This window comes from Coturnix japonica, chromosome 16 (genome assembly GCF_054131305.1).
Source record: "Coturnix japonica strain WE chromosome 16, WE-NBRP24, whole genome shotgun sequence".
Lineage (NCBI taxonomy): Eukaryota > Metazoa > Chordata > Aves > Galliformes > Phasianidae > Coturnix > Coturnix japonica.
In genome coordinates this window covers 6,436,737-6,720,208 of record NC_140678.1, presented here as the reverse complement: position 1 = coordinate 6,720,208, position 283,472 = coordinate 6,436,737, and positions in this window count along the sequence as shown.

Sequence of the window (283,472 nt, the reverse complement as noted above, 5' to 3'; positions counted from 1 at the left end):
CAGCGACCTCTAGCGTCCGCGGCGGAGCAGGGTAGACCGTGCCGATGTGAGCCGGCCGCCGCTCAGCGACCCCTGGCCGCCGCCGCATGAGCTTCGGTCCGCTCAGAGCCGGGTAGACCGTGCCGACCAACACGAGCCGGACGTGCAGCAACCGCTGGCTAGCGCGGAGGCTCGTGTGCGCCGGCACGGTCCAGCCTCTCCCGACGGGTTCCGCTCGGCTCGGACGCTCCTCGGCAGAGTCGGGCGATCTGAGCCGTGGCGACACGGTCCAGCCTCTCCAGGCGGACTCAGCTCGGCTCGGACGTTCCGCGGAAGTGGCCAAGTGCCGCTCTTGTGGCTGCTCCACTGCGCCGGCACTGTGTACCCAGCTCCGATCGTCTCCGAGGGGGAGGGGGGGAGAAGGGGGGATGGTGGGGGTGGCAGTAAGGGGGGGGGGGGGCACGGCGTCGGCGGCTAGGCGTCGCAGCCCAGGCGGCTCGACTAGGTCGGCACGGTCTACCCGGCTCCGAGCGGGCCGTTGTGCTCGGCGGCGGCGGCTAGGGGTCGCTGCCCGTGCGGCTTGCGTGTAACTGCCAGGTCTACCCGCTTTCGGCTAGGCTTTGCCGCCCTGTGAGATGGCGGGGCGCTAAAGCTCCGGAGCTTGCTGGGGGGTCGCTGTAGTTTCTTACCTACCACTACGTCGACGTAGAGCGCCGCTTACCCTCGGCGCCGCTGCCGGTAGTCGGCGCCGTTCTTTTCCGAAGCAGTTTTTTCTTACGCCTTCCGTTTTCGTCTGCAGGAGCGAGTGCGTGCTCGTCGCCAGAGGCGGCAACGAGCGGGCGCAGGCGAGCGCGGTTGAGTGCCGGGCTGTGGAGTTTTTCAGTTGCGGCTTCCCGCCGCTCTTTCGCCATCCCTCGCTACGCGGCCTGCCCGCAGTCCGGATTTCCGGCTCGAACAAACCCCGCTCAAGTGCGCCGGCACGGTCCAACCGCTCCCGGCGGGCACCGCTCGGCTCATACGTTCCTCGGAATCAGCCAAATGTCGCTCCCGTGGCGTCTCCGCAGGCAAAAACGCATAGCCGGCGCCGCAAAGCTCGCGAGCTGCACCGAGCCGGGGAAACCGTGCCGTGGAGCAGCTGTGGGGCACATGTGGGTCAGATATATGGGGTAGGAGCTGCTGTGCGGCTGATGTGGGACAGATCTATGGGCAGGAGCTGATGTAGGGAAGATTTGGGTCTGATCTATGGGTTAGGAACTGCTGTGGTTCAGATCTATGGGGCAGGAGCAGCTGTGGGGCACATGTGGCTCAGATCTATGGGTTAGGTGCTGCTTTGGGGAAAATTTGGGTCAGATCTATGGGGCAGGAGCTGCTGTGGGTCAGATTTGGGTCAGATCTATGGGGCAGGAGCTGCTGTGGGGCTGCTGTGGGTCAGATCTATATGGTAGGAGCTGCTGTGGGGTATATGTGGGTCAGACCTATGGGGCAGGAGCTGCAGAGGGGATGATGTAGGTCAGATCTAGGGGGCAGGAGCTGCTGTGGGGCAGATGAGGGACATATCTATGGTGCAAAATCTCCTGTTGGACTGATGTGGGTCAGATCTATGAGTTTGGAGCTGCTGTGGGGCACATGTGAGTCAGATCTATGGGCCAGGAGCTGCTGCGGGGCTGATTTGGGACAGATCTATGGGTCAGCATCTGCTGTGGGTCTGATGTGGGTCAGATCTATGGGGCAGGAGCTGCTGTGGGGCAGATGTGGGTCAGATCTATGGGGCAGGGGCTGCTGTGGGGCTGATGGGGGTCATATCTATAAGGCAGGAGCTGCTGTGGGGCTGACGTGGGTCAGATCTATGAGGCAGGAGCTGCTGTGGGGCAGATTTGGGTCAGATCTATGGGGCAGGAGCTGCTGTGGGGCTGATGTGGGTCAGATCTATGGGGCAGAGCTGCTCTGGGGCACATGTGGGTCAGATCTATGGAGCAGGAGCTGCTGTTGGGCAGATTTGAATCAGATCTCTAGGGCAGGAGCTGCGGTGGGTCAGATCTATGGAGCAGGAGCTGCTGTGGTGCACATGTGAGTTAGATCTATGGGGCAGGAGATGGTGTGGGGCAGATGTGGGTCAGATCTATGGGGCAGGATCCCCTGGGGGCTGATGTGGGTCAGATCTGTGGGGTAAAATCTGCTGTGGGGCAGATGTGGTTCAGATCTATGGGGCAGAAGCTTCTGTGGGGTTGATGTAAGTCCGATCTATGGGTCAGGAGCTGCTGTGGGGCAGATGTGGGTCAGTTCTATGGGGCAAGAGCTGCTGTGGTGCAGATGTGGGTCAGATCTATGGGACAGGAGCTGCTGTGGGGCTGATACGGTTAAGATCTATGGAGCGGGAGATGCTATGGGGCTGATGAGGGTCAGATCTATGGGGCAGGAGCTGATGTGGGGCTGATGTTGGTCAGATCTATAGGGCAGGAGCTGCAGTGGGTCTGATGTGGGTCAGATCTATGGGGCAGGATCTCCTGTGGGGCAGATGTGGGTCAAATCAATGGGGCAGAGCTGCTCTGGGGCACATGTGGGTCAGATCTATGGAGCAGGAGCTGCTGTGGGGCAGATTTGAATCAGATCTATAGGGCAGGAGCTGCTGTGGGGCACATGTGAGTTAGATCTATGGGGCAGGAGATGGTGTGGGGCAGATGTGGGTCAGATGTATGGGTCAGGAGCTGCTGTGGGGCTGATGAGGGTCAGATCTATGGGGCATGGGCTGCTGTGGGTCAGATCTACGGGACTGGAGCTGCAGTGGAGCACATGTGGGTCAGATCTATGGGGTAGAAGCTGCTGTGGGGCTGATGGGGGTCATATCTATAAGGCAGGAGCTGCTGTGGGGCTGACGTGGGTCAGATCTATGAGGCAGGAGCTGCTGTGGGGCAGATTTGGGTCAGATCTATGGGGCAGGAGCTGCTGTGGGGCTGATTTAAGTCAGATCTATGGGGCAGGAGCTGCTGTGGGGAACATGTGGGTCAGATCTATGGGGCAGGAGATGCTGTGGGTCAGATCTATGGGGCAGGAGCTGCTGTGGGGAACATGTGGGTCAGATCTATGGGGAAGAGCTGCTGTTGGTCTGATCAATGGGGCAGGAGCAGCAGTGGGGCAGATTTGGGTAAGATCTAGAAGGCAGGAGCGGCTGTGGGGCTGATGTGGGTCAGATCTATGAGGTAGTAGCTGCTGTGGGCACATGTGGGTCAGATCTATTGGGCGAAGGCTGCTGTGGGGCGCAAGTGAGGCAGATCTACGGGGCAGGAGCTGCTGTGTGGCAAATGTGGGTCAGATCTATGGGGCAGGAGCTGCTGTGGGTCAGATCTATGGGGCAGGAAAAGATGTGGGCCTGATGTTGGTCAGATTTATGGAGCAGGAGCTGCTGTGTTGCAGATGTGGGTCAGATCTATGGTGCAGGAGCTGCTGTGGGGCAGTTGTTGGGCATATCTATGGGGCAGGAGCTGCTGTGAGGCTGATGGGTGTAAGATCTATGGGGAGGAGCTGCTGTGGTGCAGATGTGGGTCAGAGCTATGGGGCAGGAGCTGCTGTGGGTCTGATGTGGGTCAGATCTATGGGGCAGGAGCTGCTGTGGGGCTGATGTGGGTCAGATCTATGGGGCAGGAGATGCTGTGGGTCAGATCTATGGGGCAGGAGCTGCTGTGGGGAACATGTGGGTCAGGTCTATGGGGCAGGAGCTGCTGTGGGGCAGATGTGGGTCAGATCTATGGGGCAGGAGCTGCTGTGGGGAACATGTTGGTCAGATCTATGGGGAAGAGCTGCTGTTGTTCTGATCAATGGGGCAGGAGCAGCAGTGGGGCAGATTTGGGTAAGATCTATAAGGCAGGAGCGGCTGTGTGGCTGATGTGAGTCAGATCTATGGTGCAGGAGCTGCTGTGGGGCTGATGGGTGTTAGATCTATGGGGAGGAGCTGCTGTGGTGCAGATGTGGGTCAGAGCTATGGGGCAGGAGCTGCTGTGGGGCAGAAGTGGGTAAGATCTATGGGGTAGGAGATGGTGTGTGGCAGATGTGGGTCAGATCTATGGTGTAGGAGCTGCTGTGGGGCTGATGTGGGTCAGATCTATGGGGCAGGAGCTGCTGTGGATAAGATCTATTTGGCAGGATCTGCTGTGGGGCAGATTTGGGTCAGATCTATGGGGCAGGAGCAGCAGTGGGGCAGATGTGGTCAGATCTATGGGTCAGGAGCTGCAGTGGAGATGATGTACGTCAGATCTATGGGGCAGGAGCTGCTGTGGGGCTGCTGTGGGTCAGATCAATGGGGCTGAAGCTGCTGTGGGTCATATCTATTGGGCAGCAGCTGCTTTACATAAGATGTGTGTCAGATCTATGGGGCAGGAGCTGCTGTGGGGCTGCTGTGGGTCAGATCTATGGGGCAGGAGCTGCTGTGGGTCATATCTATTGGGCAGCAGCTGCTTTACATATGATGTGTGTCAGATCTATGGGGCAGGGGCTGCTGTGGGGCAGATGTGGGTCAGATCTATGGGGCAGGGGCTGCTGTGGGGCAGATGTGGGTCAGATCTATAGGTCGGGAGCTGCTGTGGCTGCTGTGGGTCAGTTCTATGGGGCAGGAGATGCTGTGGGGCTGATGTGGGTCAAATCAATGGGGCAGAGCTGCTCTGGGGCACATGTGGGTCAGATCTATGGAGCAGGAGCTGCTGTGGGGCAGATTGGAATCAGATCTATAGGGCAGGAGCTGCTGTGGGTCAGATCTATGGAGCAGGAGCTGCTGTCGGGCACATGTGAGTTAGATCTATGGGGCAGGAGATGGTGTGGGGCAGATTTGGGTCAGATGTATGGGGCAGGAGCTGATGTGGGGCAGATTTGAATCAGATCTATAGGGCAGGAGCTGCTGTGGGTCAGATCTATGGAGCAGGAGCTGCTGTGGGGCACATGTGAGTTAGATCTATGGGGCAGGAGATGGTGTGGGGCAGATGTGGGTCAGATCTATGGGGCAGGATCTCCTGGGGGCTGATGTGGGTCAGATCTGTGGGGTAAAATCTGCTGTGGGGCAGATGTGGTTCAGATCTATGGGGCAGGAGCTTCTGTGGGTCAGATCTATGGAGAAGGAGCTGCTGTGGGGCACATGTGAGTTAGATCTATGGGGCAGGAGATGGTGTGGGGCAGATGTGGGTCAGATCTATGGGGCAGGATCTCCTGGGGGCTGATGTGGGTCAGATCTGTGGGGTAAAATCTGCTGTGGGGCAGATGTGGTTCCGATCTATGGGGCAGGAGCTTCTGTGGGGTTGATGTGGGTCAGATCTATGGGTCAGGAGCTGCTGTGGGGCAGATGTGGGTCAGTTCTATGGGGCAGGAGCTGCTGTAGGGCAGATGTGGGTCAGATCTATGGGGGGCGGGGCTGCTGTGGGGCAGATGTGGGTCAGATCTATAAGGCAGGAGCTGCTGTGGGACAGTTGTGGGTCAGATCTATAGGTCAGGAGCTGCTGTGGCTGCTGTGGGTAAGTTCTATGGGGCAGGAGATGCTGTGGGGCTGATGTGGGTCAAATCAATGGGGCAGAGCTGCTCTGGGGCACATGTGGGTCAGATCTATGGAGCAGGAGCTGCTGTGGGGCAGATTTGAATCAGATCTATAGGGCAGGAGCTGCTGTGGGGCACATGTGAGTTAGATCTATGGGGCAGGAGATGGTGTGGGGCAGATGTGGGTCAGATGTATGGGTCAGGAGCTGCTGTGGGGCTGATGAGGGTCAGATCTATGGGGCATGGGCTGCTGTGGGTCAGATCTACGGGACTGGAGCTGCAGTGGAGCACATGTGGGTCAGATCTATGGGGTAGAAGCTGCTGTGGGGCTGATGGGGGTCATATCTATAAGGCAGGAGCTGCTGTGGGGCTGACGTGGGTCAGATCTATGAGGCAGGAGCTGCTGTGGGGCAGATTTGGGTCAGATCTATGGGGCAGGAGCTGCTGTGGGGCTGATTTAAGTCAGATCTATGGGGCAGGAGCTGCTGTGGGGAACATGTGGGTCAGATCTATGGGGCAGGAGATGCTGTGGGTCAGATCTATGGGGCAGGAGCTGCTGTGGGGAACATGTGGGTCAGATCTATGGGGAAGAGCTGCTGTTGGTCTGATCAATGGGGCAGGAGCAGCAGTGGGGCAGATTTGGGTAAGATCTAGAAGGCAGGAGCGGCTGTGGGGCTGATGTGGGTCAGATCTATGAGGTAGTAGCTGCTGTGGGCACATGTGGGTCAGATCTATTGGGCGAAGGCTGCTGTGGGGCGCAAGTGAGGCAGATCTACGGGGCAGGAGCTGCTGTGTGGCAAATGTGGGTCAGATCTATGGGGCAGGAGCTGCTGTGGGTCAGATCTATGGGGCAGGAAAAGATGTGGGCCTGATGTTGGTCAGATTTATGGAGCAGGAGCTGCTGTGTTGCAGATGTGGGTCAGATCTATGGTGCAGGAGCTGCTGTGGGGCAGTTGTTGGGCATATCTATGGGGCAGGAGCTGCTGTGAGGCTGATGGGTGTAAGATCTATGGGGAGGAGCTGCTGTGGTGCAGATGTGGGTCAGAGCTATGGGGCAGGAGCTGCTGTGGGTCTGATGTGGGTCAGATCTATGGGGCAGGAGCTGCTGTGGGGCTGATGTGGGTCAGATCTATGGGGCAGGAGATGCTGTGGGTCAGATCTATGGGGCAGGAGCTGCTGTGGGGAACATGTGGGTCAGGTCTATGGGGCAGGAGCTGCTGTGGGGCAGATGTGGGTCAGATCTATGGGGCAGGAGCTGCTGTGGGGAACATGTTGGTCAGATCTATGGGGAAGAGCTGCTGTTGTTCTGATCAATGGGGCAGGAGCAGCAGTGGGGCAGATTTGGGTAAGATCTATAAGGCAGGAGCGGCTGTGGGGCAGATGTGGGTCAGATCTATGGGGCAGGGGCTGCTGTGGGGCAGATGTGGGTCAGATCTATAAGGCAGGAGCTGCTGTGGGACAGTTGTGGGTCAGATCTATAGGTCAGGAGCTGCTGTGGCTGCTGTGGGTCAGTTCTATGGGGCAGGAGATGCTGTGGGGCTGATGTGGGTCAAATCAATGGGGCAGAGCTGCTCTGGGGCACATGTGGGTCAGATCTATGGAGCAGGAGCTGCTGTGGGGCAGATTTGAATCAGATCTATAGGGCAGGAGCTGCTGTGGGTCAGATCTATGGAGCAGGAGCTGCTGTGGGGCACATGTGAGTTAGATCTATGGGGCAGGAGATGGTGTGGGGCAGATTTGGGTCAGTTGTATGGGTCAGGAGCTGCTGTGTGGCTGATGAGGGTCAGATCTATGGGGCATGGGCTGCTGTGGGTCAGATCTACGGGACTGGAGCTGCAGTGGAGCACATGTGGGTCAGATCTATGGGGTAGAAGCTGCTGTGGGGCTGATGGGGGTCATATCTATAAGGCAGGAGCTGCTGTGGGGCTGACGTGGGTCAGATCTATGGTGCAGGAGCTGCTGTGGGGCAGATTTGGGTCAGATCTATGGGGCAGGAGCTGCTGTGGGTCTGATGTGGGTCAGATCTATGGGGCAGGAGCTGCTGTGGGGCTGATGTGGGTCAGATCTATGGGGCAGGAGCTGCTGTGGGGAACATGTGGGTCAGGTCTATGGGGCAGGAGCGGCTGTGCGGCTGATGTGGGTCAGATCTATGTTGCAGGAGCTGCTGTGGTGCAGATGTAGGGCATATCTATGGGGCAGGAGCTGCTGTGAGGCTGATGGGTGTTATATCTATGGGGAGGAGCTGCTGTGGTGCAGATGTGGGTCAGAGCTATGGGGCAGGAGCTGCTGTGGGGCAGAAGTGGGTAAGATCTATGGGGTAGGAGATGGTGTGTGGCAGATGTGGGTCAGATCTATGGTGTAGGAGCTGCTGTGGGGCTGATGTGGGTCAGATCTATGGGGCAGGAGCTGCTGTGGTGCTTATTTGAATCAGATCTATAGGGCAGGAGCTGCTGTGGGTCAGATCTATGGGCAGGAGCTGCTGTGGGGCACATGTGAGTTAGATCTATGGGGCAGGAGATGGTGTGGGGCAGATGTGGGTCAGATCTATGGGGCAGGATCTCCTGGGGGCTGATGTGGGTCAGATCTGTGGGGTAAAATCTGCTGTGGGGCAGATGTGGTTCAGATCTATGAAGCAGGAGCTTCTGTGGGGTTGATGTGGGTAAGATCTATGGGTCAGGAGCTGCTGTGGGGCAGATGTGGGTCAGTTCTATGGGGCAAGAGCAGCTGTGGTGCAGATGTGGGTCAGATCTATGGGGCAGGAGCTGCTGTGGGGCTGATACGGTTAAGATCTATGGAGCAGGAGATGCTATGGGGCTGATGAGGGTCAGATCTATGGGGCAGGAGCTGCTGTGGTTAAGATCTATTTGGCAGGATCTGCTGTGGGGCAGATTTGGGTAAGATCTATGGGGCAGGAACAGCAGTGGAGATGATGTATGTCAGATCTATGGGGCAAGAGCTGCTGTGGGGCTGATGTGGGTCAAATCAATGGGGCAGAGCTGCTCTGGGGCACATGTGGGTCAGATCTATGGAGCAGGAGCTGCTGTGGGGCAGATTGGAATCAGATCTATAGGACAGGAGCTGCTGTGGGTCAGATCTATGGAGCAGGAGCTGCTGTCGGGCACATGTGAGTTAGATCTATGGGGCAGGAGATGGTGTGGGGCAGATTTGGGTCAGATGTATGGGGCAGGAGCTGATGTGGGGCAGATTTGAATCAGATCTATAGGGCAGGAGCTGCTGTGGGTCAGATCTATGGAGCAGGAGCTGCTGTGGGGCACATGTGAGTTAGATCTATGGGGCAGGAGATGGTGTGGGGCAGATGTGGGTCAGATCTATGGGGCAGGATCTCCTGGGGGCTGATGTGGGTCAGATCTGTGGGGTAAAATCTGCTGTGGGGCAGATGTGGTTCAGATCTATGGGGCAGGAGCTTCTGTGGGTCAGATCTATGGAGAAGGAGCTGCTGTGGGGCACATGTGAGTTAGATCTATGGGGCAGGAGATGGTGTGGGGCACATGTGGGTCAGATCTATGGGGCAGGATCTCCTGGGGGCTGATGTGGGTCAGATCTGTGGGGTAAAATCTGCTGTGGGGCAGATGTGGTTCCGATCTATGGGGCAGGAGCTTCTGTGGGGTTGATGTGGGTCAGATCTATGGGTCAGGAGCTGCTGTGGGGCAGATGTGGGTCAGTTCTATGGGGCAGGAGCTGCTGTGGGGCAGATGTGGGTCAGATCTATGGGGCAGGGGCTGCTGTGGGGCAGATGTGGGTCAGATCTATAAGGCAGGAGCTGCTGTGGGACAGTTGTGGGTCAGATCTATAGGTCAGGAGCTGCTGTGGCTGCTGTGGGTCAGTTCTATGGGGCAGGAGATGCTGTGGGGCTGATGTGGGTCAAATCAATGGGGCAGAGCTGCTCTGGGGCACATGTGGGTCAGATCTATGGAGCAGGAGCTGCTGTGGGGCAGATTTGAATCAGATCTATAGGGCAGGAGCTGCTGTGGGTCAGATCTATGGAGCAGGAGCTGCTGTGGGGCACATGTGAGTTAGATCTATGGGGCAGGAGATGGTGTGGGGCAGATTTGGGTCAGTTGTATGGGTCAGGAGCTGCTGTGTGGCTGATGAGGGTCAGATCTATGGGGCATGGGCTGCTGTGGGTCAGATCTACGGGACTGGAGCTGCAGTGGAGCACATGTGGGTCAGATCTATGGGGTAGAAGCTGCTGTGGGGCTGATGGGGGTCATATCTATAAGGCAGGAGCTGCTGTGGGGCTGACGTGGGTCAGATCTATGGTGCAGGAGCTGCTGTGGGGCAGATTTGGGTCAGATCTATGGGGCAGGAGCTGCTGTGGGTCTGATGTGGGTCAGATCTATGGGGCAGGAGCTGCTGTGGGGCTGATGTGGGTCAGATCTATGGGGCAGGAGCTGCTGTGGGGAACATGTGGGTCAGGTCTATGGGGCAGGAGCGGCTGTGCGGCTGATGTGGGTCAGATCTATGTTGCAGGAGCTGCTGTGGTGCAGATGTAGGGCATATCTATGGGGCAGGAGCTGCTGTGAGGCTGATGGGTGTTATATCTATGGGGAGGAGCTGCTGTGGTGCAGATGTGGGTCTGAGCTATGGGGCAGGAGCTGCTGTGGGGCAGAAGTGGGTAAGATCTATGGGGTAGGAGATGGTGTGTGGCAGATGTGGGTCAGATCTATGGTGTAGGAGCTGCTGTGGGGCTGATGTGGGTCAGATCTATGGGGCAGGAGCTGCTGTGGTGCTTATTTGAATCAGATCTATAGGGCAGGAGCTGCTGTGGGTCAGATCTATGGGCAGGAGCTGCTGTGGGGCACATGTGAGTTAGATCTATGGGGCAGGAGATGGTGTGGGGCAGATGTGGGTCAGATCTATGGGGCAGGATCTCCTGGGGGCTGATGTGGGTCAGATCTGTGGGGTAAAATCTGCTGTGGGGCAGATGTGGTTCAGATCTATGAAGCAGGAGCTTCTGTGGGGTTGATGTGGGTAAGATCTATGGGTCAGGAGCTGCTGTGGGGCAGATGTGGGTCAGTTCTATGGGGCAAGAGCAGCTGTGGTGCAGATGTGGGTCAGATCTATGGGGCAGGAGCTGCTGTGGGGCTGATACGGTTAAGATCTATGGAGCAGGAGATGCTATGGGGCTGATGAGGGTCAGATCTATGGGGCAGGAGCTGCTGTGGTTAAGATCTATTTGGCAGGATCTGCTGTGGGGCAGATTTGGGTAAGATCTATGGGGCAGGAGCAGCAGTGGAGATGATGTATGTCAGATCTATGGGGCAAGAGCTGCTGTGGGGCTGCTGTGGGTCAGATCAATGGGGCTGAAGCTGCTGTGGGTCATATCTATTGGGCAGCAGCTGCTTTACATATGATGTGTGTCAGATCTATGGGGCAGGAGCTGCTGTGGGGCTGCTGTGGGTCAGATCTATGGGGCAGGAGCTGTTGTGGGGCTGATGGGGGTCAGATCTATGGGGCAGGAGCTACTGTGGGGCTGATGGGGGTCTGATCTATGGGGCAGGAGCTGCTGTGCGACATATGTGGGTCAGATCTATGGGGCAGGATCTGCTGTGGGGCTGATGTGGGAAAGATCTATGGGGCAGGAGATGCTGTGGGCCATATGTCGGTCCGATCTATTGGGCAGGAGCTGCTGTGGGGCGCATGTGAATCAGGTCTATGGGGCAGGAGCTGCTGTGGGTCAGATTGTCACGGTTTAATAATGTTGTAATTTTGCTATCAGTATTCCACATCATAACATCATATAAAGCATGAATAATTTTACTGAATCTGCAACTTACAGAAGAAGACTACATCTCCCAGAGAGCAACACGATGGGTCACGGGACCTGGACTCTATATTAACTCTGTCGCAGAACAGACTGACGTCTTTCGAGTTCTGGCGTTCAGGGCAGTGTGTGGGAGCCTTCAGCCGTTCGCCCAGATTCACAGTAGGCCTCGGTTACGGGACTCATTCTCTCTCCTATTTTGCTTGATTCATTAGCTCAATTTTCAATTATATTGTATTCTATTGTGTTATCCTGTATTTCGATATAGTATTTAGTAAATAAGTGTGCCTCCTTACATCGTTGCCGCTGTTTTCTTTTCTTAATTAACTTTTTCTTTTCGGCTGAGGGCCCTTCAGGGGCCCACGGCCCTTGTCACGGACGCAGGTGGATTTTTCGTTCAAACCGTGACAGATTTGGTAGCAGAGGATGGTTCCACTGTTGCAGCCACCCCCATAAGGCATTTGCCACCATCCATGAATCAGTATAAAGATGAAGCATTGGCCACCTCTCCCGTTCAGCCACATCTAAAGCCAGCTGAACAGCCTTTACCTCTGCAAATTGACTTGATTCTCCTTTACCTTCAGTGGCCTCTGCAACTTGTCGTGTGGGGCTCCATACAGCAGCTTTCCATCTGCGATGCTTCCCTACAATACGACATGATCCGTCTGTGAATAGGGCAAATTACTTTTCGTTTTCTGGTAGCTCATTGTATGGTGGTGCCTCTTTAGCACGTGATACCTCTTCTGTAGGTGGTGTTTCAATTTTTTTACTCTCAGGCCAGTCCATGATCACTTCTAGAATTCCAGGACGGCTGAGTTTTCCCATTCCAGCTCGTTGAGTAATTAATGAAATCCACTTACTGCAAGTGGCATCAGTAGCATGATGGGTGGAGGGAACCTGTCCTTTAAACATCCAATTTATTACTGGCAAGCGAGGTGCTAGAAGAAGCTGAACCTCTGTCCCAACTACTTCAGAAGCAGCCCGAACCCCCTCATACACGGCTAAGATCTCCTTCTTAGTCGGAGTGTAGCGCTCCTCAGACCCTTTATATGCTTGACTCCAAAATCCTAGGGGTCGGCCTCGGATCCTCACATCCTGCCCCGTCCGTACTGGCCCCAAGGCCACGGCACGGGCTATTTCTTGTTTTCTCTGCTCAAAAGCCTGCTGCTGCTCAGGACCCCATGAGAAATTCTTCTTCTTCTGTGTTACCTGATAGAGGGGGCTCACTATGTGGCTGTAGTTTGGGACATGCATTCTCCAAAAGCCCACTACTCCCAGAAAAGATTGGGTCTCTGTCTTGTCGGTGGGCGGAGACATAGCAGTGATTTTGTCAATCACATCTGCTGGGATGTGACGACGTCCATCTTGCCATTTTATACCTAAGAACTGGATTTCCTGGGCAGGCCCCTTTACCTTGCTGCGCTTAATGGCAAAACCAGCTTTCAAAAGAATTTGGATTATCTGTTTCCCTTTCTTGAAAACCTCTGCTGCTGTATGGCCCCACACTACAATATCATCAATATACTGCAAGTGCTCAGGAGCATCACCCTGTTCCAAAACAGCTTGGATCAATCCATGGCAAATTGTTGGGCTGTGCTTCCACCCCTGAGGTAAACGGTTCCAGGTGTACTGAATACCTCTCCAGGTAAAAGCAAACTGTGGCCTACATTTTGCAGCCAATGGGATGGAAAAGAAGGCATTAGCAATGTCAATGGTGGCATACCACCTAGCTTCTTTTGACTCCAGTTCATACTGGAGTTCTAGCATGTCTGGTACAGCAGCACTTAATGGAGGTGTGACTTCATTCAGGCCATGGTAATCCACCGTCAGCCTCCATTCCCCACTGGTTTTACACACTGGCCATATGGGGCTGTTAAAAGGCGAGTGAGTTTTGCTAATCACTCCCTGATTCTCTAATTGGCGAATTAGCTTGTGAATGGGGAGCAATGAGTCCCTATTGGTGCGGTACTGCCGTCTGTGAACCATTCTGGTGACAATTGGTACCTCTTGGTCTTTTACCTGGTGCAACCTCCCAGCACCCGCTGGGAGACCCGGCGCTCGCTGCGTTGCTTCCATCCTCCGTTCGGGGGGTTCCATGCGCCGGCGCCGGCGCGTGGAAAGGGAGGGGGTGTGCGGCTGGTCGCGCGCGGGCGCGTGCCGGGCCCCCTTTCGCCCGGTTTTTCACCATCCATCCATCCATCCACCTTCCCGCTTCGTGGCGGCGCGGGGTAGACCTGGGCGACCATCCACCCGCTCGATCAGCGGGTGCAGTTTCCCGTCCGTGCCGCGGGTAGACGTGTCGGCCGTAGCGGGGTTGACCTGTCGGCCGGTGCAGTTTCCCGTCCGTGCCGTGGGTAGACGTGTCGGCCGTAGCGGGGTTGACCTGTCGGCCGGTGCCGTTTCCCGTCCGTGCCGCGGGTAGACGTGTCGGCCGTAGCCGCGTGTCACGCAGCTGTGTCAAGCGGTAAGGGTACGACGAACGGCCAGCCGCCCCCGACCCGACCCGACCCGACCCGACCCGACCGCTTCCTCCGTTGACCCTCCCTCGCGCCCGCCCGCATCCTCCCCTCCCCTCTCCTCCCCTCCCCTCCTCTCCCCTCCCTTCCCCTCCCCTCCCCTCCCCTCCCCTCCCCTCCCTTCCCCTCCCCTCCCCTCCCCTCCCCTCCCCTCCCCTCCCCTCCCCTCCCCTCCCCTCCATTGTGGTGTTATTTAAATTTATTAAAATAGGTAGGGTAGACCTGGGGTCCCGCATTCGAGCTCGGGCATCCTCGCGCACGACCGTCTCCGCCGTTCGTCCTCCCTCGGGCACGCTTGCTTCCTCCATTATTGTGGTGGTTTTTTTTTTGTTTTCTGTTTTTTTTTAAATATTTTTGTTTCTTTTAAAATTTTTTTCCTTTTTTTCTCCTTTTTTCCCCATTTTTTCTTTTTTTTCCGTTTTTTCTCCTTTTTAAATATTTTTTTCTTTCTTTTTTTCTTTATTATTTTTTAAAATTTTCTTTTCCCCATATTTCCTTATTATTTATTTAGTTATTCATGCAATTATTAATATCGCTCTTCCGCTTACCCATCTTTTTATTACTTTTATTTTATTTTATTTTATTATTTTATTTTACCGCGACATTTTACGATCTATCTGTACTTTTTCACACCTTCTTCCCTTCTACTTTTCTTTGACTTCTGGCTTCCCTTCCCTTCCCTTCCCTTCCCTTCCCTTCCCTTCCCTTCCCTTCCCTTCCCTTCCCTTCCCTTCCCTTCCCTTCCCTTCCCTTCCCTTCCCTTCCCTTCCCTTCCCTTCCCTTCCCTTCCCTTCCCTTCCCTTCCCTTCCCTTCCCTTCCCTTCCCTTCCCTTCCCTTCCTTTCCCTTCCCTTCCCTTCCCTTCCCTTCTCTTTCTCCTCGTCACCCGCGCGTGAGTAGGCCCAGCACGGCCTCTGTCACGAAGAAGGGGGTCGCTTGCGTGGCCGGGGAGGGATGGGGGGGTCCGCGACGGGGTTGCGGGTATGCGGGTAGACCTGGCTGCCGGCCGGCGCCTGATCTTCCTGGCCCCGCGTCTGTCTTCCACCTTCCCCCCCCCAGTCCACACCGCACAAGCGGGAACCCGACCCGTACCCGACGGCGGCCAGCCTCCGCCTGCCCCCACCCTGGCCCTCGCCCACAACCCGCCCTCTCCCGGACGCATCTCGCCCGACCGGCCCGCGACCGTGCTTTTTTATTTCTTTGTTTGTTTTTATTTTTTTTTTTTTTTTTTGTTTTGGTCGGTCACTCGCTCGGTTATTTGTTTGGACTCGATTGGCCCGTTTGGTTTTTTTCTTTTCTTTCCTTTTTCCGCCGGGGTGCTCCTGACGGCTCGGCCCAATGGCGGCTCGACTCGGCGACCGGAGCCAGCCAAAATGCCTCGCCACCCCCCAGCCCCGCCGCCACCACCACCACCGCCACCACCGCCACCACCGCCACCACCGCCACCACCGCCACCACCTCTTCCTCCCGCCGAAAATCCCACGTACCGTTCCACCTCATCTGCCGGCTGGGAGAGAGGCTAGGCGCGAACCCCGCGAGGGACGCGGCCGCCTCCCGCCGGCACACCTCTCGCCGCTGCCGTCTTCCCGCCGCTCTTCCGCCATCCCTCGCCACGCGGCCTGCCCGCAGTCCGGATATCCGGCCCGAACGGACCTGGGTGGGCGGGGCCCGCGCACGCGCCCACGCTCTTCCTGCAGAGCCGGGGAGGCGGGGGGGGCGGGGCGGCTTTTTCAAAATCTAAAAAAGGGGAAAGTAAAGAAGAACCCACGAGAAAAACAAACAAACAAACAAACAAACAAACAAACGGAAAATAATTAAACCGAGAGGGCACGTGGGGGCACGGACAAAGAATCGAACGGACCAAAGTACGAACGAACGGACGAACAAACAAACACGCAGACAAAAGGGCAAAACCGCGGTGGCGGTGGCGGGACGGCCAGCTTCAAGCAAGGCCGAACCGAGAAGCCCGGGTGCGCCCCGACCCGGCGAACAGCGGCCGGCTCATATGTGCACCCTCGTCGTTCCGCGGCTGCGGCCGAGTGGCGTCTCCGTGGTGCCTCCGGTGCTCCGGCACGATCAACACGGCTCGACCCCTGGCCATCGCGGCTCGAGTGCGCCGGCACGGTCCAGCCTCTCCCGGCGGGCTCCGCTCGGCTCGGAAGTTCCACGGAAGTGGCCAAGTGTCGCTCTCGTGGCGGCTCCTCTGCGCTGGCACTGTCTACCCGGCTCCGAGCGTCTCCGGAGGGTGGGGGGAGGGGGAGGGGGGCACGGCGTCGGCGGCTAGGCGTCGCTTCCCATGCGTCTCGATTAGGTCGGCACGGTCTACCCGGCTCCGAGCGGGCCGTGGTGCTCGGCGGCGGCTGCTAGAGGTCGCTGCCTATGCGGCTCGACTAGGTCGGCACGGTCTACCCGGCTCCGAGCGGGCCGTGGTGCTCGGCGGCGGCTGCTAGAGGTCGCTGCCCATGCGGCTCGACTAGGTCGGCACGGTCTACCCGGCTCCGAGCGGGCCGTGTTGCTCGGTGGCGGCGGCTAGGGGTCGCTGCCCGTGCGTCTTGCGTGTAGCTGCCAGGTCTACCCGCTTTCGGCTAGGCTTTGCCGCTTTGTGAGATGGGGGGCGCTAAAGCTCCGGAGCTTGCTGGGGGGTCGCTGTAGTTTCTTACCTACCGTTACGTCGACGTAGAGCGCCGCTTACCCTCGGCGCCGCTGCCGGTAGTCGGCGCCGTTCTTTTCCGAAGCAGTTTTTTCTTACGCCTTCCATTTTCGTCTGCAGGAGCGAGCGCGTGCTCGTCTCCAGAGGCGGCAATGAGCGGGCGCAGGCGAGCGCGGTTGAGCGCCGGGCTGTGGAGGTTTTCGGTTGCGGCTTCCCGCCGCACTTTCGCCATCCCTCGCCACGCGGCCTGCCCGTAGTCCGGATTTCCGGCTCGAACGGACCCCGCTCAAGTGCGCCGGCATGGTCCAACCACTCCCGGCGGGCACCGCTCGGCTCGGACGTTCCTCGGAATCAGCCAAATGTCGCTCCCGTGGCGTCTCCGCAGGCAAAAACGCATAGCCGGCACCGCAAAGCTCGCGAGCCGCACCGAGCCAGGGAAACCGTGCCGTGGAGCTGCTGTAGGGCAGATGTGGGTCAGATCTATGGGGCAGGAGCTGCTGTGGCTGCTGTGGGTTAGTTCTATGGGGCAGGAGATGCTGTGGAGCTGATGTGGGTCAAATCAATGGGGCAGAGCTGCTCTGGGGCACATGTGGGTCAGATCTATGGAGCAGGAGCTGCTCTGGGGCAGATTTGAATCTGATCTATGGGGCAGGAGCTGCTGTGGGTCATATCTATGGAGCAGGAGCTTCTGTGGGTCAGATGTGAGTCAGATCTATAGGTCAGGAGCTGCTGTGGCTGCTGTGGGTCAGTTCTATGGGGCAGGAGATGCTGTGGGGCTGATGTGGGTCAAATCAATGGGGCAGAGCTGCTCTGGGGCACATGTGGGTCAGATCTATGGAGCAGGAGCTGCTGTGGGGCAGATTTGAATCAGATCTATGGGGCAGGAGCTGCTGTGGGTCAGATCTATGGAGCAGGAGCTGCTGTGGGGCACAAGTGAGTTAGATCTATGGGGCAGGATATGGTGTGGGGCAGATTTGGGTCAGATGTATGGGGCAGGAGCTGATGTGGGGCTGATGTTGGTCAGATCTATAGGGCAGGAGCTGCAGTGGGGCTGATGTGGGTCAGATCTATAGGGCAGGAGCTGCAGTGGGGCTGATGTGGGTCAAATCAATGGGGCAGAGCTGCTCTGGGGCACATGTGGGTCAGATCTATGGAGCAGGAGCTGCTGTGGGGCAGGTGTGGTTCAGATCTATAGGGCAGGAGCTGCTGTGGGTCAGATCTATGGAGCAGGAGCTGCTGTGGGGCACATGTGAGTTAGATCTATGGGGCAGGAGATGGTGTGGGGCAGATGTGGGTCAGATCTATGGGGCAGGATCTCCTGGGGGCTGATGTGGGTCAGATCTGTGGGGTAAAATCTGCTGTGGGGCAGATGTGGTTCAGATCTATGGGGCAGGATCTTCTGTGAGGTTGATGTGGGTCAGATCTATGGGTCAGGAGCTGCTGTGGGGCAGATGTGGGTTAGTTCTATGGGGCAAGAGCTGCTGTGTTGCAGATGTGGATCAGATCTATTGGGTAGAAACTGCTGTGGGGCTGATACGGTTAAGATCTATGGAGCGGGAGATCCTATGGGGCTGATGAGGGTCAGATCTATGGGGCAGGAGCTGATGTGGGGCTGATGTTGGTCAGATCTATAGGGCAGGAGCTGCAGTGGGGCTGATGTGGGTCAGATCTATGGGGCAGGATCTCCTGTGGGGCTGATGTGGGTCAAATCAATGGGGCAGAGCTGCTCTGGGGCACATGTGGGTCAGATCTATGGAGCAGGAGCTGCTGTGGTGCTTATTTGAATCAGATCTATAGGGCAGGAGCTGCTGTGGGTCAGATCTATGGGCAGGAGCTGCTGTGGGGCACATGTGAGTTAGATCTATGGGGCAGGAGATGGTGTGGGGCAGATGTGGGTCAGATCTATGGGGCAGGATCTCCTGGGGGCTGATGTGGGTCAGATCTGTGGGGTAAAATCTGCTGTGGGGCAGATGTGGTTCAGATCTATGAAGCAGGAGCTTCTGTGGGGTTGATGTGGGTAAGATCTATGGGTCAGGAGCTGCTGTGGGGCAGATGTGGGTCAGTTCTATGGGGCAAGAGCAGCTGTGGTGCAGATGTGCGTCAGATCTATGGGGCAGGAGCTGCTGTGGGGCTGATACGGTTAAGATCTATGGAGCAGGAGATGCTATGGGGCTGATGAGGGTCAGATCTATGGGGCAGGAGCTGATGTGGGGCTGATGTTGGTCAGATCTATAAGGCAGGAGCTGCTGTGGGGCTGATGTGGGTCAGATCTATGGGGCAGGATCTCCTGTGGGACTGATGTGGGACAAATCAATGGGGCAGAGCTGCTCTGGGGCACATGTGGGTCAGATCTATGGATCAGGAGCTGCTGTGGGGCAGATTTGAATCAGATCTATAGGGCAGGAGCTGCTGTGGGTCAGATCTATGGAGCAGGAGCTGCTGTGGGGCACATGTGAGTTAGATCTATGGGGCAGGAGATGGTGTGGGGCAGATGTGGGTCAGATCTATGGGGCAGGAACTCCTGGGGGCTGATGTGGGTCAGATCTGTGGGGTAAAATCTGCTGTGCGGCAGATGTGGTTCAGATCTATGGGGCAGGATCTGCTGTGGGGCAGATGTGGGTCAGATCTATAGGGCAGGAGCTGCAGTGGGGCTGATGTGGGTCAGATCTATGGGGCAGGATCTCCTGTGGGGCTGATGTGGGTCAAATCAATGGGGCAGAGCTGCTCTGGGGCACATGTGGGTCAGATCTATGGAGCAGGAGCTGCTGTGGGGCAGATTTGAATCAGATCTATAGGGCAGGAGCTGCTGTGGGTCAGATCTATGGGCAGGAGCTGCTGTGGGGCACATGTGAGTTAGATCTATGGGGCAGGAGATGGTGTGGGGCAGATGTGGGTCAGATCTATGGGGCAGGAGCTGCTGTGTGGCTGATGAGGGTCAGATCTATGGGGCATGGGCTGCTGTGGGTCAGATCTACGGGACTGGAGGTGCTTGGAGCACATGTGGGTCAGATCTATGGGGTAGAAGCTGCTGTGGGGCTGATGGGGGTCATATCTATAAGGCAGGAGCTGCTGTGGGGCTGACGTGGGTCAGATCTATGTGGCAGGAGCTGCTGTGGGGCTGATGTGGGTCAGATCTATGGGGCAGGAGCTGATGTGGGGCTGATGTTGGTCAGATCTATGGGGCAGGAGCTGCAGTGGGGCTGATGTGGGTCAGATCTATGGGGCAGAATCTCCTGTGGGGCTGATGTGGGTCAAATCAATGGGGCAGTGCTGCTCTGGGGCACATGTGGGTCAGATCTATGGAGCAGGAGCTGCTGTGGGGCTGATGTGGGTCAGATCTATGGGGCAGGAGCTGCTGTGTGGCTGATGTGGGTCAGATCTATGGGGCAGGAGCTGCTGTAGGGAACATGTGGGTCAGGTCTATGGGGCAGGAGCTGCTGTGGGGCTGATGTGGGTCAGATCTATGGGGCAGGAGCTGCTGTGGGGAACATGTTGGTCAGATCTATGGGGAAGAGCTACTGATGGTCTGATCAATGGGGCAGGAGCAGCAGTGGGGCAGATTTGGGTAAGATCTATAAGGCAGGAGCGGCTGTGGGGCTGATGTGGGTCAGATCTATGGTGCAGGAGCTGCTGTGGGGCAGATGTAGGGCATATCTTTTGGGCAGGAGCTGCTGTGAGGCTGATGGGTGTTAGATCTATGGGGAGGAGCTGCTGTGGTGCAAATGTGGATCAGACCTATGGGGCAGGAGCTGCTGTGGGGCAGAAGTGGGTAAGATCTATGGGGTAGGAGATGGTGTGTGGTAAATGTGGGTCAGATCTATGGTGTAGGAGCTGCTGTGGGGCTGATGTGGGTCAGATCTATGGGGCAGGAGCTGCTGTGGTTAAGATCTATTTGGCAGGATCTGCTGTGGGGCAGATTTGGGTCAGATCTATGGGGCAGGAGCAGCAGTGGGGCAGATGTGGTCAGATCTATGGGTCAGGAGCTGCAGTGGAGATGATGTACGTCAGATCTATGGGGCAGGAGCTGCTGTGGGGCTGCTGTGGGTCAGATCAATGGGGCTGAAGCTGCTGTGGGTCATATCTATTGGGCAGCAGCTGCTTTACATATGATGTGTGTCAGATCTATGGGGCAGGAGCTGCTGTGGGGCTGATATGGGTCAGATCTATGGGGCAGGAGCTGTTGTGGGGCTGATGGGGGTCAGATTAATGGGGCTGAAGCTACTGTGGGGCTGATGTTGGTCTGATCTATGGGGCAGGAGCTGCTGTGCGACAGATGTGGGTCAGATCTATGGGGCAGGATCTCTTGTGGGGCTGATGTGGGTCAAATCAATGGGGCAGAGCTGCTCTGGGGCACATGTGGGTCAGATCTATGGAGCAGGAGCTGCTGTGGGGCTGATGTGGGAAAGATCTATGGGGCAGGAGATACTGTGGGCCATATGTCGGTCAGATCTATATGGCAGGAGCTGCTGTGGGGCACATGTGGGTCAGACCTATGGGGCAGGAGCTGCAGAGGGGATGATGTAGGTCAGATCTAGGGGGCAGGAGTTGCTGTGGGGCAGATGAGGGACATATCTATGGTGCAAAATCTGCTGTTGGACTGATGTGGGTCAGATCTATGAGTTTGGAGCTGCTGTGGGGCACATGTGGGTCAGATCTATGGGCCAGGAGCTGCTGCGGGGCTGATTTGGGTCAGATCTATGGGTCAGCAGCTGCTGTGGGGCAGATGTGGTCAGATCTATGGGGCAGGAGCTGCTGTGGGGCAGATGTGGGTCAGATCTATGGGGCAGGGGCTGCTGTGGGGCAGATGTGGGTCACATCTATAAGGCAGGAGCTGCTGTGGGTCAGTTGTGGGTCAGATCTATAGGTCAGGAGCTGCTGTGGCTGCTGTGGGTCAGTTCTATGGGGCAGGAGATGCTGTGGGGCTGATGTGGGTCAAATCAATGGGTCAGAGCTGCTCTGGGGCACATGTGGGTCAGATCTATGGAGCAGGAGCTGCTGTGGGGCACATTTGAATCATATCTATAGGGCAGGAGCTGCTGTGGGTCAGATCTATGGAGCAGGAGCTGCTGTGGGGCACATGTGAGTTAGATCTACAGGGCAGGAGATGGTGTGGGGCAGATTTGGGTCAGATGTATGGGGCAGGAGCTGATGTGGGGCTGATGTTGGTCAGATCTATAGGGCAGGAGCTGCAGTGGGGCTGATGTGGGTCAGATCTATAGGGCAGGAGCTGCAGTGGGGCTGATGTGTGTCAAATCAATGGGGCAGAGCTGCTCTGGGGCACATGTGGGTCAGATCTATGGAGCAGGTGCTGCTGTGGGGCAGATTTGAATCAGATCTATAGGGCAGGAGCTGCTGTGGGTCAGATCTATGGGCAGGAGCTGCTGTGGGGCACATGTGAGTTAGATCTATGGGGCAGGAGATGGTGTGGGGCAGATTTGGGTCAGATGTATGGGTCAGGAGCTGCTGTGTGGCTGATGAGGGTCAGATCTATGGGGCATGGGCTGCTGTGGGTCAGATCTACGGGACTGGAGCTGCAGTGGAGCACATGTGGGTCAGATCTATGGAGCAGGAGATGCTGTGGGGCTGATGGGGGTCATATCTATAAGGCAGGAACTGCTGTGGGGCTGACGTGGGTCAGATCTTTTGGGCAGGAGATGCTGTGGGTCAGATCTATGGGGCAGGAGCTGCTGTGGGGAACATGTGGGTCAGGTCTATGGGGCAGGAGCTGCTGTGGGGCAGATGTGGGTCAGATCTATGGGGCAGGAGCTGCTGTGGGGAACATTTGGGTCAGGTCTATGGGGCAGGAGCTGCTGTGGGGCAGATGTGGGTCAGATCTATGGGGCAGGAGCTGCTGTGGGGAACATGTTGGTCAGATCTATGGGGAAGAGCTGCTGTTGGTCTGATCAATGGGGCAGGAGCAGCAGTGGGGCAGATTTGGGTAAGATCTATAAGGAAGGAGCGGCTGTGGGGCTGATGTGGGTCAGATCTATGAGGTAGTAGCTGCTGTGGGCACATGTGGGTCAGATCTATTGGGCGAAGGCTGCTGTGGGGCGCAAGTGAGGCAGATCTACGGGGCAGGAGCTGCTGTGTGGCAAATGTGGGTCAGATATATGGCGCAGGAGCTGCTGTGGGTCAGATCTATGGGGCAGGAACAGATGTGGGCCTGATGTTGGTCAGATTTATGGAGCAGGAGCTGCTGTGTTGCAGATGTGGGTCATATCTATATGGCAGGAGCTGCTGTGCGGCAGATGTAGGGCATATCTATGGGGCACGAGCTGCTGTGAGGCTGATGGGTGTTAGATCTATGGGGAGGAGCTGCTGTGGTGCAGATGTGGGTCAGAGCTATGGGGCAGGAGCTGCTGTGGGGCACATGTGAGTTAGATCTATGGGGCAGGAGATGGTGTGGGGCAGATTTGGGTCAGATGTATGGGTCAGGAGCTGCTGTGTGGCTGATGAGGGTCAGATCTATGGGGCATGGGCTGCTGTGGGTCAGATCTACGGGACTGGAGCTGCAGTGGAGCACATGTGGGTCAGATCTATGGGGTAGAAGCTGCTGTGGGGCTGATGGGGGTCATATCTATAAGGCAGGAGCTGCTGTGGGGCTGACGTGGGTCAGATCTATGAGGCAGGAGCTGCTGTGGTGCAGATTTGGGTCAGATCTATGGGGCAGGAGCTGCTGTGGGGCTGATGTGGGTCAGATCTATGGGGCAGGAGCTGCTGTGTGTCAGATCTATGGGGCAAGAGCTGCTGTGGGGAACATGTGGGTCAGGTCTATGGGGCAGGAGCGGCTGTGGGGCTGATGTGGGTCAGATCTATGGTGCAGGAGCTGCTGTGGGGCAGATGTAGGGCATATCTATGGGGCAGGAGCTGCTGTGAGGCTGATGGGTGTTAGATCTATGGGGAGGAGCTGCTGTGGTGCAGATGTGGGTCAGATCTATGGTGTAGGAGCTGCTGTGGGGCTGATGTGGGTCAGATCTATGGGGCAGGAGCTGCTGTGGTTAAGATCTATTTGGCAGGATCTGCTGTGGGGCAGATTTGGTTCAGATCTATGGGGCAGGAGCAGCAGTGGGGCAGATGTGGTCAGATCTATGGGTCAGGAGCTGCAGTGGAGATGATGTACGTGAGATCTATGGGGCAGGAGCTGCTGTGGGGCTGCTGTGGGTCAGATCAATGGGGCTGAAGCTGCTGTGGGTCATATCTATTGGGCAGCAGCTGCTTTACATATGATGTGTGTCAGATCTATGGGGCAGGAGCTGCTGTGGGGCTGCTGTGGGTCAGATCTATGGGGCAGGAGCTGTTGTGGGGCTGATGTTGGTCTGATCTATGGGGCAGGAGCTGCTGTGCGACAGATGTGGGTCAGATCTATGGGGCAGGAGCTGCTGTGGGGCTGATGTGGGAATGATCTATGGGGCAGGAGATGCTTTGGGGCAGATGTGGGTCAGATCTATGGGGCAGGAGTTGCTGTGGGCCATATGTCGGTCCGATCTATTGGGCAGGAGCTGCTGTGGGGCGCATGTGAATCAGGTCTATGGGGCAGGAGCTGCTGTGGGTCAGATTGTCATGGTTTAATAATGTTGTAATTTTGCTATCAGTATTCCACATCATAACATCATATAAAGCATGGATAATTTTACTGAATCTGCAACTTACAGAAGAAGACTACATCTCCCAGAGAGCAACACGATGGGTCACGGGACCTGGACTCTATATTAACTCTGTCGCAGAACAGACTGACGTCTTTCGAGTTCTGGCGTTCAGGGCAGTGTGTGGGAGCCTTCAGCCATTCGCCCAGATTCACAGTAGGCCTCGGTTACGGGACTCATTCTCTCTCCTATTTTTCTTGATTCATTAGCTCAATTTTCAATTATATTGTATTCTATTGTGTTATCCTGTATTTCGATATAGTATTTAGTAAATAAGTGTGCCTCCTTACATCGTTGCCGCTGTTTTCTTTTCTTAATTAACTTTTTCTTTTCGGCTGAGGGCCCTTCAGGGTCCCACAGCCCTTGTCACGGACGCAGGTGGATTTTTCGTTCAAACCGTGACAGATTTGGTAGCAGAGGATGGTTCCACTGTTGCAGCCACCCCCATAAGGCATTTGCCACCATCCATGAATCAGTATAAAGATGAAGCATTGGCCACCTCTCCCGTTCAGCCACATCTAAAGCCAGCTGAACAGCCTTTACCTCTGCAAATTGACTTGATTCTCCTTTACCTTCAGTGGCCTCTGCAACTTGTCGTGTGGGGCTCCATACAGCAGCTTTCCATCTGCGATGCTTCCCTACAATACGACATGATCAGTCTGTGAATAGGGCAAATTACTTTTCGTTTTCTGGTAGCTCATTGTATGGTGGTGCCTCTTTAGCACGTGATACCTCTTCTGTAGGTGGTGTTTCAATTTTTTTACTCTCAGGCCAGTCCATGATCACTTCTAGAATTCCAGGACGGCTGAGTTTTCCCATTTCAGCTCGTTGAGTAATTAATGAAATCCACTTACTCCAAGTGGCATCAGTAGCATGATGGGTGGAGGGAACCTGTCCTTTAAACATCCAATTTATTACTGGCAAGCGAGGTGCTAGAAGAAGCTGAACCTCTGTCCCAACTACTTCAGAAGCAGCCCGAACCCCCTCATACACGGCTAAGATCTCCTTCTTAGTCGGAGTGTAGCGCTCCTCAGACCCTTTATATGCTTGACTCCAAAATCCTAGGGGTCGGCCTCGGATCCTCACATCCTGCCCCGTCCGTACTGGCCCCAAGGCCACGGCACGGGCTATTTCTTGTTTTCTCTGCTCAAAAGCCTGCTGCTGCTCAGGACCCCATGAGAAATTCTTCTTCTTCTGTGTTACCTGATAGAGGGGGCTCACTATGTGGCTGTAGTTTGGGACATGCATTCTCCAAAAGCCCACTACTCCCAGAAAAGATTGGGTCTCTGTCTTGTCGGTGGGCGGAGACATAGCAGTGATTTTGTCAATCACATCTGCTGGGATGTGACGACGTCCATCTTGCCATTTTATACCTAAGAACTGGATTTCCTGGGCAGGCCCCTTCACCTTGCTGCGCTTAATGGCAAAACCAGCTTTCAAAAGAATTTGGATTATCTGTTTCCCTTTCTTGAAAACCTCTGCTGCTGTATGGCCCCACACTACAATATCATCAATATACTGCAAGTGCTCAGGAGCATCACCATGTTCCAAAACAGGTTGGATCAATCCATGGCAAATTGTTGGGCTGTTCTTCCACCCCTGAGGTAAACGGTTCCAGGTGTACTGAATACCTCTCCAGGTAAAAGCAAACTGTGGCCTACATTTTGCAGCCAATGGGATGGAAAAGAAGGCATTAGCAATGTCAATGGTGGCATACCACCTAGCTTCTTTTGACTCCAGTTCATACTGGAGTTCTAGCATGTCTGGTACAGCAGCACTTAATGGAGGTGTGACTTCATTCAGGCCATGATAATCCACCGTCAGCCTCCATTCCCCACTGGTTTTACACACTGGCCATATGGGGCTGTTAAAAGGCAAGTGAGTTTTGCTAATCACTCCCTGATTCTCTAATTGGCGAATTAGCTTGTGAATGGGGAGCAATGAGTCCCTATTGGTGCGGTATTGCCGTCTGTGAACCACTCTGGTGACAATTGGTACCTCTTGGTCTTTTACCTGGTGCAACCTCCCAGCACCCGCTGGGAGACCCGGCGCTCGCTGCGTTGCTTCCGTCCTCCGTTCGGGGGGTTCCATGCGCCGGCGCCGGCGCGTGGAAAGGGAGGGGGTGTGCGGCTGGTCGCGCGCGGGCGCGTGCCGGGCCCCCTTTCGCCCGGTTTTTCACCATCCATCCATGCATCCACCTTCCCGCTTCGTGGCGGCGCGGGGTAGACCTGGGCGACCATCCACCCGCTCGATCGGCGGGTGCAGTTTCCCGTCCGTGCCGCGGGTAGACGTGTCGGCCGTAGCGGGGTTGACCTGTCGGCCGGTGCCGTTTCCCGTCCGTGCCGCGGGTATACGTGTCGGCCGTAGCCGCGTGTCACGCAGCTGTGTGAAGCGTTAAGGGTACGACGAACGGCCAGCCGCCCCCCGACCCGACCCGACCCGACCCGACCCGACCCGACCCGACCCGACCCGGCCCGACCCGACCCGACCGCTTCCGCCGTTGACCCACCCCCATCTTTTTCTTACTTTTATTTTATTTTATTTTATTTTACCACGACATTTTACGATCTATCTGTACTTTTTCACACCTTCTTCTCTTCTACTTTTCTTTGACTTCTGCCTTCCCTTCCCTTTCCTTCCCTTTCCTTCCCTTTCCTTCCCTTTCCTTCCCTTCCCTTCCCTTCCCTTCCCTTCCCTTCCCTTCCCTTCCCTTCCCTTCCCTTCCCTTCCCTTCCCTTCCCTTCCCTTCCCTTCCCTTCCCTTCCCTTCCCTTCCCTTCCCTTCCCTTCCCTTCCCTTCCCTTCCCTTCCCTTCCCTTCCCTTCCCTTCCCTTCCCTTCCCTTCCCTTCCCTTCCCTTCCCTTCATTCTTTTTCTCCTCGTTGCCCGCGCGTGAGTAGGCCCGGCCCGGCCTGGACCGGCACGGCCTCTGTCACGAAGAAGGGGGTCGCTTGCGTGGCCGGGGGTCCGCGACGGGGTTGCGGGTATGCGGGTAGACCTGGCTGCCGGTGCCTGATCTTCCCGGCCCCGCGTCCCACAACCTGCCCTCTCCCGGACGCATCTCGCCCGACCGGCCCGCGACCGTGTTTTTTTATTTGTTTGTTTGTCTTTGTTTTTGTTTTTGTTTTTTTTTTTGGTCGGTCGGTCACTCGCTCGGTTATTTGTTTGGACCCGATTGGCCCGTTTGGTTTTTTTCTTTTCTTTCCTTTTTCCGTCGGGGTGCTCCTGACGGCTCGGCCCAATGGCGGCTCGACTCGGCGACCGGAGCCCGCCAAAACGCCTCGCCACCCCCCAGTCCCACCGCCACCACCGCCACCACCTCCTCCTCCCGCCGAAAATCCCACGTACCGTTCCACCTCATCTGCCGGCTGGGAGAGAGGCTAGGCGCGAACCCCGCGAGGGACGCGGCCGCCTCCCGCCGGCACACCTCTCGCCGCTGCCGTCTTCCCGCCGCTCTTCCGCCATCCCTCGCCACGCGGCCTGCCCGCAGTCCGGATATCCGGCCCGAACGGACCTTGGTGGGTGGGGCCCGCGCACGCGCCCACGCTCTTCCTGCAGAGCCAGGGAGGCGGGGGGGGCGGGGCGGCTTTTTCAAAATCTAAAAAAGGGGAAAGTAAAGAAGAACCCTCGAGAAAAACAAACAAACAAACAAACAAACAAACGGAAAATAATAAAACCGAGAGGGCGCGTGGGGGCACGGACAAAGAATCGAACGGACCAAAGTAAGAACGAACGGACGAACAAAGAAACACGCAGACAAAAGGGCAAAACCGCGGTGGCAGTGGCGGGACGGCCAGCTTCAAGCAAGGCCGAACCGAGAAGCCCGGGTGCTGCCCCGACCCGGTGAACAGCGGCCGGCTCATACGTGCACCCTGGTCGTTCCGCGGCTGCGGCCGAGTGGCGTCTCCGTGGCGCCTCCGGTGCTCCGGCACGGTCAACACGGCTCGACCCCTTGCCATCGCGGCTCGAGTGCGCCGGCACGGTCCAGCCTCTCCCGGCGGGCTCCGCTCGGCTCGGACGTTCCGCGGAAGTGGCCAAGTGTCGCTCTCGTGGCGGCTCCTCTGCGCTGGCACTGTCTACCCGGCTCCGAGCGTCTCCGGAGGGTGCGGGGAGGGGAGGGGGGCACGGCGTCGGCGGCTAGGCGTCGCTTTCCATGCGTCTCGACTAGGTCGGCACGGTCTACCCGGCTCCGAGCGGGCCGTGGTGCTCAGCGGCGGCGGCTAGGGGTCGCTGCCCGTGCGGCTTGCGTGTAACTGCCAGGTCTACCCGCTTTCGGCTAGGCTTTGCCACCCTGTGAGATGGGGGGGCGCTAAAGCTCCGGAGCTTGCTGGGGGGTCGCTGTAGTTTCTTACCTACCGCTACGTCGACGTAGAGCGCCGCTTACCCTCGGCGCCGCTGCCGATAGTCGGCGCCGTTCTTTTCCGAAGCAGTTTTTTCTTACGCCTTCCGTTTTCGTCTGCAGGAGCGGTCACGTGCTCGTCTCCAGAGGCGGCAACGAGCGGGCGCAGGCGAGCGCGGTTGAGCGCCGGGCTGTGGAGTTTTTCGGTTGCCGCTTCCCGCCGCTCTTTCGCCATACCTCGCCACGCGGCCTGCCTGCAGTCCGGATTTCCGGCTCGAACGGACCCCGCTCAAGTGCGCCGGCACGGTCCAACCGCTCCCGGCGGGCACCGCTCGGCTCGGACGTTCCTCGGAATCAGCCAAATGTCGCTCCCGTGGCGTCTCCGCAGGCAAAAACGCATAGCCGGCGCCGCAAAGCTCACGAGCCGCACCGAGCCGGGGAAACCGTGCCGTGGAGCAGCTGTGGGGTACATGTGGGTCAGATCAATGGGGTAGGAGCTGCTGTGCGGCTGATGTGGGTCAGATCTATGGGCAGGAGCTGATGTAGGGAAGATTTGGGTCTGATCTATGGGTTAGGAACTGCTGTGGTTCAGATCTATGGGGCAGGAGCAGCTGTGGGGCACATGTGGGTCAGATCTATGGGTTAGGTGCTGCTTTGGGGAAAATGTGGGTCAGATCTATGGGGCAGGAGCTGCTGTGGGTCAGATTTGGGTCAGATCTATGGGGCAGGAGCTGCTGTGGGGCTGCTGTGGGTCAGATTTATGAGTCAGGAGCTGCTGTGTGGCTGATGTGGGTCAGATCTATGGGGCAGGAGCTGCTGTGGGGCATATGTGGGTCAGATCTATATGGCAGGAGCTGCTGTGGGGCACATGTGGGTCAGACCTATGGGGCAGGAGCTGCAGAGGGGATGATGTAGGTCAGATCTAGGGGGCAGGAGTTGCTGTGGGGCAGATGAGGGACATATCTATGGTGCAAAATCTGCTGTTGGACTGATGTGGGTCAGATCTAAGAGTTTGGAGCTGCTGTGGGGCACATGTGGGTCAGATCTATGGGCCAGGAGCTGCTGCGGGGCTGATTTGGGTCAGATCTATGGGTCAGCAGCTGCTGTGGGTCTGATGTGGGTCAGATCTATGGGGCAGGAGCTGCTGTGGGTCTGATGTGGGTCAGATCTTTGGGGCAGGAGCTGCTGTGGGGCAGATGTGGGTCAGATCTATGGGGCAGGGGCTGCTGTGTTGCAGATGTGGGTCAGATCTATGGGGCAGGAGATGCTGTGGGGCTGATGTGGGTCAAATCAATGGGGAAGATCTGCTCTGGGGCACATGTGGGTCAGATCTATGGAGCAGGAGCTGCTGTGGGGCAGATTTGAATCAGATCTATAGGGCAGGAGCTGCTGTGGGTCAGATCTACGGAGCAGGAGCTGCTGTGGGGCACATGTGAGTTAGATCTATGGGGCAGGAGATGGTGTGGGGCAGATTTGGGTCAGATGTATGGGGCAGGAGCTGATGTGGGGCTGATGTTGGTCAGATCTATAGGGCAGGAGCTGCAGTGGGGCTGATGTGGTTCAGATCTATAGGGCAGAAGCTGCAGTGGGGCCGATGTGGGTCAAATCAATGGGGCAGAGCTGCTCTGGGGCACATGTGGGTCAGATCTATGGAGCAGGAGCTGCTGTGGGGCAGATTTGAATCAGATCTATAGGGCAGGAGCTGCTGTGGGTCAGATCTATGGAGCAGGAGCTGCTGTGGGGCACATGTGAGTTAGATCTATGGGGCAGGAGATGGTGTGGTGCAGATGTGGGTCAGATCTATGGGGCAGGATCTCCTGGGGGCTGATGTGGGTCAGATTTGCGGGGTAAAATCTGCTGTGGGGCAGATGTTGTTCAGATCTATGGGGCAGGAGCTGATGTGGGGCTGATGTGGGTCAGATCCATTGGTCAGGAGCTGCTGTGGGGCAGATGTGGGTCAGTTCTATGTGGCAAGAGCTGCTGTGGTGCAGATGTGGGTCAGATCTATGGGGCAGGAGCTGCTGTGGGGCTGATACGGTTAAGATCTATGGAGCAGGAGATGCTATGGGGCTGATGGGGGTCATATCTATAAGGCAGGAGCTGCTGTGGGGCTGACGTGGGTCAGATCTATGAGGCAGGAGCTGCTGTGCGGAACATGTGGGTCAGGTCTATGGGGCAGGAGCTGCTGTGGGGCAGATGTGGGTCAGATCTATGAGGCAGGAGCTGCTGTGGGGAACAAGTGGGTCAGGTCTATGGGGCAGGAGCTGCTGTGGGGCAGATGTGGGTCTGATCTATGGAGCAGGAGCTGCTGTGGGGAACATGTTGGTCAGATCTATGGGGAAGAGCTGCTGTTGGTCTGATCAATGGGGCAGGAGCAGCAGTGGGGCAGATTTGGGTAAGATCTATAAGGCAGGAGCGGCTGTGGGGCTGATGTGGGTCAGATCTATGAGGTAGTAGCTGCTGTGGGCACATGTGGGTCAGATCTATTGGGCGAAGGCTGCTGTGGGGCGCAAGTGAGGCAGATCTACGGGGCAGGAGCTGCTGTGTGGCAAATGTGGGTCAGATCTATGGGGCAGGAGCTGCTGTGGGTCAGATCTATGGGGCAGGAACAGATGTGGGCCTGATGTTGGTCAGATTTATGGAGCAGGAGCTGCTGTGTTGCAGATGTGGGTCAGATCTATGGTGCAGGAGCTGCTGTGGGGCAGATGTAGGGCATATCTATGGGGCAGGAGCTGCTGTGAGGCTGATGGGTGTTAGATCTATGGGGAGGAGCTGCTGTGGTGCAGATGTGGGTCAGAGCTATGGGGCAGGAGCTGCTGTGGGGCAGAAGTGGGTAAGATCAATGGGGTAGGAGATGGTGTGTGGCAGATGTGGGTCAGATCTATGGTGTAGGAGCAGCAGTGGGGCAGATGTGGTCAGATCTATGGGTCAGGAGCTGCAGTGGAGATGATGTACGTCAGATCTATGGGGCAGGAGCTGCTGTGGGGCTGCTGTGGGTCAGATCAATGGGGCTGAAGCTGCTGTGGGTCATATCTATTGGGCAGCAGCTGCTTTACATATGATGTGTGTCAGATCTATGGGGCAGGAGCTGCTGTGGGGCTGATGTGGGTCAGATCAATGGGGCTGAAGCTGCTGTGGGTCATATCTATTGGGCAGCAGCTGCTTTACATATGATGTGTGTCAGATCTATGGGGCAGGAGCTGCTGTGGGGCTGATGTGGGTCAGATCTATGGGGCAGGAGCTGCTCTGGGGCTGATATGGGTCAGATCTATGGAGCAGGAGCTGCTGTGGGGCAAATGTGAGTTAGATCTATGGGGCAGGAGATGGTGTGGGGCAGATTTGGGTCAGATGTATGGGTCAGGAGCTGCTGTGTGGCTGATGAGGGTCAGATCTATGGGGCATGGGCTGCTGTGGGTCAGATCTACAGGACTGGAGCTGCAGTGGAGCACATGTGGGTCAGATCTATGGGGTAGAAGCTGCTGAGGGGCTGATGGGGGTCATATCTATAAGGCAGGAGCTGCTGTGGGGCTGACGTGGGTCAGATGTATGGGGCAGGAGCTGCTGTGCGACAGATGTGGGTCAGATCTATGGGGCAGGAGCTGCTGTGGGGCATATGTGGGTCAGATCTATGGGGCAGGAGCTGCTGTGGGGCTGATGTGGGTCAGATCCTTGGGGCTGAAGCTGCTGTGGGTCATATCTATTGGGCAGCAGCTGCTTTACATATGATGTGTGTCAGATCTATGGGGCAGGAGCTGCTGTGTTGCAGATGTGGGTCAGATCTATGGTGCAGGAGCTGCTGTGGGGCAGATGTAGGTCATATCTATGGGGCAGGAGCTGCTGTGAGGCTGATGGGTGTAAGATCTATGGGGAGGAGCTGCTGTGGTGCAGATGTGGGTCAGAGCTATGGGGCAGGAGCTGCTGTGGGGCAGAAGTGGGTAAGATCTATGGGGTAGTAGATGGTGTGTGGCACATGTGGGTCAGATATATGGTGTAGGAGCTGCTGTGGGGCTGATGCGGGTCAGATCTATGGGGCAGGAGCTGCTGTGGTTAAGATCTATTTGGCAAGATCTGCTGTGGGGATGATTTGGGTCAGCTCTATGGGGTAAAATCTGCTGTGGGGCAGATGTGGTTCAGATCTATGGGGCAGGAGCTTCTGTGGGGTTGATGTGGGTCAGATCTATGGGTCAGGAGCTGCTGTGAGGCAGATGTGGGTCAGTTCTATGGGGCAAGAGCTGCTGTGGTGTAGATGTGGGTCAGATCTATGGGGCAGGAGCTGCTGTGGGGCTGATACGGTTAAGATCTATGGAGCGGGAGCTGCTATGGGGCTGATGAGGGTCAGATCTATGGGGCAGGAGCTGATGTGGGGCTGATGTTGGTCAGATCTATAGGGCAGGAGCTGCAGTGGGGCTGATGTGGGTCAGATCTATGGGGCAGGATCTCCTGTGTGGCTGATGTGGGTCAAATCAATGGGGCAGAGATGCTCTGGGGCACATGTGGGTCAGATCTATGGAGCAGGAGCTGCTGTGGGGCAGATTTGAATCAGATCTATAGGGCAGGAGCTGCTGTGGGTCAGATCTATGGAGCAGGAGCTGCTGTGGGGCACATGTGAGTTGGATCTATGGGGCAGGAGATGGTGTGGGGCAGATGTGGGTCAGATCTATGGGTCATGGGCTGCTGTGGGTCAGATTTACGGGACTGGAGCTGCAGTGGAGCACATGTGGGTCAGATCTATGGGGTAGAAGCTGCTGTGGGGCTGATACGGTTAAGATCTATGGAGCGGGAGATGCTATGGGGCTGATGAGGGTCAGATCTATGGGGCAGGAGCTGATGTGGTGCTGATGTTGGTCAGATCTATAGGGCAGGAGCTGCAGTGGGGCTGATGTGGGTCTGATCTATGGGGCAGGATCTCCTGTGGGGCTGATGTGGGTCAAATCAATGGGGCAGAGCTGCTTTGGGGCACATGTGGGTCAGATCTATGGAGCAGGAGCTGCTGTGGGGCAGATTTGAATCAGATCTATAGGGCAGGAGCTGCTGTGGGTCAGATCTATGGGCAGGAGCTGCTGTGGGGCACATGTGAGTTAGATCTATGGGGCAGGAGATGGTGTGGGGCAGATGTGGGTCAGATGTATGGGTCAGGAGCTGCTGTGTGGCTGATGAGGGTCAGATCTATGGGGCATGGGCTGCTGTGGGTCAGATCTACGGGACTGGAGCTGAAGTGGAGCACATGTGGGTCAGATCTATGGGGTAGAAGCTGCTGTGGGGCTGATGGGGGTCATATCTATAAGGCAGGAGCTGCTGTGGGGCTGACGTGGGTCAGATCTATGAGGCAGGAGCTGCTGTGGGGCAGATTTGGGTCAGATCTATGGGGCAGGACCTGCTGTGGGGAACATGTTGGTCAGATCTATGGGGCAGGAGCTGCTGTGGGGAACATGTGGGTCAGATCTATGGGGCAGGAGATGCTGTGGGGAACATGTGGGTCAGATCTATGGGGAAGAGCTGCTGTTGGTCTGATCAATGGGGCAGGAGCAGCAGTGGGGCAGATTTGGGTAAGATCTAGAAGGCAGGAGCGGCTGTGGGGCTGATGTGGGTCAGATCTATGAGGTAGTAGCTGCTGTGGGCACATGTGGGTCAGATCTATTGGGCGAAGGCTGCTGTGGGGCGCAAGTGAGGCAGATCTACGGGGCAGGAGCTGCTGTGTGGCAAATGTGGGTCAGATCTATGGGGCAGGAGCTGCTGTGGGTCAGATCTATGGGGCAGGAAAAGATGTGGGCCTGATGTTGGTCAGATTTAAGGAGCAGGAGCTGCTGTGTTGCAGATGTGGGTCAGATCTACAATGCAGGAGCTGCTGTGGGGCAGATGTAGGGCATATCTATGGGGCAGGAGCTGCTGTGAGGTTGATGGGTGTTAGATCTATGGGGAGGAACTGCTGTGGTGCAGATGTGGGTCAGAGCTATGGGGCAGGAGCTGCTGTGGGGCAGAAGTGGGTAAGATCAATGGGGTAGGAGATGGTGTGTGGCAGATGTGGGTCTGATCTATGGTGTAGGAGCTGCTGTGGGGCTGATGTGGGTCAGATCTATGGGGCAGGAGCTGCTGTGGTTAAGATCTATTTGGCAGGATCTGCTGTGGGGCAGATTTGGGTCAGATCTATGGGGTAAAATCTGCTGTGGGGCAGATGTGGTTCAGATCTATAGGGCAGGAGCTTCTGCGGGGTTGATGTGGGTCAGATCTATGGGGCAGGAGCTGCTGTGGGGCTGCTGTGGGTCAGATCAATGGGGCTGAAGCTGCTGTGGGTCACATCTATGGGGCAGCAGCTGCTTTACATATGATGTGTGTCAGATCTATGGGGCAGGAGCTGCTGTGGGGCACATGTGAGTTAGATCTATGGGGCAGGAGCTGCTGTGGGGCAGATTTGAATCAGATCTATAGGGCAGGAGCTGCTGTGGGTCAGATCTATGGGCAGGAGCTTCTGTGGGGCACATGTGAGTTAGATCTATGGGGCAGGAGATGGTGTGGGGCAGATTTGGGTCAGATGTATGGGTCAGGAGCTGCTGTGTGGCTGATGTGGGTCAGATTTATGGGGCATGGGCTGCTGTGTGTCAGATCTACGGGACTGGAGCTGCAGTGGAGCACATGTGGGTCAGATCTATGGGGTAGAAGCTGCTGTGGGGCTGATGGGGGTCATATCTATAAGGCAGGAGCTGCTGTGGGGCTGACGTGGGTCAGATCTATGAGGCAGGAGCTTCTGTGGGGCAGATTTGGGTCAGATCTGTGGGGCAGTAGCTGCTGTGGGGCATATGTGGGTCATATCTATGGGGCAGGAGATGCTGTAGGTCAGATCTATGGGGCAGGAGCTGCTGTGGGGAACATGTGGGTCAGGTCTATGGGGCAGGAGCTGCTGTGGGGCAGATGTGGGTCAGATCTATGGGGCAGGAGCTGCTGTGGGGAACATGTTGGTCAGATCTATGGGGCAGGAGATGCTGTGGGTCAGATCTATGGGGCAGGAGCTGCTGTGGGGATCATGTGGGTCAGATCTATGGGGAAGAGCTGCTGTTGGTCTGATCAATGGGGCAGGAGCAGCAGTGGGGCAGATTTGGGTAAGATCTAGAAGGCAGGAGCGGCTGTGGGGCTGATGTGGGTCAGATCTATGAGGTAGTAGCTGCTGTGGGCACATGTGGGTCAGATCTATTGGGCGAAGGCTGCTGTGGGGCGCAAGTGAGGCAGATCTACGGGGCAGGAGCTGCTGTGTGGCAAATGTGGGTCAGATCTATGGGGCAGGAGCTGCTGTGGGTCAGATCTATGGGGCAGGAAAAGATGTGGGCCTGATGTTGGTCAGATTTATGGAGCAGGAGCTGCTGTGTTGCAGATGTGGGTCAGATCTATGGTGCAGGAGCTGCTGTGGGGCAGATGTAGGGCATATCTATGGGGCAGGAGCTGCTGTGAGGTTGATGGGTGTTAGATCTATGGGGAGGAGCTGCTGTGGTGCAGATGTGGGTCAGAGCTATGGGGCAGGAGCTGCTGTGGGGCTGATGTGGGTCAGATCTATGGGGCAGGAGCTGCTGTGGTTAAGATCTATTTGGCAGGATCTGCTGTGGGGCAGATTTGGGTCAGATCTATGGGGTAAAATCTGCTGTGGGGCAGATGTGGTTCAGATCTATGGGGCAGGAGCTTCTGCGGGGTTGATGTGGGTCAGATCTATGGGGCAGGAGCTGCTGTGGGGCTGCTGTGGGTCAGATCAATGGGGCTGAAGCTGCTGTGGGTCACATCTATGGGGCAGCAGCTGCTTTACATATGATGTGTGTCAGATCTATGGGGCAGGAGCTGCTGTGGGGCACATGTGAGTTAGATCTATGGGGCAGGAGCTGCTGTGGGGCAGATTTGAATCAGATCTATAGGGCAGGAGCTGCTGTGGGTCAGATCTATGGGCAGGAGCTGCTGTGGGGCACATGGGAGTTAGATCTATGGGGCAGGAGCTGCTGTGGGGCAGATGTGGGTCAGATCTATGGGGCAGGAGCTGCTGTGGGTCAGATCTATGGAGCAGGAGCTTCTGTGGTGCACATGTGAGTTAGATCTATGGGGCAGGAGATGGTGTGGGACAGATGTGGGTCAGATGTATGGGTCAGGAGCTGCTGTGTGTCTGATGAGGGTCAGATCTATGGGGCATGGGCTGCTGTGTGTCAGATCTACGGGACTGGAGCTGCAGTGGAGCACATGTGGGTCAGATCTATGGGGTAGAAGCTGCTGTGGGGCTGATGGGGGTCATATCTATAAGGCAGGAGCTGCTGTGGGGCTGACGTGGGTCAGATCTATGAGGCAGGAGCAGCTGTGGGGCAGATTTGGGTCAGATCTATGGGGCAGGAGCTGCTTTGGGGCTGATGTGGGTCAGATCTATGGGGCAGGAGCTGCTGTGGGGCTGATGTGGGTCAGATCTATGGGGCAGGAGATGCTGTGGGTCAGATCTATGGGGCAGGAGCTGCTGTGGGGAACATGTGGGTCAGGTCTATGGGGCAGGAGCTGCTGTGGGGCTGATGTGGGTCAGATCTATGGGGCAGGAGATGCTGTGGGTCAGATCTATGGGGCAGGAGCTGCTGTGGGGAACATGTGGGTCAGATCTATGGGGCGGGAGCTGCTGTGGGGCTGATGTGGGTCAGATCTATGGTGCAGGAGCTGCTGTGGGGCAGATGTAGGGCATATCTATGGGGCAGGAGCTGCTGTGAGGCTGATGGGTGTTAGATCTATGGTGAGGAGCTTCTGTGGTGCAGATGTGGGTCAGAGCTATGGGGCAGGAGATGCTGTGGGGCAGAAGTGGGTAAGATCTATGGGGTAGGAAATGGTGTGTGGCTGATGTGGGTCAGATCTATGGTGTAGGAGCTGCTGTGCGGCTGATGTGGGTCAGATCTATGGGGCAGGAGCTGCTGTGGTTAAGATCTATTTGGCAGGATCTGCTGTGGGGCAGATTTGGGTCAGATCTATGGGGCAGGAGCAGCAGTGGGGCAGATGTGGTCAGATCTATGGGTCAGGAGCTGCAGTGGAGATGCTGTACGTCAGATCTATGGGGCAGGAGCTGCTGTGGGGCTGCTGTGGGTCAGATCAATGGGGCTGAAGCTGCTGTGGGTCATATCTATTGGGCAGCAGCTGCTTTACATATGATGTGTGTCAGATCTATGGGGCAGGAGCTGCTGTGGGGCTGATATGGGTCAGATCTATGGGCAGGAGCTGCTGTGGGGCACATGTGAGTTAGATCTATGGGGCAGGAGATGGTGTGGGGCAGATTTGGGTCAGATGTATGGGTCAGGAGCTGCTGTGTGGCTGATGAGGGTCAGATCTATGGGGCATGGGCTGCTGTGGGTCAGATCTACGGGACTGGAGCTGCAGTGGAGCACATGTGGGTCAGATCTATGGGGTAGAAGCTGCTGTGGGGCTGATGGGGGTCATATCTATAAGGCAAGAGCTGCTGTGGGGCTGACGTGGGTCAGATGTATGGGGCAGGAGCTGCTGTGCGACAGATGTGGGTCAGATCTATGGGGCAGGAGCTGCTGTGGGGCATATGTGGGTCAGTTCTATGGGGCAGGAGCTGCTGTGGGGCTGATGTGGGTCAGATCCTTGGGGCTGAAGCTGCTGTGGGTCATATCTATGGGGCAGCAGGTGCTTTACATATGATGTGTGTCATATCTATGGGGCAGGAGCTGCTGTGGGGCTGATGTGGGTCAGTTCTATGGGGCAGGAGCTGTTGTCGGGCTGATGGGGGTCAGATCTATGGGGCAGGAGCTACTGTGGGGCTGATGTTTGTCTGATCTATGGGGCAGGAGCTGCTGTGTGACAGATGTGGGTCAGATCTATGGGGCAGGAGCTGCTGTGCGACATATGTGGGTCAGATCTATGGGGCATGAGCTGCTGTGGGGCTGATGTGGGTCAGATCCTTGGGGCTGAAGCTGCTGTGGGTCATATCTATTGGGCAGCAGCTGCTTTACATATGATGTGTGTCAGATCTATGGGGCAGGAGCTGCTGTGGGGCTGATGTGGGTCAGATCTATGGGGCAGGAGCTGTTGTGGGGCTGATGGGGGTCAGATCTATGGGGCAGGAGCTACTGTGGGGCTGATGTTGGTCTGATCTATGGGGCAGGAGCTGCTGTGCGACAGATGTGGGTCAGATCTATGGAGCAGGAGCTGCTGTGCGACATATGTGGGTCAGATCTATGGGGCAGGATCTGCTGTGGGGCTGATGTGGGAAAGATCTATGGGGCAGGAGTTGCTGTGGGCCATATGTCAGTCCGATCTATTGGGCAGGAGCTGCTGTGGGGCGCATGTGAATCAGGTCTATGGGGCAGGAGCTGCTGTGGGTCAGATTGTCATGGTTTAATAATGTTGTAATTTTGCTATCAGTATTCTACATCATAACATCATATAAAGCATGGATAATTTTACTGAATCTGCAACTTACAGAAGAAGACTACATCTCCCAGAGAGCAACACGATGGGTCACGGGACCTGGACTCTATATTAACTCTGTCGCAGAACAGACTGACGTCTTTCGAGTTCTGGCGTTCAGGGCAGTGTGTGGGAGCCTTCAGCCGTTCGCCCAGATTCACAGTAGGCCTCGGTTACGGGACTCATTCTCTCTCCTATTTTGCTTGATTCATTAGCTCAATTTTCAATTATATTGTATTCTATTGTTTTATCCTGTATTTCGATATAGTATTTAGTAAATAAGTGTGCCTCCTTACATCGTTGCCGCTGTTTTCTTTTCTTAATTAACTTTTTCTTTTCGGCTGAGGGCCCTTCAGGGGCCCACGGCCCTTGTCACGGACGCAGGTGGATTTTTCGTTCAAACCGTGACAGATTTGGTAGCAGAGGATTGTTCCACTGTTTCAGCCACCCCCATAAGGCATTTGCCACCATCCATGAATCAGTATAAAGATGAAGCATTGGCCACCTCTCCCGTTCAGCCACATCTAAAGCCAGCTGAACAGCCTTTACCTCTGCAAATTGACTTGATTCTCCTTTACCTTCAGTGGCCTCTGCAACTTGTCGTGTGGGGCTCCATACAGCAGCTTTCCATCTGCGATGCTTCCCTACAATACGACATGATCCGTCTGTGAATAGGGCAAATTACTTTTCGTTTTCTGGTAGCTCATTGTATGGTGGTGCCTCTTTAGCACGTGATACCTCTTCTGTAGGTGGTGTTTCAATTATTTTACTCTCAGGCCAGTCCATGATCACTTCTAGAATTCCAGGACGGCTGAGTTTTCCCATTCCAGCTCGTTGAGTAATTAATGAAATCCACTTACTCCAAGTGCCATCAGTAGCATGATGGGTGGAGGGAACCTGTCCTTTAAACATCCAGTTTATTACTGGCAAGCGAGGTGCTAGAAGAAGCTGAACCTCTGTCCCAACTACTTCAGAAGCAGCCCGAACCCCCTCATACACGGCTAAGATCTCCTTCTTAGTCGGAGTGTAGCGCTCCTCAGACCCTTTATATGCTTGACTCCAAAATCCTAGGGGTCGGCCTCGGATCCTCACATCCTGCCCCGTCCGTACTGGCCCCAAGGCCACGGCATGGGCTATTTCTTGTTTTATCTGCTCAAAAGCCTGCTGCTGCTCAGGACCCCATGAGAAATTATTCTTCTTCTGTGTTACCTGATAGAGGGGGCTCACTATGTGGCTGTAGTTTGGGACATGCATTCTCCAAAAGCCCACTACTCCCAGAAAAGATTGGGTCTCTGTCTTGTCGGTGGGCGGAGACATAGCAGTGATTTTGTCAATCACATCTGCTGGGATGTGACGACGTCCATCTTGCCATTTTATACCTAAGAACTGGATTTCCTGGGCAGGCCCCTTCACCTTGCTGCGCTTAATGGCAAAACCAGCTTTCAAAAGAATTTGGATTATCTGTTTCCCTTTCTTGAAAACCTCTGCTGCTGTATGGCCCCACACTACAATATCATCAATATACTGCAAGTGCTCAGGAGCATCACCCTGTTCCAAAACAGCTTGGATCAATCCATGGCAAATTGTTGGGCTGTGCTTCCACCCCTGAGGTAAACGGTTCCAGGTGTACTGAATACCTCTCCAGGTAAAAGCAAACTGTGGCCTACATTTTGCAGCCAATGGGATGGAAAAGAAGGCATTAGCAATGTCAATGGTGGCATACCACCTAGCTTCTTTTGACTCCAGTTCATACTGGAGTTCTAGCATGTCTGTCTGGTACAGCAGCACTTAATGGAGGTGTGACTTCATTCAGGCCATGGTAATCCACCGTCAGCCTCCATTCCCCACTGGTTTTACACACTGGCCATATGGGGCTGTTAAAAGGCGAGTGAGTTTTGCTAATCACTCCCTGATTCTCTAATTGGCGAATTAGCTTGTGAATGGGGAGCAATGAGTCCCTATTGGTGAGGTACTGCCGTCTGTGAACCACTCTGGTGACAATTGGTACCTCTTGGTCTTTTACCTGGTGCAACCTCCCAGCACCCGCTGGGAGACCCGGCGCTCGCTGCGTTGCTTCCGTCCTCCGTTCGGGGGGTTCCGTGCGCCGGCGCGTGGAAAGTGAGGGGGTGTGCGGCTGGTCGCGCGCGGGCGCGTGCCGGGCCCCCTTTCGCCCGGTTTTTCCCCATCCATCCATGCATCCACCTTTCCGCTTCGTGGCGGCGCGGGGTAGACCTGGGCGACCATCCACCCGCTCGATCGGCGGGTGCAGTTTCCCGTCCGTGCCGCGGGTAGACGTGTCGGCCGTAGCGGGGTTGACCTGTCGGCCGGTGCCGTTTCCCGTCCGTGCCGTGGGTAGACGTGTCGGCCGTAGCGGGGTTGACCTGTCGGCCGGTGCCGTTTCCCGTCCGTGCCGTGGGTAGACGTGTCGGCCGTAGGCGCGCGTCACGCAGCTGTGTCAAGCGGTAAGGGTACGACGAACGGCCAGCCGCCCCCCGACCCGACCCGACCCGACCGCTTCCGCCGTTGACCCACCCCCATCTTTTTATTACTTTTATTTTATTTTATTTTATTTTACCGCGACATTTTACTATCTATCTGTACTTTTTCACACCTTCTTCTCTTCTACTTTTCTTTGACTTCTGCCTTCCCTTCCCTTCCCTTCCCTTCCCCTCCCTTCCCCTCCCTTCCCTTCCCTTCCCCTCCCTTCCCTTCCCTTCCCTTCCCTTCCCTTCCCTTCCCTTCCCTTCCCTTCCCTTCCCTTCCCTTCCCTTCCCTTCCCTTCCCTTCCCTTCCCTTCCCTTCCCTTCCCTTCCCTTCCCTTCCCTTCCCTTCCCTTCCCTTCCCTTCCCTTCCCTTCCCTTCCCTTCCCTTCCCTTCCCTTCCCTTCCCTTCCCTTCCCTTCCCTTCCCTTCCCTTCCCTTCCCTTCCCTTCTTCTCTTTCTCCTCGTCGCCCGCGCGTGAGTAGGCCCGGCCCGGCCTGGACCGGCACGGCCTCTGTCACGAAGAAGGGGGTCGCTTGCGTGGCCGGGGGTCCGCAGCGGGGTTGCGGGTATGCGGGTAGACCTGGCTGCCGGCGCCTGATCTTTCCGGCCCCGTGTCCGTCTTCCACCTTCCCCCCCCCCCAGTCCACACCGCACGAGCGGGAACCCGACCCGTTCCCGACGGCGGCCCGCCTCCGCCTGCCCCCACCCCGGCCCTCGCCAACAAGCCGCCCTCTCCCGGACGCATCTCGCCCGACCGGCCCGCGACCGTGTTTTTTTATTTGTTTGTTTGTCTTTGTTTTTGTTTTTTTTTTTTTGTTTGGTCGGTCGGTCACTCGCTTGGTTATTTGTTTGGACCCGATTGGCCCGTTTGGTTTTTTTCTTTTCGTTCCTTTTTCCGTCGGGGTGCTCCTGACGGCTCGGCCCAATGGCGGCTCGACTCGGCGACCGGAGCCCACCAAAACGCCTTACCACCCCCGAGCCCCACCGCCACCACCGCCACCACCTCCTCCTCCTGCCGAAAATCCCACGTACCGTTCCACCTCATCTGCCGGCTGGGAGATAGGCTAGGCGTGAACCCCGCGGGGGACGCGGCCGCCTCCCGCCGGCCCACCTCTCGCCGCTGCCGTCTTCCCACCGCTCTTTCGCCATCCCTCGCCACGCGGCCTGCCCGCAGTCCGGATATCCGGCCCGAACGGACCTGGGTGGGCGGGGCCCGTGAACGCGCCCACGCTCTTCCTGCAGAGCCGGGGAGGCGGGGGGGGCGGGGCGGCTTTTTCAAAATCTAAAAAAGGGGAAAGTAAAGAAGAACCCATGAGAAAAACAAACAAAAAAACAAACAAACAAACGGAAAATAATAAAACCGAGAGGGCGCGTGGGGGCAAGGACAAACAATCGAACGGACCAAAGTACGAACGAACGGACGAACAAACAAACACGCAGACAAAAGGGCAAAACCGCGGTGGCAGTGGCGGAACGGCCAGCTTCAAGCAAGGCCGAACCGAGAAGCCCGGGTGCGCCCCGACCCGGCGAACAGCAGCCGGCTCATACGTGCACCCTGGTCGTTCCGCGGCTGCGGCCGAGTGGCGTCTCCGTGGCGCCTCCGGTGCTCCGGCACGGTCAACACGGCTCGACTCCTGGCCATCGCGGCTCGAGTGCGCCGGCACGGTCCAGCCTCTCCCGGCGGGCTCCGCTCGGCTCGGACGGGGGGGGGGAAGAGGGTGGGGGGGTGGAGATGGTGTAAGGGGGGGGGGGGGGGGGGGCTCGGCGTCGGCGGCTAGGCGTCGCTGCCCATGCGTCTCGACTAGGTCGGCACGGTCTACCCGGCTCCGAGCGGGCCGTGGTGCTCGGCGGCGGCTGCTAGAGTTCGCTGCCTATGTGGCTCGACTAGGTCGGCACGGTCTATCCGGCTCCGAGCGGGCCGTGGTGCTCGGCGGCGGCTGCTAGAAGTCGCTGCCTATGCGACTCGACTAGGTCGGCACGGTCTACCCAGCTCCCGGCGGGCCGTGGTGCTCGGCGGCGGCTGCTAGAGGTCGCTGCCTATGCGGCTCGACTAGGTCGGCACGGTCTACCCGGCTCCGAGCGGGCCGTGGTGCTCGGCGGCGGCTGCTAGAGGTCGTTGCCTATGCGGCTCGACTAGGTCGGCACGGTCTAGCCTGCTCCGTGCGTGCACGAGGGCTCGGCGGCGGTCGCTAGGTGTCGCTGCACGTCTGCCAGGCCGTCCGTCAGCGACCTCTAGCGTCCGCGGCAGAGCAGGGTAGACTGTGCCGACGTGAGCCGGCCGCCGCTCAGCGATCCCTGTCCTCCGCCGCATGAGCTTCAGTCCGCTCAGAGCCGGGTAGACCGTGCCGACCAACTCGAGCCGGACGTGCAGCGACCGCTGGCCAGCGTGGAGGCTCGTGTGCGCCGGCACGGTCCAGCCTCTCCCAGCGGGATCCGTTCGGTTCGGACGTTCCTCGTTGGTGTCCGGGGGGTCTCAGCCACGGCGGCTCGAGTGCGCCGGCACTGCACAGCCCCTCCCTGCGGGCTTTGCTCGGCACGGACTTTCCTCGGCGGCGTCCGGCGATCTGAGCCGCGGCGACTCTTGTGCGCCGGCACGGTCCAACCGCTCTCGGCGGGCTCGGCTCGGCTCGGACGTTCCGCGGCAGCGTCCCGCGATCTGAGCCGCGGCGGCTCGAGTGCGTCGGCACGGTCCAACCGCTCCCGGTGGGTTCTGCTCAGCTCGGACGCTCCTCGGCGGAGTCGGGCGATCTGAGCCGCGGCGGCACGGTCCAGCCTCTCCAGGCGGAGTCAGCTCGGCTCGGACGTTCCGCGGAAGTGGCCAAGTGCCACTCTTGTGGGGGGGGGGGAAGAGGGGGAGGGTGGGAGGTGTAAGAGGGGGGGGGGGGGGGCACGGCGTCGGAGCTAGGCGTCGCTGCCCATGCGGCTCGACTAGGTCGGCACGGTTTACCCGGCTCCGAGCGGGCCGTGGTGCTCGGCGGCGGCTGCTAGAGGTCGCTGCCTATGCGGCTCGACTAGGTCGCCACGGTCTACCTGGCTCCGAGCGGGCCGTGGTGCTCAGCGGTGGCTGCTAGAGGTCGCTGCCTATGTGGCTTGACTAGGTCGGCACGGTCTACCCGGCTCCGAGCGGGCCGTGGTGCTCGGCGGCGGCTGCTTGAGGTCGCTGCCTATGCGGCTCGACTAGGTCGGCACGGTCTACCCGGCTCCGAGCGGGCCGTGGTGCTCGGCGGCGTCTGCTAGAGGTCGCTGCCTATGCGGCTCGACTAGGTCGGCACGGTCTCCCCGGCTCCGAGCGGGCCGTGGTGCTCGGCGGCGGATGCTAGAGGTCGCTGCCTATGCGGCTCGACTAGGTCGGCACGGTCTACCCGGCTCCGAGCGGGCCGTGGTGCTCGGCGTCGGCTGCTAGAGGTAGCTGCCTATGCGGCTCGACTTGGTCGGCACGGTCTACCCGGCTCCGAGCGGGCCGTGGTGCTCGGCGGCGGCTGCTAGAGGTCGCTGCCTATGCGGCTCGACTAGGTAGGCACGGTCTCTTCGGCTCAGGGCGTGCCGTGGTGCTCGGCGGCGGGTGCTAGAGGTCGCTGCCTATGCGGCTCGACTAGGTCGGCACGGTCTACCCGGCTCCGTGCGTGTGCAAGGGCTCGGCGGCGGTCGCTAGGTGTCGCTGCACGTCTGCCAGCCCGTCTGTCAGCGACCTCTAGCGTCCGCGGCGGAGCAGGGTAGACCGTGCCTACGTGAGCCGGCCGCCGCTCAGCGACCCCTGGCCGCCGCCGCATGAGCTTCGGTCCGCTCGGATCCGGGTAGACCGTGCCGACCAACTCAAGCCGGACGTGCAGCGACCGCTGGCCAGCGCGGAGGCTCGTGTGCGCCGGCATGGTCCAGCCTCTCCCGGGGGGCTCCGTTCGGTTCGGATGTTCCTCGGTGGTGTCCGGGGGGTCTCAGCCGCGGCGGCTCGAGTGCGCCGGCACTGAACAGCCCCTCCCTGCGGGCTCCGCTCGGCACGGACTTTCCTCGTCGGCGTACAGCGATCTGAGCCGCGGCGGATCGAGTGCACCGGCACGGTCCAACTGCTCCCGGTGGGTTCCGCTCGGCTCGGACGCTCCTGGGCGGAGTCGGGCGATCTGAGCCGCGGTGGCTCGACTGCGCCGGCACGGACCAAGCGCTCTCGGCGGGCTCGGCTCTGCTCGGACGTTCCGCGGCGGCGTCCGGGGGGTCTCAGCCGCAGAGGCTCGGGTGCGCCGGCACGGTCCAGCCTCTCCCGGCAAGCTCCGCTCGGCTCGGACGTTCCTCGGCGGCGTCCGGCGATCTGAGCCGCGGCGGCTTGAGTGCGCTGGCACGGTCCAACCGCTCCCGGCGGGTTCCACTCGGCTCGGACGCTCCTCCGCGGAGTCGGGCGATCTGAGCCGCGGCGGCACGGTCCAGCCTCTCCAGGCGGACTCAGCTCGGCTCGGACGTTCCGCGGAATTGGTCAAGTGCCGCTCTTGTGGCGGGGGGGGAAAGGGGGGGGGGGGGGGCACGGCGTCGGCGGCTAGGCGTCGCTGCCCATGCGGCTCGACTAGGTCGGCACGGTCTACCCGGCTCCGAGCGGGCCGTGGTACTCGGCGGCGGCTGCTAGAGGTCGCTGCCTATGTGGCTCGACTAGGTCGGCACGGTCTACCCGGCTCAGGGTGGGCCGTGGTGCTCGGCGGCGGCTGCTAGAGGTCGCTGCCTATGCGGCTCGACTAGGTCGGCACGGTCTACCCGGCTCCAAGCGGGCCGTGGTGCTCGGCGGCGGCTGCTAGAGGTCGCTGCCTATGCGGCTCGACTAGGTCGGCACGGTCTACCCGGCTCCGAGCGGGCCGTGGTGCTCGGCGGCGGCTGCTAGAGGTCGCTGCCTATGCGACTCGACTAGGTCGGCACGGTCTACCCAGCTCCCGGCGGGCCGTGGTGCTCGGCGGCGGCTGCTAGAGGTCGCTGCCTATGCGACTCGACTAGGTCGGCACGGTCTACCCGGCTCCGAGCGGGCCGTGGTGCTCGGCGGCGGCTGCTAGAGGTCGTTGCCTATGCGGCTCGACTAGGTCGGCACGGTCTAGCCTGCTCCGTGCGTGCACGAGGGCTCGGCGGCGGTCGCTAGGTGTCGCTGCACGTCTGCCAGCCCGTCCGTCAGCGACCTCTAGCGTCCGCGGCAGAGCAGGGTAGACCGTGCCGACGTGAGCCGGCCGCCGCTCAGTGATCCCCGGCCTCCGCCGCATGAGCTTCAGTCCGCTCAGAGCCGGGTAGACCGTGCGGACCAACTCGAGCCGGATGTGCAGCGACCGCTGGCCAGCGCGGAGGCTCGTGTGCTCCGGCACGGTCCAGCCTCTCCCGGGGGGCTCCGTTCGGTTCGGACGTTCCTCGGTGGTGTCCGGGGGGTCTCAGCCGCGGCGGCTCGAGTGCGCCGGCACTGCACAGCCCCTCCCTGCGGGCTCCGCTCGGCACGGACTTTCCTCGGCGCGTCCGGCGATCTGAGCCGCGGCGACTCGAGTGCGCCGGAACGGTCCAACCGCTCTCGGCGGGCTCGGCTCGGCTCGGACGTTCCGCGGCGGCGTCCCGCGATCTGAGCCGCGGCGGCTTGAGTGCGCCGGCACGGTCCAACCGCTCCCGGTGGGTTCTGCTCGGCTCGGACGCTCCTCGGCGGAGTCGGGCGATCTGAGCCGCGGCGGCACGGTCCAGCCTCTCCAGGCGGAGTCAGCTCGGCTCGGACGTTTCGCGGAAGTGGCCAAGTGCCGCTCTTGGGGGGGGGGAAGAGGGGGGGGTGGGGGGGGGAGTAAGGGGGGGGGGGGGGGAAGGCGTCGGCGGCTAGGCGTCGCTGCCCATGCGGCTCGACTAGGTCAGCACGGTCTACCCGGCTCCGAGCGGGCCGTGGTGCTCGGCGGCGGCTGCTAGAGGTCGATGCCTATGCAGCTCGACTAGGTCGGAACGGTCTACCCTGCTCTGTGCGTGCGCGAGGGCTCGGCTGCGGTCGCTAGGTGTCGCTGCACGTCTGCCAGCCCGTCTGTCAGCGACCTCTAGCGTCCGCGGCGGAGCAGGGTAGACCGTGCCGACGTGAGCCGGCCGCCGCTCAGCGACCCCTGGCCGCTGCCGCATGAGCTTCGGTCCGCTCGGAGCCGGGTAGACCGTGCCGACCAACTCGAGCCGGACGTGCAGCGACCGCTGGCCAGCGCGGAGGCTCGTGTGCGCCGGCACGGTCCAGCCTCTCCCGGCGGGCTCCGTTCGGTTCGGACGTTCCTCGGTGGTGTCCGGGGGGTCTCAGCCGCGGCGGCTCGAGTGCGCCGGCACTGCACAGCCCCTCCCTGCGGGCTCCGCTCGGCACGGACTTTCCTCGTCGGCGTACAGCGATCTGAGCCGCGGCGCCTCGAGTGCGCCGGCACGGTCCAACCGCTCTCGGCGGGCTCGGCTCTGCTCGGACGTTCCGCGGCGGCGTCCGGGGGGTCTCAGCCGCGAAGGCTCGGGTGCGCCGGCACGGTCCAGCCTCTCCCGGCAAGCTCTGCTCGGCTCGGACGTTCCTCGGCGGCGTCCGGCGATCTGAGCCGTGGCGGCTCGAGTGCACCGGCACGGTCCAACAGCTCCCGGCGGGTTCCACTCAGCTCGGACGCTCCGCGGCGGAGTCGGGCGATCTGAGCCGCGGCGGCACGGTCCAGCCTATCCAGGCGGACTCAGCTCGGCTCGGACGTTCCGCGGAAGTGGCCAAGTGCCGCTCTTGTGGGGGGGGGGGAAGCGGGGGGGGGCGGGGCACGGCGTCGGCGGCTAGGCGTCGCTGCCCATGCGGCTCGACTAGGTCGGCACGGTCTACCCGGCTCTGAGCGGGCCGTGGTGCTCGGCGGCGGCTGCAAGAGGTCGCTGCCTATGCGGCTCGACTAGGTCGGCACGGTCTACCCGGCTCCGAGCGGGCCGTGGTGCTCGGCGGCAGCTGCTAGAGGTCGCTGCCTATGCGGCTCGACTTAGTCGGCATGGTCTACCCGGCTCAGGGCGGGCCGTGGTGCTCGGCGGCGGCTGCTAGAGGTCGCTGCCTATGCGGCTCGACTAGGTCGGCACGGTCTACCCGGCTCCGAGCGGGCCGTGGTGCTCGGCGGCGGCTGCTAGAGGTTGCTGCCTATGCGGCTCGGCTAGGTCGGCACGGTCTACCCGGCTCCGAGCGGGCCGTGGTGCTCGGCGGCGGCGGCTAGGGGTCGCTGCCCGTGCGGCTTGCGTGTAGCTGCCAGGTCTACCCGCTTTCGGCTAGGCTTTTCCGCCCTGTGAGATGGGGGGGCGCTAAAGCTCCGGAGCTTGCTGGGGGGTCGCTGTAGTTTCTTACCTACCGCTACGTCGACGTAGAGCGCCGCTTACCCTCGGCGCCGCTGCCAGTAGTCGGCGCCGTTCTTTTCCGAAGCCGTTTTTTCTTACGCCTTCCGTTTTCGTCTGCAGGAGCGAGCGCGTGCTCGTCTCCAGAAGCGGCAACGAGCGGGCGAAGGCGAGCGCGGTTGAGCGCCGGGCTGTGGAGTTTTTCGGTTGCGGCTTCCCGCCGCTCATTCGCCATCCCTCGCTACGCGGCCTGCCCGCAGTCCGGAATTCCGGCTCGAAAGGACCCCGCTCAAGTGCGCCGGCACGGTCCAACCGCTCCCGGCGGGCACTGCTCGGCTCGGACGTTCCTCGGAATCAGGCAAATGTCGCTCCCGTGGCGTCTCCGCAGGCAAAAACGCATAGCCGGCGCCGCAAAGCTCGCGAGCCGCACCGAGCCGGGGAAACCGTGCCGTGGAGCAGCTGTGGGGCTGATGTGGGTGAGATCTATGGGGTAGGAGCTGCTGTGCAGCTGATGTGGGTCAGATCTATGGGCAGGAGCTGATGTAGGGAAGATTTGGGTCTGATCTATGGGTTAGGAACTGCTGTGGTTCAGATCTATGGGGCAGGAGCAGCTGTGGGGCACATGTGGGTCAGATCTATGGGTTAGGTGCTGCTTTGGGGAAAATGTGGGTCAGATCTATGGGGCAGGAGCTGCTGTGGGTCAGATTTGGGTCAGATCTATGGGGCAGGAGCTGCTGTGGGTCAGATTTATGAGTCAGGAGCTGCTGTGTGGCTGATGTGGGTCAGATCTATGGGGCAGGAGCTGCTGTGGTGCATATGTGGGTCAGATCTATATGGCAGGAGCTGCTGTGGGGCACATGTGGGTCAGACCTATGGGGCAGAAGCTGCAGAGGGTATGATGTAGGTCAGATCTATGGGGCAGGAGTTGCTGTGGGGCAGATGAGGGACATATCTATGGTGCAAAATCAGCTGTTGGACTGATGTGGGTCAGATCTATGAGTTTGGAGCTGCTGTGGGGCACATGTGGGTCAGATCTATGGGCCAGGAGCTGCTGTGGGGCTGATGTGGGTCAGATCTATAAGGCAGGAGCTGCTGTGGTTAAGATCTATTTGGCAGGATCTGCTGTGGGGCAGATTTAAGTCAGATCTATGGGGCAGGAGCTGCTGTGTGGCAAATGTGGGTCAGATCTATGGGGCAGGAGCTGCTGTGGGTCAGATCTATGGGGCAGGAACAGATGTGGGCCTGATGTTGGTCAGATTTATGGAGCAGGAGCTGCTGTGGGGCAGATGTAGGGCTTATCTATGGGGCAGGAGCTGCTGTGAGGCTGATGGGTGTTAGATCTATGGGGAGGAGCTGCTGTGGTGCAGATGTTGGTCAGAGCTATGGGGCAGGAGCTGCTGTGTGGCAGATGTGGGTCAGATCTATGGTGTAGGAGCTGCTGTGGGGCTGAAGTGGGTCAGATCTATGGGGCAGTTGCTGCTGTGCGACATATGTGGGTCAGATCTATGGGGCAGGATCTGCTGTGGGGCTGATGTGGGAAACATCTATGGGGCAGGAGATGCTTTGGGGCAGATGTGGGTCATATCTATGGGGCAGGAGCTGCTGTGGGGCTGATGGGGGTCAGATCTATGGGGCAGGAGCTACTGTGGGGCACATGTGGGTCAGACCTATGGGGCAGAAGCTGAAGAGGGGATGATGTAGGTCAGATCTATGGGGCAGGAGTTGCTGTGGGGCAGATGAGGGACATATCTATGGTGCAAAATCTGCTGTTGGACTGATGAGGGTCAGATCTATGAGTTTGGAGCTGCTGTGGGGCACATGTGGGTCAGATCTATGGGCCTGGATCTGCTGCGGGGCTGATTTGGGTCAGATCTATAAGGCAGGAGCTGCTGTGGGGCTGATGTGGGTCAGATCTATGGGGCAGGAGCTGCTGTGGGTCAGATCTATGGGGCAGGAACAGATGTGGGCCTGATGTTGGTCAGATTTATGGAGCAGGAGCTGCTGTGTTGCAGATGTGGGTCAGTTCTATGGTGCAGGAGCTGCTGTGGGGCAGATATAGGGCATATCTATGGGGCAGGAGCTGCTGTGAGGCTGATGGGTGTTAGATCTATGGGGAGGAGCTGCTGTGGTGCAGATGTGGGTCAGACCTATGGGGCAGGAGCTGCTGTGGGGCAGAAGTGGGTAAGATCTATCGGGTAGGAGATGGTGTGTGGCAGATGTGGGTCAGATCTATGGTGTAGGAGCTGCTGTGGGGCTGATGTGGGTCAGATCTATGGGGCAGGAGCTGCTGTGGTTAAGATCTATTCGGCAGGATCTGCTGTGGGGCAGATTTGGGTCAGATCTATGGGGCAGGAGCTGCTGTGGGGCATATGTGGGTCAGATCTATATGGCAGGAGCTGCTGTGGGGCACATGTGGGTCAGACCTATGGGGCAGGACCTGCTCTTGGGAACATGTGGGTCAGATCTATGGGGCAGGAGCTGCTGTGGGGCTGATGTGGGTCAGATCCTTGGTGCTGAAGCTGCTGTGGGTCATATCTATTGGGCAGCAGCTGCTTTACATATGATGTGTGTCAGATCTATGGGGCAGGAGCTGCTGTGGGGCTGATGTGGGTCAGATCTATGGGGAAGGAGCTGTTGTGGGGCTGATGGGGGTCAGATCTATGGGGCAGGAGCTACTGTGGGGCTGTTGGGGGTCAGATCTATGGGGCAGGAGCTACTGTTGCGCTGATGTTGGTCTCATCTATGGGGCAGGAGCTGCTGTGCGACAGATGTGGGTCAGATCTATGGGGCAGGAGCTGCTGTGCGACATATGTGGGTCAGATCTATGGGGCAGGATCTGCTGTGGGGCTGATGTGGGTTAGATCTATGGGGCAGGAGATGCTTTGGGGAAGATGTAGGGCATATCTATGGGGTGGGAGCTGCTGTGAGGCTGATGGGTGTTAGATCTATGGGGAGGAGCTGCTGTGGTGCAGATGTGGGTCAGAGCTATGGGGCAGGAGCTGCTGTGGGGCAGAAGTGGGTAAGATCTATGGGGTAGGAGATGGTGTGTGGCAGATGTGGGTCAGATCTATGGTGTAGGTGCTGCTGTGGGGCTGATGTGGGTCAGACCTATGGGGCAGAACTGCTCTTGGGAACATGTGGGTCAGATGTATGGGGCAGGAGCTGCTGTGGGGCTGATGTGGGTCAGATCTATAGGGCAGGAGCTGCTGTGCGACAGATGTGGGTCAGATCTATGGGGCAGGTGCTGCTGTGCGACAAATGTGGGTCAGATCTATGGGGCAGGAGCTGCTGTGGGGCTGATGTGGGTCAGATCCTTGGGGCTGAAGATGCTGTGGGTCATATCTATTGGGCAGCAGCTGCTTTACATATGATGTGTGTCAGATCTATGTGGCAGGAGCTGCTGCGGGGCTGATTTGGGTAAGATCTATGGGGCAGGAGCTGCTGTGGGGCTAATGTGCGTTAGATCTAAGGGGCAGGAGCTGTTGTGGGGCTGATGGGGGTCAGATCTATGGGGCAGGAGATGCTGTGGGTCAGATCTATGGGGCAGGAGCTGTTGTGGGGTACATGTGGGTCAGGTATATGGGGCAGGAGCTGCTGTGGGGCTGATGTGGGTCAGATCTATGCGTCAGCAGCTGCTGTGGGTCTGATGTGGGTCAGATCTATGGGGCAGGAGCTGCTGTGGGGCTGATGTGGGTAATATCTATGGTGCAGGAACAGATGTGGGCCTGATGTTGGTCAGATTTATGGAGCAGGAGCTGCTGTGTTGCAGATGTGGGTAAGATCTATGGTGCAGGAGCTGCTGTGGGGCAGATGTGGGTCAGATCTATGGTGTAGGAGCTGCTGTGGGGCTGATGTGGGTCAGATCTATGGGGCAGGAGCTGCTGTGGTTAAGATCTATTTGGCAGGATCTGCTGTGGGGAATATTTGGGACAGATCTATGGGGCAGGAGCTGCTGTGTTGCAAATGTGGGTCAGATCTATGGGGCAGGAGCTGCTGTGGGTCAGATTTATGGGGCAGGAACAGATGTGGGCCTGATGTTGGTCAGATTTATGGAGCAGGAGCTGCTGTGTTGCAGATGTGGGTCAGATCTATGGTGCAGGAGCTGCTGTGGGGCAGATGTAGGGCTTATCTATGGGGCAGGAGCTGCTGTGAGGCTGATGGGTGTTAGATCTATGGGGAGGAGCTGCTGTGGGGCTGATGTGGGTCAGAGCTATGGGGCCGGAGCTGCAGTGGGGCCGATGGGGGTCAGATCTATGGGGCAGGAACTGCTGTGGGGCTGATGTGGGTAAGATCTATGGGGTAGGAGATGCTTTGTGGCAGATGTGGGTCAGATCTATGGTGTAGGAGCTGCTGTGGGGCTGACGTGGGTCAGATCTATGGGGCAGGAGCTGCTGTGGTTAAGATCTATTTGGCAGGATCTGCTGTGCGACAGATTTGGGTCAGATCTATGGGGCAGGAGCTGCAGTGGAGATGCTGTACGTCAGATCTATGGGGCAGGAGCTGCTGTGGGGCTGCTGTGGGTTAGAACTATGGGGCAGGAGCTGTTGTGGGTCATATCTATTGGGCAGCAGCTGCTTTACATATGATGTGTGTCAGATCTATGGGGCCGGAGCTGCAGTGGGGCTGATGGGGGTCAGATCTATGGGGCAGGAGCTACTGTGGGTCTGAAGTGGGTCAAATCAATGGGGCAGAGCTGCTCTTGGGAACATGTGGGTCAGATCTATGGGGCAGGAGCTGCTGTGGGGCTGATGTGGGTCAGATCTATGGGGCAGGAGCTACTGTGGGGCTGATGTTGGTCTGATCTATGGGGCAGGAGCTACTGTGCGACAGATGTGGGTCAGATCTATGAGGCAGGTGCTGCTGTGCGACATATGTGGGTCAGATCTATGGGGCAGGATCTGCAGTGGGGCTGATGTGGGAAAGATCTATGGGGCAGGAGATGCTTTGGGGCAGATGTGGGTCAGATCTATGGGGCAGGAGTTGCTGTGGGGCTGATGTGTGTCAGATCCTTGGGGCTGAAGCTGCTGTGGGTCATATCTATTGTGCTGCAGCTGCTTTACGTATGATGTGTGTCAGATCTATGGGGCAGGAGCTGCTGTGGGGCTGATGTGGGTTAGATCTATGGGGCAGGAGCTGTTGTGGGGCTGATGGGGGTCAGATCTATGGGGCAGGAGCTACTGTGGGGCACATGTGGGTCAGACCTATGGGGCAGAAGCTGCAGAGGGTATGATGTAGGTCAGATCTATGGGGCAGGAGTTGCTGTGGGGCAGATGAGGGACATATCTATGGTGCAAAATCAGCTGTTGGACTGATGTGGGTCAGATCTATGAGTTTGGAGCTGCTGTGGGGCACATGTGGGTCAGATCTATGGGCCAGGAGCTGCTGTGGGGCTGATGTGGGTCAGATCTATAAGGCAGGAGCTGCTGTGGTTAAGATCTATTTGGCAGGATCTGCTGTGGGGCAGATTTAAGTCAGATCTATGGGGCAGGAGCTGCTGTGTGGCAAATGTGGGTCAGATCTATGGGGCAGGAGCTGCTGTGGGTCAGATCTATGGGGCAGGAACAGATGTGGGCCTGATGTTGGTCAGATTTATGGAGCAGGAGCTGCTGTGGGGCAGATGTAGGGCTTATCTATGGGGCAGGAGCTGCTGTGAGGCTGATGGGTGTTAGATCTATGGGGAGGAGCTGCTGTGGTGCAGATGTTGGTCAGAGCTATGGGGCAGGAGCTGCTGTGTGGCAGATGTGGGTCAGATCTATGGTGTAGGAGCTGCTGTGGGGCTGAAGTGGGTCAGATCTATGGGGCAGTTGCTGCTGTGCGACATATGTGGGTCAGATCTATGGGGCAGGATCTGCTGTGGGGCTGATGTGGGAAACATCTATGGGGCAGGAGATGCTTTGGGGCAGATGTGGGTCATATCTATGGGGCAGGAGCTGCTGTGGGGCTGATGGGGGTCAGATCTATGGGGCAGGAGCTACTGTGGGGCACATGTGGGTCAGACCTATGGGGCAGAAGCTGAAGAGGGGATGATGTAGGTCAGATCTATGGGGCAGGAGTTGCTGTGGGGCAGATGAGGGACATATCTATGGTGCAAAATCTGCTGTTGGACTGATGAGGGTCAGATCTATGAGTTTGGAGCTGCTGTGGGGCACATGTGGGTCAGATCTATGGGCCTGGATCTGCTGCGGGGCTGATTTGGGTCAGATCTATAAGGCAGGAGCTGCTGTGGGGCTGATGTGGGTCAGATCTATGGGGCAGGAGCTGCTGTGGGTCAGATCTATGGGGCAGGAACAGATGTGGGCCTGATGTTGGTCAGATTTATGGAGCAGGAGCTGCTGTGTTGCAGATGTGGGTCAGTTCTATGGTGCAGGAGCTGCTGTGGGGCAGATATAGGGCATATCTATGGGGCAGGAGCTGCTGTGAGGCTGATGGGTGTTAGATCTATGGGGAGGAGCTGCTGTGGTGCAGATGTGGGTCAGACCTATGGGGCAGGAGCTGCTGTGGGGCAGAAGTGGGTAAGATCTATCGGGTAGGAGATGGTGTGTGGCAGATGTGGGTCAGATCTATGGTGTAGGAGCTGCTGTGGGGCTGATGTGGGTCAGATCTATGGGGCAGGAGCTGCTGTGGTTAAGATCTATTCGGCAGGATCTGCTGTGGGGCAGATTTGGGTCAGATCTATGGGGCAGGAGCTGCTGTGGGGCATATGTGGGTCAGATCTATATGGCAGGAGCTGCTGTGGGGCACATGTGGGTCAGACCTATGGGGCAGGACCTGCTCTTGGGAACATGTGGGTCAGATCTATGGGGCAGGAGCTGCTGTGGGGCTGATGTGGGTCAGATCCTTGGTGCTGAAGCTGCTGTGGGTCATATCTATTGGGCAGCAGCTGCTTTACATATGATGTGTGTCAGATCTATGGGGCAGGAGCTGCTGTGGGGCTGATGTGGGTCAGATCTATGGGGAAGGAGCTGTTGTGGGGCAGATGGGGGTCAGATCTATGGGGCAGGAGCTACTGTGGGGCTGTTGGGGGTCAGATCTATGGGGCAGGAGCTACTGTTGCGCTGATGTTGGTCTCATCTATGGGGCAGGAGCTGCTGTGCGACAGATGTGGGTCAGATCTATGGGGCAGGAGCTGCTGTGCGACATATGTGGGTCAGATCTATGGGGCAGGATCTGCTGTGGGGCTGATGTGGGTTAGATCTATGGGGCAGGAGATGCTTTGGGGAAGATGTAGGGCATATCTATGGGGTGGGAGCTGCTGTGAGGCTGATGGGTGTTAGATCTATGGGGAGGAGCTGCTGTGGTGCAGATGTGGGTCAGAGCTATGGGGCAGGAGCTGCTGTGGGGCAGAAGTGGGTAAGATCTATGGGGTAGGAGATGGTGTGTGGCAGATGTGGGTCAGATCTATGGTGTAGGTGCTGCTGTGGGGCTGATGTGGGTCAGACCTATGGGGCAGAACTGCTCTTGGGAACATGTGGGTCAGATGTATGGGGCAGGAGCTGCTGTGGGGCTGATGTGGGTCAGATCTATAGGGCAGGAGCTGCTGTGCGACAGATGTGGGTCAGATCTATGGGGCAGGTGCTGCTGTGCGACAAATGTGGGTCAGATCTATGGGGCAGGAGCTGCTGTGGGGCTGATGTGGGTCAGATCCTTGGGGCTGAAGATGCTGTGGGTCATATCTATTGGGCAGCAGCTGCTTTACATATGATGTGTGTCAGATCTATGTGGCAGGAGCTGCTGCGGGGCTGATTTGGGTAAGATCTATGGGGCAGGAGCTGCTGTGGGGCTAATGTGCGTTAGATCTAAGGGGCAGGAGCTGTTGTGGGGCTGATGGGGGTCAGATCTATGGGGCAGGAGATGCTGTGGGTCAGATCTATGGGGCAGGAGCTGTTGTGGGGTACATGTGGGTCAGGTATATGGGGCAGGAGCTGCTGTGGGGCTGATGTGGGTCAGATCTATGCGTCAGCAGCTGCTGTGGGTCTGATGTGGGTCAGATCTATGGGGCAGGAGCTGCTGTGGGGCTGATGTGGGTAATATCTATGGTGCAGGAACAGATGTGGGCCTGATGTTGGTCAGATTTATGGAGCAGGAGCTGCTGTGTTGCAGATGTGGGTAAGATCTATGGTGCAGGAGCTGCTGTGGGGCAGATGTGGGTCAGATCTATGGTGTAGGAGCTGCTGTGGGGCTGATGTGGGTCAGATCTATGGGGCAGGAGCTGCTGTGGTTAAGATCTATTTGGCAGGATCTGCTGTGGGGAATATTTGGGACAGATCTATGGGGCAGGAGCTGCTGTGTTGCAAATGTGGGTCAGATCTATGGGGCAGGAGCTGCTGTGGGTCAGATTTATGGGGCAGGAACAGATGTGGGCCTGATGTTGGTCAGATTTATGGAGCAGGAGCTGCTGTGTTGCAGATGTGGGTCAGATCTATGGTGCAGGAGCTGCTGTGGGGCAGATGTAGGGCTTATCTATGGGGCAGGAGCTGCTGTGAGGCTGATGGGTGTTAGATCTATGGGGAGGAGCTGCTGTGGGGCTGATGTGGGTCAGAGCTATGGGGCCGGAGCTGCAGTGGGGCTGATGGGGGTCAGATCTATGGGGCAGGAGCTGCTGTGGGGCTGATGTGGGTAAGATCTATGGGGTAGGAGATGCTTTGTGGCAGATGTGGGTCAGATCTATGGTGTAGGAGCTGCTGTGGGGCTGACGTGGGTCAGATCTATGGGGCAGGAGCTGCTGTGGTTAAGATCTATTTGGCAGGATCTGCTGTGCGACAGATTTGGGTCAGATCGATGGGGCAGGAGCTGCAGTGGAGATGCTGTACGTCAGATCTATGGGGCAGGAGCTGCTGTGGGGCTGCTGTGGGTTAGATCTATGGGGCAGGAGCTGTTGTGGGTCATATCTATTGGGCAGCAGCTGCTTTACATATGATGTGTGTCAGATCTATGGGGCCGGAGCTGCAGTGGGGCTGATGGGGGTCAGATCTATGGGGCAGGAGCTACTGTGGGTCTGAAGTGGGTCAAATCAATGGGGCAGAGCTGCTCTTGGGAACATGTGGGTCAGATCTATGGGGCAGGAGCTGCTGTGGGGCTGATGTGGGTCAGATCTATGGGGCAGGAGCTACTGTGGGGCTGATGTTGGTCTGATCTATGGGGCAGGAGCTACTGTGCGACAGATGTGGGTCAGATCTATGAGGCAGGTGCTGCTGTGCGACATATGTGGGTCAGATCTATGGGGCAGGATCTGCAGTGGGGCTGATGTGGGAAAGATCTATGGGGCAGGAGATGCTTTGGGGCAGATGTGGGTCAGATCTATGGGGCAGGAGTTGCTGTGGGGCTGATGTGTGTCAGATCCTTGGGGCTGAAGCTGCTGTGTATCATATCTATTGTGCTGCAGCTGCTTTACGTATGATGTTTGTCAGATCTATGGGGCAGGAGCTGCTGTGGGGCTGATGTGGGTTAGATCTATGGGGCAGGAGCTGTTGTGGGGCTGATGGGGGTCAGATCTATGGGGCAGGAGCTACTGTGGGGCACATGTGGGTCAGACCTATGGGGCAGAAGCTGCAGAGGGGGTGATGTATGTCAGATCTATGGGGCAGGAGCTGCTGTGGGGCAGATGGGGGACATATCTATGGTGCAAAATCTGCTGTTGGACTGATGTGGGTCAGATCTATGAGTTTGGAGCTGCTGTGGGGCACATGTGGGTCAGATCTATGGGCCAGGAGCTGCTGCGGGGCTGATTTGGGTCAGATCTATGGGGCAGGAGCTGCTGTGGGGCTGATGTGGGTCAGATCTATGGGGCAGGAGCTGCTGTGGGTCAGATTTATGGGGCAGGAACAGATGTGGGCCTGATGTTGGTCAGATTTATGGAGCAGGAGCTGCTGTGTTGCAGATGTGGGTCAGATCTATGGTGCAGGAGCTGCTGTGGGGCAGATATAGGGCATATCTATGGGGCAGGAGCTGCTGTGAGGCTGATGGGTGTTATATCTATGGGGAGGAGCTGCTGTGGTGCAGATGTGGGTCAGAGCTATGGGGCAGGAGCTGCTGTGGGGCAGAAGTGGGTAAGATCTATGGGGTAGGAGATGGTGTGTGGCAGATGTGGGTCAGATCTATGGTGTAGGAGCTGCTGTGGGGCTGATGTGGGTCAGATCTATGGGGCAGGTGCTGCTGTGCGACATATGTGGGTCAGATCTATGGGGCAGGATCTGCTGTGGGGCTGATGTGGGAAAGATCTATGGGGCAGGAGATGCTTTGGGGCAGATGTGTGTCAGATCTATGGGGCAGGAGTTGCTGTGGGGCTGATGTGTGTCAGATCCTTGGGGCTGAAGCTGCTGTGGGTCATATCTATTGGGCAGCAGCTGCTTTACATATGATGTGTGTCAGATCTATGGGGCAGGAGCTGCTGTGGGGCTGATGTGGGTCAGATCTATGGGGCAGGAGCTGCTGTGGGGCTGATGTGGGTCAGATCTATGGGGCAGGAGCTGTTGTGGTTAAGATCTATTTGGCAGGATCTGCTGTGGGGCAGATTTGGGTCAGATCTATGGGGCAGGAGCTGCTGTGTGGCAAATGTGGGTCAGATCTATGGGGCAGGAGCTGCTGTGGGGCAGATGTAGGGCTTATCTATGGGGCAGGAGCTGCTGTGAGGCTGATGGGTGTTAGATCTATGGGGAGGAGCTGCTGTGGTGCGGATGTGGGTCAGAGCTATGGGGCAGGAGCTGCTGTGTGGCAGATGTGGGTCAGATCTATGGTGTAGGAGCTGCTGTGGGGCTGATGTGGGTCAGATCTATGGTGCAGGAGCTGCTGTGGTTAAGATCTATTTGGCAGGATCTGCTGTGGGGCAGATTTGGGTGAGATCTATGGGGCAGGAGCTGCAGTGGAGATGATGTACGTCAGATCTATGGGGCAGGAGCTGCTGTGGGGCTGCTGTGGGTCAAATCAATGGGGCAGAGCTGCTCTTGGGAACATGTGGGTCAGATCTATGGGGCAGGAGCTGCTGTGGGGCTGATGTTGGTCTCATCTATGGGGCAGGAGCTGCTGTGCGACAGATGTGTGTCAGATCTATGGGGCAGGTGCTGCTGTGCGACATATGTGTGTCAGATCTATGGGGCAGGATCTGCTGTGGGGCTGATGTGGGAAAGATCTATGGGGCAGGAGATGCTTTGGGGCAGATGTGGGTCAGATCTATGGGGCAGGAGCTGCTGTGGGGCTGATGTGGGTCAGATCCTTGGGGCTGAAGCTGCTGTGGGTCATATCTAATGGGCAGCAGCTGCTTTACATATGATGTGTGTCAGATCTATGGGGCAGGAGCTGCTGTGGGTCAGAAGTGGGTAAGATCTATGGGGTAGGAGATGGTGTGTGGCAGATGTGGGTCAGATCTATGGTGTAGGAGCTGCTGTGGGGCTGACGTGGGTCATATCTATGGGGCAGGAGCTGCTGTGGTTAAGATCTATTTGGCAGGATCTGCTGTGCTACAGATTTGGGTCAGATCTATGGGGCAGGAGCTGCAGTGGAGATGATGTACGTCAGATCTATGGGGTAGGAGCTGCTGTGGGGCTGCTGTGGGTTAGATCTATGGGGCAGGAGCTGTTTTGGGTCATATCTATTGGGCAGCAGCTGCTTTACATATGATGTGTGTCAGATCTATGGGGCCGGAGCTGCAGTGGGGCTGATGGGGGTCAGATCAATGGGGCAAGAGCTACTGTGGGTCTGAAGTGGGTCAAATCAATGGGGCAGAGCTGCTCTTGGGAACATGTGGGTCAGATCTATGGGGCAGGATCTGCTGTGGGGCTGATGTGGGTCAGATCTATGGGGCAGGAGCTACTGTGGGGCTGATGTTGGTCTGATCTATGGGGCAGGAGCTGCTGCGGGGCTGATTTGGGTCAGATCTATGGGGCAGCAGCTGCTTTGGGGCACATGTGGGTCAGATGTATGGGCCAGGAGCTGCTGCGGGGCTGATTTGGGTCAGATCTATGGGGCAGGATTGGCTGTGTGTCAGATCTATGGGGCAGGAACAGATGTGGGCCTGATGGGGGTCAGATCTATGGGGCAGGAGCTACTGTGGGGCTGATGTTGGTCTGATCTATGGGGCAGGAGCTGCTGCGGGGCTGATTTGGGTCAGATCTATGGGGCAGGAGCTGCTGTGGGGCTGATGTGGGTTAAATCTATGGGGCAGGAGCTGTTGTGGGGCTGATGGGGGTCAGATCTATGGGGCAGGAGCTACTGTGGGTCAGATTTATGAGTCAGGAGCTGCTGTGTGGCTGATGTGGGTCAGATCTATGGGGCAGGAGCTGCTGTGGGGCATATGTGGGTCAGATCTATATGGCAGGAGCTGCTGTGGGGCACATGTGGGTCAGACCTATGGGGCAGGAGTTGCTGTGGGGCAGATGAGGGACATATCTATGGTGCAAAATCTGCTGTTCGACTGATGTGGGTCAGATCTATGAGTTTGGAGCTGCTGTGGGGCACATGTTGGTCAGATCAATGGGCCAGGAGCTGCTGTGGGTCTGATGTGGGACAGATCTATGGGGCAGGAGCTGCTGTGGGGCTGCTGTGGGTTAGATCTATGGGGCAGGAGCTGTTGTGGGTCATATGTATTGGGCAGCAGCTGCTTTACATATGATGTGTGTCAGATCTATGGGGCCGGAGCTGCAGTGGGGCCGATGGGGGTCAGATCTATGGGGCAGGAGCTACTCTGGGGCTGATGAGGGTCAAATCAATGGGGCAGAGCTGCTCTTGGGAACATGTGGGTCAGATCTATGGGGCAGGAGATGCTGTGGGTCAGATCTATGGTGCAGGAGCTGCTGTGGGGAACATGTGGGTCAGGTCTATGTGGCAGGAGCTGCTGTGGGGCAGATGTGGGTCAGATCTATGGGTCAGCAGCTGCTGTGGGTCTGCTGTGGGTCAGATCTATGGGGCAGGAGCTGATGTGGGGCATATGTGGTTCAGATCTATATGGCAGGAGCTGCTGTGGGGCACATGTGGGTCAGACCTATGGGGCAGGTGCTGCTCTTGGGAACAAGTGGGTCAGATCTATGGGGCAGGAGCTGCTGTGGGGCTGTTGGGGGTCAGATCTATGGGGCAGGAGCTACTGTGGGGCTGTTGGGGGTCAGATCTATGGGGCAGGAGCTACTGTTGCGCTGATGTTGGTCTCATCTATGGGGCAGGAGCTGCTGTGCGAGAGATGTGGGTCAGATCTATGGGGCAGGAGCTGCTGTGCGACATATTTGTGTCAGATCTATGGGGCAGGATCTGCTGTGGGGCTGATGTGGGTTAGATCTATGGGGCAGGAGATGCTGTGGGGCTGATGTGGGTCAAATCTATGGGGCAGGAGCTGCTGTGGGGCTGATGTGGGTTAGATCTATGGGGCAGGAGCTGTTGTGGGGCTGATGGGGGTCGGATCTATGGGGCAGGAGATGCTGTGGGTCAGATCTATGGGGCCGGAGCTGCTGTGGGGCTGATGTGGGTTAGATCTATGGGGCAGGAGCTGCTGTGGGGCTGATGTGGGTTAGATCTATGGGGCAGGAGCTGTTGTGGGGCTGATGGGGGTCAGGTCTATGGGGCAGGAGCTGCTGTGGGGCAGATGTGGGTCAGATCTATGGGTCAGCAGCTGCTGTGGGTCTGATGTGGGTCAGATCTATGGGGCAGGAGCTGCTGTGGGGCTGATGTGGGTCATATCTATGGGGCAGGAACAGATGTGGGCCTGATGTTGGTCAGATTTATGGAGCAGGAGCTGCTGTGTTGCAGATGTGGGTCAGATCTATGGTGCAGGAGCTGCTGTGGGGCAGATGTAGGGCATATCTATGGGGCAGGAGCTGCTGTGAGGCTGATGGGTGTTAGATCTATGGGGAGGAGCTGCTGTGGTGCAGATGTGGGTCAGAGCTATGGGGCAGGAGCTGCTGTGGGGCAGAAGTGGGTAAGATCTATGGGGTAGGAGATGGTGTGTGGCAGATGTGGGTCAGATCTATGGTGTAGGAGCTGCTGTGGGGCTGATGTGGGTCAGATCTATGGGGCAGGAGCTGCTGTGGTTAAGATCTATTTGGCAGGATCTGCTGTGGGGCAGATTTGGGTCAGATCTATGGGGCAGGAGCTGCAGTGGAGATGATGTACATCAGATCTATGGGGTAGGAGCTGCTGTGGGGCTGCTGTGGGTTAGATCTATGGGGCAGGAGCTGTTGTGGGTCATATCTATTGGGCAGCAGCTGCTTTACATATGATGTGTGTCAGATCTATGGGGCCGGAGCTGCAGTGGGGCTGATGGGGGTCAGATCTCTGGGGCAGGAGCTACTGTGGGGCTGATGTGGGTCAAATCAATGGGGCAGAGCTGCTCTTGGGAACATGTGGGTCAGATCTATGGGGCAGGAGCTGCTGTGGGGCTGATGTTGGTCTGATCTATGGGGCAGGAGCTGCTGCGGGGCTGATGGGGGTCAGATCTATGGGGCAGGAGCTGCTGTGGGGCTGATGTGGGTCAGATCTATGGGGCAGGAGCTGTTGTGGGTCTGATGTGGGTCAGATCTATGGGGCAGGAGATGCTGTGGGTCAGATCTATGGGGCAGGAGCTGCTGTGGGGCAGATGTGGGTCAGATCTATGGGGCAGGAGCTGCTGTTGGTCAGATCTACGGGGCAGGAACAGATGTGGGCCTGATGTTGGTCAGATTTATGGAGCAGGATCTGCTGTGTTGCAGATTTGGGTCAGATCTATGGTGCAGGAGCTGCTTTCGGGCAGATGTAGGGCATATCTATGGGGCAGGAGCTGCTGTGAGGCTGATGGGTGTTAGATCTATGGGGAGGAGCTGCTGTGGTGCAGATGTGGGTCAGAGCTATGGGGCAGGAGCTGCTGTGGGTCAGAAGTGGGTAAGATCTATGGGGTAGGAGATGGTGTGTGGCAGATGTGGGTCAGATCTATGGTGTAGGAGCTGCTGTGGGGCTGACGTGGGTCAGATCTATGGGGCAGGAGCTGCTGTGGTTAAGATCTATTTGGCAGGATCTGCTGTGCGACAGATTTGGGTCAGATCTATGGGGCAGGAGCTGCAGTGGAGATGATGTACGTCAGATCTATGGGGCAGGAGCTGCTGTGGGGCTGCTGTGGGTTAGATCTATGGGGCAGGAGCTGTTTTGGGTCATATCTATTGGGCAGCAGCTGCTTTACATATGATGTGTGTCAGATCTATGGGGCCGGAGCTGCAGTGGGGCTGATGGGGGTCAGATCAATGGGGCAGGAGCTACTGTGGGTCTGAAGTGGGTCAAATCAATGGGGCAGAGCTGCTCTTGGGAACATGTGGGTCAGATCTATGGGGCAGGATCTGCTGTGGGGCTGATGTGGGTCAGATCTATGGGGCAGGAGCTACTGTGGGGCTGATGTTGGTCAGATCTATGGGGCAGGAGCTGCTGTGGGGCTGATGTGGGTTAGATCTATGGGGCAGGAGCTGTTGTGGGGCTGATGGGGGTCAGATCTATGGGGCAGGAGCTACTGTGGGTCAGATTTATGAGTCAGGAGCTGCTGTGTGGCTGATGTGGGTCAGATCTATGGGGCAGGAGCTGCTGTGGGGCATATGTGGGTCAGATCTATATGGCAGGAGCTGCTGTGGGGCACATGTGGGTCAGACCTATGGGGCAGGAGTTGCTGTGGGGCAGATGAGGGACATATATATGGTGCAAAATCTGCTGTTCGACTGATGTGGGTCAGATCTATGAGTTTGTAGCTGCTGTGGGGCACATGTTGGTCAGATCAATGGGCCAGGAGCTGCTGTGGGTCTGATGTTGGACAGATCTATGGGGCAGGAGCTGCTGTGGGGCTGCTGTGGGTTAGATCTATGGGGCAGGAGCTGTTGTGGGTCATATGTATTGGGCAGCAGCTGCTTTACATATGATGTGTGTCAGATCTATGGGGCCGGAGCTGCAGTGGGGCCGATGGGGGTCAGATCTATGGGGCAGGAGCTACTCTGGGGCTGATGAGGGTCAAATCAATGTGGCAGAGCTGCTCTTGGGAACATGTGGGTCAGATCTATGGGGCAGGAGATGCTGTGGGTCAGATCTATGGTGCAGGAGCTGCTGTGGGGAACATGTGGGTCAGGTCTATGTGGCAGGAGCTGCTGTGGGGCAGATGTGGGTCAGATCTATGGGTCAGCAGCTGCTGTGGGTCTGCTGTGGGTCAGATCTATGGGGCAGGAGCTGATGTGGGGCATATGTGGTTCAGATCTATATGGCAGGAGCTGCTGTGGGGCACATGTGGGTCAGACCTATGGGGCAGGTGCTGCACTTGGGAACAAGTGGGTCAGATCTATGGGGCAGGAGCTGCTGTGGGGCTGTTGGGGGTCAGATCTATGGGGCAGGAGCTACTGTGGGGCTGTTGGGGGTCAGATCTATGGGGCAGGAGCTACTGTTGCGCTGATGTTGGTCTCATCTATGGGGCAGGAGCTGCTGTGCGACAGATGTGGGTCAGATCTATGGGGCAGGAGCTGCTGTGCGACATATTTGTGTCAGATCTATGGGGCAGGATCTGCTGTGGGGCTGATGTGGGTTAGATCTATGGGGCAGGAGATGCTTTGGGGCAGATGTGGGTCAGATCTATGGGGCAGGTGTTGCTGTGGGGCTGATGTGGGTCAAATCTATGGGGCAGGAGCTGCTGTGGGGCTGATGTGGGTTAGATCTATGGGGCAGGAGCTGTTGTGGGGCTGATGGGGGTCGGATCTATGGGGCAGGAGATGCTGTGGGTCAGATCTATGGGGCCGGAGCTGCTGTGGGGAACATGTGGGTCAGGTCTATGGGGCAGGAGCTGCTGTGGGGCAGATGTGGGTCAGATCTATGGGTCAGCAGCTGCTGTGGGTCTGATGTGGGTCAGATCTATGGGGCAGGAGCTGCTGTGGGGCTGATGTGGGTCATATCTATGGGGCAGGAACAGATGTGGGCCTGATGTTGGTCAGATTTATGGAGCAGGAGCTGCTGTGTTGCAGATGTGGGTCAGATCTATGGTGCAGGAGCTGCTGTGGGGCAGATGTAGGGCATATCTATGGGGCAGGAGCTGCTGTGAGGCTGATGGGTGTTAGATCTATGGGGAGGAGCTGCTGTGGTGCAGATGTGGGTCAGAGCTATGGGGCAGGAGCTGCTGTGGGGCAGAAGTGGGTAAGATCTATGGGGTAGGAGATGGTGTGTGGCAGATGTGGGTCAGATCTATGGTGTAGGAGCTGCTGTGGGGCTGATGTGGGTCAGATCTATGGGGCAGGAGCTGCAGTGGTTAAGATCTATTTGGCAGGATCTGCTGTGGGGCTGATTTGGGTCAGATCTATGGGGCAGGAGCTGCAGTGGAGATGATGTACATCAGATCTATGGGGTAGGAGCTGCTGTGGGGCTGCTGTGGGTTAGATCTATGGGGCAGGAGCTGTTGTGGGTCATATCTATTGGGCAGCAGCTGCTTTACATATGATGTGTGTCAGATCTATGGGGCCGGAGCTGCAGTGGGGCTGATGGGGGTCAGATCTCTGGGGCAGGAGCTACTGTGGGGCTGATGTGGGTCAAATCAATGGGGCAGAGCTGCTCTTGGGAACATGTGGGTCAGATCTATGGGGCAGGAGCTGCTGTGGGGCTGATGTGGGTTAGATCTATGGGGCAGGAGCTGTTGTGGGGATGATGGGGGTCAGATCTATGGGGCAGGAGCTACTGTGGGGCTGATGTTCGTCTGATCTATGGGGCAGGATCTGCTGTGGGGCTGATGTGGGTTAGATCTATGGGGCAGGAGCTGTTGTGGGGCTGATGGGGCTCAGATCTATGGGGCAGGAGCTACTGTGGGTCAGATTTATGAGTCAGGAGCTGCTGTGTGGCTGATGTGGGTCAGATCTATGGAGCAGGAGCTGCTGTGGGGCATATGTGGGTCAGACCTATGGGGCAGAGCTGCTCTTGGGAACATGTGGGTCAGATCTATGGGGCAGGAGCTTCTGTGGGGCTGATGTGGGTCAGATCTATAGGGCAGGAGCTGCTGTGCGACAGATGTGGGTCAGATCTATGGGGCAGGAGCTGCTGTGCGACAGATGTGGGACAGATCTATGGGGCAGGAGCTGCTGTGGGGCTGATGTGGGTCAGATCCTTGGGGCTGAAGCTGCTGTGGGTCATATCTATTGGGCAGCAGCTGCTTTACATATGATGTGTGTCAGATCTATGGGGCAGGAGCTGCTGTGGGGCTGATGTGGGTCAGATCTATGGGGCAGGAGCTGTTGTGGGGCTGATGTGGGTCAGATCTATGGGGCAGGAGCTACTGTGGGGCTGATGGGAGTCAGATCTATGGGGCAGGAGCTACTGTGGGGCTGATGTTGGTCTCATCTATGGGGCAGGAGCTGCTGTGCGACAGATGTGGGTCAGATCTATGGGGCAGGTGCTGCTGTGCGACATATGTGGGTCAGATCTATGGGGCAGGATCTCCTGTGGGGCTGATGTGGGAAAGATCTATGGGGCTGGAGATGCTTTGGGGCAGATGTGGGTCAGATCTATGGGGCAGGAGCTGCTGTGGGTCTGATGTGGGTCAGATCTATGCGGCAGGATCTGCTGTGGGGCTGATGTGGGAAAGATCTATGGGGCAGGAGCTGCTGTGGGTCATATCTATTGGGCAGCAGCTGCTTTCCATATGATGTGTGTCAGATCTATGGGGCAGGAGCTGCTGTGGGGCTGCTGTGGGTCAGATCTATGGGGCAGGAGCTGTTGTGGGTCATATCTATTGGGCAGCAGCTGCTTTACATATGATGTGTGTCAGATCTATGGGGCAGGAGCTGCTGTGGGGCTGATGTGGGTTAGATCTATTTGGCAGGAGCTGTTGTGGGGCTGATGGGGTCAGATCTATGGGGCAGGAGATGCTGTGGGTCAGATCTATGGGGCAGGAGCTGCTGTGGGGAACATGTGGGTCAGGTCTATGGGGCAGGAGCTGCTGTTGGGCAGATGTGGGTCAGATCTATGCGTCAGCAGCTGCTGTGGGTCTGATGTGGGTCAGATCTATGGGGCAGGAGCTGCTGTGGAACTGATATGGGTAATATCTATGGGGCAGGAACAGATGTGGGCCTGATGTTGGTCAGATTTATGGAGCAGGAGCTGCTGTGTGGCTGATGTGGGTCAGATCTATGGGGCAGGAGCTGCTGTGGGGCATATGTGGGTCAGACCTATGGGGCAGGAGCTGCAGAGGGGATGATGTAGGTCAGATCTAGGGGGCAGGAGTTGCTGTGGGGCACATGAGGGACATATCTATGGTGCAAAATCTGCTGTTGGACTGATGTGGGTCAGATCTATGAGTTTGGAGCTGCTGTGGGGCACATGTGGGTCAGATCTATGGGCCAGGAGCTGCTGCGGGGCTGATGTGGGTCAAATCAGTGGGGCAGAGCTGCTCTGGGGCACATGTGGGTCAGATCTATGGAGCAGGAGCTGCTGTGGGGCAGATTTGAATCAGATCTATAGGGCAGGAGCTGCTGTGAGTCAGATCTATGGAGCAGGAGCTGCTGTGGGGCACATGTGAGTTAGATCTATGGGGCAGGAGATGGTGTGGGGCAGATTTGGGTCAGATGTATGGGGCAGGAGCTGCTGTGTTGCTGATGAGGGTCAGATCTATGGGGCAGGAGCTACTGTGGGGCTGATGGGAGTCAGATCTATGGGGCAGGAGCTACTGTGGGGCTGATGTTGGTCTCATCTATGGGGCAGGAGCTGCTGTGCGACAGATGTGGGTCAGATCTATGGGGCAGGTGCTGCTGTGCGACATATGTGGGTCAGATCTATGGGGCAGGATCTCCTGTGGGGCTGATGTGGGAAAGATCTATGGGGCTGGAGATGCTTTGGGGCAGATGTGGGTCAGATCTATGGGGCAGGAGCTGCTGTGGGTCTGATGTGGGTCAGATCTATGCGGCAGGATCTGCTGTGGGGCTGATGTGGGAAAGATCTATGGGGCAGGAGCTGCTGTGGGGCTGATGTGTGTCAGATCCTTGGGGCGGAAGCTGCTGTGGGTCATATCTATTGGGCAGCAGCTGCTTTCCATATGATGTGTGTCAGATCTATGGGGCAGGAGCTGCTGTGGTGCTGCTGTGGGTCAGATCTATTGGGCAGGAGCTGTTGTGGGTCATATCTATTGGGCAGCAGCTGCTTTACATATGATGTGTGTCAGATCTATGGGGCAGGAGCTGCTGTGGGGCTGATGTGGGTTAGATCTATTTGGCAGGAGCTGTTGTGGGGCTGATGGGGTCAGATCTATGGGGCAGGAGATGCTGTGGGTCAGATCTATGGGGCAGGAGCAGCTGTGGGGAACATGTGGGTCAGGTCTATGGGGCAGGAGCTGCTGTTGGGCAGATGTGGGTCAGATCTATGCGTCAGCAGCTGCTGTGGGTCTGATGTGGGTCAGATCTATGGGGCAGGAGCTGCTGTGGAACTGATATGGGTAATATCTATGGGGCAGGAACAGATGTGGGCCTGATGTTGGTCAGATTTATGGAGCAGGAGCTGCTGTGTGGCTGATGTGGGTCAGATCTATGGGGCAGGAGCTGCTGTGGGGCATATGTGGGTCAGATCTATATGGCAGGAGCTGCTGTGGGGCACATGTGGGTCAGACCTATGGGGCAGGAGCTGCAGAGGGGATGATGTAGGTCAGATCTAGGGGGCAGGAGTTGCTGTGGGGCACATGAGGGACATATCTATGGTGCAAAATCTGCTGTTGGACTGATGTGGGTCAGATCTATGAGTTTGGAGCTGCTGTGGGGCACATGTGGGTCAGATCTATGGGCCAGGAGCTGCTGCGGGGCTGATGTGGGTCAAATCAGTGGGGCAGAGCTGCTCTGGGGCACATGTGGGTCAGATCTATGGAGCAGGAGCTGCTGTGGGGCAGATTTGAATCAGATCTATAGGTCAGGAGCTGTTGTGGGTCAGATCTATGGAGCAGGAGCTGCTGTGGGGCACATGTGAGTTAGATCTATGGGGCAGGAGATGGTGTGGGGCAGATTTGGGTCAGATGTATGGGGCAGGAGCTGATGTGAGGCTGATGTTGGTCAGATCTATAGGGCAGGAGCTGCAGTGGGGCTGATGTGGGTCAGATCTATAGGGCAGGAGCTGCAGTGGGGCTGATGTGGGTCAAATCAATGGGGCAGAGCTGCTCTGGGGCACATGTGGGTCAGATCTATGGGTCAGGAGTTGCTGTGGGGCAGATGTGGGTCAGTTCTATGGGGCAAGAGCTGCTGTGGGTCAGATGTGGGTCAGATCTATAGGTCAGGAGCTGCTGTGGCTGCTGTGGGTCAGATCTATGGGGCAGGAGCTGCTGTGGGGCACATGTGAGTTAGATCTATGGGGCAGGAGATGGTGTGGGGCAGATTTGGGTCAGATGTATGGGGCAGGATCTGATGTGGGGCTGGTGTTGGTAAGATCTATCTATAGGGCAGGAGCTGCAGTGGGGCTGATGTGGGTCAGATCTATGGGGCAGGATCTCTTGTGGGGCTGATGTGGGTCAAATCAATGGGGCAGAGCTGCTCTGGGGCACATGTGGGTCAGATCTATGGAGCAGGAGCTGCTGTGGGGCAGATTTGAATCAGATCTATAGGGCAGGAGCTGCTGTGGGTCAGATCTATGGGCAGGAGCTGCTGTGGGTCTGTTGTGGGTCAGATCTATGGGGCAGGAGATGGTGTGGGGCAGATGTGGGTCAGATCTATGGGGCAGGATCTCCTGGGGGCTGATGTGGGTCAGATCTGTGGGGTAAAATCTGCTGTGGGGCAGGTGTGGTTCAGATCTATAGGGCAGGAGCTGCTGTGGGTCAGATCTATGGAGCAGGAGCTGCTGTGGGGCACATGTGAGTTAGATCTATGGGGCAGGAGATGGTGTGGGGCAGATGTGGGTCAGATCTATGGGGCAGGAGCTGCTGTGTGGCTGTTGAGGGTCAGATCTATGGGGCATGGGCTGCTGTGGGTCAAATCTACGGGACTGGAGCTGCAGTGGAGCACATGTGGGTCAGATCTATGGGGTAGAAGCTGCTGTGGGGCTGATGGGGGTCATATCTATAAGGCAGGAGCTGCTGAGGGGCTGACGTGGGTCAGATCTATGAGGCAGGATCTACTGTGGGGCAGATTTGGGTCAGATCTATGGGGCAGGAGCTGCTGTGGGGCTGATGTGGGTCAGATCTATGGGGCAGAGCTGCTCTGGGGCACATGTGGGTCAGATCTCTGGAGCAGGAGCTGCTGTGGGGCAGATTTGAATCAGATCTATAGGGCAGGAGCTGCTGTGGGTCAGATCTATGGGCAGGAGCTGCTGTGAGGCACATGTGAGTTAGATCTATGGGGCAGGAGATGGTGTGGGGCAGATGTGGGTCAGATCTATGGGGCAGGATCTCCTGGGGGCTGATGTGGGTCAGATCTGTGGGGTAAAATCTGCTGTGGGGCAGATGTGGTTCAGATCTATGGGGCAGGAGCTTCTGTGGGGTTGATGTGGGTCAGATCTATGGGTCAGGAGCTGCTGTGGGGCAGATGTGGGTCAGTTCTCTGGGGCAAGAGCTGCTGTGGTGCAGATGTGGGTCAGATCTATGGGGCAGGAGCTGCTGTGGGGCTGATACGGTTAAGATCTATGGAGCGGGAGATGCTATGGGGCTGATGAGGGTCAGATCTATGGGGCAGGAGCTGATGTGGGGCTGATGTTGGTCAGATCTATAGGGCAGGAGCTGCAGTGGGGCTGATGTGGGTCAGATCTATGGGGCAGGATCTCCTGTGGGGCTGAAGTGGGTCATATCAATGGGGCAGAGCTGCTCTGGGGCACATGTGGGTCAGATCTATGGAGCAGGAGCTGCTGTGGGGCAGATTTGAATCAGATCTATACGGCAGGAGCTGCTGTGTGTCAGATTTGAATCAGATCTATAGGGCAGGAGCTGCTGTGGGTCAGATCTATGGAGCAGGAGCTGCTGTGGGGCACAAGTGAGTTAGATCTATGGGGCAGGAGATGGTGTGGGGCAGATTTGGGTCAGATGTATGGGTCAGGAGCTGGTGTGTGGCTGATGAGGGTCAGATCTATGGGGCATGGGCTGCTGTGGGTCAAATCTACCAGAATGGAGCTGCAGTGGAGCACATGTGGGTCAGATCTATGGGGTAGAAGCTGCTGTGGGGCTGATGGTGGTCATATCTATGGGGCAGGAGCTGCTGTGGGGCAGAGTTGGGTCAGATCTATGGGGCAGGATCTCCTGTGGGGCTGATGTGGGTCAAATCAATGGGGCAGAGCTGCTCTGGGGCACATGTGGGTCAGATCTATGGAGCAGGAGCTGCTGTGGGGCAGATTTGAATCAGATCTATAGGGCAGGAGCTGCTGTGGGTCAGATCTATGGAGCAGGAGCTGCTGTGGGGCACATGTGAGTTAGATCTATGGGGCAGGAGATGGTGTGGGGCAGCTGTGGGTCAGATCTATGGGGCAGGAGCTGCTGTGGGTCAGATCTATGGAGCAGGAGCTGGTGTGGGGCACATGTGAGTTAGATCTATGTGGCAGGAGATGGTGTGGGGAAGATGTGGGTCAGATCTATGGGGCAGGAGCCGCTGTGTGGCTGATGAGGGTCAGATCTATGGGTCATGGGCTGCTGTGGGTCAAATCTACGGGACTGGAGCTGCAGTGGAGCACATGTGGGTCAGATCTATGGGGTAGAAGCTGCTGTGGGGCTGATGGGGGTCATATCTATAAGGCAGGAGCTGCTGTGGGGCTGACGTGGGTCAGATCTATGAGGCAAGAGCTGCTGTGGGGCAGAGTTGGGTCAGATCTATGGGGCAGAGCTGCTGTGGGGCTGATGGGGGTCAGATCTGTGGGGTAAAATCTGCTGTGGGGCAGATGTGGTTCAGATCTATGGGGCAGCAGCTGCTGTGGGTCTAATGTGGGTCAGATCTATGGGTCAGCAGCTGCTGTGGGTCTGATGTGGGTCAGATCTATGGGGCAGGAGCTGCTGTGGGTCAGATCTATGGGGCAGGAACAGATGTGGGCCTGATGTTGGTCAGATTTATGGAGCAGGAGCTGCTGTGTTGCAGATGTGGGTCAGATCTATGTGGAGGAGATGCTGTGGTGCAGATGTGGGTCAGAGCTATGGGGCAGGAGCTGCTGTGTGGCAGATGTGGGTCAGATCTATGGTGTAGGAGCTGCTGTGGGGCTGATGTGGGTCAGATCTATTGGGCAGGAGCTGCTGTGGTTAAGATCTATTTGGCAGGATCTGCTGTGGGGCAGATTTGGGTCAGATCTATGGGGCAGGAGCTGCAGTGGGGCTGATGGGGGTCAGATCTATGGGGCAGGAGCTACTGTGGGGCTGATGTGGGTCAAATCAATGGGGCAGAGCTGCTTTTGGGAACATGTGGATCAGATCTATGGGGCAGGAGCTGCTGTGGGGCTGATGTGGGTCGGATCTATAAGGCAGGAGCTGCTGTGCGACAGATGTGGGTCAGATCTATGGGGCAGGAGCTGCTGTAGGTCATATCTACTGGGCAGCAGCTGCTTTACATATGATGTGTGTCAGATCTATGGGGCAGGAGCAGCTGTGGGGCTGATGTGGGTTAGATCTATGGGGAGGAGCTGTTGTGGGGCTGATGTGGGTCAGACTCTTAGGGCAGGAGCTGCTGTGGGGCACATGTGAGTTAGATCTATGGGGCAGGAAATGGTGTGGGGCAGATGTGGGTCAGATCTATGGAGCAGGATCTCCTGGGGGCTGATGTGGGTCAGATCTGTGGGGTAAAATCTGCTGTGGGGCAGATGTGGTTCAGATCTATGGGGCAGCAGCTGCTGTGGGTCTAATGTGGGTCAGATCTATGGGTCAGCAGCTGCTGTGGGTCTGATGTGGGTCAGATCTATGGGGCAGGAGCTGCTGTGGGTCAGATCTATGGGGCAGGAACAGATGTGGGCCTGATGTTGGTCAGATTTATGGAGCAGGAGCTGCTGTGTTGCAGATGTGGGTCAGATCTATGTGGAGGAGATGCTGTGGTGCAGATGTGGGTCAGAGCTATGGGGCAGGAGCTGCTGTGTGGCAGATGTGGGTCAGATCTATGGTGTAGGAGCTGCTGTGGGGCTGATGTGGGTCAGATCTATTGGGCAGGAGCTGCTGTGGTTAAGATCTATTTGGCAGGATCTGCTGTGGGGCAGATTTGGGTCAGATCTATGGGGCAGGAGCTGCAGTGGGGCTGATGGGGGTCAGATCTATGGGGCAGGAGCTACTGTGGGGCTGATGTGGGTCAAATCAATGGGGCAGAGCTGCTTTTGGGAACATGTGGATCAGATCTATGGGGCAGGAGCTGCTGTGGGGCTGATGTGGGTCGGATCTATAGGGCAGGAGCTGCTGTGCGACAGATGTGGGTCAGATCTATGGGGCAGGAGCTGCTGTAGGTCATATCTACTGGGCAGCAGCTGCTTTACATATGATGTGTGTCAGATCTATGGGGCAGGAGCTGCTGTGGGGCTGATGGGGGTCAGATCTATGGGGCAGGAGCTACTGTGGGGCTGATGTGGGTCAGATCTATGGGGCAGGAGCTACTGTGGGTCTGATGGGGGTCAGATCTATGGGGCAGGAGCTGCTGTGCGACAGATGTGGGTCAGATCTATGGGGCAGGATCTGCTGTGGGGCTGATGTGGGAAAGATCTATGGGGCAGGAGATGCTTTGGGGCAGATGTGGGTCAGATCTATAGGGCAGGAGTTGCGTTAGGGCTGATTTGGGTCAGATCCTTGGGGCTGAAGCTGCTGTGGGTCATATCTATTAGGCAGCAGCTGCTTTACATATGATGTGTGTCAGATCTATGGGGCAGGAGCAGCTGTGGGGCTGATGTGGGTTAGATCTATGGGGAGGAGCTGTTGTGGGGCTGATGTGGGTCAGACTCTTAGGGCAGGAGCTACTGTGGGGCGGATGTGGGTTAGATCTATGGGGCAGGAGCTGCTGCGGGGCTGATTTGGGTCAGATCTATGGGGCAGGAGCTGCTGTGGGGCAGAAGTGGGTCAGATCCATGGGTCAGCAGCTGCTGTGGGTCTGATGTGGGTCAGATCTATGGGGCAGGAGCTGCTGTGTGGCAGATGTGGGTCAGATCTATGGTGTAGGAGCTGCTGTGGGTCTGATGTGGGTCAGACCTATGGGGCAGGGGCTGCTGTGGTTAAGATCTATTTGGAAGGATCTGCTGTGGGGCAGATTTGGGTCAGATCTATGGGGCAGGAGCTGCTGTGGGGCTGATGTGGGTCAGATCTATGGGGCAGGAGCTGTTGTGGGGCTGATGGGTGTCAGATCTATGGGGCAGGAGATGCTGTGGGTCAGATCTATGGGGCAGGAGCTGCTGTGGGGAAGATGTGGGTCAGGTGTATGGGGCAGGAGCTGCTGTGGGGCAGATTTGGGTCAGATCTATGGGTCAGGAGCTGCTGTGTGGCAAATGTGGGTCAGATCTATGGGGCAGGAGCTGCTGTGGGGCTGATGTGGGTCAGATCTATGGGGCAGGAGCTGTTGTGTGGCAAATGTGGGTCAGATCTATGGGGCAGGAGCTGCTGTGGGTCAGATCTATGGGGCAGGAACAGATGTGGGCCTGATGTTGGTCAGATTTATGGAGCAGGAGCTGCTGTGTTGCAGATGTGGGTCAGATCTATGGTGCAGGAGCTGTTGTGGGGAGATGTAGGGCATATCTATGGGGCAGGAGCTGCTGTGAGGCTGATGGGTGTTAGATCTATGGGGAGGAGCTGCTGTGGGGCAGAAGTGGGTAAGATCTATGGGGTAGGAGATGGTGTGTGGCAGATGTGGGTCAGATCTATGGTGTAGGAGCTGCTGTGGGGCTGATGTGGGTCAGATCTATGGGGCAGGAGCTGCTGTGGTTAAGATCTATTTGGCAGGAGCAGCAGTGGGGCAGATTTGGTTCAGATCTATGGGGCAGGAGCTGCTGTGTGGCAAATGTGGGTCAGATCTATGGGGCAGGAGCTGCTGTGGGTCAGATCTATGGGGCAGGAACAGATGTGGGCCTGATGTTGGTCAGATATATGGAGCAGGAGCTGCTGTGTGGCAGATGTGGGTCAGATCTATGGTGTAGGAGCTGCTGTGGGGCTGATGTGGGTCAGATTTATGGGGCAGGAGCTGCTGTGGTTAAGATCTATTTGGCAGGATCTGCTGTGGGGCAGATTTGGGTCAGATCTATGGGGCAGGAGCTGCAGTGGAGATGATGTACGTCAGAACTATGGGGCAGGAGCTGCTGTGGGGCTGCTGTGGGTGAGATCTATGGGGCAGGAGCTGTTGTGGGTCATATCTATTGGGCAGCAGCTGCTTTACATATGATGTGTGTCAGATCTATGGGGCCGGAGCTGCTGTGGGGCTGATGTGGGTTAGATCTATAGGGCAGGAGCTGCTGTGCGACAGATGTGGGTCAGATCTATGGGGCAGAGCTGCTCTTGGGAACATGTGGGTCAGATCTATGGGGCAGGAGCTGCTGTGGGGCTGATGTGGGTCAGATCTATAGGGCAGGGGCTGCTGTGGGGCTGATGTGGGTCAGATCTATGGGGCAGGAGCTGCTGTGCAACAGATGTGGGTCAGATCTATGGGGCAGGAGCTGCTGTGGGGCTGATGTGGGTCAGATCCTTGGGGCTGAAGCTGCTGTGGGTCATATCTATTGGGCAGCAGCTGGTTTACATATGATGTGTGTCAGATCTATGGGGCAGGAGCTGCTTTGGGGCTGATGTGGGTTAGATCTATGGGGCAGGAGCTGTTGTGGGGCTGATGGCAGTCAGATCTATGGGGCAGGAGCTGCTGTGGGGCTGATGGGGGTCAGATCTATGGGGCAGGAGCTGCTGTGGGGCTGATGTGGGACAGATCCTTGGGGCTGAAGCTGCTGTGGGTCATATCTATTGGGCAGCAGCTGCTTTACATATGATGTGTGTCAGATCTATGGGGCAGGAGCTGCTGTGGGGCTGATGTAGGTTAGATCTATGGGGCAGGAGCTGTTGTGGGGCTGATGGTGTTCAGATCTATGGGGCAGGAGCTACTGTGGGGCAGGAGCTACTGTGGGGCTGATGGGGGTCAGATCTATGGGGCAGGAGCTACTGTGGGTCTGATGTTGGTCTGATCTATGGGGCAGGAGCTGCTGTGCGACAGATGTGGGTCAGATCTATGGGGCAGAGCTGCTCTTGGGAACATGTGGGTCAGATCTATGGGGCAGGAGCTGCTGTGGTGCTGATGTGGGTCAGATCTATAGGGCAGGAGCTGCTGTGCGACATATGTGGGTGTTATGGTTTTGCAATTTGGTTGGTGTTGGTATTCCACATCAGAACACCATGCTTCATAATGGGAGTAAAGGGGACAAGTTTTTTTTTTTTCTGTGAACTGCCTTAATGAGCATGTGGGGAGGGGCACCGGAAGGGAAGTGAGGAAGGGGACGGGGTTGCTGGACCGGCTCCCTGCGAGGAGACAACGTGGTCAGACTTTCCTGCCTTCCACAGCTCCACCGGTGAGATTTGGGACTTGGTATTCTCTTTGTTGAAACTCTCTTGTTGTTGTTTAGTGTTATTAGGTTATTAAACTGCCATTCGTTCTCAGATCACCTTTTTCCTCCCTCATTTTTTTTGTTAGACCTAATCGCAATCTCCCTTCCCTTCCCCGTCTCCCTAAACGCACGAGGCCGGGCCGCGCCGGGCCGCGCCGCCGTGCTGCTAGAGAAAAAAAAAAAAAGGGGGGGGGGCTTTTGTTCCTGCTGCCCCGGGTCTGTGCCCACTGTCCCGGAGTGAGCTCTAGAGAGAACTCCGTGACATTTTTGGTGGAGAATGCGGGCAGAGCTCAGGGCAATGTTTTGGGCAGTAATTAGGTGGTTTTTTTCAGCAGCCCTGTATGTAGGACTAATAGTCCGTAGGTTCCTGTGGTCCTGGCTTAAGGACTTCCTGATGTTGGGGGTAGGGGTAGATTTATTAAGCCGATGGCTGGCAGGGATAGAGATATCTGCCTGGCTCCCTTCCAGACTAACGAACATCACAGGCACTGTGCTCGAACTGGCTCACAAATGCTCTGAATTCCTTAAGTATGACTGGGGTGTCAATTGGAATACTGTGTTGTTAGTCTCTCTAATTGTAGTAGTTTACTATGAATTGCAGAGAGACTTGCAAAGAATAGTGCAGAGAGACTCAGGAAAAGGGCCAGAAGCATCGGGACCCCCAGTATCAGGTAATCTCACCCCTGAACACCAGAGGGACCTTGGGAAATTAATAGAACCCCTGAGTGAGTGTGGGAGATCCGGGGGATCTCAGATTGAATGGCTTATGAAAAAGATAGAGAGTCTCGAGAATGAGATCCAAACCCTAAGGGGAAGGCAACAAGTTAATCCCAGCCGACCACAGGAAGCACCAGCATCAGTGTCAGTTGCCCCAGTGGAAGGCCAGAGATGGGAACGTGTGTCCTCACGTCTGGAACGGATGGAGGAAGTAGAGGAAGATCCTGGTGAGGGACCCTCCCCAAAACCACCGAGAAAGGCAACCCAGAAGACTAACAGACGCGGAGAAGATAGTGATGATGAGGGAAAAGTCACTGCTTCCTCTACTCATAAACCTCTGAAAATTACTGAAATCCAAAGTGCGAGAAAGGAGTTTGCCCGACTCCCAGGTGAACGCCTTGTCACTTGGCTGCTCCGGTGTTGGGACAATGGGGCCTCCTGCATGTCCCTAAGCTGCGATGAGGCTCGTCAATTAGGAAACATTGCTCGAGACTCATCTATTGATAGAGGGATCAGCAGATGTCTCGATGGAGTCGCCAATCTCTGGGAGAGGATTCTATCAGCTGTAAAGGCAACCGGTCTTCTCAAAAGTGATTTGGAGCCTGTACTGGAAAAATGGAGTACAGCTGAGGAAGGTATCCAGTATCTGAGAGAAATGGCTGTGGCAGAAATGCTGTTCGATCCCACGTTTGTCCCTGGGGACCCAGAGGATTACCATGACCCAGAAAAGGTGAGCGGTACTCCGGAAATATGCAAGAAACTCATACGGTCAGCACCAGTGAAGTATTCCAGTGTACTATTAACGAACTCTAACAGGTATGATGAGCTGAACAGGAGACCTGAAATTTTTGAGCTCATCCTTTCACTGCAAAATATCGAATACTCACTACTGCCACACCGTACCACCATCGCAGCCATCTGTAAAATGGTGGATAGACTGGACCAAATGGAGAGAAGACAGGACAACATGCAGAAGAGCTGGTCTGCGGCAAGGAACCACAGTGAACCTGTGGCAGTCTCAGCTGTCAGATGCAAACGCACACCTGTCCGAGTGAAGGACCGCAGTGAGCCTATGTCACGTGGTGCCATGTGGAACTACCTGCGTGACCATGGAGAGGACATGAAGAAGTGGCATGACGAACCCAATTTTGTACTGCGAGCACGGGTAAGAAAATTACAAAAGAGGTCAGCCACTACTGAGGTTGCCTCTACCGCCTCAGACAACCAATAGAGGGGCCCTGCCCTCAGCCAGGGGGGGGAAAGGGATAATAGAGTGTATTGGACTGTGTGGATTCGGTGGCCTGGCACATCAGAACCACAAAAATATAAAGCACTGGTGGATACTGGTGCCCAGTGCACCCTGATACCCTCAGGTTTCGAAGGGACAGAACGGATACATATACATGGGGTGACTGGGGGTTCGCAGGAACTGTCTGTATTGGAGGCCGAGATAAGCCTCACTGGTAGAGACTGGCAGAAACATCGTATAGTGACTGGCCAGGGGGCTCCTTGCATACTTGGAGGGGTGTTCAGTACACTTGGAATCGTTTGCCCCAGGGGTGGAAACACAGCCCGACCATCTGCCATGGGCTGATCCAAGCCACGTTGGAACAGGGCGGTGCTCCAGAGCACCTGCAGTATATAGATGATATCGTTGTGTGGGGTGATACAGCAACGGAGGTTTTTAAAAAAGGAGAACGGATAATCCAGATCCTCCTGTCTGCTGGTTTCGCTATTAAGCGAGACAAAGTGAAGGGCCCTGCCCAAGAAATCCAGTTTCTAGGGGTGAAATGGCAAGATGGGCGTCGCCATAGAGTGGATCTATCACATCCCCTATCACGCACCAGCCGCTGGTAAGATTGAGCGCCACAACGGTTTGCTGAAAACCACGCTGAAAGCGATGGGTGGTGGAACATTTAAGAACTGGGAGAAACATCTAGCGGAAGCCACCTGGCTGGTAAACACCCGAGGATCAGCCAACCGAGACGGCCCTACACAGTCCAACTCCCTGCGTACCGTGGAGGGAGACAAGGTTCCTGTGGTGCATGTAAAGAATATGCTGGGAAAAGCGGTTTGGGTCCTTCCAGCCTCTGGAAAGGGGAGGCCCCTCCGTGGAACTGTCTTTGCACAGGGACCTGGGTACACCTGGTGGGTGATGCAGAAGGATGGGGATGTTCAGTGTGTGCCACAGGGAAATTTGATGCTGGGGGAGTGAAGCCTGTGATTCCATGTGTGTATATATATAATCTGTATGTACATATGTAATGCATGTTAACTACTGTTTATATGTTGATAAAAGTTAGGCATGATGTGATGATGTGTAATAAGGGGTGGAATGTTATGGTTTTGCAATTTGGTTGGTGTTGGTATTCCACATCAGAACACCATGCTTCATAATGGGAGTAAAGGGGACAAGTTTTTTTTTTCCTGTGAACTGCCTTAATGAGCATGTAGGGAGGGGCACCGGAAGGGAAGTGAGGAAGGGGACGGGGTTGCTGGACCGGCTCCCTGCGAGGAGACAATGTGGTCAGACCTTCCTGCCTTCCACAGCTCCACCGGTGAGATTTGGGACTTGGTATTCTCTTTGTTGAAACTCTCTTGTTGTTGTTTAGTGTTATTAGGTTATTAAACTGCCATTCGTTCTCAGATCACCTTTTTCCTCCCTCATTTTTTTTGTTAGACCTAATCGCAATCTCCCTTCCCTTCCCCGTCTCCCTAAACGCACGTGGCCGGGCCACGCCGGGACGCGCCGCCGTGCCGCTAGAGAAAAAAAAAAAAAGGGGGGGGGGATTTTGTTCCTGCTGCCCCGGGTCTGTGCCCACTGTCCCGGAGTGAGCTCTAGAGAGAACTCCGTGACAGTGGGTCAGATCTATGGGGCAGGATTTGCTGTGGGGCTGATGTGGGAAAGATCTATGGGGCAGGAGATGCTTTGGGGCAGATGTGGGTCAGATCTATGGGGCAGGAGTTGCTGTGGGGCTGATGTGGGTCAGATCCTTGGGGCTGAAGCTGCTGTGGGTCATATCTATTGGGCAGCAGCTGCTTTACATATGATGTGTGTCAGATCTATGGGGCAGGAGCTGCAGTGGGGCTGATGTGGGTTAGATCTATGGGGCAGGAGCTGTTGTGGGGCTGATAGGGGTCAGATCTATGGGGCAGGAGCTGCTGTGGGGCTGATGTTGGTCTGATCTATGGGGCAGGAGCTGCTGCGGGGCTGATTTGGGTCAGATCTATGGGGCAGGAGCTGCTGTGGGGCTGATGTGGGTTAGATCTATGGGGCAGGAGCTGTTGTGGGGCTGATGGGGGTCAGATCTATGGGGCAGGAGCAACTGTGGGGCTGATGTGGGTCAGATCTATAGGGCAGGAGCTGCTGTGCGACAAATGTGGGTCAGATCTATGGGGCAGGAGCTGCTGTGGGGCTGATGTGGGTCAGATCTATAGGGCAGGAGGTGCTGTGCGACAGATGTGGGTCAGATCTATGGGGCAGGAGCTGCTGTGGGGCTGATGTGGGTCAGATCCTTGGGGCTGAAGCTGCTGTGGGTCATATCTATTGGGCAGCAGCTGCTTTACATATGATGTGTGTCAGATCTATGGGGCAGGAGCTGCAGTGGGGCTGATGTGGGTTAGATCTATGGGGCAGGAGCTGTTGTGGGGCTGATAGGGGTCAGATCTATGGGGCAGGAGCTGCTGTGGGGCTGATGTTGGTCTGATCTATGGGGCAGGAGCTGCTGCGGGGCTGATTTGGGTCAGATCTATGGGGCAGGAGCTGCTGTGGGGCTGATGTGGGTTAGATCTATGGGGCAGGAGCTGTTGTGGGGCTGATGGGGGTCAGATCTATGGGGCAGGAGCAACTGTGGGGCTGATGTGGGTCAGATCTATAGGGCAGGAGCTGCTGTGCGACAAATGTGGGTCAGATCTATGGGGCAGGAGCTGCTGTGGGGCTGATGTGGGTCAGATCTATAGGGCAGGAGGTGCTGTGCGACAGATGTGGGTCAGATCTATGGGGCAGGAGCTGCTGTGGGGCTGATGTGGGTCAGATCCTTGGGGCTGAAGCTGCTGTGGGTCATATCTATTGGGCAGCAGCTGCTTTACATATGATGTGTGTCAGATCTATGGGGCCGGAGCTGCTGTGGGGCTGATGTGGATTAGATCTATAGGGCAGGAGCTGCTGTGCGACAGATGTGGGTCAGATCTATGGGGCAGAGCTGCTCTTGGGAACATGGGGGTCAGATCTATGGGGCAGGAGCTGCTGTGAGGCTGATGTGGGTCAGATCTATAGGGCAGGAGCTGCTGTGCGACAGATGTGGGTCAGATCTATGGGGCAGGAGCTGCTCTGGGCCTGATGTGGGTCAGATCCTTGGGGCTGAAGCTGCTGTGGGTCATATCTATTGGGCAGCAGCTGCTTTACATATGATGTGTGTCAGATCTATGGGGCAGGAGCTGCTGTGGGGCTGATGTGGGTTAGATCTATGGGGCAGGAGCTGTTGTGGGGCTGATGGGGGTCAGATCTATGGGGCAGGAGTTGCTGTGGGGCTGATGTGGGTTAGATCTATGGGGCAGGAGCTGTTGTGGGGCAGATGGGGGTCAGATCTATGGGGCAGGAGCTGCTGTGGGCCTGATGGGGGTCAGATCTATGGGGCAGGATCTGCTGTGGTGCTGATGTGGGTCAGATCTATAGGGCAGGAGCTGCTGTGGGGCTGATGTGGGTCAGATCCTTGGGGCTGAAGCTGCTGTGGGTCATATCTATTGGGCAGCAGCTGCTTTACATATGATGCGTGTCAGATCTATGGGGCAGGAGCTGCTGTGGGGCTGATGTGGGTTAGATCTATGGGGCAGGAGCTGTTGTGGGGCTGATGGCTGTCAGATCTATGGGGCAGGAGCTGCTGTGGGGCTGATGTGGGTCAGATCTATGGGGCAGGAGCTACTGAGGGGCTGATGTTGGTCTGATCTATGGGGCAGGAGCTGCTGTGCGACAGATGTGGGTCAGATCTATGGGGCAGGAGCTACTGTGGGGCTGATGTGGGTCAAATCAATGGGGCAGAGCTGCTCTTGGGAACATGTGGGTCAGATCTATGGGGCAGGAGCTGCTGTGGGGCTGATGTGGGTCAGATCTATAGGGCAGGAGCTGCTGTGCGACAGATGTGGGTCAGATCTATGGGGCAGGAGCTGCTGTGGGGCTGATGTGGGTCAGATCCTTGGGGCTGAAGCTGCTGTGGGTCATATCTATTGGGCAGCAGCTGCTTTACATATGATGTGTGTCAGATCTATGGGGCAGGAGCTGTTGTGGGGCTGATGGGGGTCAGATCTATGGAGCAGCAGCTGTTGTGGGGCTGATGGGGGTCAGATCTATGGGGCAGGAGCTGCTGTGGGGCTGATGCGTGTTAGATCTATGGTGTAGGAGCTGCTCTGTGGCAGATGTGGGTCAGATCTATGGGGCAGGAGCTGCTGTGGGGCTAATGTGGGTCAGATCCTTGGGGCTGAAGCTGCTGTGGGTCATATCTATTGGGCAGCAGCTGCTTTACATATGATGTGTGTCAGATCTATGGGGCAGGAGCTGCTGTGGGGGTGATGTGGGTCAGATCTATAGGGCAGGAGCTGCTGTGCGACAGATGTGGGTCAGATCTATGGGGCAGGAGCTGCTGTGGGGCTGATGGGTGTTAGATCTATGGTGTAGGAGCTGCTGTGTGGCAGATGTGTGTCAGATCTATGGGGCAGGAGCTGCTGTGGGGCTGATGTGGGTTAGATCTATGGGGCAGGAGCTGTTGTGGGGCTGATGGGGGTCAGATCTATGGGGCAGGAGCTGCTGTGGGGCTGATGTTGGTCTGATCTATGGGGCAGGAGCTGCTGCGGGGCTGATTTGGGTCAGATCTATGGGACAGGAGCTACTGTGGGGCTGATGTTGGTCTGATCTATGGGGCAGGAGCAGCTGCGGGGCTGATTTGGGTCAGATCTATGGGGCAGGAGCTGCTGTGGGGCTGATGTGGGTTAGATCTATGGGGCAGGAGCTGTTGTGGGGCTGATGGGGGTCAGATCTATGGGGCAGGAGCTACTGTGGGGCTGATCTGGGTCAAATCAATGGGGCAGAGCTGCTCTTGGGAACATGTGGGTCAGATCTATGGGGCAGGAGCTGCTGTGGGGCTGATGTGGGTCAGATCTATAGGGCAGGAGCTGCTGTGCGACAGATGTGGGTCAGATCTATGGGGCAGGAGCTGCTGTGGGGCTGATGTGGGTCAGATCCTTGGGGCTGAAGCTGCTGTGGGTAATATCTATTGGGCAGCAGCTGCTTTACATATGATGTGTGTCAGATCTATGGGGCAGGAGCTGCTGTGGGGCTGATGAGGGTTAGATCAATGGGGCAGGAGCTGTTGTGGGGCTGATGGGGGTCAGATCTATGGGGCAGGAGCTGCTGTGGGGCTGATGGGGGTCAGATCTATGGGGTAGGAGCTACTGTGGGGCTGATGTGGGTCAGATCTATGGGGCAGGAGCTGCTGTGCGACAGATGTGGGTCAGATCTATGGGGCAGGAGCTGCTGTGGGGCTGATGTGGGTCAGATCCTTGGGGCTGAAGCTGCTCTGGGTCATATCTATTGGGCAGCAGCTGCTTTACATATGATGTGTGTCAGATCTATGGGGCAGGAGCTGCTGTGGGGCTGATGTGGGTTAGATCTATGGGGCAGGAGCTGTTGTGGGGCTGATGTTGGTCTGATCTATGGGGCAGGAGCTACTGTGGGGCTGATGTGGGTCAAATCAATGGGGCAGAGCTGCTCTTGAGAACATGTGGGTCAGATCTATGGGGCAGGAGCTGCTGTGGGGCTGATGTTGGTCAGATTTATGGAGCAGGAGCTGCTGTGTTGCAGATGTGGGTCAGATCTATGGTGCAGGAGCTGCTGTGGGGCAGATGTAGGGCTTATCTATGGGGCAGGAGCTGCTGTGAGGCTGATGGGTGTTAGATCTATGGGGAGGAGCTGCTGTGGTGCAGATGTGGGTCAGAGCTATGGGGCAGGAGCTGCTGTGTGGCAGATGTGGGTCAGATCTATGGTGTAGGAGCTGCTGTGGGGCTGATGTGGGTCAGATCTATAGGGCAGGAGCTGCTGTGCGACAGATGTGGGTCAGATCTATGGGGCAGGTGCTGCTGTGGGGCTGATGTGGGACAGATCTATGGTGTAGGAGCTGCTGTGGGGCTGATGGGTGTTAGATCTATGGTGTAGGAGCTGCTGTGTGGCAGATGTGGGTCAGATCTATGGGGCAGGAGCTGCTGTGGGGCTGATGTGGGTCAGATCCTTGGGGCTGAAGCTGCTGTGGGTCATATCTATTGGGCAGCAGCTGCTTTACATATGATGTGTGTCAGATCTATGGGGCAGGAGCTGCTGTGGGGTTGATGTGGGTCAGATCTATAGGGCAGGAGCTGCTGTGCGACAGATGTGGGTCAGACCTATGGGGCAGGTGCTGCTGTGGGGCTGATGTGGGTCAGATCTATGGTGTAGGAGCTGCTGTGGGGCTGATGGGTGTTAGATCTATGGGGCAGGAGCTGTTGTGGGGCTGATGGGGGTCAGATCTATGGGGTAGGAGCTGCTGTGGGGCTGATGGGGGTCAGATCTATGGGGCAGGAGCTACTGTGGGGCTGATGGGGGTCAGATCTATGGGGCAGGAGCTACTGTGGGGCTGATGTTGGTCTGATCTATGGGGCAGGAGCTGCTGTGCGACAGATGTGGGTCAGATCTATGGGGCAGGTGCTGCTGTGCGACATATGTGGGTCAGATCTATGGGGCAGGAGCTGCTGTGGGGCTTATTTGGGAAAGATCTATGGGGCAGGAGATGCTTTGGGGCAGATGTGGGTCAGATCTATGGGGCAGGAGTTGCTGTGGGGCTGATGTGGGTCAGATCCGTGGGGCTGAAGCTGCTGTGGGTCATATCTATTGGGCAGCAGCTGCTTTACATATGATGTGTGTCAGATCTATGGGGCAGGAGCTGCTGTGGGGCTGATGTGGGTAAGATCTATGGGGCAGGAGCTGTAGTGGGGCTGATGTGTGTCAGATCTATGTGGCAGGAGCTACTGTGGGGCTGATGTGGGTCAAATCAATGGGGCAGAGCTGCTCTTGGGAACATGTGAGTCAGATCTATGGGGCAGGAGCTGCTGTGTGGCAGATGTGGGTCAGATCTATGGTGTAGGAGCTGCTGTGGGGCTGATGTGGGTCAGATCTATGGGGCAGGAGCTGCTGTGATTAAGATCTATTTGGCAGGATCTGCTGTGGGGAAGATTTGGGTCAGATCTATGGGGCAGGAGCTGCAGTGGAGATGATGTACGTCAGATCTATGGGGCAGGAGCTGCTGTGGGGCTGATTTGGGTTATATCTATAGGGCAGGAGCTGCTGTGCGACAGATGTGGGTCAGATCTATGGGGCAGAGCTGCTCTTGGGAACATGTGGTTTAGATCTATGGGGCAGGAGCTGTTGTGGGTCATATCTATTGGGCAGCAGCTGCTTTACATATGATGTGTGTCAGATCTATGGGGCCGGAGCTGCTGTGGGGCTGATGTGGGTTAGATCTATGGGGCAGGAGCTGCTGTTGGGCTGATGTGGGTCAGATCCTTGGGGCTGAAGCTGCTGTGGGTCTTATCTATTGGGCAGCAGCTGCTTTACATATGATGTGTGTCAGATCTATGGGGCCGGAGCTGCTGTGGGGCTGATGTGGGTTAGATCTATGGGGCAGGAGCTGCTGTGGGGCTGATGTCGGTCAGATCTATGGGGCAGGAGCTGCTGTGAGGCTGCTGTGGGTCAGATCTATAGGGCAGGAGCTGCTGTGCGACAGATGTGGGTCAGATCTATGGGGCAGGAGTTGCTGTGGGGCTGATGTGGGTCAGATCCTTGGGGCTGAAGCTGCTGTGGGTCATATCTATTGGGCAGCAGCTGCTTTACATATGATGTGTGTCAGATCTATGGGGCAGGAGCTGCTGTGGGGCTGATGTGGGTTAGATCTATGGGGTAGGAGCTGTTGTGGGGCTGATGGGGGTCAGATCTATGGGGCAGGAGCTGCTGTGGTGCTGATGTTGGTCTGATCTATGGGGCAGGAGCTGCTGTGCGACAGATGTGGGTCAGATCTATGGGGCAGGTGCTGCTGTGCGACATATGTGGGTCAGATCTATGGGGCAGGATCTGCTGTGGGGCTGATGTGGGAAAGATCTATGGGGCAGGAGATGCTTTGGGGCAGATGTGGGTCAGATCTATGGGGCAGGAGTTGCTGTGGGGCTGATGTGGGTCAGATCCTTGGGGCTGAAGCTGCTGTGGGTCATATCTATTGGGCAGCAGCTGCTTTACATATGATGTGTGTCAGATCTATGGGGCAGGAGCTGCTGTGGGGCTGATGTGGGTTAGATCTATGGAGCAGGAGCTGTTGTGGGGCTGATGGGGGTCAGATCTATGGGTCAGGTGCTACTGTGGAACAGATGTTGGTCTGATCTATGGGGCAGGAGCTGCTGCGGGGCTGATTTGGGTCAGATCTATGGGGCAGGAGCTGCTGTGGGGCTGATGTGGGTTAGATCTATGGGGCAGGAGCTGTTGTGGGGCTGATGGGGGTCAGATCTATGGGGCAGGAGCAACTGTGGGGCTGATGTGGGTCAAATCAATGGGGCAGAGCTGCTCTTGGGAACATGTGGGTCAGATCTATAGGGCAGGAGCTGCTGTGCGACAGATGTGGGTCAGATCTATGGGGCAGGAGCTGCTGTGGGGCTGATGTGGGTCAGATCCTTGGGGCTGAAGCTGCTGTGGGTCATATCTATTGGGCAGCAGCTGCTTTACATATGATGTGTGTCAGATCTATGGGGCAGGAGCTGCTGTGGGGCTGATGTGGGTTAGATCTATGGGGCAGGAGCTGTTGTGGGGCTGATGGGGGTCAGATCTATGGGGCAGGAGCTGCTGTGGGGCTGATGGGGGTCAGATCTATGTGGCAGGAGCTACTGTGGGGCTGATGGGGGTCAGATCTATGGGGCAGGAGCTACTGTGGGGCTGATGTTGGTCTGATCTATAGGGCAGGAGCTGCTGTGCGACAGATGTGGGTCAGATCTATGGGGCAGGATCTGCTGTAGGGCTGATGTGGGAAAGAGCTATGGGGCAGGAGATGCTTTGGGGCAGATGTTGGTCAGATCTATGGGGCAGGAGTTGCTGTGGGGCTGATGTGGGTCAGATCCTTGGGGCTGAAGCTGCTGTGGGTCATATCTATTGGGCAGCAGCTGCTTTACATATGATGTGTGTCAGATCTATGGGGCAGGAGCTGCTGTGGGGCTGCTGTGGGTTATATCTATGGGGCAGGAGCTGCAGTGGAGATGATGTACGTCAGATCTATGGGGCAGGAGCTGCTGTGGGGCTGATGTGGGTCAGACCTATGGGGCAGGAGCTGTTGTGGGGCTGATGGGGGTCAGATCTATGGGGTAGGAGCTACTGTGGGGCTGATGTGGGTCAAATCAATGGGGCAGAGCTGCTGTTGGGAACATGTGGGTCAGATCTATGGGGCAGGAGCTGCTGTGGGGCTGATGTGGGTCGGATCTATAGGGCAGGAGCTGCTGTGCGACAGATGTGGGTCAGATCTATGGGGCAGAGCTGCTCTTGGGAACATGGGTGTCAGATCTATGGGGCAGGAGCTGCTGTGAGGCTGATGTGGGTCAGATCTATAGGGCAGGAGCTGCTGTGCGACAGATGTGGGTCAGATCTATGGGGCAGGAGCTGCTGTGGGCCTGATGTGGGTCAGATCCTTGGGGCTGAAGCTGCTGTGGGTCATATCTATTGGGCAGCAGCTGCTTTACATATGATGTGTGTCAGATCTATGGGGCAGGAGCTGCTGTGGGGCTGATGTGGGTTAGATCAATGGGGCAGGAGCTGTTGTGGGGCTGATGGGGGTCAGATCTATGGGGCAGGAGTTGCTGTGGGGCTGATGTGGGTTAGATCTATGGGGCAGGAGCTGCTGTGGGCCTGATGGGGGTCAGATCTATGGGGCAGGATCTGCTGTGGTGCTGATGTGGGTCAGATCTATAGGGCAGGAGCTGCTGTGGGGCTGATGTGGGTCAGATCCTTTGGGCTGAAGCTGCTGTGGGTCATATCTATTGGGCAGCAGCTGCTTTACATATGATGCGTGTCAGATCTATGGGGCAGGAGCTGCTGTGGGGCTGATGTGGGTTAGATCTATGGGGCAGGAGCTGTTGTGGGGCTGATGGCTGTCAGATCTATGGGGCAGGAGCTGCTGTGGGGCTGATGGGGGTCAGATCTATGGGGCAGGAGCTACTGAGGGGCTGATGTTGGTCTGATCTATGGGGCAGGAGCTGCTGTGCGACAGATGTGGGTCAGATCTATGGGGCAGGAGCTACTGTGGGGCTGATGTGGGTCAAATCAATGGGGCAGAGCTGCTCTTGGGAACATGTGGGTCAGATCTATGGGGCAGGAGCTGCTGTGGGGCTGATGTGGGTCAGATCTATAGGGCAGGAGCTGCTGTGCGACAGATGTGGGTCAGATCTATGGGGCAGGAGCTGCTGTGGGGCTGATGTGGGTCAGATCCTTGGGGCTGAAGCTGCTGTGGGTCATATCTATTGGGCAGCAGCTGCTTTACATATGATGTGTGTCAGATCTATGGGGCAGGAGCTGCTGTGGGGCTGATGTGGGTTAGATCAATGGGGCAGGAGCTGCTGTGGGGCTGATGTGGGTTAGATCAATGGGGCAGGAGCTGCTGTGGGGCTGATGCGTGTTAGATCTATGGTGTAGGAGCTGCTGTGGGGCTGATGCGTGTTAGATCTATGGTGTAGGAGCTGCTCTGTGGCAGATGTGGGTCAGATCTATGGGGCAGGAGCTGCTGTGGGGCTGATGTGGGTCAGATCCTTGGGGCTGAAGCTGCTGTGGGTCATATCTATTGGGCAGCAGCTGCTTTACATATGATGTGTGTCAGATTTCTGGGGCAGGAGCTGCTGTGGGGGTGATGTGGGTCAGATCTATAGGGCAGGAGCTGCTGTGCGACAGATGTGGGTCAGATCTATGGGGCAGGTGCTGCTGTGGGGCTGATGTGGGTCAGATCTATGGTGTAGGAGCTGCTGTGGGGCTGATGGGTGTTAGATCTATGGTGTAGGAGCTGCTGTGTGGCAGATGTGTGTCAGATCTATGGGGCAGGAGCTGCTGTGGGGCTGATGTGGGTTAGATCTATGGGGCAGGAGCTGTTGTGGGGCTGATGGGGGTCAGATCTATGGGGCAGGAGCTGCTGTGGGGCTGATGTTGGTCTGATCTATGGGGCAGGAGCTGCTGCGGGGCTGATTTGGGTCAGATCTATGGGACAGGAGCTACTGTGGGGCTGATGTTGGTCTGATCTATGGGGCAGGAGCAGCTGCGGGGCTGATTTGGGTCAGATCTATGGGGCAGGAGCTGCTGTGGGGCTGATGTGGGTTAGATCTATGGGGCAGGAGCTGTTGTGGGGCTGATGGGGGTCAGATCAATGGGGCAGGAGCTACTGTGGGGCTGATGTGGGTCAAATCAATGGGGCAGAGCTGCTCTTGGGAACATGTGGGTCAGATCTATGGGGCAGGAGCTGCTGTGGGGCTGATGTGGGTCAGATCTATAGGGCAGGAGCTGCTGTGCGACAGATGTGGGTCAGATCTATGGGGCAGGAGCTGCTGTGGGGCTGATGTGGGTCAGATCCTTGGGGCTGAAGCTGCTGTGGGTCATATCTATTGGGCAGCAGCTGCTTTACATATGATGTGTGTCAGATCTATGGGGCAGGAGCTGCTGTGGGGCTGATGAGGGTTAGATCAATGGGGCAGGAGCTGTTGTGGGGCTGATGGGGGTCAGATCTATGGGGCAGGAGCTGCTGTGGGGCTGATGGGGGTCAGATCTATGGGGCAGGAGCTACTGTGGGGCTGATGGGGGTCAGATCTATGGGGCAGGAGCTACTGTGGGGCTGATGTGGGTCAGATCTATGGGGCAGGAGCTGCTGTGCGACAGATGTGGGTCAGATCTATGGGGCAGGAGCTGCTGTGGGGCTGATGTGGGTCAGATCCTTGGGGCTGAAGCTGCTCTGGGTCATATCTATTGGGCAGCAGCTGCTTTACATATGATGTGTGTCAGATCTATGGGGCAGGAGCTGCTGTGGGGCTGATGTGGGTTAGATCTATAGGGCAGGAGCTGTTGTGGGGCTGATGTTGGTCTGATCTATGGGGCAGGAGCTACTGTGGGGCTGATGTGGGTCAAATCAATGGGGCAGAGCTGCTCTTGAGAACATGTGGGTCAGATCTATGGGGCAGGAGCTGCTGTGGGGCTGATGTTGGTCAGATTTATGGAGCAGGAGCTGCTGTGTTGCAGATGTGGGTCAGATCTATGGTGCAGGAGCTGCTGTGGGGCAGATGTAGGGCTTATCTATGGGGTAGGAGCTGCTGTGAGGCTGATGGGTGTTAGATCTATGGGGAGGAGCTGCTGTGGTGCAGATGTGGGTCAGAGCTATGGGGCAGGAGCTGCTGTGTGGCAGATGTGGGTCAGATCTATGGTGTAGGAGCTGCTGTGGGGCTGATGTGGGTCAGATCTATAGGGCAGGAGCTGCTGTGCGACAGATGTGGGTCAGATCTATGGGGCAGGTGCTGCTGTGGGGCTGATGTGGGTCAGATCTATGGTGTAGGAGCTGCTGTGGGGCTGATGGGTGTTAGATCTATGGTGTAGGAGCTGCTGTGTGGCAGATGTGGGTCAGATCTATGGGGCAGGAGCTGCTGTGGGGCTGATGTGGGTCAGATCCTTGGGGCTGAAGCTGCTGTGGGTCATATCTATTGGGCAGCAGCTGCTTTACATATGATGTGTGTCAGATCTATGGGGCAGGAGCTGCTGTGGGGTTGATGTGGGTCAGATCTATAGGGCAGGAGCTGCTGTGCGACAGATGTGGGTCAGGCCTATGGGGCAGGTGCTGCTGTGGGGCTGATGTGGGTCAGATCTATGGTGTAGGAGCTGCTGTGGGGCTGATGGGTGTTAGATCTATGGGGCAGGAGCTGTTGTGGGGCTGATGGGGGTCAGATCTATGGGGTAGGAGCTGCTGTGGGGCTGATGGGGGTCAGATCTATGGGGCAGGAGCTACTGTGGGGCTGATGGGGGTCAGATCTATGGGGCAGGAGCTACTGTGGGGCTGATGTTGGTCTGATCTATGGGGCAGGAGCTGCTGTGCGACAGATGTGGGTCAGATCTATGGGGCAGGTGCTGCTGTGCGACATATGTGGGTCAGATCTATGGGGCAGGAGCTGCTGTGGGGCTGATTTGGGAAAGATCTATGGGGCAGGAGATGCTTTGGGGCAGATGTGGGTCAGATCTATGGGGCAGGAGTTGCTGTGGGGCTGATGTGGGTCAGATCCGTGGGGCTGAAGCTGCTGTGGGTCATATCTATTGGGCAGCAGCTGCTTTACATATGATGTGTGTCAGATCTATGGGGCAGGAGCTGCTGTGGGGCTGATGTGGGTAAGATCTATGGGGCAGGAGCTGTTGTGGGGCTGATGTGTGTCAGATCTATGTGGCAGGAGCTACTGTGGGGCTGATGTGGGTCAAATCAATGGGGCAGAGCTGCTCTTGGGAACATGTGAGTCAGATCTATGGGGCAGGAGCTGCTGTGTGGCAGATGTGGGTCAGATCTATGGTGTAGGAGCTGCTGTGGGGCTGATGTGGGTCAGATCTATGGGGCAGGAGCTGCTGTGATTAAGATCTATTTGGCAGGATCTGCTGTGGGGAAGATTTGGGTCAGATCTATGGGGCAGGAGCTGCAGTGGAGATGATGTACGTCAGATCTATGGGGCAGGAGCTGCTGTGGGGCTGATTTGGGTTAGATCTATAGGGCAGGAGCTGCTGTGCGACAGATGTGGGTCAGATCTATGGGGCAGAGCTGCTCTTGGGAACATGTGGTTTAGATCTATGGGGCAGGAGCTGTTGTGGGTCATATCTATTGGGCAGCAGCTGCTTTACATATGATGTGTGTCAGATCTATGGGGCCGGAGCTGCTGTGGGGCTGATGTGGGTTAGATCTATGGGGCAGGAGCTGCTGTGGGGCTGATGTGGGTCAGATCCTTGGGGCTGAAGCTGCTGTGGGTCTTATCTATTGGGCAGCAGCTGCTTTACATATGATGTGTGTCAGATCTATGGGGCCGGAGCTGCTGTGGGGCTGATGTGGGTTAGATCTATGGGGCAGGAGCTGCTGTGGGGCTGATGTCGGTCAGATCTATGGGGCAGGAGCTGCTGTGAGGCTGCTGTGGGTCAGATCTATAGGGCAGGAGCTGCTGTGCGACAGATGTGGGTCAGATCTATGGGGCAGGAGTTGCTGTGGGGCTGATGTGGGTCAGATCCTTGGGGCTGAAGCTGCTGTGGGTCATATCTATTGGGCAGCAGCTGCTTTACATATGATGTGTGTCAGATCTATGGGGCAGGAGCTGCTGTGGGGCTGATGTGGGTTAGATCTATGGGGTAGGAGCTGTTGTGGGGCTGATGTGGGTCAGATCTATGGGGCAGAAGCTGCTGTGGGGCTGATGTTGGTCTGATCTATGGGGCAGGAGCTGCTGTGCGACAGATGTGGGTCAGATCTATGGGGCAGGTGCTGCTGTGCGACATATGTGGGTCAGATCTATGGGGCAGGATCTGCTGTGGGGCTGATGTGGGAAAGATCTATGGGGCAGGAGATGCTTTGGGGCAGATGTGGGTAAGATCTATGGGGCAGGAGTTGCTGTGGGGCTGATGTGGGTCAGATCCTTGGGGCTGAAGCTGCTGTGGGTCATATCTATTGGGCAGCAGCTGCTTTACATATGATGTGTGTCAGATCTATGGAGCAGGAGCTGTTGTGGGGCTGATGGGGGTCAGATCTATGGGTCAGGTGCTACTGTGGGGCAGATGTTGGTCTGATCTATGGGGCAGGAGCTGCTGCGGGGCTGATTTGGGTCAGATCTATGGGGCAGGAGCTGCTGTGGGGCTGATGTGGGTTAGATCTATGGGGCAGGAGCTGTTGTGGGGCTGATGGGGGTCAGATCTATGGGGCAGGAGCAACTGTGGGGCTGATGTGGGTCAAATCAATGGGGCAGAGCTGCTCTTGGGAACATGTGGGTCAGATCTATGGGGCAGGAGCTGCTGTGAGGCTGATGTGGGTGAGATCTATAGGGCAGGAGCTGCTGTGCGACAGATGTGGGTCAGATCTATGGGGCAGGAGCTGCTGTGGGGCTGATGTGGGTCAGATCCTTGGGGCTGAAGCTGCTGTGGGTCATATCTATTGGGCAGCAGCTGCTTTACATATGATGTGTGTCAGATCTATGGGGCAGGAGCTGCTGTGGGGCTGATGTGGGTTAGATCTATGGGGCAGGAGCTGTTGTGGGGCTGATGGGGGTCAGATCTATGGGGCAGGAGCTGCTGTGGGGCTGATGGGGGTCAGATCTATGGGGCAGGAGCTACTGTGGGGCTGATGGGGGTCAGATCTATGGGGCAGGAGCTACTGTGGGGCTGATGTTGGTCTGATCTATGGGGCAGGAGCTGCTGTGCGACAGATGTGGGTCAGATCTATGGGGCAGGTGCTGCTGTGCGACATATGTGGGTCAGATCTATGGGGCAGGATCTGCTGTAGGGCTGATGTGGGAAAGAGCTATGGGGCAGGAGATGCTTTGGGGCAGATGTTGGTCAGATCTATGGGGCAGGAGTTGCTGTGGGGCTGATGTGGGTCAGATCCTTGGGGCTGAAGCTGCTGTGGGTCATATCTATTGGGCAGCAGCTGCTTTACATATGATGTGTGTCAGATCTATGGGGCAGGAGCTGCTGTGCGACAGATGTGGGTCAGATCTATGGGGCAGGTGCTGCTGTGGGGCTGATGTGGGTCAGATCTATGGTGTAGGAGCTGCTGTGGGGCTGATGGGTGTTAGATCTATGGTGTAGGAGCTGCTGTGTGGCAGATGTGGGTCAGATCTATGGGGCAGGAGCTGCTGTGGGGCTGATGTGGGTCAGATCCTTGGGGCTGAAGCTGCTGTGGGTCATATCTATTGGGCAGCAGCTGCTTTACATATGATGTGTGTCAGATCTATGGGGCAGGAGCTGCTGTGGGGTTGATGTGGGTCAGATCTATAGGGCAGGAGCTGCTGTGCGACAGATGTGGGTCAGACCTATGGGGCAGGTGCTGCTGTGGGGCTGATGTGGGTCAGATCTATGGTGTAGGAGCTGCTGTGGGGCTGATGGGTGTTAGATCTATGGGGCAGGAGCTGTTGTGGGGCTGATGGGGGTCAGATCTATGGGGTAGGAGATGCTGTGGGGCTGATGGGGGTAAGATCTATGGGGCAGGAGCTACTGTGGGGCTGATGGGGGTCAGATCTATGGGGCAGGAGCTACTGTGGGGCTGATGTTGGTCTGATCTATGGGGCAGGAGCTGCTGTGCGACAGATGTGGGTCAGATCTATGGGGCAGGTGCTGCTGTGCGACATATGTGGGTCAGATCTATGGGGCAGGAGCTGCTGTGGGGCTGATTTGGGAAAGATCTATGGGGCAGGAGATGCTTTGGGGCAGATGTGGGTCAGATCTATGGGGCAGGAGCTGCTGTGGGGCTGATGTGGGTAAGATCTATGGGGCAGGAGCTGTTGTGGGGCTGATGTGTGTCAGATCTATGTGGCAGGAGCTACTGTGGGGCTGATGTGGGTCAAATCAATGGGGCAGAGCTGCTCTTGGGAACATGTGAGTCAGATCTATGGGGCAGGAGCTGCTGTGTGGCAGATGTGGGTCAGATCTATGGTGTAGGAGCTGCTGTGGGGCTGATGTGGGTCAGATCTATGGGGCAGGAGCTGCTGTGATTAAGATCTATTTGGCAGGATCTGCTGTGGGGAAGATTTGGGTCAGATCTATGGGGCAGGAGCTGCAGTGGAGATGATGTACGTCAGATCTATGGGGCAGGAGCTGCTGTGGGGCTGATTTGGGTTAGATCTATAGGGCAGGAGCTGCTGTGCGACAGATGTGGGTCAGATCTATGGGGCAGAGCTGCTCTTGGGAACATGTGGTTTAGATCTATGGGGCAGGAGCTGTTGTGGGTCATATCTATTGGGCAGCAGCTGCTTTACATATGATGTGTGTCAGATCTATGGGGCTGGAGCTGCTGTGGGGCTGATGTGGGTTAGATCTATGGGGCAGGAGCTGCTGTGGGGCTGATGTGGGTCAGATCCTTGGGGCTGAAGCTGCTGTGGGTCTTATCTATTGGGCAGCAGCTGCTTTACATATGATGTGTGTCAGATCTATGGGGCCGGAGCTGCTGTGGGGCTGATGTGGGTTAGATCTATGGGGCAGGAGCTGCTGTGAGGCTGCTGTGGGTCAGATCTATAGGGCAGGAGCTGCTGTGCGACAGATGTGGGTCAGATCTATGGGGCAGGAGCTGCTGTGGGGCTGATGTGGGTCAGATCCTTGGGGCTGAAGCTGCTGTGGGTCATATCTATTGGGCAGCAGCTTCTTTACATATGATGTGTGTCAGATCTATGGGGCAGGAGCTGCTGTGGGGCTGATGTGGGTTAGATCTATGGGGTAGGAGCTGTTGTGGGGCTGATGTGGGTCAGATCTATGGGGCAGAAGCTGCTGTGGGGCTGATGTTGGTCTGATCTATGGGGCAGGAGCTGCTGTGCGACAGATGTGGGTCAGATCTATGGGGCAGGTGCTGCTGTGCGACATATGTGGGTCAGATCTATGGGGCAGGATCTGCTGTGGGGCTGATGTGGGAAAGATCTATGGGGCAGGAGATGCTTTGGGGCAGATGTGGGTCAGATCTATGGGGCAGGAGTTGCTGTGGGGCTGATGTGGGTCAGATCCTTGGGGCTGAAGCTGCTGTGGGTCATATCTATTGGGCAGCAGCTGCTTTACATATGATGTGTGTCAGATCTATGGGGCAGGAGCTGCTGTGGGGCTGATGTGGGTAAGATCTATGGGGCAGGAGCTGCTGCGGGGCTGATTTGGGTCAGATCTATGGGGCAGGAGCTGCTGTGGGGCTGATGTGGGTTAGATCTATGGGGCAGGAGCTGTTGTGGGGCTGATGGGGGTCAGATCTATGGGGCAGGAGCAACTGTGGGGCTGATGTGGGTCAAATCAATGGGGCAGAGCTGCTCTTGGGAACATGTGGGTCAGATCTATGGGGCAGGAGCTGCTGTGAGGCTGATGTGGGTCAGATCTATAGGGCAGGAGCTGCTGTGCGACAGATGTGGGTCAGATCTATGGGGCAGGAGCTGCTGTGGGGCTGATGTGGGTCAGATCCTTGGGGCTGAAGCTGCTGTGGGTCATATCTATTGGGCAGCAGCTGCTTTACATATGATGTGTGTCAGATCTATGGGGCAGGAGCTGCTGTGGGGCTGATGTGGGTTAGATCTATGGGGCAGGAGCTGTTGTGGGGCTGATGGGGGTCAGATCTATGGGGCAGGAGCTGCTGTGGGGCTGATGGGGGTCAGATCTATGGGGCAGGAGCTACTGTGGGGCTGATGGGGGTCAGATCTATGGGGCAGGAGCTACTGTGGGGCTGATGTTGGTCTGATCTATGGGGCAGGAGCTGCTGTGCGACAGATGTGGGTCAGATCTATGGGGCAGGTGCTGCTGTGCGACATATGTGGGTCAGATCTATGGGGCAGGATCTGCTGTAGGGCTGATGTGGGAAAGAGCTATGGGGCAGGAGATGCTTTGGGGCAGATGTTGGTCAGATCTATGGGGCAGGAGTTGCTGTGGGGCTGATGTGGGTCAGATCCTTGGGGCTGAAGCTGCTGTGGGTCATATCTATTGGGCAGCAGCTGCTTTACATATGATGTGTGTCAGATCTATGGGGCAGGAGCTGCTGTGGGGCTGCTGTGGGTTAGATCTATGGGGCAGGAGCTGCAGTGGAGATGATGTACGTCAGATCTATGGGGCAGGAGCTGCTGTGGGGCTGATGTGGGTCAGATCTATGGGGCAGGAGCTGTTGTGGGGCTGATGGGGGTCAGATCTATGGGGTAGGAGCTACTGTGGGGCTGATGTGGGTCAAATCAATGGGGCAGAGCTGCTGTTGGGAACATGTGGGTCAGATCTATGGGGCAGGAGCTGCTGTGGGGCTGATGTGGGTCGGATCTATAGGGCAGGAGCTGCTGTGCGACAAATGTGGGTCAGATCTATGGGGCAGGAGCTGCAGTGGGGCTGATGTGGGTCAGATCCTTGGGGCTGAAGCTGCTGTGGGTCATATCTATTGGGCAGCAGCTGCTTTACATATGATGTGTGTCAGATCTATGGGGCAGGAGCTGCTGTGGGGCTGATGTGGGTAAGATCTATGGGGCAGCAGCTGTTGTGGGGCTGATGGGGGTCAGATCTATGGGGCAGGAGCTACTGTGGGGCTGATGGGGGTCAGATCTATGGGGCAGGAGCTACTATGGGGCTGATGTTGGTCTGATCTATGGAACAGGAGCTGCTGTGCGACAGATGTGGGTCAGATCTATGGGGCAGGTGCTGCTGTGCGACATATGTGGGTCAGATCTATGGGGCAGGATCTGCTGTGGGGCTGATGTGGGTAAGATCTATGGGGCAGGAGCTGCTGTGGGGCAGATGTGGGTCAGATCTATGGTGTAGGAGCTGCTGTGGGGCTGATGTGGGTCAGATCTATGGGGCAGGAGCTACTGTGGGGCTGTTGTGGGTCAAATCAATGGGGCAGAGCTGCTCTTGGGAACATGTGGGTCAGATCTATGGGGCAGGAGCTTCTGTGGGGCTGATGTGGGTCAGATCTATGGGGCAGGAGCTACTGTGGGGCTGATGGGGGTCAGATCTATAGGGCAGGAGCTACTGTGGGGCTGATGTTGGTCTAATCTATGGGGCAGGAGCTGCTGTGCGACAGATGTGGGTCAGATCTATGGGGCAGGTGCTGCTGTGCGACATATGTGGGTCAGATCTATGGGGCAGGATCTGCTGTGGGGCTGGTGTGGGAAAGATCTATGGGGCAGGAGCTGTTGTGGGGCAGATGGGGGTCAGATCTATGGGGCAGGAGCTGCTGTGTGGCAAATGTGGGTCAGATCTATGGGGCAGGAGCTGCTGTGGGTCAGATCTATGGGGGAGGAACAGATGTGGGCCTGATGTTGGTCAGATTTATGGAGCAGGAGCTGCTGTGTTGCAGATGTGGGTCAGATCTATGGGGCAGGAGCTGCAGTGGGGCTGATGTGGGTTAGATCTATGGGGCAGGAGCTGTTGTGGGGCTGATGGGGGTCAGATCTATGGGGCAGGAGCTACTGTGGGGCTGATGTTGTTCTGATCTATGGGGCAGGAGCAGCTGTGCGACAGATATGGGTCAGATCTATGGGGCAGGAGCTGCTGTGGGGCTGATGTGGGAAAGATCTATGGGGCACGAGATGCTTTGGGGCAGATGTGGGTCAGATCTATGGGGCAGGAGTTGCTGTGGTGCTGATGTGGGTCAGATCCTTGGGGCTGAAGCTGCTGTGGGTCATATCTATTGGGCAGCAGCTGCTTTACATATGATGTGTGTCAGATCTATGGGGCAGGAGCTGCTGTGGGGCTGATGTGGGTTAGATCTATGGGGCAGGAGCTGTTGTGGGGCTGATGGGGGTCAGATCTATGGGGCAGGAGCTACTGTGGGGCTGATGTTGGTCTGATCTATGGGGCAGGAGCTGCTGCGGGGCTGATTTGGGTCAGATCTATGGGGCAGGAGCTGCTGTGGGGCTGATGTGGGTTAGATCTATGGGGCAGGAGCTGTTGTGGGGCTGATGGGGGTCAGATCTATGGGGCAGGAGCTACTGTGGGGCTGATGTTGGTCTGATCTATGGGGCAGGAGCTGCTGCGGGGCTGATTTGGGTCAGATCTATGGGGCAGGAGCTGCTGTGGGGCTGATGTGGGTTAGATCTATGGGGCAGGAGCTGTTGTGGGGCTGATGGGTGTCAGATCTATGGGGCAGGAGCTACTGTGGGGCTGATGTGGGAAAGATTTATGGTGTAGGAGCTGCTGTGGGGCTGATGTGGGTCAGATCTATGGGGCAGGAGCTGCTGTGGTTAAGATCTATTTGGCAGGATCTGCTGTGGGGCAGATTTGGGTCAGATCTATGGGGCAGGAGCTGCTGTGTGGCAAATGTGGGTCAGATCTATGGGGCAGGAGCTGCTGTGGGTCAGATCTATGGGGCAGGAACAGATGTGGGCCTGATGTTGGTCAGATTTATGGAGCAGGAGCTGCTGTGTTGCATATGTGGGTCAGATCTATGGTGCAGGAGCTGCTGTGGGGCAGATGTAGGGCTTATCTATGGGTCAGGAGCTGATGTGAGGCTGATGGGTGTTAGATCTATGGGGAGGAACTGCTGTGGTGCAGATGTGGGTCAGAGCTATGGGGCAGGAGCTGCTGTGTGGCAGATGTGGGTCAGATCTATGGTGTAGGAGCTGCTGTGGGGCTGATGTGGGTCAGATCTATGGGGCAGGTGCTGCTGTGGTTAAGATCTATTTGGCAGGATCTGCTGTGGGGCAGATTTGGGTCAGATCTATGGGGCAGGAGCTGCAGTGGAGATGATGTACGTCAGATCTATGGGGCAGGAGCTGCTGTGGGGCTGCTGTGGGTTAGATCTATGGGGCAGGAGCTGTTGTGGGTCATATCTATTGGGCAGCAGCTGCTTTACATATGATGTGTGTCAGATCTATGGGGCCGGAGCTGCTGTGGGGCTGATGTGGGTTAGATCTATAGGGCAGGAGCTTCTGTGCGACAGATGTGGGTCAGATCTATGGGGCAGAGCTGCTCTTGGGAACATGTGGGTCAGATCTATGGGGCAGGAGCTGCTGTGGGGCTGATGTGGGTCAGATCTATAGGGCAGGAGCTGCTGTGCGACAGATGTGGGTCAGATCTATGGGGCAGGAGCTGCTGTGGGGCTGATGTGGGTCAGATCCTTGGGGCTGAAGCTGCTGTGGGTCATATCTATTGGGCAGCAGCTGCTTTACATATGATGTGTGTCAGATCTATGGGGCAGGAGCTGCTGTGGGGCTGATGTGGGTTAGATCTATGGGGCAGGAGCTGTTGTGGGGCTGATGGGGGTCAGATCTATGGGGCAGGAGCTGCTGTGGGGCTGATGGGGGTCAGATCTATGGGGCAGGTGCTGCTGTGCGACATATGTGGGTCAGATCTATGGGGCAGGATCTGCTGTGGGGCTGATGTGGGAAAGATCTATGGGGCAGGAGATGCTTTGGGGCAGATGTGGGTCAGATCTATGGGGCAGGAGCTGCTGTGGGGCTGATGTGGGTCAGATCCTTAAGGCTGAAGCTGCTGTGGGTCATATCTATTGGGCAGCAGCTGCTTTACATATGATGTGTGTCAGATCTATGGGGCAGGAGCTGCTGTGGGGCTGATGTGGGTTAGATCTATGGGGCAGGAGCTGTTGTGGGGCTGATGGGGGTCAGATCTATGGGGCAGGAGCTGCTGTGGCTCTGATGGGGGTCAGATCCATGGGGCAGGAGCTACTGTGGGGCTGATGGGGGTCAGATCTATGGGGCAGGAGCTACTGTGGGGCTGATGTTGGTCTGATCTATGGGGCAGGAGCTGCTGTGCGACAGATGTGGGTCAGATCTATGGGGCAGGAGCTGCTGTGCGACAAATGTGTGTCAGATCTATGGGGCAGGTGCTGCTGTGCGACATATGTGGGTCAGATCTATGGGGCAGGATCTGCTGCGGGGCTGATTTGGGTCAGATCTATGGGGCAGGAGCTTCTGTGGGGCTGATGTGGGTCAGATCTATGGGGCAGGAGCTGTTGTGGGGCTGATGGGGGTCAGATCTATGGGGCAGGAGCTACTGTGGGGCTGATGTGGGTCAAATCAATGGGGCAGAGCTGCTCTTGGGAACATGTGGGTCAGATCTATGGGGCAGGAGCTGCTGTGGGGCTGATGTGGGTCAGATCTATAGGGCAGGAGCTGCTGTGCGACAGATGTGGGTCAGATCTATGGGGCAGGAGCTGCTGTGGGGCTGATGTGGGTCAGATCCTTGGGGCTGAAGCTGCTGTGGGTCATATCTATTGGGCAGCAGCTGCTTTACATATGATGTGTGTCAGATCTATGGGGCAGGAGCTGCTGTGGGGCTGATGTGGGTTAGATCTATGGGGAAGGAGCTGTTGTGGGGCTGATGGGGGTCAGATCTATGGGGCAGGAGCTGCTGTGGGGCTGATGTGGGTCAGATCTATTTGGCAGGATCTGCTGTGGGGCAGATTTGGGTCAGATCCATGGGGCAGGAGCTGCTGTGCGACAGTTGTGGGTCAGATCTATGGGGCAGAGCTGCTCTTGGGAACATGTGGGTCAGATCTATGGGGCAGGAGCTGCTGTGGGGCTGATGTGGGTCAGATCTATAGGGCAGGAGCTGCTGTGCGACAGATGTGGGTCAGATCTATGGGGCAGGAGCTGCTGTGGGGCTGATGTGGGTCAGATCCTTGGGGCTGAAGCTGCTGTGGGTCATATCTATTGGGCAGCAGCTGCTTTACATATGATGTGTGTCAGATCTATGGGGCAGGAGCTGCTGTGGGGCTGATGTGGGTTAGATCTATGGGGCAGGAGCTGTTGTGGGGCTGATGGGGGTCAGATCTATGGGGCAGCAGCTGTTGTGGGGCTGATGGGGGTCAGATCTATGGGGCAGGAGCTACTGTGGGGCTGATGTTGGTCTGATCTATGGGGCAGGTGCTGCTGTGCGACAGATGTGGGTCAGATCTATGGGGCAGAGCTGCTCTTGGGAACATGTGGGTCAGATCTATGGGGCAGGAGCTGCTGTGGGGCTGATGTGGGTCAGATCTATAGGGCAGGAGCTGCTGTGCGACATATGTGGGTCAGATCTATGGGGCAGGAGCTGCTGTGGGGCTGATGTGGGAAAGATCTGTGGGGCAGGAGATGCTTTGGGGCAGATGTGGGTCAGATCTATGGGGCAGGAGTTGCTGTGGGGCTGATGTGGGTCAGATCTATAGGTCAGGAGCTGCTGTGGGGCTGATGTGGTTCAGATCTATGGGGCAGGAGCTGCTGTGCGACAGATGTGGGTCAGATCTATGGGGCAGGAGCTGCTGTGGGGCTGATGTGGGTCAGATCCTTGGGGCTGAAGCTGCAGTGGGTCATATCTATTGGGCAGCAGCTGCTTTACATATGATGTGTGTCAGATCTATGGGGCAGGAGCTGCTGTGGGGCTGATGTGGGTTAGATCTATGGGGCAGGAGCTGTTGTGGGGCTGATGGGGGTCAGATCTATGGGGCAGGAGCTACTGTGGGGCTGATGGGGGTCAGATCTATGGGGCAGGAGCTACTGTGGGGCTGATGTTGGTCTGATCTATGGGGCAGCTGCTGCTGTGCGACAGATGTGGGTCAGATCTATGGGGCAGGATCTGCTGCGGGGCTGATTTGGGTCAGATCTATGGGGCAGGATCTGCTGTGGGGCTGATGTGGGTCAGATCTATGGGGCAGGAGCTGTTGTGGGGCTGATGGGGGTCAGATCTATGGGGCAGGAGCTACTGTGGGGCTGATGTGGGTCAAATCAATGGGGCAGAGCTGCTCTTGGGAACATGTGGGTCAGATCTATGGGGCAGGAGCTGCTGTGGTGCTGATGTGGGTCAGATCTATGGGGCAGGAGCTGCTGTGCGACAGATGTGGGTCAGATCTATGGGGCAGGAGCTGCTGTGGGGCTGATGTGGGTCAGATCCTTGGGGCTGAAGCTGCTGTGGGTCATATCTATTGGGCAGCAGCTGCTTTACATATGATGTGTGTCAGATCTATGGTGCAGGAGCTGCTGTGGGGCAGATGTAGGGCTTATCTATTGGACAGGAGCTGCTGTGAGGCTGATTGGTATTAGATCTATGGGGCAGGAGCTGCTGTTGTGCAGATGTGGGTCAGAGCTATGGGGCAGGAGCTGCTGTGGTTAAGATCTATTTGGCAGGATCTGCTGTGGGGCAGATTTGGGTCAGATCTATGGGGCAGGAGCTGCAGTGGAGATGATGTACGTCAGATCTATGGGGCAGGAGCTGCTGTGGGGCTGATGTGGGTTAGATCTATGGGGCAGGAGCTGTTGTGGGTCATATCTATTGGGCAGCAGCTGCTTTACATATGATGTGTGTCAGATCTATGAGGCCGGAGCTGCTGTGGGGCTGATGTGTGTTAGATCTATAGGGCAGGAGCTGCTGTGCGACAGATGTGGGTCAGATCTATGGGGCAGAGCTGCTCTTGGGAACATGTGGGTCAGATCTATGGGGCAGGAGCTGCTGTGGGGCTGATGTGGGTCAGATCTATAGGGCAGGAGCTGCTGTGCGACAGATGTGGGTCAGAACTATGGGGCAGGAGCTGCTGTGGGGCTGATGTGGGTCAGATCCTTGGGGCTGAAGCTGCTGTGGGTCATATCTATTGGGCAGCAGCTGCTTTACATATGATGTGTGTCAGATCTATGGGGCAGGAGCTGCTGTGGGGCTGATGTGGGTTAGATCTATGGGGCAGGAGCTACTGTGGGGCTGATGTTGGTCTGATCTATGGGGCAGGAGCTGCTGTGCGACAGATGTGGGTCAGATCTATGGGGCAGGAGCTGCTGTGCGACAAATGTGTGTCAGATCTATGGGGCAGGTGCTGCTGTGCGACATATGTGGGTCAGATCTATGGGGCAGGATCTGCTGCGGGGCTGATTTGGGTCAGATCTATGGGGCAGGAGCTTCTGTGGGGCTGATGTGGGTCAGATCTATGGGGCAGGAGCTGTTGTGGGGCTGATGGGGGTCAGATCTATGGGGCAGGAGCTACTGTGGGGCTGATGTGGGTCAAATCAATGGGGCAGAGCTGCTCTTGGGAACATGTGGGTCAGATCTATGGGGCAGGAGCTGCTGTGGGGCTGATGTGGGTCAGATCTATAGGGCAGGAGCTGCTGTGCGACAGATGTGGGTCAGATCTATGGGGCAGGAGCTGCTGTGGGGCTGATGTGGGTCAGATCCTTGGGTCTGAAGCTGCTGTGGGTCATATCTATTGGGCAGCAGCTGCTTTACATATGATGTGTGTCAGATCTATGGGGCAGGAGCTGCTGTGGGGCTGATGTGGGTTAGATCTATGGGGCAGGAGCTGTTGTGGGGCTGATGGGGGTCAGATCTATGGGGCAGCAGCTGTTGTGGGGCTGATGGGGGTCAGATCTATGGGGCAGGAGCTACTGTGGGGCTGATGTTGGTCTGATCTATGGGGCAGGTGCTGCTGTGCGACAGATGTGGGTCAGATCTATGGGGCAGAGCTGCTCTTGGGAACATGTGGGTCAGATCTATGGGGCAGGAGCTGCTGTGGGGCTGATGTGGGTCAGATCTATAGGGCAGGAGCTGCTGTGCGACATATGTGGGTCAGATCTATGGGGCAGGAGCTGCTGTGGGGCTGATGTGGGAAAGATCTGTGGGGCAGGAGATGCTTTGGGGCAGATGTGGGTCAGATCTATGGGGCAGGAGTTGCTGTGGGGCTGATGTGGGTCAGATCTATAGGTCAGGAGCTGCTGTGGGGCTGATGTGGTTCAGATCTATGGGGCAGGAGCTGCTGTGCGACAGATGTGGGTCAGATCTATGGGGCAGGAGCTGCTGTGGGGCTGATGTGGGTCAGATCCTTGGGGCTGAAGCTGCAGTGGGTCATATCTATTGGGCAGCAGCTGCTTTACATATGATGTGTGTCAGATCTATGGGGCAGGAGCTGCTGTGGGGCTGATGTGGGTTAGATCTATGGGGCAGGAGCTGTTGTGGGGCTGATGGGGGTCAGATCTATGGGGCAGGAGCTACTGTGGGGCTGATGGGGGTCAGATCTATGGGGCAGGAGCTACTGTGGGGCTGATGTTGGTCTGATCTATGGGGCAGCTGCTGCTGTGCGACAGATGTGGGTCAGATCTATGGGGCAGGATCTGCTGCGGGGCTGATTTGGGTCAGATCTATGGGGCAGGAGCTGCTGTGGGGCTGATGTGGGTCAGATCTATGGGGCAGGAGCTGTTGTGGGGCTGATGGGGGTCAGATCTATGGGGCAGGAGCTACTGTGGGGCTGATGTGGGTCAAATCAATGGGGCAGAGCAGCTCTTGGGAACATGTGGGTCAGATCTATGGGGCAGGAGCTGCTGTGGGGCTGATGTGGGTCAGATCTATGGGGCAGGAGCTGCTGTGCGACAGATGTGGGTCAGATCTATGGGGCAGGAGCTGCTGTGGGGCTGATGTGGGTCAGATCCTTGGGGCTGAAGCTGCTGTGGGTCATATCTATTGGGCAGCAGCTGCTTTACATATGATGTGTGTCAGATCTATGGTGCAGGAGCTGCTGTGGGGCAGATGTAGGGCTTATCTATTGGACAGGAGCTGCTGTGAGGCTGATTGGTATTAGATCTATGGGGCAGGAGCTGCTGTTGTGCAGATGTGGGTCAGAGCTATGGGGCAGGAGCTGCTGTGGTTAAGATCTATTTGGCAGGATCTGCTGTGGGGCAGATTTGGGTCAGATCTATGGGGCAGGAGCTGCAGTGGAGATGATGTACGTCAGATCTATGGGGCAGGAGCTGCTGTGGGGCTGATGTGGGTTAGATCTATGGGGCAGGAGCTGTTGTGGGTCATATCTATTGGGCAGCAGCTGCTTTACATATGATGTGTGTCAGATCTATGAGGCCGGAGCTGCTGTGGGGCTGATGTGTGTTAGATCTATAGGGCAGGAGCTGCTGTGCGACAGATGTGGGTCAGATCTATGGGGCAGAGCTGCTCTTGGGAACATGTGGGTCAGATCTATGGGGCAGGAGCTGCTGTGGGGCTGATGTGGGTCAGATCTATAGGGCAGGAGCTGCTGTGCGACAGATGTGGGTCAGAACTATGGGGCAGGAGCTGCTGTGGGGCTGATGTGGGTCAGATCCTTGGGGCTGAAGCTGCTGTGGGTCATATCTATTGGGCAGCAGCTGCTTTACATATGATGTGTGTCAGATCTATGGGGCAGGAGCTGCTGTGGGGCTGATGTGGGTTAGATCTATGGGGCAGGAGCTGTTGTGGGGCTGATGGGGGTCAGATCTATGGGGCAGGAGCTGTTGTGGGGCTGATGGGGGTCTGATCTATGGGGCAGGAGCTGCTGTGCGACAGATGTGTGTCAGATCTATGGGGCAGGTGCTGCTGTGCGACATATGTGGGTCAGATCTATGGGGCAGGATCTGCTGTGGGGCTGATGTGGGAAAGATCTATGGGGCAGGAGATGCTTTGGGGCAGATGTGGGTCAGATCTATGGGGCAGGAGTTGCTGTGGGGCTGATGTGGGTCTGATCCTTGGGGCTGAAGCTGCTGTGGGTCATATCTATTGGGCAGCAGCTGCTTTACATATGATGTGTGTCAGATCTAAGGGGCAGGAGCTGCTGTGGGGCTGATGTGGGTTAGATCTATGGGGCAGGAGCTGTTGTGGGGCTGATGGGGGTCAGATCTATGGGGCAGGAGCTACTGTGGGGCTGATGTTGGTCTGATCTATGGGGCAGGAGCTGCTGCGGGGCTGATTTGGGTCAGATCTATGGGGCAGGAGCTGCTGTGGGGCTGATGTGGGTCAGATCTATAGGGCAGGAGCTGCTGTGCGACAGATGTGGGTCAGAACTATGGGGCAGGAGCTGCTGTGGGGCTGATGTGGGTCAGATCCTTGGGGCTGAAGCTGCTGTGGGTCATATCTATTGGGCAGCAGCTGCTTTACATATGATGTGTGTCAGATCTATGGGGCAGGAGCTGCTGTGGGGCTGATGTGGGTTAGATCTATGGGGCAGGAGCTGTTGTGGGGCTGATGGGGGTCAGATCTATGGGGCAGGAGCTGTTGTGGGGCTGATGGGGGTCTGATCTATGGGGCAGGAGCTGCTGTGCGACAGATGTGTGTCAGATCTATGGGGCAGGTGCTGCTGTGCGACATATGTGGGTCAGATCTATGGGGCAGGATCTGCTGTGGGGCTGATGTGGGAAAGATCTATGGGGCAGGAGATGCTTTGGGGCAGATGTGGGTCAGATCTATGGGGCAGGAGTTGCTGTGGGGCTGATGTGGGTCTGATCCTTGGGGCTGAAGCTGCTGTGGGTCATATCTATTGGGCAGCAGCTGCTTTACATATGATGTGTGTCAGATCTAAGGGGCAGGAGCTGCTGTGGGGCTGATGTGGGTTAGATCTATGGGGCAGGAGCTGTTGTGGGGCTGATGGGGGTCAGATCTATGGAGCAGGAGCTACTGTGGGGCTGATGGGGGTCAGATCTATGGGGCAGGAGCTACTGTGGGGCTGATGTTGGTCTGATCTATGGGGCAGGAGCTGCTGTGCGACAGATGTGGGTCAGATCTATGGGGCAGGTGCTGCTGTGCGACATATGTGGGTCAGATCTATGGGGCAGGATCTGCTGTGGGGCTGATGTGGGAACTATCTATGGGGCAGGAGATGCTTTGGGGCAGATGTGGGTCAGATCTATGGGGCAGGAGTTGCTGTGGGGCTGATGTGGGTCAGATCCTTGGGGCTGAAGCTGCTGTGGGTCATATCTATTGGGCAGCAGCTGCTTTACATATGATGTGTGTCAGATCTATTAGGCAGGAGCTGCTGTGGGGATGATGTGGGTTAGATCTATGGGGCAAGAGCTGTTGTGGGGCTGATGGGGGTCAGATCTATGGGGCAGGAGCTACTGTGGGGCTGATGTTTGTCTGATCTATGGGGCAGGAGCTGCTGCGGGGCTGATTTGGGTCAGATCTATGGGGCAGGAGCTGCTGTGGGGCTCAAGTGGGTTAGATCTATGGGGCAGGAGCTGTTGTGGGGCTGATGGGGGTAAGATCTATGGGGCAGGAGCTACTGTGGGGCTGATGTGGGTCAAATCAATGGGGCAGAGATTCTCTTGGGAACATGTGGGTCAGATCTATGGGGCAGGAGCTGCTGTGGGGCTGATGTGGGTCAGATCTATGGGGCAGGAGCTGCTGTGGGTCATATCTATTGGGCCGCAGCTGCTTTACATATGATGTGTGTCAGATCTATGGGGCCGGAGCTGCAGTGGGGCTGATATGTGTCAGATCTATGGGGCAGGAGCTGCTGTGTGGCTGATGTGGGTCAGATCCTTTGGGCTGAAGCTGCTGTGGGTCATATCTATTGGGCAGCAGCTGCTTTACATATGATGTGTGTTAGATCTATGGGGCCGGAGCTTCTGTGAGGCTGATGTGGGTTAGATCTATAGGGCAGGAGCTGCTGTGCGACAGATGTGGGTCCGATCTATGGGGCAGAGCTGCTCTTGGGAACATGTGGGTCAGATCTATGGGGCAGGAGCTGCTGTGAGGCTCATGTGGGTCAGATCTATAGGGCAGGAGCTGCTGTGCGACAGATGTGGGTCAGATCTATGGGGCAGGTGCTGCTGTGCGACATATGTGGGTAAGATCTATGGGGCAGGATCTGCTGTGGGGCTGATGTGGGAAAGATCTATGGGGCAGGAGATGCTTTGGGTCAGATGTGGGTCAGATCTATGGGGCAGGAGTTGCTGTGGGGCTGATGTGGGTCAGATCCTTGGGGCTGAAGCTGCTGTGGGTCATATCTATTGGGCAGCAGCTGCTTTACATATGATGTGTGTCAGATCTATGGGGCAGGAGCTGCTGTGGGGCTGATGTGGGTTAGATCTATGGGGCAGGAGCTGTTGTGGGGCTGATTGGGGTCAGATCTTTGGGGCAGGAGCTACTGTGGTGCTGATGTTGGTTTGATCTATGGGGCAGGAGCTGCTGCGGTGCTGATTTGGGTCAGATCTATGGGGCAGGAGCTGCTGTGGGGCTCAAGTGGGTTAGATCTATGGGGCAGGAGCTGTTGTGGGGCTGATGGGGGTCAGATCTATGGGGCAAGAGCTACTGTGGGGCTGATGTGGGTCAAATCAATGGGGCAGAGATGCTCTTGGGAACATGTGGGTCAGATCTATGGGGCAGGAGCTGCTGTGGGGCTGATGTGGGTCAGATCTATAGGGCAGGAGCTGCTGTGGGGCTGATGAGGGTCAGATCTATGGGGCAGGAGCTGCTGTGGGGCTGATGTGGGTTAGATCTCTGGGGCAGGAGCTGTTGTGGGGCTGATGTGGGTCAGATCTATAGGTCAGGAGCTGCTGTGGGGCTGATGTGGTTCAGATCTATGGGGCAGGAGCTGCTGTGCGACAGATGTGGGTCAGATCTATGGGGCAGGAGCTGCTGTGGGGCTGATGTGGGTCAGATCCTTGGGGCTGAAGCTGCTGTGGGTCATATCTATTGGGCAGCAGCTGCTTTACATATGATGTGTGTCAGATCTATGGGGCAGGAGCTGCTGTGTGGCTGATGTGGGTTAGATCTATGGGGCAGGAGCTGTTGTGGGGCTAATGGGGGTCAGATCTATGGGGCCTGAGCTGCTCTGGGGCTGATGGGGGTCAGATCTATGGGGCAGGAGCTACTGTGGGGCTGATGGGGGTCAGATCTATGGGGCAGGAGCTACGGTGGGGCTGATGTTGGTCTGATCTATGGGGCAGGAGCTGCTGTGCGACGGATGTGGGTCAGATCTATGGGGCAGAGCTGCTCTTGGGAACATGTGGGTCAGATCTATGGGGCAGGAGCTGCTGTGCGACAGATGTGGGTCAGATCTATGGGGCAGGAGCTGCTGTGTGGCTGATGTGGGTCAGATTCTTGGGGCTGAAGCTGCTGTGGGTCATATCTATTGGGCAGCAGCTGCTTTACATATGATGTGTGTCAGATCTATGGGGCAGGAGCTGCTGTGGGGCTGATGTGGGTTAGATGTATGGGGCAGGAGCTGTTGTGGGGCTGATGGGGGTCAGATCTATAAGGCAGGAGCTGCTGTGGGGCTGATGGTGGTCAGATCTATAAGGCAGGAGCTACTGTGGGGCTGATGTTGGTCTGATCTATGGGGCAGGAGCTGCTGTGCGACAGATGTGGGTCAGATCTATGGGGCAGGTGCTGCTGTGCGACATATGTGGGTCAGATCTATGGGGCAGGAGTTGCTGTGGGGCTGATGTGGGAAAGATCTATGGGGCAGGAGATGCTTTGGGGCAGATGTGGGTCAGATCTATGGGGCAGGAGTTGCTGTGGGGCTGATGTGGGTCAGATCCTTGGGGCTGAAGCTGCTGTGGGTCATATCTATTGGGCAGCAGCTGCTTTACATATGATGTGTGTCAGATCTATGGGGCAGGAGCTGCTGTGGGGCTGATGTGGGTTAGATCGATGGGGCAGGAGATGTTGTGGGGCTGATGGGGGTCAGATCTATGGGGCAGGAGCTACTGTGGGGCTGATGTTGGTTTGATCTATGGGGCAGTAGCTGCTGCGGTGCTGATTTGGGTCAGATCTATGGGGCAGGAGCTGCTGTGGGGCTGAAGTGGGTTAGATCAATGGGGCAGGAGATGTTGTGGGGCTGATGGGGGTCAGATCTATGGGGCAAGAGCTGCTGTGGGGCTGATGTGGGTCAGATCTATGGGGCAGGAGCTACTGTGGGGCTGATGTTGGTCTGATCTATGGGGCAGGAGCTGCTGTGCGACAGATGTGGGTCAGATCTATGGGGCAGGTGCTGCTGTGCGACATATGTGGGTCAGATCTATGGGGCAGGAGCTGCTGTGAGGCTGATGGGTGTTAGATCTATGGGGAGGAGCTGCTGTGGTGCAGATGTGGGTCAGAGCTATGGGGCAGGAGCTGCTGTGTGGCAGATGTGGGTCAGATCTATGGTGTAGGAGCTGCTGTGGGGCTGATGTGGGTCAGATCTATAGGGCAGGAGCTGCTGTGGGGTTGATGTGGGTCAGATCTATGGGTCAGGAGCTGCTGTGTGGCTGATGTGGGTCAGATCCTTTGGGCTGAAGCTGCTGCGGGTCATATCTATTGGGCAGCAGCTGCTTTACATATGATGTGTGTCAGATCTATGGGGCAGGAGCTGCTGTGGGGCTGATGTGGGTTAGATCTATAGGGCAGGAGCTGCTGTGCGACAGATGTGGGTCAGATCTATGGGGCAGGAGCTGCTGTGAGGCTGATGTTGGTCAGATCTATAGGGCAGGAGCTGCTGTGCGACAGATGTGGGTCAGATCTATGGAGCAGGAGCTGCTGTGGGGCTGATGTGGGTCAGATCCTTGGGGCTGAAGCTGCTGTGGGTCATATCTATTGGGCAGCAGCTGCTTTACATATGATGTATGTCAGATCTATGGGGCAGGAGCTGCTGTGGGGCTGATGTGGGTTAGATCTATGGGGCAGGAGCTGTTGTGGGGCTGATGGGGGTCAGATCCATGGGGCAGGAGCTGCTGTGGGGCTGATGGGGGTCAGATCTATGGGGCAGGAGCTACTGTGGGGCTGATGGGGGTCAGATCTATGGGGCAGGAGCTACTGTGCGACAGATGTGGGTCAGATCTATGGGGCAGGTGCTGCTGTGCGACATATGTGGGTAAGATCTATGGGGCAGGATCTGCTGTGGGGCTGATGTGGGAAAGATCTATGGGGCAGGAGATGCTTTGGGGCAGATGTGGGTCAGATCTATGGGGCAGGAGTTGCTGTGGGGCTGATGTGGGTCAGATCCTTGGGGCTGAAGCTGCTGTGGGTCATATCTATTGGGCAGCAGCTGCTTTACATATGATGTGTGTCAGATCTATGGGGCAGGAGCTAATGTGGGGCTGATGTGTGTTAGATCTATGGGGCAGGAGCTGTTGTGGGGCTGATGGGGGTCAGATCTATGGGGCAGGAGCTACTGTGGGGCTGATGTTGGTTTGATCTATGGGGCAGGAGCTGCTGCGGTGCTGATTTGGGTCAGATCTATGGGGCAGGAGCTGCTGTGGTGCTGAAGTGGGTTAGATCTATGGGGCAGGAGCTGTTGTGGGGCTGATGGGGGTCAGATCTATGGGGCAAGAGCTACTGTGGGGCTGATGTGGGTCAAATCAATGGGGCAGAGCTGCTCTTGGGAACATGTGGGTCAGATCTATGGGGCAGGAGCTGCTGGGGGGCTGATGTGGGTTAGATCTATGGGGCAGGAGCTGTTGTGGGGCTGATGTGTGTCAGATCTATGGGGCAGGAGCTACTGTGGGGCTGATGTTGGTCAGATCTATGGGGCAGAGCTGCTCTTGGGAACATGTGGGTCAGATCTATGGGGCAGGAGCTGCTGTGGTGCTGATGTGGGTCAGATCTATAGGGCAGGAGCTGCTGTGCGACAGATGTGGGTCAGATCTATGGGGCAGGAGCTGCTGTGGGGCTGATGTGGGTCAGATTCTTGGGGCTGAAGCTGCTGTGGGTCATATCTATTGGGCAGCAGCTGCTTTACATATGATGTGTGTCAGATCTATGGGGCAGGAGCTGCTGTGGGGCTGATGTGGGTTAGATGTATGGGGCAGGAGCTGTTGTGGGGCTGATGGGGGTCAGATCTATGGGGCAGGAGCTGCTGTGGGGCTGATGGGGGTCAGATCTATGGGGCAGGAGCTACTGTGGGGCTGATGGGGGTCAGATCTATGGGGCAGGAGCTACTGTGGGGCTGATGTTGGTTTGATCTATGGGGCAGGAGCTGCTGCGGTGCTGATTTGGGTCAGATCTATGGGGCAGGAGCTGCTGTGGGGCTGAAGTGGGTTAGATCTATGGGGCAGGAGCTGTTGTGGGGCTGATGGGGGTCAGATCTATGGGGCAAGAGCTGCTGTGGGGCTGATGTGGGTCAGATCTATGGTGCAGGAGCTACTGTGGGGCTGATGTTGGTCTGATATATGGGGCAGGAGCTGCTGTGCGACAGATGTGGGTCAGATCTATGGGGCAGGTGCTGCTGTGCGACATATGTGGGTCAGATCTATGGGGCAGGAGCTGCTGTGAGGCTGATGGGTGTTAGATCTATGGGGAGGAGCTGCTGTGGTGCAGATGTGGGTCAGAGCTATGGGGCAGGAGCTGCTGTGTGGCAGATGTGGGTCAGATCTATGGTGTAGGAGCTGCTGTTGGGCTGATGTGGGTCAGATCTATGGGGCAGGAGCTGCTGTGGTTAAGATCTATTTGGCAGGATCTGCTGTGGGGCAGATTTGGGTCAGATCTATATGGCAGGAGCTGCAGTGGAGATGATGTGGGTCAAATCAATGGGGCAGAGCTGCTCTTGGGAACATGTGGGTCAGATCTATGGGGCAGGAGTTGCTGTGGGGCTGATGTGGGTCAGATCCTTGGGGCTGAAGCTGCTGTGGGTCATATCTATTGGGCAGCAGCTGCTTTACATATGATGTGTGTCAGATCTATGGGGCAGGAGCTGCTGTGGGGCAGATGTTCGTTAGATCTATGGGGCAGGAGCTGTTGTGGGGCTGATGTGGGTCAGATCTATGGGGCAGGAGCTACTGTGGGGCTGATGTTGGTTTGATCTATGGGGCAGGAGCTGCTGCCGTGCTGATTTGGGTCAGATCTATGGGGCAGGAGCTGCTGTGGGGCTGAAGTGGGTTAGATCTATGGGGCAGGAGCTGTTGTGGGGCTGATGGGGGTCAGATCTATGGGGCAGGAGCTACTGTGGGGCTGATGTTGGTCTGATCTATGGGGCAGGAGCTGCTGTGCGACAGATGTGGGTCAGATCTATGGGGCAGGTGCTGCTGTGCGACATATGTGGGTCAGATCTATGGGGCAGGAGCTGCTTTGAGGCTGATGGGTGTTAGATCTATGGGGAGGAGCTGCTGTGGTGCAGATGTGTGTCAGAGCTATGGGGCAGGAGCTGCTGTGTGGCAGATGTGGGTCAGATCTATGGTGTAGGAGCTGCTGTGGGGCTGATGTGTGTCAGATCTATGGGGCAGGATCTTCTGTGGGGCTGCTGTGGGTCAGATCTATGGGCCAGGAGCTGCTGCGGGGCTGATTTGGGTCAGATCTATGGGGCAGGAGCTGCTGTGGGGCTGATGGGGGTCAGATCTATGGGGCAGGAGCTACTGTGGGGCTGATGGGGGTCAGATCTATGGGGCAGGAGCTACTGTGGGGCTGATGTTGGTCTGATCTATGGGGCAGGAGCTGCTGTGCGACATATGTGGGTCAGATCCATGGGGCAGGATCTGCTGTGGGGCTGATGTGGGAAAGATCTATGGGGCAGGAGATGCTTTGGGGCTGATGTGGGTCAGATCCTTGGGGCTGAAGCTGCTGTGGGTCATATCTATTGGGCAGCAGCTGCTTTACATATGATGTGTGTCAGATCTATGGGGCAGGAGCTACTGTGGGGCTGATGTTGGTCTGATCTATGGGGCAGGAGCTGCTGTGCGACAGATATGGGTCAGATCTATGGGGCAGAGCTGCTCTTGGGAACATGTGGGTCAGATCTATGGGGCAGGAGCTGCTGTGGGGCTGATGTGGGTCAGATCTATAGGGCAGGAGCTGCTGTGCGACAGATGTGTGTCAGATCTATGGGGCAGGAGCTGCTGTGGGGCTGATGTGGGTCAGATCCTTGGGGCTGAAGCTGCTGTGGGTCATATCTATTGGGCAGCAGCTGCTTTACATATGATGTGTGTCAGATCTATGGGGCAGGAGCTGCTGTGAGGCTGATGTGGGTTAGATCTATGGGGCAGGAGCTGTTGTGGGGCTGATGGGGGTCAGATCTATGGGGCAGGAGCTGCTGTGGGGCTGATGGGGGTCAGATCTATGGGGCAGGAGCAACTGTGGGGCTGATGGGGGTCAGATCTATGGGGCAGGAGCTGCTGTGGGGCTGATGGGGGTCAGATCTATGGGGCAGGAGCTACTGTGGGGCTGATGTTGGTCTGATCTATGGGGCAGGAGCTGCTGTGCGACAGATGTGGGTCAGGTCAATGGGGCAGGTGCTGCTGTGCGACATATGTGGGTCAGATCTATGGGGCAGGATCTGCTGTGGGGCTGATGTGGGAAAGATCTATGGGGCAGGAGATGCTTTGGGGCAGATGTGGGTCAGATCTATGGGGCAGGAGTTGCTGTGGGGCTGATGGGGGTCAGATCCTTGGGGCTGAAGCTGCTGTGGGTCATATCTATTAGGCAGCAGCTGCTTTACATATGATGTGTGTCAGATCTATGGGGCAGGAGCTGCTGTGGGGCTGATGTGGGTTAGATCTATGGGGCAGGAGCTGTTGTGGGGCTGATGGGGGTCAGATCTATGGGGCAGGAGCTGCTGTGGGGCTGATGGGGGTCAGATCTATGGGGCAGGAGCTACTCTGGGGCTGATGGGGGTCAGATCTATGGGGCAGGAGCTGCTGTGGGTCATATCTATTGGGCAGTAGCTGCTTTACATATGATGTGTGTCAGATCTATGGGGCAGGAGCTGCTGTGAGGCTGATGTGGGTCAGATCTATGGGGCAGTAGCTGCTGCGGGGCTGATTTTGGTCAGATCTATGGGGCTGGAGCTGCTGTGGGGCTGATGTGGGTCAGATCTATGGGGCAGGAGCTGTTGTGGGGCTGATGGGGGTCAGATCTATGGGGCAGGAGCTGCTGTGGGGCTGATGAAGGACAGATCTATGGGGCAGGTGCTGCTGTGCGACATATGTGGGTCAGATCTATGGGGCAGGATCTGCTGTGGGGCTGATGTGGGAAACATCTATGGGGCAGGAGATGCTTTGAGGCAGATGTGGGTGAGATCTATGGGGCAGGAGATGGTGTGTGGCAAATGTGGGTCAGATCTATGGTGTAGGAGCTACTGTGGGGCTGATGTGGGTCAAATCAATGGGGCAGAGCTGCTCTTGGGAACATGTGGGTCAGATCTATGGGGCAGGAGCTGTTGTGGGGCTGATAGGGGTTAGATCTATGGGGCAGGAGCTACTGTGAGGCTGATGTTGGTCTGATCTATGGGGCAGGAGCTGCTGCGGGGCTGATTTGGGTAAGATCTATGGGGCAGGAGCTGCTGTGGGGCTGATGTGGGTTAGATCTATGGGGCAGGAGCTGTTGTGGGGCTGATGGGGGTCAGATCTATGGGGCAGGAGCTACTGTGGGGCTGATGTGGGTCAAATCAATGGGGCAGAGCTGCTCTTGGGAACATGTGGGTCAGATCTATGGGGCAGGAGCTGCTGTGGGGCTGATGTGGGTCAGATCTATAGGGCAGGAGCTGCTGTGCGACAGATGTGCGTCAGATCTATGGGGCAGGAGCTGCTGTGGGGCTGATGTGGGTCAGATCCTTGGGGCTGAAGCTGCTGTCTCTCATATCTATTGGGCAGCAGCTGCTTTACATATGATGTGTGTCAGATCTATGGGGCAGGAGCTGCTGTGGGGCTGATGTGGGTTAGATCTATGGGGCAGGAGCTGTTGTGGGGCTGATAGGGGTCAGATCTATGGGGCAGGAGCTACTGTGGGGCTGATGGGGGTCAGATCTATGGGGCAGGAGCTACTGTGGGGCTGATGTTGGTCTGATCTATGGGGCAGGAGCTGCTGTGCGACAGATGTGGGTCAGATCTATGGGGCAGGTGCTGCTGTGCGACATATGTGGGTCAGATCTATGGGGCAGGATCTGCTGCGGGGCTGATGTGGGAACGATCTATGGGGCAGGAGATGCTTTGGGGCAGATGTGTGTTAGATCTATGGGGCAGGAGCTGCTGTGCGACAGATGTGGGTCAGATCTATGGGGCAGACCTGCTCTTGGGAACATGTGGGTCAGATCTATGGGGCAGGAGCTGCTGTGGGGCTGATGTGGGTCCGATCTATAGGGCAGGAGCTGCTGTGCGACAGATGTGGGTCAGATCTATGGGGCAGGATCTGCTGTGGGGCTGATTTGGGTCAGATCTATGGGGCAGGAGCTGCTGTGCGACAGATGTGGGTCAGATCTATGGGGCAGGAGCTGCTGTGGGGCTGATGTGGGTCAGATCCTTGGGGCTGAAGCTGCTGTGGGTCATATCTATTGGGCAGCAGCTGCTTTACATATGATGTGTGTCAGATCTATGGGGCAGGAGCTGCTGTGGGGCTGATGTGGGTTAGATCTATGGGGCAGGAGCTGTTGTGGGGCTGATGGGGGTCAGATCTATGGGGCAGGAGCTACTGTGGGACTGATGTTGGTCTGATATATGGGGCAGGAGCTGCTGCGGGGCTGATTTGGGTCAGATCTATGGGGCAGGAGCTGCTGTGGGGCTGATGTGGGTTAGATCTATGGGGCAGGAGCTGTTGTGGGGCTGATGGGGGTCAGATCTATGGGGCAGGAGCTACTGTGGGGCTGATGTGGGTCAAATCAATGGGGCAGAGCTGCTCTTGGGAACATGTGGGTCAGATCTATGGGGCAGGAGCTACTGTGGGACTGATGTGGGAAAGATCTATGGTGTAGGAGCTGCTGTGGGGCTAATGTGGGTCAGATCTATGGGGCTGGAGCTGCTGTGGTTAAGATCTATTTGGCAGGATCTGCTGTGGGGCTGATTTGGGTCAGATCTATGGGGCAGGAGCTGCTGAGTGGCAAATGTGGGTCAGATCTGTGGGGCAGGAGCTGCTGTGGGTCAGATCTATGGGGCAGGAACAGATGTGGGCCTGATGTTGGTCAGTTTTATGGAGCAGGAGCTTCTGTGTTGCAGATGAGGGTCAGATCTATGGTGCAGGAGCTGCTGTGGGGCAGATGTAGGTCTTATCTATGGGGCAGGAGCTGCTGTGAGGCTGATGGGTGTTAGATCTATGGGGCAGGAGCTGCTGTGTGGCTGATGTGGGTCAGATCTATGGGGCAGGAGATGCTTTGGGGCAGATGTGGGTCAGATCTATGGGGCAGGAGAGTGTGTGTTGCAGATGTGGGTCAGATCTATGGTGTAGGAGCTGCTGTGGGGCTGATGTGGGTCAGATCTATGGGGCAGGAGCTGCTGTGGAGATGATGTACGTCAGATCTATGGGGCAGGAGCTACTGTGGGGCTGATGTGGGTCAAATCAATGGGGCAGAGCTGCTCTTGGGAACATGTGGGTCAGATCTACGGGGCAGGAGCTGCTGTGGGGCTGATGTGGGTCAGATCTATGGGGCAGGAGCTGCTGTGCGACAGATGTGGGTCAGATCTATGGGGCAGGAGCTGCTGTGGGGCTGATGTGGGTCAGATCCTTGGGGCTGAAGCTGCTGTCTGTCATATGTATTGGGCAGCAGCTGCTTTACATATGATGTGTGTCAGATCTATGGGGCAGGAGCTGCTGTGGGGCTGATGTGGGTTAGATCTATGGGGCAGGAGCTGTTGTGGGGCTGATGGGGGTCAGATCTATGGGGCAGGAGCTGCTGTGGGGCTGATGTGGGTCAGATCCTTGGGGCTGAAGCTGCTGTCTGTCATATCTATTGGGCAGCAGCTGCTTTACATATGATGTACGTCAGATCTATGGGGCAGAGCTGCTGTGGGGCTGATGTGGGTTAGATCTATGGGGCAGGAGCTGTTGTGGGGCTGATGGGGGTCAGATCTATGGGGCAGGAGCCGCTGTGGGGTTGATGGGGGTCAGATCTATGGGGCAGGAGCTACTGTGGGGCTGATTTCGGTCAGATCTATGGGGCAGGAGCTACTGTGGGGCTGATGTTGTTCTCATCTATGGGGCAGGAGCTGCTGTGCGACAGATGTGGGTCAGATCTATGGGACAGGTGCTGCTGTGCGACATATGTGGGTCAGATCTATGGGGCAGGATCTGCTGTGGGGCTGATGTGGGAAAGATCTATGGGGCAGGAGATGCTTTGGGGCAGATGTGGGTCAGATCTATGGGGCAGGAGTTGCTGTGGGGCTGATGTGGGTCAGATCCTTGGGGCTGAATCTGCTGTGGGTCATATCTATTGGGCAGCAGCTGCTTTACATATGATGTGTGTCAGATCTATGGGGCAGGAGCTGCTGTGGGGCTGATGTGGGTTAGATCTATGGGGCAGGAGCTGTTGTGGGGCTGATGGGGGTCAGATCTATGGGGCAGGAGCTGCTGTGGGGCTGATGTGGGTCAGATCCTTGGGGCTGAAGCTGCTGTCTGTCATATCTATTGGGCAGCAGCTGCTTTACATATGATGTACGTCAGATCTATGGGGCAGAGCTGCTGTGGGGCTGATGTGGGTTAGATCTATGGGGCAGGAGCTGTTGTGGGGCTGATGGGGGTCAGATCTATGGGGCAGGAGCCGCTGTGGGGTTGATGGGGGTCAGATCTATGGGGCAGGAGCTACTGTGGGGCTGATTTCGGTCAGATCTATGGGGCAGGAGCTACTGTGGGGCTGATGTTGTTCTCATCTATGGGGCAGGAGCTGCTGTGCGACAGATGTGGGTCAGATCTATGGGACAGGTGCTGCTGTGCGACATATGTGGGTCAGATCTATGGGGCAGGATCTGCTGTGGGGCTGATGTGGGAAAGATCTATGGGGCAGGAGATGCTTTGGGGCAGATGTGGGTCAGATCTATGGGGCAGGAGTTGCTGTGGGGCTGATGTGGGTCAGATCCTTGGGGCTGAATCTGCTGTGGGTCATATCTATTGGGCAGCAGCTGCTTTACATATGATGTGTGTCAGATCTATGGGGCAGGAGCTGCTGTGGGGCTGATGTGGGTTAGATCTATGGGGCAGGAGCTGTTGTGGGGCTGATGGGGGTCAGATCTATGGGGCAGGAGCTGCTGTGGGGATGATGGGGGTCAGATCTATGGGGCAGGAGCTACTGTGGGGCTGATGGGGGTCAGATCTATGGGGCAGGAGCTACTGTGGGGCTGATGTTGGTCTGATCTATGGGGCAGGAGCTGCTGTGCGACAGATGTGGGTCAGATCTATGGGGCAGGTGCTGCTGTGCGACATATGTGGGTCAGATCTAAGGGACAGGATCTGCTGTGGGGATGATGTGGGAAAGATCTATGGGGCAGGAGATGCTTTGGGGCAGATGTGGGTCAGATCTATGGGGCAGGAGTTGCTATGGGGCTGATGTGGGTCAGATCCTTGGGGCTGAAGCTGCTGTGGGTCATATCTATTGGGCAGCAGCTGCTTTACATATGATGTGTGTCAGATCTATGGGGCAGGAGCTGCTGTGGGGCTGATGTGGGTTAGATCTATGGGGCAGGAGCTGTTGTGGGGCTGATGGGGGTCAGATCTATGGGGCAGGAGCTACTGTGGGGCTGATGTTGGTCTGATCTATGGGGCAGGAGCTGCTGCGGGGCTGATTTGGGTCAGATCTATGGGGCAGGAGCTGCTGTGGGGCTGATGTGAGTTAGATCTATGGGGCAGGAGCTGTTGTGGGGCTGATGGGGGTCAGATCTATGGGGCAGGAGCTACTGTGGGGCTGATGTGGGTCAAATCAGTGGGGCAGAGCTGCTCTTGGGAACATGTGGGTCAGATCTATGGGGCAGGAGCTGCTGTGGGGCTGATGTGGGTCAGATCTATAGGGCAGGAGCTGCTGTGCGACAGATGTGGGTCAGATCTATGGGGCAGGAGCTGCTGTGGGGCTGATGTGGGTCAGATCCTTGGGGCAGGAGCTGCTGTGGGTCATATCTATTGGGCAGCAGCTGCTATACATATGATGTGTGTCAGATCTATGGGGCAGGAGCTGCTGTGGGGTTGATGTGGGTTAGATCTATGGGGCAGGAGCTGTTGTGGGGCTGATGGAGGTCAGATCTATGGGGCAGGAGCTACTGTGGGGCTGATGGGGGTCAGATCTATGGGGCAGGAGCTACTGTGGGGCTGATGTTGGTCTGATCTATGGGGCAGGAGCTGCTGTGCGACAGATGTGGGTCAGATCTATGGGGCAGGTGCTGCTGTGCGACATATGTGGGTCAGATCTATGGGGCAGGATCTGCTGTGGGGCTGAGGTGGGAAAGATCTATGGGGCAGGAGATGCTTTGGGGCAGATGTGGGTCAGATCTATGGGGCAGGAGATGGTGTGTGGCAGATGTGGGTCAGATCTATGGGGCAGGAGCTGCAGTGGAGATGATGTACGTCAGATCTATGGGGCAGGAGCTGCTGTGGGGCTGATGTGGGTTAGATCTATAGGGCAGGAGCTGCTGTGCGAGAGATGTGGGTCAGATCTATGGGGCAGAGCTGCTCTTGGGAACATGTGGGTCAGATCTATGGGGCAGGAGCTGCTGTGGGGCTGATGTGGGTCAGATCTATAGGGCAGGAGCTGCTGTGGGGCTGATGTGGGTCAGATCTATGGGGCAGGAGCTGCTGTGCGACAGATGTGGGTCAGATCTATGGGGCAGGAGCTGCTGTGGGGCTGATGTGGGTCAGATCCTTGGGGCTGAAGCTGCTGTGGGTCATATCTATGGGGCAGCAGCTGCTTTACATATGATGTGTGTCAGATCTATGGGGCAGGAGCTGCTGTGGGGCTGATGTGGGTTAGATCTATGGGGCAGGAGCTGTTTTGGGGCTGATGGGGGTCAGATCTATGGGGCAGGAGCTGTTGTGGGGCTGATGGGGGTCAGATCTATGGGGCAGGAGCTACTGTGGGGCTGATGGGGGTCAGATCTATGGGGCAGGAGCTACTGTGGGGCTGATGTTGGTCTGATCTATGGGGCAGGAGCTGCTGTGCGACAGATGTGGGTCAGATCTATGGGGCAGGTGCTGCTGTGCGACATATGTGGGTCAGATCTATGGGGCAGGATCTGCTGTGGGGCTGATGTGGGAACGATCTATGGGGCAGGAGATGCTTTGGGGCAGATGTGGGTCAGATCTATGGGGCAGGAGTTGCCGTGGGGCTGATGTGGGTCAGATCCTTGGGGCTGAAGCTGCTGTGGGTCATATCTATTGGGCAGCAGCTGCTTTACATATGATGTGTGTCAGATCTATGGGGCAGGAGCTGCTGTGGGGCTGATGTGGGTTAGATCTATGGGGCAGGAGCTGTTGTGGGGCTGATGGGGGTCAGATCTATGGTGCAGGAGCTACTGTGGGGCTGATGTTAGTTTGATCTATGGGGCAGGAGCTGCTGCGGTGCTGATTTGAGTTAGATCTATGGGGCAGGAGCTGCTGTGGGGCTGAAGTGGGTTAGATCTATGGGGCAGGAGCTGTTGTGGGGCTGATGGGGGTCCGATCTATGGGGCAAGAGCTACTGTGGGGCTGATGTGGGTCAAATCAACGGGGCAGAGCTGCTCTTGGGAACATGTGGGTCAGATCTATGGGGCAGGAGCTGCTGTGGGGCTGATGTGGGTCAGATCTATAGGGCAGGAGCTGCTGTGGGGCTGATGAGGGTCAGATCTATGGGGCAGGAGCTGCTGTGGGGCTGATGTGGGTAAAATCTATGGGGCAGCAGCTGTTGTGGGGCTGATGTGGGTCAGATCTATGGGGCAGGAGCTACTGTGGGGCTGATGGGGGTCAGATCTATGGGGCAGGAGCTACTGTGGGGCTGATGTTGGTCTGATCTATGGGGCAGGAGCTGCTGTGCGACAGATGTGGGTCAGATCTATGGGGCAGGTGCTGCTGTGCGACATATGTGGGTCAGATCTATGGGGCAGGAGCTGCTGTGAGGCTGATGGGTGTTAGATCTATGGGGAGGAGCTGCTGTGGTGCAGATGTGGGTCAGAGCTATGGGGCAGGAGCTGCAGTGGAGATGATGTGGGTCAAATCAATGGTGCATTGCTGCTCTTGGGAACATGTGGGTCAGATCTATGGGGCAGGAGCTGCTGTGGGGCTGATGTGGTTCAGATCTATAGGGCAGGAGCTGCTGTGGGGTTTATGTGGGTCAGATCTATGGGTCAGGAGCTGCTGTGGAGCTGATGTGGGTCAGATCCTTGGGGCTGAAGCTGCTGTGGATCATATCTATTGGGCAGCAGCTGCTTTACATATGATGTGTGTCAGATCTATGGGGCAGGAGCTGCTGTGGGGCTGATGTGGGTAAGATCTATGGGGCACCAGCTGTTGTGGGGCTGATGGGGGTCAGATCTATGGGGCAGTAGCTACTGTGGGGCTGATGGGGGTCAGATCTATGGGGCAGGAGCTACTGTGGGGCTGATGTTGGTCTGATCTATGGGGCAGGAGCTGCTGCGGGGCTGATTTGGGTCAGATCTATGGGGCAGGAGCTACTGTGGGGCTGATGTGGGTTAGATCTATGGGGCAAGAGCTGTTGTGGGGCTGATGGGGGTCAGATCTATGGGGAAGGAGCTACTGTGGGGCTGATGGGGTTCAGGTCTATGGGGCAGGAGCTACTGTGGGGCTGATGTTGGTCTGATCTATGGGGCAGGAGCTGCTGTGCGACAGATGTGGGTCAGATCTATGGGGCAGGATCTGCTGTGGGGCTGATGTGGGAAAGATCTATGGGGCAGGAGCTGTTGTGGGGCTGATGTGGGTCAGATCTATGGGGCAGGAGCTGCTGTGGGGCTGATGTGGGTCAGATCTATGGGGCAGGAGCTGCTGTGGGTCAGATCTATGGGGCAGGAACTGATGTGGGCCTGATGTTGGTCAGATTTATGGAGCAGGAGCTGCTGTGTTGCAGATGTGGGTCAGATCTATGGTGCAGGAGCTGCTGTGGGGCAGATGTAGGGCATATCTATGGGGCAGGAGCTGCTGTGTTGCTGATGGGTGTTAGATCTATGGGGAGGAGCTGCTGTGGTGCAGATGTGGGTCAGAGCTATGGGGCAGGAGCTGCTGTGGGGCAGAAGTGGGTAAGATCTATGGGGTAGGAGATGGTGTGTGGCAGATGTGGGTCAGATCTAAAGTGTAGGAGCTGCTGTGGGGCTGATGTGGGTCAGATCTATGGGGCAGGAGCTGCTGTGGTTAAGATCTATTTGGCAGGATCTGCTGTGGGGCAGATTTGTGTCAGATCTATGGGGCAGGAGCTGCTGTGTGGCAAATGTGGGTCAGATCTATGGGGCAGGAGCTGCTTTGGGGCAGATGTAGGGCATATCTATGGGGCAGGAGCTACTGTGGGGCACATGTGGGTCAGACCTATGAGGCAGAAGCTGCAGAGGGGATGATGTAGGTCAGATCTATGGGGCAGGAGTTGTTGTGGGGCAGATGAGGGACATATCTATGGTGCAAAATCTGCTGTTGGACTGATGTGGGTTAGAACTATGGGGCAGGAGCTGTTGCGGGGCTGATGGGGGTCAGATCTATGGGCCAGGAGCTGCTGCGGGGCTGATTTGTGTCAGATCTATGGGTCAGCAGCTGCTTTGGGGCACATGTGGGTCAGATCTATGGGCCAGGAGCTGCTGCGGGGCTGATTTTGGTCAGATCTATGAGGCAGGAGCTGCTGTGCGGCTGATGTGGGTCAGATCTATGGGCCAGGATCTGCTGTGGGTCAGATCTATGGGGCAGGAACAGATGTGGGCCTGATGTTGGTCAGATTTTTGGAGCAGGAGCTGCTGTGTTGCAGATGTGGGTCAGATCTATGGTGCAGGAGCTGCTGTGGGGCAGATGTAGGGCATATCTATGGGGCAGGAGCTGCTGTGAGGCTGATGGGTGTTAGATCTATGGGGAGGAGCTGCTGTGGTGCAGATGTGGGTCAGAGCTATGGGGCAGGAGCTGCTGTGGGGCAGAAGTGGGTAAGATCTATGGGGTAGGAGATGGTGTGTGGCAGATGTGGGTCAGATCTATGGTGTAGGAGCTGCTGTGGGGCTGATGTGGGTCAGATCTATGTTGTAGGAGCTGCTGTGGTGCTGATGTGGTCGAGATCTATGGTGTAGGAGCTGCTGTGCAGCTGATGTGGGTCAGATCTATGGGCAGGAGCTGATGTAGGGAAGATTTGGGTCTGATCTATGGGTTAGGAACTGCTGTGGTTCAGATCTATGGGGCAGGAGCAGCTGTGGGGCACATGTGGGTCAGATCTATGGGTTAGGTGCTGCTTTGGGGAAAATGTGGGTCAGATCTATGGGGCAGGAGCTGCTGTGGGTCAGATTTGGGTCAGATCTATGGGGCAGGAGCTGCTGTGGGTCAGATTTATTAGTCAGGAGCTGCTGTGTGGCTGATGTGGGTCAGGTCTATGGGGCAGGAGCTACTGTGGGGCTGATGTTGGTCTGATCTATGGGGCAGGAGCTGCTGTGCGACAGATGTGGGTCAGATCTATGGGGCAGGTGCTGCTGTGCGACATATGTGGGTCAGATCTATGGGGCAGGATCTGCTGTGGGGCTGATGTGGGAAAGATCTATGGGGCAGGAGATGGTTTGGGGCAGATGTGGGTCAGATCTATGGGGCAGGAGTTGCTGTGGGGCTGATGTGTGTCAGATCCTTGGGGCTGAAGCTGCTGTGGGTCATATCTATTGGGCAGCAGCTGCTTTACATATGATGTGTGTCAGATCTATGGGGCAGAAGCTGCAGAGGGGATGATGTAGGTCAGATCTATGGGGCAGGAGTTGTTGTGGGGCAGATGAGGGACATATCCATGGTGCAAAATCTGCTGTTGGACTGATGTGTGTCAGATCTATGGGGCAGGAGATACTGTGGGGCTGATGTTGGTCTGATCTATGGGGCAGGAGCTGCTGCGGGGCTGATTTGGGTCAGATCTATGGGGCAGGAGCTACTGTGGGGCTGATGTGGGTTAGATCTATGGGGCAAGAGCTGTTGTGGGGATGATGGGGGTCAGATCTATGGGGAAGGAGCTACTGTGGGGCTGATGGGGTTCAGGTCTATGGGGCAGGAGCTACTGTGGGGCTGATGTTGGTCTGATCTATGGGGCAGGAGCTGCTGTGCGACAGATGTGGGTCAGATCTATGGGGCAGGTGCTGCTGTACGACATATGTGGGTCAGATCTATGGGGCAGGATCTGCTGTGGGGCTGATGTGGGAAAGATCTATGGGGCAGGAGCTGTTGTGGGGCTGATGTGGGTCAGATCTATGGGGCAGGAGCTGCTGTGGGGCTGATGTGGGTCAGATCTATGGGGCAGGAGCTGCTGTGGGTCAGATCTATGGGGCAGGAACAGATGTGGGCCTGATGTTGGTCAGATTTATGGAGCAGGAGCTGCTGTGTTGCAGATGTGGGTCAGATCTATAGGGCAGGAGCTGCTGTGGGGCAGATGTAGGGCTTATCTATGGGGCAGGAGCTGCTGTGAGGCTGATGGGTGTTAGATCTATGAGGAGGAGCTGCTGTGGTGCAGATGTGGGTCAGAGCTATGGGGCAGGAGCTGCTGTGGGGCAGAAGTGGGTAAGATCTATGGGGTAGGAGATGGTGTGTGGCAGATGTGGGTCAGATCTATGGTGTAGGAGCTGCTGTGGGGCTGATGTGGGTCAGATCTATGGGGCAGGAGCTGCTGGGGTTAGGATCTATTTGGCAGGATCTGCTATGTGGCAGATTTGTGTCAGATCTATGGGGCAGGAGCTGCTGTGTGGCAAATGTGGGTCAGATCTATGGGGCAGGAGCTGCTGTGGGGCATATGTGGGTCAGATCTATGGGGCAGGTGCTGCTGTGCGACATATGTGGTCAGATCTATGGGGCAGGATCTGCTGTGGGGCTGATGTGGGAAAGATCTATGGGGCAGGAGCTGTTGTGGGGCTGATGGGGGTCAGATCTATGGGGCAGGAGCTACTGTGGGGCACATGTGGGTCAGACCTATGAGGCAGAAGCTGCAGAGGGGATGATGTAGGTCAGATCTATGGGGCAGGAGTTGTTGTGGGGCAGATGAGGGACATATCCATGGTGCAAAATCTGCTGTTGGACTGATGTGGGTTAGAACTATGGGGCAGGAGCTGTTGCGGGGCTGATGGGGGTCAGATCTATGGGCCAGGAGCTGCTGCGGGGCTGATTTGTGTCAGATCTATGGGTCAGCAGCTGCTTTGGGGCACATGTGGGTCAGATCTATGGGCCAGGAGCTGCTGCGGGGCTGATTTGGGTCAGATCTATGAGGCAGGAGCTCCTGTGCGGCTGATGTGGGTCAGATCTATGGGCCAGGATCTGCTGTGGGTCAGATCTATGGGGCAGGAACAGATGTGGGCCTGATGTTGGTCAGATTTTTGGAGCAGGAGCTGCTGTGTTGCAGATGTGGGTCAGATCTATGAGTTTGGAGCTGCTGTGGGGCACATGTGGGTCAGATCTATGGTGCAGGAGCTGCTGCGGGGCTGATTTGGGTCAGATCTATGGGGCAGGAGCTGCTGTGGGGCTGATGTGGGTCAGATCTATGGGTCAGCAGCTGCTGTGGGGCACATGTGGGTCAGACCTGTGGGGCAGAAGCTGCAGAGGGGATGATGTAGGTCAGATCTATGGGGCAGGAGCTGCTGTGGGTCAGATCTATGGGGCAGGAACAGATGTGGGCCTGATGTTGGTCCGATTTATGGAGCAGGAGCTGCTGTGTTGCAGATGTGGGTCAGATCTATGGTGCAGGAGCTGCTGTGGGGCAGATATAGGGCATATCTATGGGGCAGGAGCTGCTGTGAGGCTGATGGGTGTTAGATCTATGGGGAGGAGCTGCTGTGGTGCAGATGTGGGTCAGAGCTATGGGGCAGGAGCTGCTGTGGGGCAGAAGTGGGTAAGATCTATGGGGTAGGAGATGGTGTGTGGCAGATGTGGGTCAGATCTATGGTGTAGGAGCTGCTGTGGGGCTGATGTGGGTCAGATCTATGTTGTAGGAGCTGCTGTGGGGCTGATGTGGTCGAGATCTATGGTGTAGGAGCTGCTGTGCAGCTGATGTGGGTCAGATCTATGGGCAGGAGCTGATGTAGGGAAGATTTGGGTCTGATCTATGGGTTAGGAACTGCTGTGGTTCAGATCTATGGGGCAGGAGCAGCTGTGGGGCACATGTGGGTCAGATCTATGGGTTAGGTGCTGCTTTGGGGAAAATGTGGGTCAGATCTATGGGGCAGGAGCTGCTGTGGGTCAGATTTGGGTCAGATCTATGGGGCAGGAGCTGCTGTGGGTCAGATTTATTAGTCAGGAGCTGCTGTGTGGCTGATGTGGGTCAGGTCTATGGGGCAGGAGCTACTGTGGGGCTGATGTTGGTCTGATCTATGGGGCAGGAGCTGCTGTGCGACAGATGTGGGTCAGATCTATGGGGCAGGAGATACTGTGGGGCTGATCTTGGTCTGATCTATGGGGCAGGAGCTGCTGCGGGGCTGATTTGGGTCAGATCTATGGGGCAGGAGCTACTGTGGGGCTGATGTGGGTTAGATCTATGGGGCAAGAGCTGTTGTGGGGATGATGGGGGTCAGATCTATGGGGAAGGAGCTACTGTGGGGCTGATGGGGTTCAGGTCTATGGGGCAGGAGCTACTGTGGGGCTGATGTTGGTCTGATCTATGGGGCAGGAGCTGCTGTGCGACAGATGTGGGTCAGATCTATGGGGCAGGTACTGCTGTACGACATATGTGGGTCAGATCTATGGGGCAAGATCTGCTGTGGGGCTGATGTGGGAAAGATCTATGGGGCAGGAGCTGTTGTGGGGCTGATGTGGGTCAGATCTATGGGGCAGGAGCTGCTGTGGGGCTGATGTGGGTCAGATCTATGGTGCAGGAGCTGCTGTGGGGCAGATATAGGGCATATCTATGGGGCAGGAGCTGCTGTGAGGCTGATGGGTGTTAGATCTATGGGGAGGAGCTGCTGTGGTGCAGATGTGGGTCAGAGCTATGGGGCAGGAGCTGCTGTGGGGCAGAAGTGGGTAAGATCTATGGGGTAGGAGATGGTGTGTGGCAGATGTGGGTCAGATCTATGGTGTAGGAGCTGCTGTGGGGCTGATGTGGGTCAGATCTATGGGGCAGGAGCTGCTGTGCGGCTGATGTGGGTCAGATCTATGGGCAGGAGCTGATGTAGGGAAGATTTGTGTCTGATCTATGGGTTAGGAACTGCTGTGGTTCAGATCTATGGGGCAGGAGCAGCTGTGGGGTACATGTGGGTCAGATCTATGGGTTAGGTGCTGCTTTGGGGAAAATGTGGGTCAGATCTATGGGGCAGGAGCTGCTGTGGGTCAGATTTGGGTCAGATCTATGGGCCAGGAGCTGCTGCGGGGCTGATTTGGGTCAGATCTATGGGTCAGCAGCTGCTGTGGGTCTGATGTGGGTCAGATCTATGGGGCAGGAGCTGCTGTGGGTCAGATGTGTGTCAGGTCTATGGGGCAGGGGCTGCTGTGGGCAGATGTGGGTCAGATCTATGGGGCAGGAGCTGCTGTGGGTCAGATGTGCGTCAGATCTATAGGTCAGGAGCTGCTGTGGCTGCTGTGGGTCAGTTCTATGGGGCAGGAGATGCTGTGGGGCTGATGTGGGTCAAATCAATGGGGCAGAGCTGCTCTGGGGCACATGTGGGTCAGATCTATGGAGCAGGAGCTGCTGTGGGGCAGATTTGAATCAGATCTATAGGGCAGAAGCTGCTGTGGGTCAGATCTATGGAGCAGGAGCTGCTGTGGGGCACATGTGAGTTAGATCTATGGGGCAGGAGATGGTGTGAGGCAGATGTGGGTCAGATCTATGGGGCAGGATCTCCTGGGGGCTGATGTGGGTCAGATCTGTGGGGTAAAATCTGCTGTGGAGCAGATGTGGTTCAGATCTATGGGGCAGGAGCTTCTGTGGGGTTGATGTGGGTCAGATCTATGGGTCAGGAGCTGCTGTGGGGCAGATGTGGGTCAGTTCTATGGGGCAAGAGGTGCTGTGGTGCAGATGTGGGTCAGATCTATGGGGCAGGAGCTGCTGTGGGGCTGATACGGTTAAGATCTATGGAGCGGGAGATGCTGTGGGGCTGATGAGGGTCAGATCTATGGGGCAGGAGCTGATGTGGGGCTGATGTTGGTCAGATCTATAGGGCAGGAGCTGCAGTGGGGCTGATGTGGGTCAGATCTATGGGGCAGGATCTCCTGTGGGGCTGATGTGGGTCAAATCAATGGGGCAGAGCTGCTCTGGGGCACATGTGGGTCAGATCTATGGAGCAGGAGCTGCTGTGGGGCAGATTTGAATCAGATCTATAGGGCAGGAGCTGCTGTGGGTCAGATCTATGGCAGGAGCTGCTGTGGGGCACATGTGAGTTAGATCTATGGGGCAGGAGATGGTGTGGGGCAGATTTGGGTCAGATGTATGGGTCAGGAGCTGCTTTGTGGCTGATGAGGGTCAGATCTACGGGGTATGGGCTGCTGTGGGTCAGATCTACGGGACTGGAGCTGCAGTGGAACACATGTGGGTCAGATCTATGGGGTAGAAGCTGCTGTGGGGCTGATGGGGGTCATATCTATAAGGCAGGAGCTGCTGTGGGGCTGACGTGGGTCAGATCTATGAGGCAGGAGCTGCTGTGGGGCAGATTTGGGTCAGATCTATGGGGGAGGAGCTGCTGTGGGGCTGATGTGGGTCAGATCTATGGGGCAGGAGCTGCTGTGGGGCTGATGGGGGTCAGATCTATTGGGCAGGAGATGCTGTGGGGCAGAAGTGGGTAAGATCTATGGGGTAGGAGATGGTGTGTGGCAGTTGTGGGTCAGATCTATGGGGCAGGAGCTGCTGTGAGGCTGATGGGTGTTAGATCTATGGGGAGGAGCTGCTGTGGTGCAGATGTGGGTCAGATCTATGGGGCAGGAGCTGCTGCGGGGCTGATTTGGGTCAGATCTATGGGGCAGGAGCTGCTTTGGGGCTGATGTGGGTTAGATCTATGGGGCAGGATCTGTTGTGGGGCTGATGTGTGTCAGATCTATGGGGCAGGAGCTGTTGTGGGGCTGATGGGTGTTAGGTCTATGGGGCAGGAGCTGCTGTGGGGCAGAAGTGGGTAAGATCTATGGGGTAGGAGATGGTGTGTGGCAGATGTGGGTCAGATCTATGGGGCAGGATCTGCTGTGGGGCTGATGTGGGAAAGATCTATGGGGCAGGAGCTGCTGTGGTTAAGATCTATTTGGCAGGATCTGCTGTGGGGCACATTTGGGTCTGATCTATGGGGCAGGAGCAGCAGTGGGGCAGATGTGGTCAGATCTATGGGTCAGGAGCTGCAGTGGAGATGATGTACGTCAGATCTATGGGGCAGGAGCTGCTGTGGGGCTGCTGTGGGTCAGATCAATGGGGCTGAAGCTGATGTGGGTCATATCTATTGGGCAGCAGCTGCTTTACATATGATGTGTGTCAGATCTATGGGCCAGGAGATGCTGTGGGGCTGATATGGGTCAGATCTATGGGCAGGAGCTGCTGTGGGGCGCATGTGAGTTAGATCTATGGGGCAGGAGATGGTGTGGGGCAGATTTGGGTCAGATGAATGGGTCAGGAGCTGCTGTGTGGTTGATGAGGGTCAGATCTATGGGGCATGGGCTGCTGTAGGTCAGATCTACGGGACTGGAGCTGCAGTGGAGCACATGTGGGTCAGATCTATGGGGTAGAAGCTGCTGTGGGGCTGATGGGGGTCATATCTATAAGGCAGGAGCTGCTGTGGGGCTGACGTGGGTCAGATCTATGGGGCAGGAGCTGCTGTGCGACAGATGTGGGTCAGATCTATGGGGCAGGAGATGCTGTGGGGCATATGTGGGTCAGATCTATGGGGCAGGAGCTGCTGTGGGGCTGATGTGAGTTAGATCTATGGGGCATCTGTTGGGAAAACCACACGGTGAGCTGCAAGAGCTCCAGAAGGCTCTTGGAATCCATTGATGATAGCTTTCTGGTTCAGGTATTGGACAGACCGACCAGAGGTCTAGCGTTGCTGGACCTGCTGCTCACCAACGCTGAGGAGATCATCAACGGCGTCAAGGTTGGAGGCTGCCTGGGCTCCAGCGATCATGCCCTGGTTGAGTTTGTGATCTCAAGCGATGTGGGCCTGGCAAAGAGCAGGACCAGGATGCTCAACTTTAGAAGAGCAGACTTCAAGCTACTCAATGGAATGCTGGCCAAGATCCCCTGGCGCGCTGCCCTCAAAGATAAGGACGTTGAGGAGAGCTGGCTACTGTTCAAGGATGCCCTCCTGGCAGCACAAGTGGTCTCCATTCCCCTGATTAAGAAAGTGGGCAGGAGAGGTAGAAAACCGGCATGGCTCAGCAAGGACCTGCTAAGAGAACTGAGGGTGAAGAAAGGGGTGTGCAAGCTCTGGAAACAAGGCTGTGTCACCCGGGAAGAATACAGGGATGCCGTCCGAACTTGCAGATGTGGGATCAGGAAAGCCAAGGCGCAGGCAGAACTGAACTTGGCGAGGGATGTGAAAAACAACAAGAAAACCTTCTACAGGTACATTGGCCAGAAGAGACAGGCCAAAATGGACGTGCCTACTCTGGTAAATTTAAAAGGAGAAATGGCTTCAACAGATGAAGAGAAAGCTGAGGTGCTGAATGAGTTCTTCACCTCGGTCTTCACTGGTGGCCAGGATTCTAGTCTTTTTCATGTCCCTAAGTCTTGCACCCCAAAACCTCCATGTGGGGACCAAGGAGGTAAATCCCTCCCCACTGTAAGGGTAGAGCAAGTCCGAGAGTGCCTCCTTAGACTGAATGAGTATAAGTCTATGGGGCCAGATGGCGTGCATCCCAGGGTCCTGAAGGAGCTGGCTGAGGTGGTTGCTGAGCCGCTCTCCATCATATTTGAGAAGTCGTGGCTGTCGGGTGAGGTCCCGGATGATTGGAGGAAGGGTCACGTCACTCCCATTTACAAGAAGGGGAGCAGGGACGACCCGGGTAACTACAGGCCGGTGAGTCTCACCTCTGTGCCTGGGAAGATTATGGAACAGATCCTCCTGAACAACATGCTTGATCACATAAAGAACAAGCATGTGATCCGAGACAGCCAGCATGGCTTCACCAGGGGAAGGTCATGCTTAACTAATCTTGTGGCCTTCTATGATGGAGTGACGGCGTTGGTGGATGAAGGGAAGGCGACCGATGTCATTTACCTGGACCTGAGCAAGGCCTTTGACATGGTCCCCCATCACATCCTCATCTCCAAATTGGAGGGAGGTGGATTTGATGGGTGGACAACTAGATGGATAAGCAATTGGTTGAAAGGCCGCAGACAGAGGGTGGTGGTCAATGGCTCTATGTCCAGGTGGAGGCCGGTAACGAGCGGCGTCCCTCAAGGGTCTGTCTTGGGACCGGTGCTCTTTAACATCTTTATTAATGACATCGATGAGGGAATGGAGTGCACCCTCAGCAAGTTTGCTGATGACACCAAGCTGAGTGGTGCAGTCGATACGGTGGAGGGAACAGATGCCATTCAGAGGGACCTTGACAGGCTGGAAAGCTGGGCTCGGGTGAACCTAATGAGGTTCAACACGGCAAAGTGCAAGGTTTTGCACTTGGGCCGGAAGAACCCCAGGCACCTGTACAGGCTGGGAGGAGTTGTCCTTGAGAGCAGCTCGGCTGAAAAAGACCTAGGGGTCCTGATAGATGAGAAACTTAACATGAGCCAGCAGTGCGCTCTGGCAGCCCGGAAAGCAAACGGGATCCTGGGCTCCATCAGGAGAGGGGTGGTCAGCAGGGATAGGGAGGTGATTGTCCCTCTCTACTCTGCTCTTGTGAGGCCCCATCTGGAGTACTGTGTCCAGGTGTGGAGCCCTCAGTACAAAAAAGATATGGAGATTTTGGAAAGGGTCCAGAGGAGGGCCACAAAGATGATCAGGGGGCTGGAGCACCTCCCCTATGAGGACAGGCTGAGGGAGTTGGGTTTGTTCAGCCTGGAGAAGAGAAGGTTGCGAGGTGACCTCATTGCAGCCTTTCAATACCTGAAGGGAACTTACTCCCAGGAGGGGAGTAAACTCTTCGAAAGGGCTGATAATAGCAGGACTAGGGGAAATGGTTTTAAGTTGAAGGAGGGAAGATTTAGGTTGGATGTTAGGGGAAAGTTCTTTACTAGAAGGGTGGTTAGGTCCTGGAACAGGCTGCCCAGTGAGGTTGTGGATGCCCCATCCTTGGAGGTGTTCAAGACCAGGTTGGACAACGCCCTGGGCAACCTGATCTAGTAAATGTGTATGTTTGGTGGCCCTGCTATGCAAGGGGGGTTGGAACTACATGATCCTTGAGGTCCCTTCCAACCCGGGTGATTCTGTGATTCTGTGATTCTGTGAAGTGGGTCAGATCCTTGGGGCTGAAGCTGCTGTGGGTCATAACTATTGGGCAGCAGCTGCTTTACATATGATGTGTGTCAGATCTATGGGGCAGGAGCTGCTGTGGGGCTGCTGTGGGTTAGATCTATGGGGCAGGAGCTGTTGTGGGTCATATCTATTGGGCAGCAGCTGCTTTACATATGATGTGTGTCAGATCTATGGTGCAGGAGCTGCTGTGGGGCTGCTGTGGGTTAGATCTATGGGGCAGGAGCTGTTGTGGGTCATATCTATTGGGCAGCTGCTGCTTTACATATGATGTGTGTCAGATCTATGGGGCCGGAGCTGCAGTGGGGCTGATGTGGGTCAGATCCTTGGGGCTGAAGCTGCTGTGGGTCATATCTATTGGGCAGCAGCTGCTTTACATATTATGTGTGTCAGATCTATGGGGCAGGAGCTGCTGTGGGGCTGATGTGGGTTAGATCTATGGGGCAGGAGCTGTTGTGGGGCTGATGGGGGTCAGATCTTTGGGGCAGGAGCTACTGTGGGGCTGATGGGGGTCAGATCTATGGGGCAGGAGCTACTGTGGGGCTGATGTTGGTCTGATCTATGGGGGAGGAGCTGCTGTGCGACAGATGCGGGTCAGATCTATGGGGCAGGTGCTGCTGTGCGACATATGTGGGTCAGATCTATGGGGCAGGATCTGCTGTGGGGCTGATGTGGGAAAGATCTATGGGGCAGGAGATGCTTTGGGGCAGATGTGGGTCAGATCTATGGGGCAGGAGCTGCTGTGGGGCTGATGTGGGTCAGATCCTTGGGGCTGAAGCTGCTGTGGGTCATATCTATTGGGCAGCAGCTGCTTTACATATGATGTGTGTCAGATCTATGGGGCAGGAGCTGCTGTGGGGCTGCTGTGGGTTAGATCTATGGGGCAGGAGCTGTTGTGGGTCATATCTATTGGGCAGCAGCTGCTTTACATATGTTGTGTGTCAGATCTATGGGGCCGGAGCTGCAGTGGGGCTGATGGGGGTCAGATCTATGGGGCAGGAGCTGCTGTGGGGCTGATGTGGGTCAGATCCTTGGGGCTGAAGCTGCTGTGGGTCATATCTATTGGGCAGCAGCTGCTTTACATATGATGTGTGTCAGATCTATGGGGCAGGAGCTACTGCGGGGCTGATTTGGGTCAGATCTATGGGGCAGGATCTGCTGTGGGGCTGATGTGGGAAAGATCTATGGGGCAGGAGATGGTTTGGGGCAGATGTGGGTCAGATCTATGGGGCAGGAGTTGCTGTGGGGCTGATGTGGGTCAGATCCTTGGGGCTGAAGCTGCTGTGGGTCATATCTATTGGGCAGCAGCTGCTTTACATATGATGTGTGTCAGATCTATGGGGCCGGAGCTGCTGTGGGGCTGATGGGGGTGAGATCTATGGGGCAGGAGCTACTGTGGGGCACATTTGGGAAAGATCTATGGGGCAGGAGTTGTTGTGGGGCTGATGGGGGTCAGATCTATGGGGCAGGAGCTACTGTGGGGCACATGTGGGTCAGACCTATGAGGCAGAAGCTGCAGAGGGGATGATGTAGGTCAGATCTATGGGGCAGGAGTTGTTGTGGGGCAGATGAGGGACATATCTATGGTGCAAAATCTGCTGTTGGACTGATGTGGGTTAGAACTATGGGGCAGGAGCTGTTGCGGGGCTGATGGGGGTCAGATCTATGGGCCAGGAGCTGCTGCGGGGCTGATTTGTGTCAGATCTATGGGTCAGCAGCTGCTTTGGGGCACATGTGGGTCAGATGTATGGGCCAGGAGCTGCTGCGGGGCTGATTTGGGTCAGATCTATGAGGCAGGAGCTGCTGTGCGGCTGATGTGGGTCAGATCTATGGGCCAGGATCTGCTGTGGGTCAGATCTATGGGGCAGGAACAGATGTGGGCCTGATGTTGGTCAGATTTTTGGAGCAGGAGCTGCTGTGTTGCAGATGTGGGTCAGATCTATGGTGCAGGAGCTGCTGTGGGGCAGATATAGGGCATATCTATGGGGCAGGAGCTGCTGTGAGGCTGATGGGTGTTAGATCTATGGGGAGGAGCTGCTGTGGTGCAGATGTGGGTCAGAGCTATGGGGCAGGAGCTGCTGTGGGGCAGAAGTGGGTAAGATCTATGGGGTAGGAGATGGTGTGTGGCAGATGTGGGTCAGATCTATGGTGTAGGAGCTGCTGTGGGGCTGATGTGGGTCAGATCTATGTTGTAGGAGCTGCTGTGGGGCTGATGTGGTCGAGATCTATGGTGTAGGAGCTGCTGTGCAGCTGATGTGGGTCAGACCTATGGGCAGGAGCTGATGTAGGGAAGATTTGGGTCTGATCTATGGGTTAGGAACTGCTGTGGTTCAGATCTATGGGGCAGGAGCAGCTGTGGGGCACATGTGGGTCAGATCTATGGGTTAGGTGCTGCTTTGGGGAAAATGTGGGTCAGATCTATGGGGCAGGAGCTGCTGTGGGTCAGATTTGGGTCAGATCTATGGGGCAGGAGCTGCTGTGGGTCAGATTTATTAGTCAGGAGCTGCTGTGTGGCTGATGTGGGTCAGGTCTATGGGGCAGGAGCTACTGTGGGGCTGATGTTGGTCTGATCTATGGGGCAGGAGCTGCTGTGCGACAGATGTGGGTCAGATCTATGGGGCAGGTGCTGCTGTGCGACATATGTGGGTCAGATCTATGGGGCAGGATCTGCTGTGGGGCTGATGTGGGAAAGATCTATGGGGCAGGAGCTGTTGTGGGGCTGATGTGGGTCAGATCTATGGGGCAGGAGCTGCTGTGGGGCTGATGTGGGTCAGAACTATGGGGCAGGAGCTGCTGTGGGTCAGATCTATGGGGCAGGAACAGATGTGGGCCTGATGTTGGTCAGATTTAAGGAGCAGGAGCTGCTGTGTTGCAGATGTGGGTCAGATCTATAGGGCAGGAGCTGCTGTGGGGCAGATGTAGGGCTTATCTATGCGGCAGGAGCTGCTGTGAGGCTGATGGGTGTTAGATCTATGGGGAGGAGCTGCTGTGGTGCAGATGTGGGTCAGAGCTATGGGGCAGGAGCTGCTGTGGGGCAGAAGTGGGTAAGATCTATGGGGTAGGAGATGGTGTGTGGCAGATGTGGGTCAGATCTATGGTGTAGGAGCTGCTGTGGGGCTGATGTGGGTCAGATCTATGGGGCAGGAGCTGCTGTGGTTAGGATCTATTTGGCAGGATCTGCTATGGGGCAGATTTGTGTCAGACCTATGGGGCAGGAGCTGCTGTGTGGCAAATGTGGGTAAGATCTATGGGGCAGGAGCTGCTGTGGGGCATATGTGGGTCAGATCTATGGGGCAGGTGCTGCTGTGCGACATATGTGGGTCAGATCTATGGGGCAGGATCTGCTGTGGGGCTGATGTGGGAAGGATCTATGGGGCAGGAGCTGTTGTGGGGCTGATGGGGGTCAGATCTATGGGGCAGGAGCTACTGTGGGGCACATGTGGGTCAGACGTATGAGGCAGAAGCTGCAGAGGGGATGATGTAGGTCAGATCTATGGGGCAGGAGTTGTTGTGGGGCAGATGAGGGACATATCTATGGTGCAAAATCTGCTGTTGGAATGATGTGGGTTAAAACTATGGGGCAGCAGCTGTTGCGGGGCTGATGGGGGTCAGATCTATGGGCCAGGAGCTGCTGCGGGGCTGATTTGTGTCAGATCTATGGGTCAGCAGCTGCTTTGGGGCACATGTGGGTCAGATCTATGGGCCAGGAGCTGCTGCGGGGCTGATTTGGGTCAGATCTATGAGGCAGGAGCTGCTGTGCGGCTGATGTGGGTCAGATCTATGGGGCAGGATCTGCTGTGGGTCATATCTATGGGGCAGGAACAGATGTGGGCCTGATGTTGGTCAGATTTTTGGAGCAGGAGCTGCTGTGTTGCAGATGTGGGTCAGATGTATGGTGCAGGAGCTGCTGTGGGGCAGATATAGGGCATATCTATGGGGCAGGAGCTGCTGTGAGGCTGATGGGTGTTAGATCTATGGGGAGGAGCTGCTGTGGTGCAGATGTGGGTCAGAGCTATGGGGCAGGAGCTGCTGTGGGGCAGAAGTGGGTAAGATCTATGGGGTAGGAGATGGTGTGTGGCAGATGTGGGTCAGATCTATGGTGTAGGAGCTGCTGTGGGGCTGATGTGGGTCAGATCTATGTTGTAGGAGCTGCTGTGGGGCTGATGTGGTCGAGATCTATGGTGTAGGAGCTGCTGTGCAGCTGATGTGGGTCAGATCTATGGGCAGGAGCTGATGTAGGGAAGATTTGGGTCTGATCTATGGGTTAGGAACTGCTGTGGTTCAGATCGATGGGGCAGGAGCAGCTGTGGGGCACATGTGGGTCAGATCTATGGGTTAGGTGCTGCTTTGGGGAAAATGTGGGTCAGATCTATGGGGCAGGAGCTGCTGTGGGTCAGATTTGGGTCAGATCTATGGGGCAGGAGCTGCTGTGGGTCAGATTTATTAGTCAGGAGCTGCTGTGTGGCTGATGTGGGTCAGGTCTATGGGGCAGGAGCTACTGTGGGGCTGATGTTGGTCTGATCTATGGGGCAGGAGCTGCTGTGCGACAGATGTGGGTCAGATCTATGGGGCAGGTGCTGCTGTGCGACATATGTGGGTCAGATCTATGGGGCAGGATCTGCTGTGGGGCTGATGTGGGAAAGATCTATGGGGCAGGAGATGGTTTGGGGCAGATGTGGGTCAGATCTATGGGGCAGGAGTTGCTGTGGGGCTGATGTGGGTCAGATCCTTGGGGCTGAAGCTGCTGTGGGTCATATCTATTGGGCAGCAGCTGCTTTACATATGATGTGTGTCAGATCTATGGGGCAGGAGATACTGTGGGGCTGATGTTGGACTGATCTATGGGGCAGGAGCTGCTGCGGGGCTGATTTGGGTCAGATCTATGGGGCAGGAGCTACTGTGAGGCTGATGTGGGTTAGATCTATGGGGCAAGAGCTGTTGTGGGGCTGATGGGGGTCAGATCTATGGGGAAGGAGCTACTGTGGGGCTGATGGGGTTCAGGTCTATGGGGCAGGAGCTACTGTGGGGCTGATGTTGGTCTGATCTATGGGGCAGGAGCTGCTGTGCGACAGATGTGGGTCAGATCTATGAGGCAGGTGCTGCTGTGCGACATATGTGGGTCAGATCTATGGGGCAGGATCTGCTGTGGGGCTGATGTGGGAAAGATCTATGGGGCAGGAGCTGCTGTGGGGATGATGTGGGTCAGATCTATGGGGCAGGAGCTGCTGTGGGTCAGATCTATGGGGCAGGAACAGATGTGGGCCTGATGTTGGTCAGATTTATGGAGCAGGAGCTGCTGTGTTGCAGATGTGGGTCAGATCTATGGTGCAGGAGCTGCTGTGGGGCAGATGTAGGGCTTATCTATGGGGCAGGAGCTGCTGTGAGGCTGATGGGTGTTAGATCTATGGGGAGGAGCTGCTGTGGTGCAGATGTGTGTCAGAGCTATGGGGCAGGAGCTGCTGTGGGGCAGAAGTGGGTAACATCTATGGGGTAGGAGATGGTGTGTGGCAGATGTGGGTCAGATCTATGGTGTAGGAGCTGCTGTGGGGCTGATGTGGGTCAGATCTATGGGGCAGGAGCTGCTGTGGTTAAGATCTATTTGGCAGGATCTGCTGTGGGGCAGATTTGGGTCAGATCTATGGGGCAGGAGCTGCTGTGTGGCAAATGTGGGTCAGATCTATGGGGCAGGAGCTGCTGTGGGGCATATGTGGGTCAGATCTATGGGGCAGGTGCTGCTGTGCGACATATGTGGGTCAGATCTATGGGGCAGGATCTGCTGTGGGGCTTATGTGGGAAAGATCTATGGGGCAGGAGCTGTTGTGGGGCTGATGGGGGTCAGATCTATGGGGCAGGAGCTACTGTGGGGCACATGTGGGTCAGACCTATGGGGCAGAAGCTGCAGAGGGGATGATGTAGGTCAGATCTATGGGGCAGGAGTTGTTGTGGGGCAGATGAGGGACATATCTATGGTGCAAAATCTGCTGTTGGACTGATGTGGGTTAGAACTATGGGGCAGGAGCTGTTGCGGGGCTGATGGGGGTCAGATCTATGGGCCAGGAGCTGCTGCGGGGCTGATTTGTGTCAGATCTATGGGTCAGCAGCTGCTGTGGGGCACATGTGGGTCAGATGTATGGGCCAGGAGCTGCTGCGGGGCTGATTTGGGTCAGATCTATGAGGCAGGAGCTGCTGTGGGGCTGATGTGGGTCAGATCTATGGGGCAGGATCTGCTGTGGGTCAGATCTATGGGGCAGGAACAGATGTGGGCCTGATGTTGGTCAGATTTTTGGAGCAGGAGCTGCTGTGTTGCAGATGTGGGTCAGATCTATGGTGCAGGAGCTGCTGTGGGGCAGATATAGGGCATATCTATGGGGCAGGAGCTGCTGTGAGGCTGATGGGTGCTAGATCTATGGGGAGGAGCTGCTGTGGTGCAGATGTGGGTCAGAGCTATGGGGCAGGAGCTGCTGTGGGGCAGAAGTGGGTAAGATCTATGGGGTAGGAGATGGTGTGTGGCACATGTGGGTCAGATCTATGGTGTAGGAGCTGCTGTGGGGCTGATGTGGGTCAGATCTATGGGGCAGGAGCTGCTGTGCGGCTGATGTGGGTCAGATCTATGGGCAGGAGCTGATGTAGGGAAGATTTGGGTCTAATCTATGGGTTAGGAACTGCTGTGGTTCAGATCTATGGGGCAGGAGCAGCTGTGGGGTACATGTGGGTCAGATCTATGGGTTAGGTGCTGCTTTGGGGAAAATGTGGATCAGATCTATGGGGCAGGAGCTGCTGTGGGTAAGATTTGGGTCAGATCTAAGGGCCAGGAGCTGCTGCGGGGCTGATTTGGGTCAGATCTATGGGTCAGCAGCTGCTGTGGGTCTGATGTGGGTCAGATCTATGGGGCAGGAGCTGCTGTGGGTCAGATGTGGGTCAGGTCTATGGGGCAGGGGCTGCTGTGGGCAGATGTGGGTCAGATCTATGGGGCAGGAGCTGCTGTGGGTCAGATGTGGGTCAGATCTATAGGTCAGGAGCTGCTGTGGCTGCTGTGGGTCAGTTCTATGGGGCAGGAGATGCTGTGGGGCTGATGTGGGTCAAATCAATGGGGCAGAGCTGCTCTGGGGCACATGTGGGTCAGATCTATGGAGCAGGAGCTGCTGTGGGGCAGATTTGAATCAGATCTATAGGGCAGGAGCTGCTGTGGGTCAGATCTATGGAGCAGGAGCTGCTGTGGGGCACATGTGAGTTAGATCTATGGGGCAGGAGATGGTGTGGGGCAGATGTGGGTCAGATCTATGGGGCAGGATCTCCTGGGGGCTGATGTGGGTCAGATCTGTGGGGTAAAATCTGCTGTGGAGCAGATGTGGTTCAGATCTATGGGGCAGGAGCTTCTGTGGGGTTGATGTGGGTCAGATCTATGGGTCAGGAGCTGCTGTTGGGCAGATGTGGGTCAGTTCTATGGGGCAAGAGGTGCTGTGGTGCAGATGTGGGTCAGATCTATGGGGCAGGAGCTGCTGTGGGGCTGATACGGTTAAGATCTATGGAGCGGGAGATGCTGTGGGGCTGATGAGGGTCAGATCTATGGGGCAGGAGCTGATGTGGGGCTGATGTTGGTCAGATCTATAGGGCAGGAGCTGCAGTGGGGCTGATGTGGGTCAGATCTATGGGGCAGGATCTCCTGTGGGGCTGATGTGGGTCAAATCAATGGGGCAGAGCTGCTCTGGGGCACATGTGGGTCAGATCTATGGAGCAGGAGCTGCTGTGGGGCAGATTTGAATCAGATCTATAGGGCAGGAGCTGCTGTGGGTCAGATCTATGGCAGGAGCTGCTGTGGGGCACATGTGAGTTAGATCTAAGGGGCAGGAGATGGTGTGGGGCAGATTTGGGTCAGATGTATGGGTCAGGAGCTGCTGTGTGGCTGATGAGGGTCAGATCTACGGGGCATGGGCTGCTGTGGGTCAGATCTACGGGACTGGAGCTGCAGTGGAGCACATGTGGGTCAGATCTATGGGGTAGAAGCTGCTGTGGGGCTGATGGGGGTCATATCTATAAGGCAGGAGCTGCTGTGGGGCTGACGTGGGTCAGATCTATGAGGCAGGAGCTGCTGTGGGGCAGATTTGGGTCAGATCTATGGGGGAGGAGCTGCTGTGGGGCTGATGTGGGTCAGATCTATGGGGCAGGAGCTGCTGTGGGGCTGATGGGGGTCAGATCTATTGGGAAGGAGATGCTGTGGGTCAGATCTATGGGGCAGCAGCTGCTGTGGGGAACATGTGGGTCAGATCTATGTGGAAGGAGCTACTGTGGGGCTGATGGGGGTCAGATCTATGGGGCAGGAGCTACTGTGGGGCTGATGTTGGTCTGATCTATGGGGGAGGAGCTGCTGTGCGACAGATGCGGGTCAGATCTATGGGGCAGGTGCTGCTGTGCGACATATGTGGGTCAGATCTATGGGGCAGGAGCTACTGTGGGGCTGATGGGGTTCAGATCTATGGGGCAGGAGCTACTGTGGGGCAAATGTGGGTCAGATCAATGGGGCAGGAGCTGTTGTGGGGCTGATGGGGGTCAGATCTATGGGCCAGGAGCTGCTGCGGGGCTGATTTGGGTCAGATCTATGGGTCAGCAGCTACTGTGGGGCTGATTTGGGTCAGACCTATGGGGCAGAAGCTGCACAGGGGATGATGTAGGTCAGATCGATGGGGCAGGAGTTGCTGTGGGGCAGATGAGGGACATATCTATGGTGCAAAATCTGCTGTTGGACTGATGTGGGTCAGATCTATGAGTTTGGAGCTGCTGTGGGGCACATGAGGGTCAGATCTATGGGGTAGGAGATGGTGTGTGGCAGATGTGGGTCAGATCTATGGGGCAGGAGCTGCTATGAGGCTGATGGGTGTTAGATCTATGGGGAGGAGCTGCTGTGGTGCAGATGTGGGTCAGAGCTATGGGGCAGGAGCTGCTGTGGGGCAGAAGTGGGTAAGATCTATGGGGTAGGAGATGGTGTGTGGCAGATGTGGGTCAGATCTATGGTGTAGGAGCTGCTGTGGGGCTGATGTGGGTCAGATCTATGGGGCAGGAGCTGCTGTGGTTAAGATCTATTTGGCAGGATCTGCTGTGGGGCAGATTTGGGTCAGATCTATGGGGCAGGAGCTGCTGTGTGGCAAATGTGGGTCAGATCTATGGGGCAGGAGCTGCTGTGGGTCAGATCTATGGGGCAGGAACAGATGTGGGCCTGATGTTGGTCAGATTTATGGAGCAGGAGCTGCTGTGTTGCAGATGTGGGTCAGATCTATGGTGCAGGAGCTGCTGTGGGGCAGATGTAGGGCATATCTATGGGGCAGGAGCTGCTGTGAGGCTGATGGGTGTTAGATCTATGGGGAGGAGCTGCTGTGGTGCAGATGTGGGTCAGATCTATGGGGCAGGATCTGCTGTGGGGCAGATTTGGATCAGATCTATGGGGCAGGAGCTACAGTGGAGATGATGTACGTCAGATCTATGGGGTAGGAGCTGCTGTGGGTTAGATCTATGGGGCAGGAGCTGTTGTGGGTCATATCTATTGGGCAGCAGCTGCTTTACATATGATGTGTGTCAGATCTATGGGGCAGGAGCTGTTGTGGGGCTGATGTGGGTCAGATCTATGGGGCAGGAGCTGCTGTGGGGCTGATGTGGGTCAGATCTATAGGGCAGGAGCTGCTGTGCGACAGATGTGGGTCAGATCTATGGGGCAGGAGCTGCTGTGGGGCATATGTGGTTCAGATCTATGGAACAGGACCTACTGTGGGGCTGATGTTGGTCAGATCCTTGGGGCTGTAGCTGCTGTGGGTCATATCTATTGGGCAGCAGCTGCTTTACATATGATGTGTGTCAGATCTATGGGGCAGGAGCTGCTGTGGGGCTGATGTGGGTTAGATCTATGGGGCAGGAGCTGTTGTGGGGCTGATGGGGGTCAGATCTATGGGGCAGGAGCTACTGTGGGGCTGATGGGGCTCAGATCTATGGGGCAGGAGCTACTGTGGGGCTGATGTTGGTCTGATCTATGGGGCAGGAGCTTTTGTGGGGCTGATGGGGTTCAGATCTATGGGGCAGGAGCTACTGTGGGGCTGATGGGGTTCAGATCTATGGGGCAGGAGCTACTGTGGGGCTGATGTTGGTCTGATCTATGGGGCAGGAGCTGCTGCGGGGCTGATTTGGGTCAGATCTATGGGGCAGGAGCTGCTGTGGGGCTGATGTGGGTTAGATCTATGGGGCAGGAGCTGCTGTGGGGCTGATGGGGGTCAGATCTATGGGGCAGGAGCTGCAGTGGGTCAGATTTATGAGTCAGGAGCTGCTCTGTGGCTGATGTACGTCAGATCTATGGGGCAGGAGCTGTTGTGGGTCATATCTATTGGGCAGCAGCTGCTTTACATATGATGTGTGTCAGATCTATGGGGCCGGAGCTGCAGTGCGACAGATGTGGGTCAGATCTATGGGGCAGGTGCTGCTGTGCGACATATGTGGGTCAGATCTATGGGGCAGGATCTGCTGTGGGGCTGATGTGGGAAAGATCTATGGGGCAGGAGATGGTTTGGGGCAGATGTGGGTCAGATCTATGGGGCAGGAGTTGCTGTGGGGCTGATGTGGGTCAGATCCTTGGGGCTGAAGCTGCTGTGGGTCATATCTATTGGGCAGCAGCTGCTTTACATATGATGTGTGCCAGATCTATGGGGCAGGAGCTGCTGTGGGGCTGATGTGGGTTAGATCTATGGGGCAGGAGCTGTTGTGGGTCATATCTATTGGGCAGCAGCTGCTTTACATATGATGTGTGTCAGATCTATGGGGAGGAGCCGCTGTGGTGCAGATGGGGGTCAGAGCTATGGGGCAGGAGCATCTGTGGGGGCAGAAGTGGGAAGATCTATGGGGTAGGAGATGGTGTGTGGCAGATGTGCGTCAGATCTATGGTGTAGGAGCTGCTATGGGGGCTGATGTGGGTCAGATCTATGGGGCAGGAGCTGCTGTGTGGCAAATGTGGGTCAGATCTATGGGGCAGGAGCTGCTGTGGGTCAGATCTATTGGGCAGCAGCTGCTTTACATATGATGTGTGTCAGATCTATGGGGCCGGAGCTGCAGTGTGGCTGATGGGGGTCAGGTCTATGGGGCAGGAGCTACTGTGGGGCTGATGTGGGTCAAATCAATGGGGCAGAGCTGCTCTTGGGAACATGTGGGTCAGATCTATGGGGCAGGAGCTGCTGTGGGGCTGATGTGGGTCAGATCTATGGGGCAGGAGCTACTGTGGGGCTGATGTTGGTCTGATCTATGGGGCAGGAGCTGCTGCGGGGCTGATTTCAGTAAGATCTATGGGGCAGGAGCTGCTGTGGGGCTGATGTGGGTTAGATCTATGGAGCAGGAGCTGTTGTGGGGCTGATGGGGGTCAGATCTATGGGGCAGGAGCTACTGTGGGTCAGATTTATGAGTCAGGAGCTGCTGTGTGGCACATGTGGGTCAGATCTATGGGCCAGGAGCTTCTGTGGGGCTGATGTGGGTCAGATCTATGGGGCAGGAGCTGCTGTGGGTCAGATCTATGGGGCAGGAGCTGCTGTGGGGAACATGTGGGTCAGGTCTATGGGGCAGGAGCTGCTGTGGGGCAGATGTGGGTCAGATCTATGGGTCAGCAGCTGCTGTGGGTCTGATGTGGTTCAGATCTATGGGGCAGGAGCTGCTGTGGGGCAGATGTGGGTCAGATCTATGGGCAGGAGCTGCTGTGGGTCAGATCTATGGGGCAGGAACAGATGTGGGCCTGATGTTGGTCAGATTTATGGAGCAGGAGCTGCTGTGTTGCAGATGTGGGTCAGATCTATGGTGCAGGAGCTGCTGTGGTGCAGATGTAGGACATATCTATGGGGCAGGAGCTGCTGTGAGGCTGATGGGTGTTAGATCTATGGGGAGGAGCTGCTGTGGTGCAGATGTGGGTCAGAGCTATGGGGCAGGAGCTGCTGTGGGGCAGAAGTGGGTAAGATCTATGGGGTAGGAGATGGTGTGTGGCAGATGTGGGTCAGATCTATGGTGTAGGAGCTGCTGTGGGGCTGATGTGGGTTAGATCTATGGGGCAGGAGCTGTTGTGGGGCTGATGTGGGAAAGATCTATGGGGCAGGAGATGCTTTGGGGCAGATGTGGGCCAGATCTATAGGGCAGGAGCTGCTGTGGTGCTGATGTGGGTCAGATCCTTGGGGCTGAAGCTGCTGTGGTTTATATCTATTTGGCAGCAGCTGCTTTACATATGATGTGTGTCAGATCTATGGGGCAGGAGCTGCTGTGGGGTTTATGTGGGTCAGATCTATGGGGCAGGAGCTGTTGTGGGGCTGATGGGGTCAGATCTATGGGGCAGGAGCTACTGTGGGGCTGATGTTGGTCTGATCTATGGGGCAGGAGCTGCTGCGGGGCTGATTTGGGTCAGATCTATGGGCAGGAGCTGCTGTGGGGCTGATGTGGCTTAGATCTATGGGGCAGGAGCTGTTGTGGGGCTGATGAGGGTCAGACCTATGGGGCAGAAGCTGCAGAGGGGATGATGTAGGTCAGATCTATGGTGCAGGAGCTGCTGTGGGGCTGCTGTGGGTTAGATCTATGGGGCAGGAGCTGCTGTGGGGCAGATGAGGGACATATCTATGGTGCAAAATCTGCTGTTGGACTGATGTGGCTCAGATCTATGGTGCAGGAGCTACTGTGGGGCTGATGTGGGTCAGATCTATGGGGCAGGAGCTGCAGTGGAGATGATGTACGTCAGATCTATGGGGCAGGAGCTGCTGTGGGGCTGCTGTGGGTTAGATCTATGGGGCAGTAGCTGTTGTGGGTCATATCTATTGGGCAGCAGCTGCTTTACATATGATGTGAGTCAGATCTATGGGGCCGGAGCTACTGTGGGGCTGATGGGGGTAAGATCTATGGGGCAGGAGCTACTGTGGGGCTAATGTGGGTCAAATCAATGGGTCAGAGCTGCTCTTGGGAACATGTGGGTCAGATCTATGGGGCAGGAGCTGCTGTGGGTCTGATGTGGGTCAGATCTATAGGGCAGGAGCTGCTGTGGAGCTGATGTGGGTCAGATCCTTGGGGCTGAAGCGGCTGTGGATCATATCTATTTGGCAGCAGCTGCTTTACATATGATGTGTGTCAGATCTATGGGGCAGGAGCTGCAGTGGGGCTGATGGGGTCAGATCTATAAGGCAGGAGCTACTGTGGGGCTGATGTGGGTCAAATCAATGGGGCAGAGCTGCTCTTGGGAACATGTGGGTCAGATCTATGGGGCAGGAGCTGCTGTGGGGCTGATGTGGGTCAGATCTATAGGGCAGGAGCTGCTGTGGGGCTGCTGTGGGTTAGATCTATGGGGCAGGAGCTGTTGTGGGTCATATCTATTGGGCAGCAGCTGCTTTACATATGATGTGTGTCAGATCTATGGGGCAGGAGCTGTTGTGGGGCTGATGGGGGTCAGATCTATGGGGCAGGAGCTACTGTGGGGCTGATGTGGGCCAAATCAATGGGGAAGAGCTGCTCTTGGGAACATGTGGGTCAGATCTATGGGGAAGGAGCTGCTGTGGGTCTGATGTGGGTCAGATCTATAGGGCAGGAGCTGCTGTGCGACAGATGTGGTTCAGATCTATGGGGCAGGAGCTGCAGTGGGGCTGATGTGGGTCAGATCCTTGGGGCTGAAGATGCTGTGCGTCATATCTATTGGGCAGCTGCAGTTTACATATGATGTGTGTCAGATCTATGGGGCAGGAGCTGCTGTGGGGCAGATGTGGGTTAGATCTATGGGGCAGGAGCTGTTGTGGGGCTGATGGAGGTCAGATCTATGGGGCAGGAGCTGCTGTGGGGGTGTTGGTGGTCAGATCTATGGGGCAGGAGCTACTGTGGGGCTGATGTGGGTCAGATCTATGGGGCAGGAGCTACTGCGGGGCTGATGTTGGTCTGATCTATGAAGCAGGAGCTGCTGTGCGACAGATGTGGGTCAGATCTATGGGGCAGGTGCTGCTGTGCGACATATGTGGGTCAGATCTATGGGGCAGGATCTGCTGTGGGGCTGATGTGGGAAAGATCTATGGGGCAGGAGATGGTTTGGGGCAGATGTGGGTCAGATCTATGGGGCAGGAGTTGCTGTGGGGCTGATGTGGGTCAGATCCTTGGGGCTGAAGCTGCTGTGGGTCATATCTATTGGGCAGCAGCTGCTTTACATATGATGTGTGCCAGATCTATGGGGCAGGAGCTGCTGTGGGGCTGATGTGGGTTAGATCTATGGGGCAGGAGCTGTTGTGGGTCATATCTATTGGGCAGCAGCTGCTTTACATATGATGTGTGTCAGATCTATGGGGAGGAGCCGCTGTGGTGCAGATGGGGGTCAGAGCTATGGGGCAGGAGCATCTGTGGGGGCAGAAGTGGGAAGATCTATGGGGTAGGAGATGGTGTGTGGCAGATGTGCGTCAGATCTATGGTGTAGGAGCTGCTATGGGGGCTGATGTGGGTCAGATCTATGGGGCAGGAGCTGCTGTGTGGCAAATGTGGGTCAGATCTATGGGGCAGGAGCTGCTGTGGGTCAGATCTATTGGGCAGCAGCTGCTTTACATATGATGTGTGTCAGATCTATGGGGCCGGAGCTGCAGTGTGGCTGATGGGGGTCAGGTCTATGGGGCAGGAGCTACTGTGGGGCTGATGTGGGTCAAATCAATGGGGCAGAGCTGCTCTTGGGAACATGTGGGTCAGATCTATGGGGCAGGAGCTGCTGTGGGGCTGATGTGGGTCAGATCTATGGGGCAGGAGCTACTGTGGGGCTGATGTTGGTCTGATCTATGGGGCAGGAGCTGCTGCGGGGCTGATTTCAGTAAGATCTATGGGGCAGGAGCTGCTGTGGGGCTGATGTGGGTTAGATCTATGGAGCAGGAGCTGTTGTGGGGCTGATGGGGGTCAGATCTATGGGGCAGGAGCTACTGTGGGTCAGATTTATGAGTCAGGAGCTGCTGTGTGGCACATGTGGGTCAGATCTATGGGCCAGGAGCTTCTGTGGGGCTGATGTGGGTCAGATCTATGGGGCAGGAGCTGCTGTGGGTCAGATCTATGGGGCAGGAGCTGCTGTGGGGAACATGTGGGTCAGGTCTATGGGGCAGGAGCTGCTGTGGGGCAGATGTGGGTCAGATCTATGGGTCAGCAGCTGCTGTGGGTCTGATGTGGTTCAGATCTATGGGGCAGGAGCTGCTGTGGGGCAGATGTGGGTCAGATCTATGGGCAGGAGCTGCTGTGGGTCAGATCTATGGGGCAGGAACAGATGTGGGCCTGATGTTGGTCAGATTTATGGAGCAGGAGCTGCTGTGTTGCAGATGTGGGTCAGATCTATGGTGCAGGAGCTGCTGTGGTGCAGATGTAGGACATATCTATGGGGCAGGAGCTGCTGTGAGGCTGATGGGTGTTAGATCTATGGGGAGGAGCTGCTGTGGTGCAGATGTGGGTCAGAGCTATGGGGCAGGAGCTGCTGTGGGGCAGAAGTGGGTAAGATCTATGGGGTAGGAGATGGTGTGTGGCAGATGTGGGTCAGATCTATGGTGTAGGAGCTGCTGTGGGGCTGATGTGGGTTAGATCTATGGGGCAGGAGCTGTTGTGGGGCTGATGTGGGAAAGATCTATGGGGCAGGAGATGCTTTGGGGCAGATGTGGGCCAGATCTATAGGGCAGGAGCTGCTGTGGTGCTGATGTGGGTCAGATCCTTGGGGCTGAAGCTGCTGTGGTTTATATCTATTTGGCAGCAGCTGCTTTACATATGATGTGTGTCAGATCTATGGGGCAGGAGCTGCTGTGGGGTTTATGTGGGTCAGATCTATGGGGCAGGAGCTGTTGTGGGGCTGATGGGGTCAGATCTATGGGGCAGGAGCTACTGTGGGGCTGATGTTGGTCTGATCTATGGGGCAGGAGCTGCTGCGGGGCTGATTTGGGTCAGATCTATGGGCAGGAGCTGCTGTGGGGCTGATGTGGCTTAGATCTATGGGGCAGGAGCTGTTGTGGGGCTGATGAGGGTCAGACCTATGGGGCAGAAGCTGCAGAGGGGATGATGTAGGTCAGATCTATGGTGCAGGAGCTGCTGTGGGGCTGCTGTGGGTTAGATCTATGGGGCAGGAGCTGCTGTGGGGCAGATGAGGGACATATCTATGGTGCAAAATCTGCTGTTGGACTGATGTGGCTCAGATCTATGGTGCAGGAGCTACTGTGGGGCTGATGTGGGTCAGATCTATGGGGCAGGAGCTGCAGTGGAGATGATGTACGTCAGATCTATGGGGCAGGAGCTGCTGTGGGGCTGCTGTGGGTTAGATCTATGGGGCAGTAGCTGTTGTGGGTCATATCTATTGGGCAGCAGCTGCTTTACATATGATGTGAGTCAGATCTATGGGGCCGGAGCTACTGTGGGGCTGATGGGGGTAAGATCTATGGGGCAGGAGCTACTGTGGGGCTAATGTGGGTCAAATCAATGGGTCAGAGCTGCTCTTGGGAACATGTGGGTCAGATCTATGGGGCAGGAGCTGCTGTGGGTCTGATGTGGGTCAGATCTATAGGGCAGGAGCTGCTGTGGAGCTGATGTGGGTCAGATCCTTGGGGCTGAAGCGGCTGTGGATCATATCTATTTGGCAGCAGCTGCTTTACATATGATGTGTGTCAGATCTATGGGGCAGGAGCTGCAGTGGGGCTGATGGGGTCAGATCTATAAGGCAGGAGCTACTGTGGGGCTGATGTGGGTCAAATCAATGGGGCAGAGCTGCTCTTGGGAACATGTGGGTCAGATCTATGGGGCAGGAGCTGCTGTGGGGCTGATGTGGGTCAGATCTATAGGGCAGGAGCTGCTGTGCGACAGATGTGGGTCAGATCTATGGGGCAGGAGCTGCTGTGGGGCTGATGTGGGTCAGATCCTTGGGGCTGAAGCTGCTGTGGGTCATATCTATTGGGCAGCAGCTGCTTTACATATGATGTGTGTCAGATCTATGGGGCAGGAGCTGCTCTGGGGCTGATGTGGGTTAGATCTGTGGGGCAGGAGCTGTTGTGGGTTTGATGGGGGTCAGATCTATGGGGCAGGAGCTACTGTGGGGCTGATGGTGGTCAGATCTATGGGGCAGGAGCTACTGTGGGGCTGATGTTGGTCTGATCTATGGGGCAGGAGCTGCTGTGCGACAGATGTGGGTCAGATCTATGGGGCAGGAGGTGAAGTGGAAATGATGTACGTCAGATCTATGAGGCAGGAGCTGCTGTGGGGCTGCTGTGGGTTAGATCTATGGGGCAGGAGCTGTTGTGGGTCATATCTATTGGGCAGCAGCTGCTTTACATATGATGTGTGTCAGATCTATGGGGCAGGAGCTGTTGTGGGGCTGATGGGGGTCAGATCTATGGGGCAGGAGCTACTGTGGGGCTGATGTGGGCCAAATCAATGGGGAAGAGCTGCTCTTGGGAACATGTGGGTCAGATCTATGGGGAAGGAGCTGCTGTGGGTCTGATGTGGGTCAGATCTATAGGGCAGGAGCTGCTGTGCGACAGATGTGGTTCAGATCTATGGGGCAGGAGCTGCAGTGGGGCTGATGTGGGTCAGATCCTTGGGGCTGAAGATGCTGTGCGTCATATCTATTGGGCAGCTGCAGTTTACATATGATGTGTGTCAGATCTATGGGGCAGGAGCTGCTGTGGGGCAGATGTGGGTTAGATCTATGGGGCAGGAGCTGTTGTGGGGCTGATGGAGGTCAGATCTATGGGGCAGGAGCTGCTGTGGGGGTGTTGGTGGTCAGATCTATGGGGCAGGAGCTACTGTGGGGCTGATGTGGGTCAGATCTATGGGGCAGGAGCTACTGCGGGGCTGATGTTGGTCTGATCTATGAAGCAGGAGCTGCTGTGCGACAGATGTGGGTCAGATCTATGGGGCAGGTGCTGCTGTGCGACATATGTGGGTCAGATCTATGGGGCAGGATCTGCTGTGGGGCTGATGTGGGAAAGATCTATGGGGCAGGAGATGGTTTGGGGCAGATGTGGGTCAGATCTATGGGGCAGGAGTTGCTGTGGGGCTGATGTGGGTCAGATCCTTGGGGCTGAAGCTGCTGTGGGTCATATCTATTGGGCAGCAGCTGCTTTACATATGATGTGTGCCAGATCTATGGGGCAGGAGCTGCTGTGGGGCTGATGTGGGTTAGATCTATGGGGCAGGAGCTGTTGTGGGTCATATCTATTGGGCAGCAGCTGCTTTACATATGATGTGTGTCAGATCTATGGGGAGGAGCCGCTGTGGTGCAGATGGGGGTCAGAGCTATGGGGCAGGAGCATCTGTGGGGGCAGAAGTGGGAAGATCTATGGGGTAGGAGATGGTGTGTGGCAGATGTGCGTCAGATCTATGGTGTAGGAGCTGCTATGGGGGCTGATGTGGGTCAGATCTATGGGGCAGGAGCTGCTGTGTGGCAAATGTGGGTCAGATCTATGGGGCAGGAGCTGCTGTGGGTCAGATCTATGGGGCAGGAACAGATGTGGGCCTGATGTTGGTCAGATTTATGGAGCAGGAGCTGCTGTGTTGCAGATGTGGGTCAGATCTATGGTGCAGGAGCTGCTGTGGGGCAGATGTAGGGCTTATCTATGGGGCAGGAGCTGCTGTGAGGGTGATGGGCGTTAGATCTATGGGGAGGAGCTGCTGTGGGGAACATGTGGGTCAGGTCTATGGGGCAGGAGCTGCTGTGTGGCAGATGTGGGTCAGATCTATGGTGTAGGAGCTGCTGTGGGGCTGATGTGGGTCAGATCTATGGGGCAGGAGCTGCTGTGGTTAAGATCTATTTGGCAGGATCTGCTGTGGGGCAGATTTGGGTAAGATCTATGGGGCAGGAGCTGCTGTGGGGCTGCTGTGGGTTAGATCTATTGGGCAGGAGCTGTTGTGTGTCATATCTACTGGGCAGCAGCTGCTTTACATATGATGTGTGTCAGATCTATGGGGCAGGAGCTGCTGTGAGGCTGATGGGTGTTAGATCTATGGGGCAGGAGCTGTTGTGGGGCTGATGGGGGTCAGATCTATGGGGCAGGAACTACTGTGTGGCTGATGGGGGTCAGATCTATGGGGCAGGAGCTACTGTGGGGCTGATGTTGGTCTGATCTATGGGGCAGGAGCTGTTGTGGGGCTGATGGGCGTCAGATCTATGGGGCAGAAGCTACTGTGGGGCTGATGGGGTTCAGATCTATGGGGCAGGACCTACTGTGGGGCTGATGGGGGTCAAATCAATGGGGCAGAGCTGCTCTTGGGAACATGTGGGTCAGATCTATGGGGCAGGAGCTGCTGTGGGGCTGATGTGTGTCAGATCTATAGGGCAGGAGCTGCTGTGCGACAGATGTGGGTCAGATCTATGGGGCAGGAGCTGCTGTGGGGCTGATGTGGGTCAGATCCTTGGGGCTGAAGCTGCTGTGGGTCATATCTATTGGGCAACAGCTGCTTTACATAAGATGTGTGTCAGATCTATGGGGCAGGAGCTGCTGTGGGGCTGCTGTGGGTTAGATCTATGGGGCAGGAGCTGTTGTGGGGCTGATGGGGGTCAGATCTATGGGGCAGGAGCTACTGTGGGGCTGATGTTGGTCTAATCTATGGGGCAGGAGCTGCTGTGCGACAGATGTGGGTCAGATCTATGGGGCAGGTGCTGCTGTGCGACATATGTGGGTCAGATCTATGGGGCAGGTGCTGCTGTGCGACATATGTGGGTCAGATCTATGGGGCAGGATCTGCTGTGGGGCTGATGTGGGAAAGATCTATGGGGCAGGAGATGCTTTGGGGCAGATGTGGGTCAGATCTATGGGGCAGGAGTTGCTGTGGGGCTGATGTGGGTCAGATCCTTGGGGCTGAAGCTGCTGTGGGTCATATCTATTGGGCAGCAGCTGCTTTACATATGATGTGTGTCAGATCTATGGGGCAGGAGCTGCTGTGGGGCTGATGTGGGTTAGATCTATGGGGCAGGAGCTGTTGTGGGGCTGATGGGGGTCAGATCTATGGGGCAGGATCTGCTGTGTGTCTGATGGGGGTCAGATTCATGGGGCAGGAGCTACTGTGGGGCTGATGTTTGTCTGATCTATGGGGCAGGAGCTGCTGTGCGACAGATGTGGGTCAGATCTATGGGGCAGGTGCTGCTGTGCGACATATGTTGGCCAGATCTATGGGACAGGATCTGCTGTGGGGCTGATGTGGGAAAGATCTATGGGGCAGGAGATGCTTTGGGGCAGATGTGGGTTAGATCTATGGGGCAGGAGCTGTTGTGGGGCTGATGGGGGTCAGATCTATGGGGCAGGAGCTACTGTGGGGCTGATGGGGGTGAGATCTATGGGGCAGGAGCTACTGTGGGGCTGATGTTGGTCTGATCTATGGGGCAGGAGCTGTTGTGGGGCTGATGGGGGTCAGATCTATGGGGCAGAAGCTACTGTGGGGCTGATGGGGTTCGGATCTATGGGGCAGGAGCTACTGTGGGGCTGATGGAGGTCAAATCAATGGGGCAGAGCTGCTCTTGGGAACCTGTGGGTCAGATCTATGGGGCAGGAGCTTCTGTGGGGCTGATGTGTGTCAGATCTATAGGGCAGGAGCTGCTGTGCGACAGATGTGGGTCAGATCTATGGGGCAGGAGTTGCTGTGGGGCTGATGTGGGTCAGATCCTTGGGGCTGAAGCTGCTGTGGGTCATATCTATTGGGCAGCAGCTGCTTTACATATGATGTGTGTCAGATCTATGGGGCAGGAGCAGCTGTGGGGCTGATGGGGGTCAGATCTATGGGGCAGGAGCTGCTGTGGGGCTGATGGGTGTCAGATCTATAGGGCAGGAGCTACTGTGGGGCTGATGTTTGTCTGATCTATGGGGCAGGAGCTGTTGTGGGGCTGATGGCGGTCAGATCTATGGGGCAGGAGCTACTGTGGGGCTGATGGGGGTCAGATCTATGGGGCAGGAGCTACTGTGGGGCTGATGTTGGTCTGATCTATGGGGCAGGAGCTGCTGTGCAACATATGTGGGTCAGATCTATAGGGGCAGGATCTGCTGTAGGGCTGATGTGGGAAAGATCTATGGGGCAGGAGATGGTTTGGGGCAGATGTTGGTCAGATCTATGGGGCAGGAGTTGCTATGAGGCTGATTTGGGTCAGATCCTTGGGGCTGAAGCTGCTGTGGGTCATATCTATTGGGCAGCAGCTGCTTTACATATGATGTGTGTCAGATCTATGGGGCAGGAGCTGCTGTGGGGCTGATGTGGGTTAGATCTATGGGGCAGGAGCTGTTGTGGGGCTGATGGGGTTCAGATCTATGGGGCAGGAGCTACTGTGGGGCTGATGTGGGTCAAGTCAATGGGGCAGAGCTGCTCTTGGGAACATGTGGGTCAGATCTATGGGGCAGGAGCTGCTGTGGGGCTGATGTGGGTCAGATCTATAGGGCAGGAGCTGCTGTGCGACAGATGTGGGTCAGATCTATGGGGCAGGAGCTGCTGTGGGGCTGATGTGGGTCAGATCCTTTGGGCTGAAGCTGCTGTGGGTCATATCTATTGGGCAGCAGCTGCTTTACATATGATGTGTGTCAGATCTATGGGGCAGGAGCTGCTGTGGGGCTGATGTGGGTTAGATCTATGGAGCAGGAGCTGTTGTGGGGCTGATGTGTGTCAGATCTATGGTGCAAAATCTGCTGTTGGACTGATGTGGGTCAGATCTATGAGTTTGGAGCTGCTGTGGGGCACATGTGGGTCAGATCTATGGTGCAGGAGCTGCTGCGGGGCTGATTTGGGTCAGATCTATGGGGCAGGAGCTGCTGTGGGGCTGATGTGGGTCAGATCTATGGGTCAGCAGCTGCTGTGGGGCACATGTGGGTCAGACCTGTGGGGCAGAAGCTGCAGAGGGGATGATGTAGGTCAGATCTATGGGGCAGGAGCTGCTGTGGGTCAGATCTATGGGGCAGGAACAGATGTGGGCCTGATGTTGGTCCGATTTATGGAGCAGGAGCTGCTGTGTTGCAGATGTGGGTCAGATCTATGGTGCAGGAGCTGCTGTGGGGCAGATATAGGGCATATCTATGGGGCAGGAGCTGCTGTGAGGCTGATGGGTGTTAGATCTATGGGGAGGAGCTGCTGTGGTGCAGATGTGGGTCAGAGCTATGGGGCAGGAGCTGCTGTGGGGCCGAAGTGGGTAAGATCTATGGGGCAGGAGCTGCTGTGGGGCTGATGTGTGTCAGATCTATGGGGCAGGAGCTGCTGTTTGGCTGATGTGGGTTAGATCTATGGGGCAGGAGCTGCTGTTGTGGGGCTGATGGGGGTCAGATCTATGGGGCAGGAGCTACTGTGGGGCACATGTGGGTCAGACCTATGGGGCAGAAGCTGCAGAGGGGATGATGTAGGTCAGATCTATGGGGCAGGAGTTGCTGTGGGGCAGATGAGGGACATATCTATGGTGCAAAATCTGCTGTTGGAATGATGTGGGTCAGATCTATGAGTTTGGAGCTGCTGTGGGGCACATGTGGGTCAGATCTATGGGCCAGGAGCTGCTGCGGGGCTGATTTGGGTCAGATCTATGGGGCAGGAGCTGCTGTGGGGCTGATGTGGGTCAGATCTATGGGGCAGGAGCTGCTGTGGGTCAGATCTATGGGGCAGGAACAGATGTGGGCCTGATGTTGGTCAGATTTATGGAGCAGGACCTGCTGTGTTGCAGATGTGGGTCAGATCTATGGTGCAGGAGCTGCTGTGGGGCAGATATAGGGCATATCTATGGGGCAGGAGCTGCTGTGAGGCTGATGGGTGTTAGATCTATGGGGAGGAGCTGCTGTGGTGCAGATGTGGGTCAGAGCTATGGGGCAGGAGCTGCTGTGGGGCAGAAGTGGGTAAGATCTATTTGGTAGGAGATGGTCTGTGGCAGATGTGGGTCAGATCTATGATGTAGGAGCTGCTGTGGGGCTGATGTGGGTCAGATCTATGGGGCAGGAGCTGCTGTGGTTAAGATCTATTTGGCAGGATCTGCTGTGGGGCAGATTTGGGTCAGATCTATGGGGCAGGAGCTGCTGTGTGGCAAATGTGGGTTAAATCTATGGGGCAGGAGCTGCTGTGGGTCGGATCTATGGGGCAGGAACAGATGTGGGCCTGATGTTGGTCAGATTTATGGAGCAGGAGCTGCTGTGTTGCAGATGAGGGTCAGATCTATGGTGCAGGAGCTGCTGTGGGGCAGATGTAGGGCTTATCTATGGGGCAGGAGCTGCTGTGAGGCTGATGGGTGTTAGATCTATGGGGAGGAGCTGCTGTGGTGCAGATGTGGGTCAGAGCTATGGGGCAGGAGCTGCAGTGTGGCAGATGTAGGTCAGATCTATGGTGTAGGAGCTGCTGTGGGGCTGATGTGTGTCAGATCTATGGGGCAGGAGCTGCTGTGGGGCTGATGTGGGTCAGATCTATGGGGCTGGAGCTGCTGTGTGGCAAATGTGTGTCAGATCTATGGGGCAGGAGCTGCTGTGGGTCAGATCTATGGAGGAGGAACAGATGTGGGCCTGATGTTGGTCAGATTTATGGAGCAGGAGCTGCTGTGTTGCAGATGTGGGTCAGATCTATGTTGCAGGAGCTGCTGTGGGGCAGATGTAGGGCTTATCTATGGGGAAGGAGCTGCTGTGAGGCTGATGGGTGTTAGATCTATGGGGAGGAGCTGCTGTGGTGGAGATGTGGGTCAGATCTATGGGGCAGGTGCTGCTGTGCGACATATGTGGGTCAGATCTATGGGGCAGGATCTGCTGTGGGGCTGATGTGGGAAAGATCTATGGGGCAGGAGATGCTTTGGGGCAGATGTGGGTCAGATCTATGGGGCAGGAGCTGCTGTGGGGCTGATGTGGGTCAGATCCTTGGGGCTGAAGCTGCTGTGGGTCATATCTATTGGGCAGCAGCTGCTTTACATATGATGTGTGTCAGATCTATGGGGCAGGAGCTGCTTTGGGGCACATGTGGGTCAGATCTATGGGCCAGGAGCTGCTGCGGGGCTGACTTGGGTCAGATCTATGGGTCAGCAGCTGCTGTGGGGCTGATGTGGGTTAGATCTATGGGGCAGGAGCTGTTGTGGGACTGATGGGGGTCAGATCTATGGGGCAGGAGCTACTGTGGGGCTGATGTTGGTCTGATCTATGGGGCAGGAGCTGCTGCGGGGCTGATTTGGGTCAGATCTATGGGGCAGGAGCTGCTGTGGGGCTGATGTGGGTTAGATCTATGGGGCAGGAGCTGTTGTGGGGCAGATGGGGGTCAGATCTATGGGGCAGGAGCTACTGTGGGGCTGATGTTGGCCTGATCTATGGGGCAGGAGCTGCTGTTGTGGGGCTGATGGGGGTCAGATCTATGGGGCAGGAGCTACTGTGGGGCACATGTGGGTCAGACCTATTGGGCAGAAGCTGCAGAGGGGATGATGTACGTCAGATCTATGGGGCAGGAGTTGCTGTGGGGCAGATGAGGGACATATCTATCGTGCAAAATCTGCTGTTGGACTGATGTGGGTCAGATCTATGAGTTTGGAGCTGCTGTGGGGCACATGTGGGTCAGATCTATGGGCCAGGAGCTGCTGCGGGGCTGATTTGGGTCAGATCTATGGGGCAGGAGTTCTGTGGGGCTGATGTGGGTCAGATCTATGGGGCAGGAGCTGCTGTGGGTCAGATCTATGGGGCAGGAACAGATGTGGGCCTGATGTTGGTCAGATTTATGGAGCAGGAGCTGCTGTGTGGCAGATGTGGGTCAGATCTATGGTGTAGGAGCTGCTGTGGGGCTGATGTGGGTCAGATCTATAGGGCAGTATCTGCTGTGGGGCTGATGTGGGTCAGATCTATGGGGCAGGAGCTGCTGTGGGGCTGCTGTGGGTTAGATCTATGGGGCAGGAGCTTTTGTGGGTCATATCTATTGGGCAGCAGCTGCTTTACATATGATGTGTGTCAGATCTATGGGGCTGGAGCTGTTGTGGGGCTGATGGGAGTCAGATCTATGGGGCAGGAGCTACTGTGGGGCTGATGTGAATCAAATCAATGGGGCAGAGCTGCTCTTGGGAACATGTGGGTCAGATCTATGGGGCAGGAGCTGCTGTGGGGCAGATGTGGGTCAGATCTATAGGGCAGGAGCTGCTGTGCGACAGATGTGGGTCAGATCTATGGGGCAGGAGCTGCTGTGGGGCTGATGTGGGTTAGATCCTTGGGGCTGAAGCTGCTGTGGGTCATATCTATTGGGCAGCAGCTGCTTTACATATGATGTGTGTCAGATCTATGGGGCAGGAGCTGCTGTGGGGCTGATGTGGGTTAGATCTATGGGGCAGGAGCTGTTGTTAGGCTGATGGGGGTCAGATCTATGGGGCAGGAGCTACTGTGGGGCTGATGTTGGTCTGATCTATGGGGCAGGAGCTGCTGCGGGGCTGATTTGAGTCTGATCTATGGGGCAGGATCTGCTGTGGGGCTGATGTGGGAAAGATCTATGGGGCAGGAGTTGCTGTGGGCCATATGTCGGTCCGATCTATTGGGCAGGAGCTGCTGTGGGGCGCATGTGTATCAGGTCTATGGGGCAGGAGCTGCTGTGGGTCAGATTGTCATGGTTTAATAATGTTGTAATTTTGCTATCAGTATTCCACATCATAACATCATATAAAGCATGAATAATTTTACTGAATCTGCAACTTACAGAAGAAGACTACATCTCCCAGAGAGCAACACGATGGGTCACGGGACCTGGACTCTATATTAACTCGGTCGCAGAACAGACAGACGTCTTTCGAGTTCTGGCGTTCAGGGCAGTGTGTGGGAGCCTTCAGCCGTTCGCCCAGATTCACAGTAGGCCTCTCGGTTACGGGACTCATTCTCTCTCCTATTTTGCTTGATTCATTAGCTCAATTTTCAATTATATTGTATTCTATTGTGTTATCCTGTATTTCGATATAGTATTTAGTAGATAAGTGTGCCTCCTTACATCGTTGCTGCTGTTTTCTTTTCTTAATTAACTTTCTCTTTTCGGCTGAGGTCCCTTCAGGGGCCCACAGCCCTTGTCACGGACGCAGGTGGATTTTTCGTTCAAACCGTGACAGATTTGGTAGCAGAGGATGGTTCCACTGTTGCAGCCACCCCCATAAGGCATTTGCCACCATCCATGAATCAGTATAAAGATGAAGCATTGGCCACCTCTCCCGTTCAGCCACATCTAAAGCCAGCTGAACAGCCTTTACCTCTGCAAATTGACTTGATTCTCCTTTACCTTCAGTGGCCTCTGCAACTTGTCGTGTGGGGCTCCATACAGCAGCTTTCCATCTGCGATGCTTCCCTACAATACGACATGATCCGTCTGTGAATAGGGAAAATTACTTTTCGTTTTCTGGTAGCTCATTGTATGGTGGTGCCTCTTTAGCACGTGATACCTCTTCTGTAGGTGGTGTTTCAATTTTTTTACTCTCAGGCCAGTCCATGATCACTTCTAGAATTCCAGGACGGCTGAGTTTTCCCATTCCAGCTCGTTGAGTAATTAATGAAATCCACTTACTCCAAGTGGCATCAGTAGCATGATGGGTGGAGGGAACCTGTCCTTTAAACATCCAGTTTATTACTGGCAAGCGAGGTGCTAGAAGAAGCTGAACCTCTGTCCCAACTACTTCAGAAGCAGCCCGAACCCCCTCATACACGGCTAAGATCTCCTTCTTAGTCGGAGTGTAGCGCTCCTCAGACCCTTTATATGCTTGACTCCAAAATCCTAGCGGTCGGCCTCGGATCCTCACATCCTGCCCCGTCCGTACTGGCCCCAAGGCCACGGCACAGGCTATTTCTTGTTTTCTCTGCTCAAAAGCCTGCTGCTGCTCAGGACCCCATGAGAAATTATTCTTCTTCTGTGTTACCTGATAGAGGGGGCTCACTATGTGGCTGTAGTTTGGGACATGCATTCTCCAAAAGCCCACTACTCCCAGAAAAGATTGGGTCTCTGTCTTGTCGGTGGGCGGAGACATAGCAGTGATTTTGTCAATCACATCTGCTGGGATGTGACGACGTCCATCTTGCCATTTTATACCTAAGAACTGGATTTCCTGGGCAGGCCCCTTCACCTTGCTGCGCTTAATGGCAAAACCAGCTTTCAAAAGAATTTGGATTATCTGTTTCCCTTTCTTGAAAACCTCTGCTGCTGTATGGCCCCACACTACAATATCATCAATATACTGCAAGTGCTCAGGAGCATCACCCTGTTCCAAAACAGCTTGGATCAATCCATGGCAAATTGTTGGGCTGTGCTTCCACCCCTGGGGTAAACGGTTCCAGGTGTACTGAATACCTCTCCAGGTAAAAGCAAACTGTGGCCTACATTTTGCAGCCAATGGGATGGAAAAGAAGGCATTAGCAATGTCAGTGGTGGCATACCACCTAGCTTCTTTTGACTCCAGTTCATACTGGAGTTCTAGCATGTCTGGTACAGCAGCACTTAATGGAGGTGTGACTTCATTCAGGCCATGGTAATCCACCATCAGCCTCCATTCCCCACTGGTTTTACACACTGGCCATATGGGGCTGTTAAAAGGCGAGTGAGTTTTGCTAATCACTCCCTGATTCTCTAATTGGCGAATTAGCTTGTGAATGGGGAGCAATGAGTCCCTATTGGTGCGGTACTGCCGTCTGTGAACCACTCTGGTGACAATTGGTACCTCTTGGTCTTTTACCTGGTGCAACCTCCCAGCACCCGCTGGGAGACCCGGCGCTCGCTGCGTTGCTTCCGTCCTCCGTTCGGGGGGTTCCGTGCGCCGGCGCCGGCGCGTGGAAAGGGAGGGGGTGTGCGGCTGGTCGCGCGCGGGCGCGTGCCAGGCCCCCTTTCGCCCGGTTTTTCCCCATCCATCCATCCATCCACCTTCCCGCTTCGTGGCGGCGCGGGGTAGACCTGGGCGACCATCCACCTGCTCGATCGGCGGGTGCAGTTTCCCGTCCGTGCCGCGGGTAGACGTGTCGGCCGTAGCGGGGTTGACCTGTCGGCCGGTGCCGTTTCCCGTCCGTGCCGCGGGTAGACGTGTCGGCCGTAGCCGCGCGTCACGCAGCTGTGTCAAGCGGTAAGGGTATGACGAACGGCCAGCCGCCCCCCGACCCGACCCGACCCGACCCGACCCGACCCGACCCGACCCGACCCAACCCGACCCGACCGCTTCCGCCCTTGACCCACCCCCATCTTTTTATTACTTTTATTTTATTTTATTTTATTTTATTTTACCGCGACATTTTACGATCTATCTGTACTTTTTCACACCTTCTTCTCTTCTACTTTTCTTTGACTTCTGCCTTCCCTTCCCTTCCCTTCCCTTCCCTTCCCTTCTCCTCTCTTCTCTTCCCTTCTCCTCTCTTCTCTTCTCTTCTCTTCTCTTCTCTTCTCTTCTCTTCTCTTCTCTTCTCTTCTCTTCTCTTCTCTTCTCTTCTCTTCTCTTCTCTTCTCTTCTCTTCTCTTCTCTTCTCTTCTCTTCTCTTCTCTTCTCTTCTCTTCTCTTCTCTTTCTCCTCGTCGCCCGCGCGTGAGTAGGCCCGGCCAGGCCTGGACCGGCACGGCCTCTGTCACGAAGAAGGGGGTCGCTTGCGTGGCCGGGGGTCCGCGGCGGGGTTGCGGGTATGCGGGTAGACCTGGCTGCCGGCGCCTGATCTTCCCGGCCCCGCGTCCGTCTTCCACCTTCCCCCCCCCCCAGTCTACACCGCACGAGCGGGAACCCGACCCGTACCCGACGGCGGCCCACCTCCGCCTGCCCCCACCCTGGCCCTCGCCCACAACCTGCCCTCTCCCGGACGCATCTTGCCCGACCGGCCCGCGACCGTGTTTTTTTATTTGTTTGTTTGTCTTTGTTTTTGTTTTTTTTTTTTTTGTTTGGTCGGTCGGTCACTCGCTCGGTTATTTGTTTGGACCCGATTGGCCCGTTTGGTTTTTTTCTTTTCTTTCCTTTTTCCGCCGGGGTGCTCCTGACGGCTCGGCCCAATGGCGGCTCGACTCGGCGACCGGAGCCCGCCAAAACGCCTCGCCACCCCCGAGCCCCACCGCCACCACCGCCACCACCGCCACCACCTCCTCCTCCCGCCGAAAATCCCACATACCATTCCACCTCATCTGCCGGCTGGGAGAGAGGCTAGGCGCGAACCCCGCGGGGGACGCAGCTGCCTCCCGCCGGCCCACCTCTCGCTGCTGCCGTCTTCCCGCCGCTCTTTCGCCATCCCTCGCCACGCAGCCTGCCCGCAGTCCGGATATCCGGCCCGAACGGACAACGGTGGGCGGGGCCGCGCACACGCCCACGCTCTTCCTGCAGAGCCGGGGAAGCGGGTGGGGGGCGGGGCGGCTTTTTCAAAAACTAAAAAAGGGGAAAGTAAAGAAGAACCCACGAGAAAAACAAACAAACAAAAAAACAAACGGAAAATAATAAAACCGAGAGGGCGCGTGGGGGCACGGACAAACAATCGAACGAACCAAAGTACGAACGAGCGGACGAACAAACAAACACGCAGAAAAAAGGGCAAAACCGCGGTGGCGGTGGCGGGACGGCCAGCTTCAAGCAAGGCCGAACCGAGAAGCCCGGGTGCGCCCCGACCCGGCGAACAGCGGCTGGCTCATACGTGCACCCTGGTCGTTCCGCGGCTGCGGCCGAGTGGCGTCTCCGTGGTGCCTCCGGTGCTCCGGCACGGTCAACACGGCTCGACCCCTGGCCATCGCGGCTCGAGTGCGCCGGCACGGTCCAACGTCTCCCGGCAAGCTCCGCTCGGCTCGGACGTTCCGCGGAAGTGGCCAAGTGTCGCTCTCGTGGCGGCTCCTCTGCGCCGGCACTGTCTACCCGGCTCCGAGCGTCTCTGGAGGGTGGGGGGAAGGGAGGGGGGGGGGGGGCACGGCGTTGGCGGCTAGGCGTCGCTTCCCATGCGTCTCGACTAGGTCGGCACTGTCTACCCGGCTCCGAGCGGGCCGTGGTGCTCAGCGGCGGCGGCTAGGGGTCGCTGCCTAAGCGTCTCGACTAGGTCGGCACAGTCTACCCGGATCCGAGCGGGCCGTGGTGCTCGGCGGCGGGGGCTAGGGGTCGCTGCCTAAGCGTCTCGACTAGGTCGGCACATTCTACCCGGCTCCGAGCGGGCCGTGGTGCTCAGCGTCGGCGGCTAGGCTTCGCTTCCCATGTGTCTTGACTAGGTAGGCGCGGTCTACTTGGCTCCGAGCAGGCCGTGGTGCTCGGCGGCGGCTGCTAGAGGTCGCTGCCTAAGCGTCTCGACTAGGTTGGCACGGTCTACCCGGCTCCGAGCGGACCGTGGTGCTCGGCGGCGGCGGCTAGGGGTCGCTGCCCGTGCGGCTTGCGTGTAACTGCCAGGTCTACCCGCTTTCGGCTAGGCTTTGCCGCCTTGTGAGATGGGGGGGCGCTAAAGCTCCGGAGCTTCCTGGGGGGTTACTGTAGTTTCTTACCTACCGCTACGTCGATGTAGAGCGCCGCTTACCCTCGGCGCCGCTGCCGGTAGTCGGCGCCGTTCTTTTCCGAAGCAGTTTTTTCTTACGCCTTCCGTTTTCGTCTGCAGGAGCGAGCGCGTGCTCGTCTCCAGAGGCGGCAACGAGCGGGCGCAGGCGAGCGCGGTTGAGCGCCGGGCTGTGGAGTTTTTCGGTTGCGGCTTCCCGCCGCTCTTTCGCCATCCCTCGCCACGCGGCCTGCCCGCAGTCCGGATTTCCGGCTCGAACGGACCCTGAACAAGTGCGCCGGCACGGTTCAACCGCTTCCGGCGGGCACCGCTCGGCTCGGACGTTCCTCGGAATCAGCCAAATGTCGCTCCCGTGGCGTCTCCGCAGGCAAAAACGCATAGCCGGCGCCGCAAAGCTCGCGAGCCGCACCGAGCCGGGGAAACCGTGCCGTGGAGCAGCTGTGGGGCTGATGTGGGTGAGATCTATGGGGTAGGAGCTGCTGTGCAGCTGATGTGGGTCAGATCTATGGGCAGGAGCTGATGTAGGGAAGATTTGGGTCTGATCTATGGGTTAGGAACTGCTGTGGTTCAGATCTATGGGGCAGGAGCAACTGTGGGGCACATGTGGGTCAGTTCTATGGGTTAGGTGCTGCTTTGGGGAAAATGTGGGTCAGATCTATGGGGCAGGAGCTGCTGTGGGGCTGATGTTGGTCAGATCTATAGGGCAGGAGCTGCAGTGGGGCTGCTGTGGGTCAGATTTATGAGTCAGGAGCTGCTGTGTGGTTGATGTGGGTCAGATCTATGGGGCAGGAGCTGCTGTGCGACATATGTGGGTCATATCTATAAGGCAGGAGCTGCTGTGGGGCTGACGTGGGACAGATCTATGAGGTAGGAGCTGCTGTGGGGCTGATGTGGGTCAGATCCTTGGGGCTGAAGCTGCTGTGGGCCATATGTCGGTCCGATCTATTGGGCAGGAGCTGCTGTGGGGCGAATGTGAATGTCACGGTTTGAACTAAAAATCCACCTGCGCCCGTGACAGGGGGCCGTGGGCCCCGGAGGGGCCCTAGGCCGAAAGGAAAAAAATTAATTAGGAAAAGAAAACAGCGGCAACGATCTAAGGAGGCACACTTATTTACTAAATACTATATCGAAATACAGGATAACACAATATAATACAATATAATTGAAAATTGAGCTAACGAATCAAGCAAAATAGGAGAGAGAATGAGTCCCGTAACCGAGAGGCCTACTGTAAATCTAGGCGAACGGCTGAAGGCTCCCACACACTCCCCTGAACGCCAGAACTCGAAAGACGTCAGTCTGTTCTGCGACAGAGTTAATATAGAGTCCAGGTCCCGTGACCTATCGTGTTGTTCCCTGGGAGATGTAGTCTTCTTCTGATAAGTTGCAGATTCAGTAAAATTATTCATGCTTTATATGATGTTATGATGTGGAATACTGATAGCAAAAATTACAAAATTATTAAACCATGACATTCCACCCCTTATTCTACATCATTACATTATATTTATACATACATACACACTCATATGTATAATTGTGAATAATCAGCAACCTTATTTTTCTCAACAATTTATATTTATTCCATACAAATCCCTAAGTTGAGAACAAAACTCTATAACCTTACCTACTATTTATTAATTTTGAGAAAATGGCAAAACTGCCAGAAAAAGGAAAACATGTCAGCGGTAGAGGGGAAAGGCAGCGCTGGTAGGGCGTCCCCCACGTCAAGGTGCACTCATCCTTTCCCAGCCACCACGGCAGATTTCCTTTTAACTTATACTTCTTTCCATGTGTGCTCTACACATGCATGGCCAGTGCAGGATATAGAGTCCAGATGGAAAACTTGCTTACAGAATGCCTAATTAAGGTATATAGAGAAAAAGTGTTTCCTTAATATTAATCCACTCTATCTTAAGTCCTATACCTAATTGAACTATTCTGTATCTAATGGAAATATTTTCTGAGACTCTACCTATATATTTACAGGAAAATCATTGGCTGCACTCCCCCAACATCAAATTCCCTTGTGGTACACATTGAACATTCCCATTTTTGTCCATCACCCACCATGTGCACCCAGGTCCCTGGGCAAAAACAGTACCCTGGAGAGGTTTGCCCTTTCCAGACGCTGGAAGGACCCAAACCGTCTTTCCCAACACGCTCTTTATGTGTACTACAGGAACCTTATCTCCCTCCACGGTACGTAGGGAGCTGGATTGGTTAGGACCATTACGATTACTAGATCCTCTTGTGTTGACCAACCAGGTGGCTTCTGCTAAATGGTTCTCCCAATTTTTATACGTTCCGCCACCCATTGCTTTTAACATAGTTTTCAACAACCCATTGAATCGTTCAATCTTACCAGAAGCTGGTGCATGATAGGGAATATGGTAAATCCACTCAATGCCATGATTTTTGGCCCAAGTGGTTACAAGGGAATTTTTAAAATGGGTCCCATTATCTGATTCAATTCTTTCTGGAGTGCCATGCCGCCACAGGATTTGCTTTTCCAACCCTAATATGGTGTTTCGGGCGGTAGCATGGGGTACTGCGTATGTTTCGAGCCACCCAGTGGTTGCCTCCACCATGGTGAGTACATACCGCTTACCATTGCGAGATCGTGGCAAGGTGATATAATCAACCTGCCATGCCTCTCCATATTTATACTTTTGCCATCGCCCTTCCCCCCAAAGAGGTTTCATCCTCTTGGCTTGTTTAATTATGGCGCATGTTTCACAATCATGAATAACCTGAGCAATAGCGTCCATAGTTAAGTCCACCCCTCGGTCTCTGGCCCACTTATATGTTGCATCCCTTCCTTGATGACCTGAAGTCTCATGGGCCCACCGAGCTAGGAATAATTCACCCTTGTTCTGCCAGTCCAAGTCTATTTGAGCCACCTCAATTTTGGCAGCTCGATCAACCTGATGGTTATTTTTATGTTCTTCAGTAGCCTTACTTTTAGGCACATGAGCATCTACATGGCGCACCTTTACAACAATGTTCCTTATTCGGGCAGCAATGTCTTTCCACAGTTCAGCAGCCCAAACAGGTTTACCCTTTCGTTGCCAATTATCATCCTCCCACTGTTGCAACCACCCCCATAAGGCATTTGCCACCATCCATGAATCAGTATAAAGATGAAGCATTGGCCACCTCTCCCGTTCAGCCACATCTAAAGCCAGCTGAACAGCCTTTACCTCTGCGAATTGACTTGATTCTCCTTTACCTTCGGTGGCCTCTGCAACTTGTCGTGTGGGGCTCCATACAGCAGCTTTCCATCTGCGATGCTTCCCTACAATACGACATGATCCGTCTGTGAATAGGGCAAATTTCTTTTCGTTTTCTGGTAGCTCATTGTATGGTGGTGCCTCTTTAGCACGTGATACCTCTTCTGTAGGTGGTGTTTCAATTTTTTTACTCTCAGGCCAGTCCATGATCACTTCTAGAATTCCAGGACGGCTGAGTTTTCCCATTCGAGCTCGTTGAGTAATTAATGAAATCCACTTACTCCAAGTGGCATCAGTAGCATGATGGGTGGAGGGAACCTGTCCTTTAAACATCCAGTTTATTACTGGCAAGCGAGGTGCTAGAAGAAGCTGAACCTCTGTCCCAACTACTTCAGAAGCAGCCCGAACCCCCTCATACACGGCTAAGATCTCCTTCTCAGTTGGAGTGTAGCGCTCCTCAGACCCTTTATATGCTCGACTCCAAAATCCTAGGGGTCGGCCTCGGGTCTCTCCTGAGGCTCTTTGCCACAAACTCCAGGTGGGACCTTTCTCTCCAGCAGCAGTGTAGAGGATGTTCTTCACATCCTGTCCCGTCCGTACTGGCCCCAAGGCCACGGCACGGGCTATTTCTTGTTTTATCTGCTCAAAAGCCTGCTGCTGCTCAGGACCCCATGAGAAATTATTCTTCTTCCGTGTTACCTGATAGAGAGGGCTCACTATGTGGCTGTAGTTTGGGACATGCATTCTCCAAAAGCCCACTACTCCCAGAAAAGATTGGGTCTCTGTTTTATTTGTGGGCGGAGACATAGCAGTGATTTTGTCAATCACATCTGCTGGGATGTGACGACGTCCATCTTGCCATTTTATGCCTAAGAACTGGATTTCCTGGGCAGGCCCCTTCACCTTGCTGCGCTTAATGGCAAAACCAGCTTTCAAAAGAATTTGGATTATCTGTTTCCCTTTCTTGGAAACCTCTGCTGCTGTATGGCCCCACACCACAATGTCATCAATATACTGCAAGTGCTCAGGAGCATTACCCTGTTCCAAAACAGCTTGGATCAATCCATGGCAAATTGTTGGGCTGTGCTTCCACCCCTGGGGTAAACGGTTCCAGGTATACTGAATACCTCTCCAGGTAAAAGCAAACTGTGGCCTACATTTTGCAGCCAATGGGATGGAAAAGAAGGCATTAGCAATATCAATAGTGGCATACCACCTAGCTTCTTTTGACTCCAATTCATACTGGAGTTCTAGCATGTCTGGTACAGCAGCACTTAATGGAGGTGTAACTTCATTCAGGCCACGGTAATCTACCGTCAGCCTCCATTCCCCACTGGTTTTACGCACTGGCCATATGGGGCTGTTAAAAGGCGAGTGCGTTTTGCTAATCACTCCCTGATTTTCTAATTGGCGAATTAGCTTTTGAATGGGGAGCAATGAGTCCCTATTGGTGCGGTACTGCCGTCTGTGAACCACTCTGGTGGCAATTGGTACCTCTTGGTCTTTTACCTGGAGCAACCCCACAGCAGAAGGATCATCTGACAGACCAGGTAAAGTTGACAGCTGCTTAACACCATTTGTGTTTACAGCAGCTATCCCAAAGGCCCATCGATACCCCTTGGGATCCTTGAAATATCCCATCCTAAGGTAATCGATTCCCAGTATACATGGAGCCTCTGGACCAGTCACAATAGGGTGCCTTCGCCAGTTTTTACCAGTGAGGCTTATTTCGGCCTCCAACATAGTCAATTCTTGGGAACCCCCAGTCACTCCATGGATATATATTGGTTGTGTCCCTTGGTGACTTGAGGGCATTAGGGTGCATTGTGCACCAGTGTCCACCAAGGCTTTATATTTCTGTGGTTGAGATGTGCCAGGCCACTTAATCCACACAGTCCAGTATACTCTGTTGTCCCTTTCCCCCCCCTGGCTGGGGGCAGGGCCCCTCTATTGTTTACCTCGTTGACTTGCAGCAACTGGAACTCTCCCCTTCTTGGAAGAGTTCACCTTGGTAGTTGTTTCACCTTGTAATTCTTTCACTCGTGCCTGAAGTGCAGAAGTGGATGAATTACACCACTTCTTCATGTCCTCCCCATGACTACAGAGGAAAAGCAACAAGGCAAGACGTGTAGTCTCATTGTTGATTCGAGGTGACTTATCGTTGTCATTTGCTTGAATACGAGGACGTCTCTTTTTTATGGTTGAGATTTTCGATGATACAGGTCGAGAGGAACTCATGTTGTTTAGCTCTCTCAATAGGCGATCGTGGAAATCCTGGTTTCCATCATCTGGTACCACCGTGGATTCATCTACATCAGGCACATTAGCCAATTTGTCAATAATATCACTTTGTGTTTCCTCCACTTTGTCTAACCTTTCCACTATTTTTTTTCCCATTTGGACAATGGCTGAAGTATAAAGCTTAACTTCTGTAGCGCTTATAAATAATTCAAGCTCCTGAAGTCTGCTAATTAGCTCATTTACAGGGGGCTTTCTTTCCCCTTTGCCATATACCAATGCAAGTGCACTGGCATGCTTTTCTGGAGCTGCCTTTGTAAAGTCACGCCACATTTGTCGTGGAACGTGGACTGCTTCAGGATCATGTAATTGGTTTGGATTGTTATGATTGAACTGGGGGCTGTAGAGCATTTCCACCAGAGCCCTTTCTCTCAAAAATTGGATACCTTTCTCCATATCAGTCCATTTCTTTTTCTCAGGCTCCAAGTCCCGTTTAAAGGGGAATCTATCTCTTACCGCTATCAACATCCGCTTCCAGAGGGTGTAGGACCGACTTTGGCATGTGCCTATACCTCTGTCCACACGTGAGTCCCTGGAAATGCTACCCAGTTGGCGAGCTTCACTGCCATCGAGCCACGCACTGTTGGCACCATTGTCCCAGCAGCGAAGTAACCAAGTGACCATATTTTCTTTTGGCTGACGTGTGAAATCCTTTCTCAGATCTCGAATTTCACTCAGTTTAAAAGATCGATCAATAATGGTCGTAATACTTTGCTCACCTTTTGCTCTATCAAGAGTCCCAGGTGTTGATGTTGGCAGCTGTGTTGATGAGGCTGCCCCATCTATAAGTTTGGACTCGAGAAATTCTCGTAAAGAAAATTTAGCTTTTGGCTCCTCGTCTGACTCTGACCCTGACTCTGACGCTTGTGTTATTTCCTCCAGGCGACCTTCCTCCTTCTTCCTCTCTCCTAACTTTCTCTCTCCTAACTTTCTCTGCTCCTCTGACTTCTTTTCCTCCTCTAACATCTTCTTATACTGCTCTAACAACCTCTGCTCCGCCGACTTCCTCTGGTCTTCTGACTCCTCCTGCTCTCCTGAGTCCCCCTGACCTCCTGAGTCCCCCTGCTCTCCTGAGTCCCCCTGCTCTCCTGAGTCCTGCTCTCCTAACTCCCTCCGCTCTTCTAACTCCTTCTGCATTTTCTCTATCTGAGTTGAAACTCGTTTTGTTTTTCGCCCTCTTACAGGGGCAACCAACATTGTATCTGGTGCCCCCGGTGGTTGGTTAAGTTGGAGTACATACGGTTCAGACTTGAGGGTGTCGCATTCTGCCCTGAGGACGTTATAACTAGACTGGAGGGCGTCGTGCTCAGACTGGAGAGCGTTGTGCTTACACAGGAGGGCGCTGCGCGCTGCCCGGAGATTGTCGTACCTGGACTGGAGGTCTTTGTGTTCAGACTGGAGAGTGTCGTGCTCGGACCGGAGGGCATCGCGCTCAGTCTGGAGAGTGTCATGCTCGGACCGGAGGGCGCCGTGCTCGGACTGGAGAGCGTCGTGCTCGGACCGGAGGGCATCGCGCTCAGTCTGGAGAGTGTTGAGCTTGGTCTGGAGGGCATTGTGCTCGGTCTGAAGAGTGTTATGCTCGGACTGAAGAGTGTTGTGCTCGGTCCGAAGGGCATTGTGCTCAGTCTGAAGAGCGTTATGCTCGGACCGGAGGGCATTATGCACAGACTGAAGAGTGTTGTGCTCGGACTGGAGGGTGTCACAGTTGGATTGGAAGGCATCATGCTTGGCCTGAAGGGTGCCGCACTCAGATTGGACGGCGTCATACTTGGACTGGAGAGTGTTGTGCTCGGTCTGGAGGGCATTGTGCTCGGTCCGGAGGGCATCGCGCTCAGTCTGGAGAGTGTTGTACTCGGACCGGAGGGCGCTGTGCTCGGACTGGAGAGTGTCGTGCTCGGACCGGAGGGCGCTGTGCTCGGACTGGAGAGTGTTGAGTTGGGATTGCAGGGAGCTTTTCTCATCCCAAAGTTTTTCTGCGTCAGCTCTAAGATTCTCTTTCTCGTACCAGATTGAGTCTCGTTGGTACAGGAGATCTTTTCTCTCAGCTTCAAAAACTTTTTCTCTCTCTACCTTCTCATCCCAAAGTTTTTCTGCGTCAGCTCTAAGACTCTCTTTCTCGTACCAGATTGAGTCTCGTTGGTACAGGAGATCTTTTCTCTCAGCTTCAAAAGCTTTTTCTCTCTCTACCTTCTCAGCCCAAAGTTTTTCTGCCTCAGCTCTAAGACTCTCCTTCTCGGCCCTGAGACTCTCTCTCTCAGCTTCAAAAACTTCCCTCTCAGGAATGGTATTGACTAAGGCCCAATAAGCATTAGCTAGGCCCAAAATCATTTGTGCCTCCTGAGATCTGCCTGAGCCACAACATTCCTGCCTCAAATATGCAATCAAACTCTCAGGATTCTTCAAGTGTTCAGGAGTGAAGCTCCATAACACTGAAGATGTCTGTCCTTTGAGAATCTCTTCAATTCCCTGCCACTCAGTATTCTCTGGTTCTAGGGAAGACTTCCTCCGGATGTTATAAATCCAGATACTGAGTGAGATTATTACAATAATCAACAGTAAGATCAGGGAGATTAAGAGTGTGGCCCACTGATCATTCAAAAACTGCATAAAGGATTCATAGAAAGAAAGAGGAGCACGCTTAAAAATCACCATTTCTGTATAATTAGTTGCATTAGTTGCTCCCTCTGGAGCTGTATACAGATACGAAGTGAGCATTGCTAACCATGCTTTCAATCCATTATACAATTGTATAGCTCCATAAGAAAAAGTGGCTAGCTTAAACATGGCCCAATATGTTCGGAGCGTCTCAAAAAAGGAACCAATGGCACACAGTCCCTGGTAAAACAAATTTAGTAGAGAAAACATTTTTTTTTCCCTCCAATAGAGAGAAAAAAGTAAAAGAAAACAAAGCTCAGCAGTGTTTATAAAATATACCGGAGTATTGGCAGTCCGCCTGGACTTTCAAGGTCAAGCTCGCAGGTGCAGAATCGCAAACACGAGATAGCTCCTTAACAGGGAAAAAAACTCGTAGCTCTGTTAAAAGCTAAAAGAGCAACAGAAGAAAACACAGAAAAAACAGCAACTCAATTTGCCCGCATTCTCCACCAAAATCTGTCACGGTTTGAACTAAAAATCCACCTGCGCCCGTGACAGGGGGCCGTGGGCCCCGGAGGGGCCCTAGGCCGAAAGGAAAAAAATTAATTAGGAAAAGAAAACAGCGGCAACGATGTAAGGAGGCACACTTATTTACTAAATACTATATCGAAATACAGGATAACACAATATAATACAATATAATTGAAAATTGAGCTAACGAATCAAGCAAAATAGGAGAGAGAATGAGTCCCGTAACCGAGAGGCCTACTGTAAATCTAGGCGAACGGCTGAAGGCTCCCACACACTGCCCTGAACGCCAGAACTCGAAAGACGTCAGTCTGTTCTGCGACAGAGTTAATATAGAGTCCAGGTCCCGTGACCTATCGTGTTGTTCCCTGGGAGATGTAGTCTTCTTCTGATAAGTTGCAGATTCAGTAAAATTATTCATGCTTTATATGATGTTATGATGTGGAATACTGATAGCAAAAATTACAAAATTATTAAACCATGACAGTGAATCAGGTCTATTGGGCAGGAGCTGCTGTGGGGCAGATGTGGGTCAGATCTATGGGGCAGGGGCTGCTGTGGGGCAGATGTGGGTCAGATATATGGGGCAGGAGCTGCTGTGGGTCAGATGTGGGTCAGATCTATAGGTCAGGAGCTGCTGTGGCTGCTGTGGGTCAGTTCTATGGGGCAGGAGATGCTGTGGGGCTGATGTGGGTCAAATCAGTGGGGCAGAGCTGCTCTGGGGCACATGTGGGTCAGATCTATGGAGCAGGAGCTGCTGTGGGGCAGATTTGAATCAGATCTATAGGGCAGGAGCTGCTGTGGGTCAGATCTATGGAGCAGGAGATGGTGTGGGGCACATGTGAGTTAGATCTATGGGGCAGGAGATGGTGTGGGGCAGATGTGGGTCAGATCTATGGAGCAGGATCTCTTGGGGGCTGATGTGGGTCAGATCTGTGGGGTAAAATCTGCTGTGGGGCAGATGTGGTTCAGATCTATGGGGCAGGAGCTTCTGTGGGGTTGATGTGGGTCAGATCTATGGGTCAGGAGCTGCTGTGGGGCAGATGTGGGTCAGTTCTATGGGGCAAGAGCTGCTGTAGTGCAGATGTGGGTCAGATCTATGAGGCAGGGGCTGCTGTGGGGAAGATGTGGGTCAGATCTGTGGGGCAGGAGCTGCTGTGGGTCAGATGTGGGTCAGATCTATGGGGCAGGAGCTGCTGTGGCTGCTGTGGGTCAGTTCTATGGGGCAGGAGATTCTGTGGGGCTGATGTGGGTCAAATCAATGGGGCAGAGCTGCTCTGGGGCACATGTGGGTCAGATCAATGGAGCAGGAGCTGCTGTGGGGCAGATTTGAATCAGATCTATAGGGCAGGAGCTGCTGTGGGTAGGATCTACGGGCAGGAGCTGCTGTGGGGCACATGTGAGTTAGATCTATGGGGCAGGAGATGGTGTGGGGCAGATGTGGGTCAGATCTATGGGGCAGGATCTCCTGGGGGCTGATGTGGGTCAGATCTATGGGGCATGGGCTGCTGTGGGTCAGATCTACGGGACTGGAGCTGCAGTGGAGCACATGTGGGTCAGATCTATGGGGTAAAAGCTGCTGTGGGGCTGATGGGGGTCATATCTATAAGGCAGGAGCTGCTGTGGGGCTGACGTGGGTCAGATCTATGAGGCAAGAGCTGCTTTGGGGCTGATGTGGGTCAGATCCTTGGGGCTGAAGCTGCTGTGGGTCATATCTATTGGGCAGCAGCTGCTTTAGATATGATGTGTGTCAGAACTATGGGGCAGGAGCTGCTGTGGGGCTGATGTGGGTTAGATCTATGGGGCAGGAGCTGTTGTGGGGCTGATGGGGGTCAGATCTATGGGGCAGGAAATGCTGTGCGACAGATGTGGGTCAGATCTATGGGGCAGGAGCTGCTGTGCGACATATGTGGGTCAGATCTATGGGGCAGGATCTGCTGTGGGGCTGATGTGGGTCAGATCTATGGGCAGGAGCTGATGTAGGGAAGATTTGGGTCTGATCTATGGGTTAGGAACTGCTGTGGTTCAGATCTATGGGGCAGGAGCAACTGTGGGGCACATGTGGGTCAGTTCTATGGGTTAGGTGCTGCTTTGGGGAAAATGTGGGTCAGATCTATGGGGCAGGAGCTGCTGTGGGTCAGGTTTGGGTCAGATCTATGGGGCAGGAGCTGCTGTGGGGCTGCTGTGGGTCAGATTTATGAGTCAGGAGCTGCTGTGTGGCTGATGTGGGTCAGATCTATGGGGCAGGAGCTGCTGTGCGACATATGTGGGTCATATCTATAAGGCAGGAGCTGCTGTGGGGCTGACGTGGGTCAGATCTATGAGGCAGGAGCTGCTGTGGGGCTGATTTGGGTCAGATCTATGGGGCAGGAGTTGCTGTGGGGCTGATGAGGGACAGATCTATGAGGCAGGATCTTCTGTGGGGCATATGTGGGTCAGATCTATAAGGCAGGAGCTGCTGTGTGAGAAATGAGGGTCAGATCTATGGGGCAGGAGCTGCTGTGGGGAACATGTGGGTCAGGTCAATGGATCAGGAGCTGCTGTGGGGCTGATGTGGGTCAGATCCTTGGGGCTGAAGCTGCTGTGGGCCATATGTCGGTCCAATCTATTGGGCAGGAGCTGCTGTGGGGCGCATGTGAATCAGGTCTATGGGGCAGGAGCTGCTGTGGGGCAGATGTGGGTCAGATCTATGGGGCAGGGGCTGCTGTGGGGCAGATCTGGGTCAGATCTATGGAGCAGGAGTTGCTGTGGGTCAGATGTGGGTCAGATCTACAGGTCAGGAGCTGCTGTGGCTGATGAGGGTCAGTTCTATGGGGCAGGAGATGCTGTGGGGCTGATGTGGGTCAAATCAAAGGGGCAGAGCTGCTCTGGGGCACATGTGGGTCAGATCTATGGAGCAGGAGCTGCTGTGGGGCAGATTTGAATCAGATCTATAGGGCAGGAGCTGCTGTGGGTCAGATCTATGGAGCAGGAGATGGTGTGGGGCACATGTGAGTTAGATCTATGGGGCAGGAGATGGTGTGGGGCAGATGTGGGTCAGATCTATGGGGCAGGATCTCCTGGGGGCTGATGTGGGTCAGATCTGTGGGGTAAAATCTGCTGTGGGGCAGATGTGGTTCAGATCTATGGGGCAGGAGCTTCTGTGGGGTTGATGTGGGTCAGATCTATGGGGCAGGAGCTGCTGTGGGTCAGATGTGGGTCAGATCTATGGGGCAGGTGCTTCTGTGGCTGCTGTGGGTCAGTTCTATGGGGCAGGAGATGCTGTGGGGCTGATGTGGGTCAGATCTATGGTGTAGGAGCTGCTGTGGGGCTGATGTGGGTCAGATCTATGGGGCAGGAGCTGCTGTGGTTAAGATCTATTTGGCAGGATCTGCTGTGGGGCAGATTTGGGTCAGATCTATGGGGCAGGAGCAGCAGTGGGGCAGATGTGGTCAGATCTATGGGTCAGGAGCTGCAGTGGAGATGATGTACGTCAGATCTATGGGGCAGGAGCTGCTGTGGGGCTGCTGTGGGTCAGATCAATGGGGCGGAAGCTGCTTTGGGTCATATCTATTGGGCAAGAGCTGCTTTACATATGATGTGTGTCAGATCTATGGGGCAGGAGCTGCTGTGGGGCTGATATGGGTCAGATCTATGGGCAGGAGCTGCTGTGGGGCACATGTGAGTTAGATCTATGGGGCAGGAGATGGTGTGGCGCAGATTTGGGTCAGATGTATGGGTCAGGAGCTGCTGTGTGGCTGATGAGTGTCAGATCTATGGGGCATGGGCTGCTGTGGGTCAGATCTACGGGACTGGAGCTGCAGTGGAGCACATGTGGGTCTGATCTATGGGGTAGAATCTGCTTTGGGGCTGATGGGGCTCATATCTATAAGGCAGGAGCTGCTGTGGGGCTGACGTGGGTCAGATATATGAGGCAAGAGCTGCTGTGGGGCAGATTTGGGTCAGATCTATGTGGCAGGAGCTGCTGTGGGGCTGATGTGGGTCAGATCTATGGGGCAGGAGCTGCTGTGGGGCACATGTGAGTTAGATCTATGGGGCAGGAGATGGTGTGGGGCAGATTTGGGTCAGATGTATGGGTCAGGAGCTGCTGTGTGGCTGATGAGGGTCAGATCTATGGGGCATTGGCTGCTGTGGGTCAGATCTACGGGACTGGAGCTGCAGTGGAGCACATGTGGGTCAGATCTATGGGGTAGAAGCTGCTGTGGGGCTGATGGGGGTCATATCTATAAGGCAGGAGCTGCTGTGGGGCTGACATGGGTCAGATCTATGGGGCAGGAGCTGCTTTGGGGCTGATGTGGGTCAGATCCTTGGGGCTGAAGCTGCTGTGGGTCATGTCTATTGGGCAGCAGCTGCTTTACATATGATGTGTGTCAGATCTATGGGGCAGGATCTGCTGTGGGGCTGATGTGGGTTAGATCTATGGGGCAGGAGCTGTTGTGGGGCTGATGGGGGTCAGATCTATGGGGCAGGAGCTACTGTGGGGCTGATGTTGGTCTGATCTATGGGGCAGGAGCTGCTGTGCGACAGATGTGGGTCAGATCTATGGGGCAGGATCTGCTGTGGGGCTGATGTGGGAAAGATCTATGGGGCAGGAGATGCTTTGGGGCAGATGTGGGTCAGATCTATGGGGCAGGAGTTGCTGTGGGCCATATGTCGGTCCGATCTATTTGGCAGGAGCTGCTGTGGAGTGCATGTGAATCAGGTCCATGGGGCAGGAGCTGCTGTGGGTCAGATTGTCATGGTTTAATAATGTTGTAATTTTGCTATCAGTATTCCTCATCATAACATCATATAAAGCATGGATAATTTTACTGAATCTGCAACTTACAGAAGAAGACTACATCTCCCAGAGAGCAACACGATGGGTCACGGGACCTGGACTCTATATTAACTCTGTCGCAGAACAGACTGACGTCTTTCGAGTTCTGGCATTCAGGGCAGTGTGTGGGAGCCTTCAGCCGTTCGCCCAGATTCACAGTAGGCCTCTCGGTTACGGGACTCATTCTCTCTCCTATTTTGCTTGATTCATTAGCTCAATTTTCAATTATATTGTATTCTATTGTGTTATCCTGTATTTCGATATAGTATTTAGTAAATAAGTGTGCCTCCTTACATCGTTGCCGCTGTTTTCTTTTCTTAATTAACTTTTTCTTTTCGGCTGAGGGCCCTTCAGGGGCCCACGGCCCTTGTCACGGACGCAGGTGGATTTTTCGTTCAAACCATGACAGATTTGGTAGCAGAGGATGGTTCCACTGTTGCAGCCACCCCCATAAGGCATTTGCCACCATCCATGAATCAGTATAAAGATGAAGCATTGGCCACCTCTCCCGTGCAGCCACATCTAAAGCCAGCTGAACAGCCTTTACCTCTGCAAATTGACTTGATTCTCCTTTACCTTCAGTGGCCTCTGCAACTTGTCGTGTGGGGCTCCATACAGCAGCTTTCCATCTGCGATGCTTCCCTACAATACGACATGATCCGTCTGTGAATAGGGCAAATTACTTTTCGTTTTCTGGTAGCTCATTGTATGGTGGTGCCTCTTTAGCACGTGATACCTCTTCTGTAGGTGGTGTTTCAATTTTTTTACTCTCAGGCCAGTCCACGATCACTTCTAGAATTCCAGGACGGCTGAGTTTTCCCATTCCAGCTCGTTGAGTAATTAATGAAATCCACTTACTGCAAGTGGCATCAGTAGCATGATGGGTGGAGGGAACCTGTCCTTTAAACATCCAATTTATTACTGGCAAGCGAGGTGCTAGAAGAAGCTGAACCTCTGTCCCAACTACTTCAGAAGCAGCCCGAACCCCCTCATACACGGCTAAGATCTCCTTCTTAGTCGGAGTGTAGCGCTCCTCAGACCCTTTATATGCTTGACTCCAAAATCCTAGGGGTCGGCCTCGGATCCTCACATCCTGCCCCGTCCGTACTGGCCCCAAGGCCACGGCACGGGCTATTTCTTGTTTTCTCTGCTCAAAAGCCTGCTGCTGCTCAGGACCCCATGAGAAATTATTCTTCTTCTGTGTTACCTGATAGAGGGGGCTCACTATGTGGCTGTAGTTTGGGACATGCATTCTCCAAAAGCCCACTACTCCCAGAAAAGATTGGGTCTCTGTCTTGTCGGTGGGCGGAGACATAGCAGTGATTTTGTCAATCACATCTGCTGGGATGTGACGACGTCCATCTTGCCATTTTATACCTAAGAACTGGATTTCCTGGGCAGGCCCCTTCACCTTGCTGCGCTTAATGGCAAAACCAGCTTTCAAAAGAATTTGGATTATCTGTTTCCCTTTCTTGAAAACCTCTGCTGCTGTATGGCCCCACACTACAATATCATCAATATACTGCAAGTGCTCAGGAGCATCACCCTGTTCCAAAACAGCTTGGATCAATCCATGGCAAATTGTTGGGCTGTGCTTCCACCCCTGAGGTAAACGGTTCCAGGTGTACTGAATACCTCTCCAGGTAAAAGCAAACTGTGGCCTACATTTTGCAGCCAATGGGATGGAAAAGAAGGCATTAGCAATGTCAATGGTGGCATACCACCTAGCTTCTTTTGACTCCAGTTCATACTGGCGTTCTAGCATGTCTGGTACAGCAGCACTTAATGGAGGTGTGACTTCATTCAGGCCATGGTAATCCACCGTCAGCCTCCATTCCCCACTGGTTTTACACACTGGCCATATGGGGCTGTTAAAAGGCGAGTGAGTTTTGCTAATCACTCCCTGATTCTCTAATTGGCGAATTAGCTTGTGAATGGGGAGCAATGAGTCCCTATTGGTGCGGTACTGCCGTCTGTGAACCACTCTGGTGACAATTGGTACCTCTTCGTCTTTTACCTGGTGCAACCTCCCAGCACCCGCTGGGAGACCCGGCGCTCGCTGCGTTGCTTCCGTCCTCCGTTCGGGGGGTTCCGTGCGCCGGCGCCGGCGCGTGGAAAGGGAGGGGGTGTGCGGCTGGTCGCGCGCGGGCGCGTGCCGGGCCCCCTTTCGCCCGGTTTTTCACCATCCATCCATGCATCCACCTTTCCGCTTCGTGGCGGCGCGGGGTAGACCTGGGCGACCATCCACCCACTCGATCGGCGGGTGCAGTTTCCCGTCCGTGCCGCGGGTAGACGTGTCGGCCGTAGCCGGGTTGACCTGTCGGCCGGTGCCGTTTCCCGTCCGTGCCGCGGGTAGACGTGTCGGCCGTAGCCGGGTTGACCTGTCGGCCGGTGCCGTTTCCCGTCCGTGCCGCGGGTAGACGTGTCGGCCGTAGCCGCGTGTCACGCAGCTGTGTCAAGCGGTAAGGGTACGACGAACGGCCAGCCGCCCTCCAACCCGACCCGACCCGACCCGACCCGACCGCTTCCGCCGTTGACCCTCCCTCGCGCCCGCCCGCATCCTCCCCTCCCCTCCCCTCCCCTCCCTTCCCCTCCCCTCCCCTCCCTTTCCCCTCCCCTCCTTTCCCCTCCCCTCCCCTCCCCTCCCCTCCCCTCCCCTCCCCTCCCCTCCCCTCCCCTCCCCTCCCCTCCCCTCCCCTCCCTTCCCCTCCTCTCCCCTCCCCTCCCCTCCCCTCCCCTTTCCTTCCCTCCCCTCCCCTCCCCTCCTCTCCCCTCCCCTCCCCTCCCCTCCCCTCCCCTCCCCTCCCCTCCCCTCCCCTCCCCTCCCCTCCTCTCCCCTCCCCTCCCTTCCCTTTCCCTCCCCTCCCCTCCCCTCTCCTCCCCTCCCCTCCCCTCCCCTCCCCTCCCTTGTGGTGTTATTTAAATTTATTAAAATAGGTAGGGTAGACCTGGGGTCCGGCATTCGACCTCGAGCGTCCTCGCGCACGACCGTCTCCGCCGTTCGTCCTCCCTCGGGCACGCTTGCTTCCTTCATTATTGTGGTGGGTTTTTTTTGTTTTTTGTTTTTTTTAAAATATTTTTGTTTCTTTTAAAATTTTTTTCCTTTTTTTCTCCTTTTATCCCCATTTTTTCTTTTTTTTCCCTTTTTTCCCCTTTTTAAATATTTTTTTCTTTATTTTTTTCTTTCTTTTTTTTTAAAATTTTATTTTCCCCATATTTCCTTATTATTTATTTAGTTATTCATGCAATTATTAATATAGCTCTTCCGCTTTCCCATCTTTTTATTACTTTTATTTTATTTTATTTTATTATTTTATTTTACCGCGACATTTTACGATCTATCTGTACTTTTTCACACCTTCTTCCCTTCTACTTTTCTTTGACTTCTGGCTTCCCTTCCCTTCCCTTCCCTTCCCTTCCCTTCCCTTCCCTTCCCTTCCCTTCCCTTCCCTTCCCTTCCCTTCCCTTCCCTTCCCTTCCCTTCCCTTCCCTTCCCTTCCCTTCCCTTCTCTTCTCTTTCTCCTCGTCACCCGCGCGTGAGTAGGCCCAGCACGGCCTCTGTCACGAAGAAGGGGGTCGCTTGCGTGGCCGGGGAGGGATGGGGGGGTCCGCGACGGGGTTGCGGGTATGCGGGTAGACCTGGCTGCCGGCCGGCGCCTGATCTTCCCGGCCCCGCGTCCGTCTTCCACCTTCCCCCCCCCCAGTCCACACCGCACGAGCGGGAACCCGACCCGTACCCGACGGCGGCCTGCCTCCGCTTGCCCCCACCCCGGCCCTCGCCCAAAACCCGCCCTCTCCCGGACGCATCTCGCCCGACCGGCCCGCGACCGTGTTTTTTTGTTTGTTTGTTTGTTTTTGTTTTTGTTTTTGTTTTTTTGTTTTGGTCGGTCACTCGCTCGGTTATTTGTTTGGACCCGATTGGCCCGTTTTGTTTTTTTCTTTTCTTTCCTTTTTCCGCCGGGGTGCTCCTGAAGGCTCGGCCGAATGGCGGCTCGACTCAGCGACCGGAGCCCGCCAAAATGCCTCGCCACCCCTCAGCCCCGCAGCCACCACCACCACCGCCACCACCGCCACCACCGCCACCACCTCCTCCTCCCGCCGAAAATCCCACGTACCGTTCCACCTCATCTGCCGGCTGGGAGAGAGGCTAGGCGCGAACCCCGCAGGGGAACGCGGCCGCCTCCCGCCGGCCCACCTCTCGCCGCTGCCGTCTTCCCGCCGCTCTTTCGCCATCCCTCGCCACGCGGCCTGCCTGCAGTCCGGATATCCGGCCCGAACGGACCTTGGTGGGCGGGGCCCACGCACGCGCCCACGCTCTTCCTGCAGAGCCGGGGAGGCGGGGGGGGGCAGGGCGGCTTTTTCAAAATCTAAAAAAGGGGAAAGTAAAGAAGAACCCACGAGAAAAAAAAACAAACAAAAAAACAAACAAGCAAACGGAAAATAATAAAACCGAGAGGGCGCGTGGGGGCACGGACAAACAATCGAACGGACCAAAGTACGAACGAACGGTCGAACAAACAAACACGCAGACAAAAGGGCAAAACCGCGGTGGCGGTGGCGGGACGGCCAGCTTCAAGCAAGGCCGAACCGAGAAGCCCGGGTGCGCCCCGACCCGGCGAACAGCGGCCGGCTCATATGTGCACCCTGGTCGTACCACGGCTGCGGCCGAGTGGCGTCTCCGTGGCGCCTCCGGTGCTCCGGCACGGTCAACACGGCTCGACCCCTGGCCATCGCGGCTCGAGTGCGCCGGCACGGTCCAGCCTCTCCCGGCGGGCTCCGCTCGGCTCGGACGTTCCGCGGAAGTGGCCAAGTGTCGCTCTCGTGGCGGCTCCTCTGCGCTGGCACTGTCTACCCGGCTCCGAGCATCTCCGGAGGGCGGGGGGAGGGGGGGGGGGGCACGGCGTCGGCGGCTAGGGGTCGCTTCCCATGCGTCTCGACAAGGTCGGCACGGTCTACCCGGCTCCGAGCGGGCCGTTGTGCTCGGCGGTGGCTGCTAGAGGTCGCTGCCTATGTGGCTCGACTAGGTCGGCACGGTCTACCCGGCTCCGAGCGGGCCGTGGTGTTCGGCGGCGGCTGCTAGAGGTCGCTGCCCATGCGGCTCGACTAGGTCGGCACGGTCTACCCGGCTCCGAGCGGGCCGTGGTGCTCGGCGGCGGATGCTAGAGGTCGCTGCCTATGCGGATCGACTAGGTCGGCACGGTCTACCCGGATCCGAGCGGGCCGTGGTGCTCGGCGGCGGCTGCTAGAGGTCGCTGCCTATGCGGCTCGACTAGGTCGGCACAATCTACCCGGCTCCAAGCGGGCCGTGGTGCTCGGCGGCGGATGCTAGAGGTCGCTGCCTATGCGGCTCGCCTAGGTCGGCACGGTCTACTCGGATCCGAGCGGGCCGTGGTGCTCGGCGGCGGCTGCTAGAGGTCGCTGCCTATGCGGTTCGACTAGGTCGGCACGGTCTACCCGGCTCCGAGCGGGCCGTGGTGCTCGGCGGCGGCTGCTAGAGGTCGCTGCCTATGCGGCTCGACTACGTCGGCACGGTCTACCCGGCTCCGAGCGGGCCGTGGTGCTCGGCGGCGGCTGCTAGAGGTCTCTGCCAATGCGGCTCGACTAGGTCGGCACGGTCTACCCGGCTCCGAGCGGGCCGTGGTGCTCGGTGGCGGCGGCTAGGGGTCGCTGCCCGTGCGGCTTGCGTGTAACTGCCAGGTCTACCCGTGGCGTCTCCGCAGGCAAAAACGCATAGCCGGCGCCGCAAAGCTCGCGAGCCGCACCGAGCCGGGGAAACCGTGCCGTGGAGCAGCTGTGGGGCACATGTGGGTGAGATCTATGGGGTAGGAGCTGCTGTGCGGCTGATGTGGGTCAGATCTATGGGCAGGAGCTGATGTAGGGAAGATTTGGGTCTGATCTATGGGTTAGGAACTGCTGTGGTTCAGATCTATGGGGCAGGAGCAGCTGTGGGGCACATGTGGGTCAGATCTATGGGTTAGGTGCTGCTTTGGGGAAAATGTGGGTCAGATCTATGGGGCAGGAGCTGCTGTGGGTCAGATTTGGGTCAGATCTATTAGGCAAGAGCAGCTGTGGGGCTGCTGTGGGTCAGATTTATGAGTCAGGAGCTGCTGTGTGGCTGATGTGGGTCAGATCTATGGGGCAGGAGCTGCTGTGGGGCATATGTGGGTCAGATCTATATGGCAGGAGCTGCAGAGGGGATGATGTAGGTCAGATCTAGCGGGGCAGGAGTTGCTGTGGGGCAGATGAGGGACATATCTATGGTGCAAAATCTGCTGTTGGACTGATGTGGGTCAGATCTATGAGTTTGGAGCTGCTGTGGGGCACATGTGGGTCAGATCTATGGGCCAGGAGCTGCTGCGGGGCTGATTTGGGTCAGATCTATGGGTCAGCAGCTGCTGTGGGTCTGATGTGGGTCAGATCTATGGGGCAGGAGCTGCTGTGGGGCTGATGTGGGTCAGATCTATGGGGCAGGAGCTGCTGTGGGTCAGATGTGGGTCAGATCTATAGGTCAAGAGCTGCTGTGGCTGCTGTGGGTCAGTTCTATGGGGCAGGAGATGCTGTGAGGCTGATGTGGGTCAAATCAGTGGGGCAGAGCTGCTCTGGGGCACATGTGGGTGAGATCTATGGAGCAGGAGCTGCTGTGGGGCAGATTTGAATCAGATCTATAGGGCAGGAGCTGCTGTGGGTCAGATCTATGGAGCAGGAGCTGCTGTGGGGCAGATGTGGGTCAGATCTATGGGGCAGGAGCTGCTGTGGGGCAGATTTGAATCAGATCTATAGGGCAGGTGCTGCTGTGGGTCAGATCTATGGAGCAGGAGCTGCTGTGGGTCAGATGTGGGTCAGATCTATAGGTCAGGAGCTGCTGTGGCTGCTGTGGGTCAGTTCTATGGGGCAGGAGATGCTGTGGGGCTGATGTGGGTCAAATCAATGGGGCAGAGCTGCTCTGGGACACATGTGGGTCAGATCTATGGAGCAGGAGCTGCTGTGGGGCAGATTTGAATCAGATCTATAGGGCAGGAGCTGCTGTGGGTCAGATCTATGGAGCAGGAGCTGCTGTGGGGCACATGTGAGTTAGATCTATGGGGCAGGAGATGGTGTGGGGCAGATGTGGGTCAGATCTATGGGGCAGGAGCTGCTGTGGGGCAGATTTGAATTAGATCTATAGGGCAGGTGCTGCTGTGGGTCAGATCTATGGAGCAGGAGCTGCTGTGGGTCAGATGTGGGTCAGATCTATAGGTCAGGAGCTGCTGTGGCTGCTGTGGGTCAGTTCTATGGGGCAGGAGATGCTGTGGGGCTGATGTGGGTCAAATCAATGGGGCAGAGTTGCTCTGGGGCACATGTGGGTGAGATCTATGGAGCAGGAGCTGCTGTGGGGCAGATTTGAATCAGATCTATAGGGCAGGAGCTGCTGTGGGTCAGATCTATGGAGCAGGAGCTGCTGTGGGGCATATGTGAGTTAGATCTATGGGGCAGGAGATGGTGTGGGGCAGATGTGGGTCAGATCTATGGGGCAGGAGATGCTGTGGGGCAGATTTGAATCAGATCTATAGGGCAGGTGCTGCTGTGGGTCAGATCTATGGAGCAGGAGCTGCTGTGGGTCAGATGTTGGTCAGATCTATAGGTCAAAATCTGCTGTGGCTGCTGTGGGTCAGTTCTATGGGGCAGGAGATGCTGTGGGGCTGATGTGGGTCAAATCAATGGGGCAGAGCTGCTCTGGGACACATGTGGGTCAGATCTATGGAGCAGGAGCTGCTGTGGGGCAGATTTGAATCAGATCTATAGGGCAGGAGCTGCTGTGGGTCAGATCTATGGAGCAGGAGCTGCTGTGGGGCACATGTGAGTTAGATCTATGGGGCAGGAGATGGTGTGGGGCAGATGTGGGTCAGATCTATGGGGCAGGAGCTGCTGTGGGGCAGATTTGAATTAGATCTATAGGGCAGGTGCTGCTGTGGGTCAGATCTATGGAGCAGGAGCTGCTGTGGGTCAGATGTGGGTCAGATCTATAGGTCAGGAGCTGCTGTGGCTGCTGTGGGTCAGTTCTATGGGGCAGGAGATGCTGTGGGGCTGATGTGGGTCAAATCAATGGGGCAGAGCTGCTCTGGGGCACATGTGGGTCAGATCTATGGAGCAGGAGCTGCTGTGGGGCAGATTTGAATCAGATCTATAGGGCAGGAGCTGCTGTGGGTCAGATCTATGGAGCAGGAGCTGCTGTGGGGCACATGTGAGTTAGATCTATGGGGCAGGAGATGGTGTGGGGCAGATTTGGGTCAGATGTATGGGGCAGGAGCTGATGTGGGGCTGATGTTGGTCAGATCTATAGGGCAGGAGCTGCAGTGGGGCTGATGTGGGTCAGATCTATGGGGCAGGATCTCCTGTGGGGCTGATGTATGTCAAATCAATGGGGCAGAGCTGCTCTGGGGCACATGTGGGTCAGATCTATGGAGCAGGAGCTGCTGTGGGGCAGATTTGAATCATATCTATAGGGCAGGAGCTGCTGTGGGTCAGATCTATGGGCAGGAGCTGCTGTGGGTCAGATTTGGGTCAGATCTATGGGGCAAGAGCAGCTGTGGGGCTGCTGTGGGTCAGATTTATGAGTCAGGAGCTGCTGTGTGGCTGATGTGGGTCAGATCTATGGGGCAGGAGCTGCTGTGGGGCATATGTGTGTCAGATCTATATGGCAGGAGCTGCAGAGGGGATGATGTAGGTCAGATCTAGCGGGGCAGGAGTTGCTGTGGGGCAGATGAGGGACATATCTATGGTGCAAAATCTGCTGTTGGACTGATGTGGGTCAGATCTATGAGTTTGGAGCTGCTGTGGGGCACATGTGGGTCAGATCTATGGGCCAGGAGCTGCTCCGGGGCTGTTTTGGGTCAGATCTATGTGTCAGCAGCTGCTGTGGGTCTGATGTGGGTCAGATCTATGGGGCAGGAGCTGCTGTGGGGCTGATGTGGGTCAGATCTATGGGGCAGGAGCTGCTGTGGGTCAGATGTGGGTCAGATCTATAGGTCAGGAGCTGCTGTGGCTGCTGTGGGTCAGTTCTATGGGGCAGGAGATGCTGTGAGGCTGATGTGGGTCAAATCAGTGGGGCAGAGCTGCTCTGGGGCACATGTGGGTGAGATCTATGGAGCAGGAGCTGCTGTGGGGCAGATTTGAATCAGATCTATAGGGCAGGAGCTGCTGTGGGTCAGATCTATGGAGCAGGAGCTGCTGTGGGGCATATGTGAGTTAGATCTATGGGGCAGGAGATGGTGTGGGGCAGATGTGGGTCAGATCTATGGGGCAGGAGCTGCTGTGGGGCAGATTTGAATCAGATCTATAGGGCAGGTGCTGCTGTAGGTCAGATCTATGGAGCAGGAGCTGCTGTGGGTCAGATGTTGGTCAGATCTATAGGTCAGGAGCTGCTGTGGCTGCTGTGGGTCAGTTCTATGGGGCAGGAGATGCTGTGGGGCTGATGTGGGTCAAATCAATGGGGCAGAGCTGCTCTGGGACACATGTGGGTCAGATCTATGGAGCAGGAGCTGCTGTGGGGCAGATTTGAATCAGATCTATAGGGCAGGAGCTGCTGTGGGTCAGATCTATGGAGCAGGAGCTGCTGTGGGGCACATGTGAGTTAGATCTATGGGGCAGGAGATGGTGTGGGGCAGATGTGGGTCAGAGCTATGGGGCACGAGCTGCTGTGGGGCAGATTTGAATTAGATCTATAGGGCAGGTGCTGCTGTGGGTCAGATCTATGGAGCAGGAGCTGCTGTGGATCAGATGTGGGTCAGATCTATAGGTCAGGAGCTGCTGTGGCTGCTGTGGGTCAGTTCTATGGGGCAGGATCTCCTGGGGGCTGATGTGGGTCAGATCTGTGGGGTAAAATCTGCTGTGGGGCAGATGTGGTTCAGATCTATGGGGCAGGAGCTTCTGTGGGGTTGATGTGGGTCAGATCTATGGGTCAGGAGCTGCTGTGGGGGAGATGTGGGTCAGTTCTATGGGGCAAGAGCTGCTGTGGTGCAGATGTGGCTCAGATCTATGGGGCAGGAGCTGCTGTGGGGCTGATACGGTTAAGATCTATGGAGCGGGAGATGCTATGGGGCTGATGAGGGTCAGATCTATGGGGCAGGAGCTGCTGTGGGGCAGATTTGAATCAGATCTATAGGGCAGGAGCTGCTGTGGGTCAGATCTATGGAGCAGGAGCTGCTGTGGGGCACATGTGAGTTAGATCTATGGGGCAGGAGATGCTGTGGGGCAGATTTGGGTCAGATGTATGGGGCAGGAGCTGAGGTGGGGCTGATGTTGGTCAGATCTATAGGGCAGGAGCTGCAGTGGGGCTGATGTGGGTCAGATCTATGGGGCAGGATCTCCTGTGGGGATGATGTGGGTCAGATCTGTGGGGTAAAATCTGCTGTGGGGCAGATGTGGTTCAGATCTATGGGGCAGGAGCTTCTGTGGGGTTGATGTGGGTCAGATCTATGGGTCAGGAGCTGCTGTGGGGCAGATGTGGGTCAGCTCTATGGGGCAAGAGCTGCTGTGGTGCAGATGTGGGTCAGATCTATGGGTCAGGAGCTGCTGTGGGGCAGATGTGGGTCAGTTCTATGGGGCAAGAGCTGCTGTGGTGCAGATGTGGGTCAGATCTATGGGGCAGGAGCTGCTGTGGGGCTGATACGGTTAAGATCTATGGAGCGGGAGATGCTATGGGGCTGATGAGGGTCAGATCTATGGGGCAGGAGCTGATGCGGGGCTGATGTTGGTCAGATCTATAGGGCAGGAGCTGCTGTGTGGCTGATGTGGGTCAGATCTATGGGGCAGGATCTCCTGTGGGGATGATGTGGGTCAAATCAATGGGGCAGAGCTGCTCTGGGGCACATGTGGGTCAGATCTATGGAGCAGGAGCTGCTGTGGGGCAGATTTGAATCAGATCTATAGGGCAGGAAATGCTGTGGGTCAGATCTATGGAGCAGGAGCTGCTGTGGGGCACATGTGAGTTAGATCTATGGGGCAGGAGATGGTGTGGGGCAGATGTGGGGCAGATCTATGGGGCAGGAGCTGCTGTGTGGCTGATGAGGGTCAGATCTATGGGGCATGGGCTGCTGTGGGTCAGATCTACGGGACTGGAGCTGCAGTGGAGCACATGTGGGTCAGATCTATGGGGTAGAAGCTGCTGTGGGGCTGATACGGTTAAGATCTATGGAGCGGGAGATGCTATGGGGCTGATGAGGGTCATATGTATGGGGCAGGAGCTGATGTGGGGCTGATGTTGGTCAGATCTATAGGGCAGGAACTGCAGTGGGGCTGATGTGGGTCAGATCTATGGGGCAGGAGCTGCAGTGGGGCTGATGTGGGTCAAATCAATGGGGCAGAGCTGCTCTGGGGCACATGTGGGTCAGATCTATGGAGCAGGAGCTGCTGTGGGGCAGATTTGAATCAGATCTATGGGCAGGAGCTGCTGTGGGGCACATGTGATTTAGATCTATGGGGCAGGAGATGGTGTGGGGCAGATGTGGGTCAGATCTATGGGGCAGGATCTCCTGGGGGCTGATGTGGGTCAGATCTGTGGGGTAAAATCTGCTGTGGGGCAGATGTGGTTCAGATCTATGGGGCAGGAGCTTCTGTGGGGTTGATGTGGGTCAGACCTATGGGTCAGGAGCTGCTGTGGAGCAGATGTGGGTCAGTTCTATGGGGCAAGAGCTGCTGTGGTGCAGATGTGGGTCAGATCAATGGGGCAGGAGCTGCTGTGGGGCTGATACGGTTAAGATCTATGGAGCGGGAGATGCTATGGGGCTGATGAGGGTCAGATCTATGGGGCAGGAGCTGATGTGGGGCTGATGTTGGTCAGATCTATAGGGCAGGAGCTGCAGTGGGGCTGATGTGGGTCAGATCTATGGGGCAGGATCTCCTGTGGGGCTGATGTGGGTCAAATCAATGGGGCAGAGCTGCTCTGGGGCACATGTGGGTCAGATCTATGGAGCAGGAGCTGTTGTGGGGCAGATTTGAATCAGATCTATAGGGCAGGAGCTGCTGTGGGTCAGATCTATGGGCAGGAGCTGCTGTGGGGCACATGTGAGTTAGATCTATGGGGCAGGAGATGGTGTGGGGCAGATGTGGGTCAGATCTATGGGGCAGGATCTCCTGGGGGCTGATGTGGGTCAGATCTGTGGGGTAAAATCTGCTGTGGGGCAGATGTGGTTCAGATCTATGGGGCAGGAGCTGCTGTGGGGAACATGTGGGTCAGGTCAATGGATCAGGAGCTGCTGTGGGGCTGATGTGGGTCAGATCCTTGGGGCTGAAGCTGCTGTGGGCCATATGTCGGTCCAATCTATTGGGCAGGAGCTGCTGTGGGGCGCATGTGAATCAGGTCTATGGGGCAGGGGCTGCTGTGGGGCAGATCTGGGTCAGATCTATGGAGCAGGAGTTGCTGTGGGTCAGATGTGGGTCAGATCTATAGGTCAGGAGCTGCTGTGGCTGATGAGGGTCAGTTCTATGGGGCAGGAGATGCTGTGGGGCTGATGTGGGTCAAATCAAAGGGGCAGAGCTGCTCTGGGGCACATGTGGGTCAGATCTATGGAGCAGGAGCTGCTGTGGGGCAGATTTGAATCAGATCTATAGGGCAGGAGCTGCTGTGGGTCAGATCTATGGAGCAGGAGATGGTGTGGGGCACATGTGATTTAGATCTATGGGGCAGGAGATGGTGTGGGGCAGATGTGGGTCAGATCTATGGGGCAGGATCTCCTGGGGGCTGATGTGGGTCAGATCTGTGGGGTAAAATCTGCTGTGGGGCAGATGTGGTTCAGATCTATGGGGCAGGAGCTTCTGTGGGGTTGATGTGGGTCAGATCTATGGGTCAGGAGCTGCTGTGGGGCAGATGTGGGTCAGTTCTATGGGGCAAGAGCTGCTGTGGTGCAGATGTGGGTCAGATCTATGGGGCAGGATCTCCTGGGGGCTGATGTGGGTCAGATCAGTGCGGTAAAATCTGCTGTGGGGCAGATGTGGTTCAGATCTATGGGGCAGGAGCTTCTGTGGGGTTGATGTGGGTCAGATCTATGGGTCAGGAGCTGCTGTGGGGGAGATGTGGGTCAGTTCTATGGGGCAAGAGCTGCTGTGGTGCAGATGTGGGTCAGATCTATGGGGCAGGAGCTGCTGTGGGGCTGATACGGTTAAGATCTATGGAGCGGGAGATGCTATGGGGCTGATGAGGGTCAGATCTATGGGGCAGGAGCTGATGTGGGGCTGATGTTGGTCAGATCTATAGGGCAGGAGCTGCAGTGGGGCTGATGTGGGTCAGATCTATGGGGCAGGATCTCCTGTGGGGCTGATGTGGGTCAAATCAATGGGGCAGAGCTGCTCTGGGGCACATGTGGGTCAGATCTATGGAGCAGGAGCTGCTGTGGGGCAGATTTGAATCAGATCTATAGGGCAGGAGCTGCTGTGGGTCAGATCTATGGGCAGGAGCTGCTGTGGGGCACATGTGATTTAGATCTATGGGGCAGGAGATGGTGTGGGGCAGATGTGGGTCAGATCTATGGGGCAGGATCTCCTGGGGGCTGATGTGGGTCAGATCTGTGGGGTAAAATCTGCTGTGGGGCAGATGTGGTTCAGATCTATGGGGCAGGAGCTTCTGTGGGGTTGATGTGGGTCAGTTCTATGGGTCAGGAGCTGCTGTGGAGCAGATGTGGGTCAGTTCTATGGGGCAAGAGCTGCTGTGGTGCAGATGTGGGTCAGATCAATGGGGCAGGAGCTGCTGTGGGGCTGATACGGTTAAGATCTATGGAGCGGGAGATGCTATGGGGCTGATGAGGGTCAGATCTATGGGGCAGGAGCTGATGTGGGGCTGATGTTGGTCAGATCTATAGGGCAGGAGCTGCAGTGGGGCTGATGTGGGTCAGATCTATGGGTCAGGAGCTGCTGTGGTGCAGATGTGGGTCAGTTCTATGGGGCAAGAGCTGCTGTGGTGCAGATGTGGGTCAGATCTATGGGGCAGGATCTCCTGGGGGCTGATGTGGGTCAGATCAGTGCGGTAAAATCTGCTGTGGGGCAGATGTGGTTCAGATCTATGGGGCAGGAGCTTCTGTGGGGTTGATGTGGGTCAGATCTATGGGTCAGGAGCTGCTGTGGGGGAGATGTGGGTCAGTTCTATGGGGCAAGAGCTGCTGTGGTGCAGATGTGGGTCAGATCTATGGGGCAGGAGCTGCTGTGGGGCTGATACGGTTAAGATCTATGGAGCGGGAGATGCTATGGGGCTGATGAGGGTCAGATCTATGGGGCAGGAGCTGATGTGGGGCTGATGTTGGTCAGATCTATAGGGCAGGAACTGCAGTGGGGCTGATGTGGGTCAGATATATGGGGCAGGATCTCCTGTGGGGCTGATGTGGGTCAAATCAATGGGGCAGAGCTGCTCTGGGGCACATGTGGGTCAGATCTATGGAGCAGGAGCTGCTGTGGGGCAGATTTGAATCAGATCTATAGGGCAGGAGCTGCTGTGGGTCAGATCTATGGGTCAGGAGCTGCTGTGGGGCAGATGTGGGTCAGTTCTATGGGGCAAGAGCTGCTGTGGTGCAGATGTGGGTCAGATCTATGGGGCAGGATCTCCTGGGGGCTGATGTGGGTCAGATCAGTGCGGTAAAATCTGCTGTGGGGCAGATGTGGTTCAGATCTATGGGGCAGGAGCTTCTGTGGGGTTGATGTGGGTCAGATCTATGGGTCAGGAGCTGCTGTGGGGGAGATGTGGGTCAGTTCTATGGGGCAAGAGCTGCTGTGGTGCAGATGTGGGTCAGATCTATGGGGCAGGAGCTGCTGTGGGGCTGATACGGTTAAGATCTATGGAGCGGGAGATGCTATGGGGCTGATGAGGGTCAGATCTATGGGGCAGGAGCTGATGTGGGGCTGATGTTGGTCAGATCTATAGGGCAGGAACTGCAGTGGGGCTGATGTGGGTCAGATATATGGGGCAGGATCTCCTGTGGGGCTGATGTGGGTCAAATCAATGGGGCAGAGCTGCTCTGGGGCACATGTGGGTCAGATCTATGGAGCAGGAGCTGCTGTGGGGCAGATTTGAATCAGATCTATAGGGCAGGAGCTGCTGTGGGTCAGATCTATGGGCAGGAGCTGCTGTGGGGCACATGTGATTTAGATCTATGGGGCAGGAGATGGTGTGGGGCAGATGTGGGTCAGATCTATGGGGCAGGATCTCCTGGGGGCTGATGTGGGTCAGATCTGTGGGGTAAAATCTGCTGTGGGGCAGATGTGGTTCAGATCTATGGGGCAGGAGCTTCTGTGGGGTTGATGTGGGTCAGACCTATGGGTCAGGAGCTGCTGTGGAGCAGATGTGGGTCAGTTCTATGGGGCAAGAGCTGCTGTGGTGCAGATGTGGGTCAGATCAATGGGGCAGGAGCTGCTGTGGGGCTGATACGGTTAAGATCTATGGAGCGGGAGATGCTATGGGGCTGATGAGGGTCAGATCTATGGGGCAGGAGCTGATGTGGGGCTGATGTTGGTCAGATCTATAGGGCAGGAGCTGCAGTGGGGCTGATGTGGGTCAGATCTATGGGGCAGGATCTCCTGTGGGGCTGATGTGGGTCAAATCAATGGGGCAGAGCTGCTCTGGGGCACATGTGGGTCAGATCTATGGAGCAGGAGCTGCTGTGGGGCAGATTTGAATCAGATCTATAGGGCAGGAGCTGCTGTGGGTCAGATCTATGGGCAGGAGCTGCTGTGGGGCACATGTGAGTTAGATCTATGGGGCAGGAGATGGTGTGGGGCAGATGTGGGTCAGATCTATGGGGCAGGATCTCCTGGGGGCTGATGTGGGTCAGATCTGTGGGGTAAAATCTGCTGTGGGGCAGATGTGGTTCAGATCTATGGGGCAGGAGCTGCTGTGGGGAACATGTGGGTCAGGTCAATGGATCAGGAGCTGCTGTGGGGCTGATGTGGGTCAGATCCTTGGGGCTGAAGCTGCTGTGGGCCATATGTCGGTCCAATCTATTGGGCAGGAGCTGCTGTGGGGCGCATGTGAATCAGGTCTATGGGGCAGGGGCTGCTGTGGGGCAGATCTGGGTCAGATCTATGGAGCAGGAGTTGCTGTGGGTCAGATGTGGGTCAGATCTATAAATCAGGAGCTGCTGTGGCTGATGAGGGTCAGTTCTATGGGGCAGGAGATGCTGTGGGGCTGATGTGGGTCAAATCAAAGGGGCAGAGCTGCTCTGGGGCACATGTGGGTCAGATCTATGGAGCAGGAGCTGCTGTGGGGCAGATTTGAATCAGATCTATAGGGCAGGAGCTGCTGTGGGTCAGATCTATGGAGCAGGAGATGGTGTGGGGCACATGTGAGTTAGATCTATGGGGCAGGAGATGGTGTGGGGCAGATGTGGGTCAGATCTATGGGGCAGGATCTCCTGGGGGCTGATGTGGGTCAGATCTGTGAGGTAAAATCTGCTGTGGGGCAGATGTGGTTCAGATCTATGGGGCAGGAGCTTCTGTGGGGTTGATGTGGGTCAGATCTATGGGTCAGGAGCTGCTGTGGGGCAGATGTGTGTCAGTTCTATGGGGCAAGAGCTGCTGTGGTGCAGATGTGGGTCAGATCTATGGGGCAGGATCTCCTGGGGGCTGATGTGGGTCAGATCAGTGCGGTAAAATCTGCTGTGGGGCAGATGTGGTTCAGATCTATGGGGCAGGAGCTGCTGTGGGGCAGATGAGGGTCAGTTCTATGGGTCAGGAGCTGCTGTGGGGCAGATGTGGGTCAGTTCTATGGGGCAAGAGCTGCTGTGGTGCAGATGTGGGTCAGATCTATGGGGCAGGAGCTGCTGTGGGGCTGATACGGTTAAGATCTATGGAGCGGGAGATGCTATGGGGCTGATGAGGGTAAGATCTATGGGGCAGGAGCTGATGTGGGGCTGATGTTGGTCAGATCTATAGGTCAGGAGCTGCAGTGGGGCTGATGTGGGTCAGATCTATGGGGCAGGATCTCCTGTGGGGCTGATGTGGGTCAAATCAATGGGGCAGAGCTGCTCTGGGGCACATGTGGGTCAGATCTATGGAGCAGGAGCTGCTGTGGGGCAGATTTGAATCAGATCTATAGGGCAGGAGCTGCTGTGGGTCAGATCTATGGAGCAGGAGCTGCTGTGGGGCACATGTGAGTTAGATCTATGGGGCAGGAGATGCTGTGGGGCAGATGTGGGTCAGATCTATGGGGCAGGAGCTGCTGTGTGGCTGATGAGGGTCAGATCTATGGGGCAGGAGTTGATGTGGGGCTGATGTTGGACAGATCTATAGGGCAGGAGCTGCAGTGGGGCTGATGTGGGTCAGATCTATGGGGCAGGATCTCCTGTGGGGCTGATGTGGGTCAAATCAATGGGGCAGAGCTGCTCTGGGGCACATGTGGGTCAGATCTATGGAGCAGGAGCTGCTGTGGGGCAGATTTGAATCAGATCTATAGGGCAGGAGCTGCTGTGGGTCAGATCTATGGGCAGGAGCAGCTGTGGGGCACATGTGAGTTAGATATATGGGGCAGGAGATGGTGTGGGGCAGATGTGGGTCAGATCTATAGGGCAGGATCTCCTGGGGGCTGATGTGGGTCAGATCTGTGGGGTAAAATCTGCTGTGGGGCAGATGTGGTTCAGATCTATGGGGCAGGAGCTTCTGTGGGGTTGATGTGGGTCAGATCTATGGGTCAGGATCTCCTGGGGGCTTATGTGTGTCAGATCTGTGGGGTAAAATCTGCTGTGGGGCAGATGTGGTTCAGATCTATGGGGCAGGAGCTTCTGTGGGGTTGATGTGTGTCACATCTATGGGTCAGGAGCTGCTGTGGGAGAGATGTGGGTCAGTTCTATGGGGCAAGAGCTGCTGTGGTGCAGATGTGGGTCTGATCTATGGGGCAGGAGCTGCTGTGGGGCTGATACGGTTAAGATCTATGGAGCGGGAGATGCTATGGGGCTGATGAGGGTCAGATCTATGGGGCAGGAGCTGATGTGGGGCTGATGTTGGTCAGATATATAGGGCAGGAGCTGCAGTGGGGCTGATGTGGGTCAGATCTATGGGGCAGGATCTCCTGTGGGGCTGATGTGGGTCAAATCAATGGGGCAGAGCTGCTCTGGGGCACATGTGGGTCAGTTCTATGGAGCAGGAGCTGCTGTGGGGCAGATTTGAATCAGATCTATAGGGCAGGAGCTGCTGTGGGTCAGATCTATGGGCAGGAGCTGCTGTGGGGCCCATGTGAGTTAGATCTATGGGTCAGGAGATGGTGTGGGGCAGATGTGGGTCAGATCTATGGGGCAGGATCTCCTGGGGGCTGATGTGGGTCAGATCTGTGGGGAAAATCTGCTGTGGGGCAGATGTGGTTCAGATCTATGGGGCAGGAGCTTCTGTGGGGTTGATGTGGGTCATATCTATGGGTCAGGAGCTGCTGTGGGGCAGATGTGGGTCAGTTCTATGGGGCAAGAGCTGCTGTGGTGCAGATGTGGGTCAGATCTATGGGGCAGGAGCTGCTGTGTGGCTGATACGGTTAAGATCTATGGAGCGGGAGATGCTATGGGGCTGATGAGGGTCAGATCTATGGGGCAGGAGCTGATGTGGGGCTGATGTTGGTCAGATCTATAGGTCAGGAGCTGCTGTGGCTGCTCTGGGTCAGTTCTATGGGGCATAAGATGCTGTGGGGCTTATGTGGGTCAAATCAATGGGGCAGAGCTGCTCTGGGGCACATGTGGGTCAGTTCTATGGAGCAGGAGCTGCTGTGGGGCAGATTTGAATCAGATCTATAGGGCAGGAGCTGCTGTGGGTCAGATCTATGGAGCAGGAGCTGCTGTGGGGCACATGTGAGTTAGATCTATGGGGCAGGAGATGGTGTGGGGCAGATGTGGGTCAGATCTATGGGGCAGGAGCTGCTGTGGGTCAGATCTATGGAGCAGGAGCTGCTGTGGGGCACATGTGAGTTAGATCTATGGGGCAGGAGATGGTGTGGGGCAGATGTGGGTCAGATCTATGGGGCAGGAGCTTCTGTGGGTCAGATCTATGGAGCAGGAGCTGCTGTGGGGCACATGTGAGTTAGATCTATGGGGCAGGAGATGGTGTGGGGCAGATGTGGGTCAGATCTATGGGGCAGGAGCTGCTGGGGGTCAGATCTATGGAGCAGGAGCTGCTGTGTGGCTGATGAGGGTCAGATCTATGGGGCATGGGCTGCTGTGGGTCAGATCTACGGGACTGGAGCTGCAGTGGAGCACATGTGGGTCAGATCTATGGGGTAGAAGCTCCTGTGGGGTTGATGGGGGTCATATCTATAAGGCAGGAGCTGCTGTGGGGCTGATGTGGGTCAGATCTATGGGGCAGAGCTGCTCTGGGGCACATGTGGGTCAGATCTATTGAGCAGGAGCTGCTGTGGGGCAGATTTGAATCAGATCTATAGGGCAGGAGCTGCTGTGGGACAGATCTATGGAGCAGGAGCTGCTGTGGGGCACATGTGAGTTTGATCTATGGGGCAGGAGATGGTGTGGGGCAGATGTGGGTCAGATCTATGGGGCAGGATCTCCTGGGGGCTGATGTGGGTCAGATCTGTGGGGTAAAATCTGCTGTGGGGCAGATGTGGTTCAGATCTATGGGGCAGGAGCTGCTGTGGGGCAGATGAGGGTCAGTTCTATGGGTCAGGAGCTGCTGTGGGGCAGATGTGGGTCAGTTCTATGGGGCAAGAGCTGCTGTGGTGCAGATGTGGGTCAGATCTATGGGGCAGGAGCTGCTGTGGGGCTGATACGGTTAAGATCTATGGAGCGGGAGATGCTATGGGGCTGATGAGGGTCAGATCTATGGGACAGGAGCTGATGTGGGGCTGATGGTGGTCAGATCTATAGGGCAGGAGCTGCAGTGGGGCTGATGTGGGTCAGATCTATGGGGCAGGATCTCCTGTGGGGCTGATGTGTGTCAAATCAATGGGGCAGAGCTGCTCTGGGGCACATGTGGGTCAGATCTATGGAGCAGGAGCTGCTGTGGGGCAGATTTGAATCAGATCTATAGGGCAGGAGCTGCTGTGGGTCAGATCTATGGAGCAGGAGCTGCTGTGGGGCACATGGGAGTTAGATCTATGGGGCAGGAGATGGTGTGGGGCAGATGTGGGTCAGATCTATGGGGCAGGAGCTGCTGTGTGGCTCATGAGGGTCAGATCTATGGGGCAGGAGCTGCAGTGGGGCAGATTTGGGTCAGATCTATTGGGCAGGAGCTGCTGTGGGGCATATGTGGGTCAGATCTATGGGTCAGCAGCTGCTGTCGGGCACATGTGGGTCAGACCTATGGGGCAGAAGCTGCAGAGGGGATTATGTAGGTCAGATCTATAGGGCAGGAGTTGCTGTGGGGCAGATGAGGGACATATGTATGGTGCAAAATCTGCTGTTGGACTGATGTGGGTCAGATCTATGAGTTTGGAGCTGCTGTGGGGAACATGTGGGTCAGATCTATGGGCCAGGAGCTGCTGTGGGGCTGATTTGGGTCAGATCTATGGGGCAGGAGCTGCTGTGGGGCTGATGTGGGTCAGATCTATGGGGCAGGAGCTGCTGTGGGTCAGATCTATGGGGCAGGAACAGATGTGGGCCTGATGTTGGTCAGATTTATGGAGCAGGAGCTGCTGTGCTGCAGATGTGGGTCAGATCTATGGTGCAGGAGCTGCTGTGGGGCAAATGTAGGGCATATCTATGGGGCAGGAGCTGCTGTGAGGCTGATGGGTGTTAGATCTATGGGGAGGAGCTGCTGTGGTGCAGATGTGGGTCAGAGCTATGGGGCAGGAGCTGCTGTGGGGCAGAAGTGGGTAAGATCTATGGGGTAGGAGATGGTGTGTGGCAGATGTGGGTCAGATCTATGGTGTAGGAGCTGCTGTGGGGCTGATGTGGGTCAGATCTATGGGGCAGGAGCTGTTGTGGATCATATGTGGGTCAGATCTATATGGCAGGAGCTGCTGTGGGGCACATGTGGGTCAGATCTATGGGGCAGGATCTGCTGTGGGGCTGATGTGGGAAAGATCTATGGGGCAGGAGATGCTTTGGGGCAGATGTAGGTCAGATCTATGGGGCAGGAGTTGCTGTGGGGCTGATGTGTGTCAGATCCTTGGGGCTGAAGCTGCTGTGGGTCATATCTATTGGGCAGCAGCTGCTTTACATATGATGTGTGTCAGATCTATGGGGCAGGAGCTGCTGTGGGGCTGATGTGGGTTAGATCTATGGGGCAGGAGCTGTTGTGGGGCTGATGGGGGTCAGATCTATGGGGCAGGAGCTACTGTGGGGTTGATGTGGGAAAGTTCTATGGGGCAGGAGATGCAGAGGGGATGATGTAGTTCAGATCTATGGGGAGGAGCTGCTGTGGTGCAGATGTGGGTCAGAGCTATAAGGCAGGAGCTGCTGTGTGGCAGATGTGGGTCAGATATATGGTGTAGGAGCTGCTGTGGGGCTGCTGTGGGTCAGATCTATGGGGCAGGAGCTGTTGTGGGTCATATCTATTGGGCAGCAGCTGCTTTACATATGATGTGTGTTAAATCTATGGGGCCGGAGCTGTTGTGGGGCTGATGGGGGTTAGATCAATGGGGCAGGAGCTGTTGTGGGGCTTATGGGGGTCAGAGCTATGGGGCAGGAGCTACTGTGGGGCTGATGGGTGTCAGATCTATGGGGCAGGAGCTACTGTGGGGCTGATGTTGGTCTGATCTATGGGGCAGGAGCTGCTGTGCGACAGATGTGGGTCAGATCTATGGGGCAAGTGCTGCTGTGTGACATATGTGGGTCAGATCTATGGGGCAGGATCTGCTGTGGGGCTGATGTGGGAAAGATCTATGGGGCAGGAGATGGTTTGGGGCAGATGTGGGTCAGATCTATGGGGCAGGAGTTGCTGTGGGGCTGATGTGGGTCAGATCCTTGGGGCTGAAGCTGCTGTGGGTCATATCTATTGGGTAGCAGCTGCTTTACATATGATGTGTGTCAGATCTATGGGGCAGGAGATACTGTGGGGCTGATGTTGGTCTGATCTATGGGGCAGGAGCTGCTGCGGGGCTGATGGGGGTCAGATCTATGGGGCAGGAGCTGCTGTGGGGCTGATGTGGGTTAGATCTATGGGGCAGGAGCTGTTGTGGGGCTGATGGGGGTCAGATCTATGGGGCAGGAGCTACTGTGGGGCTGATGGGGTTCAGGTCTATGGGGCAGGAGCTACTGTGGGGCTAATGTTTGTCTGATCTATGGGGCAGGAGCTGCTGTGCGACAGATGTGGGTCAGATCTATGGGGCAGGTGCTGCTGTGCGACATATGTGGGTCAGATCTATGGGGCATGATCTGCTGTGGGGTTTATGTGGGAAAGATCTATGGGGCAGGAGATGCTTTGGGGCAGATGTGGGTCAGATCAATGGGGCAGGAGTTGCTGTGGGGCTGATGTGGGTCAGATCCTTGGGTCTGAAGCTGCTGTGGGTCATATCTATTGGGCAGCAGCTGCTTTACATATGATGTGTGTCAAATCTATGGGGCAGGAGCTACTGTGGGGCTGATGTGGGTCAAATCAATGGGGCAGAGCTGCTCTTGGGAACATGTGGGTCAGATCTATGGGGCAGGAGCTGCTGTGGGGCTGATGTTGGTCAGATGTATAGGGCAGGAGCTGCTGTGCGACAGATGTGGGTCAGATCTATGGGGCAGGAGCTGCTGTGGGGCTGATGTGGGTCAGATCCTTGGGGCTGAAGCTGCTGTGGGTCATATCTATTGGGCAGCAGCTGCTTTACATATGATGTGTGTCAAATCTATGGGGCAGGAGCTACTGTGGGGCTGATGTGGGTCAAATAAATGGGGCAGAGCTGCTCTTGGGAACATGTGGGTCAGATCTATGGGGCAGGAGCTGCTGTGGGGCTGATGTGGGTCAGATGTATAGGGCAGGAGCTGCTGTGCGACAGATGTGTGTCAGATCTATGGAGCAGGAGCTGCTGTGGGGCTGATGTGGGTTAGATCTATGGGGCAGGAGCTGTTGTGGGGCTGATGGGGGTCAGATCTATGGGGCAGGAGCTACTGTGGGGCACATGTGGGTCAGACCTATGGGGCAGAAGCTGCAGAGGGGATGATGTAGGTCAGATCTATGGGGCAGGAGTTGCTGTGGGGCAGATGAGGGACATATCTATGGTGCAAAATCTGCTGTCGGACTAATGTGGGTCAGATCTATGAGTTTGGAGCTGCTGTGGGGCACATGTGGGTCAGATCTATGGGCCAGGAGCTGCTGCGGGGCTGATTTGGGTCAGATCTATGGGTCAGCAGCTGCTGTGGGGCTGATGTGGGTCAGACCTATGGGGCAGAAGCTGCAGAGGGGATGATGTAGGTCAGATCTATGGGGCAGAAGTTGCTGTGGGGCAGATGAGGGACATATCTATGGTGCAAAATCTGCTGTTGGACTGATGTGGGTCAGATGTATGAGTTTGGAGCTGCTGTGGGGCACATGTGGGTCAGATCTATGGGCCAGGAGCTGCTGTGTGGCAAATGTGGGTCAGAGCTATGGGGCAGGAGCTGCTTTGGGTCAGATCTATGGGGCAGGAACAGATGTGGGCCTGATGTTGGTCAGATTTATGGAGCAGGAGCTGCTGTGTTGCAGATGTGGGTCAGATCTATGGTGCAGGAGCTGCTGTGGGGCAGATGTAGGGCATATCTATGGGGCAGGAGCTGCTGTGAGGCTGATGGGTGTTAGATCTATGGGGAGGAGCTGCTGTGGTGCAGATGTGGGTCAGAGCTATGGGGCAGGAGCTGCTGTGGGGCAGAAGTGGGTAAGATCTATGGGGTAGGAGATGGTGTGTGGCAGATGTGGGTCAGATCTATGGTGTAGGAGCTGCTGTGGGGCTGATGTGGGTCAGATCTATGGGGCAGGAGCTGCTGTGGGTCAGATTTATGAGTCAGGAGCTGCTGTGTGGCTAATGTGGGTCAGATCTATGGGGCAGGAGCTGCTGTGGATCATATGTGGGTCAGATCTATATGGCAGGAGCTGCTGTGGGGCACAAGTGGGTCAGATCTATGGGGCAGGATCTGCTGTGGGGCTGATGTGGGAAAGATCTATGGGGCAGGAGATGCTTTGGGGCAGATGTGGGTCAGATCTATGGGGCAGGAGTTGCTGTGGGGCTGATGTGTGTCAGATCCTTGGGGCTGAAGCTGCTGTGGGTCATATCTATTGGGCAGCAGCTGCTTTACATATGATGTGTGTCAGATCTATGGGGCAGGAGCTGCTGTGGGGCTGATGTGGGTTAGATCTATGGGGCAGGAGCTGTTGTGGGGCTGATGGGGGTCAGATCTATGGGGCAGGAGCTACTGTGGGGTTGATGTGGGAAAGTTCTATGGGGCAGGAGATGCAGAGGGGATGATGTAGTTCAGATCTATGGGGAGGAGCTGCTGTGGTGCAGATGTGGGTCAGAGCTATAAGGCAGGAGCTGCTGTGTGGCAGTTGTGGGTCAGATATATGGTGTAGGAGCTGCTGTGGGGCTGCTGTGGGTCAGATCTATGGGGCAGGAGCTGTTGTGGGTCATATCTATTGGGCAGCAGCTGCTTTACATATGATGTGTGTTAAATCTATGGGGCCGGAGCTGTTGTGGGGCTGATGGGGGTTAGATCAATGGGGCAGGAGCTGTTGTGGGGCTGATGGGGGTCAGAGCTATGGAGCAGGAGCTACTGTGGGGCTGATGGGTGTCAGATCTATGGGGCAGGAGCTACTGTGGGGCTGTTGTTGGTCTGATCTATGGGGCAGGAGCTGCTGTGCGACAGATGTGGGTCAGATCTATGGGGCAGGTGCTGCTGTGTGACATATGTGTGTCAGATCTATGGAGCAGGATCTGCTGTGGGGCTGATGTGGGAAAGATCTATGGGGCAGGAGATGGTTTGGGGCAGATGTGGGTCAGATCTATGGGGCAGGAGTTGCTGTGGGGCTGATGTGGGTCAGATCCTTGGGGCAGAAGCTGCTGTGGGTCATATCTATTGGGTAGCAGCTGCTTTACATATGATGTGTGTCAGATCTATGGGGCAGGAGATACTGTGGGGCTGATGTTGGTCAGATTTATGGAGCAGGAGCTGCTGCGGGGCTGATGGGGGTTAGATCTATGGGGCAGGAGCTGCTGTGGGGCTGATGTGGGTTAGATCTATGGGGCAGGAGCTGTTGTGGGGCTGATGTGGGTCAGATCTATGGGGCAGGAGCTACTGTGGGGCTGATGGGTGTCAGATCTATGGGGCAGGAGCTACTGTGGGGCTGATGTTGGTCTGATCTATGGGGCAGGAGTTGCTGTGCGACAGATGTGGGTCAGATCTATGGGGCAAGTGCTGCTGTGTGACATATGTGGGTCAGATCTATGGGGCAGGATCTGCTGTGGGGCTGATGTGGGAAAGATCTATGAGGCAGGAGATGGTTTGGGGCAGATGTGGGTCAGATCTATGGGGCAGGAGTTGCTGTGGGGCTGATGTGGGTCAGATCCTTGGGGCTGAAGCTGCTGTGGGTCATATCTATTGGGTAGCAGCTGCTTTACATATGATGTGTGTCAGATCTATGGGGCAGGAGATACTGTGGGGCTGATGTTGGTCTGATCTATGGGGCAGGAGCTGCTGCGGGGCTGATGGGGGTCAGATCTATGGGGCAGGAGCTGCTGTGGGGCTGATGTGGGTTAGATCTATGGGGCAGGAGCTGTTGTGGGGCTGATGGGGGTCAGATCTATGGGGCAGGAGCTACTGTGGGGCTGATGGGGTTAAGGTCTATGGGGCAGGAGCTACTGTGGGGCTAATGTTTGTCTGATCTATGGGGCAGGAGCTGCTGTGCGACAGATGTGGGTCAGATCTATGGGGCAGGTGCTGCTGTGCGACATATGTGGGTCAGATCTATGGGGCATGATCTGCTGTGGGGTTTATGTGGGAAAGATCTATGGGGCAGGAGATGCTTTGGGGCAGATGTGGGTCAGATCAATGGGGCAGGAGTTGCTGTGGGGCTGATGTGGGTCAGATCCTTGGGTCTGAAGCTGCTGTGGGTCATATCTATTGGGCAGCAGCTGCTTTACATATGATGTGTGTCAAATCTATGGGGCAGGAGCTACTGTGGGGCTGATGTGGGTCAAATCAATGGGGCAGAGCTGCTCTTGGGAACATGTGGGTCAGATCTATGGGGCAGGAGCTGCTGTGGGGCTGATGTGGGTTAGATCTATGGGGCAGGAGCTGTTGTGGGGCTGATGGGGGTCAGATCTATGGGGCAGGAGCTACTGTGGGGCACATGTGGGTCAGACCTATGGGGCAGAAGCTGCAGAGGGGATGATGTAGGTCAGATCTATGGGGCAGGAGTTGCTGTGGGGCAGATGAGGGACATATCTATGGTGCAAAATCTGCTGTCAGACTGATGTGGGTCAGATCTATGAGTTTGGAGCTGCTGTGGGGCACATGTGGGTCAGATCTATGGGCCAGGAGCTGCTGCGGGGCTGATTTGGGTCAGATCTATGGGTCAGCAGCTGCTGTGGGGCTGATGTGGGTCAGACCTATGGGGCAGAAGCTGCAGAGGGGATGATGTAGGTCAGATCTATGGGGCAGGAGTTGCTGTGGGGCAGATGAGGGACATATCTATGGTGCAAAATCTGCTGTTGGACTGATGTGGGTCAGATCTATGAGTTTGGAGCTGCTGTGGGGCACATGTGGGTCAGATCTATGGGCCAGGAGCTGCTGCGGGGCTGATTTGGGTCAGATCTATGGGGCAGGAGCTGCTGTGGGGCTGATGTGGGTCAGATCTATGGGGCAGGAGCTGCTGTGGGTCAGATCTATGGGGCAGGAACAGATGTGGGCCTGATGTTGGTCAGATTTATGGAGCAGGAGCTGCTGTGTTGCAGATGTGGGTCAGATCTATGGTGCAGGAGCTGCTGTGGGGCAGATATAGGGCATATCTATGGGGCAGGAGCTGCTGTGAGGCTGATGGGTGTTAGATCTATGGGGAGGAGCTGCTGTGGTGCAGATGTGGGTCAGAGCTATGGGGCAGGAGCTGCTGTGGGGCAGAAGTGGGTAAGATCTATGGGGTAGGAGATGGTGTGTGGCAGATGTGGGTCAGATCTATTGTGTAGGAGCTGCTGTGGGGCTGATGTGGGTCAGATCTATGGGGCAGGAGCTGCTGTGGTTAAGATCTATTTGGCAGGATCTGCTGTGGGGCAGATTTGGGTCAGATCTATGGGGCAGGAGCTGCTGTGTGGCAAATGTGGGTCAGATCTATAGGGCAGGAGCTGCTGTGGGTCAGATCTATGGGGCAGGAACAGATGTGGGCCTGATGTTGGTCAGATTTATGGAGCAGGAGCTGCTGTGTTGCAGATGAGGGTCAGATCTATGGTGCAGGAGCTGCTGTGGGGCAGATGTAGGGCTTATCTATGGGGCAGGAGCTGCTGTGAGGCTGATGGGTGTTAGATCTATGGGAGGAGCTGCTGTGGTGCAGATGTGGGTCAGAGCTATGGGGCAGGAGCTGCTGTGGGGCAGATGTGGGTCAGATCTATGGTGTAGGAGCTGCTGTGGGGCTTATGTGGGTCAGATATACGGTTCAGGTGCTGCTGTGCGACATATGTGGGTCAGATCTATGGGGCAGGATCTGCTGTGGGGCTGATGTGGGAAAGATCTATGGGGCATAAGATGCTTTGGGGCAGATGTGGGTCAGATCTATGGGGCAGGAGTTGCTGTGGGGCTGATGTGTGTCAGATCCTTGGGGTGAAGGTGCTGTGGGTCATATCTATTGGGCAGCAGCTGCTTTACATATGATGTGTGTCAGATCTATGGGGCAGGAGCTGCTGTGGGGCTGATGTGTGTCAGATCCTTGGGGCTGAAGTTGCTGTGGGTCATATCTATTGGGCAGCAGCTGCTTTACATATGATGTGTGTCAGATCTATGGGGCAGGAGCTGCTGTGGGGCTGATGTGGGTTAGATCTATGGGGCAGGAGCTGTTGTGGGGCTGATGGGGGTCAGATCTACGGGGCAGGAGCTACTGTGGGGCACATGTGGGTCAGACCTATGGGGCAGAAGCTGCAGAGGGGATGATGTAGGTCAGATCTATGGGGCAGGACTTGCTGTGGGGCAGATGAGGGACATATCTATGGTGCAAAATCTGCTGTTGGACTGATGTGGGTCAGATCTATGAGTTTGGAGCTGCTGTGGGGCACATGTGGGTCAGATCTATGGGCCAGGAGCTGCTGCGGGGCTGATTTGGGTCAGATCTATGGGTCAGCAGCTGCTGTGGGGCACATGTGGGTCAGACCTATGGGGCAGAAGCTGCAGAGGGGATGATGTAGGTCAGATCTATGGGGCAGGAGTTGCTGTGGGGCAGATGAGGGACATATCTATGGTGCAAAATCTGCTGTTGGACTGATGTGGGTCAGATCTATGAGTATGGAGCTGCTGTGGGGCGCATGTGGGTCAGATCTATGGGGCAGGAGCTGCTGTGGGTCAGATCTATGGGGCAGGAACAGATGTGGGCCTTATGTTGGTCATATTTATGGAGCAGGAGCTGCTGTGTTGCAGATGTGGGTCAGATCTATGGTGCAGGAGCTGCTGTGGGGCAGATATAAGGCATATCTATGGGGCAGGAGCTGCTGTGAGGCTGATGGGTGTTAGATCTATGGGGAGGAGCTACTGTGGTGCAGATGTGGGTCAGAGCTATGGGGCAGGAGCTGCTGTGGGGCAGAAGTGGGTAAGATCTATGGGGTAGGTGATGGTGTGTGGCAGATGTGGGTCAGATATATGGTGTAGGAGCTGCTGTGGGGCTGATGTGTGTCAGACCTATGGGGCAGGAGCTGCTGTGGTTAAGATCTATTTGGCAGGATCTGCTGTGGGGCAGATTTGGGTCAGATCTATGGGGCAGGATATGCTGTGTGGCAAATGTGGGTCAGATCTATGGGGCGGGAGCTGCTGTGGGTCAGATATATGGGGCAGGAACAGATGTGGGCCTGATGTTGTTCAGGCTGTGTTGCAGATGAGGGTCAGATCTATGGTGCAGGAGCTGCTGTGGTGCAGATATGGGTCAGAGCTATGGGGCAGGAGCAGCTGTGTGGCAGATGTGGGTCAGATCTATGGTGTAGGAACTGCTGTGGGGCTGATGTGGGTCAGATCTATGGGGCAGGAGATGGTTTGGGTCAGATTTTAGTCAGATCTATGGGGCAGGAGTTGCTGTGGGTCTGATGTGGGTCAGATCCTTGGGGCTGAAGCTGCTGTGGGTCATACCTATTGGGCAGCAGCTGCTTTACATATGATGTGTGTCAGATCTATGGGGCAGGAGCTGCTCGGCGGTGGCTGCTAGAGGTCGCTGCCTATGCGGCTCGACTAGGTCGGCACGGTCTACCCGGCTCCGAGCGGGCCGTGATGCTCGGCGGCGGCTGCTAGAGGTCGCTGCCTATGCGGCTCGACTAGGTCGGCACGGTCTTCCCGGCTCCGAGCGGGCCGTGGTGCTCGGCGGCGGCTGCTAGAGTTCGCTGCCTATGCGGCTCGACTAGGTCAGCACGGTCTACCCGGCTCCGAGCGGGCCGTGGTGCTCGGCGGCGGCTGCTAGAGGTCGCTGCCTATGCGGCTCGACTAGGTCGGCACAATCTACCCGGCTCCGAGCGGGCCGTGGTGCTCGGAGGCGGCTGCTAGATGTCTCTGCCTATGCGGCTTGACTAGGTCGGCACGGTCTACCCGGCTCCGAGCGGGCCGTGGTGCTCGGCGGCGGCTGCTAAAGGTCGCTGCCTATGCGGCTCGCCTAGGTCGGCACGATCTACCCGGCTCCGAGCGTGCCGTGCTGCTCGGCGGCGGTTGCTAGAGGTCGCTGCCTATGCGGCTCGACTAGGTCGGAATGGTCTACCCGGCTCCGAGCGGGCCGTGGTGCTCGGCGGCGGATGCTAGAGGTCGCTGCCTATTCGGCTCGACTAGGTCGGCACGGTCTACCCGGCTCAGGGCAGGCCGTGGTGCTCGGCGGCGGCTGCTCGAGGTCGCTGCCTATGCGGCTCGACTAGGTCGGCACGGTCTACCCGGCTCCGAGCGGGCCGTGGTGCTCGGCGGCGGATGCTATGGGTCGCTGCCTATGCGGCTCGACTAGGTCGGCACGGTCGATTCCGTTCCTCGGAATCAGCCAAATGTCGCTTCCGTGGCGTCTCCGCAGGCAAAAACGCATAGCCGGCGCCGCAAAGCTCGCGAGCCGCACCGAGCCGGGGAAACCGTGCCGTGGAGCAGCTGTGGGGCTGATGTGGGTGAGATCTATGGGGTAGGAGCAGCTGTGGGGCACATGTGGGTCAGATCTATGGGTTAGGTGCTGCTTTGGGGAAAATGTGGGTCAGATCTATGGGGCAGGAGCTGCTGTGGGTCAGATTTGGGTCAGATCTATGGGGCAGGAGCTGCTGTGGGTGAGATTTATGAGTCAGGAGCTGCTGTGTGGCTGATGTGGGTCAGATCTATGGGGCAGGAGCTGCTGTGGGGCATATGTGGGTCAGATCTATATGGCAGGAGCTGCTGTGGGGCACATGTGGGTCAGACCTATGGGGCAGAAGCTGCAGAGGGGATGATGTAGGTCAGATCTATGGGGCAGGAGTTGCTGTGGGGAAGATGAGGGACATATCTATGGTGCAAAATCTGCTGTTGGACTGATGTGGGTCAGATCTATGAGTTTGGAGCTGCTGTGGGGCACATGTGGGTCAGATCTATGGGCCAGGAGCTGCTGCGGGGCTGATTTGGGTCAGATCTATGGGGCAGGAGCTGCTGTGGGGCTGATGTGGGTCAGATCTATGGGGCAGGAGCTGCTGTGTGTCAGAGGTAGGGCATATCTATGGGGCAGGAGCTGCTGTGGGTCTGATGTGGGTCAGATCCTTGGGGCTGAAGCTGCTGTGGGTCATATCTATTGGGCAGCAGCTGATTTACATATGATGTGTGTCAGATCTATGGGGCAGGAGCTGCTCGGCGGCGGCTGCTAGAGGTCTCTGCCTATGCGGCTCGACTAGGTCGGCACGGTCTACCCAGCTCCGAGCGGGCCGTGGTGCTCGGCGGTGGCTGCTAAAGGTCGCTGCTGTGGGGCAGATGTAGGGCTTATCTGTGGGGCAGGAGCTGCTGTGAGGCTGAAGGGTGTTAGATCTATGGGGAGGAGCTGCTGTGGTGCAGATGTGGGTCAGAGCTATGGGGCAGGAGCTTCTGTGTGGCAGATGTGGGTCAGATCTATGGTGTAGGAGCTGCTGTGGGGCTGATGTGGGTCAGATCTATGGGGCAGGTGCTGCTGTGCGACATATGTGGGTCAGATCTATGGGGCAGGATCTGCTGTGGGGCTGATGTGGGTCAGATCTATGGGGCAGGAGTTGCTGTGGGGCTGATGTGTGTCAGATCCTTGGGTCTGAAGCTGCTGTGGGTCATATCTATTGGGCAGCAGCTGCTTTACATATGATGAGTGTCAGATCTATGGGGCAGGAGCTGCTGTGGGGCTGATGTGGGTTAGATCTATGGAGCAGGAGCGGTTGTGGGGCTGATGGGGGTCAGATCTATGGGGCAGGAGCTACTGTGGGGCACATGTGGGTCAGACCTATGGGGCAGAAGCTGCAGAGGGGATGATGTAGGTCAGATCTATGGGGCAGGAGTTGCTGTGGGGCAGATGAGGGACATATCTATGGTGCAAAATCTGCTGTTGGACTGATGTGGGTCAGATCTATGAGTTTGGAGCTGCTGTGGGGCACATGTGGGTCAGATCTATGGGCCAGGAGCTGCTGCGGGGCTGATTTGGGTCAGATCTATGGGGCAGGAGCTGCTGTGGGGCTGATGTGGGTCAGATCTATGGGGCAGGAGCTGCTGTGTGTCAGAGGTAGGGCATATCTATGGGGCAGGAGCTGCTGTGGGTCTGATGTGGGTCAGATCCTTGGGGCTGAAGCTGCTGTGGGTCATTGTCATGGTTTAATAATTTTGTATTTTTTGCTATCAGTATTCCACATCATAACATCATATAAAGCATGAATTATTTTACTGAATCTGCAACTTACAGAAGAAGACTACATCTCCCAGGGAACAACACGATAGGTCACGGGACCTGGACTCTATATTAACTCTGTCGCAGAACAGACTGTCGTCTTTCGAGTTCTGGCGTTCAGGGGAGTGTGTGGGAGCCTTCAGCCGTTCGCCTAGATTTACAGTAGGCCTCTCGGTTACGGGACTCATTCTCTCTCCTATTTTGCTTGATTCGTTAGCTCAATTTTCAATTATATTGTATTATATTGTGTTATCTTGTATTTCGATATAGTATTTAGTAAATAAGTGTGCCTCCTTAGATCGTTGCCGCTGTTTTCTTTTCCTAATTAATTTTTTTCCTTTCGGCCTAGGGCCCCTCCGGGGCCCACGGCCCCTGTCACGGGCGCAGGTGGATTTTTAGTTCAAAGCATGACAGATTTTGGTGGAGGATGCGGGCAAATTGAGTTGCTGTTTTTCTGTGTTTTCTTCTGTTGCTCTTTTAGCTTTTAACAGAGCTACGAGTTTTTTTCCCTGTTAAGGAGCTATCTCGTGTTTGCGATTCTGCACCTGCGAGCTTGACCTTGAAAGTCCAGGCGGACTGCCAATACTCCAGTATATTTTATAAACACTGCTGAGCTTTGTTTTCTTTTACTTTTTTCTCTCTATTGGAGGAAAAAAAATGTTTTCTCTACTAAATTTGTTTTACCAGGGACTGTGTGCCATTGGTTCCTTTTTTGAGACGCTCCGAACATATTGGGTCATGTTTAAGCTAGCCACTTTTTCTTATGGAGCTATACAATTGTATAATGGATTGAAAGCATGGTTAGCAATGCTCACTTCGTATCTGTATACAGCTCCAGAGGGAGCAACTAATGCAACTAATTATACAGAAATGGTGATTTTTAAGCGTGCTCCTCTTTCTTTCTATGAATCCTTTATGCAGTTTTTGAATGATCAGTGGGCCACACTCTCAATCTCCCTGATCTTACTGTTGATTATTGTAATAATCTCACTCAGTATCTGGATTTATAACATCCGGAGGAAGTCTTCTCTAGAACCAGAGAATACTGAGTGGCAGGGAGTGTGGAGAGGCTTTGAAGAGATTCTCAAAGGACAGACATCTTCAGTGTTATGGAGCTTCACTCCTGAACACTTGAAGAATCCTGAGAGTTTGATTGCATATTTGAGGCAGGAATGTTGTGGCTCAGGCAGATCTCAGGAGGCACAAATGATTTTGGGCCTAGCTAATGCTTATCGGGCCTTATTCAATACCATTCCTGAGAGGGAAGTTTTTGAAGCTGAGAGAGAGAGTCTCAGGGCCGAGAAGGAGAGTCTTAGAGCTGAGGCAGAAAAACTTCGGACTGAGAAGGTAGAGAGAGAAAAAGCTTTTGAAGCTGAGAGAAAAGATCTCCTGTACCAACGAGACTCAATCTGGTACGAGAAAGAGAGTCTTAGAGCTGACGCAGAAAAACTTTGGGATGAGAAGGTAGAGAGAGAAAAAGTTTTTGAAGCTGAGAGAAAAGATCTCCTGTACCAACGAGACTCAATCTGGTACGAGAAAGAGAATCTTAGAGCTGACGCAGAAAAACTTTGGGATGAGAAAAGCTCCCTGCAATCCCAACTCAACACTCTCCAGTCCGAGCACAGCGCCCTCCGGTCCGAGCACGACACTCTCCAGTCCGAGCACGGCGCCCTCCAGTCCGAGCATGACACTCTCCAGACTGAGCGCGATGCCCTCCGGTCCGAGCACGACACTCTCCAGTCCGAGCACAGCGCCCTCCGGTCCGAGCACGACACTCTCCAGTCCGAGCACAGCGCCCTCCGGTCCGAGTACAACACTCTCCAGACTGAGCGCGATGCCCTCCGGACCGAGCACAATGCCCTCCAGACCGAGCACAACACTCTCCAGTCCAAGTATGACGCCGTCCAGTCTGAGTGCGGCACCCTCCAGGCCAAGCATGATGCCTTCCAATCCAACTGCGACACCCTCCAGTCCGAGCACAACACTCTTCAGTCTGTGCATAATGCCCTCCGGTCCGAGCATAACGCTCTTCAGACTGAGCACAATGCCCTCCAGACCAAGCTCAACACTCTCCAGACTGAGCATAATGCCCTCCAGTCCGAGCATAACGCTCTTCAGACCGAGCACAATGCCCTCCAGACCAAGCTCAACACTCTCCAGACTGAGCACACTGCCCTCCAGGCCGAGCATAACGTCCTCCGGTTCGGGTACAACACTCTCCAGTCCAACTACAACAGCCTCCAGACTGAGCTTGGTGCTGTCCAGTTTGAGCGGAACGCTCTCCGAGACCAGCTATGTGCCCTCCAGGGTGAGTTGAATGTATTTAACCAACTACCAGGGGCACATGTAGTCCAATCTGACCAGCCACTGGGGGCACAGGTAGTCCAATTGGACCAACCATCTGGGACACCAGATACAATGTTGGTTGCCCCTGTAAGAGGGCGAAAGACAAAACAAGTTTCAACTCAGTTAGAGAAAATGCAGAAGGAGTTAGAAGAGCGGAGGGAGTTAGGAGAGCAGGACTCAGGAGACTCAGGGGAGCAGGGGGAGTCAGAAGACCAGAAGAAGTTGGAGGAGCAGAGGATGTTAGAGGGGTATAAGAAGATGATAGAGGAGCAGAAGATGATAGAGGAGCAGAAGATGATAGAGGAGCAGAAGAAGTTAGAGGAGCAGAGGAAGTTAGGAGAGAGGAAAAAGAAGGAGGGTTACCTGGAGGAAATAACACAAGCATCAGGGTCAGGGTCAGAGTCAGAAGAGGAGCCAAAAGCTACTTTTTCTTTACGAGAATTTCTCAAGTCCAAACTTGTAGATGGGGCAGCCTCATCCACACAGTTGCCACCATCAACACCTGGGACTCTTGATAGAGCAAAAGGTGAGCAAAGTATTACGACCATTATTGATCGATCTTTTAAACTGAGTGAAATTCGAGATCTAAGAAAGGATTACACACGTCAGCCAAAAGAAAATATGGTCACTTGGTTACTTCGCTGCTGGGACAATGGTGCCAACAGTGCATGGCTCGATGGCAGTGAAGCTCGCCAACTGGGTAGCATTTCCAGGGACCCACGTGTGGACAGAGGTATTGGCACATGCCAAAATCGGTCCTACACCCTCTGGAAGCGGATGTTGATAGCGGTAAGAGATAGATTCCCCTTTAAACGGGACTTGGAGCCTGAGAGAAAGAAATGGACTGATATTGAGAAAGGTATCCAGTTTTTGAGAGAAAATGCTCTAGTGGAAATGCTATACAGCCGCGAGTTCAATCGTAATGATCCAGACCAATTACATGATCCCGAAGCAGTCCGCGTTCCACGACAAATGTGGCGTGACTTTACAAAAGCAGCTCCAGAAAAGCATGCCAGTGCACTTGCATTAGTATATGGCAAAGGGGACAGGAAACCCTTTGTGAATGAACTAATTGGCAGACTTCAGGAACTTGAATTATTTATAAGCGCCACAGAAGTTAATCTGTATACTTCAGCCATTGTCAAAATTGTGGAAAGGTTAAGCGAAGTGGAGGGAACACAAAATGATATTATTGACAAATTGGCTAATGTGCCTGAGGTAGATGAATCCACGGTGGTACAAGATGATGGAAACCAGGATTTCCACAATCGCCTCTTGAGGAAGCTGAACAACATGAGTTCCTCTCGACCTGTATCATCGAAAATCTCAACCATTAAAAAGAGACGTCCTCGTATTCAAGCAAATGACGATGATAAGTCACCTCGAATCAACAATGAGACTACACGTCTTGCCTTGTTGCTTTTCCTCTGTAGTCATGGGGAGGACATGAAGAAGTGGTGTAATTCATCCACTTCTGCACTTCAGGCACGAGTGAAAGAATTACAAGGTGAAACAACTACCAAGGTGAACTCTTCCAAGAAGGGGAGAGTTCCAGTTGCTGCAAGTCAACGAGGTAAACAATAGAGGGGCCCTGCCCCCAGCCAGGGGGGGGAAAGGGACAACAGAGTATACTGGACTGTGTGGATTAAGTGGCCTGGCACATCTCAACCACAGAAATATAAAGCCTTGGTGGACACTGGTGCACAATGCACCCTAATGCCCTCAAGTCACCAAGGGACACAACCAATATATATCCATGGAGTGACTGGGGGTTCCCAAGAATTGACTATGTTGGAGGCCGAAATAAGCCTCACTGGTAAAAACTGGCGAAGGCACCCTATTGTGACTGGTCCAGAGGCTCCATGTATACTGGGAATCGATTACCTTAGGATGGGATATTTCAAGGATCCCAAGGGGTATCGATGGGCCTTTGGGATAGCTGCTGTAAACACAAATGGTGTTAAGCAGCTGTCAACTTTACCTGGTCTGTCAGATGATCCTTCTGCTGTGGGGTTGCTCCAGGTAAAAGACCAAGAGGTACCAATTGCCACCAAAGTGGTTCACAGACGGCAGTACCGCACCAATAGGGACTCATTGCTCCCCATTCAAAAGCTAATTCGCCAATTAGAAAATCAGGGAGTGATTAGCAAAACGCACTCGCCTTTTAACAGCCCCATATGGCCAGTGCGTAAAACCAGTGGGGAATGGAGGCTGACGGTAGATTACCGTGGCCTGAATGAAGTCACACCTCCATTAAGTGCTGCTGTACCAGACATGCTAGAACTCCAGTATGAATTGGAGTCAAAAGAAGCTAGGTGGTATGCCACCATTGATATTGCTAATGCCTTCTTTTCCATCCCATTGGCTGCAAAATGTAGGCCACAGTTTGCTTTTACCTGGAGAGGTATTCAGTACACCTGGAACCGTTTACCCCAGGGGTGGAAGCACAGCCCAACAATTTGCCATGGATTGATCCAAGCTGTTTTGGAACAGGGTAATGCTCCTGAGCACTTGCAGTATATTGATGACATTGTGGTGTGGGGCCATACAGCAGCAGAGGTTTCCAAGAAAGGGAAACAGATAATCCAAATTCTTTTGAAAGCTGGTTTTGCCATTAAGCGCAGCAAGGTGAAGGGGCCTGCCCAGGAAATCCAGTTCTTAGGCATAAAATGGCAAGATGGACGTCGTCACATCCCAGCAGATGTGATTGACAAAATCACTGCTATGTCTCCGCCCACAAATAAAACAGAGACCCAATCTTTTCTGGGAGTAGTGGGCTTTTGGAGAATGCATGTCCCAAACTACAGCCACATAGTGAGCCCTCTCTATCAGGTAACACGGAAGAAGAATAATTTCTCATGGGGTCCTGAGCAGCAGCAGGCTTTTGAGCAGAGAAAACAAGAAATAGCCCGTGCCGTGGCCTTGGGGCCAGTACGGACGGGACAGGATGTGAAGAACATCCTCTACACTGCTGCTGGAGAGAAAGGTCCCACCTGGAGTTTGTGGCAAAGAGCCTCAGGAGAGACCCGAGGCCGACCCCTAGGATTTTGGAGTCGAGCATATAAAGGGTCTGAGGAGCGCTACACTCCAACTGAGAAGGAGATCTTAGCCGTGTATGAGGGGGTTCGGGCTGCTTCTGAAGTAGTTGGGACAGAGGTTCAGCTTCTTCTAGCACCTCGCTTGCCAGTAATAAACTGGATGTTTAAAGGACAGGTTCCCTCCACCCATCATGCTACTGATGCCACTTGGAGTAAGTGGATTTCATTAATTACTCAACGAGCTCGAATGGGAAAACTCAGTCGTCCTGGAATTCTAGAAGTGATCATGGACTGGCCTGAGAGTAAAAAAATTGAAATACCACCTACAGAAGAGGTATCACGTGCTAAAGAGGCACCACCATACAATGAGCTACCAGAAAACGAAAAGAAATTTGCCCTATTCACAGATGGATCATGTCGTATTGTAGGGAAGCATCGCAGATGGAAAGCTGCTGTATGGAGCCCCACACGACAAGTTGCAGAGGCCACTGAAGGTAAAGGAGAATCAAGTCAATTTGCAGAGGTAAAGGCTGTTCAGCTGGCTTTAGATGTGGCTGAACGGGAGAGGTGGCCAATGCTTCATCTTTATACTGATTCATGGATGGTGGCAAATGCCTTATGGGGGTGGTTGCAACAGTGGGAGGATGATAATTGGCAACGAAAGGGTAAACCTGTTTGGGCTGCTGAACTGTGGAAAGACATTGCTGCCCGAATAAGGAACATTGTTGTAAAGGTGCGCCATGTAGATGCTCATGTGCCTAAAAGTAAGGCTACTGAAGAACATAAAAATAACCATCAGGTTGATCGAGCTGCCAAAATTGAGGTGGCTCAAATAGACTTGGACTGGCAGAACAAGGGTGAATTATTCCTAGCTCGGTGGGCCCATGAGACTTCAGGTCATCAAGGAAGGGATGCAACATATAAGTGGGCCAGAGACCGAGGGGTGGACTTAACTATGGACGCTATTGCTCAGGTTATTCATGATTGTGAAACATGCGCCATAATTAAACAAGCCAAGAGGATGAAACCTCTTTGGGGGGAAGGGCGATGGCAAAAGTATAAATATGGAGAGGCATGGCAGGTTGATTATATCACCTTGCCACGATCTCGCAATGGTAAGCGGTATGTACTCACCATGGTGGAGGCAACCACTGGGTGGCTCGAAACATACGCAGTACCCCATGCTACCGCCCGAAACACCATATTAGGGTTGGAAAAGCAAATCCTGTGGCGGCATGGCACTCCAGAAAGAATTGAATCAGATAATGGGACCCATTTTAAAAATTCCCTTGTAACCACTTGGGCCAAAAATCATGGCATTGAGTGGATTTACCATATTCCCTATCATGCACCAGCTTCTGGTAAGATTGAACGATTCAATGGGTTGTTGAAAACTATGTTGAAAGCAATGGGTGGTGGAACGTATAAAAACTGGGAGAACCATTTAGCAGAAGCCACCTGGTTGGTCAACACTCGAGGATCTAGTAATCGTAATGGTCCTAACCAATCCAGCTCCCTACGTACTGTGGAGGGAGATAAGGTTCCTGTAGTACACATAAAGAGTGTGTTGGGAAAAACAGTTTGGGTCCTTCCAGCATCTGGAAAGGGCAAACCTCTCCGGGGTACTGTCTTTGCCCAGGGACCTGGGTGCACATGGTGGGTGATGGACAAAAATGGGAATGTTCAATGTGTACCACAAGGGAATTTGATGTTGGGGGAGTGCAGCCAATGATTTTCCTGTAAATATATAGGTAGAGTCTCAGAAAATATTTCAATTAGGTACAGAATAGTTCAATTAGGTATAGGACTTAAGATAGAGTGGATTAATGTTAAGGAAACACTTTTTCTCTATATACCTTAATTAGGCATTCTGTAAGCAAGTTTTCCATCTGGACTCTATATCCTGCACTGGCCATGCATGTGTAGAGCACACATGGAAAGAAGTATAAGTCAAAAGGAAATCTGCTGTGGTGGCTGGGAAAGGATGAGTGCACCTTGATGTGGGGGACGCCCTACTAGCGCTGCCTTTCCCCTCTACCGCTGACATGTTTTCCTTTTTCTGGCAGTTTTGCCATTTTCTCAAAATTAATAAAATAGTAGGTTAGGTTATAGAGTTTTGTTCTCAACTTAGGGATTTGTATGGAATAAATATAAATTGTTGAGAAAAATAAGGTTGCTGATTATTCACAATTATACATATGAGTGTGTATGTATGTATAAACATAATGTAATGATGTAGAATAAGGGGTGGAATGTCATGGTTTAATAATTTTGTATTTTTTGCTATCAGTATTCCACATCATAACATCATATAAAGCATGAATAATTTTACTGAATCTGCAACTTACAGAAGAAGACTACATCTCCCAGGGAACAACACGATAGGTCACGGGACCTGGACTCTATATTAACTCTGTCACAGAACAGACTGTCGTCTTTCGAGTTCTGGCGTTCAGGGGAGTGTGTGGGAGCCTTCAGCCGTTCGCCTAGATTTACAGTAGGCCTCTCGGTTACGGGACTCATTCTCTCTCCTATTTTGCTTGATTCGTTAGCTCAATTTTCAATTATATTGTATTATATTGTGTTATCTTGTATTTCGATATAGTATTTAGTAAATAAGTGTGCCTCCTTAGATCGTTGCCGCTGTTTTCTTTTCCTAATTAATTTTTTTCCTTTCGGCCTAGGGCCCCTCCGGGGCCCACGGCCCCTGTCACGGGCGCAGGTGGATTTTTAGTTCAAACCGTGACAGTCATATCTATTGGGCAGCAGCTGATTTACATATGATGTGTGTCAGATCTATGGGGCAGGAGCTGCTCGGCGGCGGCTGCTAGAGGTCGCTGCCTATGCGGCTCGACTAGGTCGGCACGGTCTACCCAGCTCCGAGCGGGCCGTGGTGCTCGGCGGTGGCTGCTAAAGGTCGCTGCTGTGGGGCAGATGTAGGGCTTATCTGTGGGGCAGGAGCTGCTGTGAGGCCGATGGGTGTTAGATCTATGGGGAGGAGCTGCTGTGGGGCAGAAGTGGGTAAGATCTATGGTGTAGGAGCTGCTGTGTGGCTGATGTGGGTCAGATCTATGGGGCAGGTGCTGCTGTGCGACATATGTGGGTCAGATCTATGGGGCAGGATCTGCTGTGGGGCTGATGTGGGTCAGATCTATGGGGCAGGAGTTGCTGTGGGGCTGATGTGTGTCAGATCCTTGGGGCTGAAGCTGCTGTGGGTCATATCTATTGGGCAGCAGCTGCTTTACATATGATGTGTGTCAGATCTATGGGGCAGGAGCTGCTGTGGGGCTGATGTGGGTTAGATCTATGGAGCAGGAGCGGTTGTGGGGCTGATGGGGGTCAGATCTATGGGGCAGGAGCTACTGTGGGGCACATGTGGGTCAGACCTATGAGGCAGAAGCTGCAGAGGGGATGATGTAGGTCAGATCTATGGGGCAGGAGTTGCTGTGGGGCAGATGAGGGACATATCTATGGTGCAAAATCTGCTGTTGGACTGATGTGGGTCAGATCTATGAGTTTGGAGCTGCTGTGGGGCACATGTGGGTCAGATCTATGGGCCAGGAGCTGCTGCGGGGCTGATTTGGGTCAGATCTATGGGGCAGGAGCTGCTGTGGGTCAGATCTATGGGGCAGGAACAGATGTGGGCCTGATGTTGGTCAGATTTATGGAGCAGGAGCTGCTGTGCTGCAGATGTGGGTCAGATCTATGGTGCAGGAGCTGCTGTGTTGCAGATGTAGGGCTTATCTATGGGGCAGGAGCTGCTGTGAGGCTGATGGGTGTTAGATCTATGGGGAGGAGCTGCTGTGGTGCAGATGTGGGTCAGAGCTATGGGGCAGGAGCTGCTGTGGGGCAGAAGTGGGTAAGTTCTATGGGGTAGGAGATGGTGTGTGGCAGATGTGGGTCAGATCTATGGTGTAAGAGCTGCTGTGGGGCTGATGTGGGTCAGATCTATGGGGCAGGAGCTGCTGTGGTTAAGATCTATTTGGCAGGATCTGCTGTGGGGCAGATTTGGGTCAGATCTATGGGGCAGGAGCTGCTGTGTGGCAAATGTGGGTCAGATCTATGGGGCAGGAGCTGCTGCGGGTCAGATCTATGGGGCAGGAGCTGCTCGGCGGCGGCTGCTAGAGGTCGCTGCCTATGCGGCTCGACTAGGTCGGCACGGTCTACCCGGTTCCGAGCGGGCCGTGGTGCTCGGCGGCGGCTGCTAGAGGTCGCTGCCTATGCGGCTTGGCTAGGTCGGCACGGTCTACCCGGCTCCGAGCGGACCGTGGTGCTCGGCGGCGGCGGCTAGGGGTCGCTGCCCTTGCGGCTTTCGTGTAGCTGCCAGGTCTACCCGCTTTCGGCTAGGCTTTGCCGCCCTGTGAGATGGGGGGGCGCTAAAGCTCGGGAGCTTGCTGGGGGGTCGCTGTAGTTTCTTACCTACCGCTACGTCGACGTAGAGCGCCGCTTACCCTCGGCGCCGCTGCCGGTAGTCGGCGCCGTTCTTTTCCGAAGCCGTTTTTTCTTACGCCTTCCGTTTTCGTCTGCAGGAGCGAGCGCGTGCTCGTCTCCAGAGGCGGCAACGAGCGGGCGCAGGCGAGCGCGGTTGAGCGCCGGGCTGTGGAGTTTTTCGGTTGCGGCTTCCCGCCGCTCTTTCGCCATCCCTCGCCACGCGGCCTGCCCGCAGTCCGGATTTCCGGCTCGAACGGACCCCGCTCAAGTGCGCCGGCACGGTCCAACCGCTCCCGGCGGGCACCGCTCGGCTCGGACGTTCCTCGGAATCAGCCAAATGTCGCTCCCGTGGCGTCTCCGCAGGCAAAAACGCATAGCCGGCGCCGCAAAGCTCGCGAGCCGCACCGAGCCGGGGAAACCGTGCCGTGGAGCAGCTGTGGGGCTGATGTGGGTGAGATCTATGGGGTAGGAGCTGCTGTGCAGCTGATGTGGGTCAGATCTATGGGCAGGAGCTGATGTAGGGAAGATTTGGGTCTGATCTATGGGTTAGGAACTGCTGTGGTTCAGATCTATGGGAAAGGAGCTGCTGTGGGGCTGATGTGGGTCAGATCCTTGGGGCTGTAGCTGCTGTGGGTCATATCTATTGGGCAGCAGCTGTTTACATATGATGTGTGTCAGATCTATGGGGCAGGAGCTGCTGTGGGGCTGATGTGGGTTAGATCTATGGGGCAGGAGCTGTTGTGGGGCTGATGGGGGTCAGATCTATGGGGCAGGAGCTACTGTGGGGCTGATGGGGGTCAGATCTATGGGGCAGGAGCTGCTGTGGGGCTGATGGGGGTCAGATCTATGGGGCAGGAGATGCTTTGGGGCAGATGTGGGTCAGATCTATGGGGCAGGAGTTGCTGTGGGGCTGATGTGGGTCAGATCCTTGGGGCTGAAGCTGCTGTGGGTCATATCTATTGGGCAGCAGCTGCTTTACATATGATGTATGTCAGATCTATGGGGCAGGAGCTGCTGTGGGGCTGATGTGGGTTAGATCTATGGGGCAAGAGCTGTTGTGGGGCTGATGGGGGTCAGATCTATGGGGCAGGAGCTACTGTCGGGCTGATGTTGGTCTGATCTATGGGGCAGGAGCTGCTGCGGTGCTGATTTGGGTCAGATCTATGGGGCAGGAGCTGCTGTGGGGCTGATGTGGGTTAGATCTATGGGGCAGGAGCTGTTGTGGGGCTGATGGGGGTCAGATCTATGGGGCAGGAGATGCTGTGGGTCGAATCTATGGGGCAGGAGCTGCTGTGGGGAACATGTGGGTCAGGTCTATGGGGCAGGAGCTGCTGTGGGGCAGATGTGGGTCAGATCTATGGGTCAGCAGCTGCTGTGGGTCTGATGTGGGTCAGATCTATGGGGCAGGAGATGCTGTGGGGCTGATGTGGGTCAGATCTATACGGCAGGAGCTGCTGTTGGTCAGATCTATGGGGCAGGAACAGACGTGGGCCTGATGTTGGTCAGATTTATGGAGCAGGAGCTGCTGTGTTGCAGATGTGGGTCAGATCTATGGTGCAGGAGCTGCTGTGGGGCAGATGTAGGGCATATCTATGGGGCAGGAGCTGCTGTGAGGCTGATGTGTGTTAGATCTATGGGGAGGAGCTGCTGTGAGGCTGATGAGGGTCAGATCTATGGGGCAGGAGCTGTTGTGTGGCTGATGGGGGTCAGATCTATGGGGCAGGAGCTACTGTGGGCTGATGGGGGTCAGATCTATGGGGCAGGAGCTACTGTGGGGCTGATTTTGGTCTGATCTATGGGGCAGGAGCTGCTGTGCGACAGATTTGGGTCAGATCTATGGGGCAGGTGCTGCTGTGCGACATATGTGGGTCAGATCTATGAGGCAGGATCTGCTGTGGGGCTGATGTAGGAAAGATCTATGGGGCAGGAGATGCTTTGGGGCAGATGTGGGTCAGATCTATGGGGCAGGAGCTGCTGTGGGGCTGATGTGGGTCAGATCCTTGGGGCTGAAGCTGCTGTGGGTCATATCTATTGGGCAGCAGCTGCTTTACATATGATGTGTGTCAGATCTATGGGGCAGGAGCTGCTGTGGGGCTGCTGTGGGTTAGATCTATGGGGCAGGAGCTGTTGTGGGTCATATCTATTGGGCAGCAGCTGCTTTACATATGATGTGTGTCAGATCTATGGGGACGGAGCTGCAGTGGGGCTGATGGGGGTCAGATCTATGGGGCAGGAGCTACTGTGGGGCTGATGTGGGTCAAATCAATGGGCCAGAGCTGCTCTTGGGAACATGTCGGTCAGATCTATGGGGCAGGAGCTTCTGTGGGGCTTATGTGGGTCAGATCTATAGGGCAGGAGCTGTTGTGCGACACATGTGGGTCAGATCTATGGGGCAGGAGCTGCTGTGGGACTGATGTGGGTCAGATCCTTGGGGCTGTAGCTGCTGTGGGTCATATCTACTGGGCAGCAGCTGCTTTACATATGATGTGTGTCAGATCTATGGGGCAGGAGCTGCTGTGGGGCTGATGTGGGTCAGATCTATGGGGCAGGAGCTGTTGTGTGGCTGATGGGGGTCAGATCTATGGGGCAGGAGCTACTGTGGGCTGATGGGGGTCAGATCTATGGGGCAGGAGCTACTGTGGGGCTGATTTTGGTCTGATCTATGGGGCAGGAGCTGCTGTGCGACAGATTTGGGTCAGATCTATGGGGCAGGTGCTGCTGTGCGACATATGTGGGTCAGATCTATGAGGCAGGATCTGCTGTGGGGCTGATGTAGGAAAGATCTATGGGGCAGGAGATGCTTTGGGGCAGATGTGGGTCAGATCTATGGGGCAGGAGCTGCTGTGGGGCTGATGTGGGTCAGATCCTTGGGGCTGAAGCTGCTGTGGGTCATATCTATTGGGCAGCAGCTGCTTTACATATGATGTGTGTCAGATCTATGGGGCAGGAGCTGCTGTGGGGCTGCTGTGGGTTAGATCTATGGGGCAGGAGCTGTTGTGGGTCATATCTATTGGGCAGCAGCTGCTTTACATATGATGTGTGTCAGATCTATGGGGACGGAGCTGCAGTGGGGCTGATGGGGGTCAGATCTATGGGGCAGGAGCTACTGTGGGGCTGATGTGGGTCAAATCAATGGGCCAGAGCTGCTCTTGGGAACATGTTGGTCAGATCTATGGGGCAGGAGCTTCTGTGGGGCTTATGTGGGTCAGATCTATAGGGCAGGAGCTGTTGTGCGACACATGTGGGTCAGATCTATGGGGCAGGAGCTGCTGTGGGACTGATGTGGGTCAGATCCTTGGGGCTGTAGCTGCTGTGGGTCATATCTATTGGGCAGCAGCTGTTTACATATGATGTGTGTCAGATCTATGGGGCAGGAGCTGCTGTGGGGCTGATGTGGGTTAGATCTATGGGGCAGGAGCTGTTGTGGGGCTGATGGGGGTCAGATCTATGGGGCAGGAGCTACTGTGGGGCTGATGGGGGTCAGATCTATGGGGCAGAAGCTGCTGTGGGGCTGATGTTGGTCTGATCTATGGGGCAGGAGCTGCTGTGCGACAGATGTGGGTCAGATCTATGGGGCAGGTGCTGCTGTGCGACATATGTGGGTCAGGTCTATGGGGCAGGAGCTGCTGTGGGGCAGATGTGGGTCAGATCTATGGGTCAGCAGCTGCTGTTGGTCTGATGTGGGTCAGATCTATGGGGCAGGAGCTGCTGTGGGGCTGATGTGAGTCAGATCTATGGGGCAGGAGCTGCTGTGGGTCAGATCTATGGGGCAGGAACAGATGTGGGCCTGATGTTGGTCAGATTTATGGAGCAGGAGCTGCTGTGTTGCAGATGTGGGTCAGATCTATGGTGCAGGAGCTGCTGTGGGGCAGATGTAGGGCTTATCTATGGGGCAGGAGCTGCTGTGAGGCTGATGGGCGTTAGATCTATGGGGAGGAGCTGCTGTGGGGAACATGTGGGTCAGGTCTATGGGGCAGGAGCTGCTGTGTGGCAGATGTGGGTCAGATCTATGGTGTAGGAGCTGCTGTGGGGCTGATGTGGGTCAGATCTATGGGGCAGGAGCTGCTGTGGTTAAGATCTATTTGGCAGGATCTGCTGTGGGGCAGATTTGGGTAAGATCTATGGGGCAGGAGCTGCAGTGGAGATGATGTACGTCAGATCTATGGGGCAGGAGCTGCTGTGGGGCTGCTGTGGGTTAGATCTATTGGGCAGGAGCTGTTGTGTGTCATATCTACTGGGCAGCATCTGCTTTACATATGATGTGTGTCAGATCTATGGGGCCGGAGCTGCAGTGGGGCTTATGGGGGTCAGATCTATGGGGCAGGAGCTACTGTGGGGCAAATGTGGGTCAAATCAATGGGGCAGAGCTGCTCTTGGGAACATGTGGGTCAGATCTATGGGGCAGGAGCTGCTGTGGGGCTGATGTGGGTCAGATCTATAGGGCAGGAGCTGCTGTGCGACACATGTTGGTCAGATCTATGGGGCAGGAGCTGCTGTGGGGCTGATGTGGGTTAGATCTATGGGGCAGGATTTGTGTGGGGCTGATGGGGGTCAGATCTATGGGGCAGGAGCTACTGTGGGGCTGATGGGGGTCAGATCTATGGGGCAGGAGCTACTGTGGGTCTGATGTTGGTCTGATCTATGGGGCAGGAGCTGCTGTGCGACAGATGTGGGTCAGATCTATGGGGCAGGAACAGATGTGGGCCTGATGTTGGTCAGATTTATGGAGCAGGAGCTGCTGTGTTGCAGATGTGGGTCAGATCTATGGTGCAGGAGCTGCTGTGGGGCAGATGTAGGGCTTATCTATGGGGCAGGAGCTGCTGTGAGGCTGATGGGCGTTAGATCTATGGGGAGGAGCTGCTGTGGGGAACATGTGGGTCAGGTCTATGGGGCAGGAGCTGCTGTGTGGCAGATGTGGGTCAGATCTATGGTGTAGGAGCTGCTGTGGGGCTGATGTGGGTCAGATCTATGGGGCAGGAGCTGCTGTGGTTAAGATCTATTTGGCAGGATCTGCTGTGGGGCAGATTTGGGTAAGATCTATGGGGCAGGAGCTGCAGTGGAGATGATGTACGTCAGATCAATGGGGCAGGAGCTGCTGTGGGGCTGCTGTGGGTTAGATCTATTGGGCAGGAGCTGTTGTGTGTCATATCTACTGGGCAGCATCTGCTTTACATATGATGTGTGTCAGATCTATGGGGCCGGAGCTGCAGTGGGGCTTATGGGGGTCAGATCTATGGGGCAGGAGCTACTGTGGGGCAAATGTGGGTCAAATCAATGGGGCAGAGCTGCTCTTGGGAACATGTGGGTCAGATCTATGGGGCAGGAGCTGCTGTGGGGCTGATGTGGGTCAGATCTATAGGGCAGGAGCTGCTGTGCGACACATGTTGGTCAGATCTATGGGGCAGGAGCTGCTGTGGGGCTGATGTGGGTTAGATCTATGGGGCAGGAGTTGTTGTGGGGCTGATGGGGGTCAGATCTATGTGGCAGGAGCTACTGTGGGGCTGATGGGGGTCAGATCTATGGGGCAGGAGCTACTGTGGGTCTGATGTTGGTCTGATCTATGGGGCAGGAGCTGCTGTGCGACAGATGTGGGTCAGATCTATGGGGCAGGTCCTGCTGTGCGACATATGTGGGTCAGATCTATGGGGCAGGATCTGCTGTGGGGCTGATGTGGGTAAGATCTATGGGGCAGGAGATGCATTGGGGCAGATGTGGGTCAGATCTATGGGGCTGGAGCTGCTGTGGGGTTGATGTGGGTCAGATCTATAGGGCAGGAGCAGCTGTGCGACAGATGTGGGTCAGATCTATGGGGCAGGAGCTGCTGTGGGGCTGATGTGGGTCAGATCCTTGGGGCTGAAGCTGCTGTGGGTCATATCTACTGGGCAGCAGCTGCTTTACATATGATGTGTGTCAGATCTATGGGGCAGGAGCTGCTGTGGGGCTGATGTGGGTTAGATCTATGGGGCAGGAGCTGTTGTGGGGCTGATGGGGGTCAAATCAATGGGCCAGAGCTGCTCTTGGGAACATGTCGGTCAGATCTATGGGGCAGGAGCTGCTGTGGGGCTTATGTGGGTCAGATCTATAGGGCAGGAGCTGTTGTGCGACACATGTGGGTCAGATCTATGGGGCAGGAGCTGCTGTGGGGCTTATGTGGGTCAGATCTATGGGTCAGCAGCTGCTGTTGGTCTGATGTGGGTCAGATCTATGGGGCAGGAGCTGCTGTGGGGCTGATGTGAGTCAGATCTATGGGGCAGGAGCTGCTGTGGGTCAGATCTATTGGGCAGCAGCTGTTTACATATGATGTGTGTCAGATCTATGGGGCAGGAGCTGCTGTGGGGCTGCTGTGGGTTATATCTATGGGGCAGGAGCTGTTGTGGGGCTGATGGGGGTCAGATCTATGGGGCGGGAGCTACTGTGGGGCTGATGGGGGTCAGATCTATGGGGCAGAAGCTGCTGTGGGGCTGATGTTGGTCTGATCTATGGGGCAGGAGCTGCTGTGCGACAGATGTGGGTCAGATCTATGGGGCAGGTGCTGCTGTGCGAAATATGTGGGTCAGGTCTATGGGGCAGGAGCTGCTGGTGGTCTGATGTGGGTCAGGTCTATGTGGCAGGAGCTGCTGTGGGGCTGATGTGAGTCAGATCTATGGGGCAGGAGCTGCTGTGGGTCAGATCTATGGGGCAGGAACAGATGTGGGCCTGATGTTGGTCAGATTTATGGAGCAGGAGCTGCTGTGTTGCAGATGTGTGTCAGATCTATGGTGCAGGAGCTGCTGTGGGGCAGATGTAGGGCTTATCTATGGGGCAGGAGCTGCTGTGAGGCTGATGGGCGTTAGATCTATGGGGAGGAGCTGCTGTGGGGAACATGTGGGTCAGGTCTATGGGGCAGGAGCTGCTGTGTGGCAGATGTGGGTCAGATCTGTGGTGTAGGAGCTGCTGTGGGGCTGATGTGGGTCAGATCTATGGGGCAGGAGCTGCTGTGGTTAAGATCTATTTGGCAGGATCTGCTGTGGGGCAGATTTGGGTAAGATCTATGGGGCAGGAGCTGCAGTGGAGATGATGTACGTCAGATCAATGGGGCAGGAGCTGCTGTGGGGCTGCTGTGGGTTAGATCTATTGGGCAGGAGCTGTTGTGTGTCATATCTACTGGGCAGCAGCTGCTTTACATATGATGTGTGTCAGATCTATGGGGCCGGAGCTGCAGTGGGGCTTATGGGGGTCAGATCTATGGGGCAGGAGCTACTGTGGGGCTGATGTGGGTCAGATCTATAGGGCAGGAGCTGCTGTGCGACACATGTAGGTCAGATCTATGGGGCAGGAGCTGCTGTGGGGCTGATGTGGGTTAGATCTATGGGGCAGGAGCTACTGTGGGGCTGATGGGGGTCAGATCTATGGGGCAGGAGCTACTGTGGGGCTGATGTTGGTCTGATCTATGGGGCAGGAGCTGCTGTGCGACAGATGTGGGTCAGATCTATGGGGCAGTTCCTTCTGTGCGACATATGTGGGTCAGATCTATGGGGCAGGATCTGCTGTGGGGCTGATGTGGGTAAGATCTATGGGGCAGGAAATGCATTGGGGCAGATGTGGGTCAGATCTATGGGGCAGAGCTGCTCTTGGGAACATGTGGGTCAGATCTATGGGGCTGGAGCTGCTGTGGGGCTGATGTGGGTCAGATCTATAGGGCAGGAGCTGCTGTGCGACAGATGTGGGTCAGATCTATGGGGCAGGAGCTGCTGTGGGGCTGATGTGGGTCAGATCCTTGGGGCTGAAGCTGCTGTGGGTCATATCTACTGGGCAGCAGCTGCTTTACATATGATGTGTGTCAGATCTATGGGGCAGGAGCTACTGTGGGGCTGATGGGTGTGAGATCTATGGGGCAGGAGCTACTGTGGGGCTGATGTTTGTCTGATCTATGGGGCAGGAGCTGCTGTGCGACAGATGTGGGTCAGATCTATGGGGCAGGTGCTGCTGTGCGACATATGTGGGTCAGATCTATGGGGCAGGATCTGCTGTGGGGCTGATGTGGGAAAGATCTATGGGGCAGGAGATGCTTTGGGGCAGATGTGGGTCAGATCTATGGGGCAGGAGTTGCTGTGGGGCTGATGTGGGTCAGATCCTTGGGGCTGAAGCTGCTGTGGGTCATATCTATTGGGCAGCAGCTGCTTTACATATGATGTGTGTCAGATCTATGGGGCAGGAGCTGCTGTGGGGCTGGTGTGGTTTAGATCTATGGGGCAGGAGCTGTTGTGGGGCTGATGGGGGTAAGATTCTTAGGGCAGGAGCTACTGTGGGGCTGATGTTGGTCTGATCTATGGGGCAGGAGCTGCTGCGGGGCTGATTTGGGTCAGATCTATGGGGCAGGAGCTGCTGTGGGGCTGATGTGGGTTAGATCTATGGGGCAGGAGCTCTTGTGGGGCTGATGGGGGTCAGATCTATGGGGCAGGAGATGCTGTGGGTCAGATCTATGGGGCAGGAGCTGCTGTGGGGAACATGTGTGTCAGGTCTATGGGGCAGGAGCTGCTGTGGGGCAGATGTGGGTCAGATCTATGTGTCAGCAGCTGCTGTGGGTCTGATGTGGGTCAGATCTATGGGGCAGGAGCTGCTGTGGGTCAGATCTATGGGGCAGGAGCTGCTGTGGGGCTGATGAGGGTCAGATCCTTGGGGCTGAAGCTGCTGTGGGGCAGAAGTGGGTAAGATCTATGGGGTAGGAGATGGTGTGTGGCAGATGTGGGTCAGATCTATGGTGTAGGAGCTGCTGTGGGGCTGATGTGGGTCAGATCTATGGGGCAGGAGATGCTGTGGTTAAGATCTATTTGGCAGGAGCAGCAGTGGGGCAGATTTGGGTCAGATCTATGGGGCAGGAGCTGCTGTGTGGCAAATGTGTGTCAGATCTATGGGGCAGGAGCTGCTTTGGGGCTGATGGGTGTCAGATCTATGGGGCAGGAGCTACTGTGGGGCTGATGTTGCTCTGCTCTATGGGGCAGGAGCTGCTGTGCGACAGATGTGTGTCAGATCTATGGGGCAGGTGCTGCTGTGCGACAGATGTGGGTCAGATCTATGGGGCAGGATCTGCTGTGGGGCTGATGTGGGAAAGATCTATGGGGCAGGAGATGGTTTGGGGCAGATGTGGGTCAGATCTATGGGGCAGGAGCTGTTGTGGGGCTGATGGGGTCAGATCTATGGGGCAGGAGCTACTGTGGGGCTGATGTTGGTCTGATCTATGGGGCAGAAGCTGCTGCGGGGCTGATTTGGGTCAGATCTATGGGGCAGGAGCTTCTTTGGGGCTGATGTGGGTTAGATCTATGGGGCAGGATCTGTTGTAGGGCTGATGTGTGTCAGATCTATGGGGCAGGAGCTGTTGTGGGGCTGATGGGTGTTAGGTCTATGGGGAGGAGCTGCTGTGGTGCAGATGTGGGTCAGAGCTATGGGGCAGGAGCTGCTGTGGGGCAGAAGTGGGTAAGATCTATAAGGTAGGAGATGGTGTGTGGCAGATGTGGGTCAGATCTATGGTGTAGGAGCTGCTGTGGGGCTGATGTGAGTCAGATCTATGGGGCAGGAGCTGCTGTGGGGCTGATGTGAGTCAGATCTATGGGGCAGGAGCTACTGTGGGGCTGATGTGGGTCAAATCAATGGGCCAGAGCTGCTCTTGGGAACATGTCGGTCAGATCTATGGGGCAGGAGCTTCTGTGGGGCTTATGTGCGTCAGATCTATAGGGCAGGAGCTGTTGTGCGACACATGTGGGTCAGATCTATGGGGCAGGAGCTGCTGTGGGACTGATGTGGGTCAGATCCTTGGGGCTGTAGCTGCTGTGGGTCATATCTATTGGGCAGCAGCTGTTTACATATGATGTGTGTCAGATCTATGGGGCAGGAGCTGCTGTGGGGCTGATGTGGGTTAGATCTATGGGGCAGGAGCTGTTGTGGGGCTGATGGGGGTCAGATCTATGGGGCAGGAGCTACTGTGGGGCTGATGGGGGTCAGATCTATGGGGCAGAAGCTGCTGTGGGGCTGATGTTGGTCTGATCTATGGGGCAGGAGCTGCTGTGCGACAGATGTGGGTCAGATCTATGGGGCAGGTGCTGCTGTGCGACATATGTGGGTCAGGTCTATGGGGCAGGAGCTGCTGTGGGGCAGATGTGGGTCAGATCTATGGGTCAGCAGCTGCTGTTGGTCTGATGTGGGTCAGATCTATGGGGCAGGAGCTGCTGTGGGGCTGATGTGAGTCAGATCTATGGGGCAGGAGCTGCTGTGGGTCAGATCTATGGGGCAGGAACAGATGTGGGCCTGATGTTGGTCAGATTTATGGAGCAGGAGCTGCTGTGTTGCAGATGTGGGTCAGATCTATGGTGCAGGAGCTGCTGTGGGGCAGATGTAGGGCTTATCTATGGGGCAGGAGCTGCTGTGAGGCTGATGGGCGTTAGATCTATGGGGAGGAGCTGCTGTGGGGAACATGTGGGTCAGGTCTATGGGGCAGGAGCTGCTGTGTGGCAGATGTGGGTCAGATCTATGGTGTAGGAGCTGCTGTGGGGCTGATGTGGGTCAGATCTATGGGGCAGGAGCTGCTGTGGTTAAGATCTATTTGGCAGGATCTGCTGTGGGGCAGATTTGGGTAAGATCTATGGGGCAGGAGCTGCAGTGGAGATGATGTACGTCAGATCAATGGGGCAGGAGCTGCTGTGGGGCTGCTGTGGGTTAGATCTATTGGGCAGGAGCTGTTGTGTGTCATATCTACTGGGCAGCAGCTGCTTTACATATGATGTGTGTCAGATCTATGGGGCCGGAGCTGCAGTGGGGCTTATGGGGGTCAGATCTATGGGGCAGGAGCTACTGTGGGGCAAATGTGGGTCAAATCAATGGGGCAGAGCTGCTCTTGGGAACATGTGGGTCAGATCTATGGGGCAGGAGCTGCTGTGGGGCTGATGTGGGTCAGATCTATAGGGCAGGAGCTGCTGTGCGACACATGTTGGTCAGATCTATGGGGCAGGAGCTGCTGTGGGGCTGATGTGGGTTAGATCTATCGGGCAGGAGTTGTTGTGGGGCTGATGGGGGTCAGATCTATGGGGCAGGAGCTACTGTGGGGCTGATGGGGGTCAGATCTATGGGGCAGGAGCTACTGTGGGTCTGATGTTGGTCTGATCTATGGGGCAGGAGCTGCTGTGCGACAGATGTGGGTCAGATCTATGGGGCAGGTCCTGCTGTGCGACATATGTGGGTCAGATCTATGGGGCAGGATCTGCTGTGGGGCTGATGTGGGTAAGATCTATGGGGCAGGAGATGCATTGGGGCAGATGTGGGTCAGATCTATGGGGCTGGAGCTGCTGTGGGGTTGATGTGGGTCAGATCTATAGGGCAGGAGCTGCTGTGGGGCTGATGTGAGTCAGATCTATGGGGCAGGAGCTACTGTGGGGCTGATGTGGGTCAAATCAATGGGCCAGAGCTGCTCTTGGGAACATGTCGGTCAGATCTATGGGGCAGGAGCTTCTGTGGGGCTTATGTGCGTCAGATCTATAGGGCAGGAGCTGTTGTGCGACACATGTGGGTCAGATCTATGGGGCAGGAGCTGCTGTGGGACTGATGTGGGTCAGATCCTTGGGGCTGTAGCTGCTGTGGGTCATATCTATTGGGCAGCAGCTGTTTACATATGATGTGTGTCAGATCTATGGGGCAGGAGCTGCTGTGGGGCTGATGTGGGTTAGATCTATGGGGCAGGAGCTGTTGTGGGGCTGATGGGGGTCAGATCTATGGGGCAGGAGCTACTGTGGGGCTGATGGGGGTCAGATCTATGGGGCAGAAGCTGCTGTGGGGCTGATGTTGGTCTGATCTATGGGGCAGGAGCTGCTGTGCGACAGATGTGGGTCAGATCTATGGGGCAGGTGCTGCTGTGCGACATATGTGGGTCAGGTCTATGGGGCAGGAGCTGCTGTGGGGCAGATGTGGGTCAGATCTATGGGTCAGCAGCTGCTGTTGGTCTGATGTGGGTCAGATCTATGGGGCAGGAGCTGCTGTGGGGCTGATGTGAGTCAGATCTATGGGGCAGGAGCTGCTGTGGGTCAGATCTATGGGGCAGGAACAGATGTGGGCCTGATGTTGGTCAGATTTATGGAGCAGGAGCTGCTGTGTTGCAGATGTGGGTCAGATCTATGGTGCAGGAGCTGCTGTGGGGCAGATGTAGGGCTTATCTATGGGGCAGGAGCTGCTGTGAGGCTGATGGGCGTTAGATCTATGGGGAGGAGCTGCTGTGGGGAACATGTGGGTCAGGTCTATGGGGCAGGAGCTGCTGTGTGGCAGATGTGGGTCAGATCTATGGTGTAGGAGCTGCTGTGGGGCTGATGTGGGTCAGATCTATGGGGCAGGAGCTGCTCTGGTTAAGATCTATTTGGCAGGATCTGCTGTGGGGCAGATTTGGGTAAGATCTATGGGGCAGGAGCTGCAGTGGAGATGATGTACGTCAGATCAATGGGGCAGGAGCTGCTGTGGGGCTGCTGTGGGTTAGATCTATTGGGCAGGAGCTGTTGTGTGTCATATCTACTGGGCAGCATCTGCTTTACATATGATGTGTGTCAGATCTATGGGGCCGGAGCTGCAGTGGGGCTTATGGGGGTCAGATCTATGGGGCAGGAGCTACTGTGGGGCAAATGTGGGTCAAATCAATGGGGCAGAGCTGCTCTTGGGAACATGTGGGTCAGATCTATGGGGCAGGAGCTGCTGTGGGGCTGATGTGGGTCAGATCTATAGGGCAGGAGCTGCTGTGCGACACATGTTGGTCAGATCTATGGGGCAGGAGCTGCTGTGGGGCTGATGTGGGTTAGATCTATCGGGCAGGAGTTGTTGTGGGGCTGATGGGGGTCAGATCTATGGGGCAGGAGCTACTGTGGGGCTGATGGGGGTCAGATCTATGGGGCAGGAGCTACTGTGGGTCTGATGTTGGTCTGATCTATGGGGCAGGAGCTGCTGTGCGACAGATGTGGGTCAGATCTATGGGGCAGGTCCTGCTGTGCGACATATGTGGGTCAGATCTATGGGGCAGGATCTGCTGTGGGGCTGATGTGGGTAAGATCTATGGGGCAGGAGATGCATTGGGGCAGATGTGGGTCAGATCTATGGGGCTGGAGCTGCTGTGGGGTTGATGTGGGTCAGATCTATAGGGCAGGAGCAGCTGTGCGACAGATGTGGGTCAGATCTATGGGGCAGGAGCTGCTGTGGGGCTGATGTGGGTCAGATCCTTGGGGCTGAAGCTGCTGTGGGTCATATCTACTGGGCAGCAGCTGCTTTACATATGATGTGTGTCAGATCTATGGGGCAGGAGCTGCTGTGGGGCTGATGTGGGTTAGATCTATGGGGCAGGAGCTGTTGTGGGGCTGATGGGGGTCAAATCAATGGGCCAGAGCTGCTCTTGGGAACATGTCGGTCAGATCTATGGGGCAGGAGCTGCTGTGGGGCTTATGTGGGTCAGATCTATAGGGCAGGAGCTGTTGTGCGACACATGTGGGTCAGATCTATGGGGCAGGAGCTGCTGTGGGGCTTATGTGGGTCAGATCAATGGGTCAGCAGCTGCTGTTGGTCTGATGTGGGTCAGATCTATGGGGCAGGAGCTGCTGTGGGGCTGATGTGAGTCAGATCTATGGGGCAGGAGCTGTTGTGGGGCTGATGGGGGTCAGATCTATGGGGCGGGAGCTACTGTGGGGCTGATGGGGGTCAGATCTATGGGGCAGAAGCTGCTGTGGGGCTGATGTTGGTCTGATCTATGGGGCAGGAGCTGCTGTGCGACAGATGTGGGTCAGATCTATGGGGCAGGTGCTGCTGTGCGAAATATGTGGGTCAGGTCTATGGGGCAGGAGCTGCTGTGGGGCAGATGTGGGTCAGATCTATGGGTCAGCAGCTGCTGGTGGTCTGATGTGGGTCAGGTCTATGTGGCAGGAGCTGCTGTGGGGCTGATGTGAGTCAGATCTATGGGGCAGGAGCTGCTGTGGGTCAGATCTATGGGGCAGGAACAGATGTGGGCCTGATGTTGGTCAGATTTATGGAGCAGGAGCTGCTGTGTTGCAGATGTGGGTCAGATCTATGGTGCAGGAGCTGCTGTGGGGCAGATGTAGGGCTTATCTATGGGGCAGGAGCTGCTGTGAGGCTGATGGGCGTTAGATCTATGGGGAGGAGCTGCTGTGGGGAACATGTGGGTCAGGTCTATGGGGCAGGAGCTGCTGTGTGGCAGATGTGGGTCAGATCTGTGGTGAAGGAGCTGCTGTGGGGCTGATGTGGGTCAGATCTATGGGGCAGGAGCTGCTGTGGTTAAGATCTATTTGGCAGGATCTGCTGTGGGGCAGATTTGGGTAAGATCTATGGGGCAGGAGCTGCAGTGGAGATGATGTACGTCAGATCAATGGGGCAGGAGCTGCTGTGGGGCTGCTGTGGGTTAGATCTATTGGGCAGGAGCTGTTGTGTGTCATATCTACTGGGCAGCAGCTGCTTTACATATGATGTGTGTCAGATCTATGGGGCCGGAGCTGCAGTGGGGCTTATGGGGGTCAGATCTATGGGGCAGGAGCTACTGTGGGGCTGATGTGGGTGAGATCTATAGGGCAGGAGCTGCTGTGCGACACATGTAGGTCAGATCTATGGGGCAGGAGCTGCTGTGGGGCTGATGTGGGTTAGATCTATGGGGCAGGAGCTGCTGTGCGACAGATGTGGGTCAGATCTATGGGGCAGTTCCTTCTGTGCGACATATGTGGGTCAGATCTATGGGGCAGGATCTGCTGTGGGGCTGATGTGGGTAAGATCTATGGGGCAGGAAATGCATTGGGGCAGATGTGGGTCAGATCTATGGGGCAGAGCTGCTCTTGGGAACATGTGGGTCAGATCTATGGGGCTGGAGCTGCTGTGGGGCTGATGTGGGTCAGATCTATAGGGCAGGAGCTGCTGTGCGACAGATGTGGGTCAGATCTATGGGGCAGGAGCTGCTGTGGGGCTGATGTGGGTCAGATCCTTGGGGCTGAAGCTGCTGTGGGTCATATCTACTGGGCAGCAGCTGCTTTACATATGATGTGTGTCAGATCTATGGGGCAGGAGCTACTGTGGGGCTGATGGGTGTGAGATCTATGGGGCAGGAGCTACTGTGGGGCTGATGTTTGTCTGATCTATGGGGCAGGAGCTGCTGTGCGACAGATGTGGGTCAGATCTATGGGGCAGGAGCTGCTGTGCGACATATGTGGGTCAGATCTATGGGGCAGGATCTGCTGTGGGGCTGATGTGGGAAAGATCTATGGGGCAGGAGATGCTTTGGGGCAGATGTGGGTCAGATCTATGGGGCAGGAGTTGCTGTGGGGCTGATGTGGGTCAGATCCCTTGGGGCTGAAGCTGCTGTGGGTCATATCTATTGGGCAGCAGCTGCTTTACATATGATGAGTGTCAGATCTATGGGGCAGGAGCTGCTGTGGGGCTGGTGTGGTTTAGATCTATGGGGCAGGAGCTGTTGTGGGGCTGATGGGGGTAAGATTCTTAGGGCAGGAGCTACTGTGGGGCTGATGTTGGTCTGATCTATGGGGCAGGAGCTGCTGCGGGGCTGATTTGGGTCAGATCTATGGGGCAGGAGCTGCTGTGGGGCTGATGTGGGTTAGATCTATGGGGCAGGAGCTCTTGTGGGGCTGATGGGGGTCAGATCTATGGGGCAGGAGATGCTGTGGGTCAGATCTATGGGGCAGGAGCTGCTGTGGGGAACATGTGTGTCAGGTCTATGGGGCAGGAGCTGCTGTGGGGCAGATGTGGGTCAGATCTATGTGTCAGCAGCTGCTGTGGGTCTGATGTGGGTCAGATCTATGGGGCAGGAGCTGCTGTGGGTCAGATCTATGGGGCAGGAGCTGCTGTGGGGCTGATGAGGGTCAGATCCTTGGGGCTGAAGCTGCTGTGGGGCAGAAGTGGGTAAGATCTATGGGGTAGGAGATGGTGTGTGGCAGATGTGGGTCAGATCTATGGTGTAGGAGCTGCTGTGGGGCTGATGTGGGTCAGATCTATGGGGCAGGAGCTGCTGTGGTTAAGATCTATTTGGCAGGAGCAGCAGTGGGGCAGATTTGGGTCAGATCTATGGGGCAGGAGCTGCTGTGTGGCAAATGTGTGTCAGATCTATGGGGCAGGAGCTGCTTTGGGGCTGATGGGTGTCAGATCTATGGGGCAGGAGCTACTGTGGGGCTGATGTTGCTCTGCTCTATGGGGCAGGAGCTGCTGTGCGACAGATGTGTGTCAGATCTATGGGGCAGGTGCTGCTGTGCGACAGATGTGGGTCAGATCTATGGGGCAGGATCTGCTGTGGGGCTGATGTGGGAAAGATCTATGGGGCAGGAGATGGTTTGGGGCAGATGTGGGTCAGATCTATGGGGCAGGAGCTGTTGTGGGGCTGATGGGGTCAGATCTATGGGGCAGGAGCTACTGTGGGGCTGATGTTGGTCTGATCTATGGGGCAGAAGCTGCTGCGGGGCTGATTTGGGTCAGATCTATGGGGCAGGAGCTGCTTTGGGGCTGATGTGGGTTAGATCTATGGGCAGGATCTGTTGTAGGGCTGATGTGTGTCAGATCTATGGGGCAGGAGCTGTTGTGGGGCTGATGGGTGTTAGGTCTTTGGGGAGGAGCTGCTGTGGTGCAGATGTGGGTCAGAGCTATGGGGCAGGAGCTGCTGTGGGGCAGAAGTGGGTAAGATCTATGGGGTAGGAGATGGTGTGTGGCAGATGTGGGTCAGATCTATGGTGTAGGAGCTGCTGTGGGGCTGATGTGAGTCAGATCTATGGGGCAGGAGCTGCTGTGGGGCTGATGTGAGTCAGATCTATGGGGCAGGAGCTGCTGTGGGTCAGATCTATGGGGCAGGAACAGATGTGGGCCTGATGTTGGTCAGATTTATGGAGCAGGAGCTGCTGTGTTGCAGATGTGGGTCAGATCTATGGTGCAGGAGCTGCTGTGGGGCAGATGTAGGGCTTATCTATGGGGCAGGAGCTGCTGTGAGGCTGATGGGCGTTAGATCTATGGGGAGGAGCTGCTGTGGGGAACATGTGGGTCAGGTCTATGGGGCAGGAGCTGCTGTGTGGCAGATGTGGGTCAGATCTATGGTGTAGGAGCTGCTGTGGGGCTGATGTGGGTCAGATCTATGGGGCAGGTGCTGCTGTGGTTAAGATCTATTTGGCAGGATCTGCTGTGGGGCAGATTTGGGTAAGATCTATGGGGCAGGAGCTGCAGTGGAGATGATGTACGTCAGATCAATGGGGCAGGAGCTGCTGTGGGGCTGCTGTGGGTTAGATCTATTGGGCAGGAGCTGTTGTGTGTCATATCTACTGGGCAGCATCTGCTTTACATATGATGTGTGTCAGATCTATGGGGCCGGAGCTGCAGTGGGGCTTATGGGGGTCAGATCTATGGGGCAGGAGCTACTGTGGGGCAAATGTGGGTCAAATCAATGGGGCAGAGTTGCTCTTGGGAACATGTGGGTCAGATCTATGGGGCAGGAGCTGCTGTGGGGCTGATGTGGGTCAGATCTATAGGGCAGGAGCTGCTGTGCGACACATGTAGGTCAGATCTATGGGGCAGGAGCTGCTGTGGGGCTGATGTGGGTTAGATCTATGGGGCAGGAGTTGTTGTGGGGCTGATGGGGGTCAGATCTATGGGGCAGGAGCTACTGTGGGGCTGATGGGGGTCAGATCTATGGGGCAGGAGCTACTGTGGTTCTGATGTTGGTCTGATCTATGGGGCAGGAGCTGCTGTGCGACAGATGTGGGTCAGATCTATGGGGCAGGTCCTGCTGTGCGACATATGTGGGTCAGATCTATGGGGCAGGATCTGCTGTGGGGCTGATGTGGGTAAGATCTATGGGGCAGGAGATGCATTGGGGCAGATGTGGGTCAGATCTATGGGGCAGAGCTGCTCTTGGGAACATGTGGGTCAGATCTATGGGGCTGGAGCTGCTGTGGGGTTGATGTGGGTCAGATCTATAGGGCAGGAGCTGCTGTGCGACAGATGTGGGTCAGATCTATGGGGCAGGAGCTGCTGTGGGGCTGATGTGGGTCAGATCCTTGGGGCTGAAGCTGCTGTGGGTCATATCTATTGGGCAGCAGCTGCTTTACATATGATGTGTGTCAGATCTATGGGGCAGGAGCTGCTGTGGGGCTGATGTGGGTTAGATCTATGGGGCAGGAGCTGTTGTGGGGCTGATGGGGGTCAAATCAATGGGCCAGAGCTGCTCTTGGGAACATGTCGGTCAGATCTATGGGGCAGGAGCTGCTGTGGGGCTTATGTGGGTCAGATCTATAGGGCAGGAGCTGTTGTGCGACACATGTGGGTCAGATCTATGGGGCAGGAGCTGCTGTGGGGCTTATGTGGGTCAGATCTATAGGGCAGGAGCTGTTGTGCGACACATGTGGGTCAGATCTATGGGGCAGGAGCTGCTGTGGGGCTGATGTGGGTCAGATCCTTGGGGCTGTAGCTGCTGTGGGTCATATCTATTGGGCAGCAGCTGTTTACATATGATGTGTGTCAGATCTATGGGGCAGGAGCTGCTGTGGGGCTGATGTGGGTTAGATCTATGGGGCAGGATCTGTTGTGGGGCTGATGGGGGTCAGATCTATGGGGCAGGAGCTACTGTGGGGCTGATGGGGGTCAGATCTATGGGGCAGAAGCTGCTGTGGGGCTGATGTTGGTCTGATCTATGGGGCAGGAGCTGCTGTGCGACAGATGTGGGTCAGATCTATGGGGCAGGTGAAGCTGTGCGACATATGTGGGTCAGGTCTATGGGGCAGGAGCTGCTGTGGGGCAGATGTGGGTCAGATCTATGGGTCAGCAGCTGCTGTTGGTCTGACGTGGGTCAGATCTATGGGGCAGGAGCTGCTGTGGGGCTGATGTGAGTCAGATCTATGGGGCAGGAGCTGCTGTGGGTCAGATCTATGGGGCAGGAACAGATGTGGGCCTGATGTTGGTCAGATTTATGGAGCAGGAGCTGCTGTGTTGCAGATGTGTGTCAGATCTATGGTGCAGGAGCTGCTGTGGGGCAGATGTAGGGCTTATCTATGGGGCAGGAGCTGCTGTGAGGCTGATGGGCGTTAGATCTATGGGGAGGAGATGCTGTGGGGAACATGTGGGTCAGGTCTATGGGGCAGGAGCTGCTGTGTGGCAGATGTGGGTCAGATCTATGGTGTAGGAGCTGCTGTGGGGCTGATGTGGGTCAGATCTATGGGGCAGGAGCTGCTGTGGTTAAGATCTATTTGGCAGGATCTGCTGTGGGGCAGATTTGGGTCAGATCTATAGGGCAGGAGCTGCAGTGGAGATGATGTACGTCAGATCAATGGGGCAGGAGCTGCTGTGGGGCTGCTGTGGGTTAGATCTATTGGGCAGGAGCTGTTGTGTGTCATATCTACTGGGCAGCAGCTGCTTTACATATGATGTGTGTCAGATCTATGGGGCCGGAGCTGCAGTGGGGCTTATGGGGGTCAGATCTATGGGGCAGGAGCTACTGTGGGGCAAATGTGGGTCAAATCAATGGGGCAGAGCTGCTCTTGGGAACATGTGGGTCAGATCTATGGGGCAGGAGCTGCTGTGGGGCTGATGTGGGTCAGATCTATAGGGCAGGAGCTGCTGTGCGACACATGTAGGTCAGATCGATGGGGCAGGAGCTGCTGTGGGGCTGATGTGGGTTAGATCTATGGGGCAGGAGTTGTTGTGGGGCTGATGGGGGTCAGATCTATGGGGCAGGAGCTACTGTGGGGCTGATGGGGGTCAGATCTATGGGGCAGGAGCTACTGTGGGGCTGATGTTGGTCTGAACTATGGGGCAGGAGCTGCTGTGCGACAGATGTGGGTCAGATCTATGGGGCAGGTCCTGCTGTGCGACATATGTGCGTCAGATCTATGGGGCAGGATCTGCTGTGGGGCTGATGTGGGTAAGATCTATGGGGCAGGAGATGCATTGGGGCAGATGTGGGTCAGATCTATGGGGCAGAGCTGCTCTTGGGAACATGTGGGTCAGATCTATGGGGCTGGAGCTGCTGTGGGGTTGATGTGGGTCAGATCTATAGGGCAGGAGCTGCTGTGCGACAGATGTGGGTCAGATCTATGGGGCAGGAGCTGCTGTGGGGCTGATGTGGGTCAGATCCTTGGGGCTGAAGCTGCTGTGGGTCATATCTACTGGGCAGCAGCTGGTTTACATATTATTTGTGTCAGATCTATGGGGCAGGAGCTGCTGTGGGGCTGATGTGGGTTAGATCTATGGGGCAGGAGCTGTTGTGGGGCTGATGGGGGTCAGATCTATGGGGCAGGAACTACTGTGGGGCTGATGTTGGACTGATCTATGGGGCAGGAGCTGCTGCGGGGCTGATTTGGGTCAGATCTATGGAGCAGGAGCTGCTGCGGGGCTGATTTGGGTCAGATCTATGGGGCAGGAGCTGCTGTGGGGCTGATATGGGTTAGATCTATGCTACAGGAGCTGTTGTGGGGCTGATGGGGGTCAGATCTATGGGGCAGGAGATGCTGTGGGTCAGATCTATGGGGCAGGAGCTGCTGTGGGGAACATGTGTGTCAGGTCTATGGGGCAGGAGCTGCTGTGGGGCAGATGTGGGTCAGATCTATGGGTCAGCAGCTGCTTTGGGTCTGCTGTGGGTCAGATCTATGGGTCAGCAGCTGCTGTGGGTCTGATGTGGGTCAGATCTATGGGGCAGGAGCTGCTGTGGGTCAGATCTATGGGGCAGGAACAGATGTGGGCCTGATGTTTGTCAGATTTATGGAGCAGGAGCTGCTGTGTTGCAGATATGGGTCAGATCTATGGGGAGGAGCTGCTGTGGTGCAGATGTGGGTCAGAGCTATTTGGCAGGAGCTGCTGTGTGGCAGATGTGGGTCAGATCTATGGTGTAGGAGCTGCTGTGGGGCTGATGTGGGTCAGATCTATGGGGCAGGAGCTACTGTGGGGCTGATGTGGGTCGAATCAATGGGGCAGAGCTGCTCTTGGGAACATGTGGGTCAGATCTATGAGGCAGGAGCTGCTGTGGGGCTGATGTGGGTCAGATCTAAGGGGCAGGAGCTGCTGTGCGACAGATGTGGGTCAGATCTATGGGGCAGGAGCTGCTGTGGGGCTGATGTGGGTCTGATCCTTGGGTCTGAAGCTGCTGTGGGTCATATCTACTGGGCAGACGCTGCTTTACATATGATGTGTGTCAGATCTATGGGGCAGGAGCTGCTGTGGGGCTGATGTGGGTTAGATCTATGGGGCAGGAGCTGTTGTGGGGCTGATGGGGGTCAGATCTATGGGGCAGGAGCTACTGTGGGGCTGATGGGTGTCAGATCTATGGGGCAGGAGCTACTGTGGGGCTGATGTTTGTCTGATCTATGGGGCAGGAGCTGCTGTGCGACAGATGTGGGTCAGATCTATGGGGCAGGTGCTGCTGTGCGACATATGTGGGTCAGATCTATGGGGCAGGATCTGCTGTGGGGCTGATGTGGGAAAGATCTATGGGGCAGGAGATGCTTTGGGGCAGATGTGGGTCAGATCTATGGGGCAGGAGTTGCTGTGGGGCTGATGTGGGTCAGATCCTTGGGGCTGAAGCTGCTGTGGGTCATATCTATTGGGCAGCAGCTGCTTTACATATTATGTGTGTCAGATCTATGGGGCAGGAGCTGCTGTGGGGCTGGTGTGGGTTAGATCTATGGGGCAGGAGCTGTTGTGGGGCTGATGGGGGTAAGATTCTTAGGGCAGGAGCTACTGTGGGGCTGATGTTGGTCTGATCTATGGGGCAGGAGCTGCTGCGGGGCTGATTTGGGTCAGATCTATGGGGCAGGAGCTGCTGTGGGGCTGATGTGGGTTAGATCTATGGGGCAGGAGCTCTTGTGGGGCTGATGGGGGTCAGATCTATGGGGCAGGAGATGCTGTGGGTCAGATCTATGGGGCAGGAGCTGCTGTGGGGAACATGTGTGTCAGGTCTATGGGGCAGGAGCTGCTGTGGGGCAGATGTGGGTCAGATCTATGTGTCAGCAGCTGCTGTGGGTCTGATGTGGGTCAGATCTATGGGGCAGGAGCTGCTGTGGGTCAGATCTATGGGGCAGGAGCTGCTGTGGGGCTGATGAGGGTCAGATCCTTGGGGCTGAAGCTGCTGTGGGGCAGAAGTGGGTAAGATCTATGGGGTAGGAGATGGTGTGTGGCAGATGTGGGTCAGATCTATGGTGTAGGAGCTGCTGTGGGGCTGATGTGTGTAAGATCTATGGGGCAGGAGCTGCTGTGCGACAGATGTGTGTCAGATCTATGGGGCAGGAGCTGCTGTGCGACAGATGTGGGTCAGATCTATGGGGCAGGATCTGCTGTGGGGCTGATGTGGGAAAGATCTATGGGGCAGGAGATGGTCTGGGGCAGATGTGGGTCAGATCTATGGGGCAGGAGCTGTTGTGGGGCTGATGGGGTCAGATCTATGGGGCAGGAGCTACTGTGGGGCTGATGTTGGTCTGATCTATGGGGCAGAAGCTGCTGCGGGGCTGATTTGGGTCAGATCTATGGGGCAGGAGCTGCTTTGGGGCTGATGTGGGTTAGATCTATGGGGCAGGATCTGTTGTGGGGCTGATGTGTGTCAGATCTATGGGGCAGGAGCTGTTGTGGGGCTGATGGGTGTTAGGTCTATGGGGAGGAGCTGCTGTGGTGCAGATGTGGGTCAGAGCTATGGGGCAGGAGCTGCTGTGGGGCAGAAGTGGGTAAGATCTATGGGGTAGGAGATTGTGTGTGGCAGATGTGGGTCAGATCTATGGTGTAGGAGCTGCTGTGGGGCTGATGTGGGTCAAATCTATAGGGCAGGAGCTGCTGTGGGTCAGATCTATGGAGCAGGAGCTGCTGTGGAGCAGATTTGAATCAGATCTATAGGGCAGGAGCTGCTGTGGGTCAGATCTATGGAGCAGGAGCTGCTGTGGGGCACATGTGAGTTAGATCTATGGAGCAGGAGCTGCTGTGGGGCAGATTTGAATCAGATCTATAGGGCAGGAGCTGCTGTGGGTCAGATCTATGGAACAGGAGCTGCTGTGGGGCTGATGTGGGTCATATCTATGGGTCAGATCTGCTGTGGTTAAGGTCTATTTGGCAGGATCTGCTGTGGGGCAGATTTGGGTCAGATCTATGGGGCAGGAGCAGCAGTGGGGCAGATGTGGTCAGATCTATGGGTCAGGAGCTGCATTGGAGATGATGTACGTCAGATCTATGGGGCAGGAGCTGCTGTTGGGCTGCTGTGGGTCAGATCAATGCGGCTGAAGCTGCTGTGGGTCATATCTATTGGGCAGCAGCTGCTTTACATATGATGTGTGTCAGATCTATGGGGCAGGAGCTGCTGTGGGGCAGATGTGGGTCAGATCTATGGGGCAGGGGCTGCTGTGGGGCAGATGTGGGTCAGATCTATGGGGCAGGAGCTTCTGTGGGTCAGATGTGGGTCAGATCTATAGGTCAGGAGCTGCTGTGGCTGCTGTGGGTCAGTTCAATGGGGCAGGAGATGCTGTGGGGCTGATGTGGGTCAAATCAATGGGGCAGAGCTGCTCTGGGGCACATGTGGGTCAGATCTATGGAGCAGGAGCTGCTGTGGGGCAGATTTGAATCAGATCTATAGGGCAGGAGCTGCTGGGGGTCAGATCTATGGAGCAGGAGCTGCTGTGGGGCACATGTGAGTTAGATCTATGGGGCAGGAGATGGTGTGGGGCAGATTTGGGTCAGATGTATGGGGCAGGAGCTGATGTGGGGCTGATGTTGGTCAGATGTATGGGTCAGGAGCTGCTGTGTGGCTGATGTGGGTCAGATCAATAGGGCAGGAGCTGCAGTGGGGCTGATGTGGGTCAAATCAATGGGGCAGAGCTGTTCTGGGGCACATGTGGGTCAGATCTATGGAGCAGGAGCTGCTGTGGGGCAGATTTTTAATCAGTACTATAGGGCAGGAGCTGCTGTGGGTCAGATCTATGGAGCAGGAGCTGCTGTGGGGCACATGTGAGTTAGATCTATGGGGCAGGAGATGGTGTGGGGCAGATGTGGGTCAGATCTATGGGGCAGGATCTCCTGGCGGCTAATGTGGGTCAGATCTGTGGGGTAAAATCTGCTGTGGGGCAGATGTGGTTCAGATCTATAGGGCAGGAGCTGCTTTGGGTCAGATCTATGGAGCAGGAGCTGCTGTGGGGCACATGTGAGTTAGATCTATGGGGCAGGAGATGGTGTGGGGCAGATTTGGGTCAGATGTATGGGGCAGGAGCTGATGTGGGGCTGATGTTGGTCTGATCTATAGGGCAGGAGCTGCAGTGGGGCTGATGTGGGTCAAATCAATGGGGCAGAGCTACTCTGGGGCACATATGGGTCAGATCTATGGAGCAGAAGCTGCTGTGGGGCACATGTGAGTTAGATCTATGGGGCAGGAGATGGTGTGGGGCAGATGTGGGTCAGATCTATGGGGCAGGATCTCCTGGGGGCTGATGTGGGTCAGATCTGTGGGGTAAAATCTGCTGTGGGGCAGATGTGGTTCAGATCTATGGAGCAGGAGCTGCTGAGGGGCACATGTGAGTTAGATCTATGGGGCAGGAGATTGTGTGGGGCAGATTTGGGTCAGATGTATGGGGCAGGAGCTGATGTGGGGCTGGTGTTGGTCAGATCTATAGGGCAGGAGCTGCAGTGGGGCTGATGTGGGTCAAATCAATGGGGCAGAGCTGCTCTGGGGCACATGTTGGTCAGATCTATGGAGCAGGAGCGGCTGTGGGGCAGATTTGAATCAGATCTATAGGGCAGGAGCTGCTGTGGGTCAGATCTATGGAGCAGAAGCTGCTGTGGGGCACATGTGAGTTAGATCTATGGGGCAGGAGATGGTGTGGGGCAGATATGGGTCAGATGTATGAGGCAGGAGATGGTGTGGGGCAGATTTGGGTCAGATGTATGGGGCAGGAGCTGATGTGGGGCTGATGTTGGTCAGATCTATAGGGCAGGAGCTGCAGTGGGGCTGATGTGGGTCAGATCTATAGGGCAGGAGCTGCAGTGGGGCTGATGTGGGTCAAATCAATGGGGCAGAGCTGCTCTGGGGCACATGTGGGTCAGATCTATGCAGCAGGAGCTGCTGTGGGGCACATGTGAGTTAGATCTATCGGGCAGGAGATGGTGTGGGGCAGATGTGGGTCAGATCTATGGGGCAGGATCTCCTGGGGGCTGATGTGGGTCAGATCTGTGGGGTAAAATCTGCTGTGGGGCAGATGTGGTTCAGATCTATTGGGCATGAGCTTCTGTGGGGCTGATGTGGGTGAGATCTATGGGTCAGGAGCTGCTGTGGGGCTGATGTGGGTCAGTTCTATGGGGCAGGAGATGCTGTGGGGCTGATGTGGGTCAAATCAATGGGGCAGAGCTGCTCTGGGGCACATGTGGGTCAGATCTATGGAGCAGGAGCTGCTGTGGGGCACATGTGAGTTAGATCTATGGGGCAGGAAATGGTGTGGGGCAGATGTGGGTCAGATCTATGGGGCAGGATCTCCTGGGGGCTGATGTGGGTCAGATCTATGGGTCAGGAGCTGCTGTGCGGCAGATGTGGGTCAGTTCTATGGGGCAGGAGCTGCTGTGGGGCAGATGTGGGTCAGATCTATGGGGCAGGGGCTGCTGTGGGGCAGATGTGGGTCAGATCTATGGGGCAGGAGCTGCTGTGGGTCAGATGTGGGTCAGATCTATAGGTCAGGAGCTGCTGTGGCTGCTGTGGGTCAGTTCTATGGGGCAGGAGATGCTGTGGAGCTGATGTGGGTCAAATCAGTGGGGCAGAGCTGCTCTGGGGCACATTTGGGTCAGATCTATAGGGCAGGAGCTGCTGTGGGTCAGATTTATGGAGCAGGAGCTGCTGTGGGGCACATGTGAGTTAGATCTATGGGGCAGGAGATGGTGTGGGGCAGATTTGGGTCAGATGTATGGGGCAGGAGCTGATGTGGGGCTGATGTTGGTCAGATCTATAGGGCAGGAGCTGCAGTGGGGCTGATGTGGGTCAAATTAATGGGGCAGAGCTGCTCTGGGGCACATGTGGGTCAGATCTATGGAGCAGGAGCTGCTGTGGGGCACATGTGAGTTAGATCTATGGGGCAGGAGCTGCTGTGGGTCAGATCTATGGAGCAGGAGCTGCTGTGGGGCACATGTGAGTTAGATCTATGGAGCAGGAGCTGCTGTGGGGCAGATTTGAATCAGATCTATAGGGCAGGAGCTGCTGTGGGTCAGATCTATGGAACAGGAGCTGCTGTGGGGCAGATTTGAATCAGATCTATAGGGCAGGAGCTGCTGTGGGTCAGATCTATGGGCAGGAGCTGCTGTGGGGCACATGTGAGTTAGGTCTATGGGGAAGGAGATGGTGTGGGGCAGATTTGGGTAAGATGTATGGGGCAGGAGCCTATGTGGGGCTGATGTTGGTCAGATCTATAGGGCAGGAGCTGCAGTGGGGCTGATGTGGGTCAGATCTATGGAGCAGGAGCTGCTGTGGGGCACATGTGAGTTAGATCTATGGGGCAGGAGATGGTGTGGGGCAGATGTGGGTCAGATCAATGGGGCAGGATCTCCTGGGGGCTGATGTGGGTCAGATCTATGGGTCAGGAGCTGCTGTGGGGCAGATGTGGGTAAGTTCTATGGGGCAGGAGCTGCTGTGGGGCAGATGTGGGTCAGATCTATGGTGCAGGGGCTGCTGTGGGGCAGATGTGGGTCAGATCTATGGGGCAGGAGCTGCTGTGGGTCAGATGTGGGTCAGATCTATAGGTCAGGAGCTGCTGTGGCTGTTGTGGGTCAGTTCTATGGGGCAGGAGATTCTGTGGAGCTGATGTGGGTCAAATCAATGGGGCAGAGCTGCTCTGGGGCACATGTGGGTCAGATCTACGGAGCAGGTGCTGCTGTGGGGCATATTTGAATCAGATCTATAGGGCAGGAGCTGCTGTGGGTCAGATCTATGGAGCAGGAGCTGCTGTGGGGCACATGTGAGTTAGATCTATGGGGCAGGAGATCGTGTGGGGCAGATTTGGGTCAGATGTATGGGGCAGGAGCTGATGTGGGGCTGATGTGGGTCAGATCTATAGGGCAGGAGCTGCAGTGAGGCTGATGTGGGTCAAATCAATGGGGCAGAGCTGCTCTGGGGCACATGTGGGTCAGATCTATGCAGCAGGAGCTGCTGTGGGGCACATGTGAGTTAGATCTATCGGGCAGGAGATGGTGTGGGGCAGATGTGGGTCAGATCTATGGGGCAGGATCTCCTGGGGGCTGATGTGGGTCGGATCTGTGGGGTAAAATCTGCTGTGGGGCAGATGTGGTTCAGATCTATGGGGCATGAGCTTCTGCGGGGCTGATATGGGTGAAATCTATAGGTCAGGAGCTGCTGTGGGGCTGCTGTGGGTCAGTTCTATGGGGCAGGAGATGCTGTGGGGCTGATGTGGGTCAAATCAATGGGGCAGAGCTGCTCTGGGGCACATGTGGGTCAGATCTATGGAGCAGGAGCTGCTGTGGGGCACATGTGAGTTAGATCTATGGGGCAGGAAATGGTGTGGGGCAGATGTGGGTCAGATCTATGGGGCAGGATCTCCTGGGGTCTGATGTGGGTCAGATCTATGGGTCAGGAGCTGCTGTGGGGCTGATGTGGGTCAGTTCTATGGGGCAGGAGCTGCTGTGGGGCAGATGTGTGTCAGATCTATGGGGCAGGGGCTGCTGTGGGGCAGATGTGGGTCAGATCTATGGGGCAGGAGCTGCTGTGGGTCAGATGTGGGTCAGATCTATAGGTCAGGTGCTGCTGTGGCTGCTGTGGGTCAGTTCTATGGGGCAGGAGATGCTGTGGAGCTGATGTGGTTCAAATCAGTGGGGCAGAGCTGCTCTGGGGCACATTTGGGTCAGATCTATAGGGCAGGAGCTGCTGTGGGTCAGATTTCTGGAGCAGGAGCTGCTGTGGGGCACATGTGAGTTAGATCTATGGGGCAGGAGATGGTGTGGGGCAGATTTGGGTCAGATGTATGGGGCAGGAGCTGATGTGGGGCTGATGTTGGTCAGATCTATAGGGCAGGAGCTGCAGTGGGGCTGATGTGGGTCAAATTAATGGGGCAGAGCTGCTCTGGGGCACATGTGGGTCAGATCTATGGAGCAGGAGCTGCTGTGGGGCACATGTGAGTTAGATCTATGGAGCAGGAGCTGCTGTGGGGCAGATTTGAATCTGATCTATAGGGCAGGAGCTGCTGTGGGTCAGATCTATGGAACAGGAGCTGCTGTGGGGCAGATTTGAATCAGATCTATAGGGCAGGAGCTGCTGTGGGTCAGATCTATGGGCAGGAGCTGCTGTGGGGCACATGTGAGTTAGGTCTATGGGGCAGGAGATGGTGTGGGGCAGATTTGGGTAAGATGTATGGGGCAGGAGCTGATGTGGGGCTGATGTTGGTCAGATCTATAGGGCAGGAGCTGCAGTGGGGCTGATGTTGGTCAGATCTATGGAGCAGGAGCTGCTGTGGGGCACATGTGAGTGAGATCTATGGGGCAGGAGATGGTGTGGGGCAGATGTGGGTCAGATCAATGGGGCAGGATCTCCTGGGGGCTGATGTGGGTCAGATCTATGGGTCAGGAGCTGCTGTGGGGCAGATGTGGGTAAGTTCTATGGGGCAGGAGCTGCTGTGGGGCAGATGTGGGTCAGATCTATGGTGCAGAGGCTGCTGTGGGGCAGATGTGGGTCAGATCTATGGGGCAGGAGCTGCTGTGGGTCAGATGTGGGTCAGATCTATATGTCAGGAGCTGCTGTGGCTGCTGTGGGTCAGTTCTATGGGGCAGGAGATCCTGTGGAGCTGATGTGGGTCAAATCAATGGGGCAGAGCTGCTCTGGGGCACATGTGGGTCAGATCTATGGAGCAGGATCTGCTGTGGGGCATATTTGAATCAGATCTATAGGGCAGGAGCTGCTGTGGGTCAGATCTATGGAGCAGGAGCAGATGTGGGGCACATGTGAGTTAGATCTATGGGGCAGGAGATGGTGTGGGGCAGATTTGGGTCAGATGTATGGGGCAGGAGCTGATGTGGGGCTGATGTGGGTCAGATCTATAAGGCAGGAGCTGCAGTGGGGCTGATGTGGGTCAAATCAATGGGGCAGAGCTGCTCTGGGGCACATGTTGGTCAGATCTATGGAGCAGGAGCTGCTGTGGGGCAGATTTGAATCAGATCTATAGGGCAGGAGCTGCTGTGGGTCAGATCTATGGAGCAGGAGCTGCTGTGGGGCACATGTGAGTTAGATCTATGGGGCAGGAGATGGTGTGGGGCAGATTTGGGTCAGATGTATGGGGCAGGAGCTGATGTGGGGCTGATGTTGGTCAGATCTATAGGGCAGGAGCTGCAGTGGGGCTGATGTGGGTCAGATCTATAGGGCAGGAGCTGCAGTGAGGCTGATGTGGGTCAAATCAATGGGGCAGAGCTGCTCTGGGGCACATGTGGGTCAGATCTATGCAGCAGGAGCTGCTGTGGGGCACATGTGAGTTATATCTATCGGGCAGGAGATGGTGTGGGGCAGATGTGGGTCAGATCTATGGGGCAGGATCTCCTGGGGGCTGATGTGGGTCAGATCTGTGGGGTAAAATCTGCTGTGGGGCAGATGTGGTTCAGATCTATGGGGCATGAGCTTCTGCGGGGCTGATATGGGTGAAATCTATGGGTCAGGAGCTGCTGTGGGGCTGCTGTGGGTCAGTTCTATGGGGCAGGAGATGCTGTGGGGCTGATGTGGGTCAAATCAATGGGGCAGAGCTGCTCTGGGGCACATGTGGGTCAGATCTATTGAGCAGAAGCTGCTGTGGGGCACATGTGAGTTAGATCTATGGGGCAGGAAATGGTGTGGGGCAGATGTGGGTCAGATCTATGGGGCAGGATCTCCTGGGGGCTGATGTGGGTCAGATCTATGGGTCAGGAGCTGCTGTGGGGCAGATGTGGGTCATTTCTATGGGGCAGGAGCTGCTGTGGGGCAGATGTGTGTCAGATCTATGGGGCAGGGGCTGCTGTGGGGCAGATGTGGGTCAGATCTATGGGGCAGGAGCTGCTGTGGGTCAGATGTGGGTCAGATCTATAGGTCAGGTGCTGCTGTGGCTGCTGTGGGTCAGTTCTATGGGGCAGGAGATGCTGTGGAGCTGATGTGGGTCAAATCAGTGGGGCAGAGCTGCTCTGGGGCACATTTGGGTCAGATCTATAGGGCAGGAGCTGCTGTGGGTCAGATTTATGGAGCAGGAGCTGCTGTGGGGCACATGTGAGTTAGATCTATGGGGCAGGAGATGGTGTGGGGCAGATTTGGGTCAGATGTATGGGGCAGGAGCTGATGTGGGGCTGATGTTGGTCAGATCTATTGGGCAGGAGCTGCAGTGGGGCTGATGTGGGTCAAATTAATGGGGCAGAGCTGCTATGGGGCACATGTGGGTCAGGTCTATGGAGCAGGAGCTGCTGTGGGGCACATGTGAGTTAGATCTATGGAGCAGGAGCTGCTGTGGGGCAGATTTGAATCAGATCTATAGGGCAGGAGCTGCTGTGGGTCAGATCTATGGAACAGGAGCTGCTGTGGGGCAGATTTGAATCAGATCTATAGGGCAGGAGCTGCTGTGGGTCAGATCTATGGGCAGGAGCTGCTGTGGGGCACATGTGAGTTAGGTCTATGGGGCAGGAGATGGTGTGGGGCAGATTTGGGTAAGATGTATGGGGCAGGAGCTGATGTGGGGCTGATGTTGGTCAGATCTATAGGGCAGGAGCTGCAGTGGGGCTGATGTGGGTCAGATCTATGGAGCAGGAGCTGCTGTGGGGCACATGTGAGTTAGATCTATGGGGCAGGAGATGGTGTGGGGCAGATGTGGGTCAGATCAATGGGGCAGGATCTCCTGGGGGCTGATGTGGGTCAGATCTATGGGTCAGGAGCTGCTGTGGGGCAGATGTGGGTAAGTTCTATGGGGCAGGAGCTGCTGTGGGGCAGATGTGGGTCAGATCTATGGGGCAGGAGCTGCTGTGGGTCAGATGTGGGTCAGATCTATAGGTCAGGAGCTGCTGTGGCTGCTGTGGGTCAGTTCTATGGGGCAGGAGATGCTGTGGAGCTGATGTGGGTCAAATCAATGGGGCAGAGCTGCTCTGGGGCACATGTGGGTCAGATCTATGGAGCAGGAGCTGCTGTGGGGCATATTTGAATCAGATCTATAGGGCAGGAGCTGCTGTGGGTCAGATCTATGGAGCAGGAGCTGCTGTGGGGCACATGTGAGTTAGATCTATGGGGCAGGAGATGGTGTGGGGCAGATTTGGGTCAGATGTATGGGGCAGGAGCTGATGTGGGGCTGATGTGGGTCAGATCTATAAGGCAGGAGCTGCAGTGGGGCTGATGTGGGTCAAATCAATGGGGCAGAGCTGCTCTGGGGCACATGTTGGTCAGATCTATGGAGCAGGAGCTGCTGTGGGGCAGATTTGAATCAGATCTATAGGGCAGGAGCTGCTGTGGGTCAGATCTATGGAGCAGGAGCTGCTGTGGAGCAGATTTGAATCAGATCTATAGGGCAGGAGCTGCTGTGGGTCAGATCTATGGAGCAGGAGCTGCTGTGGGGCACATGTGAGTTAGATCTATGGAGCAGGAGCTGCTGTGGGGCAGATTTGAATCAGATCTATAGGGCAGGAGCTGCTGTGGGTCAGATCTATGGAACAGGAGCTGCTGTGGGGCAGATTTGAATCAGATCTATAGGGCAGGAGCTGCTGTGGGTCAGATTTATGGAGCAGGAGCTGCTGTGGGGCACATGTGAGTTAGGTCTATGGGGCAGGAGATGGTGTGGGGCAGATTTGGGTCAGATGTCTGGGGAGGAGCTGATGTGGGGCTGATGTTGGTCAGATCTATAGGGCAGGAGCTGCAGTGGGGCTGATGTGGGTCAGATCTATGGAGCAGGAGCTGCTGTGGGGCACATGTGAGTTAGATCTATGGGGCAGGAGATGGTGTGGGGCAGATGTGGGTCAGATCAATGGGGCAGGATCTCCTGGGGGCTGATGTGGGTCAGATCTATGGGTCAGGAGCTGCTGTGGGGCAGATGTGGGTCAGTTCTATGGGGCAGGAGCTGCTGTGGGGCAGATGTGTGTCAGATCTATGGGGCAGGGGCTTCTGTGGGGCAGATGTGGGTCAGATCTATGGGGCAGGAGCTGCTGTGGGTCAGATGTGGGTCAGATCTATAGGTCAGGATCTGCTGTGGGTGCTGTGGGTCAGTTCTATGGGGCAGGAGATTCTGTGGAGCTGATGTGGGTCAAATCAATGGGGCAGAGCTGCTCTGGGGCACATGTGGGTCAGATCTATGGAGCAGGAGCTGCTGTGGGGCAGATTTGAATCAGATCTATAGGGCAGGAGCTGCTGTGGGTCAGATCTATGGAGCAGGAGCTGCTGTGGGGCACATGTGAGATAGATCTATGGGGCAGGAGATGGTGTGGGGCAGATTTGGGTCAGATGTATGGGGCAGGATCTCCTGGGGGCTGATGTGGGTCAGATCTGTGGGTAAAATCTGCTGTGGGGCAGATGTGGTTCAGATCTATAGGGCAGGAGCTGCTGTGGGTCAGATCTATGGAGCAGGAGCTGCTGTGGGGCACATGTGAGTTAGATCTATGGGGCAGGAGATGGTGTGGGGCAGATTTGGGTCAGATGTATGGGGCAGGAGCTGACGTGGGGCTGATGTTGGTCAGATCTATAGGGCAGGAGCTGCAGTGGGGCTGATGAGGGTCAGACCTATGGGGCAGGAGCTGATGTGGGTCAGATCTATGGAACAGGAGCTGCTGTGGGGCAGATTTGAATCAGATCTATGGGGCAGGATCTCCTGTGGGGCTGATGTGGGTCAAATCAATGAAGCAGAGCTGCGCTGGGGCACATGTGGGTCAGATCTATGGAGCAGGAGCTGCTGTAGGGCAGATTTGAATCAGATCTATAGGGCAGGAGCTGCTGTGGGTCAGATCTATGGGCAGGAGCTGCTGTGGGGCACATGTGAGTTAGATCTATGAGGCAGGAGATGGTGTGGGGCAGGACCTCCTGGGGGCTGATGTGGGTCAGATCTGTGGGGTAAAATCTGCTGTGGTGCAGATGTGGTTCAGATGTATGGGGCAGGAGCTGCTGTGGTTAAGATCTATTTGGAAGATCTGCTGTCGGACAGATTTGGGTCAGATCTATGGTGCAGGAGCTGCTGTGTGGCAAATTTTGGTCAGATCAATGGGGCAGGAGATGCTGTGGGTCAGATCTATGGGGCAGGAGCTGCTGTGGGGAACATGTGGGTCAGGTCTATAAGGCAGGAGCTGCTGTGAGGCAGATGAGGGTCAGATCTATGGGTCAGCAGCTGCTGTGGGTCTGATGTGGGTCAGATCTATGGGGCAGGAGCTGCTGTGGGGCTGATGTGGGTCAGATCTATGGGGCAGGAGCTGCTGTGGGTCATATCTATGGGGCAGGAACAGATGTGGGCCTGATGTTGGTCAGATTTATGGAGCAGGAGCTGCTGTGTTGCAGATGTGGGTCAGATCTATGGTGCAGGAGCTGCTGTGGGGCAGATGTAGGGCATATCTATGGGGCAGGAGCTGCTGTGAGGCTGATGGGTGTTAGATCTATGGAGAGGAGCTGCTGTGGTGCAGATGTGGGTCAGAGCTATGGGGCAGGAGCTGCTGTGCGACATATCTGGGTCAGATCTATGGGGCAGGATCTGCTGTGGGGCTGATGTGGGAAAGATCTATGGGGCAGGATATGCTTTTGGGCAGATGTGGGTCAGATCTATGGGGCAGGAGTTGCTGTGGGGCAGATGTAGGGCTTATCTATGGGGCAGGAGCTGCTGTGAGGCTGATGGGTGTTAGATCTATGGGGAGGAGCTGCTGTGGGGGTGATGGGGGTTAGAGCTATGGGGCAGGAGCTGCTGTGTGGCAGATGTGGGTCAGATCTATGGTGTAGGAGCTGCTGTGGGGCTGATGTGGGTCAGATCTATGGGGCAGGAGCTGCTGTGGGGCTGATGTGGGAAAGATCTATGGGGCAGGAGATGCTTTGGGGCAGATGTGGGTCAGATCTATGGGGCAGGAGTTGCTGTGGGGCTGATGTGTGTCAGATCCTTGGGGCTGAAGCTGCTGTGGGTCATATCTATTGGGCAGCAGCTGCTTTACATATGATGTGTGTCAGATCTATGGGGCAGGAGCTGCTGAGGGGCTGATGTGGGTTAGATCTATGGGGCAGGAGCTGTTGTGGGGCTGATGGTGGTCAGATCTATGGGGCAGGAGCTACTGTGGGGCTGATGTTGGTCTCATCTATGGGGCAGGAGCTGCTGTGGGGCTGATTTGGGTCAGATCTACGGGGGCAGGAGCTGCTGTGGGGCTGATGGGTGTTAGATCAATGGGGAGGAGCTGCTGTGGTGCAGATGTGGGTCAGAGCTATGGGGCAGAAGCTGCTGTGCGGCAGAAGTGGGTAAGATCTATGGTGTAGGAGATGGTGTTTGGCAGATGTGGGTCAGATCTATGGTGTAGGAGCTGCTGTGGGGCTGATGTGGGTCAGATCTATGGGGCAGGAGCTGCTGTGGTTAAGATCTATTTGTCAGGATCTGCTGTGGGGCAGATTTGGGTCAGATCTATGGGGCAGGAGCTGCTGTGGGTCTGATGTGGGTCAGATCTATGGGGCAGGATCTGCTGTGGGGCTGATGTGGGTCAGATCTATGGGGCAGGAGCTGCTGTGGGTCAGATCTATTACGCAGCAGCTGCTTTACATATGATGTGTGTCAGATCTATGGGTCCGGAGCTGCAGTGGGGCTGATGGGGGTCAGATCTATGGGGCAGGAGCTACTGTGGGGCTGATGTGGGTCAAATCAATGGGGCAGAGCTGCTCTTGGGAACATGTGGGTCAGATCTATGGGGCAGGAGCTGCTGTGGGGCTGATGTGGGTCAGATCTATAGGGCAGGAGCTGCTGTGCAACAGATGTGGGTCAGATCTATGGGGCAGGAGCTGCTGTGGGGCTGATGTGGGTCAGATCCTTAGGGCTGAAGCTGCTGTGGGTCATATCTATTGGGCAGCAGCTGCTTTACATATGATGTGTGTCAGATCTATGGGGCAGGAGCTGCTGTGGGGCTGATGTGGGTTAGATCTATGGGGCAGGAGCTGTTGTGGGGCTGATGGGGGTCAGATCTATGGGGCAGGAGCTACTGTGGGGCTTATGGGGGTCAGATCTATGGGGCAGGAGCTACTGTGGGGCTGATGTTGGTCTGATCTATGGGGCAGGAGCTGCTGTGCGACAGATGTGGATCAGATCTATGGGGCAGGATCTGCTGTGGGGCTGATGTGGGAAAGATCTATGGGGCAGGAGATGCTTTGGGGCAGATGTGGGTCAGATCTATGGGGCAGGAGTTGCTGTGGGGCAGATGTAGGTCTTAACTATGGGGCAGGAGCTGCTGTGAGGCTGATGGGTGTTAGATCTATGGGGTGGAGCTGCTGTGGTGCAGATGTGGGTCAGAGTTATGGGGCAGGAGCTGCTGTGGGGCAGATGTGGGTCAGATCTATGGTGTAGGAGCTGCTGTGGGGCTGATGTGGGTCAGATCTATGGGGCAGGAGCTGCTGTGGGGCTGATGTGGGAAAGATCTATGGGGCAGGAGATGCTTTGGGGCAGATGTGGGTCAGATCTATGGGGCAGGAGTTGCTGTGGGGCTGATGTGGGTCAGATCCTTGGGGCTGAATCTGCTGTGGGTCATATCTATTGGGCAGCAGCTGCTTTACATATGATGTGTGTCAGATCTATGGGGCAGGAGCTGCTGTGGGGCTGATGTGGGTTAGATCTATGGGGCAGGAGCTGCTGTGGGGCTGATGTGGGTCAGATCTATGGGGCAGGAGCTGCTGTGGGTCATATCTATGGGGCAGGAACAGATGTGGGCCTGATGTTGGTCAGATTTATGGAGCAGGAGCTGCTGTGTTGCAGATGTGGGTCAGATCTATGGTGCAGGAGCTGCTGTGGGGCAGATGTAGGGCTTATCTATGGGGCAGGAGCTGCTGTGAGGCTGATGGGTGTTAGATCTATGGAGAGGAGCTGCTGTGGTGCAGATGTGGGTCAGAGCTATGGGGCAGGAGCTGCTGTGCGACATATCTGGGTCAGATCTATGGGGCAGGATCTGCTGTGGGGCTGATGTGGGAAAGATCTATGGGGCAGGATATGCTTTTGGGCAGATGTGGGTCAGATCTATGGGGCAGGAGTTGCTGTGGGGCAGATGTAGGGCTTATCTATGGGGCAGGAGCTGCTGTGAGGCTGATGGGTGTTAGATCTATGGGGAGGAGCTGCTGTGGGGGTGATGGGGGTTAGAGCTATGGGGCAGGAGCTGCTGTGTGGCAGATGTGGGTCAGATCTATGGTGTAGGAGCTGCTGTGGGGCTGATGTGGGTCAGATCTATGGGGCAGGAGCTGCTGTGGGGCTGATGTGGGAAAGATCTATGGGGCAGGAGATGCTTTGGGGCAGATGTGGGTCAGATCTATGGGGCAGGAGTTGCTGTGGGGCTGATGTGTGTCAGATCCTTGGGGCTGAAGCTGCTGTGGGTCATATCTATTGGGCAGCAGCTGCTTTACATATGATGTGTGTCAGATCTATGGGGCAGGAGCTGCTGAGGGGCTGATGTGGGTTAGATCTATGGGGCAGGAGCTGTTGTGGGGCTGATGGTGGTCAGATCTATGGGGCAGGAGCTACTGTGGGGCTGATGTTGGTCTCATCTATGGGGCAGGAGCTGCTGTGGGGCTGATTTGGGTCAGATCTACGGGGGCAGGAGCTGCTGTGGGGCTGATGGGTGTTAGATCAATGGGGAGGAGCTGCTGTGGTGCAGATGTGGGTCAGAGCTATGGGGCAGAAGCTGCTGTGCGGCAGAAGTGGGTAAGATCTATGGTGTAGGAGATGGTGTTTGGCAGATGTGGGTCAGATCTATGGTGTAGGAGCTGCTGTGGGGCTGATGTGGGTCAGATCTATGGGGCAGGAGCTGCTGTGGTTAAGATCTATTTGTCAGGATCTGCTGTGGGGCAGATTTGGGTCAGATCTATGGGGCAGGAGCTGCTGTGGGTCTGATGTGGGTCAGATCTATGGGGCAGGATCTGCTGTGGGGCTGATGTGGGTCAGATCTATGGGGCAGGAGCTGCTGTGGGTCAGATCTATTACGCAGCAGCTGCTTTACATATGATGTGTGTCAGATCTATGGGTCCGGAGCTGCAGTGGGGCTGATGGGGGTCAGATCTATGGGGCAGGAGCTACTGTGGGGCTGATGTGGGTCAAATCAATGGGGCAGAGCTGCTCTTGGGAACATGTGGGTCAGATCTATGGGGCAGGAGCTGCTGTGGGGCTGATGTGGGTCAGATCTATAGGGCAGGAGCTGCTGTGCAACAGATGTGGGTCAGATCTATGGGGCAGGAGCTGCTGTGGGGCTGATGTGGGTCAGATCCTTAGGGCTGAAGCTGCTGTGGGTCATATCTATTGGGCAGCAGCTGCTTTACATATGATGTGTGTCAGATCTATGGGGCAGGAGCTGCTGTGGGGCTGATGTGGGTTAGATCTATGGGGCAGGAGCTGTTGTGGGGCTGATGGGGGTCAGATCTATGGGGCAGGAGCTACTGTGGGGCTTATGGGGGTCAGATCTATGGGGCAGGAGCTACTGTGGGGCTGATGTTGGTCTGATCTATGGGGCAGGAGCTGCTGTGCGACAGATGTGGATCAGATCTATGGGGCAGGATCTGCTGTGGGGCTGATGTGGGAAAGATCTATGGGGCAGGAGATGCTTTGGGGCAGATGTGGGTCAGATCTATGGGGCAGGAGTTGCTGTGGGGCAGATGTAGGTCTTAACTATGGGGCAGGAGCTGCTGTGAGGCTGATGGGTGTTAGATCTATGGGGAGGAGCTGCTGTGGTGCAGATGTGGGTCAGAGTTATGGGGCAGGAGCTGCTGTGGGGCAGATGTGGGTCAGATCTATGGTGTAGGAGCTGCTGTGGGGCTGATGTGGGTCAGATCTATGGGGCAGGAGCTGCTGTGGGGCTGATGTGGGAAAGATCTATGGGGCAGGAGATGCTTTGGGGCAGATGTGGGTCAGATCTATGGGGCAGGAGTTGCTGTGGGGCTGATGTGGGTCAGATCCTTGGGGCTGAATCTGCTGTGGGTCATATCTATTGGGCAGCAGCTGCTTTACATATGATGTGTGTCAGATCTATGGGGCAGGAGCTGCTGTGGGGCTGATGTGGGTTAGATCTATGGGGCAGGAGCTGTTGTGGGGCTGATGGGGGTCAGATCTATGCGGCAGGAGCTACTGCGGGGCTGATGTTGGTCTCATCTATGGGGCAGGACCTGCTGCGGGGCTGATTTGGGTCAGATCTTTGGGGCAGGAGATGCTGTGGGGCTGATGTGGGTTAGATCTATGGGGCAGGAGCTGTTGTGGAGCTGATGGGGGTCAGATCTATGGGGCAGGAGATGCTGTGGGTCAGATCTATGGGGCAGGAGCTGCTGTGGGGAACATGTGGGTCAGGTCTATAAGGCAGGAGCTGCTGTGAGGCAGATGAGGGTCAGATCTATGGGTCAGCAGCTGCTGTAGGTCTGATGTGGGTCAGATCTATGGGGCAGGAGCTGCTGTGGGGCTGATGTGGGTCAGATCTATGGGGCAGGAGCTGCTGTGGGTCAGATCAATGGGGCAGGAACAGATGTGGGCCTGATGTTGGTCAGATTTATGGAGCAGGAGCTGCTGTGTTGCAGATGTGGTTCAGATCTATGGGGAGGAGCTGCAGTGGTGCAGATGTGGGTCAGATCTATGGGGCAGGAGCTGCTGTGGTTAAGATCTATTTGGCAGGATCTGCTGTGGGGCAGATTTGGGTCAGATCTATGGGGCAGGAGCTGCAGTGGAGATGATGTAGGTCAGACCTATGGGGCAGGAGCTGCTGTGGGGCTGCTGTGGGTTAGATCTATGGGGCAGGAGCTGTTGTGGGTCATATCTATTGGGCAGCAGCTGCTTTACATATGATGTGTGTCAGATCTATGGGTCCGGAGCTGCAGTGGGGCTTATGGGGGTCAGATCTATGGGGCAGGAGCTTCTGTGGGGCTGATGTGGGTTAGATCTATGGGGCAGGAGCTGTTGTGGAGCTGATGGGGGTCAGATCTATGGGGCAGGAGATGCTGTGGGTCAGATCTATGGGGCAGGAGCTGCTGTGGGGAACATGTGGGTCAGGTCTATAAGGCAGGATCTGCTGTGAGGCAGATGAGGGTCAGATCTATGGGTCAGCAGCTGCTGTGGGTCTGATGTGGGTCAGATCTATGGGGCAGGAGCTGCTGTGGGGCTGATGTGGGTCAGATCTATGGGGCAGGAGCTGCTGTGGGTCAGATCTATGGGGCAGGAACAGATGTGGGCCTGATGTTGGTCAGATTTATGGAGCAGGAGCTGCTGTGTTGCAGATGTGCGTCAGATCTATGGTGCAGGAGCTGCTGTGGGGCAGATGTAGGGCATATCAATGGGGCAGGAGCTGCTGTGAGGCTGATGGGTGTTAGATCTATGGGGAGGAGCTGCTGTGGTGCAGATGTGGGTCAGAGCTATGGGGCAGGAGCTGCTGTGCGACATATGTGGGTCAGATCTATGGGGCAGGATCTGCTGTGTGGCTGATGTGGGAAAGATCTATGGGGCAGGAGATGCTGTGGGGCTGATGCGGGTCAGATCTATGGGGCAGGAGCTGCTGTGGGGCAGATGTAGGGCTTATCTATGGGGCAGGAGCTGCTGTGAAGCTGATGGGTGTTAGATCTATGGGGAGGAGCTGCTGTGGTGCAGATGTGGGTCAGAGCTATGGGGCAGGAGCTGCTGTGTGGCAGATGTGGGTCAGATCTATGGTGTAGGAGCTGCTGTGGGGCTGATGTGGGTCAGATCTATGGGGCAGGAGCTGCTGTGGGGCTGATGTGGGAAAGATCTATGGGGCAGGAGATGCTTTGGGGCAGATGTGGGTCAGATCTATGGGGCAGGAGTTGCTGTGGGGCTGATGTGGGTCAGATCCTTGGGGCTGAAGCTGCTGTGGGTCATATCTATTGGGCAGCAGCTGCTTTACATATGATGTGTGTCAGATCTATGGGGCAGGAGCTGCTGTGGGGAGGATGTGGGTTAGATCTATGGGGCAGGAGCTGTTGTGGGGCTGATGGTGGTCAGATCTATGGGGCAGGAGCTACTGTGGGGCTGATGTTGGGTTGATCTATGGGGCAGGAGCTGCTGCGGGGCTGATTTGGGTCAGATCTATGGGGCAGGAGCTGCTGTGGGGCTGATGGGTGTTAGATCTATGGGGAGGAGCTGCTGTGTTGCAGATGTGGGTCAGAGCTATGGGGCAGGAGCTGCTGTGGTGCAGATGTGGGTCAGAGCTATGGGGCAGGAGCTGCTGTGTGGCTGATGTGGGTTAGATCTGTGGGGCAGGAGCTGTTGTGGGTCATATCTATTGGGCAGCAGCTGCTTTACATATGATGTGTGTCAGATCTATGGGTCCGGAGCTGCAGTGGGGCTTATGGGGGTCAGATCTATGGGGCAGGAGCTGTTGTGGGGCTGATGTGGGTCAAATCAATGGGGCAGAGCTGCTCTTGGGAACATGTGGGTCAGATCTATGGGGCAGGAGCTGCTGTGGTGCTGATGTGGGTCAGATCTATAGGGCAGGAGCTGCTGTGCGACAGATGTGGGTCAGATCTATTGGGCAGGAGCTGCTGTGGGGCTGATGTGGGTCAGATCCTTGGGGCTGAAGCTGCTGTGGGTCATATCTACTGGGCAGCAGCTGCTTTACATATGATGTGTGTCAGATCTATGGGGCAGGAACTGCTGTGGGGGTGATGGGGGTTAGATCTATGGGGCAGGAGCTGTTGTGTGGCTGTTGTGGGTTAGATCTATGGGGTAGGAGCTGTTGTGGGGCTGATGGGGGTCAGATCTATGGGGCAGGATCTACATTGGGGCTGATGTTGGTCTGATCTATGGGATAGGAGCTGCTGCGGGGCTGATTTGGGTCAGATCTATGGGGCAGGAGCTGCTGTGGGGCTGATGTGGGTTAGATCTATGGGGCAGGAGCTGTTGTGGGGCTGATGGGAGTCAGATCTATGGGGCAGGAGCTGCTGTGGGTCAGATCTATGGGGCAGGAGATGCTGTGGGTCAGATCTATGGGGCAGGAACTGCTGTGGGGAACATGTGTGTCAGGTCTATGGGGCAGGAGCTGCTGTGGGGCAGATGTGGGTCAGATCTATGGGTCAGCAGCTGCTGTGGGTCTGATGTGGGTCAGATCTATGTGTCAGCAGCTGCTGTGGGTCTGATGTGGGTCAGATCTATGGGGCAGGAGCTGCTGTGAGTCAGATCTATGGGGTAGGAACAGATGTGGGCCTGATGTTTGTCAGATTTATGGAGCAGGAGCTGCTGTGTTGCAGATGTGGGTCAGATCTATGGGGAGGAGCTGCTATGGTGCAGATGTGGGTCAGAGCTATTGGGCAGGAGCTGCTGTGTTGCAGATGTGGGTCAGATCTATGGTGTAGGAGCTGCTGTGGGGCTTATGTGGATCATATCTATGGGGCAGGAGCTGCTGTGGTTAAGATCTATTTGGTAGGATCTGCTGTGGGGCAGATTTGGGTCAGATCTATGGGGCAGGAGCTGCAGTGGAGATGATGTACGTCAGATCTATGGGGCAGGAGCTGCTGTGGGGCTGCTGTGGGTTAGATCTATGGGGCAGGAGCTGTTGTGGGTCATATCTATTGGGCAGCAGCTGCTTTACATATGATGTGTGTCAGATCTGTAGGGCCGGAGCTGCAGTGGGGCTGATGGGGGTCAGATCTATGGGGCAGGAGCTACTGTGGGGCTGATGTGGGTCAAATCAATGGGGCAGAGCTGCTCTTGGGAACATGTGGGTCAGATCTATGGGGCAGGAGCTGCTGTGGGGCTGATGTGGGTCAGATCTATGGGGCAGGAGCTGTTGTGGGGCTGATGGGGGTCAGATCTATGGGGCAGGTGCTGCTGTGCGACATATGTGGGTCAGATCTATGGGGCAGGATCTCCTGTGGGGCTGATGTGGGAAAGATCTATGGGGCAGGAGATGCTTTGGGGCAGATGTGGGTCAGATCTATGGGGCAGGAGTTGCTGTGGGGCTGATGTGGGTCAGATCCTTGGGGCTGAAGCTGCTGTGGGTCATATCTATTGGGCAGCAGCTGCTTTACATATGATGTGTGTCAGATCTATGGGGCAGGAGCTGCTGTGGGGTTGATGTGGGTTAGATCTATGGGGCAGGAGCTGTTGTGGGGCTGATGGGGTCAGATCTATGGGGCAGGAGCTACTGTGGGGCTGATGTTCGTCTGATCTATGGGGCAGGAGCTGCTGCGGGGCTGATTTGGGTCAGATCTATGGGTCAGGAGCTGCTGTGGGGCTGATGTGGGTTAGATCTATGGGGCAGGAGCTGTTGTGGGGCTGATGGTGGTCAGATCTATGGGGAAGGAGATGCTGTGGGTCAGATCTATGGGGCAGGTGCTGCTGTGGGGAACATGTGGGTCAGGTCTATGGGGCAGGAGCTGCTGTGGGGCAGATGTGGGTCAGATCTATGGGGCAGGAACAGATGTGGGCCTGATGTTGGTCAGATTTATGGAGCAGGAGCTGCTGTGTTGCAGATGTGGGTCAGATCTATGGTGCAGGAGCTGCTGTGGGGCAGATGTAGGGCATATCTATGGGGCAGGAGCTGCTGTGAGGCTGATGGGTGTTAGATCTATGGGGAGGAGCTGCTGTGGTGCAGATGTGGGTCAGAGCTATGGGGCAGGAGCTGCTGTGGGGCAGGAGTGGGTAATATCTATGGGGTAGGAGATGGTGTGTGGCAGCTGTGGGTCAGATCTATGGTGTAGGAGCTGCTGTGGGGCTGATGTGGGTCAGATCTATGGGGCAGGAGCTGCTGTGGTTAATATCTATTTGGCAGGATCTGCTGTGGGGCAGATTTGGGTCAGATCTATGGGGCAGGAGCAGCAGTGGGGCAGATGTGGTCAGATCTATGGGTCAGGAGCTGCAGTGGAGATGATGTACGTCAGATCTATGGGGCAGGAGCAGCTGTGGGGCTGCTGTGGGTCAGATCTATGGGCAGGAGCTGCAGTGGGGCACATGTGAGTTAGATCTATGGGGCAGGAGATGGTGTGGGGCAGATTTGGGTCAGATGTATGGGTAAGGAGCTGCTGTGTGGCTGATGAGGGTCAGATCTATGGGGCATGGGCTGCTGTGTGGCAGATGTGGGTCAGATCTATGGTGTAGGAGCTGCTGTGGGGCTGATGTGGGTCAGATCTATGGGGCAGGAGCTGCTGTGGTTAAGATCTATTTGGCAGGATCTGCTGTGGGGCAGATTTGGTTCAGATCTATGGGGCAGGAGTAGCAGTTGGGCAGATGTGGTCAGATCTATGGGTCAGGAGCTGCAGTGGAGATGATGTACATCAGATCTATGGGGCAGGAGCTGCTGTGGGGCTGCTGTGGGTCAGATCAATGGGGCTGAAGCTGCTGTGGGTCATATCTATTGGGCAGCAGCTGCTTTACATATGATGTGTGTCAGATCTATGGGTCAGGAGCTGCTGTGTGGCTGATTTGGGTCAGATCTATGGGGCAGGAGCTGTTGTGGGGCTGATGGGGGTCAGATCTATGGGGCAGGTGCTGCTGTGGGGCTGATGGGGGTCAGATCTATGGGGCAGGAGCTGCTGTGGTTAATATCTATTTGGCAGGATCTGCTGTGGCGCAGATTTGGGTCAGATCTATAGGGCAGGAGCTGCTGTGGGGCTGCTGTGGGTCAGATCTATGGGCAGGAGCTGCAGTGGGGCACATGTGAGTTAGATCTATGGGGCAGGAGATGGTGTGGGGCAGATTTGGGTCAGATGTATGGGTCAGGAGCTGCTGTGTGGCTGATGAGGGTCAGATCTATGGGGCATGGGCTGCTGTGTGGCAGATGTGGGTCAGATCTATGGTGTAGGAGCTGCTGTGGGGCTGATGTGGGTCAGATCTATGGGGCAGGAGCTGCTGTGGTTAAGATCTATTTGGCAGGATCTGCTGTGGGGCAGATTTGGTTCAGATCTATGGGGCAGGAGTAGCAGTTGGGCAGATGTGGTCAGATCTATGGGTCAGGAGCTGCAGTGGAGATGATGTACGTCAGATCTATGGGGCAGGAGCTGCTGTGGGGCTGCTGTGGGTCAGATCAATGGGGCTGAAGCTGCTGTGGGTCATATCTATTGGGCAGCAGCTGCTTTACATATGATGTGTGTAAGATCTATGGGGCAGGAGCTGCTGTGGGGCTGATATGGGTCAGATCTATGGGCAGGAGCAGCTGTGGGGCACATGTGAGTTAGATCTATGGGGCAGGAGATGGTGTGGGGCAGATTTGGGTCAGATGTATGGGTCAGGAGCTGCTGTGTGGCTGATTTGGGTCAGATCTATGGGGCATGGGCTGCTGTGGGTCAGATCTACGGGACTGGAGCTGCAGTGGAGCACATGTGGGTCAGATCTATGGGGTAGAAGCTGCTGTGGGGCTGATGGGGGTCATATCTATAAGGCAGGAGCTGCTGTGGGGCTGACGTGGGTCAGATGTATGGGGCAGGTGCTGGTGTGCGACAGATGTGGGTCAGATCTATGGGGCAGGAGCTGCTGTGGGGCATATGTTGGTCAGATCTATGGGGCAGGAGCTGCTGTGGGGCTGATGTGGGTCAGATCTATGGGGCAGGAGCTGTTGTTGGGCTGATGGGGGTCAGATCTATGGGGCAGGAGCTGCTGTGGGGATGATGTGGGTCAGATCCTTGGGGCTGAAGCTGCTGTGGGTCATATCTATTGGGCAGCAGCTGCTTTACATATGATGTGTGTCGGATCTATGGGGCAGGAGCTACTGTGGGGCTGATGTTGGTCTGATCTATGGGGCAGGAGCTGCTGTGCGACAGATGTGGGTCAGATCTATGGGTCAGCAGCTGCTGTGGGGCACATGTGGGTCAGACCTATGGGGCAGGAGCTGCAGAGGGGATGATGTAGGTCAGATCTAGGGGGCAGGAGTTGCTGTGGGGCAGATAAGGGACATTTCTATGGTTCAAAATCTGCTGTTGGACTGATGTGGGTCAGATCTATGAGTTTGGAGCTGCTGTGGGGCACATGTGGGTCAGATCTATGGGTTAGGTGCTGCTTTGGGGAAAATGTGGGTCAGTTCTATGGGGCAGGAGCTGCTGTGGGGCAGATCTGGGTCAGATCTATGGGGCATGGGCTGCTGTGGGGCAGATGTGGGTCAGATCTATAAGGCAGGAGCTGCTGTGGGTAAGTTGTGGGTCAGATCTATAGGTCAGGAGCTGCTGTGGCTGCTGTGGGTCAGTTCTATGGGGCAGGAGATGCTGTGGGGCTGATGTGGGTCAAATCAATGGGGCAGGAACAGATGTGGGCCTGATGTTGGTCAGATTTATGGAGCAGGAGCTGCTGTGTTGCACATGTGGGTCAGATCTATGGTGCAGGAGCTGCTGTGCGGCAGATGTAGGGCATATCTATGGGGCAGGAGCTGCTGTGAGGCTGATGGGTGTTAGATCTATGGGGAGGAGCTGCTGTGGTGCAGATGTGGGTCAGAGCTATGGGGCAGGAGCTGCTGTGGGGCACATGTGAGTTAGATCTATGGGGCAGGAGATGGTGTGGGGCAGATTTGGGTCAGATGTATGGGTCAGGAGCTGCTGTGTGGCTGATGAGGGTCAGATCTATGGGGCATGGGCTGCTGTGGGTCAGATCTACGGGACTGGAGCTGCAGTGGAGCACATGTGGGTCAGATCTATGGGGTAGAAGCTGCTGTGGGGCTGATGGGGGTCATATCTATAAGGCAGGAGCTGCTGTGGGGCTGACATGGGTCAGATCTATGAGGCAGGAGCTGCTGTAAGGCAGATTTGGGTCAGATCTATGGGGCAGGAGCTGCTGTGGGGCTGATGTGGGTCAGATCTATGGGGCAGGAGCTGCTGTGGCGCTGATGTTGGTCAGATCTATGGGGCAGGAGATGCTGTGGGTCAGATCTATGGGGCAGGAGCTGCTGTGGGGAACATGTGGGTCAGGTCTATGGGGCAGGAGCATCTGTGGGGCTGATGTGGGTCAGATCTATGGGGCAGGAGCTGCTGTGGGGAACATGTTGGTCAGATCTATGGGGAAGAGCTGCTGTTGGTCTGATCAATGGGGCAGGAGCAGCAGTGGGGCAGATTTGGGTAAGATCTATAAGGCAGGAGCGGCTGTGGGGCTGATGTGGGTCAGATCTATGGTGCAGGAGCTGCTGTGGGGCAGATGTAGGGCATATCTATGGGGCAGGAGGTGCTGTGAGGCTGATGGGTGTTAGATCTATGGGGAGGAGCTGCTGTTGTGCAGATGTGGGTCAGAGCTATGGGGCAGGAGCTGCTGTGGGGCAGAAGTGGGTAAGATCTATGGGGTAGGAGATGGTGTGAGGCAGATGTGGGTCAGATCTATGGTGTAGAAGCTGCTGTGGGGCTGATGTGGTTCAGATCTATGGGGCAGGAGCTGCTGTGGATAAGATCTATTTGGCAGGATCTGCTGTGGGGCAGATTTGGGTCAGATCTATGGGGCAGGAGCAGCAGTGGGGCAGATGTGGTCAGATCTATGGGTCAGGAGCTGCAGTGGAGATGATGTACGTCAGATCTATGGGGCAGGAGCTGCTGTGGGGCTGCTGTGGGTCAGATCAATGGGGCTGAAGCTGCTGTGGGTCATATCTATTGGGCAGCAGCTGCTTTACATATGATGTGTGTCAGATCTATGGGGCAGGAGCTGCTGTGGGGCTGCTGTGGGTCAGATCTATGGGGCAGGAGCTGCTGTGGGTCATATCTATTGGGCAGCAGCTGCATTACATATGATGTGTGTCAGATCTATAGGGCAGGGGCTGCTGCGGGGAACATGTGGGTCAGATCTATGGGGCAGGGGCTGCTGTGGGGCAGATGTGGGTCAGATCTATAGGGCAGGAGCTGCTGTGGCTGCTGTGGGTCAGTTCTATGGGGCAGGAGATGCTGTGGGGCTGATTTGGGTCAAATCAATGGAGCAGAGCTGCTCTGGGGCACATGTGGGTCAGATCTATGGAGCAGGAGCTGCTCTGGGGCAGATTTGAATCAGAGCTATAGGGCAGGAGCTGCTGTGGGTCAGATCTATGGAGCAGGAGCTGCTGTGGGGCACATGTGAGTTAGATCTATGAGGCAGGAGATGGTGTGGGGCAGATGTGGGTCAGATGTATGGGGCAGGAGCTGATGTGGGGCAGATTTGAATCAGATCTATAGGGCAGGAGCTGCTGTGGGTCAGATCTATGAAGCAGGAGCTGCTGTGGGGCACATGTGAGTTAGTTCTATGGGGCAGGAGATGGTGTGGGGCAGATGTGGGTCAGATCTATGGGGCAGGAGCTGCAGTGGGGCTGATGTGGGTCAAATCAATGGGGCAGACCTGCTCTGTGGCACATGTGGGTCAGATCTATGGAGCAGGAGCTGCTGTGGGGCAGATTTGAATCAGATCTATAGGGCAGGAGATGCTGTGGGTCAGATCTATGGAGCAGGAGCTGCTGTGGGGCAGATGTGAGTTAGATCTATGGGGCAGGAGATGGTGTGGGGCAGATTTGAATCAGATCTATAGGGCAGGAGCTGCTGTGGTGCACATGTGAGTTAGATCTATGGAGCAGGAGCTGCTGTGGGGCAGATTTGAATCAGATCTATAGGGCAGGAGCTGCTGTGGGTCAGATCTATGGGCAGGAGCTGCTGTGGGGCACATGTGAGTTAGATCTATGGGGCAGGAGATGGTGTGGGGCAGATTTGGGTCAGATGTATGGGTCAGGAGCTGCTGTGTGGCTGATGAGGGTCAGATCTATGGGGCATGGGCTGCTGTGGGTCAGATCTACGGGACTGGAGCTGCAGTGGAGCACATGTGGGTCAGATCTATGGGGTAGAAGCTGCTGTGGGGCTGATGGGGGTCATATCTATAAGGCAGGAGCTGCTGTGGGGCAGATTTGGGTCAGATCTATGGGGCAGGAGCTGCTGTGGGGCTGATGTGGGTCAGATCTATGGGGCAGGAGCTGCTGTGGGGCTGATGTGGGTCAGATCTATGGGGCAGGAGATGCTGTGGGTCAGATCTATGGGGCAGGAGCTGCTGTGGGGAACATGTGGGTCAGGTCTATGGGGCAGGAGCGGCTGTGGGGCTGATGTGGGTCAGATCTATGGTGCAGGAGCTGCTGTGTGGCAGATGTAGGGCATATCTATGGGGCAGGAGCTCCTGTGAGGCTGATGGGTGTTAGATCTATGGGGAGGAGCTGCTGTGGTGCAGATGTGGGTCAGAGCTATGGGGCAGGAGCTGCTTAGGGGCAGAAGTGGGTAAGATCTATGGGGTAGGAGATGGTGTGTGGCAGATGTGGGTCAGATCTATGGTGTAGGAGCTGCTGTGGGGCTGATGTGGGTCAGATCTATGGGGCAGGAGCTGCTGTGGTTAATATCTATTTGGCAGGATCTGCTGTGGGGCAGATTTGGGTCAGATCTATGGGGCAGGAGCAGCAGTGGGGCAGATGTGGTCAGATCTATGGGTCAGGAGCTGCAGTGGAGATGATGTACGTCAGATCTATGGGGCAGGAGCTGCTGTGGGGCTGCTGTGGGTCAGATCTATGGGGCAGGAGCTGTTGTGGGGATGATGGGGGTCAGATCTATGGGGCAGGAGCTACTGTGGGGCTGATGTTGGTCTGATCTATGGGGCAGGAGCTGCTGTGCGACAGATGTGGGTCAGATCTATGGGGCAGGATCTGCTGTGGGGCTGATGTGGGAAAGATCTATGGGGCAGGAGATACTGTTGGCCATATGTCGGTCCGATCTATGGAGCAGGAGCTGCTGTGGGGCGCATGTGAATCAGGTCTATGGGGCAGGAGCTGCTGTGGGTCAGATTGTCACGGTTTAATAATGTTGTAATTTTGCTATCAGTATTCCACATCATAACATCATATAAAGCATGAATAATTTTACTGATTCTGCAACTTACAGAAGAAGACTACATCTCCCAGAGAGCAACACGATGGGTCACGGGACCTGGACTCTATATTAACTCTGTCGCAGAACAGACTGACGTCTTTCGAGTTCTGGCGTTCAGGGCAGTGTGTGGGAGCCTTCAGCCGTTCGCCCAGATTCACAGTAGGCCTCTCGGTTACGGGACTCATTCTCTCTCCTATTTTGCTTGATTCATTAGCTCAATTTTCAATTATATTGTATTCTATTGTGTTATCCTGTATTTCGATATAGTATTTAGTAAATAAGTGTGCCTCCTTACATCGTTGCCGCTGTTTTCTTTTCTTAATTAACTTTTTCTTTTCGGCTGAGGGCCCTTCAGGGGCCCACAGCCCTTGTCACGGACGCAGGTGGATTTTTCGTTCAAACCGTGACAGATTTGGTAGCAGAGGATGGTTCCACTGTTGCAGCCACCCCCATAAGGCATTTGCCACCATCCATGAATCAGTATAAAGATGAAGCATTGGCCACCTCTCCCGTTCAGCCACATCTAAAGCCAGCTGAACAGCCTTTACCTCTGCAAATTGACTTGATTCTCCTTTACCTTCAGTGGCCTCTGCAACTTGTCGTGTGGGGCTCCATACAGCAGCTTTCCATCTGCGATGCTTCCCTACAATACGACATGATCCGTCTGTGAATAGGGAAAATTACTTTTCGTTTTCTGGTAGCTCATTGTATGGTGGTGCCTCTTTAGCACGTGATACCTCTTCTGTAGGTGGTGTTTCAATTTTTTTACTCTCAGGCCAGTCCACGATCACTTCTAGAATTCCAGGACGGCTGAGTTTTCCCATTCCAGCTCGTTGAGTAATTAATGAAATCCACTTACTCCAAGTGGCATCAGTAGCATGATGGGTGGAGGGAACCTGTCCTTTAAACATCCAGTTTATTACTGGCAAGCGAGGTGCTAGAAGAAGCTGAACCTCTGTCTCAACTACTTCAGAAGCAGCCCGAACCCCCTCATACACGGCTAAGATCTCCTTCTTAGTCGGAGTGTAGCGCTCCTCAGACCCTTTATATGCTTGACTCCAAAATCCTAGGGGTCGGCCTCGGATCCTCACATCCTGCCCCGTCCGTACTGGCCCCAAGGCCACGGCACGGGCTATTTCTTGTTTTCTCTGCTCAAAAGCCTGCTGCTGCTCAGGACCCCATGAGAAATTATTCTTCTTCTGTGTTACCTGATAGAGGGGGCTCACTATGTGGCTGTAGTTTGGGACATGCATTCTCCAAAAGCCCACTACTCCCAGAAAAGATTGGGTCTCTGTCTTGTCGGTGGGCGGAGACATAGCAGTGATTTTGTCAATCACATCTGCTGGGATGTGACGACGTCCATCTTGCCATTTTATACCTAAGAACTGGATTTCCTGGGCAGGCCCCTTCACCTTGCTGCGCTTAATGGCAAAACCAGCTTTCAAAAGAATTTGGATTATCTGTTTCCCTTTCTTGAAAACCTCTGCTGCTGTATGGCCCCACACTACAATATCATCAATATACTGCAAGTGCTCAGGAGCATCACCCTGTTCCAAAACAGCTTGGATCAATCCATGGCAAATTGTTGGGCTGTGCTTCCACCCCTGAGGTAAACGGTTCCAGGTGTACTGAATACCTCTCCAGGTAAAAGCAAACTGTGGCCTACATTTTGCAGCCAATGGGATGGAAAAGAAGGCATTAGCAATGTCAATGGTGGCATACCACCTAGCTTCTTTTGACTCCAGTTCATACTGGAGTTCTAGCATGTCTGGTACAGCAGCACTTAATGGAGGTGTGACTTCATTCAGGCCATGGTAATCCACCGTCAGCCTCCATTCCCCACTGGTTTTACACACTGGCCATATGGGGCTGTTAAAAGGCGAGTGACTTTTGCTAATCACTCCCTGATTCTCTAATTGGCGAATTAGCTTGTGAATGGGGAGCAATGAGTCCCTATTGGTGCGGTACTGCCGTCTGTGAACCACTCTGGTGACAATTGGTACCTCTTGGTCTTTTACCTGGTGCAACCTCCCAGCACCCGCTGGGAGACCCGGCGCTCGCTGCGTTGCTTCCGTCCTCCGTTCGGGGGGTTCCGTGCGCCGGCGCCGACGCGTGGAAAGGGGGTGTGCGGCTGGTCGCGCGCGGGCGCGTGCCAGGCCCCCTTTCGCCCGGTTTTTCCCCATCCATCCATCCATCCATGCATCCACCTTCCCGCTTCGTGGCGGCGCGGGGTAGACCTGGGCGACCATCCACCCGCTCGATCGGCGGGTGCAGTTTCCCGTCCGTGCCGCGGGTAGACGTGTCGGCCGTAGCGGGGTTGACCTGTCGGCCGGTGCCGTTTCCCGTCCGTGCCGCGGGTAGACGTGTCGGCCGTAGCGTAGTTGACCTGTCGGCCGGTGCCGTTTCAAGTCCGTGCCGCGGGTAGACGTGTCGGCCGTAGCCGCGCGTCATGCAGCTGTGTCAAGCGGTAAGGGTACGACGAACGGCCAGCCGCCCCCCGACCCGACCCGACCCGACCCGACCGCTTCCGCCCTTGACCCACCCCCATCTTTTTATTACTTTTATTTTATTTTATTTTATTTTACCGCGACATTTTACGATCTATCTGTACTTTTTCACACCTTCTTCTCTACTACTTTTCTTTGACTTCTGCCTTCCCTTCCCTTCCCTTCCCTTCCCTTCCCTTCCCTTCCCTTCCCTTCCCTTCCCTTCCCTTCCCTTCCCTTCCCTTCCCTTCCCTTCCCTTCCCTTCCCTTCCCTTCCCTTCCCTTCCCTTCCCTTCCCTTCTTCTCTTTCTCCTCATCGCCCGCGCGTGAGTAGGCCCGGCCCGGCCTGGACCGGCACGGCCTCTGTCACGAAGAAGGGGGTCGCTTGCGTGGCCGGGGGTCCGCGGCGGGGTTGCGGGTATGCGGGTAGACCTGGCTGCCGGCCGGCGCCTGATCTTCCCGGCCCCGCGTCCGTCTTCCACCTTCCCCCCCCCCAGTCCACACCGCACGAGCGGGAACCCGACCCGTACCCGACGGCGGCCTGCCTCGGCCTGCCCCCACCCCGGCCCTCACCCACAACCCGCCCTCTCCCGGACGCATCTCGCCCGACCGGCCCGCGACCGTGTTTTTTTATTTGTTTGTTTGTCTTTGTTTTTGTTTTTTTTTTTTTGTTTGGTCGGTCGGTCACTCGCTCGGTTATTTGTTTGGACCCGATTGGCCCGTTTGGTTTTTCTCTTTTCTTTCCTTTTTCCGTCGGGGTGCTCCTGACGGCTCGGCCCAATGGCGGCTCGACTCGGCGACCGGAGCCCGCCAAAACGCCTCGCCAACCCGAGCCCCACCGCCACCACCGCCACCACCGCCACCACCTCCTCCTCCCGCCAAAAATCCCACGTACCGTTCCACCTCATCTGCCGGCTGGGAGAGAGGCTAGGCGCGAACCCCGCGGGGGACGCGGCCGCCTCCCGCCGGCCCACCTCTCGCCGCTGCCGTCTTCCCGCCGCTCTTTCACCATCCCTCGCCACGCGACCTGCCCGCAGTCCGGATATCCGGCCCGAACGGACCTTGGTGGGCGAGGCCCGCGCACGCGCCCACGCACTTCCTGCAGAGCCGGGGAGGCGGGGGGGCGGGGCGGCTTTTTCAAAATCTAAAAAAGGGGAAAGTAAAGAAGAACCCACGAGAAAAACAAACAAACAAACAAACAAACAAACGGAAAATAATAAAACCGAGAGGGCGCGTGGGGGCACGGACAAACAATCGAACGGACCAAAGTACGAACGAACGGGCGAACAAACTAACACGCAGACAAAAGGGCAGAACCGCGGTGGCGGTGGCGGGACGGCCAGCTTCAAGCAAGGCCGAACCGAGAAGCCCGGGTGCGCCCCGACCCGGCGAACAGCGGCCGGCTCATACGTGCACCCTGGTCGTTGCGCGGCTGCGGCCGAGTGGCGTCTCCGTGGCGCCTCCGGTGCTCCGGCACGGTCAACACGGCTCGACCCCTGGCCATCGCGGCTCGAGTGCGCCGGCACTGTCCAGCCTCTCCCGGCGGGCTCCGCTCGGCTCGGACGTTCCGCGGAAGTGGCCAAGTGTCGCTCTCGTGGCGGCTCCTCTGCACTGGCACTGTCTACCCGGCTCCGAGCGTCTCCGGAGGGTGGGGGAAGGATTGGGGGGGCCACGGCGTCGGTGGCTAGGCGTCGCTTCCCATGCGTCTCGACTAGGTCGGCACGGTCTACCCGGCTCCGAGCGGGCTGTGGTGCTCGGCGGCGGCTGCTAGAGGTCGCTGCCTATGCGGCTCGACTAGGTCGGCACGGTCTACCCGGCTCCGAGCGGGCCGTGGTGCTCGGCGGCGGCTGCTAGAGGTCGCTGCCTATGCGGTTCGACTAGGTCGGCACGGTCTACCCGGCTCCGAGCGGGCCGTGGTGCTCGGCGGCGGCTGCTAGAGGTCTTTGCCTATGCGGCTCGACTAGGTCGGAACGGTCTACCCGGCTCCGAGCGGGCCGTGGTGCTCGGCGGCGGCTGCTAGAGGTCGCTGCCTATGCGGTTCGACTAGGTCGGCACGGTCTACCTGGCTCCGAGCGGGCCGTGGTGCTCGGCGGCGGATGCTAGAGGTCGCTGCCTATGCTGCTCGACTAGGTCGGCACGGTCTACCCTGCTCCAAGCGGGCCGTGGTGCTCGGCGTCGGCTGCTAGAGGTCGCTGCCCGTGCGTCTCGACTAGGTCGGCACGGTCCAGCCTCTCCCAGCGGGATCCGTTCGGTTCGGACGTTCCTCGGTGGTGTCCGGATGGTCTCAGCCACGGCGGCTCGAGTGCTCCGGCACTGCACAGCCCCTCCCTGCGGGCTCCGCTCGGCACGGACTTTCCTCGGCGGCGTCCGGTGATCTGAGCCGCGGCGGCTCGAGTGCGCCGGCACGGTCCAACCGCTCCCGGCGGGTTCCGCTCGGCTCGGACGCTCCTGGGCGGAGTCGGGCGATCTGAGCCGCGGCGGCTCGAGTGCGCCGGCACGGTCCAACCACTCTCGGCGGGCTCGGCTCGGCTCGGACGTTCCGCGGCGGCATCCGGGGGGTCTCAGCCGCGGAGGCTCGGGTGCGCCGGCACGGTCCAGCCTCTCCCGGCAAGCTCCGCTCGGCTCGGACGTTCCTCGGCGGCGTCCGGCGATCTGAGCCGCGGCGGCTCGAGTGCGCCGGCACGGTACAACCGCTCCCGGCGGGTTCCGCTTGGCTCGGACGCTCCTCGGCGGAGTCGGGCGATCTGAGCCGCGGCGGCACGGTCCAGCCTCTGCAGGCGGACTCAGCTCGGCTCGGACGTTCCGCGGAAGTGGCCAAGTGCCGCTCTTGTGGGGGGGGGGGGAAGAGGGGCGGGGTGGAGGGGGGAGTAAGGGAAGGGGGGGGGGGCTCGGCGTCGGCGGCTAGGTGTCACTGCCCATGCGGCTCGACTAGGTCGGCACGGTCTACCCGGCTCCGAGCGGGCCGTGGTGCTCGGCGGCTGCTGCTAGAGGTCGCTGCCTATGCGGCTCAACTAGGTCGGCACGGTCTACCCGGCTCCGAGCGGGCCGTGGTGCTATGCGGCGGATGCTAGAGGTCGCTGCCTATGCGGCTCGACTAGGTCGGCACGGTCTACCCGGCTCCGAGAGGGCCGTGGTGCACGGCGGCGGATGCTAGAGGTCGCTGCCTATGCGGCTCGACAAGGTCGGCACGGTCTACCCTGCTCCGTGCGTGCGCGAGGGCTCGGCGGCGGTCGCTAGTTGTCGCTGCACGTCTGAGAGCTCGTCCGTCAGCGACCTCTAGCGTCCGCGGCGGAGCAGGGTAGACCGTGCCGACGTGAGCCGGCCGCCGCTCAGCGAACCCTGGCCTCCGCTGCATGAGCTTCGGTCCGCTCGGAGCCGGGTAGACCGTGCGGACCAACTCGAGCCGGACGTGCAGCGACCGCTGGCCAGCGCGGAGGCTCGTGTGCGCCGGCACGGTCCAGCCTCTCCCAGCGGGATCCGTTCGTTTCGGACGTTCCTCGGTGGTGTCCGGGGGGTCTCAGCCGCGGCGGCTCGAGTGCGCCGGCACTGCACAGCCCCTCCCTGCGGGCTCCGCTCGGCACGGACTTTCCTCGACAGCGTCCGGCGATCTAAGCCGCGGCGGCTCGAGTGCGCCGGCACGGTCCAACCGCTCCCGGTGGGTTCCACTCGGCTCGGACGCTCCTGAGCGGAGTCGGGCGATCTGAGCCGCGGCGGCTCGAGTGCGCCGGCACGGACCAACCGCTCTCGGCAGGCTCGGCTCTGCTCGGACGTTCCACGGCGGCGTCCGGGGGGTCTCAGCCGCGGAGGCTCGGGTGCGCCGGCACGGTCCAGCCTCTCCCGGCAAGCTCCGCTCGGCTCGGACGTTCCTCGGCGGCGTCCGGCGATCTGAGCCGCGGCGGCTCGAGTGCGCCGGCACGGTCCAACCGCTCCCGGCGGGTTCCACTCGACTCGGACGCTCCTCGGCGGAGTCGGGCGATCTGAGTTGCGGCGGCACGGTCCAGCCTCTCCAGGCGGACTCAGCTCGGCTCGGACGTTCCGCAGAATTGGCCAAGTGCCGCTCTTGTGGGGGGGAGGGGAAGGAGTGTCGGGGGGGGCACGGCGTCTGCGGCTAGGCGTCGCTGCCCATGCGGCTCGACTAGGTCGGCACGGTCTACCCGGCTCCGAGCGGGCCGTGGTGCTCGGCGGCGGCTGCAAGAGGTCGCTGCCTATGCGGCACGACTAGGTCGGCACAGTCTACCCGGTTCCGAGCGGGCCGTGGTGCTCGGCGGCGGCTGCTAGAGGTCGCTGCCTATGCGGCTCAACTAGGTCGGCACGGTCTACCCGGCTCAGGGCGTGCCGTGGTGCTCGGCGGCAGCTGCTAGAGGTCGCTGCCTATGCTGCTCGACTAGGTCGGCACGGTCTACCCGGCTCCGAGCGGGCCGTGGTGCTCGGCGGCGGCTGCTAGAGGTCGCTGCCTATGCGGCTCGACTAGGTCGGCACGGTCTACCCGGCTCCGAGCGGGCCGTGGTGCTCGGCGGCGGCTGCTAGAGGTCGGTGCCTATGCGGCTCGGCTAGGTCGTCACGGTCTACCCGGCTCTGAGCGGGCCGTGGTGCTCGGCGGCGGCTGCTAGAGGTCGCTGCCTATGCGGCTCGACTAGGTCGGCACGGTCTACCCGGCTCCGAGCGGGCCGTGGTGCTCGGCGGCGGATGCTAGAGGTCGCTGCCTATGCGGCTCGACTAGGTCGGCACGGTCTACCCGGCTCCGAGCGGGCCGTGGTGCTCGGCGTCGGCTGCTAGAGGTCGCTGCCCATTCGTCTCGACTAGGTCGGCACGGTCTACCCTGCTCCGTGCGTACGCGAGGGCAAGGCGGTGGTCGCTAGGTGTCGCTGCACGTCTGCCAGCCCGTCCGTCAGCGACCTCTAGCGTCCGCGGCGGATCAGGGTAGACCTTTCCGACCAACTCGAGCCGGACGTGCAGCGACCGCTGGCCAGCGCGGAGGCTCGTGTGCGCCGGCACGGTCCAGCCTCTCCCAGCGGGATCCGTTCGTTTCGGACGTTCCTCGGTGGTGTCCAGGGGGGTCTCAGCCGCGGCGGCTCGAGTGCGCCGGCACTGCACAGCCCTTCCCTGCGGGCTCCGCTCAGCACGGACTTTCCTCGGCGGCGTCCGGCGATCTGAGCCGAGGCGGCTCGAGTGCGCCGGCACGGTCCAACCGCTCCCGGCGGGTTCCGCTCGGCTCGGACGCTCCTGGGCGGAGTCGGGCGATCTGAGCCGCGGCGGCACGGTCCACCCTCTGCAGGCGGACTCAGCTCGGCTCGGACATTCCGCGGAAGTGGCCAAGTGCTGCTCTTGTTGGGGGGGGGGGGAAGAGGGGCGGGGTAGAGGGGGGAGTAAGGGAAGGGTGGGGGGGCTCGGCGTCGGCGGCTACGTGTCACTGCCCATGCGGCTCGACTAGGTCGGCACGGTCTACCCGGCTCCGAGCGGGCCGTGGTGCTATGCGGCGGCTGCTAGAGGTCGCTGCCTATGCGGCTCGACTAGGTCGGCACGGTCTACCCGGCTCCGAGAGGGCCGTGGTGCACGGCGGCGGCTGCTAGAGGTCGCTGCCTATGCGGCTCGACTAGGTCGGCACGGTCTACCCGGCTCCGAGCGGGCCGTGGTGCTCCGCGGCTGCTGCTAGAGGTCGCTGTCTATGCGGCTCGACTAGGTCGGCACGGTCTACCCGGCTCCGAGCGGGCCGTGGTGCTATGCGGCGGCTGCTAGAGGTCGCTGCCTATGCGGCTCGACTAGGTCGGCACGGTCTACCCGGCTCCGAGCGGGCCGTGGTGATATGCAACAGCTGCTAGAGGTCGCTGCCTATGCGGCTCGACTAGGTCGGCACGGTCTACCCGGCTCCGAGCGGGCCGTGGTGCTCGGCGGCGGCTGCTAGAGGTCGCTCCCTATGCGGTTCGACTAGGTCGGCACAGTCTACCTGGCTCCGAGCGGGCCGTGGTGCTATGCGGCGGATGCTAGAGGTCGCTGCCTATGCGGCTCGACTAGGTCGGCATGGTCTACCCGGCTCCGAGCGGGCCGTGGTGCTATGCGGCGGATGCTAGAGGTCGCTGCCTATGCGGCTCGACTAGGTCGGCACGGTCTACCCGGCTCCGAGCGGGCCGTGGTGCACGGCGGCGGATGCTAGAGGTCGCTGCCTATGCGGCTCGACAAGGTCGGCACGGTCTACCCTGCTCCGTGCGTGCGCGAGGGCTCGGCGGCGGTCGCTAGTTGTCGCTGCACGTCTGAGAGCTCGTCCGTCAGCGACCTCTAGCGTCCGCGGCGGAGCAGGGTAGACCGTGCCGACATGAGCCGGCCGCCGCTCAGCGAACCCTGGCCTCCGCTGCATGAGCTTCAGTCCGCTCGGAGCCGGGTAGACCGTGCGGACCAACTCGAGCCGGACGTGCAGCGACCGCTGGCCAGCGCGGAGGCTCGTGTGCGCCGGCACGGTCCAGCCTCTCCCAGCGGGATCCGTTCGTTTTGGACGTTCCTCGGTGGTGTCTGGGGGGTCTCAGCCGCGGCGGCTCGAGTGCGCCGGCACTGCACAGCCCCTCCCTGCGGGCTCCGCTCGGCACGGACTTTCCTCGACAGCGTCCGGCGATCTGAGCCGCGGCGGCTCGAGTGCGCCGGCACGGTCCAACCGCTCCCGGCGGGTTCCACTCGGCTCGGGCGCTCCTGAGCGGAGTCGGGCGATCTGAGCCGCGGCGGCTCGAGTGCGCCGGCACGGACCAACCGCTCTCGGCAGGCTCGGCTCTGCTCGGACGTTCCGCGGCGGCGTCCGGGGGGTCTCAGTCGTGGAGGCTCGGGTGCGCCGGCACGGTCCAGCCTCTCCCGGCAAGCTCCGCTCGGCTCGGACGTTCCTCGGCGGCATCCGGCGATCTGAGCCGCAGCGGCTCGAGTGCGCCGGCACGGTCCAACCGCTCCCGGCGGGTTCCACTCGGCTCGGACGCTCCTCGGCGGAGTCGGGCGATCTGAGTTGCGGCGGCACGGTCCAGCCTCTCCAGGCGGACTCAGCTCGGCTCGGACGTTCCGCAGAATTGGCCAAGTGCCGCTCTTGTGGGGGGGGGGGGAAGGAGTGTCGGGGGGGGCACGGCGTCTGCGGCTAGGCGTCGCTGCCCATGCGGCTCGACTAGGTCGGCACGGTCTAGCCGGCTCCGAGCGGGCCGTGGTGCTCGGCGGCGGCTGCTAGAGGTCGCTGCCTATGCGGCTCGACTAGGTCGGCAAGGTCTAGCCGGCTCCGAGCGGGCCGTGGTGCTCGGCGGCGGATGCTAGAGGTCGCTGCTTATGCGGCTCGACTAGGTCGGCATGGTCTACCCGGCTCCGAGCGGGCCGTGGTGCTATGCGGCGGATGCTAGAGGTCGCTGCCTATGCGGCTCGACTAGGTCGGCACGGTCTACCCGGCTCCGAGCGGGCCGTGGTGCACGGCGGCGGATGCTAGAGGTCACTGCCTATGCGGCTCGACAAGGTCGGCACGGTCTACCCTGCTCCGTGCGTGCGCGAGGGCTCGGCGGCGGTCGCTAGTTGTCGCTGCACGTCTGAGAGCTCGTCCGTCAGCGACCTCTAGCGTCCGCGGCGGAGCAGGGTAGACCGTGCCGACGTGAGCCGGCCGCCGCTCAGCGAACCCTGGCCTCCACTGCATGAGCTTCGGTCCGCTCGGAGCCGGGTAGACCGTGCGGACCAACTCGAGCCGGACGTGCAGCGACCGCTGGCCAGCGCGGAGGCTCGTGTGCGCCGGCACGGTCCAGCCTCTCCCAGCGGGATCCGTTCGTTTTGGACGTTCCTCGGTGGTGTCCGGGGGGTCTCAGCCGCGGCGGCTCGAGTGCGCCGGCACTGCACAGCCCCTCCCTGCGGGCTCCGCTCGGCACGGACTTTCCTCGACAGCGTCCGGCGATCTGAGCCGCGGCGGCTCGAGTGCACCGGCACGGTCCAACCGCTCCCGGCGGGTTCCACTCGGCTCGGACGCTCCTGAGCGGAGTCGGGCGATCTGAGCCGCGGCGGCTCGAGTGCGCCGGCACGGACCAACCGCTCTCGGCAGGCTCGGCTCCGCTCGGACGTTCCGCGGCGGTGTCCGGGGGGTCTCAGCCGTGGAGGCTCGGGTGCGCCGGCACGGTCCAGCCTCTCCCGGCAAGCTCCGCTCGGCTCGGACGTTCCTCGGCGGCGTCCGGCGATCTGAGCCGCGGCGGCTCGAGTGCGCCGGCACGGTCCAACCGCTCCCGGCGGGTTCCACTCGGCTCGGACGCTCCTCGGCGGAGTCGGGCGATCTGAGTTGCGGCGGCACGGTCCAGCCTCTCCAGGCGGACTCAGCTCGGCTCGGACGTTCCGCAGAATTGGCCAAGTGCCGCTCTTGTGGGGGGGGGGGGAAGGAGTGTCGGGGGGGGCACGGCGTCTGCGGCTAGGCGTCGCTGCCCATGCGGCTCAACTAGGTCGGCACGGTCTACCCGGCTCCGAGCGGGCCGTGGTGCTCGGCGGCGGCTGCAAGAGGTCGCTGCCTATGCGGCTCGACTAGGTCGGCACGGTCTACCCGGTTCCGAGCGGGCCGTGGTACTCGGCGGCGGCTGCTAGAGGTCGCTGCCTATGCGGCTCAACTAGGTCGGCACGGTCTACCCGGCTCAGGGCGTGCCGTGGTGCTCGGCGGCAGCTGCTAGAGGTCGCTGCCTATGCTGCTCGACTAGTTCGGCACGGTCTACCCGGCTCCGAGCGGGCCGTGGTGCTCGGCGGCGGCTGCTAGAGGTCGCTGCCTATGCGGCTCGACTAGGTCGGCACGGTCTACCCAGCTCCGAGCGGGCCGTGGTGCTCGGCGGCGGCTGCTAGAGGTCGGTGCCTATGCGGCTCGGCTAGGTCGTCACGGTCTACCCGGCTCCGAGCGGGCCGTGGTGCTCGGCGGCGGATGCTAGAGGTCGCTGCCTATGCGGCTCAACTAGGTCGGCACGGTCTACCCGGCTCCGAGCGGGCCGTGGTGCTCGGCGGCGGCTGCTAGAGGTCGCTGCCCATTCGTCTCGACTAGGTCGGCACGGTCTACCCTGCTCCGTGCGTACGCGAGGGCAAGGCGGTGGTCGCTAGGTGTCGCTGCACGTCTGCCAGCCCTTCCGTCAGCGACCTCTAGCATCCGCGGCGGAGCAGGGTAGACCGTGCCGACCAACTCGAGCCGTACGTGCAGCGACCGCTGGCCAGCGCGGAGGCTCGTGTGCGCCGGCACGGTCCAGCCTCTCCCAGCGGGATCCGTTCGTTTCGGACTTTCCTCGGCGGCGTCCGGCGATCTGAGCCGAGGCGGCTCGAGTGCGCCGGCACGGTCCAACCGCTCCCGGCGGGTTCCGCTCGGCTCGGACGCTCCTGGGCGGAATCGGGCGATCTGAGCCGCGGCGGCTCGAGTGCGCCGGCACGGTCCAACGGCTTACGGCGGGTTCCGCTCGGCTCGGACGCTCCTCGGCGGAGTCGGGCGATCTGAGCCGCGGCGGCACGGTCCAGCCTCTGCAGGCGGACTCAGCTCGGCTCGGACGTTCCGCGGAAGTGGCCAAGTGCCGCTCTTGTTGGGGGGGGGGGGAAGAGGGGCGGGGTAGAGGGGGGAGTAAGGAAAGGGGGGGGGGGCTCGGCGTCGGCGGCTAGGTGTCACTGCCCATGCGGCTCGACTAGGTCGGCACGGTCTACCCGGCTCCGAGCGGGCCGTGGTGCTCGACGGCTGCTACTAGAGGTCGCTGCCTATGCGGCTCGACTAGGTCGGCACGGTCTACCCGGCTCCGAGCGGGCCGTGTTGCTATGCGGCGGCTGCTAGAGGTCGCTGCCTATGCGGCTCGACTAGGTCGGCACGGTCTACCCGGCTCCGAGAGGGCCGTGGTGCACGGCGGCGGCTGCTAGAGGTCGCTGCCTATGCGGCTCGACTAGGTCGGCACGGTCTACCCGGCTCCGAGCGGGCCGTGGTGCTCGGCGGCTGCTGCTAGAGGTCGCTGTCTATGCGGCTCGACTAGGTCGGCACGGTCTACCCGGCTCCGAGCGGGCCGTGGTGCTATGCGGCGGCAGCTAGAGGTCGCTGACTATGCGGCTCGACTAGGTCAGCACGGTCTACCCGGCTCCGAGCGGGCCGTGGTGCTATGCAACAGCTGATAGAGGTCGCTGCCTATGCGGCTCGACTAGGTCGGCACGGTCTACCCGGCTCCGAGCGGGCCGTGGTGCTCGGCGGCGGCTGCTAGAGGTCGCTGCCCATGCGTCTCGACTAGGTCGGCACGGTCTACCCTGCTCCGTGCGTACGCGAGGGCAAGGCGGCGGTCGCTAGGTGTCGCTGCACGTCTGCCAGCCCGTCCGTCAGCGACCTCTAGCGTCCGCGGCGGAGCAGGGTAGACCGTGCCGACCAACTCGAGCCGGACGTGCAGCGACCGCTGGCCAGCGCGGAGGCTCGTGTGCGCCGGCACGGTCCAGCCTCTCCCAGCGGGATCCGTTTGGTTCGGACGTTCCTCGGTGGTGTCCGGGGGGTCTCAGCCGCGGCGGCTCGAGTGCGCCGGCACTGCACAGCCCCTCCCTGCGGGCTCCGCTCGGCACGGACTTTCCTCGGCGGCGTCCGGCGATCTGAGCCGCGGCAGCTCGAGTGCGCCGGCACGGTCCAACTGCTCCCGGCAGGTTCCGCTCGGCTTGGACGCTCCTGGGCGGTGTCGGGCGATCTGAGCCGTGGCGGCTCAAGTGCGCCGGCATGGTCCAACAACTCTCGGCGGGCTCGGCTCGGCTCGGACGTTCCGCGGCGGCGTCCGGGGGGTCTCAGCCCCGGAGGCTCGGGTGCGCCGGCACGGTCCAGCCTCTCCCGGCGAGCTCCGCTCGGCTCGAACGTTCCTCGGCGGCGTCCGGCGATCTGAGCCGCGGCGGCTCGAGTGCGCCGGCACGGTCCAAACGCTCCCGGCGGGTTCCGCTCGGCTCGGACGCTCCTCGGCGGAGTCGGGCGTTCTGAGCCGCGGCGGCACGGTCCAGCCTCTGCAGGCGGACTCAGCTCGGCTCGGACGTTCCGCGGAAGTGGACAAGTGCCGCTCTTGTGGGGGGGGGGAGAAGAGGGGTGGGGTGGAGGGGGGAGTAAGGGAAGGGGGGGGGGGGGCTCGGCGTCGGCGGCTAAGTGTCACTGCCCATGCGGCTCGACTAGGTCGGCAAGGTCTACCCGGCTCCGAGCGGGCCGTGGTGCTCGGCGGCTGCTGCTAGAGGTCGCTGCCTATGCGGCTCGACTAAGTCGGCACGGTCTACCCGGCTCCGAGAGAGCCGTGGTGCTCGGCGGCGGCTGCTAGAGGTCGCTGCCTATGCGGCTCGACTAGGTCGGCACGGTCTACCCGGCTCCGAGAGGGCCGTGGTGCTCGGCGTCGGCTGCTAGAGGTCGCTGCCCATTCGTCTCGACTAGGTCGGCACGGTCTACCCTGCTCCGTGCGTACGCGAGGGCAAGGCGGTGGTCGCTAGGTGTCGCTGCACGTCTGCCAGCCCGTCCGTCAGCGACCTCTAGCGTCCGCGGCGGAGCAGGGTAGACCTTTCCGACCAACTCGAGCCGGACGTGCAGCGACCGCTGGCCAGCGCGGAGGCTCGTGTGCGCCGGCACGGTCCAGCCTCTCCCAGCGGGATCCGTTCGTTTCGGACGTTCCTCGGTGGTGTCCAGGGGGGTCTCAGCCGCGGCGGCTCGAGTGCGCCGGCACTGCACAGCCCTTCCCTGCGGGCTCCGCTCAGCACGGACTTTCCTCGGCGGCGTCCGGCGATCTGAGCCGAGGCGGCTCGAGTGCGCCGGCACGGTCCAACCGCTCCCGGCGGGTTCCGCTCGGCTCGGACGCTCCTGGGCGGAGTCGGGCGATCTGAGCCGCGGCGGCACGGTCCACCCTCTGCAGGCGGACTCAGCTCGGCTCGGACATTCCGCGGAAGTGGCCAAGTGCTGCTCTTGTTGGGGGGGGGGGGAAGAGGGGCGGGGTAGAGGGGGGAGTAAGGGAAGGGGGGGGGGGGCTCGGCGTCGGCGGCTACGTGTCACTGCCCATGCGGCTCGACTAGGTCGGCACGGTCTACCCGGCTCCGAGCGGGCCGTGGTGCTATGCGGCGGCTGCTAGAGGTCGCTGCCTATGCGGCTCGACTAGGTCGGCACGGTCTACCCGGCTCCGAGAGGG